The sequence below is a fragment of the Schistocerca gregaria genome, chromosome 1, assembly GCF_023897955.1.
Source record: "Schistocerca gregaria isolate iqSchGreg1 chromosome 1, iqSchGreg1.2, whole genome shotgun sequence".
Taxonomy (NCBI): domain Eukaryota; kingdom Metazoa; phylum Arthropoda; class Insecta; order Orthoptera; family Acrididae; genus Schistocerca; species Schistocerca gregaria.
The window spans coordinates 253,685,101-253,973,458 of NC_064920.1; the positions used below are offsets into that span (position 1 = coordinate 253,685,101).

A 288,358-nucleotide genomic window follows, 5' to 3' on the forward strand; every position below is an offset into this window, starting at 1 on the left:
TACACATTCGTGCAAATGATTTTTCGTTAAACAACAAAATGCATTGTTACGATCATTTTTAGTGGGTGACAGAAAACAAAGCAAGCATCGTTTCTTACGTACACTAATGTCTTACTATGCTATTTCATCGACGAAGTATATGATTTCCACTGTATGTTAGCAGAAGATGACAGACGTTTTTGTACTGCAAGATACAGTTAATACATAACATGGATATCACTGTACTGTTTGGCTGACTTTGATATCGCTTTTAGAGACGAGTTTTTTCGTGGGAATAACATTGCTTATTTTGGTAAATCTCCTTGATAAGTGCATTTTTAGCTATAAGTTAGATCAGCAGTAGTGTCTGTATGTTGGTTTCTTTACTGCCAGTACAAGGATCGAATTATACTTGTCGAGAAGTCTATCATACCAATAAGCATGCCTTGTGTGTTTTGATAAATAACCATTTCGCCAGGACACCTCCTTCTGTTCCACGGACATATTTCTATATAAAAACTGATAGCCAGGAACCAACCTTGTTTTTAAGTGTATTTTCATGAGTAGGTCCAAAAAGTAATGTCTTCATTAATGTTATCACTAATAATGCATACATATTCTGTAACTCGTTCAAATGATTTATCGAACATATAACTAGCTAACTAACAAACTATCTAAACATGCTGCAGAAAAAACATATCTCTCCGATACTTTGGATCATGCGCAAGATGACGGCTCTGAGGCTATGTTGTGACTTGTTTAGTTTTCATGGCCTGTAAATTACTGGGAAGTGATTGAGTGTTTCATAATAAGGGCGAGTATATTATTGGAAGGAATAGGGGGGGGGGGGGGGAGGAGAAGGAGATAAGGGGCATGATGGCGTAATTGAAAGAAGGCAGTGCTTTCGAAAGTGAGGGAAGGAGTATGTGGTTTCTTATGTCATGCTTTCGCCCCTGGCATGTTGCCAGTAGGCACTAACACCTGCTCTTTTCAACGTCATTTAAGTGCAACGCGGGCAGGAGTTTCCATAGATATACTACTCTCAGTAATTCAGTATCCTACTTCTTCGTAAGCTGATTTCTCCTGGTAACATTCTTCAGATTACTCTTCATAATCACTAAATCTATTCCTCAGTACCCCGCACAATCCAGTACCCGATTGTGGAGTCTCTATCGCACTTTGATGAACTCCAGATGTTATCCTCCCGTGTCTCCACACCTTCTCATAGCATACCTTCTCCGTTGTAACACCTGAACAGTGAATAGCCTGAAATTATTCTTCGCAGTTAATTTTTCTTCCCTCTCATCCTGCTACCAAGTCCCTATTCTCCTGTAACTTTGTCTTCTGTTCCTTCTCCTACTGCAGCGCTCAAACCACCACGATCATTATGTCATCTCTCTGGTTTTCGTAGTGCGATTTGTTAATAGTGTGCTTCCGGATGTTCTACCGAGTTATAATGTTTATTTTGTGCGTAGTATTTTGTGTCATCACTTCTGTCTCTATGTTGTTCATTTTTGGAACACAACCTAAGACCAGTTTAGAGACAGAAGTGATGACACTTTCTGCAGGACCAGACCACCATTTTACAGGACAATGCTTAAGCTGTACAGTGCAAGCTGTTAGTAATTTGACTGATGGGGCTGTCAAGTGCTATACCACCTGTTACACTCTCCTGACTTAAGCCCTCGCTAGTTCAACTCGATTTCTAAACTGAATGAATTACTTCACCGCATTCGCTTCAGAACTGCTACAAATTCGTCGAGCAATAGATCGCGCCGCTCGAACTGTCAACACAACTGGCACTGCTAACAGTATCCTACAACTTCCACATCACTGGCAACGGGATATACATAACGCTGGTGACTACTTTGAAGGTCAGTAAAACTTTGAAACACGTATCTATTTTGTACGAGCCGTAAATAAATAGTTGCCACTATTAAAGCTCCAGTACCCGTAATAAAGAAACGGTTTTTGAGGTCGGCGCAAATTGAGACATGCAAAAGGGTTTTTCTTTCAGAGTTCATAAACTTAGTGGTTTATGCGAGAACAGAATTAATACTTGAGTTTGCTTCAACAAAATAAAAGATCCTTTTTCACTAGCATAACACTGTGAAAGCAATTTTTCGAAACAGTGCATTTCAGACATACAACGTGATCAATCTAAGAAATGAAAATGAACTAACTGGTCTGGATAATTATGAAATGAAGACTTGTCCGTGTCATTTTCATCTAAATAAAAAAAGAAACTGTATAGAGTAGCATGCTGGTGCAAGCTGATACGATCTTTAAAGCTAGCTTGTTTTGCTATGAAGAAAACAGACTGCTACCTATATCGGAGGCTAAGAGACCCTATGGAATATGAAATAAATATTATGTTCTGTATAGAAACATCAGGTCTCCAGAAATGAGGTTCCGGCCCAGAGCGGAAAAAAGTCACCAATCGTTCGAGACTGTCGAATAAATAAACATTTCACTTCAGAATTTGTTATGATAATTTACAAACTATTGTGAAGGCTTTATTCAGCAGGGAGCACGTTTCCGCTTCTTTTAAAGTGGCATGGACGAACGGTGAGAATCGCCATTTGTCGTCCACTGACTGTCATACAACACACAGAAACTACGGTGCCAAAAGTTTACACTAGTATTCTCAGTAAATTCTTAATAAACTGGTCCACGAAGTGGTGACCTAAGAGATTTAATTATCCCTGGTCAAAGAACGTCGCTGTCTGCCTATTTACAGCTAGAGCTGTAAACATTGTTATATTTGCATTCCACCCGCAGAAAATTTTCTTAACTTTGAAATGAACCTCCTCCAAATGAACGCAACATAAAGTTCCGGGATTTGCTTCCGAGCAGCATCTCAGATTCTAGTAATTATCCCCGCACGTCTCTAGTAGCTGTAAAACAACTACACTCAGGTCATTCATTCATATTGCGAATCCAGGTAAGATATTTTGTAGTCAAAATTACTTAAATGGTGACTTAAGGTATGGTGGTTTATTACATTTTTTTAATAATCTCCTTAAGAATGCACCCTCTGACCCTAATGTTACTTTCAGGGTGGATGGGAATGGACTGAGTACTTTCAGTTCAACCAAGATGTTAGACAAGAATGCTCCATGTAGGATTTCACTCCAACGAATTTAGATCACGTACATAGATATGAAATAAGACATATTTATCAAAAATAGAAAATCTTTTCGAGATGGAAGGCAGACAGAATGTTTCCAATTGCGTTTGTTTATGAGGGGATTTCTATGCCAGTTTCCTTACAACGAAGGAAAACACTGTGAAAACTGATCGGAATCATGGATATAAACTATTTTTATTTTACTTTTATGGATATGGTGTCTGTTTTTTCGGAAGAGACCTAGACGGTATTAGAGGGTATTAATATTTTTATTTTGTTTCTGCTACAGTGTGTATGGATAGTGTGTTATGTTGATCTCTATCTTTTTCAGATAACCTTGTCTGACTACTGTATTCTATTACTCGTTTCTAGTGACAACTTCATTTGTTAGCGAAAAATTTAGGGCGGTTAATTTTTTTGAGTGATAATATACTCGTGTTTGAGGATACTATCTAACATATCAACGATATCCACTAGCACTTCAAAAGATACTTGAACAAGCATTAGAGCTGAGATTTTTCCTGGATGTGTCCTCTCATGACGAAAATAGAAATATTTCCAACCATCAAGGTTATCGGGAGGATTATCTTTGTTGTAATGCAGATATCATCGTCATAACCCAAGGATCCGATCTCTGTCACCCATTTGCCCCTTACGATGTCTATATGCCTGGATCTCTGTTTCCAGCCGGCCGTTATTTCAGTATGTTTTTTTTGGCATTCTATGTGCAGTCGTTCTATCAGCATGGTCCTTGTATTTCATTCTCGTCTTTTCTGTCTTGTCATTAACTGCAAACATTTTCAAAGCCAACCTTATTGTTTCATTCCTTATTTTATTCATTTTTACAGTCCCTTACATATCTTAAGTACTTATTTCAGCTGCTTGTACCAGTGAATTTTATTTTATTGTTATTATCCATGATTATGAATCTTAAACACGTATAGGTACACCCATAGCTTAATAGAAATTTCGTTGTGTTTCCTTAATTGTTTTTCTTGTCAAACTTCTTCCAATTTTTTCGCAGATAAGTTGAAATTTATCAATCTTCTTCTCAATGACTTTGTCATAATTCAAACTAATACCACACCTTAGACAACTGGACTCAGAAATGTGTTCTAAAATTTTCTTCAGTACCTTTGTTTTTGAACTGGCTGAATTCTTTCCTTTGAAAGCCAATATCTTTTTTATTTGCATAATAGTTAAACTGTAGTATGTTTCGTTTTGGCTCAATCTTTTTACCGCTTTTTGTAAATTATCTCCTGCTTTCTGTATAATCATCTGCTCATCATCACAGAATAGATTATTTAATGGTATGCTAGTTCTTATTTTAATTTATAACTGGATTTCATCTTTCCACTTCATAACTAGGCCGTCAGTACTGTAAATTAAATAAAGTAAGTGATAGACTACTCCCTTGTTGAACACCTTGGTTTATTGAAATTTCATTCGACATTTTTTATCCTGAACTTACAACTTTTTTTGTATTCACGTACAGCCAATTTATGGCGTTTTTACCTTATTAAAGGTTTTCTCGAAATGCCATAAAGCAAATCTCTAACGTTTTTCAGTAACTTGTATTATACTATCATTACAAGATACTTCCCTTCCCAACGTCTCACTGTTCTTATTGAAGTCCGTCATCCATAGTTTGTAACCTTTAATTAAGCGTATTCCTATAAATTTTATATATTGCGTTCGGTAAACTTATTCCACTATTAATTCCAGTGTCTTCCTTATTGCTTTTCTTAAATACAGAAATAACTTTAGTTGTGATCCTTTCTTCGTGTATATAACAGTTCTTCTACATACGTTTAAAAAATGGATAAAGCAAAATTCTAAACTGATTCCTCCATATTTGATTAATTCAACATTAATTCCATCTAGACCAGTAGCTTTTCTATTTCTTATTACATTTGGTGCTGTTTTTAATTGTTTTATGTCTTTTTGATTTGCAGAGTTATTATCAGTTTTTATATAATAACTTTCTTGACTATCAACCAACCATAAATTTCATAAAGTTGACCCCATTGATTTTCTGTTACTATGTTAATGTTTGCAGTATCTTTCTCCATTTAATTAATGTGTCTCTAAGTTTAAAAGCTATATTATGTCTTCAGTGAATATCGTGTTCAATATTAGCAACATAGTAATAAATCTTTCTCAGGATTCACCATGGTACCTTTTTATTATTTTTTGTTTTCTTTCGTTTTTGTTTATATATTTCCCAGACTCCATTCATCCGTATTTGTAAATAGACCTTACAAAAATTTAGTTTTGCATGCAAATGTCGGAACGGGAAATCACCTGACAGCCGAAAACCAGAATGAATTTCCACTCTCAGCGGAGTGCGGGCTGATTTGAAACTTCCTGGCAGATTAAGATTCTACTCCGGCACGAGATTCGAACCTGGAACCTTAAATACAAAGGGGAGAAGTCCTATACCGACTGAGCTCTATCTCGGCAGACAACTTGCCCTTGGGAGGTATAGTTTGCATGTTCGAATCCTGGTCCAGTATAGAGTTTGAAACACCTGAGGTGTTTTACCTCCTAATAATTGCTAAATGTCCTCTCCTGTTTGTCCTACTACCCGTTCAACTGTTATTTGCTGACAATAAGTATGATCCAAAACGCGTCCGATCTAGAAGAGCCAGCTCAACCTTAAGGGAAACCACGAATTCTGTAGATTATTTATTCAGATGAAACCTCAGCGAGAGTCCAGAGGATGCTAAATTTGCAGTGCTCGGTTGACCACATTAAAATTCATTTATTCCGTAATAAACGGTTCAAATGGCTCTAAGCACTATGGGACTGAGGTAATCAGGCCCCTCGACTTATAATATTTATACCTAACTAACCTAACGACATCACAAGCACCTATGCCCGAGGCATGATTCGAACCGGCGACCGTAACACCAGCGCGGTTCCGGACTGAAGCTCTTAGAACCGCTCGGCTACAGCGGCCGGCGTAATAAGCGGACGTTAGGGCTGTTCCAGGGTTATCATGAACACAGTCAACTCAGTGTGTATCTGAACTAGTCCTTGTTTTTAACCAAAGATGTGCATGATACTAGACATTCCATATTTTTGAAAAATGTGTGAAGCCAAGCACTTAATGGGCTGCGCGGTGCATATGATTTAAACTTCGACAGAACCCACTTCTAAACCCTCACACTGCTGAAATAAATTTACTGACAGCAACAGAAATTTATCAGACATTGTAAAGCAGCCTCGTATCACTGACCACTCTTCTTTTCGCTGACGATGCAGTTGTTCTAGACACCTCTGAAAAGTACCTCAAATGTCGATTCGCCTCCTCGTTTAGCACGCCATAGGCTAGAATGATGAAATGTGGGAAACAAAGCTGAAATATTTGGGGCGTCATTACCACAGTCTGACTTCATTATGCCTGCAGACCTGTGCTGTTTGTGCTGTGGTGTGCTAATTTTCGAAGTTCCGAAACATATCCGTCTATTTAGACAATAAACAATTAAAACTATAGTACAGCTATGTGAACGCAGAACAAGGTCCTCTAAGAAATAAGTTAAAAAAAAAGAAAATGGTTGTACTCCATTGCATTGTTATTATAGATTCAAATTTATGTCTTGCGTATGTTGAAGTCTGCAGTGAGTTCGCTGATGATCATATGACAGAACCCCATTTTTGCAATTATCTTTATAACTGCAGGAGAAGAATATCTATCTGAAGTTTAGTATTGTGTCTGCTTTCCGGGTAATTTTTTCCTATTAATTTCTGTTACTCATGCCTATATCCCATAACAGCCCTCATTGACGGTATTTTGGATCACACACATTTATTGTACAAAATTTTCCACTTGCAAATATAATGACACAGTTCTTCCTTACATATTGGCAATCTTTCATTGCTCTGTATTGTTGCCATCACTTCTGTTGTAATTATTTCTCACGTGAATTCGAAGTTTCATCACATATTTTTAATGCGCTATTTTTAATTAACTACAAAATAATTAATCATCAGTCCATTGTATATGGCACTTTTTTGTGTTTAAAGGATCTGTAATCAGCTAAAAGTTGGCTAAAACTTAGGAACTACCTTATAAATTGAATGTGGAACTTGCCTCCTCTTCGAGCTGACTAAGTTCAAAAATATTTACGTCTCTGCATAGCTTAGATGTCGTCTGACTCAGTAATTAAACAAAATACTATGTAAAAGAAACAAGAAAATATGCAATAGCTGTTTGAATGTAATTAGTGGCTAGAAGTTCCAAGATTTTTCAAATATCAATTTAGCAAGAGTAGCATTTCCAATTTACAAAATTCAAAGATTTTACAAAACCTTTAAAATTTCAAAAAACAGTCACATCTGAAAAATACAGGGATGAAAAATATTTTATGTATGGCCACTTGGTGAGAAATTGGTATGTGTACTTCAACGTATTATACTCTGCACAGCCAGTAACTACAAAAGATAATTACTTGGAGGAGAAATCAAATATTTGTCTTCAATTTACGTGAACACGAGGTGCATGTTTACTTTAACGATGTTGACGAAAATGAGATGTCCTGCGTAAAAAAGGAACATGTTACGTTATATCTGAATGTACGATTTATTTGAGATTCATTTACTTAATAAGCAAATTGCTCATTCACAATATTGTTTCTGCTTCTACTAGTCCTTTCCCATTCTGCATACACAAATGAGTAACTAGCATGAATCTGTGTCGATACGCATCTTAGTGCTTCGAATGGACGTTTAGATCATATCTCAGTTCAAGGAGGTTTTGTATAAACTGCTTTATAGCTTATAACATTATTGCTTTATTTGTAAGTAGAAATCGTTGTCTTTACAGTAGCACTCGTAAGAATGCTACAATAGCACTCTGTATTCATCTTATCTTCAACTGTGTTGTTCGAAACTTACCTTTCATGTACATAGTGGTTTTTGGATGCTAGAGTTTTCGGGTTCTTTTGCGATTTAACAGTGAAAACTGTCAAGAAATTTTCGTTAGTTTATCATTCTGCACAGGGAAGCTGGATCCAGAGAGGGCTGGTCATAAAATGAAAGTTTAGATGTGGTGTATATGTGCAGGCAAACAAATGATTACAATGTCAGAAAAATTGGGTATTTATTCAAGAGAAAGAGCAAGTCAATAACACGTTGGTTCACTTCTGGCCCTTATGCTAGCAGTTATTAAGCTTGGTACTGATTCATACTGTTGTTGCATGTAGTCCTGAGGAATATGTGCCAAATTCTGTCCAATTGGCGCTTTAGACAATCAAAATCGCTAGCTGGTTAGAGGGCTCTGCTGATAATACTTCAAACGTTCTCTTTTGGGAAGAGATCCGGGTTTCTTGCTGGCCAAGGTAGGGTGGGCGGGCAGGCATGATCTTTCTGAAATGTTAAGTTCAGGACGGATTGTCACTAAAAAGGCGGATAGAACATCGTCGACGTACCGCTGTTTTTAAGGGTGCCAAGGATGAGGGTCGTGCTATGAAATGAGACGAGACACCAGTCCATACTTCGTGTTTGTCGAGTCATTAGGCGGGCGACAGTCTGGTTGGTCCACCACCGCTGTCTGGGGTGTCCGCAGGCACGTGTTCGGCCTGGAATCTCTTTGACTAGAGTAGAATTGTCGTCAGTGATGAATACCGCTTCGAACTGAGCTGCGATAACCAGCGAAGACCTGACTGGAGACGCCCCGGATATTGGTGGGATACCAATCTCACTGTCCCATCCATACGGCCCGACAACCTGGAGTTATGATCAGGTGTGCCATTTCATTTCACAGCAGGACGACTTTGGTTGTCAACCGTGGCAGCCATACAACACAGCGGTACGTCGAGGAATTCTGCTTAGTTTGATGCCCTTGCTGGCTTACATTTCAGCAAGATAAAGCCCAGCCTCAGACGAGTATAGTTTATACTTCTTTCCTTCGTGCTTGCCAAAGCCTGACTTGGCAGCCAAGGTCGCCATATCGCTCACCAGTTGGGATCGTACAGAGGTTTAAGGGCAGGGCCCTTTGACCAGCTAGGGATTTCGACGATTTTACGTGCCAGTTGGACATAGTTTGGAATGATATCTCATAGGACGACATCCAATAACACCATCAATCAACACCAAGCCTAATAACTGCTTGCATAAGGGCCACAGGTGAACAACATGTTATTGACATCCCCAGTTTGTGAAGTTCTTTCCCCTGAAGAAATCATCCAATTTTCCGAAACTGTAATCATTATTTTGTGTCCCACGAACATCACTTCTACTGATTTTCATCCCATTCGGGTAAGTCCGTCGTGTTGCGTCCTTCTTTTTTATTTTACAGTGTGAATATAGATCCATTATAAATCTTTCCGGCGAGTTTCTGAACTTACAGTTTCGCATGACCGGCTCATATCACTGTGCGATAGCGTTTTGTTTTCTGCAACTATTTTGTTATTTTGTGGTTATTTGATTGTAGGTACTGCACATATGTGCCTGGGAGGAAAGCCTTGCGTTTTTGTCACTAGGAATGTGCATTCCTGGTGGAGACTTAAGTTCCTATTTGTTGGCAGAAGGCGGTCAATGAAACTCCTTAGCACGGGTGAGCATCCTCAGAGAGTTAGGCAGCTTTCGCGGGGAAGATGGGTAGTGTGCCTGCTCGCTATTTTGGTTGATAGATCGGGCAACTGTCCTCGCTCAGGGCAGAGGATGCCGTGCTGGCACTGCCGTTCGCAGACCACAATTGAGGATGACAATTTTTTGCCTTTTCTGTACAACCATCAAAGAACCGTATCTCCTGGCACCGGCAGACCATTGTGGCAAAGACAACTGTTTCCGCAAAAAATTTCGGACTATGCAACTAAAGAGTCATCCCCACCAAAATGCTTGGCATGGAGAAGCTCACCAATGGAGCACACGCTGCACCAGTCCAGTACCAACTTACCGCTTGTAAATGTGTGTTTTGCACTTCAAGAGTGGGATGCACCTGCTGCGTTACACTGTTTTTTCCGTAAAATAAGCGAAATTCTGCTTCGGCACATTAGCAACTGCTCTGAGTGGTCCCCTCCATGGAAAGTTTTGTTTTAAGAATTGGCAGAAGATGGTTCTGAACTATGCTTCTTGCCAATTCGTCTTCCGGCCGCCGTTTGATCCTGGTACCTGCTAGCTGATTCTGGAGAAGTATAGGTGTCGCTGTCGCAGTAGTGCGATCCATTTTCTGAGCAACTCGCTACTCATTCACTTTACCACCCAACTTCTTTTGAGTCATCAGTCTTCTGGCTAGTCTGATGAAGCGCGCCACGAATTCCCCTCTTGTGCCAACCACTTTATCACAGAACATCAATTGCAACCTGCGTCCTCAATTATTTGCTGGATGTGTTCCAATCTCTGCCTCCCTCTACAGCTTTTACCCTCTACAGCTCCTTCTAGTACCGTAAAAGTTGTTCCCTGATATCTTTTCGCATGTCCTGCCATCCTGTCCACTCTCCTTTTCAGCGTTTTCCATATATTCCTTTCCTCGTCGTTTCTGCGGAGAACCCCTTTATTTCTTACCTTATCATTCAACCTAATTTTCGAGGTTCTTCTGTAACACCACATCTCAAACGCTCCGATTCTCTTATGTTCCTGTTTTCCCACAGTCTTTGTTTCACCACCCTCCAATCTTGTGCTCCAAATGTACATCTAAGAAATTTCTTCCTCAGATTAAGGTCTATGTTTGATATTGGTATACTTCTCCTGGCCAGCAATACCCTTTTTAGAATGAGATTTTCACTCTGCAGCGGAGTGCGCGCAGATATGAAACTTCCTGGCAGATTAAAACTGTGTGCCGGAACGAGATTCGAATTCGAGACCTTTGCCTTTCGCGGGCAAGTGCTCTACCATCTGAGCTACCCAAGCACGACACACGCCCCGTCCTCACAGCTTTACGTCCGCCAGTACCTCGTCTCCTACCTTCCAAACTTTACAGAAGCACATGGACTGTGCAGCTGATCCCGGCGGAGGTTCGAGTCCTCCCTCGGGCAGGGGTGTGTGTTTCTCCTTAGCATAATTTAGGTTAAGTAGTGTGTAAACTTAGGGACTGATGACCTTAGCAGTTAAATCCCATAAGATTTAAACACATCTGAACATTTTTACAGAAGCTCTCCTACGATCTTCAATATCCTTTTTGCCAGTACTTGTCTGGTGTTTATGTCCTCCTTCTTCCTTGCATCATCCGTTATTTATCATCCTATGTAGCTGAATTCCTGTTGGGTTATAATTTGTTTTGTGGGCTTCTTTCGTCTCGTTAGCTTTGAGTTCGCTAGCGGCCCAGATGTGGAGAACTTGTTATTTGGTTTCTCCGTACAGTCTTCTATGTAATTTGTTACCTCATTACACTCTTGGCGTCATTTTGTAATTTACTTTGAGTTTTCAGTGAATTTCGCTGGCAGTTAATTTTATGTGAATAATGTCATTCACTAGGAGCGAATAAATACTTTTCCGTGGTTAAGCGACCCACAGATAGCAAATGTAAGTTGCAGTTCTCACTCTGACGATTTTTTCGTTTTGCACAGTAACCAGTCTCAACAACGAGTTATTTAAAAATTCAGAAAGGGGAACACACACTGCACTTTCTCGTCTTTTGTGATTTGTTTATTGTACAGAGAAAGTTGTTTCGATTTCGCTCTGAACTATAATATGACTTTATGCTGCTTCGTGATATTATGGCAAATGTCCTTTCAGCAGACAAGAATGGGCAATTTTCATCAACGTCTCTTTCTCTTGCTCTAATTGATGTAGAGCCAAATGACATGTGTTTGTAAGTGGCATATGTTTCATACCAAACAACTGCCTATGACGTTGGTGACGTTACTTGAAAAACAATATACAGTCTTTTGTGGTGTGTCACGATGGAGTTGACCACTGTTTGCGGGTCATGAATGGCTTGCAAAGTCAGAGCATTACTCGTTACACGAACTTGTAGAAAATAGATGTTGAATGTACGGTGTATCATAACTGGAAGTATTTTATCCATGTTGGACAGTAGAATTTGAGAAGATACATCGTGTGGAAGTACTTTCACCAATAAAAACCGGTCGATTTTCCCGTGACCTGCACCTTTCGAATATGTGATCTGGAGGGTATAGGTAGGGTGGCCATTACGTGATAGTCCTAAACAACGTGTGTAGACAGTAGCATCAAACGATTTTCATCAGAGAACTGAGTACTGTCTGCGGATTATCTATAGCAATGCTTGGTTCTTTATTTGAAGAACTAGTTTAAACGCAAGTTGTTACTACAAAGAACAAGGATATGGCGACAAAAAAATGAAATGTTTGGTTAAAGTAAGATTTATACTCTGTAAAACAAAATGCAAAAAAAGCCAAGAGATACGTAGAACACAAGAACAGAAGCACTGGCTCATGTAATGTATAAATGAAAGGTGCGAAGAGAGGACAATGAAACAGGCAAATAATCCTATAAACATAGATCCAGAAACCAATGTGACGTATGCTAGTACTGCAGCACTGTAAATGGCTGTTGTGACGAGGCCAACCTACTTTCGTCCAGCCGCAACGGTGGGTTCTTTGACTGATCGGTGGCGTGTCCCATTAAACTAGAACACATGAAACATTAGTTCACTTTCTGACATAAATGAAGGAAAGATTTACTTAACTTTGACACACTCCCTTGCCTCGGGAGTACAGGATAATTTACAACTGTCATGGACTAACAAAGCATAACTTGATGCACTAATTAACAAACTCTTCTCCTGAGGTACAAAACGCAACATTATGAACTACGTTTGGTCAGAAATTCTAACTGTCGCTGTCCTACGTATACGGACAGCCCCAAAAACATACGTTATCCACATTAGGTGCAATGTGCTGCCATCTACTGCCAGATACTCCATATCAGCGACCTCAGTTGTCATGAGACATCATGAGAGAGCAGAATAGGGCGCTCCGCGGAACTCACAGACTTCGGTCGTGGTCAGGTGATTGGGTGTCACTTGATCATACGTCTGTACGGGAGATTTCCACACTCCTAAACATCTCTTGATCCACTGTTTCCATTGTAACAGTGAAGTGGAAACGTAAAGAGACACATACAGTACAAAAGCGTACAGGCCGACCTCGTCTGTTGGCTGACAGAGACCACCGACTGTTGAAGAGGGTCGTAATGGCTAATAGGCACACTTTTATCCAGGCCATTACACAGGAATGCCAAAACGCTACAGGATCCACTGCGAGTAATATGACAGTTAGGCGGAAAGTGAGAAAACTTGGATTTCATGATCGAGCGGCTGCTCATAAACATCACGCCGGTAAATGCCAAACAACGCCTCGCTCGGGGAAAGGAGCGGAAACATTGGACGACTGATCAATGGAAAAACGTTGTGTGGAGTAACGAATCACGGTACATAATGTGACGATCCAATGGCAGGGTATGGGTGTAGCGAATGCCCGGTGAACGTCATCTGCAGTATGTGTAGTGCCAACAGTACAATTCGGAGGCAGTGTTGTTATGGTGTGGTCGTGTTTTTCATAGAGGGGGCTTGCACCCCTTGTTGTTTTGCGTGCTACTATTACAGCACAGGCCTACACTAATGTTTTTAGCACCTTCTTGCTTTCCACTGTTGAAAAGCAATTCGGAGATGGTGATTGCGTCTTTCAACACGATCGAGCACCTGTTCATAACGCACAGCCTGTGGCGGAGTGGTTACACGACAATAACATCCCTGTAGGAACTGGTGTGCACAGATTGCTGACCTGTATCCTATAGTACACCTTTGGGATGTTTTGGAACGGCGACTTCGTGACAGGTCTCACCGACCGACTTCGATATCTCTCCTCAGTGCAGCACTCCCTGAAGAATGGGCTGCCAATCCCCAAGAAACCTTCCAGCACCTGATTGAAGGTATGCCTGCGAGAGTGGAAGCTGTCATTGAGCCTAACGGTGGGCCAACACTATACTGAGTTTGAGCATAGTGTAGCTGAGGTCTCGAACCGGGGCTAGTTTGACACTATAATGACCTCAGTGTGAGGTCGCCGCAATGCTGAGAGGTTAGGCTTGGGCTTCAGGAGCGCCTTCCGTACGTCGTTGTAGACTGCAGCGAGCCCCCGCTCCTATCTATGGTATCGATTCGTGTTGCCGACTTCGGCGTGGCACGGTGATCTATGGATGATACCACATTACTCATAATGAAATGATGCTTACGTGGTTCTGGCATGATGGTGCACCAGCCTGATGCACCAGCCTAATTTCATGTGGATGTTCGGGAATACGTAGCGCGAATCTTCGACAGTACAATGTCCTCCCAGCCTCCACCTCCCCCGCCCCTCCCCCTGCTCCCCTCCTCCGCTCCGTCTTGAACAAGTTGGATTTTTGTGTGGGGGGTATATCAAAGTTTTGTTGTTCTCCAGTCCTGTATACAGTGATGATGAACTCTGCGAACGCGTTTTGGATGGTTGTCAGTGGACGCCTGGGATTATTGAAGGGTATGGGCATCGATGAAAAGACCTTATTAATTAATAACATACACATTTAGCGGTTTCTTGATATACTGGATGACCAAAAAGTATAAATTTGAAAACTTAATAAACCACGGAATAATGTAGATAGAGAGGTAAAAATTGACACACATGCTTGGGCTGATATGGGGTTTTATTAGAGAAAAAGAAAAAAAACCAAAGTTCACAAAATGTCCGACAGATGCGCGTCGTTTGGTGATGATCGTGTGCTCAGCAAACACTTTCGCTATGCTTGGCCTCCCAGACCCCAGACCTCAGTCCGTGCGATTATTGGCTTTGGGGTTACCTGAAGTTGCAAGTGTATCGTGATCGACCGACATCTCTAGGAATACTGAAAGACAACATCCGACGCCAATGCCTCACCATAGCTCCGGACATGCTTTACAGTGCTGTTCACAACATGATTCCCCGACTACTATTGTTGAGGAATGATGGTGGACATACTGAGCATTTCCTGTAAAGAACATCATCTTTGCTTTGTCTTACTTTGTTATGCTAATTATTGCTATTCTGATCAAATGAAGCGCCATCTGTCGAACATTTTGTGAACTTTTGTAATTTTTTGCTTCTAATGAAACCTCATCTCATTCCCATCATGTGTGTCAATTTGTACCTCTCTATCTACATTATTCCGTGATTTATTCAGTTTTCAAATTTATACTTACTTTTTGATCACTCGGTGTGTGTGTGTGTGTGTGTGTGTGTGTGTGTGTGTGTGTGTGTGTGTGTGTGTGTGTATGTTAACATGTGGTCTGTTGTAGTGTAATTTATATATGGAAAATATCTCTCTAGCTTGCCGTAGGTAAGTATTACATTTGTATAGAAGTGTAATACGTTAACTAATGATGGCCGAAGTGGAGAGGGTATAATACTTAGAGAGCCACAGCAAAAAAAGCATTTGCAAAAAAAGAGGAATGTGGTAACATCTAATATGCATATAACATTAGGTCTTATCAGAAGGTATTTTCCTGGAGTGTAGCATTTTGCGAAAGTAAAAAGTGAACGATAAGCGCTTCAGACAGGAAGAGAGCAGAAGCTTTTATAGTATGGTACTACAGAAAAATGTTAAATATTAGACAGGCAGATTCAGTAACTAATGAGGAAGTGCTGAATCATGTTGGGGAACACAGAAATTTATGGCACAACTTGACTAAGAAGAAGGAATCGGTTGATAGGACACATCCTGAAGCATCAAGAAATAGTTGGTTTGTTCTTGGAGTGAAATGAAACAAATTCCTCTCTTGTGCCGATCCTTTCATCTCACAGTAGCACTTGCAACCTAAGTCCTCAATTATTTGATGGATGTATTCCAATCTCTGCCTTCCTCTACAGTTGCTACTAGTACCCTGATGCCTTAATAGATGTCCTGTCGTACTCTCTCTTCTCCTAGACGTATTCGACCCTCTCTTATGAAACTTGGGAAAACGTTTAAGTGGAAGACACTGTTTAGTGAAACGTTAAATAGAGAATTCAATTATAACGGTATAGTTGTTGAAGGAACCGGACTCTTTGATATGTATGCTAAACAAATGAAATACTTTAGTCGTTTCACCTAATAAAAGATATATGGAAAGGTGAATCGTTGTAACTCCATAAATTTATTATCATTACTAATGAAACTTGGCAGGCTATCCATAAACAATAAGAAAGTCATCGCACTCCATATCTGACGAGAAAGAGTAACGTAGAGATACTAGGTGCTAGCCTGCTATAGGAAGTGATGATGCTAGCCTGCTTCCGAAACTACTCGCGCCAAACAAAATACTGATTTTAAAAGGTCACTATAGCAGAAAAGTGTGGCGTTTGTAAGTATTCATTAGCGATTACCAGCTCCATATCAATGAGTCCTGTATCATGCGTATAATTTGGACACAGATTACGTAGGTCTTACGACTGGAGAAGTGTTCTTGTACAACAACTACCACAGTTAGTTAGGCACTGCATGTTTCTGTATCCATCAAATTAAGTAAGAGACTTGTATCTAAAAGTGAGATTATAAGAAGCGCTACCATCGAGTCGGCGTGTCGCGAGTGTAAAAGATGGGACATTCAGGGTGAACTAAACCTACAAAATTCTGAAGGTTGTTGAGGGGCACTTTTCATTTTGGTACCATAGATCCATGGTCTCCAGTGGTTCGTTGTAGGGTACTCATGTAATTATGATTTTTTCGGTTTTCCTACAGTTATCTTTATCTCTCCACGACAGTCAAAATGCCTGTAATATGCGATAAACAAAACACAGAGTAATGCAACAACCCTCAGAAATAAAAGTACACTCTAAGACAAGAAAAAAAAATACGCACAGCACAAAGGAATCATCCGAATGTGCGGAAATCGCCAGATGTGATGTACTTGTACAAACACGTGATTATTATTTCAGAGAAAATGGAGTATTTTTTCAAGAGAAAGAGCTTCACAAAATGAGCAAGTCAATAATTCATCGATGCGCCTTGGCCCTTGCATATGCAGTTATTCGGCTTGGCATTATTTAATAGTTGTTGGATATCCTGCTGAGAAATATCGTGCCACATTCTCTCCAATTGGCGTCTTAGATAGTCAAAATCCCGGGTGACACTGCCGATAACGCTCCATACGTTCGTAACTGGGAAGGGACATGGTGACCCTGCAGTCCAACGTAGGTTTGGCAAGCACCAAGACATGGAGTAGAAGCTCTCACCGTGTGCATTGTATTGCTGAAACATAAGCACAGGACGGCTTGCCATGAATGGCAACAAAACGGAGCGTAGAATATGGTCGATGTACCGCTGTGCTGAAACGGTGCTGCGGGTGACAAGCAAAGGGGTCCTGCTGTGAAGAAAAAAAAAATGTCGCCGCATACTACCACCCCCGGCTGACGGAATATGTGGCGGCGTCAGTAGGGTTGGCATTCCACCGCTGTTCGCAGCGTCTCCAGACACGTCTACAACCTGGGATTCATTGACTAGGGTAGAACTGTTATTTTGAGTCCCGCATCGAACTCAGCATCGATGACCAACGAAGACGAGTCTCGAGAGGCCCTGGAGAGTGGTGGGATAGCAACCTGAATGTCGACAACGAGGTCAGGGACACCATTTCATTTCGTTGCAGGTCCCCTTTGCTTGTCAACTTTCTTCCGCCTAGTATGAGGGCCTGGTTAAAGATTTCGCCTGCGTCATGCAGCCCACATGACACAGCTGTCGAGCTGTTCCTTCTTCATCTCAATTCTCGGCCGCACACAGCAGGGGCAATGAAGACGCTCCTGCAGCGTTTCCGGTGACAACTGTTTGATCACCCACAATAAAGTCCGTAATTGGCTCCCCCTGAGTCCCATCTCTGCTCACAAGAACCGCTGGCTTTGAAGGAAAAAATTTTCCACAGACAACGAGCTGCAGATCAGTGCAGATAACTGGCCGAAAGCACAGGAAGCTGCTTTCTACGACGAGGGTATTGGAAACAGATACATCACATGATCACACTGACAGAACCACGGGCACATAGACGCAGGCAACAGAGCATGCACAATGTCGGCACTAGTACAGTGTATATCCATCTTTCGCAGCAATGCAGGCTGCTATTCTCCCATGGAGACGATCGTAGAGATGCTGGAAGTAGTCCTGTGGAACGGCTTGCCATGCCATTTCCACCTGGCGCCTCAGTTGGACCAGCGTTCGTGCTGGACGTGCAGACCGTATGAGACGACGCTTCATCCAGTCCCAAACATGGTCAATGGAGGACAGATCCGGAGATCTTGCTGGCCAGGGTAGTTGACTTACACCTTCTAGAGCACGTTGGGTGGCACGGGATACATGCGGACGTGCATTGTCCTGTTGGAACAGCAAGTTCCCTTGCCGGTCTAGGAATGGTAGAACGATGGGTTCGATGACGGTTTGGATGTACCGTGCACTATTCAGTGTCCCCTCGACGATCACCAGAGGTGTACGGCCAGTGTAGGAGATCGCTCCCCACACCATGATGCCGGGTGTTGGCCCTGTGTGCCTCGGTCGTATGCAGTCGGGCTGCACGATGTTGGGGCGTGAGCGGAAGACGGCCTAACGGTGTGCGGGACCGTAGCCAAGCTTCATGGAAACGGTTGCGAATGGTCCTCGCCGATACCCCAGGAGCAACAGTGTCCCTAATTTGCTGGGAATTTGCGGTGCGGTCCCATACGGCAGTGCGTAGGATCCTACGGTCTTGGCGTGCATCCGTGCGTCGCTGCGGTCCGGTCCCAGGAGACGGGCACGTGCACCTTTCGCCGACCACTGGCGACAACATCGATGTACTGTGGAGACCTCACGCCCCACGTGTTGAGCAATTCGGCGGTACGTCCACCCGGCCTCCCGCATGCCCACTATACGCCCTCGCTCAAAGTCCGTCAACTGCACATACGGTTCACGTCCACGCTGTCGCGGCATGCTACCAGTGTTAAAGACTACGATGGAGCTCCGTATGCCACGGCAAACTGGCTGACACTGACGGCGGCGGTGCACAAATGCTGCGCAGCTAGCGTCATTCGACGGCCGTGGTTCCTGGTGTGTCCGCTGTGCCGTGCGTGTGATCATTGCTTGTACAGCCCTCTCGCAGTGTCCGGAGCAAGTATGGTGGGTCGGACACACCGGTTTCAATGTGTTCTTTTTTCCATTTCCAGGAGTGTAGTTTCCATTTTGCGACCGATCGGAACCTACTTTCTGGACTACCCTCGTAATATGACTTGATTGTATGTTGACTAGCTATCCGAGTGAACAGCGTCCTAGGCACCCTATATTACACGAGAGGGCAGGATTCCACACTGTTGATAGTCCCTGGGTTCTGCTGGGCGGTCAATTGATCAATATTTGGATGTCTGTTCGCCTTTACACATCTCCGCAGCCGTCGTTCCCCTATGGCATCTATGGCTGGTGGTGCACGACAATTGCCTCGGCGCCGAATTTGGATAGCGCTATTTTGCCATTCACGCAGAAAAACGACGACAGGCAAACAATTTAGAAACTTAGCCGTTTCGAAAATGCTTCCACCCTTGGTCCGAAAGCCAATGATCATGGCTTGGTGGTCAGGTAAATCGTCCCGTTTTCGCATTACAAGCACGATTGCACTGTTTTTCACGTCACGGGGACACGGTTTGTGAGGTGTGTGAGAAAAGTAATGAGACTGATTTTTTTTACCTACCCCGTTCAACGTAGGTACCTTCGGCAGCTATATACCGCGGAGACGTTGTTGCCAGGCTTGGTTGTAGTGCTGAAAGGCTTAGACTGCTAGGGCCTTTAACAATTGGATCACATTGTTTTGAATGTTCTACAGAGTCCCAAAATGACGTCCTTCTAAAATTTTTATCATTTTTGGAAAAAGAAAAATGTCACAAAGACTCAGATTAGGTGAAAATGGCCCCGTGTAACAACAGAAATACCTTCTGAAATCAATTCCGTGATGGAAGTGGCAGTGTGACACGGGCATTACAGTGATGCAGCATCCACTTGTCTGCAGTCGCCGTAAATTTGATGTACGGTAAAAGTGTTTACAGACCAGCCCTCGTCCATATTGTTAAACGTCTGTCTATTCTCGTAAGAGCACACACACGTGACGTTTTCGTCGGTTTTCGAAGTTAAAGGTCTCCCTGAGCGAGATTCATTTTCAATGTGTTCTCGGGTTTCCCAAAATTATATATACTAGCGAAAAACTTATTATCTTCATAAGGAATGTTCGCCATAGGCCTGTTCCAAGTTTTAAAAGACCACACTCGCGATTTCCTCAAGTTCAACACAAAAGCTTAACCTAAATTGTCCTAAGGACAAACACACACACCCATGCCCGAGGGAGGACTCGTGCCTCCGCCGGGACCAGCCGTATAGTCCATGACTGCAGCGCCTTAGATTTTGTGGGTGTCCGGATACTTTTTATCACATAGTGTACCATACACTATGGCAATCACTCGTTCGTAGACAAACTGTGCTACCAGTCGACACCCATAAATTACAGTGGAAGGTCACATACCGTGCTGACTGCTTTCAAACCGATACTTGTTTTATACACACTCGCACACAGAGAGGTACCATACTCCATCTTCAGGCATGGGTGTGCGTGTGTGTTGTGCATTGCGTTAGTTCAAGTTAGATTAAGTAGTGTGTAGGCTTAGGGACCGATGACCTCAGCTGTTTGGTCCCATAAGAACTTACCACAAATTTCCAAATTTTCCCCACTCCATTCGGAAAGGGAAGATCTTTGACAAGCGCTTGCGAGCGCTTGAAATGCTGTTACCAGTTTTTAGTCGCAAAAGTACAAAAGGCCTCGTCCACACTGGGAGTATGCTGTAGATACCTCTAACTGCGACAACACTGAATCGTTGCTATAGAAATATAACCGAAATCCAGCACGTGTTTGGTCGTTGTAAACGTGTTGTAAGAGGGGCGTGTCACTTTCATTTTTGTAAGTTATCGATGTGCATGTCAGAGAGAGAGCATGTTGCCCTATGTGATCAAAAGTATCCGGACATTAGGTGCATTGTGCTACCACCTTCAGCCAGGTCCTCCATATCAGCGACTTCAGTAGTCATTAGACATCGCGAGAGAGAACAATGGGGCGCTCCAAGGAAGTCACGACTTCGAACTTGATCCGCTGATTTAGTGTCACTGCTGTCATACGTCTCTACACGAGATTTCCACTCTCCTAAACATCGCAAGGTCCACTGTTTCCTATGTGATAGTGAAGTGGAAAAGTGAATTGACACGTATAGCACAAAAGCGTACAGGTGGACTTCGTCTGTTGACTGACAAAGAAAGCCGCGAGGTGAAGAGGGTAGTAGTGTGTAATAGGCAGACATCTATCCAGACCATCACACAGAAATACCAAGCTACATCAGGATCCACTGCAAGTACTATGACAGTTAGGCAGGAGGTTAGAAAACTTGGATTTCATGGTCGAGTGGCTGCTCATAAGTCATCCATCACGCCGGTGAATGCCAAACGACACCTCGATTGGTGTAAGGAGCGTAAACGATGGACGATTGTACAGTGGAAAAACGTTTTGTTGAGCGACGAATCACGGTACACCATGTGGCGATCCAGTGGCAGGGTGTGGGTATGCCCGGTGAACGTCATCTGCTAGCGAGTGTAGTGCCAATAGTAAAATTCGTAGGCGTTGGTGTTATGGTGTGGTCGTGTTTGTCTTGGAGGGAGCCTGAGCCCCTTGTTGTTTTGCGTGGCACTATCACAGTACATGTCTACATTGAAGGTTTAAGCACCTTCTTGCTTCCCACTGTTGAAAAGCAATTCGGGGATGACGACTGCATCTTTCACCACGATCGAGCACATGTTCATAATGCACGGCCTGTGGCGGAGTGGTTACACGACAGTAACATTTATTAATGGACTAGCCTGCAGAGAGTCCTGACCTGAATCCTATAGAACACGTTTGGGATGTTTCGGAATGGCGACTTCGTGCCAGGCTTCACCGACAGACATCGATACCTGTCCTCAGTGCAGCACTCCGTGAAGAATTGTCTGCCAATCCCCTAGAAACTTTCCAGCACTTAATTGAACGTATGCCTTCGAGAGTGGAAGCTGTCATCAAGGATAAGGGGAGCAACAGCACATTTAATTCCCGCATTACCGATGAAGGGTGCCACGAACTTATAAGACATTTTCTGATAGGTGTCGTGATGCTTTTGAACACATAGTGCATGTTACTGTTAAACAATCTTTGTTCTTGTTGTGGCATTATATCTGTTAGCTGCAGAAAAAAATGTATTGTAAAGGACAGCAAAGGTGAATATGATGTAGAAATTGAAAGGTGAATATAGTATGTAAATTTTGAATAATGTTATTTGTATTTTGAAGAGAAGAAGTTTGAGGTAAGGGTGAAGTACTGCACAGCTAGTTTGTCGATATGGCTATTGTTAGCTAGTTAACTTTGTTCATTTGCTCAGAGGTGTGAGGAAGACTATCCCGCTTTCCTGAGTCATGCATCAACATATTAACTGGTTATGCTGTTTGTATTTTATAGAAACTCTCCGTTAACAGTGTGCCCTTTTTAAAGTATTGTTCACTTTGTTAAGCATAATATTGTTCAGACCATTGTTACGTGTGACGATCACGGGAATTTTTACTGTGCCTTTTTGAAGACATACTTAATTTTAATATCGTTGTCTTGGAATAGCATTTCATAGGGACAGTGACTCTCCCCATCTCACAGTTTAAACAAGGCTTATCATTGTGTATTATCACATCGCACTACGTGGTATGCGACAGGTTCAATATTGTTTGGAAATTTTGTTTAAAGAAAACAGAAATCTAGCTTAGCCGATGCCTGTTTGCTCTTTGCTGTTGTGCTTTCGAGAAATCTGCAGCAAAGTAGTAAAGACGCGAAACGGTGGACATTTTGATTAGGGCAAGATAATTGTTTCACACCAAGTGCGGATTTAATTTACAGACAAGCTGTATTCCGACCAGCAAGAGTTCAATTCAAATTAGGTTCTGTTTAGTCGAAGATTAGCAAATGAGTTTAAGTCAGATAACAGTTTGTGGGTACGTAGACCTTTGATAGTGTGAGAGGTAAATTTGGACTAAATTTCGTACATAAACACATAGTGGAGAACTTACTTTGTGAAGTAGCCGCGCTTCACCTACTTCGTTGCGAACATTCTCTCATCGAACGGTCTACATCTGAGACTGTGGTGCAGCTCACTTTATTGTGATCTTAAATTCTCATGCGATGTGTCACTTGTGCAATTCAGTGTGACTGAAAGAAAAGAGGATCGAAATTGTGGGAGGTACAAGGAATCTGTTATACGATGAAAACTTCTTCCAGTCGTTCTAACAGGTGAACACCCACATAACGCGGAGTAGCCGTGTCCTTAGCATTAAAAATGGCCTAATCCACCCCGAGAATCAGTCCATTTAAGTACTAAATGGGGATTAGTGGATATTTATACTGTTATTCACAAGGAAATTGAGTTTATTGGTTCATAAGTGCTACAATGTTGTAGCGGATTTAATGCAAAAGAACGTATTATCGGATAAACCTTTACGGTGTCTTCGTCACATTTCATCTTTTGAAGAAGGCAATATGGATTATACTATTAGTGTTCTCCATTCTCGTAGTGCTATACGGAACGCAGTAGCGTTAAATCTAGGCTCAATTGGACGCAGTAGTTTTTTCTACTGACAGGAAGTTCAAGTTTTATGTTGCTTCCACCACACAACTTCTTAATAGCATTTACAGAATTTTAATGTGGCTTGTCGACAGAAACTCTAACGTGAAAGTTTTGCTTGCGCAGTCCCAGTGTTTTGTTGGCATTGTATTCTGTAGATCCATATTACGCTTAATAAAAAATCACGTTGTGCACGCCGATCCCGTTTCCTTTTATTTCTCTCTATTTATACTCCTATTCTTTGGTTTGCGTCTATTGCGAAGTAGTGTCTATATCTTTATAGGATTCATTATAGTAATCGCGCAGTATGGATGGTACGTTCATCATGAATAGTTAGTGTAACATGTACTGCAGGTAAACCTTGTATTTCGTCATTTGCTCCATTTTTTTTTCAAACCATCATCATCCACGACATTCTTCTTTTTGGTTTACGTCGTATGGTATTCTAAAAGACGGGTAAATTAATCTGACACACACTGATCACTTTGATCTGAGCACAGTTAATACCATTACGAACTGTACGTAAATGACAATAAATTCGAAGGAATGATTTTTTTGTGAGTACATGAGAAATTTCCTGAAGTACAATTTGAAAGAAATTAATATTTAAGTTCATGCTTCACCCGATGCTGGTATAAAATATCAATTTTCTTGCGCTCCACTATTATCTTCACGCATTTAATGTAGTTGTATACTTCTGACTTCTGGAATTGTTTCTCTTGTACTCACTTCGTAACGCAGCTGTCTTTGGTAGTTCTTTATTTGCGCTTCAACGTCACAATTCTGAATCAGTTGCGTTATTCTAATTTGCTCTTCTGAATGTGTTCTCCACTTGAAGAAATGCTCATCCACGAACCTCTGTCTCGTCCACTGCGTGCAAACGGACGAAAATCTGATTCGGCGCATTCCGCGGCGGCGTGTCCGTACATAAGCGGAATAAGGGCGTAAATCCGGCGGCCTATGCAAGCTGACGCAGCACATCGCTGACATCTGTGCGACTCCGCCGCAAAAACTGAGATAAAGTTCTGCAAGAAAAGTTCGCTCGACTTTTCATGGATAACGTGAACTTCACTGCCGCCCGATTCCCATATATACCGCACCTCTTCTACTACTGCTGTTGCTGTGATAATTAAAACCCATGAACAGGGAAGCCCTCTTTATTCGCTATGCGAATTAAGAACGTACTTTTACAATACGAGGTGCATTCAAGTTCTAAGGCCTCCGATTTTTTTTTCTCCGGACTGGAAAGAGATAGAAACATGCGCATTGTTTTAAAATGAGGCCGCGTTCATTGTCAATACGTCCCAGAGATGGCAGCACCGTACGGCAGATGGAATTTTACCGCCAGCGGCGAGAATGAGAACTGTTTTAAATACTTACAATGGCGACGTTTTCCTTACTTGAACAGCGTGCAATCATTCGTTTTCTGAATTTGCGTGGTGTGAAACCAATTGAAATTCATCGACAGTTGAAGGAGACATGTGGTGATGGAGTTATGGATGTGTCGAAAGTGCGTTCGCTGTGTGACAGTTTAATGAAGGCAGAACATCGTGTGACAACATACCGAAACAACCTTAGGCTCGCACAAGCCGGTCTGACGACATAATCGAGAATGTGGAGAGAATTGTTTTGGGGGATCGCTGAATGACTGTTGAACAGATCGCCTCCCGATTTGGCATTTCTGTGGGTTCTGTGCACACAATCCTGCACGACGACCTGAAAATGCGAAAAGTGTCATCCAGATGGGTGCCACGAATGCTGACGGACGACCACACGGCTGCCCGTGTGGCACGTTGCCAAGCAATGCTGACTCGCAACGATAGCACGAATGGGACTTTCTTTTCGTCGGTTGTGACAATGGATGAGACGTGACATTTTCCCATCCAGAAAGAAAGCGCCAGTCAGCTCAATGGAAGCACACAGATTCACCGCCACCAAAAAAAAAAAAAATGTCGGATAACCGCCAGTGCGGAAAATCATGGTGTCCATGTTCTGGGACAGCGAGGGCGTAATCCTTACCCATTGCGTTCAAAAGGGCACTACGGTAAAAGGTGCATTCTACGAAAATGTTTTGAAGAACAAATTCCTTCCTGCACTGCAACAAAAACGTCCGGGAAGCGCTGCGCGTGTGCTGTTGAATCCAAGACAACGCACCCGCACATCTAGCTAACGTTACGCGACAGTTTCTTTGTGATAACAACTTTCTAGTGACTCCTCATGCTCCCTACTCACCTGACCCGGCTCCTAGTGACTTTTGGTTTTTTCCAACGATGAAAGACACTCTCCGTGGCCGCACATTCACCAGCCGTGCTGCTATTGCCTCAGCGATTTTACAGTGGTCAAAACAGACTCCTAAAGAAGCCCTCGCCGCTGCCATGGAATCATGGCGTCAGCGTTGTGAAAAATGTGTACGTTTGCATGGCGATTACATCGAGAAGTAACGCCAGTTTCATCGATTTCTTGTGAGTAGTTAATTAGAAAAAAAAAAATCGGAGGCCTTAGAACTTGAATGCACCTCGTACGACTAACTTTATGCGTATTTATCACCTCAAAGGAAATCTTATTTCCTGGCTAGTTATTCTATCATTATTATTAAAGATCCAAAAATAATTAAGTACTACAAATATAAGTAACTGAAGACATTTTATTTGTAAGACATTGCTTGTAGGTGAATATTTTGTTAATTCTACCCCGTGAGCTAGTTCCTTTCAAGGGCGCAGGAACTTACACATTCAAATTGCATGATGCACGTTAATTACTTTGTTTTTCTTGTGTACTCAGATGTGTTTCACCTTGTTTACAAGGTGTCCTGAAATATTATATGACTGTTTTTCGTTTGCAAATACAGGTTACAGATTTAAAACATTCCGTGGAAGTTATCCTAAGAAAATGGAAAGATAGTTACAGATCAATGTCTAATTCAATGTTTGTAAGTCAAACAGTGGTCTCTCGTGTGGATAACTGGTTGAAAGCTTGCTGTTTTTCTTGCCGTCACTCTGTTTTCGAAAGATAGCATTGTAGCTGGCAATCGCTTTTGTTAATGTTGCCAGTTTTCTCAGTTTTTGCTTTCAATTTTTTTTACTATACATATGTGTATGTGTGTGTGTATGTAAACGAACCTGTTCTCTTCATTTTTATTGATTCCTTAATATCACCTGTTGCGATTTCTGACTATTATGTGATCATTAATCTAGTGGGTAATTGTATTCACTTGATCTTTTAGCAATGACGTGTTTCAGCCTTTATTTTGCGTATGTGACAATTTTCTTGTAAGGTTATTAGGTGTCTTTCATTATTCATTCTATTTTCATGTCTTCCTTTGTTGTATTAGGCTTCTGATAATTTTCTCTTAAATGTTCTTGCAAAAGTTGAGTGGCTCCTCCCATATTTCCATGCTCTGATATGTTGTTGTTATCGCGTGTCGAATGTTCTGCTGGTTTATCCTGCATACCTTTCATTACATGTGTTGCGTTGTAGTTGGTGTATTCCTGATGTCTGATAGATGTCTGCATCTCTTGTTGATTTTGAAAGGTACTGTTGGATTTCACTGTCTGTTTTAAATGCTATGTTTATGCCTCGTCTTTTGAATTTTTTTTAAAATTTTATGCGTGAGTTTGTGCTTGTATATCATTGTGTACATCGCGAATCTTCTTTCTCGTTTTCATATATTCTTTCCCGTTTTTGTCTTATCATTGCGGGTGCTTCTTTGTGTGGTGTCTGTTGTGCTCTTGTTTCTGCCTGTGTACGTATTGTGTTTATTGACTGTATTTTGTGACTAGATTACAGTTGCTCCTGTTATATGTTGATATTTATGTAAATTTTAGTTCTTTCTGGTGATTTCTCCTGTGCTGCGTGGAAAGGTGTTGAATATATGAAGCAAGTATCTAAGCGCTGTTTATTTCTATGTGTGCGAGTAATTTGACATCTATGTTCGACTATTTCAGTTGTGTACGTTTCTGTTCGTGGCATCAGAAACATATGCTTTGCGTAAACAAGGAAAGACGTAAGCACACTGAAACAAAAACTGGGCAGCCGAAAGCAACAGCACTCTGACGACGTGCTCATGACAGTTTCGACAATGACTATTCGGCGAAGAATATAGCCAACAAGATTCTTCAACTATGCCATATCTAACTGAGGTCATTATTAGTGATTAGCTCCCGTAGAGATAACGACTTGCGAGGACTATTATTGCTACATTTCAGTCGTTGTTCTAAATAGTCCCAGGCATTTACTATGGGATTGAGAATCGGGTGATTTAGTGAACCAGTCGAGGGGTGACACGGTGTCTCAGTGTTCGTCATGCATGTAATCCTGTGAAAACAGCTGTTGTGACCCAGAATGAGATTTTCACTCCGCAACGGAGTGTGCACTGATATGAAACATTCTGGCAGATTAAAACTGTGTGCCGGATCGAGACTCGAACTCGGGATCTTTGACTTTCGCGGGCAAGTGCTCTACCATTTGAGGTACCCAAGCACGACTCACGACCCGTCCTCACAGCTTTACTTCTGCCAGTACCTCGTCTCCTACCTTCCAAACTTTACGGAAGCTCTCCTGCGATCCTTGCAGAACTAGCACTCCTGAAAGAAAGGATATTGTGGAGACATGGCTTAGCCACAGCCTGGGAGATGTTTCCAGCACTTTCCCGCGAAAGGCAAAGGTCCCGAGTTCGAGTCTCGGCCCGGCACACAATTTTAATCTGCCAGAAAGTTTCATATCAGCAAACACTCCGCTGCAGAGTGAAAATCTCATTCTGGGAACATTCACCACGGAGCTCCTCAAATGCCCTCAAGAGACTGAGTGCGCCCCGTACCATTCCTCGCACTGAGTAAAAATACCTGGTAGTTTCGGGAACCGAACCCGCGCTGACCACTCAGCTACGAAGGCGAGCATTCATCCTACATAAATGTGTCAAATAACCAGGGTATATGACGTTATACAGCCTAAAGATACGAACTGCTTACTACGGTGGACAGATTGACATGTTTGAGGGTGATTATACACGATTTCAATAAAATTTCTATAACTGATGATGTTTTCCGGGCATCTACATCTACATGACTACTCTGCAATTCACATTTAAGTGCTTGGCATATCTCTCTACTATTCCACTCCCGAACAGCGCGCGGGAAAAACGAACACCTAAACCTTTCTGTTCGAGCTCTGATTTCTCTTATTTTATTTTGATGATCATTCCTACCTATGTAGGTTGGGCTCAACAAAATATTATCGCATTCGGAAGAGAAAGTTGGTGACTGAAATTTCGTAAAAAGGTCTCGCCGCGACGAAAAACGTCTTTGCTGTAATGGCTTCCATCCCAACTCGTGTATCATATCTGCCACACTCTCTACTCTATTACGTGATAATAACAAAACGAGCTGCCCTTGTTTGCACCCTTTCGATGTCCTCCGTCAATCCCACCTGGTAAGGATCCCACACCGCGCAGCAAATTTTTTTCGAAATATTAGGTTGTAAAGAAAAACAATGGAAAAGAAGACTTTATACAAACAGAAGAACGCTTCCACCTAGTAGTATTTACTTGTATAAGTATGGCTCTATGAACAAAACTGGTCTTCATTATGCATAACTCGACCTTATTGTTGCATGGAAAGAAGCAATATGTGCAGATATAAAAACATTTGACTTAATGCATTGTAAATTAAAGCTCCTGGAAGATAATTACACTTTTAAAAAATTCTGCTTGATAACTCCTTTGACTCTACAGATAGATTTCTAAATAGATAGTGTCTATATGTGGTCGGGTTATACTTATATTTTATTGTTTTGCGAGACTAAAGTCAAAATCGATTTATGTAAACACCCGGCATTTAGTCATGTTTTTATAGACAAATTTTATTTCTAAATCTACTTATAAGTTCATCATGACGTGTTGTCATAAATGTGATCCACAAATACAAAAATAACGAACTCAGTGTGAATAAGCCCCTTTCATTACTAGAAAGTTATTCTCCTTGTTAAACCATGAGAAAGATGATCTCAGAGAGCCTATTGTTATTATTTCGTGGTCGGTAGTAAACTGCACTGAAACCGATGGTGAGGCTTTGGACAATTTCATTTAAGTTGTAATATTCGATTTCTACCACTAAGCCATTTTTGTAAGGAATCTTGGCAGGAGCGATTCTAGAAGTCGGTCAAGGGGGAGGGGGGGCTGATGGCTTTGGGGGGTGGGGGGGGGGGTATTTGTGGGAATGGAGAGTTGGGGTCCTGCACCGACAAAATGGTAAAATTTTGAGTTGCTTAAAGTATTTTTTAGTAACTGTCTTGGGGTTCAGCGTAAAAACCTATCTACAGAATGTGTGTGCCCAGGAAAATAATGCTATTTCACCCCGATGCTCGGCGATTACAAACTTTTTTTCTATGGTCAGCAAGTTAAGTGTTGGTAGGCATAAGCGGCATATTTGGCTTCTTTGATCATTACAAGTGGTACTCGTACATTAATAAATGTTGTTGTTGTTGTTGTTGTGGTCTTCAGTCCTGAGACTGGTTTGATGCAACTCTCCATGCTACTCTATCCTGTGCAAGCTTCTTCATCTCCCAGTACTTACTGCAACCTACATCCTTCTGAATCTGCTTAGTGTATTCATCTCTTGGTCTCCCTCTACGATTTTTACCCTCCACGCTGTCCACCAATTCTAAATTTGTGATCCCTTGATGCCTCAGAACATGCCCTACCAACCGGTACCTTCTTATTGTCAAGTTGTACCAAAAACTCCTCCCCTATTCTATTCAATACCTCCTCATTAGTTATGTGATCTACCCATCTAATCTTGAACATTCTTCTGCAGCACCACATTTCGAAAGCTTCTATTCTCCTCTTGTCCAAACTATTTATCGTCCATGTTTCACTTCCATACATGGCTACACTCCATATAAATACTTTCAGAAATGAGTTCCTGACACTTAAATCTATACTCGATGTTAACAAATTTCTCTTCTTCAGAAACTCTTTCCTTGCCATTGTCAGTCTACATCTTATATCTTCTCTACTTCGACCATCATTAGTTATTTTGCTCCCCAAATAGCAAACCTCCTGTGCTATTTTAAGTGTCTCATTTCCTAATCTAATTCCCTCAGCATCACCTGACTTAATTCGACTACATTCCATTATCCTCGTTTTGATTTTCTTGATGTTCATCTTATATCCTCCTTTCAACTGCTCTTCCAAGTCCTTTGCTGTCTCTGACAGAATTACAATGTCATCGGCGAACCTCAAAGTTTTTATTTCTTCTCCATAAATTTTAATCCCTGCTCCGAATTTTTCTTTTGTTTTCTTTTCTGCTTGCTCAATATACAGATTGAATAACATCGGGGAGATGCTAAAGCCCTGTCTCACTCCCTTCCCCACCACTGCTTCCCTGTCATGCCCTTCGACTCTTACAACTGCCATCTGCTTTCTGTACAAATTGTAAATAGCCTTTCCCACCCTGCATTTTATCCCTGCCACATTTAGAATTTGAGAGTATTCCAGTCAACATTGTCAAAAGCTTTCTCTAAGTGTACAAATGCTAGAAAGGTAGGTTTGCCTCTCTCTTCTAAGATATGGCGTAAGGTCACTATTGCCTCACGTGTTTCTATAGAATCCAAACTCATCTTCTCCGAGGTCGACTTCTACCAGTTTTTGCATTCGTCTGTAAAGAATTCGCGTTAATATTTTGCAGCCGTGACTTATTAAACTGATAGTTCGGTAATTTTCACATCTGACAGCACCTGCCTTCTTTGGGATTGGAATTATTATATTCTTCTTGAAGTCTGAGGGTATTTCGCCTGTCTCATACATCTTCTCTAAGTGTACAAATGCTAGAAAGGTAGGTTTGCCTCTCTCTTCTAAGATATGGCGTAAGGTCACTATTGCCTCACGTGTTTCTATAGAATTCAAACTCATCTTCTCCGAGGTCGACTTCTACCAGTTTTTGCATTCGTCTGTAAAGAATTCGCGTTAATATTTTGCAGCCGTGACTTATTAAACTGATAGTTCGGTAATTTTCACATCTGTCAGCACCTGCCTTCTTTGGGATTGGAATTATTATATTCTTCTTGAAGTCTGAGGGTATTTCGCCTGTCTCATACATCTTGCTCACCAGATTGTAGTGTTTTGTCATGACTGGCTCTCCCAAGGCCGTCAGTAGTTCTAATGGAATGTTGTCTACTCCTGGGGCCTTGTTTCGACTCTGAGACATTAATAAATATCCAATGTATATTAATAAATAATAAGACGCCAATTTTAAGTTATATGATATTTATTGGATTGGGTAGTAAGCTATTTGCCGCTCTCATTCATTTTTAAAATGTCTTTGAAATACATTCCAACATTTATTGCTACAAAATAATAATAAAAAAGAATGAATCTGTTGAAGTAATATATTCGCTGATTTCTGAAGTCATTTTATCCAGTGTAATATGATGCTTCCTTGGGGGGGGGGGGGGGGGGGGGAGCTATAGCCGCTAAAGGCCGCCCGCCCCCCCTTGCCATCGCCCCTGAATCTTGCGCATGTAAGTGAAAGAATTCGTATCCTCGTGTCCACTGAGACACGTTTAAATCCAGTGATTTGCCGCTAAAGTGTCCACATTACGTTGAAGCAGAACTTGTAAACGTATCATACAAGTAAAATCATTAACAATTTCCCTAAACGTAAGTTAATTGACTATGAAGTGTCCATATGATGGAACGACCGAATGCTCGACACATACCGCTTTTTCACTTCTGCGAGTAATTATTTCACTTGAGCAACATCAAGCTGCATCGTACTTTTGAGTCCACGTTAGAGCTGTAGGTCCCCCTATAACTTGGCAGTCAAATCAGTTAAAACAGCAGACGAATGTAAGGACATACAAACACCTTTGGAACAATGCTTGGGAAAGCTCTGCGTGTTCAAACAAACCTACTTCTTGAGGGGAGCTTTAAATCAACTAAAGGGAGAAATGGAGTTCTGTGACATTATCGTGTGGTGCAGTCGCAGCAGGTGCGAGATACTGCGGCAACGTTCGTTTAACAGCTGTGGGGAAACGCCTAAAAACGTTGTAGAGGAAAACCATTGTAGTATACGAACTCTCGTTATCTTGCTGAGCTAATTCTATTCGGGGTCACCACTGTGAATAAAAAGACATTGCACGTGGCTCGTATGCTGTCTGCTCTGCGTTTGATGCACTTGTTTGGTGACCATCTTAATGTACAGACTACGCGAGTTGCTATTTGGAGCTATCCGCTGTGCTGTTAGGGTTCTTTCTACTGTGTGCTTTAGGCTTGAGATAACTTCGTTGGTACTGAAAGAAGGGGCTATGAAGAGCACTTCATTAGTCACAGACAGAGATGGGGAGAGAGTGGAGGGTGGTAGAACGTAAATGATTGGTTAGCCAGCTAGAGGAAGGGGACTTGTAATTTGTAAGGAACAGTTCATAATCAGCTTGGGGAATAAATCAAAATAATTGTAATTAGTGTCTCATATAGTAATCATATGTTTCCCCCTCACTTCATTTTAGAGGGAACCCTTGGAGTTTTTGCGACGCCTCCTAGGATTTTAAATCATTAATAACGTGGAATTTTAAGGTTTTAGAACGTTTCCTAACATTTGCATGCGAGAACACGCACATGTGTTGCCGCCAGAGGAAGTTACACAGTGCACTGATGCGGCTTTATTGGCACCCATTACTTTGACAGGTGTGCTTCATTTGGTCATGTACGGGTTCCATTTACTGCGACAAGTGTGTTTCGCTTGGACTGAATTTGTTATCATGTAATCCTACAATATTGAACTACCAATCACCTCACTTGACAATAAAAAGGCGTTGTCCTTGAGAATTTTGCAGTTTTTTTCTGCATTGTATTTGATGACATAACTGATTCCAACTGTGAGCCACTCGTTTATCTTATCAATAACAGGGAGAATATTTACGCAGCTCTTTACAGACAGTGCTTAATTTTAGGTCAGTGTTTCCGCTCCAGAAATGCTGAGTTTACTTTTAATGTTCTCTTCCGGGTCATTAACAGCAGTAGTCAAAATATACTTCTCACGGCCACGCCTGAAACTACTTCTACGATGTGTAGCTATGAAAATATAATTAACACCTAGAGAAATATAACATACGTAATGAATTTTTTGTTCTTTGCAGGTACGTGTGTACTGCCTTGGTACATTCTGAAATACCAGCGACACCGTAGCGCAGCGCATATCTAGAGGTGCTCTAGAGGTAGATACTATGGTCCACTTGAGTTTTTTGGGGTTTTCCACCAAACAGCGGACACGTGCAATGCTTGCAATAAAGCGAAGACATCAATGCGCCATTTGCTAGAACTTGAGAGATATAGCCGTTGACTTTGTGACACAAGTAAATTTTATTTATATTTGGTGATCAGAGCTGGTGAATGCTGTAATTTTTAGCATCAAATTATACTGCTAAAGGTAAGAAGTAACATTCTCATACCAATGTTAATATTCAAATAGTATAATGTAGATCGTATCGCAACAACGAAACTGAAATAAGTTCCGGTTTCTATTTCGCCCATGTTCTAACGTGGGACGTCAGTCGCGAAGTATCTAGTAACAGCCATACCAAATTCTGGTGGTATGGGCTATATAAGTGATTTTTTGTTTTGCTTTTAGGGCACAATGCCAAGACTGGAGACGGAGCCCGCAGTTGAGGGTCAAGAGAGTGGGCCGACACTGCAGTGAGACAAACGGTTTCGAGTGTTTCACAAGGCGACATCGCCGAAATGGCTGCTACCGATCATTTTAATGTTTCTGGAACTACACTGCAGAGAAGATCAAACCCACTGTTGAGGATCAGCAGATACCTATAATACTTCATATGAGGTTTTCCAGTCGCAATATTCGAGGAAAATTACGAAGAAATGCTTGTAGCACACACGAGAGAATTAGATTCCAGGTTCCTATAACAATTTGTCCATTTTATTTGGACTGTTGAGCTCCGTGGCCGTGGATAATGATATTTCACTGAAAAAATACGGCAACCAGCCACTTTTTAATGCGTTAAGAAGTGGCTGGTTGTCGTATTTTTTCAGTGAAATATCATATTCCAGGTTAATTCCCGTATCTAATACTGAGTTTAAAAAACATGCTTATTGTTACACAGGAAATTTAAAACTTTCGCACAGATGTAACAGGCAGAGGAAATTGTCAAGTAACGATTTTTATCAAACCATTATGAAGAAGCATCCAGAACTATCTTATAGAAAACCTCAGTCCACAAGTTTAGTGCATTATGTCCAGTTCAGTCGACCACAACTCTTTCTTTTATTGTACTTCTGATATTAAAACAGATTAAATTACTTATAATGCACAGAAACGTCTTTTTTATTTTAAAGCCAATATTTTGCTGTGTGGTCCATACTACCTGACACTTATCTCAATATCTAGAATTGTAAGCCTAAAATATTTTCTTTCTGTGTGTCATTTTGGTTAGAAATCCCTCTGTGACCATTTACACCGAAATAAACGTTCAAGTAAAGTTCTCTGTCATTACTAGCTAGAGGCAATTTAGAGTTCTGTGCAATAATCGTAAAAATTGAATCCTTATAGGATTGCTTTGACAATAAACTCTTTTCTTCTAAACAAGAAATTAATTATTAATTAAAAATATTGAAAGAAGCAAAACAATTCCGCTACGTTTTTTATACTGAAGGCAAAATTATTAAATTTTCAATGTTAGTTTGTATTCGTAAAGATATGATTGCGGTAGATAATTCTGTCACTGACGTAAACTTCCCTAAATACTTCTGTCACTGAGGTAAAAAATTAACAGCACCATCTATTGGTTCTTTGTTGTTGTACGAAACTAACAGCGGCACCTGTTGCTTCTTTCAAGTAGTGCGTCGTCACTAATGTAAACATTCCGAACTGTTGAGGTGAGTAACCTTGTGCAACTTTAAATTATGATATCTTTATTTTTCACGATCTCATTTTCATGATGTAAAGCCTATATGTTGATCATGCTACCTGTGTATTCTACAATTTATGTTTTGTTGTTAGGCAAATATAGGCTTTACAAAGGATGTTATTCTTTGTCGTTGCGAGTACGTATTTCTGTTTTTCTTTTTCATTTCCAAAAATTTGTTTTTACAATGTTAATTTTAAATTTTAGCTTGTTCAGACAAACAAAGAGAGATGACAGTTTTAGACGAAATTTTAATCCACGATATCTTTTATCTCCGTCATACGATTTTGTTGATATAAAACCTGTACGTTGCCCCGAACTAAGCTTAAGTTACCTGTGAATAGCCCCAAAACTTGTCAGGCAGATTTGGAGATTACCTAGTTCCAATAGACAAACAGACAGACACGATGGTTTTACAGTTTTAATATAGACGCCTCATTTGAAAACAGCAACAGAATTTCTATATGAATTTCGGATTAAGTGGCCCATACCAGCTTCCTAAATCTTCCTGTACTGAAAGGGAGCAATGCTGCAACAGTCCATGAATAGTGATGTAAGTGTACAGCAGAAATGCACCATCATACGACAGAGAGATTAGCTGGCGAAGACACTTTCAGTACCATCAAAATAACGTGAATGACGAAGGACTGTGTACCAGACCTTCTCTTTATGAAATACCGGGAATAGCAAGAGAAGTGGAGACGCTGGTGCTCGAAGACCAGCGTATCACAAACGTAGCGACAATGTAAAACGTGAAAATGATACATCATATTTTGAATATGTCAAAGATCGTCGCCCCCCTCCTCAAGCCCAGGCGGCGGGCAAAATGTAGCAGCTGTGTCATACTAGTCAGCACTGCTACTTTAGCCGCATAATCACCGTGAACGAATGCCGTGACTTCGAGACAAAGGAAAAAGCAAACAGTGGAAGGCGTGGATTCAGCAACGCGCTGAAAAAAAAAAAAATGGAACATTGGGTTCAACGTCCCGACGGCATCGAAGTCACTAGAGACGGAGCACAGGCTCGGTCAAAGATGGTGAAGGAAATCGGTTCTGGTCTTTCGAAGGATAAAACCCGACGGAGTGATTTAGGAAATCACGGAAAAGCTAAATCTGGATGGCTGTACGCGGGTTTGAAGCATCGTCCTCTCGAATCGCTCTGAAGAACGAATCAGACGGGATGGTGGAAACAAATTATCCTCTTAAGAGGAAAGCCGCCACAAGAGCATGCTACCTATACCTGCTGACGAGGTTATCAGGAAGCGTCACACAAGCTTATTTAAGCCACGACGATGTCTCATCTCATTCTTCACCGGCACAGTCACATATCCTGCTTCTTTGCGATACCAAATTCTGCCTCATAGCCTTTTTTCTTCTGACATCCGTAGATTTTTTTCTTCTTTGCTCGTCTAAAGAAATAATTGCCTCATGGGGTTTTTCAGACCGAGCGAGGTGGCGCAATGGTTAACACACTGGACTTGCGTTCGGGATGACGACGGTTCAAACCCGCGTCCTGCCACCCAGATTTAGGTTTTCCTTGATTTTTCTAAATGGCTTCAGGTAAATGCCGGGATGGTTCCTGTGGAAGGGCAAAGCCGACTTCCTTTCCCATTCTTCTCTAATCCGATGGGACCGTTGACTTCGCTGTTTGGTTCTTTCCCCCGAATCGACCAACCAACGACAGTGAGGTGGTATTTTCGAGACGGAACGTTTCCATAATAGCGACTGTGCAGACTTCTACAACAAGGATTTCCATTAAGTCATTCGTCGTTGGGAAAAATGTCTCGCATTCAACGATGAATGTTTAGCCAATATGATCATCAAGTTTCATGGTCGCAGCTCGACTTTTTCGAGCTGTTAATGAAAAATATATGTCTACTCAGCGCACATCAATCGATCCACGACAGTACGTTGCATTGTGATACACGGTACAGGAATCTATCTATTACGTACATCCATTTGTTCATCTACAACACCTCAGGAACGTCGAGTACCTTAAGAAAGATTGCCTCAACATATCACTCCAAAATGGTGTGAGGACCACTCGGCAGACATGGAGGACCCCTTAGTGCGAATGGAGGGCGATCGAGCGGTATATGTGCGCCTCGGATCCAACCCTAACCAATCTCCGAGAATGCCTAGCCGTGGCTGAAGAATCTGTTCCTCACAGCTTTCGTCATCTCGTGGATTCCATACCACGGCAGATCTCAGGCATAATGTGGATGTCGGAAACTTCTAGACAGGTGCCCGTATCTAAACTGCCCTTAAGTGTAATTTATACAGGTTGGCCAGAAAGTCCCTTTTGCATCTGAACTAAATGCGTGTAACAGTGTGGTAAGGTTTTTAAGTTTGAAGGTTCTATCAGAGCTTTTAAAATAGAGCACTGAAATGTGCATGTGGCTAGGGTCACCTGTCGGCTAGACCAGTGGCTTGCTGCAAGTCTTTTTAGTTGACGTCACTTCGGCGACTTATATATCGATGAGGGTGAAATGATGATGAAGACGACACAACACCCAGTCCCCTGGCGGAGATATTTTGCGATTGGACTGGGAATCGAAAGTGGACCATGGGCACAAGAAAAAGGTCTTACAAGGAATCCTTTGGGTACGAGCCGCAAATTCAGTCATTAGTAAGGCTCGCTTGAAAGTACTGTGTTAGCACTTACGACAGGAATGATATCAGCTGCTAATAACTCATCATGTGCATGGGGAGGGCATGGTGTCCTGCTGCGCTGACCACACACCAGTGGAGGCGGTATGGACGCTGTAGTAAATACATGGATGGCACAGGTTGTGTAGTGACTACATTCTTTAGTTACACGTTTCGATTTATACTTTAACATCAGATTAATCAAGTTCTGTCTTATCCGTAAGACAATCCACAATATGGAGTAATAGTAAATCGTAATTAGAGAGTGTAGTCACCACACAACCTGTGACATACATCTATTTTTATAACTTCTGTAATAGCACTGATACAACCATCAAATTACCTAAAAATGGAGGCGTATCTCTTGCGTTACTTCACGTCACACCTGTTGAGATATTTAAGATTTGAACCTCCCATCCTCATCACTGATATGGCAACCGTGCTGCTTCTGAATTGCGAAGAGATTGCCTCGTGACTGCTATGCGGCTGCTTGGAGAGGAGATTAAGGTCTGAGCGTTTGCGTTTCCGTGTTTGCTGAAGAAGAATGACAGATATCAGAGGCTTTGGAGGACCGCTTAGTGACATGCATCTGTGTTCATGAATAGACGCGTAACAACGAAAATATGACGGAGGTTGTAGACAGGTTTGGTGAACAGCTCGATAAGCCGTCAGACTCTGATCACGTGGGAGAAGAAAGCTTTTCATCTCGTAAGTGTCTTGGGTGCCTCCAACCCTGGTCGTCAAAAAATGGCTCTGAGCACTATGGGACTTAACTGCTGAGGTCATCAGTCCCCTAGAACTTAGGGCTACTTAAACCTAACTAACCTAAGGACATCACACACATCCATGCCTGAGGCAGGATTCGAACCTGCGACCGTAGTTGTCGCGCGGTTCCAGACTGTAGCACCTAGAACCGCTCGGCCACTGCGGCCGGCTTTGGTCGTCCATTAACCCAAAGGGAAACATGTGCTGCAGTTAGTGTGCCAGTGACGTGTTCAGCCTGCAAGTCGACCAAAAAGCGTACTGCAGAACTTGGACTTAAAAGGAACACAATGCGACTCCACATGAGAAAGGTCTTGCAAGGAACTCCTTGAGAGCGAAGTCGCAAGTTCAATCTTTAGTAAGACTCATTTGAAGGTGTTCTGTTAACAATTATGAAAGGAAAAATATTAGCTGCTAATGGCTCACCATGTTCATCACGAGGGTGACAGAAAATGAGTGTCCGGGAGGTGCAGAGATCCATCTTTTATGTATGTATTACATTTCACAAAATAGACGACGTCAACTTTCAACAAATGTTCAAAACAAACCATTAACTTGCACCATAAACACCGAATGAAAAATGGAGAGCCACATTGATCACAAAGGTTCGCACGATGAAGATCGAAGGCGAACTCCTTGCCAGTTACAAACAGTGTGGGATATTCAGCTGTATCCACTCTTAAAGAATGTACACTGAATCATACTGCTGTAACGAGGTGATGAGAACTCGTGGAATGGCATACAATTGAGTGCGAGACCGTCTATCGTGGAGCTTACTGTGAAACTGGCTATCCTTTAAGGCGTAACAACAGATAATGCGATAATGGTTATAGACACGGATAAAAACAAACGTCGAGAGGCCGAATTCGTCTAGTGATGATATGAACTGCAATGTCTCACACTTTTCGGGAGGGGTAGTTTTTTCTAAAGGGGTGTGAATTTTATACGCTGACCAGGAATCAAGGTAAAACGTGTTATTTTGACCAACGTCTGACCAAAAGTAGTTCCCCTACCACAGTTATAGTTCTCTTTCGCTCATTTTCCCACTCTTGCGTGCTGTGACTTAAGTATTGCCTACCGCCCTTGCAAGATCACACACACACTAGAACGAATGGTAGGGGGCAGAGCACCTCCAACTTCACGTTCCACAATAAATAACTTTCTAGCCAAGGTACCATCCAGATTGGTATTAGTTGATTTGATACAATTACCTTGCTACCTCTAATTTCTAAGGTTCTTTTCATGTGCATTTCCTGTTCAAATCTCAGTTGGTCGGAGTTGAAAAGAAATTCCTTACTGAACGATGGGATGAGTTTGCTTATTTCATCTACAAATGTTTCAGGTCGAGTCCGCATGTTTCTGTGCATCGGCAAGTTGACGCTTCGTTTGAAATTTCTTTATTTTATATCTTCCATTTCTGTAGCACTGTTTGAAGTTATGCAACTATCCCCTGCTTCCCTTAAATTAACAGTAATCTAAGTCGCGCGCAATTTGATGTACATAACGTAGTAGGTCACTGTCTTACACAACCTGTGAATTGTATCGAGCATTCTTGAAATTCGAAAACACCAGTTTTTGTAACATGTGCACCTTGTCTTCCCTCTAATAGTTTATGCACTAAACGGATGTATTGCTGCGGACTTATTCGAAATCTGTCATTACTTGCTTTTTACTGTGCTGCGGATGATCTCCGATGTACGCAATCATGTTTAGTACCCGTTCATTGGACAACGATTGCCTTTATTACGTTACATTGGAGACGAGATTTGTGGCTCCCCGTCCGACAAGGAAGACGAACTACATGGTTCGACACCTCTTACAATATCACTTCCTCTTGTTAATCGCGTATTGTCAACACTGTACTCCTCATGTACAAGGTCCGCACAGCCGAGTGTATACGACACCTCACATTCCTCTGACTCTTCTTGCAGAAACGCTAATCTTCGATCTGCCAATTGTTTCTCACTCTGCGAAATTCCTTGGGTTTCTTTCTGACGAAATTTCAACCTTAGCAACTGTTATTGTAGACATAATGCAATGTTTGCTTCGTTTGTCGTTGCCGTTGCTTTGCTTTTTATCAAAACCACTAGTGTTGTGGCATTGTTGTTAGTTACTCAACGACGTAACAGTTCGACTACGCTCCTTAGCCTCATGCTGTGCTCACCTTCGGATGCTGTCATTCGCGTCCCCTGTTGCCATTAGCAGTCAATATTGTGGCTGCATGGTAGACAATATACGGGCCAGCGAACGCTGTCAACATTATTGGTATTTCGGAACCTTGCACTGCAAGGGTTCACTGTTAGACTTGCAAGCATTCCGGCCACTGGCCATCAGTGATCTAACGGACGATTATTTAAACCACCAGAGACATAGAGACGCATCAGACTGTGCAGCGATGATGATTTTGCACATATGAACGTTTTGGACAAATAATTGTAAGTATTATTCAAGTTACAATGAAATAATTATAAATGGAAAGGGACTTTCTAGCCACCAAATAGTTTTTGATTATTCTTTATTTTTTATTATTATTTATTTTATTCAGTTGTGCAGCAAACTATATTTAGGACAGTGACGCTAAGAACCTTAATGTTGAACCATTCCTGTCAACAATGTTTCGCAATGTTTACTACAAACGTAGTGGTGTCTCTGGAACGAACAATGACCAGAGATAGAGTTACACTTCTGTAGGATGGGTGCTATTCGAGGGCCCTGGTAATACGCGAGTGGCGTAAATACCGCCGTATTTTTCTTCCCTTCCATCTGCTGAATTACTACGTGAATGACGCTATATTTCAACAGCCACAAAATTTGATATTCAGAAAGAAAAATAAATATGCCGCTAGGCACATGTTTTGTAAATAACGGCTTAAAAACACAAGCTTCCAAAGGCTTAGCACAGTATTTCCTAGACCGCAGAGTGTGCGCTCAGCCTGTGCGCTCCGTGCTTATTTTACGTATTTATGTTTATTCCACGTGTTCATGCCATTTAATCTGCGCCCTAAGCATCAGAGGCTCGTCTCGTAATCTGCACTGAAATCTCCTGAAACTGCTAACCCTATTTTTTCTTGTGCAGATAGCTCAATATTGAATCTATTTTTCTCATAAATAGCGGAAAGTTTCCTAAGGAGGTCTGTAGACTACCACAATCACGAGAAGAGTATTCTACTGTAATGACACATGCTTCTAGGTCCCAATATACATCCGTTCTTTCCAAGTTAACTCAGCGTCTCACTACTGTACATCAGAAATGGTGACACACGTTAGCTGTAAAATTTCCATTTCAGAAACGTCGGAACATTGCCTTTGTAAAATTAATTCGTCGTATCAAAAACACTACCGGCCATTTTTACTCTACAGTTTTATTTCCTTTCCTCTCCATCGTGCTGCTGTCTTCACCTTCCTTAAACAGCAAAACTCTTCAGCTACCTCATTGTTAATTTGCTTAATTTTGATATCTGCGTGCATACATGACTTTGCCTTAGTGTAATAAACTTCAGAAACACTTTCAGACTTGGTATACTAAGCTTTCCCTTTCGCTGTTAAAGTTTATATGCACCACAAACGGGCACTACCTGTCATTCTTCCGTTTCCTCCTTATTTTATCAAAGTTTAGCGTTCCGAAAGCTGCATCTACAGTAGTGGTTCCCAACCTTTCTTAGACCCCTACCCCCGGGTGCAGTCAGACAGCAGTACTCCCCCCCCCCCCCCTATTATCACCATCTGCAGGACGTAACTAAACCGTAGAATGAAAGACTTTTCTTGGAACACTTTTACTTTTAAAACGATGAAATAAGAATGATATTTAGTTTAGGTGTCTGTGTGTGCATGGGAGGGCGGGGCGGGGGTGGGGGTGTTGGAATGAATGACGAAGGAATTCGTGGTGCATCGCAAGCGCTACACAACTCCTTCTCAGATAAGAAAGCTAACTATTCACAGTGAGGGTACGAACTTCTTACAAAACATACTTCCCCTGCGTTACTCCTCTCCATTGTGACACTCTCTTGATCTGCACACCCCAATCCCATTTAAAATCAAAAAGGCTCAGCTGTGTGCACTATACTTACTGTCCGTAAATCACTTGAATGCTGCACTCCTTACTTCTGAACTGTCAGAAATTGGGCAACTTAAGGCTGTTAATGCCTTGTGTCAAACCAAAATAGTAATAATAATAATAATAATAATAATGGTAATAATACACTCCTGGAAATGGAAAAAAGAACACATTGACGCCAGTGTGTCAGACCCACCATACTTGCTCCGGACACTGCGAGAGGGCTGTACAAGCAATGATCACACGCACGGCACAGCGGACACACCAGGAACCGCGGTGTTGGCCGTCTAATGGCGCAAGCTGCGCAGCATTTATGCACTGCCGCCGTCAGTGTCAGCCAGTTTGCCGTGGCATACGGAGCTCCATCGCAGTCTTTAACACTGGTAGCATGCCGCGACAGCGTGGACGTGAACCGTATGTGCAGTTGACGGACTTTGAGCGAGGGCGTATAGTGGGCATGCGGGAGGCCGGGTGGACGTACCGCCGAATTGCTCAACACGTGGGGCGTGAGGTCTCCACAGTACATCGATGTTGTCGCCAGTGGTCGGCGGAAGGTGCACGTGCCCGTCGACCTGGGACCGGACCGCAGCGACGCACGGATGCACGCCAAGACCGTAGGATCCTACGCAGTGCCGTAGGGGACCGCACCGCCACTTCCCAGCAAATTAGGGACATTGTTGCTCCTGGGGTATCGGCGAGGACTATTCGCATCCGTCTCCATGAAGCTGGGCTACGGTCCCGCACACCGTTAGGCGGTCTTCCGCTTACGCCCCAACATCGTGCAGTCCGCCTCCAGTGGTGTCGCGACAGGCGTGAATGGAGGGACGAATGGAGACGTGTCGTCTTCAGCGATGAGAGTCGCTTCTGCCTTGGTGCCAATGATGGTCGTATGCGTGTTTGGCGCCGTGCAGGTGAGCGCCACAATCAGGACTGCATACGACCGAGGCACACAGGGCCAACACCCGGCATCATGGTGTGGGGAGCGATCTCCTACACTGGCCGTACACCTCTGGTGATCGACGAGGGGACACTGAATAGTGCACGGTACATCCAAACCGTCATCGAACCCATCGTTCTACCATTCCTAGACCGGCAAGAGAACTTGCTGTTTCAACAGGACAATGCACGTCCGCATGTATCCCGTGCCACCCAACGTGCTCTAGAAGGTGTAAGTCAACTACCCTGGCCAGCAAGATCTCCGGATCTGTCCCCCATTGAGCATGTTTGGGACTGGATGAAGCGTCATCTCACGCGGTCTGTACGTCCAGCACGAACGCTGGTCCAACTGAGGCGCCAGGTGGAAATGGCATGGCAAGCCGTTCCACAGGACTACATCCAGCATCTCTACGATCGTCTCCATGGGAGAATAGCAGCCTGCATTGCTGCGAAAGGTGGATATACACTGTATTAGTGCCGACATTGTGCATGCTCTGTTGCCTGTGTCTATGTGCCTGTGGTTCTGTCAGTGTGATCATGTGATGTATCTGACCCCAGGAATGTGTCAATAAAGTTTCCCCTTCCCCTTCACGGTATTCTTATTTCAATTTCCAGGAGTGTAATTGTAACACTGTGTACAGCACTATAGCAGCCATTATTTAGTTACTGCTGTGTTTTGCTGTCAATTAATTCATTTATCTGTGTCGAAGCGAGTAATGAAGCAATTTCCGAACAACTTGGAGAAGACATTTTCTTGAGACATTTAGCTTTTGTTATGTATATGCGATCTACGGGACAAAGCATAACATATGCGAAATGCAGTGTGAGGAGGGCTATGCGAGAGGCTTTCAATGAATTCGAAAGTAAAGTTCTATGTACTGACTGGGCAGAAAATCCTAAGAAATTTTGGTCCTATGTCAAAGCGGTAGGTGGATCAAAACAAAATGTCCAGACACTCTGTGACCAAAATGGTACTGAAACAGAGGATGACAGACTAAAGGCCGAATTACTAAATGTCTTCTTCCAAAGCTGTTTCACAGAGGAAGACTGCACTGTGCTCCCTTTTCTAGATTGTCGCACAGTTGACAAAATGGTAGATATCGAAGTAGACGACAGAGGGATAGAGAAACAATTAAAATCGCTCAAAAGAGGAAAGGCCGCTGGTCCTGATGGAATACCAGTTCGATTTTACACAGAGTACGCGAAGGAACTTGCCCCCCTTCTTGCAGCGGTGTACCGTAGGTCTCTAGAAGAGCGAAGCGTTCCAAAGGATTGGAAAAGGGCACAGGTCATCCCCGTTTTAGAGAAGGGACGTCGAACAGATGTGCAGAACTATAGACCTATATCTCTAACGTCGATCAGTTGTAGAATTTTGGAACACGTATTATGTTCGAGTATAATGTCTTTTCTGGAGACTAGAAATCTACTCTGTAGGAATCAGCATGGGTTTCGAAAAAGACGGTCGTGTGAAACCCAGCTCGCGCTATTCGTCCACGAGACTCAGAGGGCCTTAGACACGGGTTCACAGGTAGATGCCGTGTTTCTTGACTTCCGCAAGGCGTTTGACACAGTTCCCCACAGTCGTTTAATGAACAAAGTAACAGCATACGGACTATCAGATCAATTGTGTGATTGGATTGAGGAGTTCCTAGATAACAGAACGCAGCATGTCATTCTCAATGGAGAGAAGTCTTCCGAAGTAAGAGTGATTTCAGGTGTGCCGCAGGGGAGTGTCATAGGACCGTTGCTATTCACAATATACATAAATGACCTGGTGGATGACATCGGAAGTTCACTGAGGCTTTTTGCAGATGATGCTGTGGTGTATCGAGAGGTTGCAACAATGGAAAATTGTACTGAAATGCAGGAGGATCTGCAGCGAATTGACGCATGTTGCACGGAATGGCAATTGAATCTCAATGTAGACAAGTGTAATGTGATGCGAATACATAGAAAGATAGGTCCCTTATCATTTAGCTACAAAATAGCAGGTCAGCAACTGGAAGCAGTTAATTCCATAAATTATCTGGGAGTACTCATTAGGAGTGATTTAAAATGGAATGATCATATAAAGATGATCGTCGGTAAAGCAGATGCCAGACTGAGATTCATTGGAAGAATCCTAAGGAAATGCAATCCGACAACAAAGGAAGTAGGTTACAGTACGCTTGTTCGCCCAATGCTTGAATACTGCTCAGCAGTGTGGGATCCGCACCAGGTAGGGTTGATAGAAGAGATAGAGAAGATCCAACGGAGAGCAGCGCGCTTCGTTACAGGATCATTTAGTAATTGCGAAAGCGTTACGGAGATGATAGATAAACTCCAGTGGAAGACTCTGCAGGAGAGACGCTCAGTAGCTCGGTACGGGCTTTTGTTAAAGTTTAGAGAACATACCTTCACCGAAGAGTCAAGCAGTATATTGCTCCCTCCTACGTATATCTCGCGAAGAGACCATGAGGATAAAATCAGAGAGATTAGAGCCCACACAGAAGCATACCGACAATACTTCTTTCCACGTACAATACGAGACTGGAATAGAAGGGAGAACCGATAGAGGTACTCAGGGTACCCTCCGCCACACACCGTCAGGTGGCTTGCGGAGTATGGATGTAGAGATGTAGATGTGTGTAGTGGGTGGACTATGTGAGGAACCTGTAACGTCCACCACATTAATGCTACTAATTGAGAAAAAGAAATTATTAATAACATATGCAATCAGTGTTGTATACATGGAAAAATCCTGGAGATACTATAAGGTATCAGATAGATTATATAATGGTAAGACAGAGATTTAGGAATGAGGTTTTACGTCGTAGGACATTTCCAGGGGCAGATGTGGACTCTGACCACAATCTATTGGTTTATGACCTGTAGGTTAAAACTGAAGAAACTGCAAAAAGGTGGGAATTTAAGGACATGGGATCTTGATAAGCTGAAAGAACCAGAGGTTGTACAGAGTTTCAAGAAGAGAATAAGGGAACAATTGACAGGAATGGGGGAAAGAAACACAGTAGAAGAAGAATGGGTAGCTCTGAGGGATGAAGTAGAGAAGGCAGCAGAGGATAAAGTAGGTACAAAGACGAGGGCTGCTAGAAATCCTTGGGTAACAGAAGAAATATTGAATTTAATTGATGAAAGGAGAAAATATAAAAATGCAGTAAATGAAGCAGGCAAAAAGGAATACAAACGTCTCAAAAATGAGATCGACAGGAAGTGCAAAATGGCTAAGCAGGGATGGCTAGAGGACAAATGTAAGGATGTAGAAGCTTATCTCACTAGGGGTAAGATAGATACTGCCTACAGGAAAATTAAAGAGACCTTTGGAGAGAAGAGAACCACGTGTATGAATATCAAGAGCTCAGATGGCAACCCAGTTCTAAGCAAAGAAGGGAAGCCAGAAGGTGGAAGGGGTATATAGAAGGTTTATGCAAGGGCGATGTACTTGAGGACAGTATTATGGAAATGGAAGAGGATGTAGATGAAGACGAAATGGGAGATAAGATACTGCGTGAAGAGTTTGACAGAGCACTGAAAGACCTGAGTCGAAACAAGGCGCCAGGAGTAGACAACATTCCATTAGAACTACTGACGGCCTTGGGAGAGCCAGTCCTGACAAAACTGTACCATCTGGTGAGCAAGATGTATGAAACAGGCGAAATACCCTCAGACTTCAAGAAGAATATAATAATTCCAATCCCAAAGAAAGCAGGTGCTGACAGATGTGAAAATTACCGAACTATCAGTTTAATAAGTCACAGCTGCAAAATACTAACGCGAATTCTTTACAGACGAATGGAAAAACTGCTAGATGCGGACCTCGGGGAGGATCAGTTTGGATTCCGTAGAAATGTTGGAACACGTGAGGCAATACTGACCTTACGACTTATCTTAGAAGAAAGATTAAGAAAAGGCAAACCTACGTTTCTAGCATTTGTAGACTTAGAGAAAGCTTTTGTCAATGTTGAATACTCTCTTTCAAATTCTGAAAGTGGCAGGGGTAAAATACAGGAGCGAAAGGCTATTTACAATTTGTACAGAACCCAGATGGCAGTTATTAGAGTCGAGGCACATGAAAGGGAGGCAGTGGTTGGGAAAGGAGTGAGACAGGGTTGTAGCCTCTCCCTGATGTTATTAAATCTGTATATTGAGCAAGCAGTAAAGGAAACAAAAGAAAAAATTGGAGTAAGTATTAAAATTCATGGAGAAGAAGTAAAAACTTTGAGGTTCGCCGATGACATTGTAATTCTGTCAGAGACGGCAAAGGACTTGCAAGAGCAGTTGAACGGAATGGACAGTGTCTTGAATGGAGGATATAAGATGAACATCAACAAAGGCAAAACGAGGATAATGGAATGTAGTCAAATTAAATCGGGTGATGCTGAGGGAATTAGATTAGGAAATGAGACACTTAAAGTAGTAAAGGAGTTTTGCTATTTAGGAAGTAAAATAACTGATGATGGTCGAAGTAGAGAGGATATAAAATGTAGACTGGCAATGGCCAGGAAAGCGTTTCTGAAGAAGAGAAATTTGTTAACATCGAATATAGATTTATGTATCAGGAAGTCGTTTCTGAAAGTATTTGTATGGAGTGTAGCCATGTATGGAAGTGAAACATGGACGATAACTAGTTTGGACAAGAAGAGAATAGAAGCTTTCGAAATGTGGTGCTACAGAAGAATACTGAAGATAAAGTGGATAGATCACGAAACTAATGAGGAGGTATTGAGTAGGATTGGGGAGAAGAGAAGTTTGTGGCACAACTTGACTAGAAGAAGGGATCGGTTAGTAGGACATGTTTTGAGGGGTCAAAAATTTAGCATTGGAGGGCAGCGTGAAGCGTAAAAATCGTAGAGGGAGACCAAGAGATGAATACACTAAGCAGATTCAGAAGGATGTAGGTTGCAGTAGGTACTGGGAGATGAAGCAGCTTGCACAGGATAGAGTAGCATGGAGAGCTGCATCAAACCAGTCTCAGGACTGAAGACAACAACAACAACAACATGCAATCAGTATTAGAGTCGTAAAAAATTATGATAATAGTAATGATCTTTCCAAAATAATTTAGTATCGTGCCTGAAACAGAATCGAATGGTTTGGTTTTTACCCCTCATGAAATTTCATTTTACCCCCCAGCTCGGGAACCACTGCTCTAGCGCTTCTGAGGATAGCTATGGAATTGTAAAATTCACCTGCCACGTTGTTTTCTTAAGTTCTGTCTATTCTGATGAAATGTGATAGAAGCTGTCACCGCGACAGATACACTCTTCGGATCACTATCTTAGGTCGAATGAAGGTCTTGATTCTCAAGATCTGTTGTTGCAAATCTGAACTGAGTAAAATGCGTTCTCAAAATCTGTTTCTTTTTGTCACGGTGTAATTGTCCTTGCTTTATTGTTACGAATATTATCATATCGTACCGATATGGAAAAAAATCTGTCGACATAGACAGACTTGATAAATTTGATGGATGAGAAATAACGTCTTGTGAGTGATCTGCTACTGTGTGTTTTGCGGGTGTATGGGTTTATGTATAATGGCGGAGGATGGTCAGGGTGTCCTGAAAAGGGCTCCCTGATTTCAAAGTTAAATATCTCGAAAACAAAGATCGATAGAGGAATGCAGTAAATGGTATGTTTATCGTGAAAGCTGTAAGAAGTTTATATATCAGTTTGAAATAATAGTTTCAAAAGCTGCTAACAGATGGCGCTGTACGCTGTACAGCTCATATCAGCATGCATAAGTGAAATAATCGTATGAAAACACTCTTTGCAAACAATCACATCACAATGTTTTCAAAATGTTTCACCATTGGCACTACAGAGGTGGCACAAACGAAGAATGAAATTCACCAACACATTTCGTAGTGTCTCAACCGAAATGGATTCACATGCCACAGAGATCGCCGATTCAGGCTCGTCCAGCGTGGAGGGATGCTTCGGGTAGACCATGTCTTTCACTATGCCCCACAAAAAAAAGTCACTGGGAGTCAAATCCGGCGAATATGGAAATGCCAAATATTGGAAATTTACATAAACCCCAGTTTCAGTACCTCTACTGTTACACACCATTGCAAAATGTATTCAGCAACAGCTCCCAGAACTTGCTCCCACTGTCAAATATCATTGAGGACATCGAAGGACAATAGTTAAAATTACGAAGAAAAACAGATAAAACAAAAAGAAAGCAGTGAGGATTACTGAAATACTATTGATACCACAACAACAACCAAAATAAGAACATCACCAAAATGAGAGATAAGAGAATCTCCAAGTAAACAAACATAAGCTTCAAGAAAATAATCTGTTCGCCCTAGCTGAGGTTGTATTGGTTTTGCGGCAGCTGTAAGACAAATATCAGGGCGTGTATTTCCACCAAAAAGAAAAGGAAAGAAAGAAAATCAAAGATTGAAAGCCATATATTCCATTAGAAACGGAGTGAATCCCAAAAATAAGAATTCAATCGAAGAATTAAATGTGCCAAAATAGAAGAACATTCCTCATCCATACTGAAAAGTGGACTGAATCGCACAACAGCCATACGTTCTCCATCCCAGAGAAGTTAAAATTTTTTTGTATGTATGTGTCACAGATCCACGCAAACAACACCCATCATACCTGCGTGCACATGAACGTAGACATAAACAACTTTTATCCCAGAAATGAGATAAAATAGTTCAAAACTGCAGGTTTCTAGGATATAGGGAGCATCAATTTGGTGTTTATAAGAATGTAGGAGCTTGAACTCTCGTCCCAAAACATTCCCAATTGGGATTGCAGCTGCTTGATTCCCTGCGTGCTGGGCTATTTAGCTGAACAGACATTATTTTCAACATTTCGTTCACCACTAATTATGATATATACGCAAGGAAGTCAAAGTCACTGTCTTCGTTAGAAAACATTATTTTGAAAACATTCCTGTTTAACTAATATGCACGATAGCTGTTGCAGTTACTTAGATTATTTACGTAAGCGTAGCGTATCACGTGCTTTCTATCGTACAAGTCGAGGTAGACAATTTAGGAAGCGTTAGGTGTTAACGATCTAATTTTACTATTAGGCACAACAACGGTTAGATTTGTTTACTTTTTTTTTAAAAACCAGAGTTGTGTATTCTGCGAATAAAGTGAATTACATCAACGTTCATAATCACCAGTAATTACGATAATTGTACTACCACCATATTCAGTACCACAACCTTCAAAGAAAAAAAAAATATTTCTATTCAACTGCGATTCTATGTCCAGAAAATGGCGGTTGTAGAACAATTAATGCATATGTCGTTTACAATCTGTTATGTGTAGAGCCAAAGGTGAATGATTGTGTCCAGCCTGATGAAACAAATCAGGTTAAATTGTACCCCATTGAATTCCTGAACTCTTTAAATCATCAACTGCTTTTAAAGAAAAATGCTATTGTCACCTGATTAGAAATATTAACGCTGATCATGGATTAATTGATGGTGTAAGATTAGTGATAACTGACTGAGGTGAGTACGTCCTCAGTGCTACATTCTTTAACTCCGATAAACCTGTGCTCATACCCCACATAAGGTTCACACTTTCTGATTCAACCATAACTTTCAAAATTATACGAAAACAATGACCCATAACAGAAACCTTTGCTATAATCATTAATAAAGCACAAGGCCCAATGCTTCAAGGATCTGAATTGTATTTACCAGAAGCTATTTTTTTGCATGGAAAGCTATAAGTGGCTTTTTGAAGAGTTCGGACATTCAGTTATGAACTAGTTGTCTTAAAAACTGCATTTCTACTTCGGTTACATGTAGAATGTTAATTGTTCCGCCTGGCAACAAAACATTGTTTCGACTGAGAAAGAGAAAATAAGAGTGTGAACGATAAATGTGTATGTATATGTAAAACGTTTTCGTTCTATGATAGCAACAATAAGTAAAGAGTAATTCAACAAAAGACAGGGAATTCAGTGTAGTTCAGGTGTTTTATGTGTGGAATACAATTATGTGAGGAATGATTACTGTCCAAGACCATACAAGCATTAATAGTCAAACACTCACATTTTAATTATCTCATAACTAAAAAAAGGGAATCGCTATTTAGAAAAAAGATAAAAGGTCTGGTCAGTGTTCAGCAGTACCACATTCCTCTCATTATAAAAACAAGCTCATTACACCAGAATCAGGAGATTCATGTGACCATTAACAGTGTTTTAACAAAATAACTTCGCTATCAATCTGAATATGTTTGCACCTCCGTGAAATCAAACTGCTGCTAAGTAAGATTCAGTAGTGTATTGCTCCAGTTTGTGCTTTCGTAAAATACTTGGATCCTCTTTACACCACTTTATGTGTCGCTTATCACTGACTCCAAAAGTGTGTGGCTAATGAGGAGCTACTCGACCGTTGTATCCTATTTTTTTGACCTCCCGACGTACCAGCTGGGCTGCCGGCAGCACTTTGAAACTCACAAGTGATCCATTCCACTGATATCATGAGACTTTTTGAAACCACACTCTGCAACGCTCGACTGTCCCCGTCTCTCAGTATATGCCTGGTCTTGGTTTAGCTTTGGTTGTTGCTTTGCATGTCCACTTCACAATCACATCACTAACAAGCGACTTGGACAGCTCTACAGGGATTGAAATGTCACTGATAGATTCATTACTCAAGTGACATACAATGACGAGTCCAAATCCGAAGACACTGAGCTCTCCTGAGAGACCCACCCTGCTGTTACTGCTTTTCTGCTGAGAACACAGTACTCCATTCTCCTTTTATACTGGCACGTCTGCCGCTGGTGAACTTTAGTGATCAGTTTCACTTTACATATTGGTGTTTACATTCTGTAGGCTGGAGAACCCTGTCACGATATTGTACATTACCTTCCATAACTATGAGAGGCATCCAACACCCATGATACCAGCTTAGAAGACTAACTGATTCACCTCCCTATTGAAAATGTGAGACCACACGCATGACAAGTGCTCTTGTACCTGACATCTCCACACACTTGTACGACGATCATCAGGCGTCAGATCAATCCTGCATTCGTTAGTTCGGAGAACCAGACGCCAGTGATCCATGTTATACTCCATGTGTTGACAACCTCGTTCGTGCACCACTGTGGTGGGCAAGGCTGTGGGGTAGGAGGATGAGGCGCTGTACTGCTCGTCATGGGAGCCTAGAGGCCAAACTGATTATGTTGAGATAGTTGCGTACTTCCTTGGTCGACACTGACCTCTCAGCACCCAGTGAAAGGTGCGTACGTCTGTTGTATCTTCTAGCCTAATTCGTAGGTGGCGGTTATTTGGTAAAGACCTCGCATGCCTCACTGAGATAGTGATTTACAAACTTATTTCATGCCCAAGCGGTACTTTCTGGACATGAAATCCTTACCAAGATTTTATCTGCTATTTCCCCTCTACAACCCCTAGAAGTCTGTAATTGGAGTTATGAAACACACTGCATAGTTTGCTATACATGTACAATATGGTGTGCAGGTTGGTTTAGGCAACCGGTTTAATTCAGTTGCCACCTGCGTGTCTAATGCAACGAATCCCTTCCACTAGCCCGATTGCTGCAAACTCCAAAGAACCTTTATTATTCAAAAGAATACATAGAAGATGGGGCGGGGGCCATTAGACAAAACAAATTGCGGTGTCACGGCACTGATTAGTAAGGGCTTCAAAACAAGAAAATTTTATTAAAACTCATTCACCATGGTTTAACCAAAGTGTGGTCACGCCAGAGGTAGAGACAGAACCTGGAAATAAATGGTTACGTCGCAACTGGTTCGGACCTCAACACGTTACAACACTGCACCGAGGGTGTGAAACAGAGGACCAGCTCAGCAGAAAACAGCATGGGACAGAAAAGCAACGGAAACGTGACATGTGTACTTCTTAGCTCGTAAAACCTATGCAGCCCTGGTCTAGGGACAGCCGGCACGGTAGCTCAGCGTGTTCGGTCAGAGGGTTAGCTGCCCTCTGTAATAAGAAACTGAGTTACTCGATCAACAACGAACGTAAACGGATGTCTTACGACATCCGCCCCGAGCAGACGCAACGAACCAAAGCGAACAAAATCAGATTAAAAAAAAAATGATAAAAGAGATAGCGTCTTTGATCAGCAATCAAAACGTTCCAAGTCCCGTTTCGAAACCCGAAACGGCTTAAATTTTGATTAATAATCAGCATTGGCGGCTGAAAACTTTCGGCATAAGAAGTCACCATCATTCTGCCAACTGCCTTGTCAAAGAGGGCAGAAGAGCAGACAGAGGTTCAGTGTACTCCCTTGTCCTCGGGGTGGGAAACTACCCCTAAATGCGGAAGAATCAGGAATGAGGATGCAGAAGGCAAGGGAAACGACTGCATTATAGACACATGACGTGTATCCACAGGACATATGGCCTTTAACTGGAAAAGGGTCATGACGATCTCACCACTGGCAAAAGATTCCAGAATAGTCCCCCATTCGGATCTTTGGTAGGGGACTGCCAAGGGAGAGGTGTCTATGGGAAAAGATTAAATAACCTACGAAAGAATAACGTTATACGAGTCGAGGCGTGCAAGGTCAGTTTGAACGTGGCAGGGAAGCAATAAAATCCTAATAGGGAAATGCAAATGCTCGATCTAGATATAATAGGAGTCAGGTAAGTGAAATGGAAAGAAGACAAGGATTTCTAGTCGGATGAGTATAGGGTGATACCAACAGCAGCAGAAAATGCTATATAGAAGTGGGATTTGTTATCAATAGGAAGGTAGGGCAGAGAGTATGTCACTATGAACAGTTCAGTGGTAGTGCTATTGTTATGAGAACCGACAGAAAACCAATACCGACAATGACAGTTCAGGTGTGCAAGCCGACGTCGCAAGCTGAAGATGAAGAGATACAGAAAGTATATGAGGATATTGGAAGAGTAGTACAGAACAAAAACGAAGATGGAAATCTAATAGCCATGGGGGACTGGAATGCAGTTGTAGGGGAAGGAGAAGAAGAAAAGGTTACAGAAGAATATGGGCTTGGGACAAGGAATGAGAGAGGAGAAAGACTAATTGAGTTCTGTAATAAATTTCAGCTAGTAATAGCGAACATCATGTTCAAAAATCACAAGAGGAGGAGGTATACTTGGAAAAGGGGCAGTGATACGGGAAGATCTCAGTTAGAATACATATGCTCAGGCAGAGGTTCCGAAGTCAGATACTGGATTGCAAGACGTACCCAGGAGCAGGTACAGACTCAGATCACAATGTAGTAGTGGTGAAGAGTTAGCTGAAGAGGAAGAATCAATACAAAAAGAAGTGGGATACGGAGATACTAAGGAATGGTGAGAAATGCTTGAAGTTCTCTGAGGTTCTAGATACTTCGACAATGAATATCTCAGTAAGCAGTCAAACTGAACAGGGATGGACGTCTCTAGAAAGAGCAATTACAGAATTTGGAACGGAAAACATAGGTAGGAAGAACTGCGAATAAATCATGGATAGCAGAAGAAATACTTCAGTTGATCGAGGAAAGAAGTAACTATAAAAATATTAAGGGAAATTCAGGAATACAGTAATACAAGTCGCTGAGGAATGAAATTAATAGGAAGTGGAGGGGAGCTAAGAAGAAAACGCTGCTTGAAAAATGTGAAGAAATCGAAAAAGATATGTTTGTCAGAAAGACTCCCTCAGTATATAGGAAAGTGAAAACAACATTCGGTGAAATGAGAAGCAAGGGTGGTAACTTTAAGAGTGCAACGGGAATTCTACTGTTAAATAACAATTCATGCATACAAATTACTTAGAAGAATAATATAGAGAAGAATGAAAAAGAAAACTTAGAATGTGTTGGATACGACCATTTTAGCTTTAGGAAAGGTAAAGGCATCACAGAAGCAGTTCTGACGTGGCAGTTGATAAAGGAAGCAAGACTGAAGAAAAGTCAAGACACGTTTGTAGGACATGTCGACCTCGAAAAAACGTTCGACAATGTCAAATCGCGCAAGATGTTCAAAATTCTGAGAAAAATAGGGGGAAGCTATAGGGAGAGACGGGTAGTATACAACGTGTAAAAGAGGCAGGAGGAAATAATAAGAGTTGATGTCAAAGAACGAAGTGCTCGGATTATAAAGGGTGTACGACACGGATATAGTATTTCGCCTCTGCTGGGTTTTGCTGTAAATCGAAGAAGAAATGATGGGAATAAAAGAAAGGTTCAGGAGTGGAATTAAAATTCAAGGTGAAAGGATATCAGTAATACGGTTCGCTGATGACATTGCTGTCTTAAGTAAAAATTACATGGTCTGTTGAATGGAATGAACAGTCTAATGAGTACAGAATAAGGATTGAGAGTAAATCGAAGAAATTACGAAAGTAATGAGAAGTAGTAGAAATGAGAGTAGGGGGAAACTTAACATGAGGATTGATGGTCACGAAGTAGATGAAGTTAAGGAATTCTGCTACCTAAGCAAAAAAATAAATAATGACAGACGGAGCAAGGAGGCCATCAGAAGGAAACTATCACTGACAAAAAGGGCATTCCTGCCCAAGAGAAGTCTACTACTCGTAGTATCAAACACATTCCTTGATTTGAGGAAGAAATTTCTGAGAAAGTACATTTGGATCTCAGCGTTGTATGGATGTGAAACATGGACTGTTGGAAAACCAGAACAGAAGAGAATCGTAGCATTTGAGATGTGGTGCTATAGACGAACGTAGGAATGAGGAGGTTCTGCGCAGAATCGAAGAGGAAAGGAATGCATGGAAAACACTGACAAGGAGAAGAGACATGATGATAAGACATCTGTTAAGACATGAGGGAATAACATCCATGTTACTAGAAGGGGCTGTAGAGGCAAAAACGAAGACAGATATTGGAATACATCCAGCAAATAATTTAGGACGTAGGTTGGGGGTGCTACTTGGTTGGCACTGGAGAGAAATTCGTGGCGGGCCGCATCAGAGCAGTCAAAAGACTAAAAAAAAAAAAATACTTGGAAAGAAATTCTAGACATTTCGTAAGAACCTGTATCACAGCAGTTAAGAGTCTGTTAAGCGAATATAGCATAATAAGAAGGGCACAAGTCATTATGACCCGAGAATCGCATCTTGGCCTCACGTTAGCTCCCTATAAATAAATACTCGAGCTCTACCGCTCTCAAGGAGTTGGTCATTGGGATCTATGGCATTCGCAGCAGTAGCACTTGATTTCATATTACGGTACTGTAGCGAATGTATGCCGTAGATTCTCCAGGACAGTACACGAACCTCCAAGCAGCGTAACACGCTCTTACGTTCAGCTGGGTATTATAGAATATCTCCTGCGGCGGAGGGGGAGGGGGGAAGATTGCTGGTACTCATGGGGCTTTGTCCCTTGGACATAAAAATAATGGAACAACCAAATTCGACAAGTATGAACAAATTTGGAGGTTCGTGTATGGGAAAAGTTTGCGATCAAACGAAGGGGTAAAGAACTTTGGCAGGAATACTGGGACAGCAGAGATACTGGACGAAGGACTCACCAGCTGCTACCTAATATCAGAGGACGATTACAGGTTTCATTTCAAGCCAAGTAACGGGCTCCTGCACTTCCTCACAGGACATGGACCATACCCGACATGTCTTTGCCAGTTCGGAAAGCTGGCTACCCTCTCATGTGACTGTAGCTCTGAGGAAGGCACTCCAGACCACGTGGTCTATAAGTGTCCCCTGTTTGGCGATGTGGCCACCAGATTAAGACAAGACCTACCGAATAATGACCCTCACCACCTGATCAGACATCAGAATACCTTTACAATTATCGACAGTCTCTGCTGCGATGTCTCATCAATGTCCTGTGAGAATACAGAAGGGAGAGCCAGTAATTGGTAGAAGACAGTGAAACACTTCCCGCACCTATCCCATTCCGCTGGGGCGCGGACTGGACCATCGCCATCGCTGTCGGGAACGTCCTGGAATATGGGGAAGATGCGACATCAAACCGGACTTGACAATGCACACTGATTATGACTCGTGGTAGTTTAGTTTCCTAAGTAGGCTGTGGTTTCTGCAGTATTAGTCGTAGAACCTCCAGCGATTCAATGTCATGGCCAGCTCGGTGCCAGTGGCACGCCCACTGGAATTAGCTTGGTGGGCGTGGGAAGACAAAAGTAGGTTTATATGTTTTCTGTCTCACCTGCAACGCTGCAGGAGGGTAGCTTGGTAATGTAGTTTAGTACAGTAAACCTAGTAGTAAAATGCTGTTGCCCATAGAGTAACATACATTTCCTGTAGCAGTAGAGAAGCTAACACCTGTTGTAATAGTTAATACGCTGCTAACAGTTGTATTGTAATAATACGACCCACTAATGTATAAGGTGGTGGGTTAATGTTGTATTAATGAAGTTGTTGTTGAAATAAAGATTTTTTTAAAGACTGTTTGGCGAATGTAGCGTAGACGTTTACACTTGAAACCATGAAGATACACAATGGCACATCACAATAGTTATGCAGATAAGGTTGCTCATGGGGAATGCTGTGCGGAAACGGTGCATTGGATGGAGGATGACGAGACATTCCTGAACACAATAATCTTCAGAGATGAATCAACATTACATATCAGTGACATGGTGAACACCCACAGCTGCAGATTATGGGGCAGTAAAAATCCACATGCAACTCTGTAATTCGTTAGAGACAGCCCCAAAGTTAATGTGTTTTATGGCCTTAGCAAAAACTGAAACTGTACGGCCCTTTCTTCTTCTTGGAGAAAACTGTCACTGGTATTGTGTCTCTGGATATGTTTGAAAATTTTTTAATTCCACATATCGACGAAGATGACCTAGATGGGATGGTTTACTACCTGCGAGGTAGTGCACCACCTCATTTCTTCACGGAAGTTCGAGGTTTCTTCGACTAGCACTTCACAGTTTAGCGAACTGGCCGTGAAGAGCCAATCCCATGGCCACCTCGCTCCCCAGATTTGGTACCACTGGATTTCTTTCTCTGACGTTTCATTAAAGACCGTGTGTATGTTTCTCCCCTAACAGATAATTTACCCGACATGAAAGTCGACCCTATGCTGCCGTTGGACAAGTGGCTTCCGATCTGCTGCAACGAGTGTGGGAAGAAATTGATTCCCGGTGGGACTTTTGCTGCATTACAAACGGTAGTCTTACTGAAACAAAATAATACTTCACACTTTTATGTGAAGCTTGATGTTGGTTCCTACAAAATGATCCATTTACGGATTCTGTAAGCTATCTCAGTAAATTTATATATCATTCCAATGTTGTAGAGTCCTTTTTGATTCACTATGTATCCCACAGTATACCGTTTACAAAGTTCCCAGCAGCAGCTTTAAGTGAGGAAGCTAGGGGTATACCACAACCCTCTACGTATCGCTCCCGTTGGGACCGAGAATACAAGAGACTTTCCAGATTCCGAAGTTAAAGAAAAGTAACTAGTGCCCAGCATGCGTTGCCACGCCACTAAAAGAAAGCAAGCGTTTTTGTTTAACGTATTGGCAGCACCAAGATGTAAATGAATCTGCAATGTTCGACTAGGTCAAACAATGCCTTCCCATGCGGCATGCAGTCTTGCTTCACGTTGCTCAACTGTTTCAGACGAAAAAGCTTGAGAACTGCGCACTCGACTAGTTTCCAGTCTTGTTATCTGTTGACCGTCTGTTCCTGGAGCTCATTGTGCCGTTATCTTTCGTACTTGAAGTGTTGGTCGACCAATATCTTGTTGTTTGCTTGGCATAACTGTTTTGATAACAAAGGTAATGCTATGTGACGAATGTCAATATGACTTGATAAAAGTAAAGAAATTGCTTGGGATATCTATTATCTACTGACGACCGGCAACTGGGATTTCACATCCACCACTTGTTATGTCAGACACGACATTCATGATCTGGAATTTTATGTGATCGATTTTACTGATGTGACAAACCCTTGATTTTAGAGAAGTTAAATTTCATAAATGGATGTACAGATCGTTGCTGACGTCGCTATTTGAATTTGATGCAACTGAGTAATGCCATGCGCCCGCACTCATACGTACAAAACTCACGAATTGCCGCTAGACTGTATGAAATACACGAATTTGTGGAAACGAATCGTGTGCCATCTGTCCTAAAATGGATGTACTAATTTAGAAACATTCGCGGGCATGAGCACATTTCATCGTAAATAATCAGATGAATCGTGTAAGAACACATAAGGGGCACATATTGTGTATACGGATGTTAAGACTCCCGCACACGATCAATAAATTTCTTATACTTTGCTATGTCAGGCGGTATTTGACGTGTTTTAAACAGATTTTCACTGACGGAAAATTTGACAAGGTAGTGGACGTTCTTTGTGTTGATGTTTCGCCGCATGTGTGTGGCGAAAAGGAGCTTTATTACAATTCATCTCACTGTATCGTGAATTTCCAGAAATATCGAAACAACGATCAAGAATAAAAACAAAATAGGACTGGCAATTACCGAAATAGTAGACGTGACATTTCTTCCCCAGTCATATATTACGCAGGAAGAGGTTACGAAGAAAATGGATATTCTACGCACAACATGCAAGCGGAACAGACGATGTACGCTATAAGTTCCCACGTTCGCTATTTTGAACATGACTGCACTTCAGCAACGGTTACAGAATAGCATATGAATAAGACAACCAATCAGTTGCAATAAATAGTGGTTTTCAACGAATTTAACCCGTCTTCTTCAGAAGGACAAGAACAAAATTCACATTAGCAAACAGTCAGTAAAGCGATGTAATATCTCCACATGAAGTATGTCAGCAACGATCTGTACATCCATGTAGAAAAGTTAAGATCCCTAAAATCAAGGGTTTCTCACATTAGTAAAATCGACGCATTTCATGTGAAGATGTTAGGACGCCTTACTAACAGACTGTTTGCTAATATGAAGTTTGTTTCTCGTCCTTCTGAAGAAGACTGATTTAAATCCGTTGATACCATGGTTAAGGTTTACTGAAAACCACCTTTACTGGAACTGGTTGGCTGTCATATTCACCTACTAGTACCCACGATGTGGTATTTAATAAACTGTCATAAGACGAACAAATAGAAGAGAATAAATTTTCGCTTACTGATGTCTTATTTTTCAATGTGAGGGCGAAATCTAATCAAGTAATTAAAAGTTTCACGGTACACTCAGAGAAATGGGATACAATTATCAGATTCCGATTGGAACACTTCCATTTACAAGGTTTCACGTGTATATTTTTCTCTCATTTCGAACCATCCCCCACTTTTTCTTGTTCTTGTTCTTCTTCTTTAAACACAGTGCCGGAGTCAATTTTAGAAATGCTTTATCTGCATCTATAGCCATTTGCACCTATGTGAAAATACTGCATACACGAACAGCGTCTGCTTCAAAATTTAGGTTAAATTGACAAACTTGAAGGATATGTGCAGAGTTGTTTGACAAATCCGTGGATGGATTAGAGGGAATTTGACAAACAATTTTGATTTTTTATGGGTGTCTTTAATGAGCCCTGTAAACATCAGCAGCGAGAAATTGTTTACGATAATAAAACATGTGACACATTACTTCCTTCTGCTATTATACTGACATCTTTCTTGCATGACTGGCCCGTTCGCGTCTGTACTCACCCGATTTTCTAAGATAGTTAGCCTGTCCCCTTTCCTTCCCGGAAGACTATGACAGCAGGAGATAATACGCGGCGCTAGCCCTTTGAGTCAACGGGCCGCAGCTTTGGGTTAGTGCTCGCCTCAGAGCCCTTAGTGGTGTGGCCCGAGGGCTTGCTATCCAGTGGAGGGGGGCAGGGTTGGGGGAAGGGGTGGGGGGCTAATGCCTGTGGCAGCGGTCCACAGAGGATTCCGGGCGGATCCACAGTGACCACCTGCCAACCTTAGCGTCATATGGCCGCGCCTCACAAGCGTGGTGAACGGTCGATGTCGGCGCAACTGTGCACCATGTGACTGCAGATGCAGTTTCTGCTCATGTTGTGATTCATAACGCACAAGTTTAATCAATCAGCTGAGCCAACGGGCCCACGTATAGCCGGATGGTCGGTTCAAACTGTCTGCTACACATCTCGGCTCGTGCGAATGTGTGGAATGAAAACTGGTAATTCTGTGTTCGGTCCGTAGCCCTTGATTCTCTTAGTCGGCAGATCTGGTGACTGCTAACTGCGTGTTCCTCTCTGATACACTATCTGCCAGAAAATCAGGGCAGTCGTAGCTACTGATACATCGATTGTTCATCCAACCGGTCCGTCCTTGAATATGGTTCTTAACACGCCGTCATACAAGGCAATAAAAAAGCGAGCAACTCCATAAAAAGAAGGCTTTCACGAGCAACGCCATACAAAGAAGGCTTTCACGAGTGGATGTCATAGCTCCTGGTGACGCTTACAGATTGTATGGCCGTGGTCCACAAAACTCTTCGGTTCCTGATGTTTCGTCCGGAGCTGCGTTGGACATCTTCGGAGGTGTTCCTGACAATGCTGAGCCTTGCCGACTGACGAATCGGACGTCGGAGTGCGACATAAGTACTATGTACAAATGGGTGCAATCTAGTTCACTTGTGTTCAGCAGAGATGACACTTGTCAGATAAAACTTGACTACCTGCCATGGATGAAAATTTTATCTATATATTTTGCACCGCAACCGTCCATATATCGACTAAGTTTCATGGCTTCTTCTTTTCTGTTGAAATTATTCTGATGCTTATATATTTCGATGGCTTCTCTATGTAGCCGTGGATAATAGTTTGTTGTTGTAGATATTTCACTTCGTAATTTCCCGACTGAAGAGTCTGCTGGTTTTTCTGTTTTGTCTACTCGGCAAAGACTTTTGTGTTCTTTCAGTCTTGTATTAACGCTTCTCTTGTTAGTTCCAGTGTAGACTTTTCCATAAGTACACGGAATCTTACACACTCAGCATACCGATAGAAGACGGTGTTTATACTTTACAGTTATGAGTGCTTGACATATTTTCCTAGTCGGTCTAAAAATCGGTTTGATGTCATATTTCTGTAAAATCTACCACTCTGAGGAATTACTTCTTGGATAAAGAAGAGAGAAACCGAGTTCTTCCATCGCTGTGTTTTATCGTTGACCTTTGGACTACTACTGTTCGGCCGCAGATCCTAATTACATGTTTGCCTGAATAGCCATTTTTCCAGAAAATCTGCTTCATATGCTGTAATTCAGCGTACAGGTGTTCCGATGTGCAAATTCCTTTGCCTCTCAACAAGACTTTTAATGACACCTCTCTTTTGTTGTGTGTGATGGTTGGAGTTCTTACCGAAAGACATAATGTTTCATACCACCATCAGTGTGTCTCATAACTAAAACATCCAAGAAGAATACTGGGTTAACATTTTTAATTTTCATCGTAAACTAGATATTTGGATTTGTATCATTTAGATAATAAAATGATTTTTCTAAAACTTTTTACCATGTAACTAAACCACGAATGTCTCATTCACAAATCGGTACCACCGATAGCTTCTGAATTAATTTTTCTAGAGCTGATTGTTCGAATTCTTCGATACGAAAAATAACACAGCTGTTTCTTCAGTGTATTGTACTCATCCTGAATTAGAGAAATTAAATACCCCAAATTACGCACTATAGACGTCACTGATACATGCTTGGCCAATGTGAAATATAATGTGTTTTCCTTGGTGCTGAACACTTATTGAAAATTTTCCTCTGCATGTAAGAAGTAACGAAACGACTGTTTGCCCTTTGTGAATACGAATACAGTATCTAATGAAACGTCTCGGCACAGGTATTGCTGGTCGTCTCAGAGATGCAACACTAATAATGGGCATGATACGTAATAACTTCGTTTTCGGCAGGATCCTCTGTAGGCCTTCCAGTACGGCAGTTCAGAAGCTCTGTATTATTTTCTTACATCCAAGATGCAATGACATGTATTTTATGGACAGGACCATTATGATGAAACAAAAACGTCGATTGTCTAAAGTGATTCAGTCGCCATCTTCTTTCTCTTTACCGTCGTACACAAATAATTGTCCGAATATAAACAAAGAGTCATAGCGTCCGGGAAACACATAAACGTTGAATTTCAGTGGCGTTACAACAATCACAGAGAAATACTGCACGCCCCACATTCCTAAATCTAAACGCACCTGACAGAAACTTCATTTACCACCACTTTGCACTGCATAAAATGTTTTTAGGATCTGTGACAATATTATCTGAATATCCCTAAGAAACTTACAGAATTCTTTCTTATAAGGAATGTGTTCCTAGACAACAGACAGGACGCAAAAAGAGCTTTTTTAAAGGAACGTGTAGCGGGAAGGCAGTTGAGGCTGCCAAGTATATTCTTTGCACTATGAAGGGGACGAACTTTGTGTACAGAATGAATATTAGTAAAACCGACAAACTGCAAGGTCGAATTCCTGACTCGGGAGGGAAAAAGTCCTGTGAACATGTGTCCGGAAAGTATCACTGTCACGGTAGACGGCACAGACGAATGACTGTTCATCTGACCATGTGCCGTGTGTTCCTTGTGTGTTTCAGGCTGTGTGATTGGCGCAGAATACTGTAAGCAGCAGAATGGTCCGGTATTTATGTAGGGAACAAGCCGAGATGGTGTTTGTGTACGGTCAAGCAGATAGGAACGGTCGAGTGACAGCACAGTTGTACCTAAACTAGTACCCTCATAGACACGAACCACATTGCACAACATTTAAAGCCAGTTTTGAGGGTTTGTGTAATGATGGGTCAGTTCAGACAGAAAAACGTGCAGGGAGGCGGCGGAGTGCGCGTAGACCAAACTTGGAGGACCAGGTTCTATAGGATATTGAGACGAAGCCCAGTACAGGGTTCAGGTGGCCCCCAACATGGTGAAAGCCAAAGGACGATTACGTGTATCCTGTTTGACAACCGCTACTGTCGCTTTCACCTGTAATCCCATGCAAAACATTTTGAACATCTGTCGTGACGAGGTTGCCATACAACTCTGTAAATTTGTCGTCGTTGCACGCACGCCGTCCATTTCTGGACATATTTTCATAGAACTTTTGCCTTCCATTTCCATTCAGGAATCCGTGCCTGCAATCTGTCGGTTTTATTACACTTCGCCCTGTACTTAGGCTCTCATATTCTGTACGTCACCATCGATCGATTTTTAACTTTGTGCGAAGTAATATGGTCAGCGATAGCTGACAAATATATTTGATGCTTGACTCTATAAAACATTCCAGAAACGAGGAAAAATTTAAATCCTTGGGTTACTCGGGTCTTCGCAAGGTTTTGTGTTTGTCTCACGTTTACACCACAGTAAATCTGACTAATAGCGTATACTGTGTCCCAACTTCTATTGATAAGATGAACGGTAGTCCTTCATACATTGCTGGTCGCCATATGGTTCCTAAACTGATCCAAGGAAATTATTTTAATGTATCATCTACCAAACTTTTTTACGAGTATCGGCGAGTCTGTGAGAAAGGCAGTTACTCTTGCAAGCTCAACGGCAGGGTATGTCACACAGGCGTTGGTCGATGATCCAGAAACAGCTGCCTCCTGGCGGCAATATGTCAAGAAGCGGCCACGAATGTAGTTTCCTCTACAGAGTCGCCTATTTTCATTACGTGCGCAAAGTACCTTCATTTTACCGGCAGTATTTAGGCCACCAAAGTCACTTCTTTTGTTTCACTTGCACCAAGACAGGTTTAGTTTTTACTTTTTTATTGATTCCACTTGGCGCCTCCTTTAATCAGGTGAATAGACTATTTATTTATTACGGTAATCTCATGCGTATCTAGATATGTTTGTCCTGAGAATCCATTACACTGCATTTTGACATTGCCGAAACCAACTGGAAAGAAAGTGAGATCTACATAGCTGAAGTTTATTCACTTGTCAAGCTTTTCAACGTATACTGTATCGTTTCCTTATTATGGCCTGTTGTTTCAGCGCTGTTTTTCAATCACTGGAGGGATGAATTTCCGCATAATATTTCCGGGATAGAGTTCTCAATCTTTCCTCGGTCCCTTCCTCATGTAACCCTCATTGTGCTGCAGTTCCAACAGCTAGCACAAAGTAAGCAGTATATATGCTAGGCACCCGTCCTGAATTGTCATAAAGACACACTCTACTCCAGTTGCACAACTTAACCTCAGCAGTAGTGTACCAGTCGTGTGTAGACAAATAAAACCCATCATGGCTCATTGAGACAACATTCAGTTTAATGCGGCATACCAACTCTAGAAGAACCCGGACATGTGTATCTCTGTTAACCTTCACTTCATCTGTTGATTCAAGTGCGGCAGAATAAATGCCATTTTCTACGATAAAAGAGAGCGAAATAGGTAAGAGAAGTTGTAGTGGAAAATATATCGTTTCCAGGATTCATAACGTCCTCAAACTCTCTGGGGCGCTACACAGAGCAACATGCTCTTATGAATTCTGAATTCCATTTGGCATGTCTGAACAACAACGTGTCTAACTGGGGAGACTGAGACTGTCTTGGTTCTGTCGTACGCTATTAAGAATCAGTTCGACTGGACAATTTGGGGTTTGTTTGGGAAAATATCCTTCTTACATTTCGTCAAATGGGCGATTCTTTATCCTACTAATAAAAAAATGCAGCTTTAAAAGCTGTTTTTAATACAATAAAATACAAGTTAAAATGAATATGCACGAAATGTTCAAAGTAAAAATGGTGTTACACTGACATAAAAGTAGATTAAGCACTTTTTACAGTTTATTTCGTGTTTCTACAGTTTGAGGGGTATTGTCAGTTCTTGCTGCTTATTTTTGTAGGTATCTAACAGTATTTTCCTCGTTCGATTTGACTTTGTTCTATTCCAGTATTTTTAATTTTCGCTGTCAACGTAGCGTTCTTGCAGGATCTTTTCCACGCCGCAGCGATGTTGCAGATTTGTTGTCTTACTTGATTCCTGATATTCACGGTACACTCGTCAAATGGTCGGACGGAAAAATTCCCACTTCATCGCTACCCTGTATATGCTGTCTCCTATCGCTCGTGCGCTGACTATAACACCACGTTCAAACTCACATAAATCTTGAAAAGCTACCATTTTAGCAGCAGTAACCGGTCCACCAACTGCGCCAGACACTTGTCTTATATAGGCGTTGCGACCGCTGCGCCGTATTCTGCCTGTTTACATACCTCTGTATTTGAATACGCGTACCTATACCAGTTTTTTTGAGGTTTCAGTGTATAAAGAAGCACACGTGCATGCCCTTCTGGTATTATAGTAATCTACCTATAAAAATATTTATTAGACAGCCTGTAGTTGAAGAAGTGTCATGATGATCTCTCCATTGGCAAAAGATTCCGGAATAGTCCCCCATTCGGATCTCCGGGAGGCGGCTGCCAAGGGGGAGGTTACCATAAGAAAAAGATTGAATAATCAACGAAAGGAAAATGTTCTACGAGTTGGGGCGTGGAATGTCAGAAGCTTGAACGTGGTAGGGAAACTAGAAAACCTGAAAAGGGAAATGCAAAGGCTTAATCTAGATATAGTAGGGATCAATGAAGTGAAGTGGAAGGAAGATAAGGATTTCTGGTCAGTTGAGTATCGGTTAATATCAACAGCAGCAGAAAATGGTATAACAGGTGTAGGATTCGTTATGAATAGGAAGGTAGGGCAGAGGGTGTGTTACTGTGAACAGTTCAGTGACCGGGTTGTTCTAATCAGAATCGACAGCAGACCAACACCGACAACGATAGTTCACGTATACATGCCGATGTCGCAAGCTGAAGATGAACAGATAGAGAAAGTATGAGAGGATATTGGAAGGGTAATGCAGTATCTAAAGGGGGACGAAAATCTAATAGTCATGGGCGACTGGAATGCAGTTGTAGGGGAAGGAGTAGAAGAAAAGGTTACAGGAGAATATGGGCTTGGGACAAGGAATGAAAGAGGAGAAAGACTAATTGAGTTCTGTAACAAGTTTCAGCTAGTAATAGCGAATACCCTGTTCAAGAATCACAAGAGGAGGAGGTATACTTGGAAAAGGCCGGGAGATAAGGGAAGATTTCAATTAGATTACATCATGGTCAGATAGAGATTCCGAAATCAGATACTGGATTGTATGGCGTACCCAGGAGCAGATATAGACTCAGATCACAATATAGTAGTGATGAAGAGTAGGCTGAAGTTCAAGACATTAGTCAGGAAGAATCAATACCGTAAGAAGTGGGATACGGAAGTTCTAAGGAATGACGAGATACGTTTGAAGTTCTCTAATGCTATAGATACAGCAATAAGGAATAGCGCAGTAGGCAACACAGTTGAAGAGGAATGGACGTCTCTAAAAAGGGCCATCACAGAAGTTGGGAAGGAAAACATAGGTACAAAGAAGGTAGCTGCGAAGAAACCATGGGTAACAGAGGAAATACTTCAGTTGATTGATGAAAGGAGGAAGTACAAACATGTTCCGGGAAAATCAGGAATACAGACATACAAGTCGCTGAGGAATGAAATAAATAGGAAGTGCAGGGAAGCTAAGACGAAATGGCTGCAGGAAAAATGTGAAGCTATCGAAAAAGATATGATTGTCGGAAGGACAGACTCAGCATACAGGAAAGTCGAGACAACCTTTGGTGACATTAAAAGCAACGGTGGTAACATTAAGAGTGCAACGGGAATTCCACTGTTAAATGCAGAGGAGAGAGCAGATAGGTGGAAAGAATACATTGAAAGCCTCTATGAGGGTGAAGATTTGTCTGATGTGATAGAAGAAGAAACAGGAGTCGATTTAGAAGAGATAGGGGATCCAGTACTAGAATCGGAATTTAAAAGAGCTTTGGAGGACTTACGGTCAAATAAGGCAGAAGGGATAGATAACATTCCATCAGAATTTCTAAAATCATTAGGGGAAGTGGCAACAAAACGACTATTCACGTTGGTGTGTAGAATATATGAGTCTGGCGACATACCATCTGACTTTCGGAAAAGCATCATCCACACAATTCCGAAGACGGCAAGAGCTGACAAGTGCGAGAATTATCGCACAATCAGCTTAACAGCTCATGCATCGAAGATGCTTACAAGAATAATATACAGAAGAATGGAAAAGAAAATTGAGAATGTGCTAGGTGACGATCAGTTTGGCTTTAGGAAAAGTAAAGGCACGAGAGAGGCAATTCTGACGTTACGGCTAATAATGGAAGCAAGGCTAAAGAAAAATCAAGACACTTTCATAGGATTTGTCGACCTGGAAAAAGCGTTCGACAATATAAAATGGTGCAACCTGTTCAAGATTCTGAAAAAACTAGGGGTAAGCTATAGGCAGAGACGGGTCATATACAATATGTACAACAACCAAGAGGGAATAATAAGAGTGGACGATCAAGAACAAAGTGCTCGTATTAAGAAGGGAGTAAGACAAGGCTGTAGCCTTTCGCCCCTACTCTTCAATCTGTACATCGAGGAAGCAATGATGGAAATAAAAGAAAGGTTCAGGAGCGGAATTTAAATACAAGGTGAAAGGATATCAATGATACGATTCGCTGATGACATTGCTATCCTGAGTGAAGGTGAAGAAGAATTAAATGATTTGCTGAACGGAATGAACAGTCTAATGAGTACACAGTATGGTTTGAGAGTAAACCGGAGAAAACCGGAGGTAATGAGAAGTAGTAGAAATGAGAAGAGCGAGAAACTTAACATCAGGATTGATGGTCACGAAGTCAATGAAGTTAAGGAATTCTGCTACCTAGGCAGTAATATAACCAATGACGGATCCAGCAAGGAGGACATCAAAAGCAGACTCGCTATGGCAAAAAAGGCATTTCTGGCCAAGAGAAGTCTACTAATATCAAATACCGGCCTTAATTTGAGGAAGAAATTTCTGAGGATGTACGTCTGGAGTACAGCATTGTATGGTAGTGAAACATGGACTGTGAGAAAACCGGAACAGAAGAGAATCGAAGCATTTGAGATGTGGTGCTATAGACGAATGTTGAACATTAGGTGGACTGATAAGGTAAGGAATGAGGAGGTTCAAAGCAGAATCGGAGAGGAAAGGAATATGTGGAAAACACTGATAAGGAGAAGGGACAGGGTGATAGGACATCTGCTAAGACATGAGGGAATGACTTCCATGGTACTAGAGGGAGCTGTAGAGGGCAAAAACTGTAGAGAAAGACAGAGATTGGAGTACGTTAAGCAAATAATTGAGGACGTAGGTTGCAAGTGCTACTCTGAGATGAAGAGGTTAGCACAGGAAAGGAATTCGTGGCGGGCCGCATCAAACAAGTCAGTAGACTGAACACACACACACGCACACACACACACACAAAAAAAGAAAAATAGACAACTATTAAAGTACATATAGATAAAACAGGCACAAGCCGACCCAACTTGTTTTCCAAAATCAGTTTGTGAGCGAACTGCGAAGGAAGGCCACGCCTGCGTTTCATAACCTTTTGTTTGAGATACGATACGTTTTACATTAGATTAAATTTAGTTTTTAAGGCAAGACTTGTGTTATTGAATCAGCTACATCAAAACTGATAATTTTAGAATCTTGCCCCTCCTTGGATAAATTTGTGCTGACGCCCATGCTAACAGAACATCCCAACACGTCTGCCTTCTGTAGAAATGGTTGTCACATGCTCCTAGGTGGATACATACACTTCTAATTGACGATGCTTCGGATGTTTGTGTATCAATTTCAGTGATTAATTATTCAAGCACCTTCTTATTTTACGTCACGAGGTTCGGTTGAGCTACTTCCAGGTCCTTCTGCCACAGAGATATCAGAGTTCATTACCAGAAACCGTATCCGGTATGTTTTGAGTTATTAGCGAGGAACGCTAACCACAGAATCACAAACAGAGGCTACTATAGCTCTGGTGCAATAAGAGGATGCCACAGTCTGGGACCTTATAATGTCACCCAACTATAATTCAGTTCTCAGCTAGGAATGATCGAGTAAAATCATCTCAGTTTTCAAGCGGCTTCATTTCGAACAACACTGTCGATTTTTCGACAGCTATCTCCGCCATCGTCATCCGGAGTCGGGCTCCTAGAGGCGGGGCTCTTTTTTCTCCTTATTTTTATTTCCATTCACCACGAAGAGACTGTTGGTAGCGGATAAAACCGCTCTTCAGCCGAAGACTTTACGTATTTAATAGAAGTTCTAAAGTAAATAAAAGAACACATTTGAAAATAAATGAAGTTGTTTTGAAAATTCACTTTGGTAGCAAATTTTTTTGATGTTTAAAATTATTTAGTTGATTTTATATTTCAGTCATAATATAATCACTAGCGTTAATGCTTCTGCTGCTAGGATGCAGATGTAATGATGATGGTCTTTGTGCATGAAAATGATCACAACAAATTTCTTGTGGTGGATATTTTCGCAGCAACTATACACAAATTGCGTTAGTTTAAACGAAAAACTCCTTACATATGAAGCACATTAAGTATTGACAAGGCATCTTCAGTAGGTGTCCTGAAATTCGTTTTTACATACAGGTTATACATTTAAAACAGTCCATTGAAATCTGCTAATAAAATGGAGCTGTGTTTACAGATCAGCGCCTGATTCACTAATTCTAAGCCAGCTAACTTTTTATCATGTGACAACCTGGTTGAAAGTTTGCCGTTTTCCTTGTGGTCACTCTATTTTCGAAATGTAACACTGTAAATGCAATTTTTATGTATTTGTTGTCTAGAGTGTCATTCATTATGTAAGTTTTGCGAACTTCCTCAGTTTTTAGCTTTGAACTACATTTTGCTTGACTGTTTGTGTGTTTCTGTAATGTTTTATGTGTATGTGTGTGTGTGTGAGTGTGTGTGTGTGAGTGTGTGTGTGTGTGTGTGTGTGTGTGTGTTTGTGTGTGTGTGTGTGTGTTTATATTCTTTTTAATTCCCATATTATTATGTATCGTATTTTAAATTTAAATATTTTTCTATTTATATACTTAGGAGGGATATGAGACTTGTGACCGTCTATTAGGATTTCTGTTATGTGATCAGATCAGTATAAGTAGAGAGTCATGCTCACGTCGTCATTTAGTAGTAGCTTCTTTCCAGGTTTTGTTTTGTATATGTGATCATTTTATTGTAACATTAGGAGGTGTCTCTTATTATTTATTCTAAGCATTTTCATTGCTTTTTTCTCTTGCAGTTGGCTTATGACTATTTTCTGCTAAATTTACTGCGGAAGTCGGTTGCTTCTCTCATATTTGCAAGCTCTGACATTTTCTTTGTACCAGATATGATCATTTTCACAATGGGTGATCGAATTATGAATACGACGATGACGTCTTGTGCAACCACAGATTGCAACTAAAAGATGGAGTAAGGAAAATGCAAAGGATGGTGTGAGGTGGAGCATTGTGACTAGAGCTACGAAGGAAGTATGTCCAGACTGATGTCAACGCGGAGCTGACTGAATTTCCTGCGTGAATGAGTGTGGTACATGGATGTAGTGGCGCTACAGGGTACCTGGATTGGTGATTAGTGGATAGGACATTAGGGGTTGGGGTTGTTTGGGGGAAGAGACCAAACTGCGAGGTCATCGGTCTCATCGGATTAGGGAAGGATCGGGAAGGAAGTCGGCCGCGCCCTTTCAAAGGAACCATCCCGGCATTTGCCTGGCGCGATTTAGGGAAATCACGGAAAACCTAAATCAGGATGGCCGGACGCAGGATTGAACCGTCGTCCTCCCGAATGCGAGTCCAGTGTGCTAACCACTGCGCCACCTCGCTCGGTAGGACATTAGGTGTCAGGACTAGGTTTTGTGATTAATGTACTATGTCCGAAAGTGTTCCAAGAAGATATGAGTAGCCATAATGAGATTTTCACTCTGCAGCGGAGTGTGCGCTGATATGAAACTTCCTGGCAGATTAAAACTGTGTGCCGGACCGAGACTCGAACTCGAGACCTCTGCCTTTCGTGGGCAAGTGCTCTACCAACTGAGCTACCCAATCGATGTCTCTGCAATATCCTTTCTTTCAGGAGTGCTAGTTCTGCAAGGTTCGCAGGAGAGCTTCTGTGCAGATTGGAAGGTAGGAGGCGAGGTACTGGCGGAAGTAAAGGTGTGAGGACGGGGCGTGAGTCGTACTTGGGTAGCTCAGTTGGTAGAGCACTTGCCCACGAAAGGCAAAGGTCCCGAGTTCGAGTCTTGCTCCAGCACACAGTTTTAATCTGCCAGGAAGTTTCAAGATATGAGTAGCTGATCAGTTGGTACTGGATGAGAGGTGATGAATGTAGCCGGATGTGGAAGGTGAGGCCGAGTACATGTCTTTCCAGGAATTCAGGAGAGGCACAGATAAAGGCAATGTTGTCATTAAATATGTTGGGAGAAAGATGGATTTATAGGTGAGGATAATCATCAGGGGCTAGTTCAACATTCCTCTTACATACGTTAGGCAGCAGAACCTGAACCTTTCAGACCGAGCGACGTTAAGTGGCACATGGAGCCAGCGCTACATTTGAAACTCCCGCTTCCGCCTTATTACAAGCGTGAAGCATTCGTCTTTGTTGCGCCTTTGCATCCGTTCAAAGGAGGATTTCCAGACGCTGCTGCCTGTCCTATAGACGCTGTACACCGTATCAGCCCCAGATTACGAAATGACAAAGCTCAGGCATGCCGTCGCAGATGATTCTCACGCTGTTGCAGTGACGGCGTAGCTTATCACAGAGTATGCATTCAAAGGCATTCGAGGTAACACAACTTATAATAATACTAGACGGAAACAGTAACACCATCGGGGGGTACTTACTGGCGCGCATGCGCCTAGTGGTCTCTGAGTTACTGTGCGGCGTGTTGCGGAAGTAGGTGAGGCCCATCTGCGCCTCCCGCTGCTTGGAGGCTGTCGCGCAGCTGCAGCAGAGCCGGCACAGGGCACGCTGGAAGTACAGCCGGAACCTGCTGGCACACATTCACAGGCTAGCATCACAATGGCTGGTCTACTGCAGCACAACCCAGGGAAGTCATAACATACAGACAGACAGTAATGGAAATGGTTTGCACAATAACTGAGACAAAAGCAGCACAGGTTATAAGAAGAGCACTGGAAGTACATCTAAATCTACATTTACACACACACACACACACACACACACACACACACACACACACACACTCCGCAAGCGGTGGCGGTGGCAGAGGTTACCTTTTACCATGTAAGGTGTCCGGCAAATCCAACACCTTCCATGAAAACCCTTACACAATAAGCAAATCCAGTAGTATGTCACATAGCTCGGAATAAATCGTGACATTAAATTAACCAAAGCAATACGAGTAACGAGTGAGCAAATGGAATACCACAGACTAACACAAGAATGCCTAAATGCATGTCATACCTTCCCACCGTGAGACAGACGCAGATCCAAGAGGAGAAACGAGAACAGAAGAAGAGAGCAGAACCTTGTTAAGCTAGAAGACCCTGCGATAAGGGACGGACTGGACACCCACGTCGCCAGCTAACCACTAGGACAACGTCAGCTGCAAGTTTTAGCGTGAGACTTTTTCGCGTCTCTGTTACGTCAAGGACCACCCCCCCTCCCCCCCCCCCCCCCAGCCCATCTTAAAAGCTAGAGCCCTCCAGAAAAACAGTATAGATCTTACGATAACGCTAAAAGGACCACACCAGCTACAGGTTTTAGAGTGAGACTTTTTCGCGTCTCTGTTATGTTGCAAACTTTAAAAACATTGCCCCATCACGAAAACTATAACGTTTCTCATTGGATAGACAGAATTTTTGTAGGCGGAGCTTAAGGTTAACATTGAGACCCTGATCGGTCAGATGAAAACACAGCCAGATAGTTTTTTTTAAACCAACTTCGGTAAATGGTTGTAAGGAGAAGTTAGGAGAAGTTAGTTAGTTCCGAGACGGCATGCTGGGTGGCTGCTGCGCCGCCCGCCGCCCCCTGACGAAGACCAACAAGGTAATGAACGCACGCGATGCCGCATAACAGCACATAAAGCTTCACTCAGAACTGCAGAAGTCTCACCTGTTACACCCCCTTTTTGCGTAATACTAGTGTCGATCGTGAATTAAAGCTCATGGTGTTCACATTTGTCACTTGAAGTAAAAAATGTGAAACGCGATGATTTTTCTGTTATATAGTTATTGAGAAGCCACATCAGCCACTGTAATTTACGACAAGTTAGATAAGTAATTAAAGAAAATTGAGGGTCACTGAAGACCATTTTGATAGGTTTCTCTTTTGTGAAACTTAATTTAAACCTAGATTATAGATGTGATACGGCATAGGTCATCCTTCGATCCATTGTAGAACTTGGAAACCCATTGAGGGAATATTCGTTCACATTTTTGTTGAACGCAGTTGGTTTTTACCATCCTGTATTAAAACACTTCCTTTTATTAATATTGCAATTTATAGACAATGTTTTGTGAGTAGAATAAAATATCCAATGGTAAACTTAACTGATTTTTCGGCGTTATTTTACCAGCTAACTAAAAATAGGAAAGCCTTGAACCCCTTCCCGAAATTTAGTTAGTATTAAGATTCTTTTACAGGGAGTGCAGTGGAGCTGACGCTGTAATCATTAAGTATTTGGTTATATCATCGCTAGTCTCACTGAACTCTTCTGAATTCTACATGTCATGTGTGGTCTGGCGTCTCCTTACCAGCAACAGGTCCCAGGTTCAAACTAGTCAATTCCCTAAAAAACACGCTCAGAGCGTCGTTGCGCGAAAGTGGTAGGGAGACACGATATAGAACAAACAGACACCACCCAGAATGATAGAACCACTACAAGTCATTTCCTTTGGTGTCCCACTTGCAAATAAAATAAAGAACTGTATATACAGTAATTTTTGGAAATTCTCGTTTCTTCTGCGAGAGGGGAGTGTGGAGATAATATTCTGAATTGAAACCTATTTTTGGAAACGCACTGTTTCTGTGCTACAACCATTGGAAACCGTATTAATAATCCGAGCACTATTTCAAGTAATTGATTAGGCATGAGCGAGTGTATCACTTGTTTTACAATCCCACTCATGAATTGCCACACAAATTGCTAGTGTAGTCGTCGACGGGGTTTCTTCAACGTCATGCAGTGCGACCTGTTCCAATTCGGGGCTGCTGCGTCTTCGTCGAGGACCACACCCATGGCTACTGACAGTGAAGGCCGTACCGTAATGGTGGCTAAAAGGGTCCGTGATGGACGTTGTGGAGAATGATCCTGATAAAGGCGACGAGCAGCTCAGACGTTACCTTGAGCTTTGCCGTTTACAAAAATCTTGTCGGTGTGTCCGCAATCTTGTACTCAACCGTATTGCTCACAGACACGTGAATGAGGCTCGAAGAAGGACAGAGACGTAAGGTACACGTCAAATGACATCAGCCGATCCGACGTAAACACCCTCCCCCACTACGACTACCCTGTTGCATATCTATCCAGCAAATATGTTTTCAAATTGCTGTATAACGGAAATGGCATGCCGCACGTTGTAGCGTGGTCTAAGGCGCCTTGTCACGGTTCGCGCGCCTGCCCCTGTCGGACGTGCGAGTCCTCCCACGGGCATTGATGAGTGTGTTGTCCTTAGTGTAAGTTAGTTTAAGTTAGATTAAGTAGTGTGTAAGCTTAGGCACTGATGACTTCAGTAGTTTGGTCCCTCAGAATTAACCACAACATTCTAATTTCCAGCGGAAAATATTATGTACTCACTCCCCTCTACAAATCCAACACGTCTGTAGCAGAAAATTACGAACACCCTGAACGCCTCCGTAGAGCCCTAATTTTTCGTGTCGTATCTCCGTGGTCCTTACACGGAATGTACGTTGGCTCCAGAATAATCGTTCTCCAGTCAACTTCAATTGTCGGTTCACTAAATCTTGTCAGTAGTGTTTCGGGAAAAGAACATCGTCTTCCCTCCAGCGATTCCCATTTCAATTCACGAAGCAGCTCCGTAATACCCGCGTGTTGATCGAACCTACGGGCAACAAATCTAGCAGCCCGCTTCTGAACTGCTTCGATGTCTTCCTATAATCCGACCTGGTACGGATCCCAAATACTTGAGCATATAACATTAACTGTCCAACAGAACATTTAGTCCTGTCAAGAGAAAAGCCAAATATAACACTAAACTGCGTGACGTGTCATATCAACCTACAGTGTATTACCAATTATGGTATTACGACACAGTTAATGTTACCCTCTGGGAGGATTTTAGTAGATAGACCGTGAGTTACCTAATGGATTTGGCTTATCGAACCTGAATTCAGTGCTACAGAAGAAACCAGGCAGCTACAGATTGAAATTTGGGAAATGTTTTGAGTAACCAAGTTTGCTTAAATGAAATAAAAACGGTCGCCAGCCTAATTAGGCATAGTAATGTGAAAGATTACTTTTATATAATATGTATAGAGTTATGATAAAGGAAAGCTACTATTACTTCATTCCCAAATAAGTGCAATGAACTCTACTACAATCGGATAAGTGGTACAGTGATGCTAGCAGTTGTAAATAGTATCTGAAAGTTCTCATAGGGAACAGTTAACAGCTTATTTCTTCCCAATAGTAATTACGTTGTTATATATGAATTACGTGATCACCAAAAGCTACAAAAGTCAATATTAAACCCGAAATGGGCATGGACTTAGTCCTATTTCAACAGTAATTTTCCAAATAGTATAAATATCATTAAAAGTAACTTGACATAGGATTTAGACACTCATTAAGAAGTAATATTGTTTCTGTTTTTTTATGGGTAAGGGAAATTACAGTAACTTTATCTTCAATAAGCAAAATTGCTGGTGGGGGCTCTCAAACTGGTTTTCCAATTTTCATCACACAAAGTGCACAAAATTCAAAATTTACTTGCACCGCAATTAATATATTCGTTATTCAAGCAGGTTTATTCATTTTAAGCAACTCAAAATTGGGGACCCTTAAACTGTCCAATACCATAAAGCAAACTAAATACACTTTTCTGAGACAATTTGTAAGGTGTAAATTTTGGTATTATTATTTCACTTATTCCACTCACATTGCATGGCTTTTAAAACAGTTAATGCTGGTAGTTTTCTCTATATAATTTTAAGTATGACTTCAAGTGCATTTACACACTAACTTCGAAACCACGAGCTGTCTTTTTGCTATTAGTACAACCAGTATTTTTCACTAACAGAATTTAATGCAGTTAATCTTTAAAGCACAAACACTTCGAAATGAAGCAAATCAGTGACAATGGAGGTTTCCATAAATGCAACACTAACGCGCTCCCTTGACTTCAATTGAAATCAGAGTATCTCTAGATAACTTTTTGCATTCAGAATTGTACAAATAATCAACCATTTATTTTCATTAGATTTTAGCACACAAGATTCTCGGATGTCGGTATTTATGTGGTGTGGACCCTGAGAGGTATCATGAGAGGAACCAAATCAAGGATCGGACAGAAGTTTTCACAAACTTTGCCTCATTATTACAAATTAAACAACACTTAAATGTACTGGTTCATACTTTGACAGAATTCTGACCTCTTATAACTGCCGAAATGATTGCGCAATATCTGTGACGAGTACATAACGGGTACTGGTCTCTCCTCTGGATGTAATTGGCTCTGTTATCCCCTTCTTGGCGACGACATTTCCAACATTAGAGCCTTTTCCATTAATAGAGCATAATTTTATAGCCGTGCACACATCCGAGGCCTTTCCATATTAATCCAAGTACTGTGTGGCACCCTCGACACTTTGGCGGTCCACTCACTTGCTGCTCAGACCAGACTGTCCAGTAGCTAGCTGCCGACTGACTGTGCTCTCCCACTTGGCATCCAGACCGAGCGCCACATCAACCTTTTCGTAGCGCGCCAACTCAATTCCGTTGCAGATGGGAAGTACTGTTGGTTTTCATTTTGTACAGTGCAAGTCCGTAGGTATGAACCAGCTTATACATGGTTTGCAAGCAAACATATTTAATAAAATACCATCATTTAAACACATTAATAAGTTAAAATAAAATAACCATAATTAAATAATACAAAGAATTTAATGGCAAAGAGAAAACATTTCACAAAACTTTCCGCTTCATTACAATAGGTCAAAGACATTACACAGTAAAAAACATACATACTTGACATTACACAGAATTCATCAGTACAAAATATTTACAGTATTACTTATGGTGTTACAAGCAGTACTAAAGAATAGGTCACACTAGCGGCCTGTATGCGGTATACTTTACAGACGAAACACACTTTTTCAAAATTCTCCCAATAATTCTTCCGTACCACAGTCTGCACAAGCTCGTTCGATTTCATATCGCTTTGAAAAGTAACGCCTAGATATTTAAACGACGTGACTGTGTCAAGCGAGACACTATTAATGTTGTACTCCAACATTGCGGTTTTGTTTTGCCTCCTCATCCGCATTAACTCACATTTTTCTACATTTAGAGCTGGGTGCCATTCAGTTCAGCTAAAACCAGCCGGCACACATGGCAGAACTAGCAGCATAGGACAGCTGGTAAGCTACAACGCAGACTGCAAGGCAGGCGTTGCTAGTACAGTAGTAATATACGGGCACATAATGAGCGCAATGAATCGCACAGCAACCGAGGAAATTTGCTGCACAGATGATAACGAATGCACTGTAACTACAAACCGAACCTGCTGGCACACATAGCGAGGCTAGTGACTGTAAAAGGATACACGATTTTGTTCTAATTCTTTTTCTTGTATCTTTGTCCCTTATCGTGGTGGGTCGGCATGGTTATGAACGGACGTAGGATGGTTAATTTAAGTGCTGCTCGAATGCCCTTCCTGTGCCCACCCAACAACACCCAGGGACAGACTATGTGGTATCCAGCTGTCTGCATTTACTGTTATTCATTTGAGAATTGGCGGAAGCTATCTAAACGTTCGATAATAGTGTATCTGGATGCAGGACTTAGTTTTTTTTTGTTGAGTCATCAGTCTTCTGACAGGTTTGATGCCACCCGTTACGAGTTCTCCTGTGCCAGACTCAACACCCCAGAGTAAAAATTGCAACCTACGCCAACATTAATGTAACGCATGTAGTCTAGTCTCTGCCTTCCCCTGCAGTTTTTCCCCCTACAGTTACCTCTAGTACCATGGAGGTTATTTCCTGATTTCTTAACACGTGATCTTACATCTTTCTTGCCAATGTTTGCCTTACCTCATCAGTCAAGCTAATTTTCAACGTTCTTCTGTAGCATCACATTTAAAATGCTTCGATTCTCTTCTGTTCCGGTTTTCCCGCAGTCCTTGTTTCGCTACTACAGAATGCTGTGCTCCAAACGTACATTCTCAGAAATTTCTTCCTCAAATTAAGGACCATGTTTGATACTAGTAAACTTCTCTTGGCCAGGAATGCCTATTTTGCCTGTGCTAGTCTGATTTTGATGTCCTCTTGCTCCTTCCGTCATTGGTTATTTTGATGCCTAAGTAGTAGAATTCCTTCATTTACTTCGTGACCATCAATCCTAATGTTAAGTTTCTCTCGTTTGTCTCATTTCTGCTATTTCTCATTACTTTCGTCTTTCTTCGATTTAATGTCAATCTATATTCTGTACTCATTAGTCTGTTCATTCCATTTAGCAGATCCAAAGATGACCTACAGGCACAGAATGAAGGCTGTCGATAGAACAGCGGACGATTGCAGAGTACAGTCTGCAGAGACCCTATGGGCACACATTGAGAACCACAAAACAGCTGATTAAGTACGAGATGACCTGCTAAAGGCACGTTTTAAGTACAACCAGAAAGTTTGGGGACTGTGTGAGGGTTATTGATAACATACCAGCTGAAGCAGCTCAGTACATCCTACAAGTCTGAAGAACAACCAAAGCTTGTAGGAACACACTAAGCCTAGGAGCTCATGACGAGTTTTTCAGTTACCTGGTCACAGTATCAGTTTCTTCATCTTCTTTTTGTTTTGTCCTTGTCCGCATCGGCAGAGGGGCGGCATGGCTAAGTAACAGACTTGGCCTGGTTAGTTTAATGGATGGTCGGATGCCCTTTCTGTCTCCACCAAGTTAATTCATGGGATGGAATGTGTGTGCCCCACCTGTCGTGTGTAGTGTTATCCATGTGAAAGTGAGCGAAAATTTTCCAAATGATTGATAATCGTGTAACTGAGGCGGGACTTGGGCACCAGCTCGGGATTCACCTATTGGGATTTGGGAAATTGCCTTAAAATCACATCCAGGACGGACGCCACACCGACCCTCTTCGTTAATTGCTGGGCTGTTTCAGATTGGAGCTGTCACAGCTCCCCATTAGGGATAACGGTTACAACTAAAACAACCGGATTTCCGTTATATTGTTGTTTTTTTTCGACGACAGTTTAACCCGACGGTTAAATCAATATAATAAATGATTTCTAAAATAACTGGTTATTCCAAAGGTAGAACACGAACACAGATTGAAAAATTTTGACCTTCTCTCTTTAAACGGACATATAACCAAAATATTAAATGAAATAGGCAAATGAAACTTATTCCATCCACCATTCGCTGCTTTTCTTGAAAAGTGATAAGTGGTTGAATTCTTCAAAAAAGCACCAAGACTCTCCTACTGATTCTACTTTTTTGAAACGCTGCTCAAAAACCATGTTGTCATTGGGGTCGTACTACTATTTAGGCATAAAGGGTGAAACTGAGGTCGAAGACCTCTGTTTATCTCGTTAATTTGTGCGTTTTCAAGAACTACAGGAAGATATAGGCATATTATGTAGACACAGGCAGCAAATCAGCTACTTTCTATTATTATTGTATTGTTGTATGTCCGCCGACGACAACGAGGAACTACCGTATGGACCAGGTGGAGGCGTCTTGCGTACTACGTTTGCACGCGTACCTAAATGGAGGACACACAGAAGCTGGGTGGGACATGGCAATGCCGTAGAAATTCTTATGCCACGAGCTTGTTGGTCGTTTCTGTTCCCATTGTGATTAAAACTACTCATCATCTTTTTCCTTTTTCTGTAATAAAGCAACATTTCTAACCAACACAAATTTTAGAAATAAAAATTACTTCATTTTAAAAAAAGGGTGCATTTAAAAACCAAAAAAATTTAGCACTGTTGCTACGATTAATTGATATATAAATGTTTTTAGTCGGTTATCAGTAAAAAAATTAGAAACACGTTTTATAAACGAAAAATGCTGATTATTCAAAACTAAAATATGGGTATCGGTTTTAATCGACTGGTTTTTTCCATCCCTACTCTCTAAGCCGGTAACAGCCATTAACAAGTATGGTCAGTTTAGAAATGGGCAATCTGTAGTTCTGCAAGACTTGATATCATCAAGTACTTGCATTGCGGGTTCTTAAACTGCATTGCAAAATTTATTTATATGGATCGCACGCTTATAAAATGATGACCGAATTCGATTGCTCAAGCAATCATCTTCAGATCATTAAAATATCGTTACAGTGAGTAACTCACTACACGTAGTAAAAACACTTTCTGATCAACAAAAACTATTTCGACACGCTAGTTTTTATGATTAAATTCGTGATTGTAGTACAAGTGACGATACTCGCTGTAACGATATTTTAATGATCTGAAGATGACTGCTTGAGCATTCGAAAGCGGTCATCATTTTCTAACGGTGCGCTCAAGAAAATAAATTCTATACTGATAATCTTGGGAACACACAAATTTGTCGGTCAGTGGTAATTAGCCGAGAGTGTCAATCATACAGTGCTACATACCAAGCCCACATGTGTCGTTTTTAGACTGAATTATATTTTCTTGCAGCAATGGAAACACTTCAAGGTCACAACCGGTTTTACAGTATACGCTCCTGATGTATGTGGTCCACAACAACTACGACGAGGCATAAACGGAAAGTAAGGTCCGATTAGGCACGAAATGGAAACCACTGTGAAAATCCGATGAAACTCTGCACAGGTGTGTTGGGCAGTGTCTTTCCAGTTCAGAGCCCAAAGTGATCACGTAGAAATGCCTAAAACAATAGTGTCTCCCACCAAGTATGTGGATCTAGTGAGAGATTTCGTCTGAAGCTATGCAGCCCACATTACATAAATGTCTTGCGTTTCTTTCTTCAAGACAGTTTTCAGTCGCATTCTGCAGGGGCAATGAAGACATTCCTGCAGCGTTTTCGATGGGAAGTGTTTGATCACCCACAATACAGCCCTCAATTGGCTCCCTCCGTTGTTCATCTCTGCTCACCTGAGCCGCTGGACAAAAGGCAGACCAGCGCTATATAATTGGCTGAAAGTATAGGCAGCCACTTCTTGTGTCAAGGTTACTGGAATGTTTGTACAACGCCATGACAAATATCTAAATCGGAGCGGCGACTATTTAGAGAGGTTTTCTTTAAAGTAAGTACCACCATTAGGCTGCTTTTTATTTGCAGTGTTGTCATGATTCCGGCTTCAAAGTGCCATTATCAAGTGTTTTAATGTTATACAGTGCCTAAGATGGCAGATGATTGACCCTTAGACAATGTGTCTAATAGTGTGTTTTAAAAACGACAATATGCCATCTTAGGCACTGTATAACATTAAAACACTTGATAATGGCACTTTGAAGCCGAAATCATGATTGTGTAAATGTAACAAAATGGTTCAAATGCCTCTGAGCACTGTGGGACTTAACATATGAGGTCATCATCCCCTAGAACTTACAACTACTTAAACCTAACTAACCTAAGGACATCACACTCATCCATGCCCGAGGCGGGATTCGAACCTGCGACCGTAGCGGTCGCGCGGTTCCGGACTGAAGCGCCAGAACCGCTCGGCCACTGCGGCCGGCGTAAATGTAACACTGCAAATAAAAAACAATTTAATTGCAGTACTAACTTTAAAGAAATATGTGTTTTAAAAACGACAATATGCCATCTTAGGCACTGTATAACATTAAAACACTTGATAATGGCACTTTGAAGCCGAAATCATGATTGTGTAAATGTAACAAAATGGTTCAAATGCCTCTGAGCACTGTGGGACTTAACATATGAGGTCATCATCCCCTAGAACTTACAACTACTTAAACCTAACTAACCTAAGGACATCACACTCATCCATGCCCGAGGCGGGATTCGAACCTGCGACCGTAGCGGTCGCGCGGTTCCGGACTGAAGCGCCAGAACCGCTCGGCCACTGCGGCCGGCGTAAATGTAACACTGCAAATAAAAAACAATTTAATTGCAGTACTAACTTTAAAGAAATATATTATGACTGTGGCCTCACATTAAGAAAAAAATTATTTAGAGAGGGAGCTGGAAGGTATGGCTAACTGTTGCGAATATAAATTTATGGTTTTCACTGTGGTTTTCATTTCGCGACCGATCGGACCTTAGTTTCCGAACAGCCCTCGTATTATATGGGTTCTATGATACGTTGCCCAAGGAATGGACGTACTCTTTTCGTTTATAGTGGACCTGATAATGGCGCAAGTGTTGCGCGGAAACTGGTCCTTTGAAAGAAATTTCTTTGATGATGTGGCTGTAGTGGTTAGTTTTCTTTACTTATATCATCAGTCGCTGCCCGATGTTCCTGAGAACAATGGACTTCCACAAACCACAAACTGGTGAAGGAAGTGCAGCAGAATCATAATGGCATGTGATGTCTCATGCATCACGTGACCCCTGTGGCAGCTGCAACGCAGGTCGCAGAGGTCGCCCTGCAAGTACAGGCAGAAACCGCGAGAACACGTGGTTGGCCTTGCAATGCGCAGGAGCTGTGGCAGAACGGCAGACATAACGCACAGGTGCGTTCTGTGCGTGATGAACAGTCTCATGAGCTACAATTTAATGTCTGACGCGATACAGATCAGCGGTGGGACGCAGCATTCAGAACGTATTACCTGAACTAATAGCGAGAAGCAAGTGTTCTCACCTCCTGCTGCGTCAGGCTGGCCTTAGAAGCAAGTTACATACCTTTTCGAATACAGATCAGGCAGAATTACTGACAACACTGATGTAATTTCCACGCTTGAAATGATATTTTGGCTAAAATGTTACGTACACTACTGGCCATTAAAATTGGCACACCAAGAAGAAATGCAGATGATAAACGGGTATTCATTGGACAAATATATTATACTAGAACTGACATGTGATTACGTTTTCACGCAGTTTGGGTGCATAGATCCTGAGAAATCAGTACCCAGAACAACCAGCTCTGGCTGTAATAACGATCTTGATACGCATGGGCATTGAGTCAAACAGGGTGGCATGTACATATACAGTTGCCCATACAGCTTCAACACGATACCACAGTTCATCAAGAGTAGTGACTGGCGTATTGCGACGAGCCAGTTGCACGGCCACCATTGCCATATGTTTTCAGTTGGTGAGAGGTCTCGAGAATGTGCTGCCCAGGACAGCAGTCGAACATTTTCTGTATCCTGAAAGCCCCGTACAGGACCTGCAATACGCGGTCGTGCATTATCCTGCTGACATGTAGGGTTTCGCAGGGATCGAATGAAGGGTAGATCCACGGGTCGTAACACATCTGAAATGTAACGTCCACTGTTCAAAGTGTCGTCAATGCGAACAAGAGGGAACCGGGACGTGTAACCAATGGCACCCCTTACCATCACACCGGGTGATATTCCAGTATGGCGATGACGAATACACGCTTCCAATGTGCGTTCACGGCGATGTCGCCAAACAAGGATGCGACGATCATGGTGGCTGTAAACAGAACCTGGATTCATCCGAAAAAAATGACATTTTCCCATTCGTGCACCCAGGTTCGTCATTGAGTACACCATCGCAGGCGCTCCTGTCTGTCATGCAGCTTCAAGGGTAACCGCAGCCCTGGTCTCCGAGCTGACAGTCCATGCAGCTGCAAACTTCGTCGAACTGTTCGTGCAGATGGTTTTTGTTTTGCAAACATCCCCATTTGTTGGCTCAGGGATCGAGACGTGCATGCACGATCCGTTACAGCCATGCGGATAAGATGTCTTGCATCTCGACTGCTAGTGATACGAGGCCGTTGGGATCCTGCACGGCGTTCCGCATTACCCTCCTGAACCCACTGATTTCATATTCTGCTAAGAGTCATTGGATCTCGACCAACGCGAGCAGCAATGTCGCGATACGATAAACCGCAATCGCGATAGGCTACAATCCGACCTTTATCAAGGTTGGAAACTTGATGGTAAGCATTGCTCCTCCTTACACGAGGCATCACAACAACGTTTCACCAGGCAACGCCGGTCAACTGCTGTTTGTGTAGGAGAAATTGATTGGAAACTTTCCTCATGTCAGCACGTTGTATGTGTCGCCACCGGCGCCAACCTTTTGTGAATGCTCCGAAAAGCTAATCGTTTGCATATCACAGCATCTTCTATCTGTTGGTTAAATTCTAATCTTCGTGCTATAGCTATTTTAATGGCCAGTAGTGTAGCTGCATTAATATATATTATTTAACATCTTGGCATGCTTCGGTTATCAGCCATTTTCAATAAGCAGACATAACGTGCTGTGGCCGTACTGTATTTACGTTAAACATTTCTAGTTTTGGTTTCTTGTATGTAACGATGTCTTTCATAAAAATAATCGTGTGAAAGATTAACATTACCAATTCAGAATGGGACGGTCCACTACAGAACTATGTTTTGAAATTGTTACCTCATTCTATTCCATATTTTGGTATTAAAATGTCAGTGCAGCAATCTCTACCTACAGGGTGAGTCAGCTGCCCCTGCTGATGGCGTTCTGTGCAGCCCCACATGACAGAACAATGTCTGTGGCCAGCGCATTCTCAAAATGTCGTAGAATAACTGGTAAGAATACGAAGACATCTTAGACCTATTGTTCTAATGTTGTTTATGAAATTACACTGGTGTCCATAATTAATGCAAGAACACAAATTTAGCAAGGTTGCTTTTATTTTGTCACAAACCGGTATAGACAGGTGATAGTAAAGTAGAAACAATGTAAAGAATATAGAACGTAAACAGTTGCAACATGCATAATGGAAGAGAGAACTTAATGGATTTGCACATACATTTTAACAACCAGTTAATGCCCTCAGCTTGGAGTGCGACCACTTCTGACAGCAATTCAGGCCTGACAGCGTCGGTGCATGCTGTGAATGATGTTATCAGTCTCATAATGAGGCAATAACGCCCATTCTTCCTGCAGAGCTGCTCGCAAGTCCTGGAAAGTGGTTGGTAGATACTGACATACTGACATGATACAACCAGTGTCCCTAAAGCATCCCAGACATGCTGTGTGGGATTCATATCGGGAGAGTGAGCAGAGTGCGCCGTGTGTGCAATATCTTCCGTTTCCAAGAAAACATCAGCCACCAGAGCTCCATGAGGTCGAGCATTATCGCACTCCAGTACGAAATCTGGGCCTACAGCACCTGGCAACAAAAGCACGTGAAGTCCAAGACCTCGTCACGATACCTGACAGCCGTTAAACCTTGCCAATTCACCCGTACAATTTCATGAAGAGGTATTCGAGTGGTAAACATAATCTCTGCACCATTAAGGATCCTCCTCGATATCGGATGCTTTCCTCAATGATTGTGTCCCGAAATCGTGTTCCCCATTCCCCCCAGATGAGAATCCGTCGAGAACCACTCTCCGGACCAAAACTGGACTCATCTCCGAAAGGAACATTGGCCCGCTGTTAGATCGTCCAGATGTCATGTTGACGACTACACTCTAGTCGTTGCCTTCTGTGAAGACGCGTCAAAGGTACACATACGGTAGGTCTCTGACGGTGAAGGCCACTGTGCTGAAGCCTTCTGTAGACAATCTGCCACTATACAACAAGTCCAGTGGGTGCCACGAGGTAAGATGCCAGTTGCCGTGCAAGACTTAGGCGCTGTCGTTGTGCCCTTAAAACCAAATGACGGTCCTCTCTTTTTGGTGTCACACATGGTCGACCCTGCCCTGGTCTTCGGGATACAGTTTCGTTCTCATAAACTGTCGGCCGCATCCGAGAAACAAAACAACGATTCACACTAACCAAAATTGTAAACACGGCTGAAGCAGCAACTGTTAAAAATCTCCAACAAACAGTTGCGGGATAAAGATTTATTGAAATCCTTGACCACGGTTTCGGTGTATCTAAATATACCGTCATGGATCAAGGTATATCTTGGTCCATAAATGCCGTGTAACTCATGGCCAGGCCTCATTTATATTTTTAGGGTTCCGTACTTCAGCTGGTAAAACAGAAATTCTTATAGTACGCTTTGCTGTCTTTATCTGTCTGTCTGTCCGTGTGTTTCTCCTACTGCCACAAACTCTTTTTAATCAGGAATGGGTATACGTATCAAGTAGAAATGTATGTCACGTACTAAGGTCTACAGGTGTAATAAATGTAAGCTTCTAAGTCAATGCAACCAAAAGATACGACTATTTAGGTAACACACTTCGATACTCAGATACTTACTCCTCAAAATTTTTAGTGCACTTCCTATTGACCTAGAATAACGAAATTTGTCAAGAAGCAAGGTTTCACAGTTAAAGTAAAGGAAAAAATCCGAAATTTGTTAATTTTTAATTTAATCACAAGAAAAATAATCCCTTTGTAATTTTTATTTGATTTCAGACTTTAAATTCACACGATCAGTATTTCTACATTCAGGGGTCACAGAGGCAAAAATCAAATACCAAGCAAGGAATGAATTTATCGGTCATATAACGAATTTCGGAATACATTCGTCATCAGACATCTAGGAGCGATTACTACAAGTAGATATGACTTTTTAACTTGTACGTCAAACAAACTATCGCAGACTAGTCTGTGCCACATCTGTTTGCTGTAATCGCTCCTGGATATCAGACGCTGGATAAATTCCGAAACGCGTCATAGAAGCAAAAAATATTATATCTTGACTGATATTTGACTTTTTATCAATGCGACACAGTCAGCCTGAATGCAGAACTACTGATTATTATAATAATGGTAATCTGGTTCTCGCTGAGTTCCTGTCACATTTGTATTATTGAAATTTAATATTGTCGATAATCTTGGAATCCCTGGAACCAATATCTCACCAGTATCAATGTCGTTAACAGGCAAAAATGGTCGATATTCTCGACTTCCAGAATGGACGAACTGTCCATATTCATAATTATGTTTGTACGGAACCCGCAATATGACTCACACTTAGCCAATTTTCGACAGTATGATTCAGTTTGCTAGCAGTGACCAAAACCTTTGAGAGTTAACGTGTACTGATTGCGTGGCTTTCACCTGTCTGGGCACTGTTCTTGATACAGATGTTGTCCGGGTAGCATAAAAAGGCATCGATAGGGGCAGTTGAGTCACTATGTTTAAAAGGAAATATCTTGACTGACTCGTCATCGCTCAGTGCAAACCGCTAACGACAGAAACTGGAAATTTGGAAAGCGTGTTGATCTTATACTCTAGACATCGTTTAAGATGGGGATTTTGAAATTCCACGTGTAAGGTGGTGAAATAGTGGATTAAAATTTTTATGGAAATAATTCATTATGAAAGCATTTTTGAAGCTGAATGAAAATTTGTATTTGGTTTCTTGCTTAGAAATAAAGAAAGATATCTTTTAGTGTGTTTGGAAATTCGACCCATAATGGGGTGGAATAGGGATGAAAATTTTTATGTACATATTTCGTTGTATCAAAACATTTTTAAAGCTACATCTATGAAAACTGGAATTTGATTTCTCTGTTAGAAATAAAGAAATTTGTGTTAAGGGGTGAAAGCTTCTACAGAAATTGTGGTGTCCTAGTCTCGACACACATTCAAGCAAATAAGTGACGTGTCAATTAACAGAGCATATTATTAATACAAAAACCACACATTTAACATTTGCTCCTCGGTGCTGTCGCTTTGAGAGAATGTGTGGAATTAATGTTGATTCAGATACACAAGAGCAGCTGAAAATGCTGATCTGCGTTACGGTACAAGTGTGAAATAAAGGAACACAAAGTGTGTACTGCAGTCATGACGAAAACGTATCCGTTGGTGGCACTGTATACTTTGTCCAATTTACGCAGGAACGAGACATCACTAAGCCATTGAGCGGTGGCACTATCCTCTGTAGGCTGATGTGGAACTACGTCGAGTGTTCACACTCGCGACAAAAGTGTTCACTCTCTCGTAGACTCAGAATGGACTCCGACAGTACTCGTCCCTCTTGTCCCATACAGCTATATACAGGGTGTTTCAAAAATGACCGGTATATTTGAAACGGCAATAAAAACTAAACGAGCAGCGATAGAAATACACCGTTTGTTGCAATATGCTTGGGACAACAGTACATTTTCAGGCAGACAAACTTTCGAAATTACAGTAGTTACAATTGTCAACAACAGATGGCACTGCGGTCTGGGAAACTCGATAGTACGATATTTTCCACATATCCACCATGCGTAGGAATAATATGGCGTAGTCTCTGAACGAAATTACCCGAAACCTTTGACAACGTGTCTGGCGGAATGGCTTCACATGCAGATGAGATCTACTGCTTCAGCTGTTTAATTGTTTCTGGATTCTGGCGGTACACCTGGTCTTTCAAGTGTCTCCACACAGGGGTTCATGTCTGGCGAATAGGGAGTCCAATCCACGCCGCCTCCTGTATGTTTCGGATAGCCCAAAGCAATCACACGATCATCGAAATATTCATTCAGGAAATTAAAGACGTCGGCCGTGCGATGTGGCCGGGCACCATCTTGCATAAACCACGAGGTGTTCGCAGTGTCGTCTAAGCAATTTGTACCGCCACAAATTCACGAAGAATGTCCAGATAGCGTGATGCAGTAATCGTTTCGGATATGAAAAATGGGCCAATGATTCCTTTGGAAGAAATGGCGGCCCAGACCAGTACTTTTTGAGGATGCAGCGACGATGGGACTGCAACATGGGGCTTTTCAGGTTCCCCATATGCGCCAGTTCTGTTTATTGACGAAGCCGTCCAGGTATAAATAAGCTTCGTCAGTAAACTAAATGCTGCCCACATGCATATCGCCGTCATCAATCCTGTGCACTATATCGTTAGCCAATGTCTCTCGTGCAGCAATGGTAGCGGCGCTGAGGGTTTGCCGCGTTTGAATTTTGTATGGATAGAGGTGTAAACTCTGGCGCATGAGACGATACGTGGACGTTGGCGTCATTTGGACCGCAGCTGCAACACGGCGAACGGAAACCTGAGGCCGCTGTTGGATCACCTGCTGCACTAGCTGCGCGTTGCCCTCTGTGGTTGCCGTGCGCGGTCGCCCTACCTTTCCAGCATGTTCATCCGTCGCGTTCCCAGTCTGTTGAAATTTTTCAAACAGATCCTTTATTGTATCGCTTTTCGATCCTTTGGTTACATTAAACCTCCGTTGAAAACTTCGTCTTGTTGCAACAACACTGTGGTCTAGGCGGTGGAATTCCAACACCAGAAAATCCTCTGTTCTAAGGAATAAACCATGTTGTCCACAGCACACTTGCACGTTGTGAACAGCACACGCTTACAGCAGAAAGACTACGTACAGAATGGCGCATCCACAGACTGCGTTGTCTTCTATATCTTTCACATCACTTGCAGCGCCATCTGTTGTTGAAAATTGTAACTACTGTAATTTCGAAAGTTTGTCCGCCTGAAAATGTACTGTTGTCCCAAGCATATTGCAACAAACGGTGTATTTCTATCGCTGCTCGTTTAGTTTTTATTGCCGTTTCAAATATACCGGTCATTTTTGAAACACCCTGTACGAAGACCGTGGCGTAGCAGTGGGGCCTCGTAGTTGCAGGAGGCGTGTCTTAGTCCTTCTTCCTCATTGGCACCAGATGACGCTGCTTCAACATACTGCATCTCTGCGGTGGTCTATTCTCGACTACATCGCAGAAATATCACCACAAGAACTCAGAAGGCAGGAGTAACGAAAATCTCCGACGACAGCTGCCAGAATAACATTTTGGTCAGAAGTACATTAGGAAAAGGCTGTGCTTCTATGAACTTAATTAGCGTGAAAAGCTTAGAAAGTTTTCTAATTTATGAACAAAATAAAAAAGAAACTATTTAACAATCACCACTACAAATCGGCTTCTTTAGATTTTTGTAGAAAAGGAAACGGGTCTTTAATGCAGTACTTTTTAAGTAGGCCTAATACCTGTTTTTAAAATTATTTTTGTTGTAATTACTACGCACACTCGAGAGAAGTACGTTAAGCATTATGCTCAGTTTTAAGTGCAGTCGTTCAAACTACGACTCCTGGAGAATAGCTGATAGGAGATAAGGTTTAACTTTGTGCGCCGTTAGGACCACATCTAATAATGAGACGAGACTACAACGTATTTATTTATTTTACAGCGTACTGATTTATTTCTTTAATTTATTTATCTAGTTTCATGAGACCATGCGAGTCATAGCTACTTAGTCATGGAACGAGATAGCACTCATTTACAGAATGTTCATTAGAATATTTTTAAACAAAGAATTAACAAACACGACAAAATTTTTAAGGAATTACACGGATGAATAAGACATTAAAAAGAAAACTTCTCAACTATTGCGAGAAATTCTTGTACAGAACACAAAGAGTGTTTCACAAGGAAACCATTCAACTTGAGTTTGAATACTCTGGGTTTATCACTCAGTCTTTTTAGTTCTGGTCGAAGCCTGTTGAAAATGAAAACTGCTGGCACGTTATGTACAGGGTGGCAGAGCTAGAATCCCAAGACACTTGAGCAAAGACCTACAGGAAATTTGTGTACTGACATGGCACATCCGTCCGATCGCTCTTTTTTGAGCTAAGAATATTCTCTGTGAGAGCACAGAGTTGTCCCAAAATACAGGGTGTTACAAAAAGGCGCGGCCAAACTTTCAGGAAATATTCCTCACACACAAAGAAAGAAAATATGTTATGTGGACATGTGTTCGGAAACGCTTACTTTCCATGTTAGAACTCATTTTATTACTTCTATTCAAATCACATTAATCATGGAATGGAAACACACAGCAACAGAACGTACCAGCAGGACGTCAAACACTTTGTTACAGGAAATGTTCAAAATGTCCTCCGTTAGCGAGGATACATGCATCCACCCTCCGTCGCATGGAATCCCTGATGCGCTGATGCAGCCGTGGAGAATGGCGTATTGTATCATAGCCGTCCACAATACGAGCACGAAGAGTCTCTACATTTGGTACCGGGGTTGCATAGACATGAGCTTCCAAATGCCCCCATAAATGAAAGTCAAGAGGGTTGAGGACAGGAGAGCGTTGATATCACGGAATTGGTCCGCCTCTACCAATCCATCGGTCACCGAATCTGTTGTTGAGAAGCTTACGAACACTTCGACTGAAATGTGCAGGAGCTCTATCGTGCATGAACCAAATGTTGTGTCGTACTTGTAAAGACACATGTTCCAGCAGCACAGGAAGAGTATCCCGTATGAAATCATGATAACATGCTCCATTGAGTGTAGGTGGAAGAACATACTGACGAAACTAAAATGAGCTCCAACATGGAAATTAAGCGTTTCCGGACACATGTTCACATTGTATGAGAGGAATATTTCTTGAAAGTTTGGCCGTACCTTTTTGTAACACCCTGTATAACACCATACGGTATAGTAGAGTGAAAGAAAGCATAATAAACAAGTCTTCGCATTTCTTTTACAAAATTTCCATTCAGTAACTGTACGGACTTAGTTTGAATGCAGCTACGTTTTAATCTGTTATATGAAAGCCACAAGCATCACTTACATTATGCCGCGCGGGATTAGCCGAGCGGTCTCAGGCGCTGCAGTCATGGACTGTGCTGCTGATCCCGGGGGAGGTACGAGTCCTCCCTCGGGCATGGGTGTGTGTGTTTGTCCTTACGATAATTTAGGTTAAGTAGTGCGTAAGCTTAGGGACTGATGACCTTAGCAGTTAAGTCCCACAAAATTTCACACACAGCCGACCAAGGTGGCCCAGCGGTTGTAGGCGCTACAGTCTGGAACCGCACGACCGCTATGGTCGCAGGTTCGAATCCTGCCTCGGGCGTGGATGTGTGTGATGTCCTTAGATTAGTTAGGTTTCAGTAGTTCTACGTTCTAGGGGACTGATGACCTCAGATGTTAAGTCCCATAGTGCTCAGAGCCATTTGAACCATTTTACGCCATTAGTGCTTAATAGAGACTTACTGGAGAAGGCAAGAGGAAGGACAACATAACACTGACAGTGTGATATTTCCACATGGTGACTATGGTGATATTTATGCATTGAGGCACACTGCAAACAAAATTCCAGCTTAGTATTAATTCTTCTGATTGTATTTGTTAATTTAACTTCATCATAATTTGGTAAATACACGAGTATCTCCACGTAAAAAACATTGTTCCCTCTTTTGTTGATGTACGTATTTCTGCATGACCAAAAAATATCTTCCTACGTAAACACGTGGCATGATTTTTGTATCTCCTCGTGTCATTTTTATCGGTGTTTTCGACTTTCAAGAATGAGATTTTCACTCTGCAGCGGAGTGTGTGCTGATATGAAACTTCCTGGCAGATTAAAACTGTGTGCCGGACCGAGACTCGAACTCGCGACCTTTACCTACAGCGGGCAAGTGCTCTACTGACTTTTTTCCTTTTTTTTTTGCATTTTGCTCGTTCTTGTTCGTTTTGTCGCAGCGGACGTCATATGAGAGCTGTTGAAGTTCGTTGTTGATCCCCTCACTCAGTTTTTTTTATTACAAAGAACAGCCAACTCTCTGACAGAACACGCTGAGCTACCGTGCCGGCGCCAACTGTCACCCAAGCATGTCTCACGACCACTTCTCACAGTTTCATTTCTGCCAGTACTTTCATTTGTCACCTGAAGAACGCCTAAGAAGCCGAAAGCCTATTTCGTAGGGAAATAAATACAGTTCTGCAGAACACAAGGAAGTGATTTTATAGCCATGTATTTATTGCCGAGTAGACAGTTATTTTTTGTATTTTCTACGTAGTTCACTGCCGATGCCTATGAACGAAAATAAAATTGAGTTTCAAATGGAAAATAAATGTTGTTTTTATCTGCAGTATAAACCGAATTCACTAACCGTTTATATCTCCGTTTTTACAACCATCGGAAATCCTCATTCTGTCGGTAAAATGGAATCTATTGAAAAATACTACACCTGATGAAGTTTCAACCAGAAAAGCTGGACCAACATTGTGGAACGTAGTCTAGCTGCAACACGTCCCTGTTGCTGTCGAACTGTACATATTTTGTGTGCAAAAATTTAGACGAGGTATGTTTCTGTTGAAGAATGAGTTATGTTTCCAGTGGCTTTCATAGTTCTGAGAGAGCTGAAGACCGTTAAATTAGAAAACAGTTATCAATAAATAATACAACAACCAATCTAAACCATTAAGAAATTAATTCAGTGTAATAATGCGTCTCAATTAGATTTCTACATTTAAAAAGTACTTCATCCAGTAACTAAGTATGGAAGGAGATATTTGTCAGCTGGTCTGTGAAATATTTTTGCTCTGAAGAATAATAGAATGGCGAATGTTGTATCCAAATTCCATGAACTGCTGCTTTTCAAACTCACATATTGCAATAATGCAACTTTTTGACAATATGTACAGGTCATAAAAGTTCACAACACTGGAAGACGGTTCAGATGGCTCTAAGCACTATGGGACTTAACATCTGAGGTCATCAGTCCCCTAGACTTAGAACTACTTAAACCTAATTAATCTAAGGACATCACACATATCCATGCCCGAGGCGGGATTCGAACCTGCGACCGTAGCACCAGCGCGGTTCCGGACTGAAGGGCCTAGAACCGCTCGGTCACAGCGGCCGGCTCACAGCACTGGTACTAAACTATTCTGATGCGATCCCCCGTTTCGAGGTATGGAACCTAATGTTATGATGACGTACTGGGTGAGACAGTCGATGTGCTTACGTGGCCGATCAGTCCTACGAATAGCTACGGACGTGTCCCATTTGCTAAATCAGTACTAACGTCCTCGATTCAATCCCATTAAACTTGTAGTATTCGGGATTTCCACCAACCCGGATAGCAGGGAGGTAGTGCTTGCACACTGGTTTGCGCAGCGACTGGAGTGCTGCTGTAAACACTAGTGACAACAGAACAGAGTAACGTCAGACGAACAAGGCGGCACGTAATGACACAGCTGTCAAGGGAACGCAATAACGCCTGCGCCTGCAGCAGCTGCTCCCTGCAACCCGCATCACATTCGTTCTCCGCACAGGCCAAAGCCCACTGTAATCGAAGCGGCGGAACGGATGCAGGGAAAGCACTGCTAAACAGAAAACTCCGAGGAGTTTGGGACTTAAGGAGCAGATGAAATCAAAAAGTGAATGCATTGTGAAACTTGCGTTCTGCACTCTGCAACTACACCTACATTGTAATTGTACCATGTATTGAATTAATGGATACAATGTGGGAAAAACGGTAGTTTACGAGCCCTTGTGAGAGTTGGTATAAGTTTAATTTATTGAAGTCCGACGTCACTTTCCACATCATTTTGTATACAGGTATTCACGTGACAGTGCGACTTTTCAAGTGTATACAGTGTGATCCATTGATAGTGACCGGGCCAAATATCTCACGAAATAAACATCAATCGAAAAAACTACAAAGAACGAAACTCGTCCAGCTTGAAGGGGGAAACAAGATGGCTGTATGGTTGGCCCGCTAGGTAGCGCTGCCGTAGGCCAAACGGATACCAACTGCGTTTTTTTTAAAAAATAGGAACCCCCAGTTTAGAAATATGAATGTTTTAGTTGGACCGCTTTTTTCGCTTTGCGATATATGGCGCTGTAATAGTCACAAATGTATAAGTACGTGGTATCACGTAACATTCCGCCAGTGCGGACGGTATTTGCTTCGTGATACATTACCAGTGTTAAAATGGACCGTTTACCTATTGCGGATAAGGTGGATATCGTGTTGATGTATGGCTGTTGTGATCAAAATGCCCAACAGGCGTGTGCTATGCATGCTGCTCGGTATCCTGGACGACATCATCCAAGTGTCCGGACCGTTCGCTGGATAGATACGTTATTTTAGGAAACAGGAAGTGTTCTGCCATATGTGAAACGTCAACCACGACCTGCAACAAATGATGATGCCCAAGTAGGTGTTCTAGCTGCTGTCGCGGCTAATCCGCACATCAGTAGGAGACAAATTGCGCGAGAATCGGGAATCTCAAAAACGTCGGTGTTGAGAATGCTACATCAACACCCATTGCACCCCTACCACATTCCTATGGACCAGGAATTGCATGGCGACGACTTTGAACGTCGTGTACAGTTCTGCCACTGGGCACAAGAGAAATTACGGGACGATGACTGGTTTTTGCCAAGCGTTCTCTTTAGCGACATGTAGATGTAGAAGCGTCATTCACCAACAGCGGGAACGTAAACCGGCATAGTATGTACTATTGGGTAACGGAAAATCCACGATGGCTGCGACAAGTGGAACATCAACGACCTTGGCGGGTTAATGTATGGTGCGGCATTATGGGAGGAAGGATGATTGGCCACCATTTTATCGATGGCAATCTAAGTGGCATGTATGCTGATTTCCTACGTAATGTTCTACCGATGTTACTACAAGATGTTTCACTACATGACAGAATGGCGGTGTACTGCCAACGTGATGGATGTCCGGCACATAGCTCGCGTGGGGTTGAAGCGGTATTGAATAGCATATTTCATGATAGGTGGATTCGTCGTCGAAGCACCATACCATGGCCCGCACGTTCACCGGATCTGACGTCCGCGGATTTCTTTCTGTGGCGAATGTTGAAGGATATTTGCTATCGCGATCCACCGACAACGCCTGTCAATATGCGTCAGCGCATTGTCAATGCATGTGCGAACATTACGGAAGGCGACCTACAAGCTGTTGAGAGGAATGTCGTTACACGTATTGCCAAATGCAATGAGGCTGATGGACACATTTTGAGCATTTATTGCATTAATGTGGTTTTTATAGGTGATCACGCTGTAACAGCATGCATTCTCAGAAGTGATAAGTTCATAAAGGTACATGTATCACATTGGTTCAACCGAAATAAAATGTTCAGACGTACCTACGTTCTGTATTTTAATTTAAAAAGCCTACCTGTTACCAACTGTTCGTCTAAAATTGGAGCCACATGTTTGTGACTATAACAGCGCTATCTTTCACAAAGCGAAAACAGTGGTCCAACTAAAACATTCATATTTCTTTACGTACTACACGCATATGTAATAAAAATTTGGGTTCCTATTTTAAAAAACGCAGTTGATATCCATTTGATCTATGGCCGTTCCATAAAGCGGCCCAACCATAGCACCATCTGGTTTCCCACTTCAAGCTAGACAAGTTTCGTTCGTTGTTTTCGTTTGACGCTTCTTTCGTGGGATATTTGTCCCGGTCACGATCAATGGACCATCCTGCATAAGTAATTGCTCGCCAGTATTACTGCCCGGGACCTACACTTCTCGAGAGATTAAAATGGTGTACCTCACATGGACTCGAATATGGATTCATTCCTTTTGAGGGAAATACCATCACTGATTATGATACTTAGCCAAGACTGACGGTACACCGTTATAGATTTCACTAATTCTAGATTTCACTAATTCTTTGTAACCTATAAATATTTTTCGGGCCCGCACTTATCGATGTGGTTCAAATGGTGAAGATGACGCTAGACTAATAACAATCTGAAGCGATTCCCAGGGGCTAAGAATTACTACTAAGCCGTTTAACCCACAACCAGTCTACCATGCAAACACCCCTACCCCCTCTCCTAACACGAATGTTTTCTTTTCGATCATCAGTCTCGTATCTGATTCGATGCTGCCCGCCACGAATTCCTCTCTTGTGTCAATCTCTCCATCTCAGAGTAGCACTTGCGTCCTACTATCTCTATTACTTGTTGAATGTATTGCAATTTCTGTCTTTCTCTACAGTTTTTACGCTATACAGATCTCTCTAGTACTACGGAAGTTATCTCATCCCCTATCACGCTGTCCCTTCTTCTTGTCAGTGTTTTCCATATTTACCACTTCTCGCCGACTCTACTGGGAAACTCCTCATTCCTCTTCTGTCTTTCAGGATCCTCATATAGTACCGCATGTCAATCACTTCGATTCTCTACTTTTGCGGTGTTGCGACAGTCCATGGATCGCTATCATGCAATGCTGTCCGCCCCGATGGCTGAGTGGTCGGCGTGACGGATTGCCGTCCTACGAGCCCGGGTTCGATTCCCGGCTGGGTCGGGGATTTTCTCCGCTCAGGGACTGGGTGTTGTGTTGTCTCCATCATCATTTCATTCCCATCGTGCGTGCCGATCGCCCAATGTAGAGTCGAATGTAGTAAGACCTGCACCAAGGCGGCCGGACGCGCAAGGGGCATCCCGGGAAATGACGCGAAACGCTCATTCCCATCATGCAGTGCTATACCGTAGTTCAAGCTTAAATTCTAAGAAATTTCTCCTTTATGTTTTGGCTGATGTTTCACACTAGCAGACTTCTCTTGACCACGAATGCCCTCTTTGCCTCTGCTAATGTGCTTTTTATGGGCTCCTCACTTCGCCTGTCGTGTGATATTTTGCTTCCAAGGTAGCAGAATCTTTAACTTCGTCTGCTTGGTTGTCCACAACTTTGATGTTAAGTTTGTCGTTGGTCTCATTTCTGCCATTCTTAGTTGCTTTCGTGTCTCTTCGCTTTAATTTCAGTCTATATACTCCACCCATTAGATTCTTCATGTCATCCAACACATATTGCAATTCTTCCTGATTTTCCCATCGGGAATCTTATCACTGAATTTTAATCCCGTCATTGAACCATTGTTTTATATGCGTCTTGCTTCTTCGATGTATAGTACTGACGAAAGACTGCAGCCCTGTGTTACACACATTTAATCCGAGCACTTTGTTCTGAGTCTTCCATTACAACCATCGACTACTTTAAGGGAAATAAAAACTAAGAAAATGACAATGGTATTATGGCAATATGCAGGGTGAGCATTAACAAAACTAACAAACTGCACAGACCGATTTCTGACTAGAAACAGAGGAAAACGGAAATGAGCGTACGGCAGTGTGTTCCCCATTTGGGGAAGTTCGGCCGCCGAGGGCAATTACTTATTGAATTAGACGCCATATTGGACGACTTGGGGATAAAATGATGATGAGGACAACACGACACCCAGTGCCTGAGATGAGAATATCTCCTGCCCCACCCGGGAATCGAACCCAGGCCCCTTGGCGTGGCATTAGACCGCGCTGACCACTCAGATAAAGGAGGCTGACTGGACATAGAGGAAAAAGGTCGTATGAAAATATGTCCGGAAATGCGTCCTTGCCACGGTAGTTGGCGCTGACGAATGGAAATTCTTCTGACCACGCGCCATGTGTACCTCGTGTGTGCAGGCTTTTGACGCAGCCTGCTGTAAGATGCAGAGTGGTCCACTATTCATGTCGAAGATAAGCCGAGATAGTGTTTGTTTATAACCAAGCAGAAGGAAACGGTCGAGAGGCAGCACAGCTATACCAAAACAAGCACCCTCCCAGGCATCAACCACATCACACAACATTTCAGCTCCATGCATGTTAATCTGTCTGAAAGGACATATGATCACACAAACGCCAAAAACAGGCTTGACTGAAGTGAGTGGTCTCTGTGAGCACTTGTTTTGGTGTAGCTGTTCTGCCTCTCGACCATTTACATCAGCTTGGCCGTACACAAACACTGCCTTGGCTTCTTCCCGATATGGATACCGGACCACTGTGCTGCTTACAGTAGGCTGCTTCAATGATATAGTCTGCAACAGACAAAGAACACACGACATGTGGTCAGAGAAACTTTCACTCATCAGCGCCGTCTACCGTGGCAACACATGTTCATAGGACCTTCTTTCCTCCTTTTCCAGACAGGAATTCTCCCGTGCAGTTTGCCGGCTTTATTAATGTTCACCCTGTATTTAAGCACCCACTACCCAACTAAATTATTTTACGCCCTGAGGAAGATACCTTCAACACGTCGAAGCACTGTTCTTTGAGTATACCAGAAAGATGAGGCGCCAGAGGATTTTAATGGGAATTGTACTGAACTGTGCTGGCAATCATTCTACAACTCTCCACCCATGAATGGAAAGGGAAGAAATCGTAATGTTTGGTGAATTAGAAAGTATCTCCTCCTCACTCGATTTATGGTGATTTGGATAGCGGTAAATGCCAGTAATACCGTAGTTTCAGCTTCTTTACCCACTTCTGTAGCCGAGGTAGCTAACAGACACCTGTGTGATGGGCCTCGGCTCGGGGGTACACTATGTGATCAAAAGTATCCGGACACCTGGCTGAAAATGACTTACAAGTTCGTGGCGCCCTCCATCCGTAATGCTGGAATTCAGTACGGTGTTTGGCCCACCACTAGCCTCGATGACAGCTTCTATTCTCGCTGAAATACGTTCTGTCAGGTGCTGGAAGGTTTCTTGGGGACTGGCAGCCCATTCTTCACGGGGTTCTGCACTGAGGAAAGGTATCGATGGCGGTCTGTGAGGCCTGGTACGAAGTCGGCGCTCTAAAACATACCAAAGGTGTCTATAGGATTCGTGTCAGGATTCTGTGCAGGCCAGTCCATCAAAGTGATGTTATTGCCGTGTAACCACTCCACCATAGACCGGGTATTATGAGCAGGTGCTCGATTGTGTTGAAAGATGCAATCGCCATTCCCGAATTGCTCTTCAACAGCGGGAAGCAAGAAGGTGCTTAAAAAGTCAACGTAGGTCTGTGCTGTGATAACTGCACGTAAAACAACAAGGGGTGCAAGCCCCCTCCATGAGAAACATGACCACACCATAACACCACCGCCTCCGAATTTTACTATTGGCACTACACACGCTGGCAGATGACGTTCAACAGGCATTCGCCATAACCACACCTTGCCATCGGATCGCCACATTGTGTGTCGTGATTCGTAACTCCATACAAAATTTTTCCACTGTTCAATCGTCCAATGTTTACGCTCCTTACACCAAGTGAAGCGTCGTTTGGCATTTACTGGCGTGATGTGTGGCTTATGAGCAGCCGCTCGAGCACGAAATCCAAGTTTTCTCACCTCCCGCGTAACTGTCATAGTACTTGCAGTGGATCCTGATGCAGTTTGGGATTCCTGTGTGATGGTCTGGATAAATGTCTGCCTATTACTCATTACGACCCTTTTCAACTGTCGGCGGTCTCTGTCATTCAACAGACTAGATCGACCTATACGCTTTTGTGCTGTACGTGTCCCTTCACGTTTCCACCTCACTATTACATCGGGAACTGTGGACCTAGGAATGTTTAGGAGTGTGGAAATCTCGCGTACAGACGTATGACACAAGTGACACCCAGCCACCTGAATAAGTTTGAAGTCCGTGTGTTCCACGGAGCGCTCCATTCTGATCTCTCACGGTGTGTAATGACTACTGAGGTCGCTGATATGGAGTACTTGGCAGTAGGTAGCAGCACAATTCCGGATGCTTTTGATCATATAGTATAGCTGGTTGGTCCTGGAAGTGGGAGAAATTCTCATCTCCAATGTGTGGCTGGCAACGTTAGGAAAGCTGGTGGGCTGAAGTTCCTGATCACCAGACTTTACGCCAATCCTCTGCGCAGTGTCTGGTGGAGTGAGGTCATGTGACACGATTGATGGTGATTTGTTCGTCGGATGCTAACATTGAGCCCGACAACACCTGGTGCTATTCGACAATAGCAGACATTATGCCGGCACTGTGTTTCACCCTCTTCATTAAATCGTCGTCATATAGTACAAACATGGCATCACACTGTACACATGGCCATTCCAATCACCCATACTCAATATATATATATATATATATATATATATATATATATATATATATATATATATATATATATATATATTGTTGTCTTCAGTCCTGAGACTGGTTTGATGCAGCTCTCCATGCTACTCTATCCTGTGCAAGCTGCTTCATCTCCCAGTACCTACTGCAACCTACATCCTTCTGAATCTGCTTAGTGTATTCATCTCTTGGTCTCCCTCTACGATTTTTACCCTCCACGCTGCCCTCCAATGCTAAATTTGTGATCCCTTGATGCCTCAAAACATGTCCTACCAACCGATCCCTTCTTCTAGTCAAGTTGTGCCACAAACTTCTCTTCTCCCCAATCCTATTCAATACCTCCTCATTAGTTACGTGATCTACCCATCTAATCTTCAGCATTCTTCTGTAGCACCACATTTCGAAAGCTTCTATTCTCTTCTTGTCCAAACTAGTTATTGTCCATGTTTCACTTCCATACATGGCTACACTCCAAACAAATACATTCATAAACGACTTCCTGATACATAAATCTATATTCGATATTAACAAATTTCTCTTCTTGAGAAACGCTTTCCTTGCCATTGCCAGTCTACATTTTATATCCTCTCTACTTAGACCATCATCAGTTATTTTACTTCCTAAATAGCAAAACTCCTTTACTACTTTAAGTGTCTCATTTCCTAATCTAATTCCCCCAGCATCACCCGATTTAATTTGACTACATTCCATTATCCTCGTTTTGCTTTTGTTGATGTTCATCTTATATCCTCTTTTCAAGACACTGTCCATTCCGTTCAACTGCTCTTTCAAGTCCTTTGCCGTGTCTGACAGAATTACAATGTCATCGGCGAACCTCAAAGTTTTTATTTCTTCTCCATGAATTTTAATACCTACTCCAAATTTTTCTTTTGTTTCCTTTACTGCTTGCTCAATGTACAGATTGAATAACATTGGGGAGAGGCTACAACCCTGTCTCCCTCCTTTCCCAACCACTGCTTCCCTTTCATGCCCCTCGACTCTTATGACTGCCATCTGGTTTCTGTACAAATTGTAAATAGCCTTTCGCTCCCTGTATTTTACCCCTGCCACCTTCAGAATTTGAAAGAGAGTATTCCAGTCAACATTGTCAAAATCTTTCTCTAAGTCTACAAATGCTAGAAACGTAGGTTTTCCTTTTCGTAATCTTTCTTCTAAGATAAGTCGTAAGGTCAGTATTGCCTCACGTGTTCCAACATTTCGACGGAATCCCAACTGATCCTCCCCGAGTTCCGCATCTACCAGTTTTTCCATTCGTCTGTAAAGAATTCGCGTTAGTATTTTGCAGCTGTGACTTATTAAACTGATAGTTCGCTAATTTTCACATCTGTCAGCACCTGCTGTCTTTGGGATTGGAATTATTATATTCTTCTTGAACTCTGAGGGTATTTCACCTGTCTCATACATCTTGCTCACCAGGTGGTAGAGTTTTGTCATGACTGGCTCTCCCAAGGCCGTCAGTAGTTCTAATGGAATGTTGTCTACTCCCGGGGCCTTGTTTCGACTCAGGTCTTTCAGTGCTCTGTCAAACTCTTCACGCAGTATCTTACCTCCCATTTCGTCTTCATCTACATCCTCTTCCATTTCCATAATATTGTCCTCAAGTACATCGCCCTTGTATAAACCTTCTATATACTCCTTCCACCTTTCTGGCTTCCCTTCTTTGCTTAGAACTGGATTGCCATCTGAGCTCTTGATATTCATACACGTGGTTCTCTTCTCTCCAAAGATCTCTTTAATTTTCCTGTAGGCAGTATCTATCTTACCCCTAGTGAGATAAGCTTCTACATCCTTACATTTGTCCTCTAGCCATCCCAGCTTAGCCATTTTGCACTTCCTGTCGATCTCATTTTTGAGCTGTTTGTATTCCTTTTTGCCTGCTTCATTTACTGCATTTTTATATTTTCTTCTTTCATCAATTAAATTCAATATTTCTTCTGTTACCCAAGGATTTCTAGCAACCCTCGTCTTTTTACCTACTTTATCCTCTGCTGCCTTCACTACTTCATCCCTCAGAGCTACCCATTCTTCTTCAACTGTGTTTCTTTCCCCCATTGCTGACAATTGTTCCCTTATGCTCTCCTTGAAACTCTGTACAACCTCTGGTTCTTTCAGCTTATCCAGATCCCATGTCCTTAAATTCCCACCTTTTTGCAGCTTCTTCAGTTTTAACCTACAGGTCATAACCAATAGATTGTGGTCAGAGTCTACATCTGCCCCTGGAAATGTCCTACAATTTAAAACCTGGTTCCTAAATCTCTGTCTTACCATTATATAATCAATCTGATACCTTTTAGTATCTCCAGGATTCTTCCATGTATACAACCTTCTTTTATGATTCTTAAACCAAGTGTTAGCTATGATTAAGTTATGCTCTGTGCAAAATTCTACCAGGCGGCTTCCTCTTTCATTTCTTTGCCCCAGTCCATATTCACCTAATACGTTTCCTTCTCTCCCTTGTCCTACTGACGAATTTCAGTCACCCATGACTATTAAATTTTCGTCTCTCTTCACTACCTGAATAATTTCTTTTATCTCATCATACATTTCATCAATTTCTTCATCATCTGCAGAGCTAGTTGGCATATAAACTTGTACTACTGTCGTAGGCATGGGCTTTGTGTCTATCTTGGCCACAATAATGCGTTCACTATGCTGTTTGTAGTAGCTTACCCGCATTCCTATTTTCCTATTCATTATTAAACCTACTCCTGCATTACCCCTATTTGATTTTGTATTTATAACCCTGTATTCACCTGACCAAAAGTCTTGTTCCTCCTGCCACCGAACTTCACTAATTCCCACTATATCTAACTTTAACCTATCCATTTCCCTTTTAAAATTTTCTAACCTACCTGCCCGATTAAGGGATCTGACATTCCACGCTCCGATCCGTAGAACGCCAGTTTTCTTTCTCCTGATAACGACGTCCTCTTGAGTAGTCCCCGCCCGGAGATCCGAATGGGGGACTATTTTACCTCCGGAATACTTTACCCAAGAGGATGCCATCATCATTTAATCATACAGTAGAGCTGCATGTCCTCGGGAAAAATTACGGCTGTAGTTTCCCCTTGCTTTCAGCCGTTCGCAGTACCAGCACAGCTAGGCCGTTTTGGTTAATGTTGCAAGGCCAGATCAGTCAATCATCCAGACTGTTGCCCCTGCAGCTACTGAAAAGGCTGCTGCCCCTCTTCAGGAACCACATGTTTGTCTGGCCTCTCAACAGATACCCCTCCGTTGTGGTTGCACCTACGGAACGGCCATCTGTATCGCTGAGGCACGCAAGCCTCCCCACCAACGGCAAGGTCCATGGTTCATGGGGATATATATATATATATATATATATATATATATATATATATATATATATATATATATAAGACGCTTATTCTTTGGCATCGAAGGACGATGATGCTAGATAGCAGAGCCAATGGACAACGTCGGTTGAACGGCTTTGCAACAAGCGGTGATAAGTGCGCCACGTGACCACTGGCGAAGCAAGTCGTCTGTCAGTGGAACTGTGGACTAGGTAACACATCCTCTCCCAGAGAGGCGGTAGGCAGTTTTCTATGAGTCAACTACAGCTCATCACCGTCTGATCCACTGCACGAACGACTTCTCACGGCCGCTGTCGCTGGACGCTGATTACATCCCTCCGATCCGTTGACTTCGTCAGCAGTGCCCGACCACAGCTAATAAACTTGGAAACGTTACCGATGGATATCTGTGCTACCATGGAGTTCATAGTGTGGGAAACACTTAATTATCAAGTGTCACTTTTACCCTCTTATAAATGCTGAACATCTGGGTCATCAATAATCATTTCTTTCTATTTCGATTATAATCTTGTTACTTTTTTCCTGTTATAAGACTATAGGGATTTCAGTTGCATTAATGTTTTGATGGCTAGCGTTCAATGTTGCGTGGCGCCACGACTTGGTGCAGGTCTTTGGACTGGGCGACACTTGGAGCACTTCCACGTATCTACATAACTTCTTATTCCTTTTTGTCGTTCGCATTCACCTCACCTTAGTTACGGACTCCGCTGTACTCCCATGTCGGCAAATTTGCCATGGTCATTCAATAATTAAAGAGACAAGTGGTTCTGGAGGAAAAAGCGTTTATTTTTACAAAACAATACCTTTTCTACTTTTCAACATAATCCCCTTGAACATATATGCAATTGTTCCAACGGGATACAACCCCTTTTATTCCGGCTTCATCTTGATGTTTGAACCAGTTTCCCACAAACTTTTCCACGTCTTTGTTGTCCTGGAACCTCTTCCCATGTAATGCCACCTTCAATGCGTCGAACAAGTGGAAATCACTCGGAGCTAAATCAGGACTGTAAGGGGGATGAGGCAGTTTTTCCCAGACGGTTTTGTCGATGGTTTCACGATTAGTTCAGCAATATGAGGACGTGCGTTGTCTTGCTGGAGAATCACACCTCTCCTCTGATATCCACGACGTCTCTCGCTCATAACTGTCTTCGCCTTGTTTAAAAGCAAATCCGAGTAGAACTGGCTGTTCATTCTACGCTTCTTTTGGAGATAATCACCAAAAACAAGACTTTCAGCTTCCTAAAACATGACTTTTTCTGCTTATGCTTGGGTTTTGAATTTTTTGTTGACAGGTGAGTTAGTGTACTTCCACTCCAAGCTTTGTATTTTTAATTATGGCTCATAACAGTGAACCCAAGTTTCATTACAAGTTACAATTTTGTTGAAGAATTGTTCACCTTCTATTTCACAACGTTCCTTTAGCTCTATGCATACCCTCGGTCTTGTTTCCTTGAGCAGCCGCGTCAACTCCTTTGGGGCCCACATTCCACAAGTTTTGCGGTATTTCAGCCTGTTACAGATAAGGTTATGAACTGTACCAGTACTAACTTCAACCTCATCATTTCCACAGTCACACGGCACTCGGCACGAATAATGTCATCAATTCGACTTTCAAGTGAGAGATTTGAAACTGGTCGGCCAGAATAGTGTTCGTCAATCACTCAGTCGCGATCATTTTTGAACTGCTCTACCCACTTGTAAAAATTTGCATGATTCATACAACCTTCACCATAAACTTTAAACATTCTACAGTATATATTCACTGGTTTCTATCCTTCAGCAAGTAAAATACGAATAACAGAACGTTTTTCAACTAATGTGGACGTTTCAAGCGGAATTGCCATCTTGAAATGTATTTTTAAGGTTATAAACAAAACAATGTTGGTACATCAGCTGATTAGGGCTCATCCCAGAGATGAAAACGTAAAGCCATAGTAGTACCAAACTTGCCCTACTAAGAGTTTTTTACCCCAGACCAACTTGTCTCTTTAATTATTGAGTGACCCTCGTATTTTAAGGGTGTTTAAAAAAGAACGACGTAATTTCTAAACTCCATACTTATTGATGAAAACATACTACGAACATGGGAGGGACTGCAAAATTCTCATAAATTCTTAGGGTGTTAGCTAGGCTATTACAAATGTTCTATGTGTCCACGAGCATCAACACGAGCAACATCTAGATTGCAGCTAAAGTCGTCAAAAACTTTGCTTTTACAGAAGTTATGGGAGCTGTATTACATTCTTCGCTTCTTCTACGTCACGAGGTGAAGGGCAGGTGAACATATTTTCCTTCACATATCCCCATAAGGAAAAATCTCATGGGTTCATATCTGGCGATCCTGGAGGCCAAGAATGCACGGCAGTGTCTCGGGGTCCCGTACGCCGCATGCAGCACGAAGGTAGAGTGTTACTGAGAAACTGGCGTACGTTGTTGTCCAATGTGCTGGACCTCCATCTTGTAGGGAAATGAAGTCGTAGGAGTCCTCCTGAAGTTGTGACAAAAGCCCGTTCTGGATCATTTGACTCCGCTCAAACGGTTGTCGACTTCTCTCCACAACTGTATCACAAATGCGAGGTCGACCTGGCTGCCTACCTATGCACAAGCATCAAATGTCCCTTCAAATTGGCAATACCAACGACGAATGTTATTGGGAAACGGCGAATCAGTGGCAAAACGCCGACGCACAGCAAGCTGGACCGAAATACTGACTCACTCTTTGCAAACTGTAGCACACAAAACACCTTCTGTTAAGCGGACGCCATCTTACTTTTGACTGTAAACTGAGACGACACACTGACTGACGTGTAACGGCAATTTTCTGAAACTCTAGGCTACACACATTCAAAGAACGCACATTTTCTTGTAGGCACGTCCCCATGTTTCGTAATTATTACCGTCCAAAATTAGGTCATTCTTTTTGAAACACCTTGTATTTAACTATGAGGCCCTATACCCTTCCCGTAGCCACAACTGTTCCTTATCTGAGGGAGGGAAGTCGTGAAGCTGCTAGTTTGTGAAAAGTGTAAACATTGTGCTGTGCCTGAGAGTATTTTAACAGTTTCTGTAGCGTGTATTCTGAAGCGTAAAGTGGGGACAAGCCCAGCATTTGTGGAAAAGAGCGTGGGAAACCACCTAAGAACCACAATTTGGCTGGCCAGAGCGCGCGCGAATTCTGTCCTGTTCTAGTTTACCTACCAGTCTTACAAGCTAGCGTGCTGCTCATTACGACATATGAGTGGCTCATGGCGTGCCTCTAGGTATCCCACTGCTCCTACCACGGAAAGGGAACCAGCAGTTTAGCGTGGAATCCGAACCATATGACATTTGTGTCGATTTTTCACACAAGTGAGGGGTGGAGGCAAGATAAAAGGAAGACTCAAATATTCCGTGCTCCGATCGAGATATGATCCCACGACCTTCCGGTTTACAAGCACACAGTTGTCCACAAGACTACCGGGCCCGGCTGTATAGTAGATACAGCGAAGAGGAAAGGGACTATTCTGTGCGGAGGAAGGCAATTAGGTAGCTTGCCGGTGTCTCCTAGGCATGAATGCTGTTAAATTCTTTCTTTGCGTTCAGCATATCCAGGTTAGGAAGTCTGTATACTAATTGAGAGACTGGCTGATGGGCTGCGACGTCATTTTTTGCTTACTCCACATGGAATGTTGTTTTGACGACTTTTCGAAAACTGGAAAATTGTTTCAGCCTGTAGCATACCACGTCTACAGATTTCTTGTCTTGCGAAAAATAAATGCGATTCGAAAATTTATGGCAGTATTACCTACAAAACATTTCGCCTGTCTGTCGCAATGTCTCGTGTAGCTCAGGAACATTACAAATTGTACTGTTGGCAGTTCCATTCTCTGTCACTAAATTATATATATATTTTTTTTACTTTTACTGAGCTGCATTTATATCATTGAAATGTCAATTTCCAAATCCTGGCGCATGACCTTTTTATGTTTAATTACTAAGCGCATGGAAAGGTGAATATCCATAACAGCAAAGGTTTCGTAGCCGATAATCAGCTGCTGTAGAATTTTTTTACCGTACTTGCATTCCGTAGCGTTTCTGAACATCATTGCAGAGGTATTTTTTCTGAATTTTTCCGTTATAAGACTTTTTTAGATCCACAACACATTAACTACGAAGAAAATACTATATAAAGCTGGGCCAACTATGAATATCGGTGTGGGAAAGTCTGAAACGGTTCAGAGCGTCTAAAATAATACAAATAAAACGTCTATGTCCCTGCAGTACCCGTGGTCTAGGGGTAGCGTCTTTGATTCATAATCAGAACGTCTTCGGTCCCGGGATCGATCCCCGCCACTGCCTAAATTTTGATAAACAATCAGCATTGGTGGCCGAAGACTTCCGGCGTAAGAAGTCAGCCTCATTCTCCCAACGGCATTGTCAAAGAGGGCGGAGGAGCGAATAGAGGTTCAGGGCACTCTCCTGTCCTAGGGGTGGGAAATTGCCCCTAAAGGCGGAAGAATCAGCAATGATCAACGACATGAGGATGCAGAAGGCAATGGAAACCACTGCATTAAAGAAACGTAACGTGTATCAACAGGACATGTGGCCTGTAGTTGGAGGAGTGTCATGATGAACTCTCCATTGGCAAAAGATTCCGGAATAGTCCCCCATTCGGATCTCCGGGAGGTTACCATGAGAAGAAGATTGAATAATCAACGAAAGGATAATGTTCTACGAGTAGGGGCGTGGAATGTCAGAAGCTTGAAAGTGGTAGGGAAACTAGAAAATCTGAAAAGGGAAATGCAAAGGCTTAATCTAGATATAGTAGTGATCAGTGAAGTGAAGTGGAAGGAAGATAAGGATTTCTGGTCAGTTGAGTATCGGTTAATATCAACAGCAGCAGAAAATGGTATAACAGGTGTAGGATTCGTTATGAATAGGAAGGTAGGGCAGAGGGTGTGTTACTGTGAACAGTTCAATGATGGGTTGTTCTAATCAGAATCGACAGCAGACCAACAACGACAACGATAGTTCAGGTATACATGCCGATGTCGCAAGCTGAAGATGAACAGACAGAGAAAGTGTGAGAGGATATTGGAAGGGTAATGCAGTATCTAAAGGGGGACGAAAATCTAATAGTCATGGGCGACTGGAATGCAGTTGTAGGGGAAGGAGTAGAAGAAAAGGTTACAGGAGAATATGGGCTTGGGACAAGGAATGAAAGAGGAGAAAGACTAATTGAGTTCTGTAACAAGTTTCAGTTAGTAATAGCAAATACCCTGTTCAAGAATCACAAGAGGAGGAGGTATACTTGGAAAAGGCCGGGAGATACGGGAAGATTTCAATTAGATTACATCATGGTCAGACAGAGATTCCGAAATCAGATACTGGATTGTAAGGCGTACCCAGGAGCAGATATAGACTCAGATCACAATATAGTAGTGATGAAGAGTAGGCTGAAGTTCAAGACATTAGTCAGGAAGAATCAATACGCTAAGAAGTGGGATACGGAAGTTCTAAGGAATGACGAGATATGTTTGAAATTCTATAACGCTATAGATACAGTTATAAGGAATAGCGCAGTAGGCAACACAGTTGAAGAGGAATGGACGTCTCTAAAAAGGGCCATCACAGAAGTTGGGAAGGAAAACATAGGTACAAAGAAGGTAGCTGCGAAGAAACCATGGGTAACAGAAGAAATACTTCAGTTGATTGATGAAAGGAGGAAGTACAAACATGTTCCAGGAAAATCAGGAATTCAGAAATACAAGTCGCTGAGGAATGAAATAAATGGGATGTGCAGGGAAGCTAAGACGAAATGGCTGCAGGAAAAATGTGAAGACATCGAAAAAGATATGATTGTCGGAAGGACAGACTCAGCATGCAGGGAAGTCAAAACAACCTTTGGGGACATTAAAAAAAGCAACGGTGGTAACATTAAGAGTGCAACGGGAATTCCACTGTTAAATGCAAAGGAGAGAGCAGATAGGTGGAAAGAATACACTGAAAGCCTCTATGAGGGTAAAGATTTGTCTGATGTGATAGAAGAAGAAACAGGAGTCGATTTAGAAGAGATAGGGGATCCAGTATTAGAATCGAAATTTAAAAGAGCTTTAGAGGAGTTACGGCCAAATAAGGCAGAAGGGATAGATAACATTCCATCAGAATTTCTAAAATCATTAGGGGAAGTGGCAACAAAATGACTATTCACGTTAGTATGTAGAATATATGAGTCTGGCGACATACCATCTGACTTTCGGAAAAGCATCATCCACACAATTCCGAAGACGGCAAGAGCTGACAAGTGCGAGAATTATCGCACAATCAGCTTAACAGCTCATGCATCGAAGCTGCTTACAAGAAAAATATACAGAAGAATGGAAAAAAATTGAGAATGCGCTAGGTGACGATCAGTTGGGCTTTAGGAAAAGTAAAGGCACGAGAGAGGCAATTCTGACGTTACTGCTAATAATGGAAGCAAGGCTAAAGAAAAATCAAGACACGTTTATAGGATTTGTCGACCTAGAAAATGCGTTCGACAATATAAAATGGTGCAAGCTGTTCAAGATTCTGAAAAAAGTAGGGGTAAGCTATAGGGAGAGACGGGTCATATACAATATGTACAACAAGCAACAGGGAATAAGAAGAGTGGACGATCAAGAACGAAGTGCTCGTATTAAGAAGGGTGTAAGACAAGGCTGTAGCCTTTCGCCCGTACTCTTCAATCTGTACATCGAGGAAGCAATGATGGAAATAAAAGAAAGGTTCAGGAGTGGAATTTAAATACAAGGTGAAAGGATATCAATGATACGATTCGCTGATGACATTGCTATCCTGAGTGAAAGTGAAGAAGAATTAAATGATTTGTTGAACGGAATGAACAGTCTAATGAGTACACAGTATGGTTTGAGAGTAAACCGGGGATAAACGGAGGTAATGAGAAGTAGTAGAAATGAGAACAGCGAGAAACTTAACATCAGGATTGATGGTCACGAAGTCAATGAAGTTAAGGAATTCTGCTACGTAGGCAGTAAAATAACCAATGACGGACGGAGCAAGGAGGACATCAAAAACAGACTCGCTGTGGCAAAGGAGGCATTTCTGGCCAAGAGAAGTCTACTAATATCAAATACCGGCCTTAATTTGAGGAAGAAATTTTTGAGGATTTACGTCTGGAGTACAGCATTGTATGGTAGTGAAACATGAACTGTGGGAAAACCGGAACAGAAGAGAATCGAAGCATTTGAGATGTGGTGCTATAGACGAATGTTGAAAATTAGGTGGACTGATAAGGTAAGGAATGAGGAGGATTTTTGTTATAATGTTAATGTCAAATACATCTCTTGTGATAGTCAACAAGCGATAGTATATCCCGCTTTGGTTCTGGCAAAAAATGGCAGGCACCTATACACGCTAGCTATGGTTAAATGAACACTGGCCACTCTTTCTCGCTGTAAGAAGGTTCTCTAACCCTGGTAATAGGTTATCATTTGACCGTTAGCTTTCAAGTGAATAGTTCAGTGGCAGTTACGAACTGTGGCTTAACGGACATGGACGAGTTTAAGAAAATCGGTACAATTTTGTAACCGGTTGAGTATCATGTTAGTAGATGGAACTCAAACGTTATTAGTAACGTGAACACAATAGTGATACGTAAAAGTAAAGGAGTGTAATAGAACTCATACTGTTTGCGTTGTATGTAAATGTGATAAGTAACATCATGAGATCCTTGACTCTGATCGAGAATAATCTTGTGGGTATAAAAACTTTTGTAGTAGAAGGACACAGAACTTTTCTTTGAACTTCATTCGCAGGCCAGTTTCGGAAATTATTTCCATTACCAGTGCTGTTACATGACAGAAAAAAGTTAATATGTCAACAATGAAAGTTAACAAAAATACGTATAAAATTTTGTAATCCGTTTCTTAACATTTTCCTTTCATCGTACAGGAAGTTCCATGTACTCGTATATTTATAAATTCTACTTTTATCATTGACATAACAACTTTTCGTTTCATTGTACACAATTGATAACGGAACTTATTTACGTTATCAGGAAAATTTTGTAGGACCAATGCACAAAAGTTTAATTTTACAGTTTTTACCTTTTATGATTGACATAACAGTATAGTGATAGGATTAGCCTCATCAGCACAGACAGAAAACAACGGCCGACAACGATTGTTCAAGTATACACACCGACGTTGCAAGCAGAAGGTGAAGAGATAGGGAAAGTATATGAGGATACCGAACGAGTAATTTAGTACGCAAAGGGTGATGAAAATATAATAGTAATGCGCGATCGTAATGAAGTTTTAGGAGAAGTAGTAGAAGAAAGGATTATGGGAAAATATGAGCTTCTTAGTAGGAATGGGAGAGGATAAAAATTAAGTTCTAAAATAAATTCCAACTAATAATAGCGAATACTCTGATCAAGAATCACAAGAAGAGTGGATATACTTGGGAAAGGACGGGAGATACGGGAACTTTTCACTTAGATTACGTGATGGTCAGGCAGAGATTCCGAAATCATATATTTTAAGGCATATCCAGGAGCAGATGTAGACTTAGATTACAATTTAGTAGTGATGAAGAGTAGGCTAAAGTTTAAGAGCCTAGTGAGGAGGAATCAGTGCGCCAAGAAGTGGGAGACAGAAGTACTAATGAGTGAGAAGATATAGTTGAAGTTCTTTGAGGCTATTGGAGTACTTCACTAGGCAGTTCAGTTGGACAGGAATGGTAATCCCCAAAAAGGGCAATCACAGAAGTTGGGGAGAAAAACACAGGTAAAAATAAGGTAACTGCGAAGAAATCACGGGTAACAGAAGAAATATTTCAACTGAAAGAAGGAAGTACAAGAATATTTTGGGAAATTCAGGAATACAGAAGTAGAAGGCATTTAGGAATGAAATAAATGGGAAATAAATGGAAGCTATGCCGAAATGACTGCATGAAAAATGTAAAGCAATGGAAAGAGAAATGACTGCCTGAAGGATATAGAAAAGTGATAACAATCTTCGATGAAATTAAAGTCAAGGGAGGTATCATTAAGAGTGCAATGGGAATTCCACTGTTAATTGCAGAGAAGAAAGCGGATAGGCAGAAAGAGACCACTGAAGGCCTCTAGGAGGGGAAGACTTGTCTGATGACGTAATAGGAGAAGAAACAGGGGTCGATATAGAAGAGATAGAGAATCCAGTATTAGAATGAGAATTTAAAAGAGCCTCGGAATCTTTAAGATAAAATAAGGCAGAGAGGATAGTTAACATTCTATCAGAATATTTAAAATCACTAGCGGAAGTGGTAACAACATTGCTATTTATGCTGATATGTAGAATATATGATTCTGGCGATATACCATCTGACTTAGGGAACTCACCATTTCGAAGATTGCAAGAGCCGACAAGCAATAGGATTATCGCACAATTAGCTTAACAGTTAGTGCATCCAAGATGCTGTTGAGAATAATACACAGAAGAAAGAAAATTAAAACTGAGGATGTGTTAGATAATGATCAGTTTGGCTTTAGGAAACGGAAAGGCGCCAGTGAGGCAGTTCTGGCGTTTTATTTGATAATCGAAGCAAGACTGTAGAAAAAGAATTTTTTTGGCCTGGAAAAAGCTTTCGATAATGTGAAATGGTGAACGATGTTCCAAATACAGAAAAAAAATGGGGGAAGCTACAGGGAGATGGGTGATACACAATATGTATAAGAACCAAGAGGGAACAAAAAGAGTGGAAGACGAACTTCGAACTGCTCATATCCAAAAGGACGTAAGAGACTGATGTATTCTTTCGCCCCTACAGGTCAGTCTGTACATCGAAGGAGGAAAGAGGGAAATAAAAGAGAGGTACAAAAGTGGAATTCATTTGGAGCACAGAATTGTTTGGTAGTAACTCCAGGACTGTAGGAAACCCAGAACAGAAGAGCATCGGAATGTGAAAATTAGGAGAGGAATGTATGCGAGGAGAAGGGACAGGATGGTAGAACATCTGTTAAGACATCACGGAATAACTTCCATGATACTAGAGAGAGCTGCAGAGAGTAGAAACTGTAAGAGGGAAACAGATATTGGAATACGGCCAGCAAATAGTTGAGGAGATAGGATGCAAGTGCTACTCTGATATGAAGAGGTTTCCACAGGAAGAGAATTCGTGGCGAGTGGCATCAAACTAGGCAGAGGATTTACAGCTAAAAAGAAACTGGCGTTAAAATCGGACATCGAAAAAAAACCATGAAACATTTAAGAGTAGGCACCCGTAGCTATATAAATTAGAATGACCTCATGCAATCACTTATAGGAAAAGTAGATGATACACACCGATATTCGTTGCAGGACTCCTAAGGAAACGCAATTGGTTCAAATGGTTCTGAGCGCTATGGGACATAACATCTGAGGTCATCAGTCCCCTAGAACTTAAAACTACTTAAACCTAACTATCCTAAGGGCATCACACACATCCATGCCAGAGGCAGGATTCGAACCTGCGACCGAAGCAGTCGCGCGGTTCCGGACTGAAGCGCCTAGAACCACCCGGCCACTGCGCCTGGCAGGAAACGCATTTCCCTCACGAGAAAAACAAGTTACAAAACACTCTTTCAAACTATTCAAAAGTATCTCTAGTCAGTCTGGTATTCATATCAGCTTAGAATGTTAGTATTGAGAAGATACAAACCAGAGTAGTGCGCTCCGCCGCGAGCTTATTTGGTAAGTATGAGCATGTGGGAAAGAACGCTTTTTAGATTTTAATGACAGACATCAAAAGCGAGGCGTTGTGTATCACAAAGCTTACTGGTCCAATACCGAATGCATAAGTTTCAAGAACAGTCAGGCAACATATTACTTTATCCCACATACACTCCTGGAAATTGAAATAAGAACACCGTGAATTCATTGTCCCAGGAAGGGGAAACTTTATTGACACATTCCTGGGGTCAGATACACCATATGATCACACTGACAGAACCACAGGCACATAGACACAGGCAACAGAGCATGCACAATGTCGCACTAGTACAGTGTATATCCACCTTTCGCAGCAATGCAGTCTGCTATTCTCCCATGAATACGATCGTAGAGATGCTGGATGTAGTCCTGTGGAACGGCTTGCCATGCCATTTCCACCTGGCGCCTCAGTTGGACCAGCGTTCGTGTTGGACATGCAGACCGCGTGAGACGACGCTTCATCCAGTCCCAAACATGCTCAATGGGGGACAGATCCGGAGATCTTGCTGGCCAGGGTAGTTGACTTACACCTTCTAGAGCACGTTGGGTGGCACGGGATACATGCGGAAGTGCATTATCCTGTTGGAACAGCAAGTTCCCTTACCGGTCTAGGAATGGTAGAACGATGGGTTCGATGACGGTTTGGATGAACCGTGCACTATTCAGTGTAGGAGATCGCTCCCCACTCCATGATTCCGGGTGTTGGCCCTGTGTGCCTCGGTCGTATGCAGTCCTGATTGTGGCGCTCACCTGCACGGCGCCAAACACGCATACGACCATCATTGGCACCAAGGCAGAAGCGACTCTCATCGCTGAAGGCGACACGTCTCCACTCGTCCCTCCATTCACGCCTGTCGCGACACCACTGGAGGCGGGCTGCACGATGTTGGGCCGTGAGCGGAAGACGGCCTAACGGTGTGCGGGACCGTAGCCCAGCTTCATGGAGACGGTTGCGAATGGTCCTCGCCGATACCCCAGGAGCAACAGTGTCCCTAATTTGCTGGGAAGTGGCGGTGCGGTCCCCTACGGCACTGCGTAGGATCCTACGGTCTTGGCGTGCATCCGTGCGTCTCTGCGGTCCGGTCTCAGGTCGACGGGCACGTGCACCTTCCGCCGACCACTGGCGACAACATCGATGTACTGTGGAGACCTCACGCCCCACGTGTTGAGCAATTCGGCGGTACGTCCACCCGGCCTCCCGCATGCCCACTATACGCCCTCGCTCAAAGTCCGTCAACTGCACATACGGTTCAAGTCCACACTGTCGCGGCATGCTACCAGTGTTAAAGACTGCGATGGAGCTCCGTATGCCACGGCAAACTGGCTGACACTGACGGCGGCGGTGCACAAATGCTGCGCAGCTAGCGCCATTCGACGGCCAACACCGCGGTTCCTGGTGTGTCCGTTGTGCCGTGCGTGTGATCATTGTTTGTACAGCCCTCTCGCAGTGTCCGGAGCAAGTATGGTGGGTCTGACACACCGGTGTCAATGTGTTCTTTTTTCCATTTCCAGAAGTGTAGTTATTGTGAATTAGCCGTCACGGTAAATCAGGGAACATATGGAGGCTTACAGACGGTTAGCGTTTCCATATTTCGCGAATGGAGCTGAAAAGAGATGGCAATGATAATGGTACCAGAAACATTCTCCATTACACATCGTTAAGAGTATAGATGTATGTGTAAAGTAGTTTTCTCTGACGTGCACTGCTCTAAGCTAAATACGGAATCTCTAATTTATTGACGAACTAAATTTTACAGTTCCAGTTTTCATCTTAGGGAGGTGTGATTAGAGCTTAATACTGGAGAAGGCAAGTGGAAATACAGCATACACTGACAGTACCTGAGACTATGGTGATATTTAGATAATGAGGCACACTGTAAATGAATGTCATAACAGACGTTTCCCTGATGATGTAAAGAGTCTACATGAAGCATTGATTGAGTCTTCGGAAGGAAGATTCAAGGAAGGATGGTTTGTGTTTAACGTCCCGTCGACAACGTGGTCATTAGGGAAGGATCACAAGCTCGGGTTAGGGCTGCCCCGTCGGAGATTCGAGTCCTCCCTCGGACATGGGTGTGTGTGCGTGTGTTGCCCTTAGCGTGTTAGTTTAAGTTAGATTAAGTACAGTGTAAGCTTACGGACCTATGACCTCAGCAGTTTGGTCCCATGACACCTTACCACAAATTTCCAATTTTTCTGATTAGGGAAGGATGGAGAACAAAATCGTCTGTACTCTTTCTAAGGAGCCATCCGGCATTTTCCTTCAGTGGTTTAGAGAAATCACGGAAAACCAAAATCTGTATGGCCTGACTGATATTTGAAGTGTCAACCTCCCGAATGCGAGTTCAGTGTGGTAGCCCCTGCGCCATCTCGCTCGGTTTGATTCTTCCGACATTTGCGTGTAATCAGGGCTGTTGAATATTTATGTACTCTAGATACTTGTAGACAAGTAATTTTTGTTTAAATATGTAAAATTAGTTTGTCATTATAACATATTTATACGAGAACAATTAAAACTGATTTTAGGTTAGAGTTTATGCATAACAAAATAAGCCAAGGTTATTGACGGTAGGTGGTTTTACTACGTACAGAATATTCATCTAGGAAATATGGGAACTGATGGTGGAGTTGGCGGACGCTGTGGCCTAGCGGTTCTAGGCGCTTCAGTCCGGAACCACGCAGCTGCTACGGCCGTAGGTTCTGAAACGTCCTCTTAGAAAAATTTTACAAGACTTTACTTAAACTGACACACAATATTTTTTTAGCGCAACGCAATCTGACTCAAAAATCCCTACAAAAGAATGGCCCTGAGTAACATTAACCTATATGTTTCACATATCACTTACCTCACAAAAATATTGGTTACTCGAACTACTGCAATACAGCGAGCACCACTACTGCCAGCTAAATAAAAAATTCAAACTAGGGAAGGCACTAACTACTGATAGGGATAGTTAGCAAATGAAAGATTTTAATAGAGAACAAACAATGTATTTACCTTAATATCATCAAAAGTCATAATATTTATAGCAGTTCATGAGATCCAGTCTTACAAATTTCAAAACTCCGCCATCTCTCTCCCCACAACCACCACTGCTGCCGGCTCACCTCCAATTGCGCAACGCTACGCGCTGTTCACATCCATGGCGAGTATTACAACAATGCCAACCAGCCACTGACTGCACACAGCACAGCCAGTGATTTTCTTATACAGAGCGCTACGTGGCGTTACCAATAAGAAAACCTAAACAGCCTACTTACAGTTCGAATCCTGCCTCGGGCTTGGATGTGTTTGATGTCCTTAGGTTAGCTAGGTTTACGTAGTTCTAAATCTAGGGGACTGATGACAGATGTTAAGTCCCATAGTGCTTAGAGCCATTTGAACCATTTGATGGTGGAGGTAATATGTAGATGAAGATTCAAAGTAGTCTTGCCTGCCACATGTACGAGTTCGTGGAAAATGATTTGCAAGATGACGAAGAGCGCAAGTACCGAATGAAGACAAGGCTTTCGTTACTCACCGATTATTCATCCAGTAGTAGATGGCAGGGTTGACACCGGCGTTGGCCATAGCGAGCCAGTAGAAGCCGAGGTAGAGGTGCTGCACGTACCAGCTGGAGGCGACCGCCGGGTCGTGGTAGGCGTAGATGAAGTAGGCGTGGTAGGGCAGCCAGCAGCTCGCGAAGATGGCCACCACCAGCACCAGCATGCGCACCACCTGCACACACCCACCCACCAACTCACAGACGGCCCAGCACTGGAAGACACCTCAGAGGACTCCACATTCCAGAGGGGCACTATCTGGCTGCGACCAAATGCGCTGACACGGGGCGGTTTACAAGCGAACGGATTTCCCCAGCAACAGATTCGCATTACACGTGAAAGCAAGGTCGATGGTATGCGATCAAATTCCTCGAAGATAGGCTGCATCCCCGAGAATCTGTCCACGAGGTCTTCCGCCCTTCTATAAATTAACCGTGAGAGATCATTGAACATCAACGGTGCACGCGTTAGCTTCAACCAGATCAGTCGAGAGCGGGAGAACGTTTCACAGATATAGCCCACTATATGAACTAAGCACATGAAGATGTGCCAAGTTTATGCTCGAGGCTTAATATGTGTTTGTAGACAGGCATGCGGTGGCGGCGCTGACGATACAAACGTCGACGAGGCATAGTGCTTCAATGCTGCTGCAGATAGAGCTCACAGCGGAATGATTCCGCTGTCGTGCACAGCCCGCTTATTTAGGGAGCGAACGGCCTTGGTTACGTAACGGAGATGATAAGGGACTTAGATTCTGCAGACACCAGCAAGCAGGCGTTATCCCGGACGCGCACACTAATGCCTCTTTACCTGGATTGGAATCATTCGCCGACCGAGATGTCATCGCCTACAAGACCTGGCATTGAGGAGTAGATGCAAAATCCCAGTCTAGACCTAGTTATGTATATAGCAATATGCCATTTACATTGTATGCACGATCTTGTCGTAAAGTTAGTAATGATGAAAAATACATGTATGGATTACAGGACTTGGTGTACTTGCTGAGAATGTAACTCTAACTGGTGATGTAACTCTGTACTATAATTATTAATAAAGTGATCTGTAGCGTCAGCCATTAACCGGACAAGGCTACACCTCGAACTGGGGGCTCAAGGATGCAACAGTTATCAAAAATACAGGGTGAGTCACCTAATGTTACCGCTGGATATATTTCGTAAACCACATCAAATACTGACAAACCGATTCCACAGACCGAACGAGAGGACAGGGGCTAGTGTAATTGTTTAATACAAACCATACAAAAATGCACGGGAGTATGATTTTTAACACAAACATACGTTTTTTTTAATGGAACCACGTTAGTTATGTTAGCACATCTGAACATATAAACAAATACGTAATCAGTGCCGTTTGTTGCATTGTAAAATGTTAATTACATCCGGAGATATTGTAACCTAAAGTTGACGCTTGAGTACCACACCACTCCTCCGCTGTTCGATAGTGCGTATCGGAGAGCACTGCAACATACATCGCGTTTCTATAGAATGATCTGAAAACGTTGCTAGAAAATGTCCCACTGGAAACGCGTCGACTTATGTGGTATCAGCATGATGGTGCACCTGCACATTCCACAATTAACACTAGGCTGACCCTTGACAGGATCTTCGACGGGCGTTTCATAGGACGTCGAGGACGCATAAATTGGCCAGCCCGTTCTCCTGATCTTACACCTATGGACTTCTTTCTGCGGGGTACGTTAAAGGAGAATGTGTACCGTGATGTGCCTACAACCCCAGAGGTTATAAAACAACTTATTGTGGCAGCCTGCGGCGACATTACGCCAGATGTACTGCGGCGTGTACGACATTCATTACGCCAGAGATTGCAATTGTGTGCATCTATTGGCCTGACATGTCGGGACACACTTTATTCCACTCCGTAATTAAAAAGGGAAACCACGTGTGTACGTGTACCTCACCCCTCATGGTAATATGCATGTGCGTCAGTGAAAAAGACCAATAAAAAGGTGTTAGCATGTGGACGTAATGTGCTGTTCCAGTCTCTTCTGTACCTAAGGTCCATCACCGTTCCCTTTGGATCCCTACGTAATTCGGTGCTCTCCGATACACACGATCGAACATCGAAGGAGTGGTGTGGTACTCAAGCGTCAACTTTGGGTTACAATATCTCCGGATGTAATTAACATTTTACAATGCAACAAACGGCACTGATTACGTATTTGTTTAAATGTTCAGGTGTGCTAACAAAACTAACGTGGTTCCATTTTAAAAAACGTATGTTTGTGTTAAAAACATACTTCCGTGCATTTTTGTATGGTTTGTATTAAACAATTACACTAGCCCCTCTCCTAACGTTCGGTCTGTGGAATCGGTTCGTCAGTATTTCATGCGGTTTACGAAATATATCCAGCCTTAACGTTAGGTGACTCACCCGGTATACAAAGCATTGTCGCTGCTACAGCACACATCCCATTTCTCTCAAGACTCTGACCTATCCACTTTCCTACACAACCAGTACACTGCTGACATTACCAATTCTCTACTCCTTTCCTACTTCTGCAATATGCTGGCGACACCACCTACCCAACTACCCTCTTTACTATTCAAATCTCCCATGTCTCCCTTCAGCGTCACTTGCATCTCCCGGTGGAGCAGTGGAAAATCCAAATGAACTCACCGAAAATACAAACCATCATCTTCTGCCGCGCCTTCGGTATTTCCGTCGTCCAAATTGATATCTCGCCGTCTACAACCAAACCGTCCCTCCCACTAACACAGTAAGGGATTTGGGACAGAACTTTGACAGATATCGAGTATTGAGTGCACACCTCCTTGCCATTCAATAACAAAACACAAAACTACTAAAACTGCTGCTAATATCCCCTGTTCCTCCACCTCTCATAATTCTAAAAATGCGTTGAAATCTTAGAAAGATAAGCACATATGCTCACTGTCCACGTCTGTCTGCTTTCCTCTAATCACATCCAGAGCTAAATTACCTCACGTCTTCATCTCTTCTTGTAGCACTTTCGGACCCAAACATTAATGGGAAAACCGGTACCAGAACCCAGCATCTTACCCAGTAATCATAAATCCACCTTATGCATTTCCTCCCGTCGCTGTTTCAACACCCACTACCCAACGACGAATTCCATCCGCAGGTACATCCTTCCTTCCAGATCTACTCAAACATTCTCCAGCTTACCACATTATTTCGTTTCTTCCCTCCTCCATCCTCCCCCTCAACAACTACAAATTGTTTTGTGTAGCTCCACAGAGTTAAAATTTGCACGACTGGATGTCTCAGATTTAATGAAGTATTCACTGTGCCATTAAAAATACTTAAAAAAGTTGATCTTACTCAACTATACTCGACTATTTCACTGACAGTCACTGCAAAAATCTCTGTGCCGCCCCTGTGACATTCAGAAGTACTCTCCTAGAGGACTGGAGCGATCGCTCCAAACACTGTAGGTGGCTGTAATTCAGTTTCCCATGCCTGTATGCGTACATCACTCTTTTACTAACTAGACTGGTGCTACCAGAAACTGCCTTAAGAGAGCTACCCTTCTGGAAGAAAAAGACTCTCGAAACGGATTCTGTCCAGCAATATTTCCACGCACGGCCAGTAGCTTTGGGGAGCGACGAGAAACAGATGGAGGGCTCCTCTGAACAACGTAGCAGTATACTTAGTACGAGTTCCAGTTGACGAGAACTTATCCACTGTTCAGAATGTTCTAAGTCTCTAAGGGCCAAAGAACTGCAAACACGGATAAGACCAACCTCGATTGTCCCCTTTCTGACGAGACATCTTACGTGTTCACCATGGGGCTATGATCATATTACTTCTCACTCAGGGAGAATTGTACTCTCATTGCTGAAGGAACGCAGAGAGGGTTAACAACAAGTGCGCACTGTTATGAAACTTCCTGGTAAATTAGAATTGTATACTGGACCGAGACTAGGACCCGGAGCGTTAGTGATTTCCCTAAATCGCTCCAGGCAAATGCCGGGATGGTTCCTTTCAAAGGGCACGGCCGACTTCCTTCCCCGTCCTTCCCTAATCCGACGAGACCGATGACCTCGCTGTCTGGTCTCCTTCCCCAAACCAACCAACCAACCGGAGCCTTGCCTTTCACGGGCAGTTGTAATGTCTCCTGCAGTGGTCTCTCCGCGATATTTTCAGAAATTTTATAAATTATATAACTCCATATCTCCAAATAACTCTTCTTATCTTACCGATTCCTAAACTTTAATATACGATGATTATCAATGCAAAGTAGTTTTAAGCCCTATTATTCTTTGGAGCGTGCATTTACTCCATGGAATAGCTTCTCTGCTATCTATGTTTTCTCTGATGAAAAGAATGATTCAGATCTTGCCGATTAGCCGTGAAAGAAGGAAGACGTATATGTATGTATTGTTGAGCTAGTCGCCATCTTGATGAGATTCTGTATGAGACGGAATGTAATACATGAACTATACTAAAGTAAGTGTGTTCGCGTATTATTTAACTGATTATTATTGACAGTGTCTTCTGCTTACTACGCTCTGTTGCACGGGATCAGTGGGGAATGTCTGATTTACACTGGACGCACCTGCCGTTTTGTACGCTCATGAGATCCAGTTCATTACTTTCAATAAATGGGCTAACTGGGTCTTACCAGCAGATCTCCGGTCTTCCCCATGTGATCACCGAAAGTTAATAATTATTACAAATGTTTTCAGAAGATCGACTGACAATTTTCGTCGCACCGAGACTTCGAAATTGCTTCACTGCCTTATGGAATTTAAGTTAAGCTCAATTTAATCAGGATAGAACAATATTGAACTGTGTGAATGTGATAAGCCTGCTTTGTGAATGAAAATTCCCTTAATATACGCATGTTTTTTACTATCCTGATCAGTGAAGCTAAATCAGACCGGTGTGAGAGAGGTTTTTAAATTTTAGATCCCCCAGAAATATTAAACAGTGCTCTTACCGGCTGAGCTATTCAGGCATCGCCAATGGCTATTCCTCAGATCGTTACTTCTGTCAGACCTCATCTCCTAACATTCAAGCATTACGGAAGCTCTGCTGCATTCATCGCTTGATTAGCAGTCCCTGAAGAAAGGACATTGCGGAGGAATAGCCTAAAAGATTGTTTCCAGAATCATTCTTCCACTCTCTAGTCGAGTGTGCGCTATTTATCTACAGTGTCCTTCACTGCTGAAGCGCTAGTCGCACAACGTATGCGGGAGAACGTCTGTGAAGAAGTTTGTAATGTAGGGCAAGAGGTTCAGCTGGAAGTAAAGCTGTGAAAGAGTGTAGGAGCCATATCGGGATAACTCAGTAGGTGAAAGCACTGGTCACGAATGACAACGTATCGGATTCGAATACCAGACCGTCACACAATTCTAAGCTGTAAGGTAGTTTCATTTATACGATGATTATAATTTATACAGCTCTATGTCTCCTACTCTCAGCCACTTAAGACCAATATAGCAATGAACTTTTTAGGAGGAAAACACTAGATTTCCCTTTCATTCTTGCCCAACTGAACTATTGCTCATGTATGAATCTATACAGGTTGCTGAAAGAGCTGTATTTAAAGTCGTTAGTATGGTAGATCATCAAAAGTATAAGGAAAAAAAATACCGTCGATAGTCGTACCGGAAAAGGGACATTTTAATTTAACTTACTAAATTCAGTATATTAAGAAGAAAATTTTGACGGCTTTTATAATTGAATAATTGTCTCCAAAGACGCACGAGAAAAGACTTATAAATTAATTTCTAATGTATACTATGACTAGTTCCCCAATGCTATTTATTTTTGTATTTATTTTCTCATATTTTAGTCACAAACAAACGAATTTCCTCCCTTCAATAGTAATGTGATACATCTGTGTCGTGAGAGTCCTTAGTGATTCTGTAGAGATTTTACCGCTTTTTCACATATCGTGCACTCGTGGGAAACGAGAATAACTCTCATTTCATAACTGCAAGGTTCGTCTGTTGATTACTTAAAAAAGTAGGACAGTTGGAAAGTTTTGATAAATTTGACGAAAGGTTTCTGGGAAAAATTTCTGCCGAAGTTTGGTGCAACAGAATTCCGGATCGTAACTGAAGACGATGTAGCTCTAAAATGTTGACCTCTTCGGAATAATGGAAGTAAACCTCGTTAGTTCTCTATTTATTGTTTAATCATGAGATTAAAACTGGTAATTAAAAATAAATAAACAGAGCAAACCAGACACAGTTTTAATACAGTAAAACCCTGCATGGAAAAGTAATACCATGATGTTTCTTCCACATAATTAACGAATAATTCACAAGTAGAAAGTCATCTTCATCAATATCGACGGAATCACCTGAAAACACTGCGGCCTTACTCCTCTCTACAGATATAATCATGTTACTGTCAATGAACTCGTCCTCAAGTCTTAAAACATTCACACTCAGTACTTAAACTGACTTATGTTACGAATAACACACACGCCCATGCGCGAGGTAGGACTCCTGTGGGAGGGGCCGCGCAATCCGTGACATGGGGCCTCAAACCAATTGGCCACTCCGCACCCCCCCCCCCCCCCCTGCGCGAGATTTTCTCTTTATTATAATCAAACTCTTTATTATCACCTCTCGTTTAATAGACAACGACTTCCTACAGCGTCTTATTTATTTCAGTAATCTAGGAAGCTGGGGTCTTCCTGTAAACCAGCGTATACAACTATAAATTCCCCTCTTTTTTCTTCCTTTCGCTTCAGTATGACATCTAATTTCATTGAATTTCTCCTCGTGGTCATTTTGCGTGACATATGTGGAGGGCAGTAATATCTTCCCCACTCTTGTTGGGACATACGTTGTCATATATTCAACAGTAACCCTCCCCGTGATGCACAAAGCCTCTCTTGTAGCGTACTAGGAGTTCGTTGATCATTACCGAAACGCTCTCCGGTTTACTAGACAATCTGGGCGGGTAAGTCAATTACTATCAGGAATTTAGTTATATTTTTGACTATTTTGGTAGTACTGTCGTTTTACGTTGATGACACATGCTTTTAGATTTGTTGTTATATCTTTGCAATTTTCAAGCTGCTAGGTTAGTTTCGTTATCGCTGCCGTGCTGTTAATCATGGCTTATCCGCTGTCTATTTGCACTAAAGAAGAGCAACGTTCAGTGATCCGTTTTTGGTGGTCGGAAGGCGTATCAGGGGCCGAAATTCATCGTACACTTTCGGTACTGTACGGGAACAGTGTTTTGCCACAACGGAATGTCTAGGAATGCATTGAAAATTGGCACAAGTGTTACGCACAATGAAGGAGCCGGGCGGCCGTTTACCGCCACAAATGAAGAAACCATTGAGAGTTCACTTGAAATGATTCTCTTAGACAAACGATTAACTATTGACGAAGTGGAACATCTCCTGCAAATTAGTCACGGTTCTGCCTACGTGATCATCCACAACAGACTTGGGCTTCAAAAAGTTTGTGCAAGATGGGTCGTAGAACAACTCCCACAGTTGCATAAACAAACGCGCTTGGACATCTGCAAAAAACGTTTGGATCGCTATGGTAACGAAGGGGACAACTTCGTAGACAGGATCATTACTTGTGACGAAACATGGAGCCAACATTACGAGCCGGAGAGAAAATGGCCGAGTGTGGAGTGGAAACATCCAAATTCGCCGTGGAAGAAAAAGTTCAAGACCCAGTAGTCTTCAGGAAAACTGATACTTACGGTTCTTTGGGACTCACAAGGTCCAGTACTGGAACGTCGTGGGGAAAGGGGAACAACAATAAACAGTGTACGTTGCAGTGCGATGGTTACTGCCAGGCTAAAGCCTGCAATTCGAAGCAAACGCCGAGAATTGCTGTCGAAAGGTCTTGTGTTGTGGCACGACAGTGGCCGTCCGTATACTGCTGCCCACACTGCTGAAACGCTCCAGAAACTTAAATTTAAAGTACTGGATCATCCTCCATATAGTCCCGATCTCGTCCCTTCTGACTATCACTTGTTAGGTCCACTCAGACAGGCATTAAGGGCCGTCGATTTGCCTCGGAGGAAGCAGTGAAAGAAGCGGCGCATTCCTGGCTCGTAGTTCAACTGAGAATCTTCCTTTATGAGGGTATCAGGAAGCTTGTACAACGATGGACCAAGTGCGTGGAACCGTAAGGAGACTATGTCGAAAAATGATGTTCTTTTAAGTTCCCTATTTTATTACGATAACATTTTATAACTACTTTGTGGATAATAATTGACTTACCCTAGTAGTGGCGAAAGGTGCCGCTCTTCGTCGGATATTCTCTAACTCCTCTTTTGATATTAGAGGGACCGGAAAGTAATATCGTTTCTGTGCATGTCAATATTCGTTTGTCATTACCAGCTCATTGTGCATTTGAAGAAGATTTGAGGCTAACGTGACTTGTTCACAAGCACATAATTAATTATTTTACGCTATTTGCAGTGCAATGGCCAGCCAAGTACCAGAAGAGTTTCAGACACTTACGAGAATGTCTGTAGAGTAATTTCGGGAAAATATTTGACTAGATAAGGTATTTAAGTGATTAACATTGCAAGATGGCTGGTTGATGTAAGCACGAGATGTTGTTGTTGTGTTGTTGTGGTCTTCAGTCCTGAGACTGGTTTGATGCAGCTCTCCATGCTACTCTATCCTGTGCAAGGTTCTTCATCTCCAAGTACTTACTGCAACCTACATCCTTCTGAATCTGCTTAGTGTATTCATCTCTTGGTCTCCCTCTACGATTTTTACCCTCCACGCTGCCCTCCAATGCTAAATTTGTGATCCCTTGATGCCTCAAAACATGTCCTACCACCGGTCCCATCATTTTGTCAAGTTGTGCCACAAACTTCTCTTCTCCCCAATCCTATTCAATACCTCTTCATTAGTTACGTGATATACCCATCTAATCTTCAGTATTCTTCTGTAGCACCACATTTCGAAAGCTTCTATTCTCTTCTTGTCCAAACTATTTATCATCCCTGCTTCACTTCCATACATGGCTACACTCCATACAAATACTTTCAGAAACGACTTCCTGACACTTAAATATATACTCGATGTTAACAAATTTCTCTTCTTCAGAAACGCTTTCCTTGCCATAGCCAGTCTACATTTTATACTCTCTACTTCGACGATCATCAGTTATTTTACTCCCTAAATAGCAAAACTCCTTTACTACTTTAAGTGTCTCATTTCCTAATCTAATTCCCTCAGTATCACCCGACTTAATTTGACTAGATTCCATTATCCATTATCCTCGTTTTGCTTTTGTTGATGTTCATCTTATATCCTCCTTTCAAGACACTGTCCATTCCGTTCAACTGCTCTTCCAAGTCCTTTGCTGTCTCTGACAGAATTACAATGTCATGGGCGAACCTCAATGTTTTTATTTCTTCTCCATGAATTTTAATACCTACTCGAAATTTTTCTTTTCTTTCCTTTACTGCTTGCTCAATATACAGATTTAATAACATCGGGGAGAGGCTACAAACCTGTCTCACTCCTTTCCCAACCACTGCCTCCCTTTCATGCCCCTCGATTCTTATAACTGCCATCTGGTTTCTGTACAAATTGTAAATAGCCTTACGCTCCCTGTATTTTACCCCTGCCACCTTCAGAATTTGAAAGAGAGTATTCCAGTCAACATTGTCAAAAGCTTTCTCTAAGTCTATAAATGCTAGAAACGTAGGTTTGCCATTTCTTAATCTTTCTTCTAATATAAGTCGTAAGGTTAGTATCGCCTCACGTGTTCCAATATTTCTGCGGAATCCAAACTGATCTTCCCCAAAGTCCGCTTCTACCAGTTTTTCCATTCGTCTGTAAAGAATTCGCGTTAGTATTTTGCAGCTGTGACATATTAAACTGATAGTTCGGTAATTTTCACATCTGTCAACACCTGCTTTCTTTGGGATTGGAATTATTATATTCTTCTTGAAGTCTGAGGGTATTTCGCCTGTCTCATACATCTTGCTCACCAGATGGTAGAGTTTTGTCATGACTGGCTCTCCCAAGGCCGTCAGTAGTTCTAATGGAATGTTGTCTACTCCCGGGGCCTTGTTTTGACTCAGGTCTTTCAGTGCTCTGTCAAACTCTTCCCGCAGTGTCGTATCTCCCATTTCATCTTCATCTGCATCCTCTTCCATTTCCAGAACATTGTCCTCAAGTACATCGCCCTTGTAAAAACGCTCTATATACTCCTTCCACCTTCCCGCCTTCCCTTCTTTGCTTAGAACTGGGTTGCCATCTGAGCTCTTGATATTCATACACGTGGTTCTCTTCTCTCCAAAGGTCTCTTTAATTTTCCTGTAGGCAGTATCTATCTTAACCCTAGTGAGATAAGCCACTTCATCCTTACATTTGTCCTCTAGCCATCCCTTCTTAACCATTTTGAACTTTATGTCGATCTCATTTTTGAGACGTTTGTATTCCTTTTTGCCTGCTTCATTTACTGCATTTTTATATTTTCTCCTTTCATCAATTAAATTTAATATTTCTTCTGTTACCCACGGATTTCTATTAGCCCTCGCCTTTTTACTTACTTGATCTTCTGCTGCCTTCACTACTTCATCCCTCAGAGCTACCCATTCTTCTTCTACTGTATTTCTTTCCTCCATTCCTGTCAATTGTTCCCTTATGCTCTCCCTGAAACTCTGTACAACCTCTGTTTCTTTCAGTTTATCCAGGTGCCATCTCCTTAAATTAGCACCTTTTTGTTGTTTCTTCAGTTTTAATCTACAGTTCATAACCAATAGATTGTGGTCAGAGTCCACATCTGCCCCTGGAAATGTCTTACAATTTAAAACCCGATTCCTAAATCTCTGTCTTACCATTAAATAATCTATCTGATACCTTTTAGTATCTCCCGAATTCTTCCATGTATACAACCTTCTTTTATGTTTCTTGAACCAAGTATTAGCTATGATTAAGTTATGCTCTGTGCAAAATTCTACCAGACGGCTTCCTCTTTCATTTCTTCCCCCCAATCCATATTCACCTACTATGTTTCCTTCTCTCCCTTTTACTACTGACGAATTCCAGTCACCCATGACTATTAAATTTTCGTCTCTCTTCACTACCTGAATAATTTCTTTTATCTCATGACACATTTCCTCAATTTCTTCATCATCTGCAGAGCTAGTTGGCATATAAACTTGTACTACTGTAGTAGGCGTGGGCTTTGTTCATTACCCCTATTTGATTTTGTATTTATAACCCTGTATTCAACTGACCAAAAGTCTTGTTCCTCCTGCCACCGAACTTCGCTAATTCCCACTATATCTAACTTTAACCTGTCCATTTCCCTTTTTAAATTTTCTATACTACCTGCCCGATTAAGGGATCTGACATTCCACGCTCCGATCCGTAGAACGCAAGTTTTCTTTCTCCTGATAACGACGTCCTCTTGAGTAGTCCCCGCCCGGAGATCCGAATGGGGGACTATTTTACCTCCGGAATATTTTACCCAAGAGGACGACATCATCATTTAATCATACAGTAAAGCTGCATGTCCTCGGAAAAAATTACGGCTGTAGTTTCCCCTTGCTTTCAGCCGTTCGCACTACCAGCACAGCAAGGCCGTTTTGGTTATTGTTACAAGGCCAGATCAGTCAATCATCCAGACTGTTGCCCCTGCAACTACTGAAAAGGCTGCTGCCGCTCTTCAGGAACCACACGTTTGTCTGGCCTCTCAACAGATACCCCTCCGTTGTGGTTTCACCTACGGTACGGCCATCTGTATCGCTGAGGCACGCAAGCCTCCCCACCAACGGCTAGGTCCATGGTTCATGGGGGGGAAGCACGAGATAAGTCACTGCAAATGTGAAATGCTGGTGCAATAATAATCGGTGAAACCCCCAAAATTTTGAATTTAAGCGACGTGTGTGCATTGTGTTGTGTAGGTCAGTTTGTGTGTTGGAGATCCATGCCTGTTGCAGTTGGTCGGTCAACAGAGGGGCGGTTAATGTTGGTTCTGGATGAGGCTGGAGTGAGCGTCCGATGATATCACACAAGTGATCGACTGAAGACAGGTCTGGTGATCGAGCAGGCGGAGACGACATGTCGACACCCTGTAGGGCATGTTGGGTTACAACATGTGGGAGAACGTTACGCTGTTGCAAAACATCCACTGGAATGCTGTTCATGAGTGGCAGCACAACAGGTCGATTCACCAGATTCACCAACAAATTTGCAGTCAGGGTGTGTTGGGTAACTACGAGAGTTGTTCTGGTGTCATGCGGAATCGAACCCCGATCAGTAGCCCAGGCGTTGGTCCAATGCGTTTAGCAAGCAGGTAGGTAGGTTGCAGGCTCTCAGCTGGGCTTCTGACCAACGCACGACCACCACGGGCTTTCATCAGAAAACACAACAGACCTCCACCCTGCCCTCCAATGAGCTCATGCTTGACACCAACGACGTCTCAAACGGCGATGGTTAGGGGTCAGTGGAATGCACTCGGGGCTGTCCTCGTACTAACAGATTTACAAGAGTTCGTTGTGTCACTGTGGTGCCAACTGCTTTTCAGAATGCTGTTGCAGATGCAGTACGATTCGGCATAGCCGTACGCCGTACACAATGGTCTTCCCTCTCGGTGGTGCCAGACGACCATCTGGAGCCCGGTCTCCTTGCGACTGTACGTTCCCCTGATCACCGCTGCCAGCAATCATGTGCGGTGGCTACATTGGTGCCAAGTTCTTCTGCAAATCGCAGAAGGAACATCCAGCTTCTTGTACGATACGACCTCATTCAGACTCAGTGAGATGTTGAAAATGGCGTCTTTCTCGCCTTAAGGGCATTCTTGACCAGCGTCAACTCGCAACTTACAATCTCAAACGTAATTGACGCTCACGACAATTACAGCCTATATTAAAGGTGAACCTGATTTGCATCCTCGTAGTGGCCCTACTAGCCCTACTCGAGGAAAATTTGAATGTACATCATCTTTCAGATGTCAAAACACGCCAACCAACTTTCGGTTATGTCGCACAAGTCGTTCTAGGTGTTGCGATTTATCCTTCATGCGATTCACAAGGGTAGTAACGGAGCATTTGCGATGTTTATTCGAGTGCATTGAACGTTCGGTAATGACAATGTTCGATTTCCAAGTACAGATTCTGTCTTTCTGATGTTTCCGATTCGTGTCGACCAGGAAGACATGTTAAGGGTGGAAGTGCAAGAAAATTCACGTCAGACAATCGAGAAACCGTGAAATACTCTTCACCAACCTTGGTGGATGATCCAAGAACATTCGCAGCATATTGGTAACGCAACCACAACATGTGGGTGGGTTCCGCAGCTCATTGCTTCAGGGGCACAGTACACAAGAGTTTTTTGATCGCTTGACCACATAAGGTGAAAATTAGGTCCTATATGTTAATTCAAAAGGCAAAGGACAGTGGCTCTCTCGGAACCAATCTTCACGAGGTACAGCTAAGCCTGGTTTTCGTCTCAAAAAGTCTCTTTTACGTGTTTGGCGTACTCGCGGGATCGTTCATTTTGAAGTGTTGAAACACGGACAGACAGGGAATGCAGACATTTACTCTGAATAACTGGATCGAGTAAATCAATCTGTAATTCAAAACTATCCAGTGAGTGTCAACAGAAAAGGCACTATCTTGCCACACCGCATTACGCAAGACGAAACCTAGAAAACAATGAATTGGGGTGGGGGATACTGATTGCCTCACCCACCAAACTCTTCAAATAATGGGCTATCGAATTTCCAATTACTCGTATTCCGATCGCTACAATATATCGTAAGGGGGAAAAATTGGAAACTTTGCATGAAGTCAAAAATGCCGTCTCCAGATATCTTGCTCAAAAACGAATTGATTTTTAGCGATCTGGCTCTTAAAATTTGTACACTAGATGACAAAACGCTGTTGATAACAACGGTGATTACGTTTTTGATAAAAAATAAAAGTTTATTAAATATTTATCTGTTTAAATTCAATGTAAGGAGAAGTTTACCAATTGCCAGTAGGACTCGCACACTAAAGATTCTATCCAAACTTAATTTTTACCTACTTCATCCGCCATGCGGATTTAAATGACTTTTGCCTCTTTTCGATACAAATATCTACATCTATATGTACAGGGTGGTCCATTTATCGTGGCCGGGCCAAATATCTCACGAAATAAGCGTCAAACGAAAAAACTACAAAGAACGAAACTTGTCTATCTTGAAGGGAGAAATCAGATGGCGCTATGGTTGGCTCGATAGATGGCGCTGCCATAGGTCAAACGGATATCAACTGCATTAAAAAAAAATAGGATTGCATATTGGTGTAGTACGTAAAGAAATATGAATGTTTTAGTTGGACCACTTTTTTCGCTTTGTGATAGATAGCGCTATAATAGTCACTAACATATGACTCACAATTTTAGGCGAACAGTTGGTAACAGGTAGGTTCTTTTAATTGAAATACAGAACGTAGGTACGCTTGAACATTTTATTTCGGTTGTTCCAATGTGATACATGTACCTTTGTGAATTTATCATTTCTGAGAACGCATGCTGTTACAACGTGATACCACATTAATGCAATAAATGCTCAAAACGATGTCCGTCAACCTAGATGCATTTGGCAATACATGTAACGACATTCCTCTCAACAGCGAGTAGTTCACCTTCCGTAATGTTCGCACATGCATTGACAATGCGCTGACGCATTTTCTCAGGCGTTGTCGGTGGATCACGATAACAAATATCCTTCAAATTTCCCCACAGATCCGGTGAACGTGCGGGCCATGGTATGGTGCTTCGACGACGAATCCACGTATCATGAAATATGCTATTCAATACCGCTTCAACCGCACGCGAGCTATGTGCCGGACATCCATCATGTTGGCAGTACATCGCCATTCTGTCATGCAGTGAAACATCTTGTGGTAACATCGGTAGATCATTACGTAGGAAATCAGCATACATTGCACCATTTAGATTGCCATCGATAAAATGGGGGCCAGTTATGCTTCCTCCCATAATGTCGCACCATACATTAACCCACCAAGGTCGCTAATGTTCCACTTGTCGCAGCCATGGTGGATTTTCCGTTGGCTAGTAATGTTATGCCGGTTTACTTTAGCGCTGATGGAGAATGACGCTTCGTCGCTAAATAGAAGGCGTGCAAAAAATCTGTCATCGTTCAGTAATTTCTCTTGTGCCCAGTGGCAGAACTGTCGCCATGCAATTGCTGGTGCATTGAAATATGGTACGGGTGCATTCGATGTTGATGTAGCGTTCTCAACACCGACGTTTTTGAGATTCCCGATTCTGGCGCAATTTGCCTGCTACTGATGTGAGGATTAGCCGCGACAGCAGCCAAAACACCTACTTGGGCATCATCATTTGTTGCAGGTCGTGGTAGACATTCCGCATGTGGCTGAACACTTCCTGTTTCCTTAAATAACGTAACTATCCGGTGAACGGTCCGGACACTTGGATGATGTCGTCCAGTATACCGAGAAGCTTACATAGCACACGCCCCTTTGGACATTTTGATCAACATAGCCATACATCAACACGATATCGACCTTTACCGCAATTGGTAAACGGTCCATTTTAACACGGGTAATGTAACCAGAAGCAAATACCGTCTGTACTGGCGGAATGTTACGTGATACCACGTACTTATACGTTTGTGACTATTACAGCGCCATCTGTCACAAAGCGAAAAAAATGGTCCAACTAAAACATTCATATTTCTTTAAGTACTACACGAATATGTATTAAAAATGGGGGTTCCTTTTTTTAAAGAATGCAGTTGGTATCCGATTGACCTATGGCAGCGCCATCTAGCGGGCCAACCATAGCGCCATCTGGCTTCCCCCTTCAAGCTAGAGGAGTTCCGTTCTTTGTAGTTTTTTCGTTTGATGCTTATTTCGTGAGATATTTGGCACGATCACTATCAATGGACCACCCTGTAGAAGATTTTACAAAATATTTTTGCTTACTAAATCTACAACTTGCGTTTTATATTTGTATGTATTAGTGTTCGTGTGTTATGCTTTTGACGGATGATCGAAGCCATGTATGCTATAGTGGCAAAAAGACATCTTTTATATATTATAATTACAATTTAACGTTATTCGGATTATTTTATTTACTTTTACCGTGAAACCTTGGTTCTTGTCAAATTTCCTGGTTTTACGGCAAGGGGAAGCACACTATAGGTTTGGACGAGTGAGTTTTCTTGTATCAAAATATGAGTCATAAAAGACCAAATTGTTTGATTGCATTGACTCAGAAGCTTAAGATTGTTGCACCGCCAAGGGACCATAGACCGTGATATGTGACAAATTTGAACTCGATACATCTACTCGTTCCTGAGAAAAAGGGTTCTTTACAGGTGTACAGACAGACGGACAGGAAAGCGTTCCGTTCTTACAGACTGGGGCACGGAAACCTGGCAACGACATTACTTTCCAGTCCACCCAGTAAAAACTGGTTATGACTCCAGAACTGTAACGGCTGGCTGTGATGTGGAGCTGTGGGAGTGATGAAAAAGCAGGCAGTTGCCGAGAGACATATGGCATATCTGGCAAAGACAGCAGCCGACATGGAGTTCCGCGCGTTAATCATTGCGCTGGACTGAGGGATGCGGCGGAACTTGTGAAGTGGTATTAGCGGTCGTCAGACGCTCTGGAGCCTGGAGCGACAGGGGAGGAGGTGATTCGCACAAAGCCGGTCCTCTGTGGAACGGGGACACTGGTGCTTCGTGAGCGTTCCTTGTTCGGCAAGCGTGCTGGACGTCGAATGAATGGAAAACTGACGAGAATTATTCTGCATCTTTCAAAAGAAAACAACACTGCGCATATTTGTTGGATTTCTCTCGTGAATTCATGCGAATATTCCAATACTGGACGTTACGGAACTATTACAGGAGGAAGCCTCTACATATACCAGTTACGATTACTAGATATGCGGAGGTTCAAACACTCCGTCGGGCGTGTGTGTGTGTTTGTCATTAGGATTGTTTACTAAGTAGTGTATAAGCTTAGGGACTGATGTCCTTAGCAGTTAAGTCCTATAAGATTTCACACTCATTTGAATATTTGTACTAGATGTGCGTAAATACTGTGAGATGCGATGAAGCGGAGACTGCGATGTTATGTGTCCAGTTTGACACAATAGGAATACTATCGAAGACAATGCTGCCAAAGCAGATTTACTAAGCACAGCCTTTCGAAATGCCTTCACAAAAGAGGATGATGTAAATACTCCAAAATTCGAATCGAGAACAGCTGCCAACATGAGTAACGTAGAAGTAAATATTATCCGAGTAGTGAACCAAGTCAAATCACTTAATAAAAGCAAGTCTTATTTTTACAAACTGTATATCAATTAGATTCCATTCGGAGTATGCTGATGCATTAGCTCCATACTTAACAATCATATACAACCGTTCGCTTGAAGAAAAATCCGTACCCAACGACTGGAAAATAGCACAGGTCACACCAATATTCAAGAAAGGTAGTAGGAGAAAACCACTAAATTACAGGCCCATATCGTTAACGTCGATATGCAGCAGGATTTTAGAACATATATTGTGTTCGATCAAGAAGAATATAATAATTCCAATCCCAAAGAAAGCATTTGTTGACAGATGTGAAAATTACCGAACTATGAGTTTAATAAGTCACAGCTGCAAAATACTAACGCGAATTCTTTACAGACGAATGGAAAAACTGATAGAAGCCGACCTCGGGGAGGATCAGTTTGGATTTCGTAGAAATGTTGGAACACGTGAGGCAATACTGACCCTATGACTTATCTTAGAAGAAAGATTAAGGAAAGGCAAACCTACGTTTCTAGCATTTATAGACTTAGAGAAAGCTTTTGACAATGTTGACTGGAATCCTCTCTTTCAAATTCTGAAGGTGGCAGGGGTAAAATACAGGGAGCGAAAGGCTATTTACAATTTGTACAGAAACCAGATGGCAGTTATAAGAATCGAGGGACATGAAAGGGAAGCAGTGGTTAGGAAGGGAGTGAGACAGGGTTGTAGCCTGTCCCCTATGTTATTCAATCTGTATATTGAGCAAGCAATAAAGGAAACAAAAGACAAGTTCGGAGTAGATATTAAAATACATGGAGAAGAAATAAAAACTTTGAGGTTCGCCGATGACATTGTAATTCTGTCGGAGACAGCAAAGGACTTGGAAGAGCAGTTGAACGGAATGGACAGTGTCTTGAAAGGATGATATAAGATGAACATCAACAAAAGCAAAACGAGGATAATGGAATGTAGTCAAATTAAGTTGGGTGATGCTGAGGGAATTAGATTAGGAAATGAGTAAAGGAGTTTTGCTATGTAGGGAGTAAAATAACTGATGATCGTCGAAGTAGAGAGTATAAAATGTAGACTGGCAATGGCAAGGACAGCGTTTCTGAAGAAGAAAAATTTGTTAACATCGAGTATAGATTTAAATGTCAGGAAGTCGTTTCTGAAAGAATTTGTATGGAGTGTAGGTATGTATGGAAGTGAAACGTGGACGATAAATAGTTTAGACAAGGAGAGAATAGAAACTTTCGAAATGTGGTGCTACAGAAGAATGCTGAAGGTTAGATGGGTAGATCACATAACTAATGAGAAGGTATTGAATAGAATTGGGGAGAAGAGGAGCTTGTGGCACAGCTAGTCTAGAGGAAGGGATCGGTTGGTAGAATACGTTCTGAGACATCGAGGGATCACCAATTTAGTATTGGAGGGGAGCGTGGAGGGTAATAATCGTAGAGGGAGACCAAGAGATGAATACACTAAGCAGATTCAGAAGGATGTAGGCTGCAGTAGGTACTGGGAGATGAAGAAGCTTGCACAGGATAGAGTAGCATGGAGAGCTGCATCAAACCAGTCTCAGGACTGAAGACAGCAACAACAACAACATTGTGTTCGAACATTATGAATTACCTCGAAGGAAACGATATATTGACACACAGTCAACATGGGTTTAGAGAACATCGTTCCTGTGAAATACAACTAGCTCTTCTTTCACATGAAGTGCTAAGTGCTATTGACAAGGGATTTCAGATCGATTCCGTATTCCTGGATTTCAGGAAGGCTTTTGACAGTGCTTATAAAATTGCGTGCTTATGGAATATCGTCTCAGTTATGTGACTGGATTTGCGATTTCCTGTCAGAGAGGTCACAGTTCGTAGTAATTGATGGAAACTCATAGAATAAAACAGAAGTGATTTCAGGCGTTCCCCAAGGTAGTGTTATAGGCCCTTTGCTGTTCCTTATCTATATAAACGATTTGGGAGACAATCTGAGCAGCTGACATAGGTTGTTTGCAGATGACGCTCTCGTTTATCGACTAATAAAGTCATCAGAAGAGCAAAACAAACTGCAAAACGATTTAGAAAAAATATCTGAATGGTGCGAAAAGTGGCATTTTACCGTAAATAACGAAAAGTGTGAGGTCATCCACATGAGTACTAAAAGGAACTTGTTAAACTTCGGTTACACGATAAATCAGTCTGCTCTAAAAGCCGTAAATTCAACTAAATTCTTAGATATTACAATCACGAACAACTCAAATAGGAAAGAACACACAGAACACGTTGTGGGGATGGCTAATCAAATACTGCGTTTTATTGGCAGGACACTTAGAAAATGTAACAGACCTACTAAGGAGACTGCCTACACTACGCTTGTCCGTCCTGTTTTAGAATACTGCTGCGCGGTGTGGGATCCTTACCAGGTAGGAGTTCATCGAAAAAGTTCAAAGAAAGGAAGCACATTTTGTATTATCGCGAAATATGGATAGAGTGTCACAGAAATGATACAGGATTTGGTCTGGAAATCATTAAAAGACAGGCGTTTTTCGTTGCGATGGAAACTTCTCACGAAATTCCAATCACCAACTTTCCCCTCCGAATGCGAAAATACTTTGTTGACACCGACCTACTTAGTGCGGAACCATCACCAAGATAAAATAATTGAAATCAGAGCTCGTACAGAAAGATATAGGTGTTCATTCTTTCCGCGCGCTATACGAGATTGGAATAGTAAAGAATTGTGAAGGTGGTTCAATGAACCCTCTACCAGGCACTTAAATATGATTTGCAGAGTATCCATGCAGATAATTATCTAGACAACTGTGTGCTGCAGTACATTATCAACATGGCGACTGTAACGCCATATCATTACACGTCCGTTGTACTTCAGAAAAACAACGCGAGTTTTTACTAAAAAACCACGTATCTGAAAGAGAATGAATAGAGTGTCATATGAAACTTCTACAGCTGTAGTGTAGACCACATCACAAAGCACGAACTGAAAAAAAAAACATTTTTTGCAAAGTTATCGAAGCTAGGATCGTAAAATAAATTTTAGATTTATAGCTCGAATAGATAACATTTATATAGCTACGAGAGGGCATTCCAAAACGAATGCATCCCATTTATTTTCATGGAAACTGCAGAAAACACAATTACAAAGTTAAAAAGGACCATTTTTCAGATAAATGCTGTTTCAAGTTCTCTTAGGCTGTAGACAATGCGCTAATGAATGCCACAATAGGCAGTTCAATTGAACACTTATGTATATCTCCACGGAAATTGGCAAAGAAATAATGTACAATGAAGGTAAATGAGAAGAAATATTAACAGATGCAATATTACAACTGAACCGAAAAAGAAGGAACTACAGGAATACGGGAATAAAGCAATGAATGTTGCTTAGGAATGAAATAACTGTTAAATGCATGGAAAACAACGTGAAACGGCTTCAAAAAATGCAAACAGTTGGAAAAAGAAATGTATGTCGGAAGGATAGACTCAGGAAATTCTGAACAGCTTTTGGTGAAATTAAAAGCCAGTATCAATTAAAATGCAACATTAAATCGCACAGAAGGCCTTTCACCATGTTGTGAAAAGGAGAGTACTTCTTGTGTCAGTGCTGAGTGGGTCGCTAGAGATGATCACTAGTTGTTCAAACGTTTTAGACTATCGTGTTTCGGGTGGAACCTAGTCTTCAAGAAGTAAAATAGAACTGCCTTCATACAAACGAAGGTATGGATTGTGTACGTCCTCACCATCAGTTGACCACTCATTTAGCCCTGACTTAATAAGTGCTCACCGCTGTTATACGTAGAAGAGAGAGTGTATAAGTGGCTAGGTCTGTACGAATGGGAGAAAATGTCTGCTGACGTGACTAAAGATTTGGAAGACATACGTAAACCAGTGATAGAGCCAGAATGAGTCAGAATTTTACAGAGCTCTGCAAATCTTGTGATCATATAAAGGAGGAGATATAGCTAACATTCCTTCGGAATTTCTAAAATCATTGCGGAAAGTGAGAACCAAAAGGCTAGTCAAGTTATGTATGTAGAATCAATTAAGAGACAGCCCTGCCAGGTTAGCCGAGAGCGCTAATGCGCTGCTTCCTGGACTAGGGTAGGCGCACCGGCCCCGGATCGAATCCGCCCTGCGGATTACTGTCGTCGGTCGGTGTGCTGGCCAGCCTGGATGTGGTTTTTAGGAGGTTTTCCACATCCAGATAGGTGAATACCGGGCTGGTCCCCATTTTCCGCCTCACTTACACGACTCACAGGCATCTGAACACATTCTCACTATTCCATTAATTACACTCGACGCAGACAGCAGGAGTACACTAATTCCAGCCCGGGGGGGGGGGGGGGGGGGGTTACGGGCAGGCAGCAGGAAGGGCATCCAGCCACCCCTTTCCACTAACTTTGCCAAATCCGTTCCTAATAATGTCGACACTGCGTCAGCGCGGGACATGGCACCAGTGAAAGAAAGAAAGAAAGAACGAACGAAAGAAAGAATCAATTTAGAGACTGGAGACGTACCATCAGAATTTCAGAAAAATAGCTTCCGCACCACCCCAAAGGGACCAAGGGCTTATAAGTGCGAGAACTATCGCATAATCAACTCACATGTTCAACAACAGTATACAGGAGAATAGAAAAGAAAACTGAGGACCTATTAGATGATGATCAGTTTTGCTTTACGAACATTAAACGCATCAGAGGGGCATCTCTCAGCTCGATAATAGAATAAAGACACTTTCATAGAATTTCTCGACCTAGAAGAAACATTCGAATATTAGACAATGTAAAATAGTCCTAGATGCTGGAATTTCTCAGAAAAATGAATGAACGTTTTGGAAGATATGGGCAATATAAAAATCTGGGTAAGACTCAAGAGGGAGCAATAGGGATGAAAGGCAAGAAGTAAGTGGAGATACTGAAAAAATATGAGACATGGATGAAGCCTTTCTCCCTTACAGTTTAATCCGTACATCCTTGGAGCAATGACGGAACTGAAAGTTGTGTTAGATAGTGAGATTGAAATTGAGGGGGAAGTGAGATCATTGACAAGATTCGCTGATGACTTCGCTATCTTCAATCAAAATGAGGAAGAATTACAAGTCCTTTTGAACGAAATGAACGGTCTATTGAACACAGAATGCGTGTTGAGAATAAACCGAAGAAAGAAGAAAGCGATTTTTGTAATGAATTTCTGTGATGGCTTCCTCGCAGACTCTCCAAAATACTTCTTTTCGACAGGTGGAGCAGTAGTTCTAGATTTGTTCTCTTTAGTTTCAGTTACCTTTCTCTACTTGGGTTGCTCGTCAGTTCACAGGTTCCATGGCTATGCCTCGAAGTTTTGCTTAGATCTACACTGCTTTCGGTGACATTTCTGTAATGGGTATCCTCAGCTCACTTCTTGTGCATTATGGCTCCTGCTGCAGCGAAATTAACGGGGCAATCGTTTTCATTCTGCAGCCTGTAGTAATTATGAGACGGGCGATGTACCAACAGACTTTCGGATAAACATCACACACAGAATTCAGAAGATAGGGCAGATAAGTGCGAGAACTATCGCATCATCGGTTAACAGCTCATGCATCCAAGTCACTGACAATAATATTACACAGAAGAATGGAAAAGCACGTGAGAATCTGTTAGATAACGACGAGTTTCGCTCCATGGAGAAAAAAACATCAGAGAGGCAGTTCTGACGCTGCGCTTGATAATGTAAGGAAAACTGAAGAAAAAATAGAGGCTCGTACATTAGATACATCGACCCAGACAATGGGTTCGACAGTGTAAAATGGGCAAGGTGATCGAAATTGTGAGAAAAATGTAGTAAGCTATGTGGAAAGACGGGTAATATACAATATGTACAATAAGCAAGAGGGAACAGTAAGACTGAAAGACCAACAACGAAGAATTCGGATTAAAAATGGAGTAAGAAAGGGATGCAGTCTTTCGCCCTTAATTTTCAATATATACATCGATGAATCAATGACGGATAAAAGAAAATTTCAAGTGAGACTAAAATTCTGGGTAAATGGATATCAACGGTAAGATTCGCTGAAGACATTGCTGTCCTCGGTTAAGATGAAGAGGAGTTACAGACTCTGTTGATTAGTATGAACAGTCTACTGAGTACAGATTCTGGTTTGAAAGTAAATCGAAGGAAAATATAATTAACAGGAATTAGCAGGAACGAAAGTAGCGTGAAACTAAACGTCAAAATTGGTGGTCACGAAGTAGAAGAAGTTTAGGAATTCTGATACCTTCGAAATAAAATTAACCACGACCTAAGAAGCAAGGATGGCGTTAAAAGCAAGACTGAGAAAGGCACAGAAGGCATTCCTAACCAAAACTTAATTTGAGGATGTACTTTGGTGCACCACACTGTATGGTAGTGGCTCATAGACTGTAGGAAAATTGGAACGGTAAAGAATCAAAACATTTGAGATGTGCTGCTGCAGAAGAATGTTGAAAATCAGGTGTACTGATAAGATATCAAGAGCTTCTCCCCAGAGTCGACGAAGAAAGGAACATATGGAAAAGAATGATAAAAAGAAGAGGTAGAATGGTAAGACATTTGTTAAGTAAGACATTAGGGAACAACCACCGTGGTGGGTGCTGTAAAGGGTAAATACTAGAAAGACTGGATTACATCCAACAAAGAACTGAGGACGTACTTTGGAATTCGTAGCGGGCCGTATCAAACCAAGAAAAACCGAATGGAGGGGACCTCATCAAGGCCATCAAACGTTCTGAAATAATTCGAAAACGATGAAATGATATTTCGTTTGGATGAAAGTGGCTCCTTTTCCTCCAGTCAATTAACTCCTGTTTGAGTTCTGGATGATGTAGTGCCATACACCAGTCCAATTAATTTCCTTTGTTTTTGTTATATTAAATATACATTGCCGTCACGGACAAGGCTGTACACCATTTTGAGCTGCAAAGCCTGCCAGATGAGGAAGGAAAGCCGAAACTAGTAGCAGCGAACTTTTTATATAACTGCTTCTTTTAGTGCTATATATATAAACGCATGCTATCAAAGCGGTGGAGCATTATTTAAAGATTTTATGCCCTACAAATGTAAGTTTGTTGCGGATTGCCAGAAACGTATAATAAAGTGAACTGCTGCAAATTATAACCTAACAGGTAAGTATTAAAAACAAGCAAATGTCAAACAAGGAACATTCCAAAAATATAAAAAGGAATTACAAGCATTTATTTCTGGTACCATTCAAAATTTCTTAAAAAATATTTTGCTGAAAATCATAAGCAGACGGCGTAAGAATACTGACCTTACCTTAGGAAAACTCTGTAACAATCTCTCCAGTTCAATATATTCCATATTACATATATTTTCTTATTCATCCGTACCGAAAACTCATTCCTTACATGATTAAACAATATAAAATTCTATCGTCTCGTGTAGCATTACATTTCAGAAGCTTCTAACCGATTCGTCCCTGTTGTCTAAGTTTTACACACCTACAGAGCTGCGTTGTCCTTCTCCTGTCATTACTGCTAAGTTTGTAGCTGTTATCATATTTTTCTTTTTGCGAAAAGGAATTTTTACTAGTGCAATTCTTGCTATTTTGTTATTTTATCCGTCTTACCTCCGAGATAGCATTATTAGTTTACCTCTTCAAGTATCTCTTGTTTAACATTTAACCAATCAACATGCCCATGTACTGCGTAATTCATTACTTAATTTTCTTTTTATGAGCATACTGTAGCAATCAGTTACGTCCCATTCCACTTCATCAAGCAACCCGCTCAACCACTGGTCACTTTTCGCGAACATTGCCAAGGAAGACTATGATTACATTAATAGAAACGCTAGTGAAACCAAGTCTAATTCTAGGAGAGGCCACTTTTCCGAAGACGGTAAATGAATTCAAGAGACTTTCACGTATACTTTCCACACCAGATCTACTCACTGATTGCCACTCGCGTTAATTGAAGCGATCTCCCAAGATGAGATTACATCCGGCGACTATCCAGATGTGGCTCCCGCTTCATACCTTAGGACTGTTAACGTAGGAATGAATCCATAGTGTATGTAGCAGTATATGTGAAGTTACTTTTCATTTTTTTGCTTCATAAATAATTTTGGAACTATTATTTATTTTATTTACCATAAGGTACAATAGATGACATTATTATGCAGACAATAATGGTACTAATGGAAAGTAGAAAAAAACATAAAGTGTATCTTACATATACGATACAGTTGTTATAATAATTAAACAAACTCTGTTTTTAGCCTTGTTTCACAATTTATTAGTAATGTTATTGCACAACCTAGGTTTCGTGTCACAAGCCCATTTACAAGTACATTACTGATTTCCAAAGATGACGAGGCAAAGATAATCTAAACTTCTTAGGTATCAATCCATAGTTTAACGTATACTTATATCAATGACCATTTCTTTAACAAATTACATCCATTATTACACTTTCACTAATTATACTACAGTGACTGGGCTAAAGTTATGCATCAGGGGCCCAAAGTTTTGCTTCTGTCCTGGGGTTGTGATCTCATCTAAAAGAGGTGAGTAACTGTATTGGGTTTGCTCGTTTAATAATAGGTCTGGGGATATACACATCTGTTTTTTAATTTTTAATTGGTGAATTTTGGCCGCGTTTTCCTCTGTGTGTAGGACTTGTACATCTATTTTGTATTTGTGGTTATTGTTCAGGCAATGTTCTTTAAAGGCTGAATGAGGCTTCCTCAATCTCTAGCTTCTATGGCGTTCCACAAGCCTGGTGCAGATTGACCTCCCCGACCGTCCACTGTAGCAAAACTGACACTCCTCGCATGTTGTTTTATAAACCCCACATTTTGTGATAGCTGGTTTTTTTCTTTTGCTTTGAACAAGAAACCACCTATTGTCTGAGTGACATAGAAAAACACAGAGAAACCCTTGACTTCAAGATGTTACTTATGCTATTTGATGTTTTCGCTATAGAAGGTAATCTGCGCTATTTCCTTTCCTGTTGGTCTGTTTTTCATTGGGGAAATGGACCTGGCTTGATTCTTCATCTTTTTGCCTAAAATTTTATCAATGGTTTAGGTTGCGATGAAGAATTGCGGCAAGTTTAGTGTGTGAGGTGAACATAAGAATTCAGTTCAAATGGTTCAAATGGCTCTGAGCACATGTGACTTAACTTCTGAGGTCATCAGTTCCCTGGACCTTAGAACCACTTAAACCTAACGAACCTAGGACATCAAACACATCCATGCCCGAGGCAGGATTCGAACCTGCCGAGAACCGCCAGTGTTCAGTGGTACCGCATTTATTCCCTCGCCAATTTTAAGATTTGCGAGACGCATCCACATCGCCGTATAATTCGAGTATGCAATTTGTGGTTGTGCCCTGATAACGTTTTTTACATCGTGGAAGATCTTTCCCGTGATGCATGTGATCCTGGAGAGCACGGTGCACAACAGCACATGATCACGACGAAATCGAAAGATATGTATTGTATATTTTTTTAACGGATATAACCACTGAGATTAAGAGCTGATTTTTGTATTTTTTTATTTTAAAAGGAAAAGACTACACACCTGGTTAATTATAACATCTATGCTTAATTATTTGTCATAATTCGTTGGGTGTAGTATGCATGTTTATGGTGTAAAGTATTTAAAAGGAAGGAAAATATTTTGTGATACGGTGCGCATCGTAGAGGCTACGGGGTTTGAGTGTACGTTGATAGTAATTACATTTTATTGCATTTAAGTTGTCTTACTTAAAAATTTAGTGATAACTATTTTATTCCCTTTAGAGAATACAGGGGATATCTACGAAAGTTTTGTTATTGACATGTGGCGTTAGAAGCTTTGATTTAACCTTGCATTATGCAATTTGTATTTTTTCCTTTGCTTTTTTTAGTTTTAAACCTTGTAAATTGATTCTTAGAGCTGTTCTTTGTCTGTTAAAATAAAACTTGAGGAACTTTCATCAACAAACTATATTGAGGATCATGTTCTTCATAGTGACAAATGTTCACTTACTATTTTAAAATCAAGTTAATACAGTTCTAAAATTTTAAAAGTAAGAAAAAGGCTTTTAGCACAGAAACGATGCCTGCCCGTACTCCTCACAACTTCCACGTATGCAAACCATTGGCTTTTGGGCGTTGTCTGATGGTTTCGCCAGTATCTATCCTAGCTAACGCCTGTGGGTCCATGTCAGTGTCAGTATGAAACAGTCTGCTTCAAATGGCCATTTTCTTCATCTCTGAGCTGGTGCGCTGCTGGCGCCAGTTTCAAATGGTTCAAATGGTTTTAAGCACTATGAGACTTAACATCTCAGGACATCAGTCTCCTAGACCTAGAACTACTGAAAACTAACTAACCTAAGGACATCACACACATCCATGCCTGAGGCAGGATTCGAACCTGCGGTAGTAGCGGGGCGACAGTCTCCATCGATTGTCATCCCAGTCAGTGTGTGTCGATTTTCGATGCCTGTTAGTCTTTTTCGCATCTTTGGCGGATGACTATTTAAACTGCGGCGCGCGCTCTGCTGGGTTTGATTTCGGGTATCAGCTCAGTGAGCGACAGTGACGTGTGGCGCTGTGGATGATGCAGCGTGGCGAGTGGCCGAGTCGGTGCGACGGAGGAGCGTGGGCTGCTGCTGACGCGTGTTTAGCCGTTGGAATGCAGATCCGCTGCAGACGGTGATTGGGATTTGCTTGAGATTCGAAGGACAGATTTCCTTCGCGTCTGGTACATGTTATTCACAGTGAATGAACTAGAGTCGTCGAATTGTTCCTTGGTGGGTTCTGTTCATGTTAATTGAATCCCCTAGTGCACTGAAAACTATCTTGATTGTTTCAGTTACTTGTCACTGTATTTGGTCTGCCCGCCTGCTACGTTGACGGCATTTAAGGGAGTGCTATCTACGCACAATAAATAGACATGAAGCCGTGCTTAATGCGTAGCTAGAGGTCATACCAAGTAGTGCGTAAGTCTGTGCCTGGCGTTCGAGAGCGGGCCGAAATAATTTTGCTTTTTTTCCTTTTTCTATATTATTATTTGTTTCTTCAAGAGAATTGGCTAATCAAATTTTAAGAGCCGTTACTGGGCAAGCGGTCACTGTAGGTTAGTTCTACTTGGGCTCATTTTGTGCCGTCTATAATTAAAGGTTTATTTATAACCAGTTGGGCAGATATGTTTTGTGTATCTGATGCGCCAGAATGTTGTCTGTCGCTGATGTGTTTATGTTTCAGATAATTGGCAGTGGTCGACGCGAGCAGACTCCGATCGTTGTATCACGGTGGAAGAGGGAAATTTAAGGATCTCGATCGGTGTTTATGGTTACGTTGGTAGTGTCCTGCAATTCCATCTTTCCGGTGGAGCGTTGTGGTTTTCCAAAAGCTTAATTGTAGCTCAAAGTTGACTATTGTTCTACTTCACTTTCTGGTCCGTGAATCTCCTGTATCTGTTAGAACCTTTCGGTCTGCTCTCGTCCATCACTAATTTTCAACGTATAATTGAAACGGCCCCATTTTAGGACTTTTTAATATGCTATTATTATATTTTGGGGATGAAATGTATGTGAACCTCGTACCTGTAAGTAATACTAAGCCGGGGTGGACGAGCGGTTCTAGGCCCTTCAGTTTGGAACCACGCGACCACTACGGTCGCAGATTCGAATTCTGCCTCGGGCATGGATGTGTGTGATGTCCTTAGGTTAGTTAGGTTTAAGTACTTCTAAGCCTGGGTGACTGATGAGCTCAGCTGGCCGAAGTGGCCGTGAGGCTCTAGGCGCTGCAGTCTGGAACCGCGAGACCGCTACTGTCGCAGGTTCGAATCCTGCCTCGGGCATGGATGTGTGTGATGTCCTTATTTAGGTTTAAGTAGTATTAAGTTCTAGGGGACTAATGACCTCAGAAGTAGAGTCCCATAGTGCTCAGAGCCAACTAATGACCTCAGAAGTTAAGTCCCATAGTGCTCAGAGCTATTTGAACCAGTTGAAGTAATACTAAAGAGAAGCCTAGTTGAGTGTATTAATCTGATGATACTTTTAATTTGTTAGGATTGCTTAAAATAATTCCATGGGAGATGTCTTAGTTGTTGGAAGCAGTTTTAGAATTTGATATGAGTTATTTGAGAGCCAGTTTCTGTGTAAGTCATGAAGAATGTTTCAAAGGTTTGTGTGATTCAGTTATGCGAGTTAAATTTGATTTATGGTAGTTTTATGAACATTGTTTTAATTGGCGAAAATTGGTTGAGTAATTTTGAAAGATCTGTGTTGGTTCAAAATGGTTCTGAGCACTATGGGACTTAACTTCTGAGGTCATCAGTCCCCTAGAACTTAGAACTAATTAAACCTAACTAACCTAATGACATCACACACGTCCATGCCCGAGGCAGGATTCGAACCTGCGACCATAGTAGTTGCGCGGTTCCAGACTGTAGCGCCTAGAACCGCTCCGCCACACCAGCCGGTGAAAGATCGGTGTCTACCGGACTAAATGGGTTAATGTTTTAATCTGAGTCCTGCTGGTGGTTCTGTACGGCAGGTGCCTTTTATTATATTCGTTGTTACTGTTGATTAGGAGCATGTGTTAAAGAAGTGTATGGCAACTACAAACTGGTTATGTGTTTAATTTGGATGTGTCGAAGGACTGACACATCGACCTCCTACGGAAGTGCACCTTTTGACCGGGATTGCCTATTCAACGCATAAGCCGAAGTACGTAATGTAGTGGGGTTCAGCTCTAGACGTTCGTGTCGTAAAGTCGCAGGCGTTACATCTGTTGTCTGCGAGCTCTCCCTACTTTGTTCCTTCATGTTGCCCGACTGGCTCTCAATTCTTCTGTTTGGTGGCAGCTGCGACACGGCGGTATTGAAGACCAACAGCGGCGGCAATATCTCACAGCTGACGACAGAGGCGCGACCAAGTACCGCATTAAGTGCTTACCGGGAGCCATTTCTGCTCGCCAACCGAAATTTACTGTGCGGTTTACTGCACAGCAGCCATTGTCTCACCCGTTACTTCGTGCTATCGCACCGGCGAGGCCCTCTTATATTAAGTGATAAATAAGTCACACTTACGGACTTCATGGAGGCTGACATTATCGTTGTGAACTGCACCTTAGATACCTTCTTCTAGTTTTCCAGTATCTACAGATTTGATTTAGTGTCGTTTAGATTCATGAGTCATTCAAGGGTCTGGCTGTCGGCCCCAGCCCCTTATTATCTTACGCTTATAGTCTCGTATCCGTATTACTATCAGGCCAGTAACGAATTGTTGAATTTCTGAAATTATCAGCTGTAAAGAGTAAAGTTCTAAAGGCAATCTACAAGTTGTACATAAACGAGACTGCCGTTACGAGCGTCGAGGGACATCATGGGGGAGCAGTGGCAGAGACGGAAGTGAGAAATTATTGTAGCTTATTCCTCATATTATTCAGTCGGTGAGTACAAAAAACAACGAAAGAAAAGAACAAGACATTTTGAAAAAATGGCAATCGACTTGGAAGATCAGATGACTAACGGATGGAGGGATGAATATCGGTTAAAAGATAGCAGAAAAACACGTGTAATGTAGTGTGGTGGGATTACATCAGGCAATAGCGGAGCATTTACATTAGGAAATGAGATACTACGAGGGTAATCCCAAAAGTAAGGTCTCCTATTTTTTTATAAGTACATAGACCTGTTTATTACTACAATGGTTTACATCAGTTTACAGACTGAACATTTAACCATTTTTCGACATAATCACCATTTTTGTCGATGCGTTTTTGTGGACACTGTGGCAGTTTTTGTATGCCCATGTCATACCAGCTCGCCGCCTTGCTGTTCAGAAAGTTATGAATCTCTTCTTTCACCTCGTCGTCGGAGCTGAATAGCTTTCCGGCCAAGTGTTCTTTTAACCTAAGGACTCGGTGACAGTCCCTGGGCGCCAAGTCAGGACTATAGGGTGGGTGGATGATTATGTTCCACTGAAACTGTTGCAGGACAGCAACGGTTTGCCGAACGATGTGTGGGCGAGCGTTGTCATGGAGAATGTGTACACCCTTGGTTAACATTAAACTTCTCCAATTCTGAATTGCCCGTTTAAGTTTTTTCAGAGTCTCACAGTACCTATCAGCGTTAACTGTGGTCCGACGACGAGGTGAAAGAAGATGTTCATAACTTCCGGAACAACATGGCGGCGAGTTGGGATGACATGGGCATACAAAAACTGCCACAGCGTCTACAAAAACGCATCGACAGAAATGGTGATTATGTCGAAAAATAGCCGAATGTTCAAGCTGTAAACTGATGTAAACCATTAAAGAAATAAACAGGTCTATGTACTTATAAAAAATAGGAGACCTTACTTTTGGGACTACCCTCGTAAATCTAGCAGAAGAATTAATGTCCTTGTACAACAACGTATCTGACGACCTTAGAAGTAAAATGATTGTTGAAAGTAAGAAAATCCATTTTGATATTTAGAAACATGTAGTCTGAAAAACTATAAGTAACCAGGAAGGAATTATTCGAATGGGATGGAAATTGGTAGATTTGAGGTACAGACGAACAGATGATTACAATTTCAGAAAATTTGGACGATTTATTAAAGAAAAAGACCTTAAAAATTGAGCGTTGGTCCGCCTCGGCGTTGTACAAGCAGATATTTGCCTCACATTGATTGACAGAGTTGTTGCATGTACTCCTGCGGGATATTGTGCCAAATTCTAACTGACGCATCAGGTGGTCAAAATACCGGTGCGGTTGGAGGGCCCTGCCTATAATGGTCCAAAAGAGAGATCCGGCGACCTTGTTGTACAAGGTAGGGTTTGGCAAGCATGAAGATGTGCAGTAAGGGGTCGGGCACACGATGGAAACAAAACGGGGCATAGAATACCGTCGACTGAATGCTGTGTTGTAGGCTGCCATGGATGACAGCCAAAGGGGTCCTCTTACGAAACCAAAAGGCACCCAAAGCTCTCATGGTTGTAGGACAGAATGGCGGTCGACACCCGGGCTTGTACTCCACCGCTCTCGGGGGCGTGTCAAGACACGTCTTCGCTGGTCAACAGGACTCAGTTGGAAGTGAGACTCATAACTGAAGGCCGTTCCGCTCCAATGAGATTGCAGGCCGAAGACGTGTCTGGAGACGCCTCTGACAGCAGTGGGATACCAGCCTGATAGCCAGAGTGCTGGTCTGGGATGCCATTTCTTTTCGTAGCAGGATTCCAGGTAATCAACGGCATCCTTACAGCGCAGCGTATATCGACGATACTGTACGCCCCGTTTTGTTGCCTTTCATGGTAAGCCATCCTGAGCTAACATTTTAGCACGATAATAGCCGTCTGCAAGCGGCGAGAGTGTCTATCGCTTGTCTTCCTGTTTGCCAATACCTATCTACATCTACAACAAACTCCGCAAGCCACCTAACGGTGTGTGGCAGAGGGTACTTCTGTACTACCAACTGAGCCCTCCAACTCTGACCGAGCGAGGTGGCGCAGTGGTTAGCACACTGGACTCGCATTCGGGAGGACGACGGTTCAATCCTGTCTCCGGCCATCCTGATTTAGGTTTTCCGTGATTTCCCTAAATCGTTTCAGGCCAATGCCGGGTTGGTTCCTTTGAAAGGGCACGGCCGATTTCCTTCCCAATCCTTCCCTAACCCGAGCTTCCGCTCCGTCTCTAATGACCTCGTTGTCGACGGGACGTTAAACACTAACCACCACCACCACTTCCAACCCTGTTCCACTTGAGAATAGCGCGTGGGAAGAATGATTGTCGGTAAGCCTCTGTATTGGCTCTCATTCCCCGAATTACGAGATGTGTGTGTGTGTGTGTGTTTGAGGGGGCGGGGGAATAATATATTGTCCGACTCTTCGTGGAAAGTGCTGCCTAAAAATTTCAATAGTAAATCTTTCTGTGATGCACAACGCCTTACTTGTAACAACTGCCAATGGAGTTTCTCCGTAAAGCTCTCGCGGCGGCTAAACGATCCCGTGATGAGACATGCAGATCTTCATTGCATTTTCCCTATTTCTCTTATCAGTCCGTGCCTGAAATAGAAATCCCAGATAGATGGACAATACTCAAGAATCAGTCGAACAAGCACTTTAGAAGCCACTTCCTTCATGGATGAGTTATATCTGTTTTATGTGGTCATTCTACTTAAGGTGGCTCTGAACACCTGGATATTTTACGGTGATATTGTTTCCAGCGGTTTGTTATCAATTGTGTATCTGTACAGTAGTGGATTTCCTTTCCTACGTAAGTACAATATTTTGCATTTATTTAGGTTCAGAGCCTCTGGAGGTCATTCTGCAAATTGTTACAATCTTCTGGCGTCTCTACTTTGTTACAATCGCATCATCTGGGAACAAGCTTAGAGAGCATCTAACACTTTCTATCAGATCATTTTAATATATTATAAACAGTAAGGGTCTATCACAATTCCTTTACATCTGTTGATTTTGTTCTACTAAGAGCGACGTGTTGAGTACTGACTGCAAGGAAGTCATGCATCCAGCCAAAAATCCGCTCCCATACTCGATAATATTGTATTTTTTCGCTAGACGGCAGAGCAAGACGCTGCCAAATGTCTTCCTGAAGTCATCAAACACAGCATCAACCTGAGCGCCGTTGTCTACGGCGCTGTGGATCTCATGGGGAGCAGAGCGAGCTGAGTTTCGCAATATCTTGTTTGCGGAATCCATGTTCATTCTTACAGAGGATAATTTCATTCTCCAAAAACGTCATAATTCTTCAGTATAAAATATGTTCCACAATTCTGTAACAGATTAAAGTCAGCGAAATAGGTCTATGATAGTGTGCATCTGTCCTACGGCCCGGCCGGCCGGAGTGGCCGAGCGGTTCTAGGCGCTACGGTCTCAGGTTCGAATCTTGCCTCGGGCATGGATGTCTGTGATTCCTTAGGTTAGTTAGGTTTAATTAGTTCGAAGTTCTAGGGGACTGATGACCTCAGAAGTTAAGTCCCATAGTACCCAGAGCCAGGTTTTCTTTCTTTTTTGTCATACGCCCCTTCCTAAAAACGGGAATGACCTGCACTTTCTTCCAGTCGCTAGCTACCCTTCATTTCCCAAGTGATCTACAATAAATTACTGTTACAAGGGGAACAAGTTCTTTCGCATAATCTATGTGGAATCGCCGCGCGGGCTAGCTGTGCGGTCTACGGCGCCTTGTCACGGTCATTGTTCATAGCGTAAGTTAGTGTAAGTTAGATTAAGTAGTGTGTTGGCTTAGGGATTGATGAACTCAGCTGTTTGGTCCCAGAAGACCTTACCAAAAATTTCCAATATCCTACTCGGAATCTTATGGTACCTGATCTCGTCCTGCCGCTTTTTCACTATTGAGCGATTGTAGTCGTTCTCTGTTTCACCTTCGGTTATCTCAATATCTGCCATTTCGACTTTCGCACGACTGAGGAGGGATCGTGTTACGATTTCCCGCTGTGAAACAATTTCGGAAAACAGAATTCGCTATTTCAGCATTTTCTCTGTTGCCTTCCGTTTCGGTGCCAGTATGTTCATTGGGCGAATAAATATGGCTCTGACAGACTTATTGATTTTACATACGACCAAAACCTCTTAGGGTATATACTGAGATCGGTCGACAAAGTTTTACATTTAAAGTCATTTAACGCTTCTCTCGTTAATTACGCTCAATTTCGCTTTATTCAGCTTTTGCACGCCAGCTAGGTTTTTACTTCTGTTGAATCTGAAATGAAATTCTCTTCGTTTGTGCACCAGTTTTCTGACAGGACTCCTAAACCATGGTGTGTCTTTCCCATCCCTCAAGACCTTATTCGTAACACACTTGTCTAGAGCATATTACAAGATGCATTTGAATTTTTTCCACTTGTTCTCCACATCTTTGTCCTCATCATCGAATATTTGAAGCTAACTGCTGAGAACTCTGAAATTTGTATCCAGTTACGCTTGCTAAGCAAAAATATCTCACTACGTTTCTTAAAATTCTTTGGAAATTTGGGGTCCAAACTGTTGAGGTCATCGGACCATAGGCCAACACACGACATAATCTGACTTAAACTAAGTTACGCTCAGGACAACACACCACTCATGCTCGAGGCAGGACTCAAACCTTCAACTGGGAGACCTGCGCGAACCGTGGCAAGGCACGGCTATCCCGAGCGGCTAACATTCTTTGTAAGCCCCGTTGTCTTAGATGCTATCAGAGCCATATGATCACTGCTACATTCCTCTACGTTAACTGATTCGATAAGTTCAGGTTTGTTTGTTGCCAGGAGGTCTAAGGCTTTGTCCTCACGAGCTGGAACTCTATCTGCTCAAAGCAACTTTTAGACTTGATATCCGGAACAATGTCGCACGAATCCCTGTCTTTGGCACCAGTTTTGATAGCATGACTCTCCAATCTATACCTGCCAAGTTGAAGTCACCCCGTATTACAACGACGTGACCAGGAAACACTCCTCCACCACTTGCAGTTAACCTATGCTTCAATGATTTTTCCAATCGAACGTAAGATTTCTTTGTCTTTAACGTCCGATTTCAACCAACTTTCTGTGCCTAATACTATCTGTGCATTCTACACATCAGGAAACGATACTGATTCTGTGGTCTTTCCTATGATGCTTCTGCAGTTTACTAAAATCACATTAACCTTTTTTTTAACTCTGATCTGCAACTACGATCATTCTCTGAGGACACTGCGGGTAATTTATGTGACGTAGCATGTGAAACCTGCTGGATTTGGACGGGTTACTCCTGTAACTGAAATATCAGATCTGAAGATGGTTCTGAATGAACCGAAACCGGTAATATGAATAAAAAATTTGCAATTAAGACGCTTTTTAAGTAACATTAGCTAATTTATGAACCAATACGTCTTTGATCCCGTGGGAGAATTTATATAAGCTAAGGAGAGCCGCATGTGCACGCCACATGTACTCCGATTTTGCTTTTGCTTTTAAGAGAAACCCTACAATTCTACTCCCGACAGCGGACGTCGCGAAATTCGCATACGATAGCATCGCAGAGTCGTCTGAACTTCTGCTCCAAACCAAGAGACAGCGATCAACCCTAATATGTACGATGCTACAAATCGTCAACTAAGGCTGGACTACTGGTGCAATGCTAGTTGCCTTCATTAGATCAGTCATCCACCAGAAGGAGATGAGGATGCTCTTAGAATCGAAGTGCCAGGCGTTAAGTGCCTTATATACGGCTGTTTGCACGATGTGCAATCGACAGCCTCTGGCAGGGCCTCCTCCACATAACAGACGAGACCTATCCTTCGGCAGGGCCTCCTCCAAATCACGGACGAGACCTGGCCTCCGCTAGGGCCTCGTCCACATCACGGATGAGACCTGGCCTCCGGCAGGGCCTCCTCCACAACACAGACGAGACATAGCCTCCGGTAGGGCCTCCTCCACATCACGGACGAGACCTAGCCTCCGGCAAGTCCTCCTCCACATCACAGACGAGACCTAGTCTCCGGCAGGGCCTCCTCCACAACACGGACGAGACCTAGCATCCGGCAGGGCCTCCTCCACATCACGGACGAGACCTGGCCTCCGGCAGGGCCTCCTCCACAACACAGACGAGACATATCCTCCGGCAGGGCCTCCTCCGCATCACGGACGAGACCTGGCCTCTGGCAAGCCTCCTCCACATCACGCACGACACCAAGCCTGCGGCAGGGCCTCCTCGAAATCACCGACAACACCTAGTCTCTGGCAGGGCCTCCTCCACATCATGGACGAGATCTGGCCTCCGGCAGGGTCTCCTCCACATCACGGACGATACCTAGCCTGCAGTAGGGCTTCCTGCACATCGTAGACAAGACCTAGCCTCTGGCAGGGCATCCTCAAAATCACCGACGAGACCTATCCTGCAGCATGGCTTCCTGCGCATCACAGACGAGACCTGGCCTCCGGCAGAGCCTCCTCCACATCACAGACGAGACCTATCCTGCAGCAGGGCTTCCTGCACATCACAGACGAGACCTGGCCTCCGCCAGGGCCTCCTCCATATCACAGGCGAGACCTAGTCTTCGGCAGGGCCTCCTCCACAACGCGGACGAGACCTGCCCTCCGGCATGGCCTTCTCCACATCACTAACGAGACCTAGCTTGCAGCAGGGCCTCCTCCAAATCACCGAAGAGGCCTAGCCTGCAACAGGGCTTCTTGAACATCACAGACGAGACCTAGCCTGCAGCAGGGCTTCCTGCACATCACAGACGAGACCTGGCCTCCGGCAGAGCCTCCTCCACATCACAGACGAGACCTATCCTGCAGCAGGGCTTCCTGCACATCACAGACGAGACCTGGCCTCCGGCAGGGCCTCCTCCATATCACAGGCGAGACCTAGTCTTCGGCAGGGCCTCCTCCACAACGCGGACGAGACCTGGCCTCCGGCATGGCCTTCTCCATATTAAAAACGAGACCTAGCTTGCAGCAGGGCCTCCTCCAAATCACCGACGAGACCTAGCCTGCAACAGGGCTTCTTGCACATGACAGACGAGACCTAGCCTGCAGCAGGGCTTCCTGCACATCACAGACGAGTCCTAGCCTCCGGCAGGGCCTCCTCCACATCACAGAACGTGACCTGGCCTCCGGCAAGCCTCCTCCACAATACGGACGAGACCTGGGGCTCCGGCAAACATACAGAGTGTACACTGGCATACTTTCACATCTTGTTTGCTATCGCCCTGAGGGACTACATCACTCACTTAACATTAGAGGTCCCATTGAAAGGCATACCTACATTCTCCAATTGTCCGGACTGGGCAGGAAAATGGGCCACTGGCCCTTCAGTAGAGGCATCTCATGTTCTCTCAGAGTTTACGTCAACACCGGGTAGCACCTCGTATCTGTTGCTAAGGCGTAGGGAGCCAGCCATGCGACTTGTTCCCACTTTTGCCTTCTGCCCAGTGACACGCGAACCCACCGCTGTCTGCAGAGCATAGAGCGGTCAAATCTTGTGTATAAGAAGATGTAGCGACACCTGGGTCACCAGGAGATTTCAACGGCACCAAAGTTGTTGCAGGTCTCGTTACCAGCGCCCCGTGCATTACCCAGAAGCCAACGCAGCTTATATACAGGGTGAGTCACCTAACATTACCGCTGGATATATTTCTTAAACCACATCAAATACTGACGAATAGATTCCACAGACCGAACGTGAGGAGAGGGGCTAGTGTAATTGGTTAATACAAACCATAAAAAATTCATGGGAGTATGTTTTTTAACACAAACCTACGTTTTTTAAGTGGAACCCCGTTAGTTTTGTTAGCACATCTGAGTATATAAACAAATACGTAATCAGTGCCGTTTGTTGCATTGTAAAATGTTAATTACATCCGGAGATATTGTAACCCAAAGTTGACGCTTGAGTACAACACCACTCCTTTGATGTTCGATCGTGTGTATCGGAGAGCACCGAATTACGTAGGGATCCAAAGGGAACGGTGATGGACCTTAGGTACAGAAGAGACTGGAACAGCACATTACGTCCACATGCTAACACCTTTTTATTGGTCTTTTTCACTGACGCACATGCACATTACCATGAGGGATGAGGTACACGTACTCACGTGGTTTCCGTTTTCAATTACGGAGTGGAATAGAGTGTGTCCCGACATGCCAGGCCAATAGATATTCAATGTGGAGGCCATCATTTGCTGCACACAATTGCAATTTCTGGCGTAATGAATGTCGTACACGCCGCAGTACATTTGGTGTAATGTCGCCACAGGCAGCCACAATACGTTGTTTCATATCCTCTGGGGTTGTAGGCACATCACGGTACACATTATCCTTTAACGCACCCCACAGAAAGAAGTCCAGAGGTGTAAGATCAGGAGAACGGGCTGGCCAATTTAGGGGACCTCCACGTCCTATGAAACGCCCGTCGAAGATACTGTCAAGGGTCAGCCTAGTCTTAATTGCGGAATGTGCAGGTGCACCATCATGCTGATACCATCAGCATGATGACACGTTTCCAGTGGGACATTTTCTAGCAACTTTGGCAGATCATTCTGTAGAAACGCGATGTATGTTGCAGCTGAAATGAAGTGAGGACCAATGAGGTGGTCGACAATGATTCTGCACCATGCATTTGCAGTCCACGGTCGCTATCGCTCTACCTGTCTGAGCCAGCGAGGATTGTCCACGGACCAGTAATGTATGTTCCGTAGATTCACTGCCCCGTGGTTTGTGAAATCCGCTTCATCGATAAACAGGTAGAACTGCAACGCATTCTCTGTTAATGCCCATTGACAGAATTGCACTCGATGATTAAAGTCATCACCATGTAATTGCTGACGTAGCGACACCTGCAACGGGTGAAAGCGGTGACGATGCAGTATGCGCATGACACTACTTTGACTCAGTCCACCGGCTCTCGCAATGTCCAGTGTACTCATGTGTGGGTTCATGGCAACAGCAGCTAACACACCAACTGCACCCGCTTCTCCTGTGACGGGGCTGTTACGGACCAGTTTGGGTGCTACGACCATACCTGTTGCATAGGGTTGGCGGTAGATGTTTTGCAATGTGCTGCACGTTGGATGCTCTCTGTCCGGGTACAGTTCTGCATACACACTGCAGGCTTCAGCTGCATTTCGTCGACACTCGCCATAGATGAGTATCATCTCCGCCTTTTCAGAGTTCGAATACACTATGGTCACATTTCCTACAACACTACACTATCACAGACGTATGGTAACACGGTGAATGCAGAATAACAATAGCAGCAAGCTCTACATGCGGATACTGCGACAGCTAGACCAAACCACAACAATGCACTACAGCCACACTCGTAAACACGGTCGTCATCGTAAACATGTCCCTGCAGATGCTGCTCGCCGACCTTGGCCCGTATTTGTTACAACACGCAACTGAACGTCGGAGGTTTCAAGTGTCAACTTTAGGTTACAATTCTCCGGATGTAATTAACATTTTACATTGCAACAAACGGCACTGATTACGTATTTGTTTATATGTTCAGATGTGCTAACAAAACTAACGTGGTTCCATTTAAAAAAACGTAGGTTTGTGTAAAAAAACATACTTCCGTGCATCCTGAAATGGCAAGCTCTAAAACAGAAACAATTTTTCTACTTACGTGGATGTATTTACAGTTACCTCTTAATAGAAACTCTGCTTACCCGAAAGCTGCTGCACGAGATAAGTATGCAAACTAGACCGCAGTGATCTAAATTATATGCGGTTTACCAGCACTAGATTTAGTGGCGTGACGTGGACCTTCCGGCGGAAGGAAAATTACACAAGGAAGCCGTCTTACTCAAGGAGATGCACCAAGTTTACGCAAAAACAAAAACTTAGAGTGATTTGCAAACCACTAGTCTACACAGTAAAATGCACAGGTACAATTCACTTATTTGCACAAGGAAGTGGGAAAAAAACTAAATTGCCTTGTATCAGACAACTGCTGGTAGCTGCTATTGCGTCCGCTCGGCTCGGCGTCTGCCGGTGCATTATGGGCACGAGCCTCCAACCATCTCAGTATTTTACGATCTAGCGCGCCAGTTGGATGGAATTTGGCGCGACATCATCAGGAGAATATCCAGCAACTCTGTCAACCAATGCGAAGTCGGGCAACTGGTTGCCTAAGAGCTAGAGGTGTATCAGTGCGTTACTGACATGCTCAGTTAGTGAAGTTCCTTCTTTTGAATAAATCATCCAGTTTGTATTAAATTGTAATCAATTTATTTGTCTGTCATGCAAAATATTTTCTGAAACAGAAATCGCTTGTTTGTCTATACATGTAAATCAAATCTACCCATTTCTGTCCTAGTCGGGTATTTCCTCTGTGGTGCTTTCCTTTTGCCTTAAAATATAAATTTAAATTATAATGAAGGTAATTGTCGACGATAAGTATTTATAATTTAGTGCTACAGAAGAATGCTGAAGATTACATGTGGATAGCAGATATCTTATCAGAGAAAGTAGAATTTTGTAGCATAAACTGACAAAATGAATTGATTCCTTGAATACATTCTAAGGTATCAAAGAACAGTGAACTTTGTTTTTGAGAAATGTGGTGGGTAAACTGTTCAGGGAGACCAAAATTTAACACAAATTCAAACTCGTATTGGTTGCAGCACTTGTACAGAGATGAAGAGAGTTGTATCCGATAAACAAACGTGGTGAGCTACATGTACCCACTCTATGAACTAAAGACTTCAACAACATCATCAGTAACACAACAACAAATATACTGACCTCTTAATTTTATTGCTATAGATGGTCCTGTATTTCCTAATAAGGTTAATAATAAGCATCGAGAGATTATATTTGCTGCTAGTCGTACTGCTAATGTACCAACACAGTCATTGCAGCCGATATCAGCAACCTGTCAGTAAACATGTACTAGTACGTTTCTCCCCTTACAATACCTAGAGACCGTTTCATGTGAATCTTACTACATCTTTCTAAGCTTCTTAACGTTTTTGATTTTTAGCCTCTGTTTCGAGCAACTCTTATACTTTTACATACTTTTGAACATCCTAAAAAGCACTATATGTCAAAAGTAGCTGCTCCTTTCTCCGATAAATGTCCAAACTCTCTCAGCTGTCATCGCTTTACTCCAGAAGTGCCGCTCTACAAGTCGTTAATTTGTTGTCAGTATTTCATAATAATTATACCCTTTTGTTAAAAAGTGCCTCGTAGTGTCGTAATGTAGATTATTCTATTTTTTTTTAGAAAACTGTTTGATCACAGACACATTCATCAGGTAACTTGACAGTGTTGCCCTTTTCTCCCCTGCGACCATAACCTTTAAATGTTGCAGCAGGATATTCTAGACACGACAACTTCAAATATGCTTCTGCAGCTAATGTACCCTAGGATTTCACAGTGAATACACCTTCACTCTGAGGCCTTCGGTGTCTCCAGCAGGCTGGAACGTACACCGAATCTACGGAGCGGCCCAGGACGCTCGCGACAACCCCCTACAACTTGCCGGGTGGGAAGGCGCGCCGGTCACCGGCACGAATCCGCCCAGTGTCGAGGTCCGGTGTGCCGGCCAGTCTGTGGATGGCTTTTAGGCGGTTTTTCATTTGCCTCGGCGAATGCGGGCTGATTCCCCTCATTCCGCCTCAGTCGGCGGAAACACTTTCTCCACTTACGCGTACACCATCGTTACTCATTATCACGAAAACATTGGGGTTACACTCGTCTGGTATGAGACGTTCCAGGGGTGGAGGTTCTTCACTGGGGGCCGAACCGCACAATAACCCTAGATTCGGTGTGGGGCAGCGGAGGTGTCAGTGGACTGCTGTAGCCTGTTGTAGGGTTGTGTACCACTGAGGCTACGGCGGGGACGAAGCCTCTCCGTCGTTTCTACGTCCCCAGTTAGATACTTTACCCCCTACAAAGGTAACGTAGCACTTTCAGAGAACTTGGAAGATCAGTTAAATTGAGTATATAGCGTTTTGGAAAAAGATTATAAGATGGGCATCAACAAAAGCAAGAGGAGGCCCTTGGAAAATGGCTCTGAGCACTTAACTACTCTGGTCATCAGTCCCCTAGAATTTAGAACTACTTAAACCTAACTAAACTAAGGACATCACACACATCCATGCCCGGGACAGGATTCTAACCTGCGACCGTAGCAGTTACGCGGTTCCGGACTGCGCGCCTAGAACCGCTAGACCACCGCGGCCGGCGAGGCCCTTGGAACATGGTCGAATTAAAGCAGGTGATACTGAGAAAATCACATTAGGATATGAGGCACTGAAAGTAGTAGATGGGTTCTGCTACTAGGACAGCAAAGTAACTAACGATGGAAAATAAGAAAGGATATAAAATGCAGACTGGCAATACAAGATGAACATTTTAGAAAAATAGAAATTTGTTCTCTCTTCTACACGTGTATAAATTAATGTCTCCTTCCACAGGTTCTGTTTATAAATTCGGGCTACTCTCAGCAACTTCTATCGATGATTTTGTACGGTTTTCACTAACAGGTAGACTGAAGCATGAGGAAGGTTTGTGTATACAGGGTGAGTCATTACCTATCGCCACCTAGAATACCTCCGAAAATATGATAGTACTGAAAAGTTTGTTGGACAATTGTTGCACCGGCCGCGGTGGCCGAGCCGTTCTAGGCGCTTCAGTCTGGAACCACGCGGCTGCTACGGTCGCAGGTTCGAATCCTGCCTCGTGTATGGATGTGTGTGATGTCGTTAGGTTACGCTTACGTAGTTCTAAGTCAAAGGACTTATGACCCCATATGTTAAGTCCGATAGTGCTTAGAGCCGTTTGAACCATTTGAACAAATGTTGCATGGGGCAACGGGGGTCATAATATGACGTTGGTTTTTTGTTGCTAGGAGGAGTCGCGTCAGAGATATGAAGGTCAACTTTGTTTTTTTAAATGAGATGCTACAGTTTGTTACTTATTTTCTGATAGCGGCTATCGAGACGAATCCAGTGCTGTATAACAGTGGAATCTTTGAAGGTCAGCAAACGTAAAAAAGGTGGCATGAAAGTCCATTTACGGATGGTGTTCGAAATGATGACCTTTAGTATCAATGCAGTGCTGCTATCTTCTTATCAAGGATTGGGTGGTATTCCTTATCACTGCGGCACTTGTCGAAGCACATGCTCTGACAGTTATCTCTCGTATATCGTGCAGATAGTAAATATTCGCCGAGTAAGGCGTATCCATCTAACGTGCCATTGCCATGTAAACACCATTCGACGGTTTCGCAATACAACACTAATAGGAACAGTAAGACTAGTATCGTCGAATCAAGCGAATGTGAGTGATGTTTTCCTTCGAAGAACAAGTCAATATGCTTCTCATTTACGGAGAATGCCAACGGAATTCAGTGAAAGCTAGAGACTTAGCACGCTGAAAGATATTGTCATCGTACCCACCCTACACGTCGTTCATTTAAATATGTGTATGATAAATTGAGAACAACTGGATCTTTAACGCATCGGAAACATATCCGACAAAGTTACTCTTGCCTCTGTGGTTCGAGATCCTTGTGTTAAAATGGCTCTGAGCACTATGAGACTTAACATCTGAGGTGATCAGTCCCCTACAACTTAGAACTACTTAAACCTACCTATCGTAAGGACATCACACACAGCCATGCCCGAGGCATGATTCGAACCCGCGACCGTAGCAGTCTCGTGGTTCAGGACTGAAGCGCCTAGAACCGCACGGCCACAGCGGCCGGCCTTCTTGTGTTAGTTCGCGTCAAATCGCAAGGGAATCTGGCATAAGCCAGAGAAGTTTCGTTAATATTCTGCATCGCCATAAATATCATCCTCATCTTATCAGTATCCACCAAGAATTAACTGGTACGGTTTGTGTCGCACTGAATTCTGCCGATGGGCTCAACTTCAGATTGAGAGGGATGACAAATTTGCCGCGGTTCTAGGCGCGCAGTCCGGAACCGTGCGACTGCTACGGTCGCAGGTTCGAATCCTGCCTCGGGCATGGATGTGTGTGATGTTCTTAGGTTACTTAGGTTTAAGTAGTTCTAAGTTCTAGGGGACTAATGACCACAGCAGTTGAGTCCCATAGTGCTCAGAGCGAAGACACATTTATGTATTTGACTTTTTTTTACTTACGGGGCTAAATTCACGAACCATGGAAATGTTATTTTGCATAACACGCATTATTAGGCAACTGAAAATCCATTTTGGCTGCCGCGAGTTCCACACCACAAACCGTGGTCGGTGAATGTATGGTGTGGGATTCTGGAGGACAGAATTACAGGCCCCTATTTCATCGAAGGAAATCTTAATGCTAGGAAATACAACACATTCCTGCAAGAAACATTAGGTCCGTTATTGGAAGAAATACCTTTAGGGACAAGGAACAGAATGTGATATGGAACCGCGTGACCGCTGTGGTCGCAAGTTCGAATCCTGCCTCGGGCATGGATGTGTGTGATGTCCTTAGGTTAAATCAAATGGCTCTGAGCACTATGGGACTTAACATCTTAGCTCATCAGTCCCCTAGAACTTAGAACTACGTAAACCTAACTAACCTAAGGACATCACACACATCCATGGCCGAGGCAGGATTCGAACCTGCGACCGTAGCGGTCCCGCGGGTCCGGACTGAAGCGCCTAGAACCGGACGGCCACCGCCGCCGGCTGTCCTTAGGTTAGTTAGGTTTAAATAGTTGTAAGTTCTAGGGGACTGATGACCACAGCAGTTAAGTCCAATAGTGCTCAGAGCCATTTGAACCATTTTTGAACCAGAATGTGGTATCAACACGATGGGTGTCCGGCACATTTTTCGCTGATTGCTAAAAATGTGTTGCAGAGGCAATTCTCAAATCGTTGGATTGGACTCAGAGACGATGTGTCGTAGCCGGCTCGTTCGCCAGACTTGACGCCTCTGGATTTTTTCTTGTCGGGGGTTCGTAAAACACATTGTTTATTAAGAAATTCCAACTACAGCTGAAGATAAGCGAGAGACAATTGTCAGAGCATGCGATTCAATTTTTGCCGATGTGATAAGGAATACCACTCAACCCATGATAAGAAGATTGCAGCACTGCATTCATACCAATGGTCATGACTTCGAACACCTTGTAAAGGGACGTTCATGCCACCTTTGTGTCCTCTGTTGACCTTCGAAGACCTAACTGTTGCACATCATTGGATTCGTCTCCATAGCCGCTATTAGAAAATAAGTACCAAACTATAGCATCTCATTAAAAAAAAGACAGAGTTGATCTTCATAGCTCTGAAGCGACTCAACCTAGCAACAAAGAAACGTTGTTCCACGCAACTTTTGCCGCGAAAAAATTTCAGCTCCTATCACACTATTTTTGGTGGCCATAATTAGTGATTCACCCTGTTTAATTTTAATTTGACATTGAAAATTGAAAGTACAGAAACAGAAGAAAAGACAAATCAAATGGTGTAAATGGCACTAAGCACTGTGGGACTTAACATCTGAGGTCCTCAGTCCCCTAGACTTAGAACTACTTAAATACAACCAACCCAAGGACAGCACATACATCCTTCCCCGAGGCAGGACTCGAACCCGCGACCGTAGCAGCAGCGCGGCTCCGGACTGAAGTGCCCGGAACCGCTCGGGGCCACAGTAGCAGGCAAAGACAAATCGAATGGGCAAATGCTGCTAGATATCCACTAAAAAACATTCAGCAAACACATAAACCCAGTAATACTCCTCAACATTTAGATATACGAAATAAACTTTAGAAAGTGCTTAATCTACCTTTATGCCAGTGTAACACCTGTTTTGCTTTGAAAATTTCGTGCGTATCCATTTACAGCTTTAAAAGCTTTTTTTTTATTAGTTCGGTGAAGTATCGTCCCTTCGACAACATGTAACAAGGGTACTTTTCCAATCAACGACCAAATTGTCCAGTAGAACGGATTCTTAACAGCCTAGGCCAGAACTAAGACAGTCCCAGTCTCCCCAGTTACACACGTTGTTGTTGAGACATGCCAACTGAAATTCAGAATTCATAAGAGCATGTTGCTCTGTGCAGCACCCCACACAGTTTCAGGAGGTTACGAAACCTGGAAACGATATCTTTTTCACCATGAACTTTGAATAGGCAGTTACTCACCTTCTATAATTTATAAATGTTTTCTGCGGATTGGCTGGACTATGATGAACTTGTACCCTGCCACTGTGAAAATAATGTCACTGACAGCGTTTAATGGAACCATCCAACTGCACCACCAGGCCGGCGCGAGCTACCGCTGCCTTCCTAAAAAAAAAAAATTGTTCAAATGGCTCTGAGCACTATGGGCCTTAACATCTATGGTCATCAGTCCCCTCGAACTTAGAACTACTTAAACCTAACTAACCTAAGGACATCACACAACACCCAGTCATCACGAGGCAGTTGCCTTCCTAAACGACCTGAGATACAGGATCACATATTAAGTCGAAAGAACAGATTTTTTGGTGTAGAAGTAATATTTAACCATTTTCTGCCCAAACTGTCTAATACTGTACCAAAATGTTTAAATTCTGAGGAAAATATCGCCAAAGCAACTAAAAACTGGAAGTGTAGTGCTATACTTACATATTTTTTAATTTATGTACAAAAACAAAAGGGGACTTTTGAGTCCCGTTTAGATGTAATCATCGTATGCGATCAGGCTAACGTAGCTCGTATGGAAGTAGGTATGAAAAACATTCTCCGTTCACGTTAGCAGTGCTCGTAAGCTCTTATGGCGTAATGACCAACACAGGAGTACTGCTGTCAGTGTTTTACTGCCATCTGTGAGCAGAGATGTTGAACTATCACAGCTAAAAAGCTTGCTCTGCCGCAGCAGAAGGACTCGACACTCCGACAGGACGCCAATGCATGAAATCAACACCACGCTATTTTATGACACTGAAAACAGGACTCGACTTTTTAAGTCTTGTCGGGCAGGGAAAGGTTAATGGGTGTAAAAAATAATTCGGGAAAAGATCACACAGTAAATGTAGCACGCGTTAGACTGGCGCTGAAGTTCGGCGGCCAATCTGTACACAATGGCCAGTAAACAAAATTACTTCTACGCCAGACAATTCGTCCGCATTTACTTATTTGGCGGTACCCTTGCAAACCCACGGTGAATCTCTGCTCTAATACGAATGTAAGTGTTAGGACGTCTTTTTGTGGGTAGTTGAAGTGTGGTCTAGGATGGATGTGGACCGTGGATCAGAAGCAGTTCAGACAAGAAGCGAATAGAAGCTGTTGTACTGTGGTGCTACAGAAGACCGCTGGAGTTTACATGGGTACATAGAATAACTAGTAATGGGTTACTAAATGAAATTGGAGAATAAAGTAAATTTTATGGTAACACTTGAAGAAAAGAAATAGAATGGTTTGTAGAACACTTCCTGAGACATTAAAGAATAGTGACGTTGAGTAGAAGAGTTGTGGGAGATGGAAATTGTAGGGGGAGATCTTGGCATAAATGCAGTAAGCAGCTTCAAGTGGATGTAGGTCGTAATAATTATTCAGAGATTAAGATGCTTTCACAGGATAACCTATCATGGAGAGCTAGAGATCAAGCAGTCTACAGACTGAAGACCATAACAACGACAGCAACTGAAATGATCGTATGGCACTGATGACACGGATTCCCCACCTGCCCAAGTCCGGACGCTAGGTTGCGAGATTTTTCAGTTAACTCCACATTGGGTGACATGCGTGTGCATGATGATGAAAATATGATGAGGATAACACAACACCCAGTCTCCGAGCGGAGAAAATCTCCCACCCGTCGAAGAATCCTACCTGCGCCCACTGCATGGCAGTCAGGCGCGCTGACCCGTCTCTCCTATAATACTCGTAGTTCATCGAATGTGTTCTCCTTTCACTCTGCTTCACTTTAACTAACCTATATTTTGTACGGTTCTTAAACTGCTCCAATTTGTTGTCCCCAACTTTTTTTGTATTTTTTGAAACGTTTGCTTTTAAGGTCAGTGATATAGTGTACTTAGCTACACTTCGTGTAGCAGGTTTCGGGTGCTGGTGTTTCCATCTTCGTTGACGTGGAGATATAGTGCTGTGAAATTGAATGTATTTTTTTTGAAACATCCTATATCACACTCCTGAAGGAATATCTGAGTGCTCTGCAAACGAACAGGTAGCTATTTCGCAAAGACAACAGTTTTCGAGGAAAAACAGTAGTGTCATAGTTAAGGATAATTGGTCGATACTTACTAGCCCAGCAACGCAAGTATCCAAGAAAATCCAGAATAGCTTGAGTAAGTAGGGACGTTGAGAAAAAAAAAAGAACTAACTAACTGCTATAGGAGCACATAAAATGGCTTTAGCGGGTGGCGAGGCACGAATGATGTTTCCAGCTATGGACTGGACCCATCTGACGATATTATCTGGCACCAAACGTCTTCCATGGTAGTGTAGTGGTGATAGCAGCACGAGGTGCAGAAGGAGATTTCCACTCCGCAGCGGAACGTTCGCTGATATGAAGTTTTCTGGCAGATTAAAACGGTATACCGGACAGAGACTTGAACTTAGGACCTTTACCTTTCGCGGTAAAGTGCTCTACCAAAGCAGGACTCAGGACGCCTCCACACAGCTGTACTTCTGCTGATACCTCGTCTCTTACCTTCTAGACATCACAGATGTTCTCCTAGGAAACTTGCAGGGATAGCAGTCCTGGAGGAAAGAATGTTACGTAGACGTGACTTAGCCACAGCACTTGCCAGCGAAAGGCAAAGGTCCCGAGCTCGAGTCTCAGTTCAGCACACGGCGTTAACCACTCATGAAGTTTCATATCTGTGCACACTATGCTGCCGAGTGAAAATCTCATTCAGGAAAGACACTCCAGGCTGTGGCTAAGCCATGTCTTCTATGTGTGATATTCCCTCCAGTTTCGTAGAACTTCTGTGAAGTTAGGATGGTAGGAGACGAGATACTGGCTGAAGTAAGGATACGAAAAGTTGTCGTGAGTCGTGTTTGGGTAGCCCATTCGGTAGAGCACTTGCTTCCGAAAGGTAAAGATCCAGCGTGCCAGTTCTGCCCGGCACACAGTTTTATTCTGACGGGAAGTTTCAGTAGAACAAGCTATTAGCTGTAACAGGCTTTAGTGCCGTAAATGACGTTGGAAGGGGGCTTTTTGTGTTCGATAATGTAGAAGTTAGTATGGAATTGCACTAAATATGAAATCAAAATCCGGGTCCAGAAATATAGGTAACAATGGTATTGGAAAATAAGCATACCGGAGCGTTACTAACATTAAAAGCTGTCACCACCTTCACAATGGTTGATTCGGGTGTTAATCATTTGAAGGGGGCAATCTCCATATTTAGTGAGTACCAAGACCTCGCAAGTCGTGGCAGTCGGAAGTGGAAATATGTATGACACAAATAATATTGACAAGGCGGAAACTTATCCTTTAGAATGAGGGAGGGTGGGGTCATCAATCTTTAGTTTGATGCGAAGCATTGTGAATTGCGCTCCTGTCCTAATCTCTTCAATTCAGAGTAGCTAATACACTCAATTAATTGTGAGATATACCAATCTCTGCTTTCCCCTACAACTATTATTGTCTGCGACACCCTCTACTCATATCATAATGTCTTAACTTCAAATAATCGCATTCCTTGTTCTCGTCAGTGTTTTCCACATATTTATTTCAACGCCGATTCTTCGAGTAAGTTCCTCATTTCTTATCTGATCTGCCCAAATAATGTACGACATCCTTCTATAACACCTTAAACGCTTTGAGTCTCCTCATTTTGGTTTCCCCGAAATCTACGACTCACGCCCGTACAATACTGGACTCCAAAAGTACAGTCTCAGAAACTACCTACTTAAATTAATGCCGGTGTTTGATGTTAGTACGCTTCTTTTGGCCATGAATTCACACTTTGTCTATCATACTCTGCTTTGTAGCTTCTTGTGCTGTCCGTTACGAGCTATTCTGCCTGTAAGATAGCGAAATTCTTCCCTTCAACTACTTCGCTGTCCCCAGTTTCAATGTCAGGTTTATACGCTAATCTCATTTAAGTTACTCCTTATTTCTTTAGTCTTTTTGTGGTTTACACTGAACCATATTCTGTACTCGTTCCAGCCAACAGGTCCTGTCATTCTTTCTCAATTTCGTTGAAGATAACACTGTCATTGTCGAATTTTATCATTTATATCATTTCACCTGCAGTTTCACTCCCACTCCTCAAACATATTTTTATTTCAGCTGTTGCTTTTGCGATGTATAGATTGAACAAGAGAAACGGAAACTCCATCTCTGTCTTAGAACTTGTTTAAGCTGAGTACTTCGTCCATGGGCTTCAATTCTTGTTTTACATTTTGATTCTTGCAGACGTTATATGTCACCCGGTTTGCAGTACGGCTTGCACGGTTTTACGCTGAGGAACGTCTTTTACAGATCAACAAATCTTATGAAAGTGTCTTGATTTGTCTTAATTCTTGCTGCTATTATCAAGCCCCGCACCAGAAATGCCGTTCTGGTGCCTTTACTGTTACTAAAGCCAAAAGGAGCGTCTTCTGTCAGATTCTTAGGACTGAACTGAAGCAGTTATTAAAAAAAAACTTAAATAAATCGTGCTGTTCGTCAGGAGTTTCAAATGTGTGAGTTTCAGTACCCAGTGGCAAAATAAAACTGTAAGTGCAAGTAACGACTGTTTCTATAACAGGAATATTTGCCTTCGTCTGCAACAAAAGATCATAATACAGTTATTTTTGAGAGACTTCCATAATTTTTGCTATTCCACAGAAGCTCGAAATAAGTGAATTTAATTAATCAATATTCCAAATAAAGACTGTACAGGCAAATAACCACTGCAGTAGAAAGAATGTAATATTCCGAATATCTATCTTGTATCTGCAACAAAAGGTCATAATGAAATGGATCAATTTATGGAGTACGATTCTACATAATGTTTTATGTTAAATGAGTAAAACGAACGTGTACGTTAATGCTTCGGAGTAGGAGCAGGTCAGAGTAAGAAGCAGAAATTCTCCCAATACTGTGTATATTATTTTAGTACTCCGACTGATATGCATATTCGTTTTATCTTTTCTAGACATATCTTAAATTAAGGGTACAAGGGCATTCAGCTGCTCCTACTCTATGCGTCTTAACCGACATGGGGCACCTTAAAAAATCTTGCACTAGATTTTAATATTCTCTCGCCTACTACTTGCAAACTATTAGACTTGCACAAAAATGAACAGAACTTTTTGTATGAAACAATGCACTATTCGAAATATCTGTCCCGTATCTGCAACAAAATTTCATAATGGTGTAAGGTGTCAGGCATATCCAACACCTTCCATGAAAACTCTGACATGATAAGCAAACCCAGTAGTATGTCACATAGCTCAGAATAAATCGTGACATTAAATTAACCAAAGTAATACGAGTAACGAGTGAGCAAATGGAATACCACAGAGTAACACAAGAATGCCTAAATGTGTGTCATACCTTCCCACCGTGAGACAAATGCAGTTCCGAGGGGAGAAACGAGAACAGAAGCCGAGAGCAGAACCATGTTAAGCTAGAAGGCCCTACGATAAGGGACGGACTGGACACCCACGTCGCCAGCTAACCACTAGGGCACACTACCCGCACGTTTTAGCGTGAGACTTTTTCGCGTCTCTGTTACGTCAAGGACCACCCCCTAGTCCATGTTAAAAGCTAGAGCCCTCCAGAAGAACAGTATAGATTTTACGACAGCGCTAAAAGGTCCACACCAGCTGCAAGTTCTAGCGTGAGCCTTTTTCGCGTCTCTGTTACGTTGAAGACTTTAAAAACATTGCCCCACCACGAAAAGTATAACGTTTCTCATTGGATAGACAGAATTTTTGTAGGCGGAGCTTAAGGTTAACATTGAGATCCTGATTGGTCAGATGAAAACACAGCCAGATAGTTTTTTTTAAACCAATTTCGGTAAATTGTAGTAAGGAGAAGTTAGGAGAGAGTTAGTTCCGAGTCGGCGAGCTGGATGGCTGCTGCGCCGGCCGCTGCCGCCCTGACGCTGCGTAAACACCGACGAGGTAATGAACGCACGCGATGCCGCATTTTTGAGCGCAGAAGGCTTCAATCAGAACTGCAGAAGTCTCATCTGTTACAGCCCCTTTTTGCGTAATATTGATGTCGATCGTCTATTAAAGCTCATGGTGTTCACATTTGTCACTTGAAGTAAAAATGTGAAACGCGATGATTGTTCTGTTATGTAGTTACTAGAAGCCACATCAGCCACTGTAATTTACGACAAGTTATATAAGTAATTAAAGATAATTGAGGGTCACTGTAGACCATTTTGATAGTTTTCTCTTTTGTGAAACTTAAATTAAACCTAGATTATAGATGTGATATGGCATAGGTCATCCTTCGATCGACTGTAGAACTTGGAAACCCACTCAGGGAATCTTCGTTCACATTTTTGTTGAACGCAGTTGGTTTTTACCATCCTGTATTAAAACATTTCCTTTTATCAATAGTGCAATTTATAAACGATGTTTTGTGAGTAGAATATAATTTCCAGTGGTAAACTTAATTGCTTTTTCGACGTTATTTTACCAGCTAACTAAAAATAGGAAAGCCTTGAACCCCTTCCACTAAATTTAGTTAGTATTAAGATTCTTTTACAGGGAGTGCAGTGGAGTTGACGCTGAAATCATTACGTATTTGGTTATATCATCGCTAGTCTCACTGAACTCCTCTGAATTCTACATGTCATGTCTCCTTACCAGCAACAGGTCCCAGATTCAAACTAGTCAATTCCCTAAAAAACACGCTCAGAGCGTCGTTGCGCGAAAGTGGTAGGGAGATACGATATAGAACAACAGACACCACCATGAATGCTTAGAATGGGACGGACCAACGTATCGAGTACTGGAATACGTTTTCTCTAGAGGTCGCAGTTATCGACATATCCAACAAAAACGCAGCTGAAGGTAGCTTTTGTACTTTTTTTTATTAATTCGAAAAGTACAGCCTCTGGTGAAAACATATCCCAATATAAAAAATGAATTACATTAAAAAAATGTTCTTGATTCGCATTGGGGAGGAAGACGGTTCAATCCCGTCGCCAATCATCCTGGTTTAGGTTTCCCGTGATTTCCCTAAATCGTTTCAGGCAAATGCCGGGATGGTTCCTTTAAAAGGGCACGTCCCATTTCCTTCCCAATCCTTCCCTAACCCAAGCTTGCGCTCCGTCTCTAATGACCTCGTTGTCGACGGGACGTTGAACACTAACCACCTACCTACCTACTCTAAAAAAATGTTCAAATGTGTGTGAAATCTTATGGGACTTAACAGCTAAGGTCATCAGTCCCTACGTTTACACACTACTTAACCTAAATTATCCTAAGGACAAACATACACATCCATGCCCGAGGGAGGACTCGAACCTCCGCCGGGACCAGCAGCACAGTCCATGACTGCAACGCCTCACACTTCTCGGCTAACCCCGCGCGGCGAATTGCATTAAATTTCCTACATAAAGCTTCTGTTCATTTTTTCTGTAGGACTAATACTTTGCACGTAACTTGTGAGAGAAGATGAAAATCTTGTGCATGGTATTAGAGGGTGCTGCAGGTTGCATAAAACGCAACGGCAGGGTCAGCTGAATCAAGCTGTATGCAGAGTGGGCAAAGTAAAACTGGACAGATAAATAATGCACGCTAAGATAGGTAGCTCAGCTTAGAACATGTGCGTTTGGGGCAAATGATGTACGTTGGGTTGCCCCCTTTAGGGTGCGTGAAGCTACTTTTTTGCCCATCCTGCGGATCGAAATTGGATATAAACTAAAAGATTTTTAATTTTTGATCATAGACTGCTTTAAATTTGCCAGATTTCAAACGTTGGACTACCGTCTCCTCTAGTGTGACTACGTGACGCACCTTCCTCTTGGAGCGGACAGCTTCTTGCTGCCGCGCCGTCTTCTCTCCGATGCCGCGGTCCCCCCACAGCTCGCGGCCCATAAGGCCGTAGCACACCGCCATCGCCGTCACAGGCACCAGATACGTCACGCACAGGAACACCACGTTGTACCTGCAAATAGGCACCGACTTTATAGAAGTTCACTTCAGGTCATTTTAGAGGGACTGTGATGGTACGCCACATAACGTGAAAAAACCAAATATTGACGAATTTCGCAAATTTAACAACACTGACGTTGTAACGAAATAAATATTATTGCAGAAAAATCGAAAAGACTATGTAATCAACTAATATGAACTGTGACTGTTATTGTAATCTCTGTTCCTTTTAATTAAGGCTAAATATAATCAAATATTACTTAAAAGTACTGTAAGAACTCCCATATTCATGAAGTAACATATATAGGGTGGCCAGAAAATGTCTGAAACGCTTGTCGTGATATTTGATGTTGTAGGGCAGATAGTACAGAGACATAAATGTTAAGGAAAAAATGCTATACGTTGCATCGTTTCCGAGTTTTTAGCATTGAAGTTAGCCAATCGGGGCGTCGCGCGCTCACATTCAAGCGGCTTGCCAGGGGCGGTGTTACCTAACGAGTGCTTTGATTGGTTAGCAGAAACTGGAATTCGCGCGTGCAACGACCTTATTGGCTAACTTCAATGCTAAATAGCTCGGAAATGGCGCAACGTATCGCATTTTGTTCTTAACATTTATGTCTCAGTACAATTTGCCCTGCAACATCATGACAAGCATTTCAGATATTTTCTGACCAGCCTGTATATATGGGCAACGCCCTTGCCGAAGTGGATACACCGGTTCCAGTGAGATCACTGAAGTTAAGCGCTGTCGGGCGTGGTCGGCACTTGGATGGGTGACCATCGAGGTCGCTATGCGCTGTTGCCATTTTTCGGGGTGAACTCAGCCTCATGATGCCAGTTGAGGAGCTACTCGACCGAATAGTAACGGCTTCGGCCAAGAATACCATCATAACGACCGGGACAGCGGTGTGCTGACTCCACGCCCCACCTATCCGAATCCTCCACTGAGGAGACACGGCGGTCGGATGGTCCCGGTAGGCCACTCGTGGCCTGAAGACGGAGTGCTTTATATATATATATATATATATATGTTAATGATTTATGCAAATTTTATAAGGGAATACTGGCGCAGACGTCAACGACTTAGTTCTAAATAATAACGGCCTAGAGTTGTAACAAATATTTTAATATTAGCTAATTTTCGCAAATAATTAAAAATAAATGTAAATGTAGATTTCTCTTGATTAGCGGTTCTTCTTTTGTAACCGCGATAGTAGTCAGTTTTTTTTAATATCAACCCACATTCATTTCAGTTGAATTCAATAAGTTTTTTTGATCTCCGTTTAACGGGTATTACGAGATCAAATTTGAGTTTTACCATAGTAAACTTCATTTCTATATCTGGAATATTGAGAACGTGTTGGTGGTGTCTTTTCATATAAAAACAGCTTTTCGGAAAAACTAGCTTTGTGAAGACAACTGAGTTCACGGCGTAAACAATTTTCCAGTTGTGAAGAAGGAAGGGCAGCCGGTGTGGCCTAGTGGTTCTAGTCGCTACAGTCTGGAACCACGCGACCGCGACGATCGCACGTTCGAATCCTGCCTCGGGCATGGATGTGCGTGATGTCGTTAGGTTAGTTAGGTTTACTTGTTCTAAGTTCTAGGGCACTGATGACCACAGCAGTTAAGTCTCATAGTGCTCAGTGCCATTTATACCATTATTGAAGAAGGAAGAACAATAATAACTCCAATTTTACATAATAAAACAAATACCAACAATAAATACGTAAAAAGAACCACCAAAGTGCTTCATTTTTTGCTCGCATATTATGACTTTTGCACACACACACACGAAATCTCTTCTGTACACTGTAATAGTGATTTGTGAGCAGTCACGTAATATTAATATCTGCTGTGACGTCATTTCTTTAGGTCACTTTTGAATTACATTTCTTTTTTTGCGCTGTTTGTTGTCATATTTACGACGAATTCAAGAAAAGTTACACTGATCAGCCAGAGCATTTTGCCCACCTACCTAACAGGCGGTATGTCCACCTATGGCACGGAAAACAGCGAGACCTTGGTAGTCCTCTGGAGAGAACTGAACTACATCTGTACGCACAAGACAAGTAGTTCCTGTAAATTCGGAGGGGGCAGGCGATGAAATCCTACGTCACGTTCAGTCACATTCCAGATGTATTCGATCGGGTTCACGGGTTCAGATCTGGCGAGCTGGGGGGATCCAGCAAATCAATTGGAACCCACCACTGTGTTCCTCCAACATCTCCATCACACTTCTGCCCTTTTGACATGGCACAATATCTTACTGAAAAATGCCACTTTTATTGGGAAACATGATCGTCATGAAGCGGTGTAAAAAGGCGTGGCCAGACAGAATCCGGCCTGCCGCTGAGACAGACGGCGCAGCGGGTGGCCGGGCCCGTCAGCGGCCAGGGACGCCACACAGGCAACGGCTGGCCGCAGCGGCTCTTGATGCGTCAGCTGTTACACTGTGACAAGGGCCGAACCCCATTATTAAGCTTGCATGCGTAGCGCGACTGTGTTGGCGTTAGACGATTTGGAACCTTCACTAGGGATCTTTGTGCGTGTCCTTTCTTTTTATTTATTTTGTTTAAATTTTTAAAATTTTTTTTTAAAAGTGCTGAAATGAGTAGCTCCAACACTAGCGATACGAAATGGCACCGAGAAGAGGAGACGTTGGGTGCACGACATTAATAGGAAGAGAAAAATCTTAGGAGAATATCATCGTCTGTGTACTGATCTGGAGTCTGACGAAGGTAGGTTCTTCCAATATTTTCGTATGCCGCGAGAATGTTTCCGGTGTAAGGTGCTGCAGTCATGGACTGTGCAGCTGGTCCCGGCGGAGGTTCGAGTCCTCTGGCATGGATGTGTGTGTTTGTCCTTAGGATAATTTAGCTTAAGTGGTGTGTAAAATTTGGGGTCCGTGATCTAGGGGTAGCGTCTTTGATTCATAGTCAAAACGTCTTCGGTCCCAGGTTCGATCCCCGCCACTGCCCAAATTGGCGGCTGAAGACTTCCGGCATAAGAAGTCAGCCTCATTCTGCCAACGGCCTTGTCAAAGAGGGCGGAGGATCGGATAGAGGTTCAGGGCACCCTCTTGTCCTAGGGGTGGGAAATTGCCCCTAAAGGCGGAAGAATCAGCAATGATCAACGACATGAGGATGCAGAAGGCAATGGAAACCACTGCATTAAAGACACGTAACGTCTATCCACAGGACATGTGGCCTGTAGTTGAAGAAGTATCCGGATGATCTCTCCATTGGCAAAAGATTCCGGAATAGTCCCCCATTCGGATCTCCGGGAGGGGAATGCCAAGGGGGAGGTTACCATGAGAAGAAGATTGAATAATCAACGAAAGGATAATGTTCTACGAGTCGGGGCGTGGAATGTCAGAAGATTGAACGTGGTAGGGAAACTAGAAAATCAGAAAAGGGAAATGCAAAGGCTCATTCTAGACATAGTAGTGGTCAGTGAAGTGAAGTGGAAGGAAGACAAGGATTTCTGGTCAGATGAGTATCGGGTAATATCAACAGTATCAGAAAATGGTATAACAGATGTAGGATCCATTATGAATAGGAAGGTAGGGCAGAGGGTCTGTCACTGTGAACAGTTGAGTGACCGGGTTGTTCTAATCAGAATCGACAGCAGACCATCACCGATAACGATAGTTCAGGTATACATGCCGACGTCGCAAGCTGAAGATGAACAGCTAGAGAAAGTGTATGAGGATATTGAAAGGGTAATGCAGTATGTAAAGTGGGACGAAAATCTAATAGTCATGGGCGACTGGAATGCTGTTGTAGGGGAAGGAATAGAAGAAAAGGTTACAGGAGAATATGGGCTTGGGACAAGGAATGAAAGAGGAGAAAGACTAATTGAGTTCTGTAACAAGTTTCAGCTGGTAACAGCAAATACCCTGATCAAGAATCACAAGAGGAGGAGGTATACTTGGAAAAGGCTGGGAGATACGGAAAGATTTCAATTAGATTACATCATGGTCACACAGAGATTCCGAAATCAGATACTGGATTGTAAGGCGTACCAAGGAGCAGATATAGACTCAGATCACAATATAGTGGTGATGAAGAGTAGGCTGAAGTTCAAGACATTAGTCAGGAAGAATCAATACGCTAAGAAGTGGGATACGGAAGTGCTAAGGAATGACGAGATACGTCTGAAGTTCTCTAGCGCTATAGATACAGCAATAAGGGATAGCGCAGTAGGCAACACAGTTGAAGAGGAATGGACGTCTCTAAAAAGGGCCATCATAGAAGTTGGGAAGGAAAACATAGGTACAAAGAAGGTAGCTGCGAATAAACCATGGGTAACAGAAGAAATACTTCAGTTGATTGATAAGAGTAGGAAGTACAAACTTGTTCCGGGAAAATCAGGAATACAGAAATACAAGTCGCTGAGGAATGAAATAAATAGGAAGTGCAGGGAAGCTAAGACGAAATGGCTACAGGAAAAATGTGGAGACATCGAAAAAGATATGATTGTCGGGAGGACAGACTCAGCATACAGGAAAGTCAAAACAACCTTTGGTGACATTAAAAGCAACGGTGGTAACATTAAGAGTGCAACGGGAATTCCACTGTTAAATGCAGAGGAGAGAGCAGATAGGTGGAAAGAATACATTGAAATCCTCTATGAGGGTGAAGATTTGTCTGATGTGATAGAAGAAGAAACAGGTGTCGATTTAGGAGAGATAGGGGATGTAGTATTAGAATCGGAATTTAAAAGAGCCTTGGAGGACTTACGGTCAAATAAGGCAGAAGGGATAGATAACATTCCATCAGAATTTCTAAAATCATTAGGGGAAGTGGCAACAAAACGACTATTCACGTTGGTGTGTAGAATATATGAGTCTCGCGACATACCATCTGACTTTCGGAAAAGCATCATCCACACAATTCCGAAGACGGCAAGAGCTGACAAGTGCGAGAATTATCTCACAATCAGCTTAACAGCTCATGCATCGAAGCTGCTTACAAGAATAATATACAGAAGAATGGAACAGAAAATTGAGAATGCGCTAGGTGACGACCAGTTTGGCTTTAGGAAAAGTAAAGGCACGAGAGAGGCAATTCTGACGTTACGACTAACAATGGAAGCAGGGGTAAAAAAAAATCAAGACACGTTCATAGTATTTGTCGACCTGGAAAAGGCGTTCGACAATATAAAATGGTGCAAGCTTTCAAGATTCTGAAAAAAGTAGGGGTAAGCTATAGGGAGAGACGGGTCATATACAATATGTACAACAACCGAGAAGCAATAATAAGAGTGGACGATCAAGAATGAAGTGCTCGTATTAAGAAGGGTGTAAGACAAGGCTGTAGCCTTTCGCCCCTACTCTTCAATCTGTACATCGAGGAAGCAATGATGGATATAAAAGAAAGGTTCAGGAGTGGAATTAAAATACAAGGTGAAAGGATATCAATGATACGATTCGCTGATCACATTGCTATCCTGAGTGAAAGTGAAGAAGAATTAAATGATCTGCTGAACGGAATGAACAGTCTAATGAGTACACAGTATGGTTGGAGAGTAAGTCGGAGAAAGACGAAGGTAATGAGGAGTGGTAGAAATGAGAACAGCTAGAAACTTAACATCAGAATTGATGGTCACGAAGTCAATGAAGTTAAGGAATTCTGCTACCTAGGCAGTAAAATAACCAATGACGGACGGAGCAAGGAGGACATCAAAAGCATACTCGCTATGGCTAAAAAGGCATTTCTGGCCAAAAGAAACCTACTAATATCAAATACCGGCCTTAATTGGAGGAAGAAATTTCTGAGGATGTACGTCTGGAGTACAGCATTGTATGGTAGTGAAAAATGGACTGTGGGAAAACCGGTACAGAAGAGAATCGAAGCATCTGAGGTGTGGTGCTATAGACGAATGTTGAAAATTAGGTGGACTGATAATGAATGAGGAGGTTCTACGCAGAATCGGAGAGGAAAGGAATATGTGGAAAACACTGATAAGGAGAAGGGACAGGATGATAGGACATCTGCTAAGAAATGAGGGAATGACTTCCATGGTACTAGAGGGAGCTGTAGAGGGCAAAAACTGTAGAGGAAGACAGAGATCGGAATACATCCAGCAAATAATTGAGGACGTAGGTTGCAAGTGCTACTCTGAGATGAAGAGCTTAGCACAGGAAATGAATTCGTGGCGGGCCGCTCAAACCAGTCAGTAGAATGTTTCGAGGAACTGCATCGCCTGATAAAAACGTAGCACCGAGAAGTGCACAACGAACTGGAGAAAGCCAGTTGATACAAGGCACAGACTAGCCATTTGTTTGAAGTACGTTTTACCATTTGTGGCCTCTTTGTGCTTCGTACAGAAGTCGTATAATTTATTCAATTTCAGTTTTTCTGTATCATATGAAAGGTTTGGTGGAAGAAAGTGGTATCCCACAACATAGTTAAGGGTGGAGTGATAAATTCATCTGGAGTGTTTACGAATACAGCAAACTATAGTAACATCTAGTTCCGTACGTCCCACTAGAGAGAACTTTCTACTTAATAGATTGTTTTGTAGGTCGTTAGACTAATGCTCTGGCTGATCAGTGTGTATCTTTCACTCTGGTGTATGTCAGATTTAAGAGATTTTTCAATATTTTTTGCCTTAGGTATATGTGTATATATTTTTAATTAACTAAACAAACTTTATTTTTGGCCTTGTTTCACATTTATACTATTGCACGACCTAGTTTTCGGGTTATAAGCCCATATTCAAGTGCATTACTGATTCCCAAAGATAATAATGCATAGATAGACATGATGAGCAGGCAAAGATAATCATCTCAACTTCTTAAGTTATCGATTCATAGCTTAATGTACAATTACATCAACGACCATTTTTAACGAATTACGTGCAATATGACACATTCAGCAATTACACTTAAATGATCAGACTAAAGTTATGCATCTGCCAAGAACTTTTTAACTACCGTAGACTGAGGCCCAAAGTTTTACTTCTATTCTGGGGTTATGATCTCATCTAAAAGAGGTGAATAATTGAATTGAGTTTGCTCGTTTAATAATAGGTGTGGGGATATACGCATCTGTCTTTTAGTTTCTAAAATTTCTAATTGGTTGAATTTGGCTCCCTTTTCCTCTGTGGGTAAGACGTGTCCATCTATTGTGTATTTGTGGTTATTGTTCAGGCAAAGTTTTGCAAAGGCTGAATCAGTCGTTTTCAGTCTCCAGCTTCTGTGCTGTTCTTTAAGCTTGGTACAGATTGACGTCCTCGTCTGTCCAAAGTAGCAAGACTTACAATCACGGCGTGTGATTTTATTAACTCCACTTTCTGTGATAGCTGTTGTTTCTCTTTTTCATTAAACAAGACACTACCTATTGTCTGCGGGACATAGAAAAACACAGAGAAACCCTTTGCCTTCGAGATGTTACTTATGCTATTTGCTGTTGTCCCTATAAAAGGTATTCTGCACCATTTCTTTTCCAGTTTGTCTGTGTTTTTCACTGGGGAAAGTACGGACCTGGCTTGCTCCTTCATCGAAAATCACGCGAGTGTAGAGCCAAGCGCCAGAATCTCTTAACCTTCTTGACGTTGCAACATTTCGACCTGAGAATGCGAAATTATCGTCCTTCTAGATAATTTCACAGTCAAAGTAATACTTCTTCGCACACGAAAACTCACTGCCTAAGCGACACGTAACCTCGGTGTTTCTGTCCTAAATACTCGTAATCAGCTGGTAACTACTGACAAACTATTTCGAACACTTGGTGCAATGTCCAGAAATGCGTCCATACTTGTGTAAGCACTTGTATTGTATTGTAATTATTAAACTGAGGACCTGGAAACGACGTAGCGTCTTCGTTCTGCCGTAGTCCTCAGTGGTTCACAACCCCACAACAGGCCACAGCAGTCTACCCACCCCACCGCCGTCCCACACCGAACCCTGGAACCGGCACGCCTTCCGGGATGGTGTGAGTATTTTGTAGCTCTGGGGCTAACATAATTGGGGAACGTTCATGTAGGCCTACGTGTCCTTCCGCTATGGACGATGTCAGAGGTCCTAGAGGAACGCGCGCCAAGACATAAAAAGGCACCTTTTCCCACCTTACGAACATAACCACAACCTAGGTCGCATAAGACAATCTCAGGTTGGCAAATGAGTGAATGTATATTTTTTATATCAGTGGACATCATCTAATGAGGTCTGATCCTCTAATGTGTGTTTTAGATTACTATTGAAATAATTCATTGTAAACTGAACGGTTAATAAATCACTATAACTACGTTATGGAATCAAGGAACTCTGGATATACTGCGCAGCAGACCTCTCTTTCAGAGTCGTTCTGAGCGCTTTTCACGTCGCAGAAGGTCTACATACGCTAAGAACCCTCTAAACCAATGTGGGTAGGAACTGACTTTTCTTCCATCGGATTTTCATCGTTTCCGGCAACATGTCCTGTCGAAACCTTATCACCCTGCAGTGGCTCGCCGCCTTCTATAAATATATTCACGTATGCCTGTGAAATGTCGATTTCTGTGTTCTTTACTACCTTCACATGAAATTTAATAAAGAAGTGAGATAACAAATACATAATTCCATGCCACAAATTATGGACGGCACGATTTAATCTCATTAAATTTACGGGAAGCCTTTAATTGTTTCTATCATTAACGGAAATTTGGGTGTTGTATGAAAATTTATGAATAAAAATTTGAAATAAAAAGGGAAACAGGGAGGGAAAGAGATCGACAGAGAGACCAAGACTGACTACAATAAACAGGTTCAAATGATTTTATTTTGCATTTGTTAGGCGGAAATGTAGTTGCTTGTTCAGGATAAAAATGTGTGGAACTTCATCAAACAAGTTTGCGGACGACAAAATACAAATGGATGTTCTTGGGGAAACTATTATTTGATTATGCAGTCGACAACAAACAGGAATTCTCTGGTATGATTGATAGTGTAAGATTTTTGTTTACGGTATTTTATTAATATGACGTAGTTCGTTACCTTAAGGCGTTATAATGTCTAACGGCGAATGCCCTATTTCAAACATGTTTCGTAAAATTTGATAATCCTGAATCCAAGTTATTAACTTTGAACGTCTGTTATTAGACATAATGGAAGTAAAAACCATTAATTATTGTATAATTTTAATGTAACTCTACGTAAATGTATATTGTAAAATGTGTCACACAGCGTCCCAGGTTTGTTTAAATAATGGCAGGTACTTCATAGTTAGCCAATAGTGGAATGGTAAACTAGTTGGAGATGAGAACAGTTCTAATGAAATGAAAGATTTGTGGCGCAGTTGGAGGGAGGTTTGCCGGAGATGACGATAACATGCATGATAACTTACTGTGGGAAAAAAACAATGTCTCAGTGCCATTTTCGTTTTGTGGTCCAATACTTGTTACAGGTAAAACCTACAAAGTTAACATGAGATATGCGGCAGTCAAAGTGCCTGCCAGCAGACCTGATACCTAGATTTAAGTACGCCAACATCTTCTACTAAGTGAAAAGTGTGAATTTTTTATACGATAATTCAATGAAAGTGATAAAAGAGTTTAATTTTTGTTCATTTAATAACAACTCCCGTCTTTCTGGAGAAAGAAGAGGAGCGATTGTACGCACTGAGGTACCAGTTATTGTACTAAAGTTATTGTAGAAAAAGCTTGAAGAAATCTTGTGAGTTGATCTGGGAATGAAAGTTAGAACTCCGACTATGACAAAATCTCAGTGAGCCAATCACAGGAGAACTAAGAAGTTAAGAGAAAGGCGAGGTTACGATGTTGATGAGCAAGATTGATATCGATGCCAGAGGTGAGCTGTCTTCAAATGAGAACAATTAGTTTCGAATAATTTCGTACGTTAATAATGTCGTCTGTTTTTAAAGATGAAACATAGTACTAGTACCACTTCGGTATTCATAGCGGCAGTGTGTCGTTATCACTGCACGGGCAAAGTGGATCTTCGACTTTGGTTTTAGACATTCGACACATTTCTGTAAATGGAATCGTAAGTCAGAAAATATCTGTTAGCAGAATATTACCTTAATGAGGACAGTATGTAATACAATTCATTGTTCACATCAAAGAGAATTGCAAACATTCAAAAACTTTCGAATTTGTTAATAAGTACATGTGACAGCAACGTATCCTCAGAACAAAAAATTTGCCCCGCAAGGCGTAGAAGACAATGTTTCAAAGAGAAGACACAAAAAATGTCGTACCTGGAGCGAAAATTAATGTGTAATACAGTCTCGAATGTAGGAAATTTTTGTGTGGCAGGGCACTCTATTTTTTATAAGGCAAACATCAGTATGTGTGGGAATTTGACTTGATGAGATGGAGATTGCATTGGAGGTGGATATTACATCCATCAGACTAATTTTACATACCAAATACGCCGGTGAAACAAAAACTAACTTTCACTTCGTAATTTCAACAAATACCAGTAGAAGGGAGAACCGATAGAGATACTCAAGGTACCCTCCGCCACACGCCGTCAGGTGGCTTGAGGAATATAGATGTAGATATAGATGCACATGCTTATATGTTTTGGAGTTATGTCAACAGTTGTAAACTGAAGGGAGCGTATGTAGAGGAGGTGTTTCTGAAACTGTCTTGAAAGTAGTCTTCCATTTTTCGCGGTGCAGAGTATACTTATTGGCAGTATATATGGAAAGAACAATAAATTTTACTTTGGGACAAAAATCGTATTAAAGAGAGAAAATATTCACGTATACGAGATATAAATAAAATTTTGTTACTATGTTTCATATCGTAGAAGAGAAATAGAGAAAATTAAATTACTGTTTAAATAAGGAGATTTATTACGACGCTTTGTGGAGTATGAGCGAACTATTAAATTATGCTCACCTGTTCACAGACTTGTACACAAAAATCTTAACGTGAAAATGAAAACAAATACAGCGAAGAACACCAAATGGCTAATACAGGAGTACTGCCATGACCCAGTTTTAGCCCAATAACTGATGGAACAGAATTACAATCACGTTTGACACTGAGAATAACGCTCACGATGAGATAAAAACAAACAAAGTGACGGGAAAATAGCGGTTCGTATGTTTACAGCGCTTGTACGCTGTGATTAATTAATGCATACAACCCAATTTAAACACTTTTTGGTAACGTAATATCTCCTACCCTTGTTCACATTAAATAAAATGCTCCACAGTGCTTTATGAATGTAAACTAAAGAGAAATTTATAACCACAACTGCTAAACAACTAGTCAATGGATTGTATCCACCGTAGTTGTGTAATCTGGGATCATCTCACTGGTTTTCTAATATTTGCTGTTTTGGTAATGTTTAACTTCGGAGTATGCGATGCAATATTCCAATGAATGTAATCATACACGTAAATTAAAACACACAATGAAACATAAACTCTTAGGAAATCATATGTTGCCGCATGAGAGAGATTACGCCATTTCAAGGAGATGTAAAATACTGTTCCTGGTTACAAGGAAAACACTGTTATATTAATGAGCATACATACTTCATCATCTACGTTTCATCTTCGTAATCATGAAGTTAAGATTTATGACGGTTTCACCAGACAAAGTGAAGCAGTCAGCAACAGAAATGTTGGTTTGAAAACCATAACCTTCTGACAAGCATCCTTGTATATAAGACGGTTGTTGTTGTTGTTGTCTTCAGTCCTGAGACTGGTTTGATGCAGCTCTCCATGCTACTCTATCCTGTGCAAGCTGCTTCATCTCCCAGTACCTACTGCAACCTACATCCTTCTGAATCTGCTTAGTGTACTCATCTCTCGGTATCCCTCTACGATTTTTACCCTGCACGCTGCCCTCCAATGCTAAATTTGTGATCCCTTGATGCCTCAAAACATGTCCTATCAACCGAACCCTTCTTCTAGTCAAGTTGTGCCACAAACTTCTCTTCTCCCCAATCCTATTCAATACTTCCTCATTAGTTACGTGATCTATCCACCTTCAGTATTCTTCTGTAGCACCACATTTTGAAAGCTTCTATTCTCTTCTTGTCCAAACTATTTATCGTCCATGTTTCACTTCCATACATGGCTACACTCCAAACAAATACTTTCAGAAACGACTTCATGATACATAAATCTATATTCGATGTTAACAAATTTCTCTTCTTCAGAAACGCTTTCCTTGCCATTGCCAGTCTACATTTTATATCCTCTCTACTTTGACCATCATCAGTTATTTTACTTCCTAAATAGCAAAACTCCTTTACTACTTTAAGTGTCTCATTTCCTAATCTAATTCCCTCAGTATCACCCGATTTAATTTGACTACATTCCATTATCCTCGTTTTGTTTTTGTTAATGTTCATCTGATATCGTCCTTTCAAGACACAGTCCATTCCGTTCAAATGCTCTTCCAAGTCCTTTGCCGTCTCTGACAGAATTACAATGTCATCGGCGAACCTCAAACTTTTTACTTCGTCTCCATGAAGTTTAATACCTACTCCAAATTTTTCTTTTGTTTCCTTTACTGCTTGCTCAATATACAGATTGAATAACATCGGGGAGAGGCTACAACCCTGTCTCACTCCTTTCCCAACCACTGCTTCCCTTTCATGCCCCTCGACTCTTATGACTGCCATCTGGTTTCTATACAAATTGTAAATAGCCTGTCGCTCCCTGTATTATGCACCTGCCACCTTTAGAATTTGAAAAAGCTTTCTCTAAGTCTACAAATGCTAGAAACGTAGGTTTGCCTTTTCTTAATTTTTCTTCTAAGAGAAGTCGTAATGTCAGTATTGCCTCACGTGTTCCAACATTTCGACGGAATCCCAACTGACCCTCCCCGAGGTCCGCATCTACCAGTTTTTCCATTCGTCTGTAAGGAATTCGCGTTAGTATTTTGCAGCCGTGGCTTATTAAACTGATAGTTCAGTAATTTTCACATCTGTCAGCACCTGCTTTCTTTGGAATTGGAATTATTATATTCTTCTTGAAGTCTGAGGGTATTTCGCGTGTCGCATACATCTTGCTCACCAGCTGGTAGAGTTTTGTCATGACTGGCTCTCCCAAGGCCGTCAGTAGTTCTAATGGAATGTTGTCTACTCCGGGGGCCTTGTTTCGACTCAGGTCTTTCAGTGCTCTGTCAAACTCTTCACGCAGTATCGTATCTCCCATTTCGTCTTCATCTACATCCATTTCCATAATATTGTCCTCAAGTACATCGCCCTTGTATAAACCTTCTATATACACTTTCCACCTTTCTGCCTTCCCTTCTTTGCTTAGAACTGGGTTGCCATCTGAGCTCTTGATATTCATACACGTGGTTCTCTTCTCTCCAAAGGTCTCTTTAATTTTCCTGTAGGCAGTATCTATCTTACCCCTAGTGAGATAAGCTTCTACATCCTTACATTTGTCCTCTAGCCATCCCTGTTTAGCCATTTTGCACTTCTTGTCGATCTCATTTTTGAGACGTTTGTATTCCTTTTTGCCTGCTTCATTTACTGCATTTTTATATTTTCTCCTTTCATCAATTGAATTCAATATTTCTTCTGTTACCCAAGGATTTCTAGCAGCCCTCGTCTTTGTACCTACTTTATCCTCAGCTGCCTTCACTACCTCATCCCTCAGAGCTACCCATTCTTCTTCTACTGTATTTCTTTCCCCTATTCCTGTCAACTGTTCCCTTATGCTCTCCCTGAAACTCTGTACAACCTCTGGTTCTTTCAGTTTATCCAGGTCCCATCTCCTTAATTTCCCACATTTTTGCAGTTTCTTCAGTTTTAATCTACAGGTCATAACCAATAGATTGTGGTCAGAGTCCACATCTGCCCCTGGAAATGTCTTACAACTTAAAACTTGGTTCCTAAATCTCTGTCTTACCATTATATAATCTATCTGATACCTCTTAGTATCTCCAGGGTTCTTCCACGTATACAACCTTCTTTCATGATTCTTAAAGCAAGTGTTAGCTATGATTAAGTTGTGCTCTGTGCAAAATTCTACTAGGCGTCTTCCTCTTTCATTTCTTAGCCCCAATCCATATTCACCTACTATGTTTCCTTCTCTCCCTTTTCCTACACTCGAATTCCATTCACCCATTACTATTAAATTTTCGTCTCCCTTCACTATCTGAATAATTTCTTTTATTTCATCGTACATTTCTTCAATTTCTTCATCATCTGCAGAGCTAGTTGGCATATAGACTTGTACTACTGTAGTAGGTGTGGGCTTCGTATCTATCTTGGCCAAAATAATGCGTTCACTATGCTGTTTGTAGTAGCTTACCCGCATTCCTATTTTCCTATTTATTATTAAACCTACTCCTGCATTACCCCTATTTGATTTTGTGTTTATAACCCTGTAGTCACCTGACCAGAAGTCTTGTTCCTTCTGCCACCGAACTTCACTGATTCCCACTATATCTAACTTTAACCTATCCATTTCCCTTTTTAAATTTTCTAACCTACCTGCCCGATTAAGGAATCTGACATTCCACCCTCCGATCCGTAGAACGCCAGTTTTCTTTCTCCTGATAACGACATCCTCCTGAGTAGTCCCCACCCGGAGATCCGAATGGGGGACTATTTTACCTCCGGAATATTTTACCCAAGAGGATGCCATCATCATTTAATCATACAGTAAAGCTGCATGTCCTCGGGAAAAATTACGGCTGTAGTTTCCCCTTGCTTTCAGCCGTTCGCAGTACCAGCACAGCAAGGCCGTTTTGGTTAATGTTGCAAGGCCAGATCAGTCAATCATCCAGACTGTTGCCCCTGCAACTACTGAAAAGGCTGCTGCCCCTCTTCAGGAACCACACGTTTGTCTGACCTCTCAACAGATACCCCTCCGTTGTGGTTGCACCTACGGTACGGCCATCTGTATCGCTGAGGCACGCAAGCCTCCCCACCAACGGCAAGGTCCATGGTTCATGGGGGTAGGTATAAGACGGTATAAGCAAGAATGTATAAGAAGCTTATTTACTCATATTTATTTATGTATTTTTGACCTGTCATCTGGAGCTGTAAGCCTGTTCACATCTGACAACGTAAGTAGTTTTATTTCTAGCAATAAGTAGCTTTATTTCTAGCAACTGAACTTTGTTTCCAACTTACATCAATGTAAATTACAGCCATAAACGTTAAATACCGCAATTAAACACAAAACTGGCGATGAGAGCTGGCATGCCGTTACATTTCTCTGGTCGATAACTGTCTGAAGCACCGAGTTACGTTGTACTCTGCAATTCAGCGTGTAATCCGAACCTCGCTGAAACATCATACATTATTTGCTACATACACCAAGAATTATTTAGACGAAGCCTCTTTAAGTGCCCGGAATTCCTAGAATCCAAGCCGGAGTTCGGGATTTACAGATGCAGCAACGAATATACCAAAGTACCAGATATACGCGAATTATCTTCTGAGATTACCATATTTAATAAACGACTCAAATGAGTAATGAAAATAAATGACTTAAGTACGTTGAGCAGAAAATATAACACTTAATTAATGATTCTGAGTTTGTGTTAAGCAGCTGAGTAAATACTGTATGTACAATACATATGTTTTTAGACTGGGTCTGCCTTTAGCAAAACACAGTTGTGTAACGATTATAAAGAATCTGCCTCGATTGCAAATTGGTCAACATCCGGCTTCAGTTTGCAATCAAGGCGGATTCTTTACGATCATTAAATTATTCACGATTGCTGACGCGCTGCAATGTTAAAAGTTCACACCCAATTTTGTATTTATCTCAAACATGGTTCACTGCAGTGGCAGCACCATCAGTGGGCTTCAATTTTATGGCTGTCAAAGATAAAGAATGTTCTTTACTCTTTGTGTACATGTAAATATTTGTTTTGAAAATCTTAGTTACAGATTTTTGAAGAACACATAAAATTATGTATTCATACCTTTTTACCACATGGTGTGTTTTTCCTGATGTATTATGTCTTTATAGTGCCTGTTTTCTTTCGCAGTTTGTAATCTGCAACCATATACAACTTAATGTAGACAAATTATTTAAGCAAAAATTGCGATTGGGAAACTGTTATGGCTGTTATGCCTGATATTAGTTAATTCTATATGGAAGATTGTGTTTGTGTGTGTGGGGGGTGGGGTGTGTGGGGGGTGGGTGGGTGTCTATTTACATTATATTTCACCTCTGTTTTAATTTTTCCTCATCTTCTTCACATTGACCTGTCACTGTCAGTGTATCACCATTTACCAGTTATGAAAGCAAGATGGCGGACAGTGGAGCAGTTGAAGGTGTAAAAATAAGATGGCGGACAGTGGAACAGTTGAAGGTGTTCCTGACAGTTGGTTTGAATCTTTCAGGGGTGTATGTCCCATTTTGTTTGTTTTTGTTTTGTGTGTGTGTGTGTGTGTGTCTGAAAAAGAGGGAGAGAGAGAGAGAGAGAGAGAGAGAGAGAGAGAGAGAGAGAGACAGAAAGTTTGAGGATTTTTCATTATTATTATTATTTTATTTCTTTAATTATATTTTTTAGTTTTGTGAGTGTGTATGTATTTATGTGTCTATGTGAGTGAGTGGTGGCGGTGGTGGGGGGTGGGGGGATGGGGGGCGGTCCTGGAGGTTGGGGTTATCTAATAATTCTTTGAGGGGAGAGAACAGAATTCCTTTGCAGAGAGCTGTGTATTCATGTATTATTTGTTTCCTTCAACTCTGGCTTTTTTATTTGATAGTTTTCTTCAATTATAATTTTTTTGTGGGGGGCTGTTGGTGCATTTGAGAATTTTCAAGTCAGTATTGATGTCTGTTGGGCTATGTTTTTTGTCCATAAGGTGTTCAGCAAATGCGGAATGACAGCTGTTGCTTTTCAATGCTCTTTTATTCTGTGTATCTGGTATTAGAGTTTCTGCTTGCCTGTCCTATATAAACTGATTTGCAGTCCTGAAGTGTTAGTTAGTAAATATCAGGTGTGTTGTGTTTTTGTGTGTGTGTGCTGGTTGTTATTAGTTTTCTCTGTGTTGAATTGTCTGTCCTTTAGACTATTTTTAGCCCTTGTTTTTTGAGTATGTTGCCTATTCTGTGGGCTGCTTTTTTGTTGTAGGTCAGAGTGAACCGCTTGTTTGTTGTTGTGGGTGTTTTTTGTTCATGTGTCCTCATACATGTGTTCTGTGTGTTTGTGAGTTGGTGGGAAGACCTTTGCTTTTGTCTGGTGGGTGTCCTTCTTCATTTTGTTTTAATTTTATGGTCCAGTTTATCTACAGTGTTTGTATCATATCCATTCTCTAAGCTACTTGTCTGATTGTCTGTAATTCATTGTTATAGTTGTTTTCAGTGAGTGGAGTTTTGACCAGTCTGTGTAGCATATATTGGAAACCGGCTAGTTTGTGTGCAATCGGATGATTAGAATCAAACTTCCTGGCAGATTAAAACTGTGTGCCGAACCGAGACTCGAACTCGGGACCTTGCAGAATTAGCACTCCTGATAGAAAGGATATTGCGGAGACATGGCTTAGCCACAGCCTGGGGGATGTTTCCAGAATGAGATTTTCACTCTGCAGCAGAGCGTGCGCTGATATGAAACTTCCTCATCTCATTCTGGATGATTAGAATGTTTGTGAATGGCTGTACTGGTGGTGGTCACTTGCCTGAATATGGAGAATTGGTGTTGGTTGTTGTGTCTGAATATTGTGCGGTCAAGAAAATTAAGCCTTTTGTCGTCTTCTGTTTCTATGGTGAATTTTATTTTTCGGTGGAATTTGTTTATATAGTTGTGGACTGGTTGGATGAGTCTGGGTGTTTCATCTACAGAGCATGTGATGTCATCTATAGAAAGATACCAATTTATTATCCGGTGGTGTATGGGTCTCACTATTATTTCACATATTTTATGTTCAATGTGAATGGGCAAAAGCTTCACAAATTGAGAAAGTTATTAATGCGTTGGTCCTCCTATGGCCCTTATTCGAGTAGTTAGTCAGCCTGGTACTGGTTGATGACTGGATGTCCTCCTGAGGCATATCGTGCCAAATTGTGTCCAGTTGGCATGTAAAATCATCAAAATCCCGACTTGCCTATAATGATCAAAACATTATTAATTATGGAGGTATCTGGCAGCATTTATGAAAGGTAAGTCCAGGACGGATTGCCATTAAGGTCAACAAAACGGGGCATAGAACATGGTCGACGTACCTCTGTACTGTAAGAGTGCAGCAGATGACAATAACAGGGGCTGTGCTATTAAATGAAATGTCATGCCAGACCATACCTCATGGTTGTCAGGCCGTATGGCAGGCGACACTCGGATTGGTATCCCACTGCTCTCTGGGCCCTCTCCAGGCACGTTTTCATCCTGGAATCTCATTGACTGGGAAAGAATTGTCTTCAGTAATGAGTACCGCTTGGAACTGAGTCACGATGACCAGCGAAGACGTGTCTTGAAACACCCCTGACAGCGGTGGGGTACCGTACCAACCTGACAGTCGCCCACCACACGGCCTGACGACCTGGAGTGATGGTCTGGGGTACCATATCTTCTCGTAGTAGGACTCCTTTGCTTCTTTATCCACGGCACACTTACAACACAGAGGGACGTCGACGGTAGTGTACGCCCAGTTTTATTGCAGTTCGTGGCAAGCCTTCCTAGTCTTACATTTCAACGAGGTGGTGGCCGCGTGCACACGACGACAGTTTCTACTTCTGCTTTCCAAACCCTAGCCTGGTCAGCAAGGTCGTCGGATCTCACCCCAGACGAGAAAGTTCGAGGTATTATGGGCTTGGTCCTCCAACCAGCTAAGGAATTTGACGATCTAAGGTGCCAGTTGAACAGAATTTCTCACGAATCTCTTCACGAGGACATCCGCCAACTTCTTCAGTCAGTGCCAAGCCAGATAACTAGTCGTATAAGAGTCAGATGTGGGCCAACGCTTTATTTGACTTGATAAGTTTCCGAAGCTCTTTCCTTACAATAAATCGTTGAATTTTTCTGAAAATGCAATAATTTGTTTATCTGTGTGTCACAATTATCGATTTCCGTCCCATTCGGATAGTCCCTTCGTTATGCGTCGTTGTTTTTTGTCTTAGAAAGTGTACTACAGTAAAATATTAGCTTGTATTATATTTAGTGATTACCGTATTTAATAAATCGTGCAAATGAATATAGAACATAAATGACTTTAACAGATTTAATAGGGAATAGAACTATCTTTTTAACAATATGAGTTTTTGTTAAATAACTGAGTTAACGCCGCATGTATTTTGTTTTGCCTCCATGAGATATGACCTATCTTCAGTGGTCTGAAATACACTATGTGATCCGTACACCCTCAAAAACATACGTTTTTCATATGAGGTCCATTGTGCTGCCACCTACTGCCAGGTACTCCATATCAGCGACTTCAGGAATCATTAGACATCGTGAGAGAGCAGAATGGGGAGCTCTGCGGAACTCACGAACTTCGAATGTGGTCAGATGGTTGAGTGTCACTTGTGTCATACGTCTAAACGTGAGATTTCCGCATTCCTAAACAACCCTAGGTCTACTGTTTCCGATGTGATGGTGAAGTAGAAACGTGAAGGGACACGTACAGCACAAAAGCGTACAGGCTGACCTCGTCTGTTGACTGACAGGGACCACCGACAGTTGAAGAGGGTCGTAATGTGTAATAGGCAGACATCTGTCCAGACCATCACACAAGAATTCCAAACTGCATCAGGATCCACTGCAAGTACTATGACAGTTAGAAAGGAAGTGAGAAAAGTTGAATTTCATGGTCGAGCGGCTGCTCGTAAGCCACACATCACGCCGGTAAATGGCAAAAGATGCCTCGGACGCCTCAATCGGTGTAAGGAGCGTTAACATTGGTCGATTGAATAGTGGAGAAACGTTATGTGGAGTGACGGATCACGGTGCACAATATGGCGATCCTATGGCAGGGCGTGGGTATGGCGAATGCACGGTGAACGTCATCTGCCAGAATATGTAGTGCCAACATTAAAATTCGGAGGCGGTGGTGGTACGATGTGCTCGTGTTTTTCATGGAGGGGGCTTGCACCCCATGTTCTTTTGCGTGGCACTATCACAGCACTTGCCTACGTTGATGTTTTAAGCACGTTCTTGCTTCCCACTGTTGAAGAGAAATTCGGGGATGGCATCTTTCAACACGGTCGAGCACCTGTTCATAATGCGCAACATGTGGTGGAGTGTATATACGACATTATCATCCCTGTAATGGACTGGCCTGCACAGAGTCCTGACCTGAATTCCATAGAACACCTTTGGGTTGTTTTGGAATGCCGACTTCCTGCCAGACCTTATTGACCGACATCAATACCTCTCTCCAGTGCAGCACTCCGTGAAGAATGGGCTGCCACTCCCCAAGAAACCTTCCAGCACCTGATTGAACGTACGCCTGCGAGAGGGGAAGTTGTCATCAAGGCTAAGGGTGGGCCAACACCATATTGAATTCCAGCATTACCGATGGAGGGCGCCACAAACGTGTAAGTCATTTTCAGCCAGGTATCCGGATACTATTGATCACGTAGTGCACATTTCGCGAGAAACGTTGAACGCGCAGCTGGAGGTCCCGATATGTTCTTCCGCAAGCCAAAAATAAATGCGTCACCAAACGTACACATTTTGGTCCAGGTATACTGCGAAATTGTTTAGCTTTCCCTCATAGTTTTGTGTATATGTCACCGTACACTATATCTTTTGGCTTTGCGTGATGTTGTCAAAGTACGTTGTGAATTGTCGTTGCAGGTGGTTTGTGATCCAGTAAACGCTATAAGGGAGGGACATAATAAAGACTGTTTCTTGTTTCTTGTATATTTGAACGTAGGTGCAATATATGTTTTTTATGCTACGATGTTCTAACTAAATACTCAGCTCACATGGAAACTGGCAAGTGTTCTTCAGTAATTTTCCTCATAATTTTGTTAGGTGCCGGGAATTCTGCTTAATCGTAATAGTTACATAAAAGAGAATCATAAATTAGTGCATTGCATTGCGGTTCTCTACTTCATTGTTAACTACTGCTTGTTAAGAGCAAACCAGGTAATGGAGGTACATTGTTGGAAACACGATGCATTATTAATAACTTGCTCTATGATATAATGTGCACCTCTGCACCTCTGCTACAGAGGTTGGTAACTATGTGGGTAATGAGGAAATGTATATAGTTGGAACAGTACGTTTTATCTGCAGTCACATTACTTTTCTCCACAGTGTTTGCTACAAACTTAAACGAACTTGTAGGGTAAAAGTAATAAATATTATAGAAAGTAGAAGGATGTTAATTGCTGTTTTACGGTGCATTGATAAAATTTCATGACGCTTGTTATAAACACATACAACACCAAGCGATGCATCATAGCAGGCAAAGTTGATTAACAAATATTGATTAAAAAACAAACGTCACAAATGTTTCTGCAAATATTTGTAGCGTCCTGCACTTTCGAAACAAATCAGATGTACCGCGCGCGGTCGGCTGAATAAACGGGCGCGTATCTGGCGCGAGATCAACAAATGCTCTGCAGTTTCAGCCTCGCGTGTACCCCTCCCCACGTTTTTTCTGTAGTGCTGAACGTATATTTGTGGTTATTAAAATTACTTACCTGCCCAAAACACTATTCAGCACACAGTTTCTAAGATTCAAATGCAGTTCCCTCATTCCATCCGAACACCTGATGCACGAACAAGAAAACTGGTACGTAGCCATTCCCTTTGAAATTTCCATCTGCTAATCAAGGAATATAAAACACGATGTACACCATCAATCTTCATGACAAACGTAATACTTTCGATTCAAAAAGTGGGAGATGTTAACAGATGTGAATATTATAGAAGCGCTCGTGTGCGCCTGTCTTGGGGAACGTTAGTTTGTATTCCGGAGAAGTTTAGGAGTATAGTCGAACTAAACGGGCGAGTTTGGAGGAATTAGTTTAAGAAATGAGACATTAAGAATAACAAAAAAGTGACGATGATCGAAATAGAAATTGTGTAAAATAGAGTTTGGTTATGGTAAGAAATGTGTTTCCGAAAAAGAGTTTCCTTTTTGGGGTTTCGCTGGCTACCCTGCAATGCTTCAAGTGAATATCGGTGTAGGTCCTTAGACGAGACTTCGGCTAATCTCTATTTGGGCGTCTGAGCCAGTGCTCCGTTTGAAGAGATCACGACCTCGACAAGTCGGCGTTTCCCCTCAGGTATTTCTATTCCTGTTATTGCGTCTATCGATCCTTAGGTGACCATCCGAAGCCTCATTTATCTCCCTCCCGGGAAATGACTTCGGGGACTTTCTGTCGTACTTTGGTTGCGCGTACCACACCTGATTATCTCCGAAATCGTCAACCATCTGTAGAATACAATGATCTCACACCTTATTCCTTACGTTGTACATCAATGAGACTCCAGCCTCCCTTCTAAGAAACAGCATTTCGACTGCTTGAACTAACTAAAGATGTAGTGGTTCATAGAGTATGGCTGCCTTTGTAAAATTTTATGTATGTGTCCTTCCTCCACTTATTTTTAAATGTTCTCCTAATTGGCGCTCGAACGTAACGAATAATTTCAGTTTTATCATTTTGATGTGGTACCATTGGAAGGCAAACTTAGACACTGAAATTTTTGTGCCAGAATAAATGTGGTGCCAGAGGGGAATTCGAATCCGAAATATTAGCTGACAGATGTAAAACTGTGAGTCGTACCTGGCTAGCACAGTCGATAAGTGCACTTTCTATAAAACTCGAGCCTCCGGTTTCGAGTCCCGCTCCGACACACAGTTTTAATGTGGCAGGAACTTCCAAGGTAACACATATGCGCTGCAGACTGAACGATTCATTCAGATATCATACTCTCCGTGGACAGTTCTAATGAACAAACGTAACTTTTTCCGGCAAAAGCTGTCACTTTAGCAAGCTTTTTTATCTTGTCTCAGCTATGTTTAAATATCAGCTGAAAAATACAGGGCATTATCGTATAATTGCAGATATTTCTATTGATGACTGACTACGTTGTATTGAAGAACATCACATAATTATTTAATTCATTTGCAGGCCGGTAATTACAGCTGTTACGAGAAGTATGTTTTTAGGTTAGACAGAACCTGGCACAAGCAGACCGTAAATGTTTGTTTTCCCCTACGCAGCAGGTCAGCTGCTGTAGTGTCAACACTTGCAGGGAAAACGGTTGGTATACACTGACAGGTGTCGTTCACTTCGCAGCGCAGTTACGACCATGCAGAAAATATTACCTAATAAATTTTGTAATATGTTTGCCGGAAGACTGTTAGAAGCACTGAAAGAAGCAACTAAAAGACGGAAGTAGGTACATATTAAGGTACCAAGTATTTTAATGTGTTTACCTATATCCCCCAGCCTTGTATACTGGAAGGGATGTGAGTGACCCGGAATTTGTAAGAACTTGTAGGTACCTTTATATCTGATTATGACCACATAGCGCTCACAAATAATAAACTATAAACAGTTTGATCTTTAGTATGCACTTAGCGCCTGTCAAAACCTTTTCATCCGTCAGATGATGATCGATCTTCGGAGTTTTATTCATTCCTTTCTCAAACGAAAAGAAAGTGGTTGATGTATGACACTATACAAGTTTTATACAGAGATTAATATCTTATTTAAAACACTAGTAATGCAATATCAAAGTATGATTTTTTACCAGCGGGAAAATGCTCATATCGGAACAGAAAAAGGCGAATATGCTCCTCTTTATTAAGAAACTCTGAAAAGTGGAGTACCAGATACCTCATTCTACCTTCCTCAGCACCTATAAATATTTTCGCAAAAATATTGGCATGCGAACATATTCACCCATTTTTTGAACATGCAACTCACTTCTCACTCCCACAAGCAACTCTAACTGTAACTCACTCACGCCTCCTAGTACGTCGCTGTAAGTCTCTTAGGCCCATCCACTCCCAATTGCCCATTCTCACCCCTCATTCTACCCAACTCATTGTCATTATCTCCTTGTAGCTCCTCAGTCGCCTTCGTTCTGTCCTGCTACTATTGTCTTCTCCCATTGGTACTGTCTGCCTCTAGATCTCTCTTACTACTACTATCTCACCCATTTCTTCCCAGAACAGGTATCTCTAGTGACTGCCACAATCTATTCCTTCCTCGTTGACTTTGTCATAGACTCTGTCTCTGAAATTCCACATTTACATTTTCTGTATTACTTATCAACATATTCACACATGTGACTTGTTTACTGGAATTGTAGGTATAACTTATAGTTTAGTCTATTTGTTTGGTTTGCTCTACGTACTATACCTTAGAGAAATTAAAAAGATATAATTTTTTTTTATAAGATTGCAAAGTACACACGGACACTACTACTGATCCTTACAGCTTAAAGCGCAATTACTGACGAGAACAGTTTGCTCAGTGTAGCAAAGTGGAGATTTTACATCCGTACATGTTACCGTCAAAGTGTAACAAAGTCCCCCATACGGTATGATGTTCCAGCAACATTGTAACAAACTCCAGATGCTACAATAAAAATGTAACACACTGATCTATATATCGCCATGTTACAGCGAAATAGTGAAAAATTGCTCCTTTTTATAGTAAAACAGTAAAAATTTCCCCATAAATTGACATATTCTAGACAAACTATAAAAACAATTGCTCCCTATATCGCCCTGTTACTGAAACAGTGGAAAAAAACTGTTTTCTTGTGTAAAAGCGTAGGAATATGCGACGCCAGTGTGTAGAAAACCAGCAGATAAAACGAATTAAAAATTCCCTCTTATGCACTAAAATGTTACTTCGTGAGGTCGAATATTACTGTAAAACTTCTCAATATGTCGGATAATGAAAGTTCGTTATATATACCACCAGTAACACAGAATCAGATAAAATGCCAATATCTTTACGTTCTTAGACATCGAATTTACATTGTGCCACTTACTCCAAGACCTCACTGTCCTGTTTTGGTCTTCAAGTATAGGTTTCACTTTAATTGCACTGTTCCAATAGCTGACACGTTATTTTAGCTTCACATAATTTTTACAGAACAATTTAGACATAGTAATCGTATTTACACTATCAGTGTTTATGGTTACAAATTTTCCATAATTAATACATTGTTTTTGTACTATCAGTAACATATTCTCATTTAGATATATGAGGAACAGTTAACTGAATGCTTACCAAGTTATTTTAGCGACACGTGCTTTGTGCTGTTAGAAAAGTGGAAATAACATTGTTGTACTTAATTTAAGAGTTCATACTGTTGTTTTAGGCACCACAAATTAACTGCACTCTCCCAGCAGATGAAAAAAAACCGTATAGAACAAAAATTCAGACTACGTTTTCTTTGTGTTTGCCTGCTTAAGGTAGTACTTTACCCAGTTGGTGTTTTTCTTTCAGTTATAGTCTTTGTCATATTATTTTCTGTACGTAGCTTCATTTAGGCCTAAAGTGAAATCTGAAATATTACTGCACTGTCTGCGTTGTGAGGTCTGTACTATTGTACAACAATTTGGGCATGATAATAACATTGGGGCACTTAATTTTAAAATCGACAGTCATATAACACCAAGTGTGGTTTAGCAACCGGACTATGGTCATCCACAGCTGCTGCTTAACTTGTAAGTTTACGCCATAAACTACGTTCTGTGTCTCTGTGTGTGCGTGTGTACCTGTGTGCGCATGCGTGTGCATGTGCGTGTTTGTTTGCTTTAGACATGCATGTACTATCTGTTACATCCTTCATGTAATTTTTTGATGAGTAATTGAGGTTGTTTACATAAATTTCGACATGGTGCAAAATACAAATCATGTGGATGTTTCTGAAGATGGTATAAATTTCAAATCATTTAGATACCGTACTTTCGATCATGATGAAAAACTCACCATCATTCATCTCTGTTACAACATGGCACCATAATGGTGGCCAGCATACTCGTACATGAGCTATTTTCGCCTGCTGGTTTTTTAAATTTTTTATGATTTTTTAAAAAAATTCTAGTATCACAACTGGTTGTGATCCACCATCTAACATTTTCGAATATCCTGTGAGCACTGTCTCACAGTTTTGAATTTCCTGTGAGCTCCATCTCATATTTTTGAATATTTCATCTTGAATTCCGTGACTGCCACATCGCAACTGCGTTGCACAATTGTGGCAGTCACTTGAACTGAGCACCAGAACAAAAATAGCTGTGTCAACTGCTTCACACAGTCTTTAGCTGCGTTACACTGACAAAGCTGAAAAAGCGCAGTTAATGTCATATTTGTAGATAGTTCAGTGGCTACTGTTCCTGCAGTCTATCTTGAAAAATATTCTCGTTACCCGTTTTCTAAACGCACTACCAAATAAATAATTCCTGGTTCTCAATAATTTCTTTGCAAATCTAATATTCGTCAGCCGCTTCCTCACAATGTATCTATCTTCCCATTTCCTACAAAAGTATTTCATCTTTCAGATGTTGTTCTCTGCTTTCACTAGTTATAACAAATACGTTCGTATCACAATGTCTTTGTTAACATATATGTACATTCATATTTGATTGATTTCACTGATTTGTAGCACTCCACATTTGTGTGATTGAAATGTTTTTGAGAGGGTGGATTGTATGGCACTACCCACTGATTCCCTGCTTTTGCCTCTAGTTTATTTCGCATTCATACTTCTTGCATTTCCAGAGATTGTGTCATGTACTCAGATATCCGTCTTCTATATTGTGTGTCTCATTTAAATACGTTCATGGATGTCTCTTTGGGCACTTGTTTTCAATCACACATGGTGAAGTCATAATCAATCTTTTACATGTACATGAGCCATGTTTTTCACTGTTTCGTTGTGTATCTCTGGATGCACTTTTGGATTCGTAAATTCAGCTCGAAGTACTTGATCAATCGGATTTGACGACTGATTTCGTGCAACTACATTCAGTTATGTGTATGATGTAATCTATGTTTCTACCATGGGACTGTCTACATTCAACGTGTAAAGGTTCAAAAAATATTATACTTTTTGATGGTACGCATGTCACCTCATGTCTGTGTCGGAAAAGCTGTAATTATGGGGTCTATCTCCACAAAACGGACCTTCTTTGATTTCCGGTCATGACGATTTATAACTGAACGCTATGAATAAATCAGAGCGACCTTTTGTTTTACAAGGGCCATATCATCTTGTGTATATTTCTGCATATGTCATGAACCTCTTTCATAAGTTGATGGTAAAATCGATAGTTTCCAATGTCGTCAACATTTCTGTCATTCATGACTACAGCAATGTACTCATCTGTATGCAGTTTCTTTTGCAGTGAATAACTGGTCAATAGCAAATGAGTCATCAATATGTAGATGAAGTAAACGAGTGTCCTGAAAGAATGTCGTTCGTTTAACGGAAACTATGAGGATTAACATAGAACTTTGACCACAAAGAAATAAAGTTTGATAATACCCCGATTTGTGAACTTTAGATTTGGCTAGGATTCACTGTTAGCTAGTGGATAAATAAACAAGATCGTGATCGGTTGCTGTTATCGTAGACTGAAGCGCCAAAGAAAAATGGTTGCAAATGGCTCTGAACACTATGGGACTTAACTGCTGAGATCATCAGCCCCTAGAACGTAGAACTACTTAAACCTAACTAACCTAAAGACATCACACACATCCATGCCCGATGCAGGATTCAAACCTGCGACCGTAGCGGTCGTGCTGTTCCAGACTGTAGTGCCTAGAACCGCTGGGCCACACCGGCCGGCGAGGCGCCAGAGAAACTGGTATAGGCATGCATAGTCACATACAGAGATACGTTAACAGGCAGAATACGGCAGTGGGGTAAATGTGTAGTGAGGCTCAGCGCTATGACACTTGGCTCGTGAACCACTTTCTTGGCTGCCCCTGTCCTAGAATCATCGTCAGAAAATGTTTTCTGTCATGCACCCAGCTACCCTTCTGATAATAAAAACACATATCTTAATCATCTTTGTGTGTGTTTTAGTTCTTTCATGAACTGCTTGTGTTTTATAACACATAAGAATTCCTTGTTTTATTTTTCCACTTCGTCTTGCATATCGATTTTGCATGTTGTTGTTGTTGTTGTTGTCTTCAGTCCTGAGACTGGTTTGATGCAGCTCTCCATGCTACACTATCCTGTGCAAGCTTCTTCATCTCCCAGTACCTACTGCAACCTACATCCTTCTGAATCTGTTTAGTATATTCATATCTTGGTCTCCCTCTACGATTTTTACCTTCCACGCTGCCCTCCAATGCTAAATTTGTGATCCCTTGATGCCTCAGAACATGTCCTACCAACCGATCCCTTCTTCTAGTTAAGTTGTGTCACAAACTTGTCCCCAATCCTATTCAATACCTTCTCATTAGTTATATGATCTACCCATCTAATCGTCAGCAGTCTTCTGTAGCACGACATTTCAAAAGCTTCTATTCTCTTCTCGTCCAAGCTAGTTATCGTCCATGTTTCACTTCCATACATGGCTACGCTCCATACAAATACTTTCAGAAATGACTTCCTGACACTTAAATCTATACTCGATGTTAACAAATTTCTCTTCTTCAGAAACGCTTTCCTTGCCATTGCCAGACTACATTTTATATCCTCTCTACTTCGACCATCGTCAGTTATTTTGCTCCCCAAATAGCAAAACTCGTTTACTACTTTAAGTGTCTCATTTCCTAATCTAATTCCCTCAGCATCACCCGACGTAATTCGACTACATTCCATCATCCTCGATTTGCTTTTGTTGGTGTTCATCTTATATCCTCCTTTCATGACACTGTCCATTCCGATCTTGCATATCAATTTGGAAATATTATCTTACTGTGTGCATCAAACTGTAGAAATAATAGTCACTGATAGAGTTTAGTCATTATTCCTCTACGTTGTGTTGATCTGTCTGACTCTCTGTGTTTTCCAAATTAAGTCAGCCGTTTCTTTTCAAACAGTTCTTGTTCTTTTTGATAGGAGACTGCTAATGCTGAACTAATCACACTTTTGTAAATCGGGCGTGTAATACTTTAGCTACCATGTCACTGACGTATTTGACTCACAATGAAAACTAAAGAACTATGTTAGTGTCCTGATCCGCATTTTATTCTGAGGTCGAAACTTTTATAAGTTTGCTGGGCTATCACAACTGTGCGGATTCCAGTGATGTGTGCATTCTGCTTGGATTCATATTTTTATTATCTCCATGTCAAATTTATCAGTTCAACAAATATTTGTATTTATTAATATGGCGAACATTCCAGAATCAAACAATGGTGGATATGCGACCATGTTAATCGTCAAACAGTCGTTCGACGATGATCTCATAATACGGCAGTGAATTTACCACAGTTTGCGAATGAATTCCATGGTGATACATGATTAAAGTAACGCAATTTTAATCTGTGGCACAAATAATTGTGACAAAATTTTCGGAGAGAAAAATGTTGGTTTAGTACGACAAATTACAACTCCTACTGTTTAATTGTCCATCTGATCATAAGATTCGACAGATTAAATGTCCAATGTCTAATCAAAATTTATCAATTCATGCTGGAGCAGATTTAGTTACAGGCAGTTCAGAGTCCGTTGAGACAGGTTTCGTATATTTTCATAGCTGCACAGTATCGGGTAATGGCGTAACTGAACGTAAAAAAAGAAAATAAAGTTTCGATTAGTCCCACAATAAAGCGACCTGAACTAGTAAGTGAAAATGACAACTGCGTGATATAAATATTTTACACACACTAGACTTGCTAGATAAGGAATATTCCCATCGAAATGGCGTATTAACTCGGTTGAAAAGTAAGTTTATTTTAGCACTTTAGCACGAGGGTGTGCTGAAAAGTGATGCCCCCGAATGTATTATGTTAAAACTCTTGAAGCTTTTTTAATAAAACGAATATTATTAACATTTTGCATCTCTATTCTTCACGTCTACTTATGTATTACTGAAGATAGTCACCCTGGCCTACGAAAACATTTCTCCCAACGAGAGACCAGTTTGTTATTTGAATTTGTTGGCAGAGCCACAGTCTCACTTCTGCTCAAACCGTTTCATGACTATCATAGTGCAGCCCTCGAAGGTGGGCTTTAAGATTCGGAAAGAAATGAAAACCAGATCAGGGCAAATCGGGACTGCGGAAGACGATAGCTGACAGTGAGTCTAGGGCATCGGATTGTTGCAAGTGTAGCAGAGATTGTGGGTGGTTTGGCGTTGTCATGCTGATGGTCAGCTCCATGTGTCTTCGATTTCGAAACTCGATTACAGCACTCTGTTTCTCAAGCACGGACATAATAACGTTACACACCGCCATATTAAATACTACATCTCGTAGCCTTCTAGCGGCAGAAGGCTGCAAATGTGTAGATATGAAGAATAATGATGTAGAAAGTTAATAATGATCTTTTATTAAAAAAAAGTCTGTAAGAGATTTCACATAAAAATTATGTAGGTATTACTTTTGAGCTCACCCTGGCATGTTAAGCATTTTGTAAGATTATATGGCAATATAACCAGAAATATTTTAATGAACTTGATAACGGCCACGGAAACCTACGTATTAAAAACTGTCCATTGACATACACGTAAATTACCTTGCCTTTACATACACTACTGGCCATTAAAATTTCTACACCAAGAAGAAATGCAGATGATAAACGGGTATTCATTGGACAAATATATTATACTAGAACTGACATGTGATTACATTTTGACGCAATTTGGGTGCATAGATCCTGAGAAATCAGTACCCAGAATGCCCCCTCTGGCCATAATAACGGCCTTGATACGCCTGCGCATTGAGTCAAACAGAGCTTGGATGGCTTGTACAGGTATAGCTGCCCATGCAGCTTCAACACCATACCACATTTCATCAAGAGTAGTGAATGGCGTATTGTGACGAGCCAGCTGCTCGGCCACCATTGACCAGACGTTTTCAGTTGGTGAGAGACCTGGAGAATGTGCTGGCCAGGGCAGCAGTAGAACATTTTCTGTATCCAGAAAGGCCCCTACAGGACCTGCAACATGCGGTCGTGCATTATCCTGCTGAAATGTAGGATTTCGCGCAGATCGAATGAAGGGTAGAGCCACGGGCCGTAACACATATGAAATGTAACGTCCACTGTTCAAAGTGCCGTCAATGCGAACAAGAGGTGACCGAGACGTGTAACCAATGGCACCCCATACCATCATGCCGGGTGATATGTCAGTATGGCGATGACGAATACACGCTCCCAATGTGTGTTCACCGCGAAGTCGCCAAACACGGATGCGACCATCATCCATCATGATGCTTGAACAGAACCTCGATTCATCCGAAAAAAATTATGTTTTGCCATTCGTGCACCTAGGTTCGTCGTTGAGTACACCATCGCAGGCGCTCCTGTCTGTCATGCAGCTTCAAGGGTAACCGCAGCCCTGGTCTCCGAGCTGACAGTCCATGCAGCTGCAAACTTCGTCGAACTGTTCGTGCAGATGGTTGTTGTTTTGCAAACATCCCCATTTGTTGGCTCAGGGATCGAGACGTGCATGCACGATCCGTTGCAGCCATGCGGATAAGATGTCTTGCATCTCGACTGCTAGTGATACGAGGCCGTTGGGATCCAACCCGTCGTACCATATTACCCTCCTGAAGCCACCGATTCCATATTCTGCTAACAGTCATTGGATCTCGACCAACACGAGCAGCAATGTTGCGATACGAGAAACCGCAATCGTGATAGGCTACAATCCGACCTTTATTAAAAGCGGAAACGTGATGGTACGCAATTCTCCTCCTAACAAGAGGCATTACAACAAAATTTCTTCAAGCAACGCCGGTCAACTGCTGTTTGTGTTTGAGAAATCGGTTGGAAATTTTCCTCATGTCAGTACGTTGTAGGTGTCGCCACTGGCGCGAAACTAGTGTGAATGGTCTGAAAAGCTAATCATTTGCGTATCACAGCATCTTCTTCCTGTCGGTTAAATTTCGCGTCTGTAGCACGACATCTTCGTAGTGTAGCAATTTTGATGACCAGTAGTGTTGTAAGGTGTCAGGCAAATCCAACACCTCCCATGAAAACACTGACATGATAAGCAAATCCAGTAGTATGTCACATAGCTCCGAATAAATCGTGACATTAAATTAACCAAAGTAATACGAGTAACGAGTGAGTAAATGGAATACCACAGACTAACACAAGAATGCCTAAATGCATGTCGTACCTTACCACCGTAAGACCGACGCAGTTCCGAGGGGGGAAACGAGAACGGAAGCCGAGAGCAGAACTGCGTTAAGCTAGAAGGCCCTACGAAAAGGGGCGGACTGGACACCCACGTCGCCAGCTAACCACTAGGGCACACCACCTGCACGTTTTAACGTTAGACTTTTTCGCGTCTCTGTTACATTACAAACTTTAAAAACATTGCCCTACCACAAAAAGTATAACGTTTCTCATTGGATAGACAGAATTTTTGTAGGTGGAGCTTAAGGTTAACATTGAGACCCTGATTGGGCAAATGAAAACGCAGCAAGATAATTTTTTTTAAACCACCTTCGGTAAATTGTAGTAAGGAGAAGTTAGGGGGGAGATGCTTCCGAGATGGCTAGGTGAGCGGAGCTGTGCGCCGGCCGCTGCCCCCCTGAAGCTGCCTAAACACCGACAAGGTAATGAACGCACGCGATGCCGCATTTTTGAGCGCATAAGGCTTTACTCAGAACTGCAGAAGTCTCATCTGTTACACTCCCTTTTTGCGTAATACTAGTGTCGATCGTAAATTAAAGCTCATGGTGTTCACATTTGCCACTTGAAGTAAAAATCTGAAACGCGATAATTTCTCTGTCATATAGTTATTGAGAAGCCACATCAGCCACTGTAATTTACGACAAGTTAGATAAGTAATTAAAGATAACTGAGGGTCACTGTAGACCATTTTGATAGTTTTCTCTTTTGTGAAACTTAATTGAAACCTAGATTATAGATGTGATATGGCATAGGTCATCCCTCGATCCATTGTAGAACTTGGAAACCCATTAAGGAAATATTCGTTCACATTTTTGTTGAACGCAGTTGGTTTTTACCATCCTGTATTAAAACATCTCCTTTTATCAATAGTGCAATTTATAAACGATGTGTTGTGAGTAGAATAAAATTCCCAATGATAAACTTAACTGCTTTTTCGACGTTATTTTACCAGCTAACTAAAAATAGGAAAGCCTTGAACCCTTTCCGCTAAATTTAGATAGTATTAAGATTCTTTTACAGGGAGTGCAATGGAGCTGACGCTGAGATCATTAAGTATTTGGTTATATCATCGCTAGTCTCACTGAACTCTTCTGAATTCTACATGTCATGTATGGTCTGGCGTCTCCTTACGAGCAACAGGTCCCAGGTTCAAACTAGTTATTTCCCTAAAAAACAAGCTCAGAGCGTCGTTGCGCGAAAGTGGTAGGGAGACACGATATAGAACAAACAGACACCACCATGAATGTTTAGAGTGTATAACTGGACGATTATTAAGTATCTTATATAGGTGTTGCCGACCGCAGCGCTGTGCTCTGCCTGTCGACATAGCTCTGTATTTGAATATGCATTCCTATACCAGGTTCTTTGGCGCTTTTTTTTTTTTTGGTCATCAGTCTACTGACTGGTTTGATGCGGCCCGCCACGAATTCCTAGCCTGGGCTAACCTTTTCATCTCAGAGTAGCACTTGCAACCTACGTCCTCAATTATTTGCTTGACATATTCCAATCTCTGTCTTCCTCTACAGTTTCTGCCCTCTACAGCTCCCTCTAGTACTATGGAAGTCATTCCCTCATCTCTTAGCAGATGTCCTATCACTCTGTCCCTTCTCCTTATCAGTGTTTTCCACATAATCCTTTCCTATCCGATTCTGCGTAGAACCTCCTCATTCCTTACCTTATCAGTCCACCTAATTTTCAACATTTGTCTATAGCACCACATCTCAAATGCTTCGATTCTCTTCTGTTCCGCTGTTCCGGTATTCCCACAGTCCATGTTTCACTACCATACAATGCTGTACTCAAGACGTACATCCTCGAAATGTTTTCCTCAAATTAAGGCCGGTATTTGATATTAGTAGACTTCTCTTGGCCAGAAATGCCTTTTTTGCCATAGCGAGTCTGCTTTTGATGTCCTCCTTGCCCCGTCCGTCATTGGTTATTTTACTGCCTAGGTAGCAGAATTCCTTAACTTCATTGACTTCGTGACCATCAATCCTGATGTTAAGTTTCTCGCTGTTCTCATTACTACTACTTCTCATTACCTTCGTCTTTCTCCGATTTACTCTCAAACCATACTGTGTACTCATTAGACTGTTCATTCCGTTCAGCAGATAATTTAATTTCTCTTCACTTTCACTCAGGATAGCAATGTCATCAGCGAATCGTATCATTGATATCCTTTCACCCTGTATTTTAATTCCACTCCTGTACCCTTTCTTTTATTTCCATCATTGCTTCCTCGAAGTACAGATTGAAGAGCAGGGGCGAAAGGCTACAGCCTTGTCTTACCCCCTTCTTAATACGAGCACTTCGTTCTTGATCGTCCACTCTTATTATTCCCTCTTGGTTGTTGTACATATTGTATATGACCCGTCTCTCCCTATAGCTTACCCCTACTTTTTTCACAATCTTGAACAGGTTGCACCATTTTATATTGTCGAACGCTTTTTCCAGGTCGACAAACCCTATGAACGTGTCTTGATCTTTCTTTAGCCTTGCTTCCATTATTAGCCGTAACGTCAGAATTGCCTCTCTCGTGCCTTTACTTTTCCTAAAGCCAAACTGATCGTCACCTAGCGCATTCTCAATTTTCTTTTCCATTCTTCTGTATATTTTTCTTGTAAGCAGCTTCGATGCATGAGCTGTTAAGCTGACTGTGCGATAATTCTCGCACTTGTCAGCTCTTGCCGTCTTCGGAATTGTGTGGATGATGCTTTTCCGAAAGTCAGATGGTATGTCGCCAGACTCATATATTCTACATACTAACGTGAGTAGTCGTTTTGTTGCCACTTTCCCTATTGATTTTAGAAATTCTGATGGTATGTTATCTATCCCTACTGCCTTATTTGACCGTAAGTCCTCCAAAGCTCTTTTAAATTCCGATTCTAATACTGGATCCCCTATCTCTTTTAAATCGACTCCTGTTTCTTCTTCTATCACATCAGACAAATCTTCACCCTCATAGAGGCTTTCAATGTATTCTTTCCACCTATCTGCTCTCTCCTCTGCATTTAACAGTGGAATTCCCGTTGCACTCTTAATGTTACCACCGTTGCTTTTAATGTCACCAAAGGTTGTTTTGACTTTTCTGAATGCTGAGTCTGTCCTTCCGACAATCATATCTTTTTCGATGGTTTCACATTTTTCCTGCAGCCATTTCGTCTTAGCTTCCCTGCACTTCCTATTTATTTCATTCCACAGCGACTTGTATTTCTGTATTCCTGATTTTCCCGGAACATGTTGCCTACTGCGCTATTCCTTATTGCTGTATCTATAGCGCTAGCGAACTTCAGACGTATCTCGTCATTCCTTAGAACTTCCGTATCCCACTTCTTAGCGTATTGATTCTTCCTGACTAATGTCTTGAATTTCAGCCTACTCTTCAACTCTACTATATTGTGATCTGAGTCTGTGTCTGCTCCTGGGTACGCCTTACAATCCAGTATCTGATTTCGGAATCTCTGTGTGACCATGATGTAATCTAATTGAAATCTTCCCGTATCTCCCAGCCTCTTCCAAGTATACCTCCTCCTCTTGCGATTCTTGAACAGGGTATTCGCTATTGCTAGCTGAAACTTGTTACAGAACCCGATTAGTCTTTCTCCTCTTTCATTCCTTGTCCCAAGCCCATATTCTCCTGTAACTTTTTCTTCTATTCCTTCCCCTACAACTGCATTCCAGTCGCCCATGACTATTAGATTTTCGTCCCCTTTTACATACTGCATTACCCTTTCAATATTCTCATACACTTTCTCTATCTGTTCATCTTCAGCTTGCGACGTCGGCATGTATACCTGAACTATCGATGTCGGTGTTGGTCTGCTGTCGATTCTGATTAGAACAACCCGGTCACTGAACTGTTCACAGTAACACACCCTCTGCCCTACCTTCCTATTCATAACGAATCCTACACCTGTTATACCATTTTCTGCTGCTGTTGATATTACTCGATACTCATCTGACCAGAAATCCTTGTCTTCCTTCCACTTCACTTCACTGACCCCTACTATAACTAGATTGAGCTTTTGCATTTCCCTTTTCAGATTTTCTATTTTCCCTACCACGTTCAATCTTCTGACATTCCACGCCCCGACTCGTAGAACATTATCCTTTCGTTGATTATTCAATCTTTTTCTCATGGTAACCTTCCCCTTTGACGTATCAGTGTATTATCACGGAGTAAGGAAGAGTGTGTCATCGATATGATATACGAGTCGCTCTGGCAATCATTAAATCAAATCCATTTTTCATTGCGGCGAAATCATAATACGAAAATCACCAGATGTCTCCTCTGAATATGAAAACATTTTATTGTTACCGACCTACATAGGAAGAAATGATAATTGCAATGAAATAAGAGAAATCAGAGCTCGTACAGAAAGATTTAAGTGTTTTTTCGAAGCGCTCTTTGAGAGTGGAACGTATAGAAAGTGTCTGAAGGTGGTTCGATGAATCCTCTGAGAGGCATGCCAGTGTGAATTTCAGAGTAGTCATGTAGATGTAGAAGTAGAACGATAGGGGAGCTAACTGGTTGTGTTCTTATTACAAGAATATTCGCCTTAAGTGATTTTAAGGATCTAGGATCATCGGTTGAGCGCAAGGTTCAGATACCGTAATCACTAAGCTAATTATTCCACTTGTATGGAGAAGCGGGGTCTAATACGAGCCCAACCTTTAACATAAGATATGGGTTTACCGTCGTTTCTCTAAATTGCTTTAAGCGTATCATCACATTCTTGCTTCGTGGCACTCCCACCGTGCGTTCACAAATTTTGGAACATTTTAAAGAGTACACTCGGTCTCAGGTCAGCCGCTTAATTTAATGCGTCGTAAATGTGAGCGTTTGCTGACAGGAATCAATCAACAACAGACGATGTTTCAGATCACTCTATAGAAAACGTTTTCCAATTAGTGAATACATCGCTGTTATTGAATTGTGTATTTATGGTGGCGGTTGACAACCTCCAGCAATTGATAAAGGTAAAATTGACGCTTCGCTCTGTAGGGTGGGGGGAGGTAGGGTACAGAAACACGGTATGCGATTTTACATTCAACGTTGCCTCTCGTAATCGTTTCCACTTTTCTTTAACTATTTTACTGTGCTTTTAATATAAAGGGCTCGCTCTGAAACGAATTATATGTACGAATGTCGTTTGTTGACGCATTACAAATGTATTCTCTTCACATTTCTGTTGGTAAAGGTCAAGCTAATAGCATATTATCTCTGGTGCCGTCGAAATATTACTTTGGTTGAATATCTGGAATGAGATCCACTCAACGTCGTGAATATAAATAACGATATACGTGACGAAATAGCAGCTTTGGTTGGATTGTGATCCCTGTCCGCTCAACCTGATATTTATGTTTACCGAAGTTTTCCTAAATAACTTCAAGTGAATGCCTAGATTGTTCTACTACAAAAAACGCGGTGTTCCTCTTAGAAATTCATATACAACCCACTAAAGCGTTTCATCTCTAACGGCCTCGCCGTCTTCAAAAATGGTTCAAATGGCTCTGAGCACTATGGGACTTAACATCTGTGGTCATCAGTCCCCTAGAACTTAGAACTACTTAAACCTAACTAATCTAAGGACATCAGACACATCCATGCCCGAGGCAGGATTCGAACCTGCGACCGTAATGGTCCCGCGATTCCGGACTGCGCGCCGTCTTCCGATCGTGGGATTATAGCTTGCTCAAGACAGACATCCCTCTATCGTAGCCTTCCGCTTCCCTTATATATATATATATATATATATACGGTAGTCAGAAACAGTCTGAGAATTTTGTAAGGGTGTTGTAGGGTAGATAGTGCTGATGAATGAAAGTTAAGAGAAAAATTTTGATACGTTACGCCGTTTCCGAGTTAATGAGAACCTAATTTAGCCAATAAGTGCGTTGCGTGCGCAAATACAAGCGCCCCGACAGAGACGGTGTCGCCAAAAGTATTCTGCGTTTTATTTCCTAAAACTGAACGAGAGAGCGATACGAAAATTGGACATGGGACGGTAGTAAGGATCGAACCCGAGCCTCAGGCCTAGCAATCTCATCCGCAATCATGTACGCTGTTAGAACAAATGACACTAACTGTATGTGGCGGGCTGCTTGAATTTGCAAACGCTATGGCCTGATTGGCTGACGTCAATGTCCATCAAATCTGAAATAGTGCAGCATATCAAATTTTTTCTTAACAATTGTTTCTCAGCACAGCCTCTTCTGCAACATCCTTGCAAGTTTCCAGACTGACTACCCTGTATACAGATGGTGTAACTGAACTCTGTTACCAAAGTTAAGAGGCTTCTCAGATATATTTCCTGAGTATTTTGGTTTACTGAATGCGGTGGTTTCCTGTCGCTCGTTAAAGTCGTATGATAGGGCATGATTTCAGTTCGTCAACTTGAAACGTCCCCTTAGAAGAATTATAACTGACTGTGCTGGTAAACTTCTACGTTATTTGATACAAAGACAGCTGAGTAAAACTGAACGTAATCAATCAGTTCTCTCTTTACTTATTCTGATCATCACTAAACTGACACACAATATCTTTAGTGCAACGCAGTCTGACTTTCAATAATCCCAACAAAAGAATGGACCTGCCTAACAATAACCTGTACCTTTCATGAATCAATTACCTCACAAAAATATTCGTTACTCAAACTACTGCAATACAGCGAGCGCTAATACGCCAGCTAAATAAAAGATTCTACTGAAGGCACTAACTACTGATAGTCATAGTTAATAAATGATTTTGATAGAGAACAAACAATTTATTTACCTTAATGATGTTCAAAAGTCGTCATACAGGGTGGTCCTTTGATCGTGACCGGACCAAATATCTCTCGAAAAAAGCGTCAAACGAAAAAATGACAAAGAACGAAACTTGTCTAGCTTGAAGGGGGAAAGCAGATGGCGCTATGGTTGGCCCGCTAGATGGCGCTGCCATAGGTCAAACTGATATCAACTGCGTTTTTTAAATACGAACCCACATTTTTATTACGTATTCGTGTAGTACGTAAAGAAATATGAATGTTTTAGTTGGACCACTTTTTTCGCTTTGTGCTAGATGACGCTGTAATAGTCACAACTATATGAATCACAATTTTAGACGAACCGTTGGTAACAGGTAGGTTTTTTTAAATACATATACAAATTTAAATACATATACAAATTTATTACTCTACATTTGTTGGTCATCAGACCTTGGTGTTGACAACTGTATTGCATTTGAAAGCAATTTTGGAATACGAGGGAAGAAGCAATGCCATGATTACATGAAAAAAAGTGACGTAACATTGATAAAATTACGTACATTCACAGAAAATACATATAAATTGAGGAAAAATATATCAAAATGCAAGGAAATTGAGGGAGGATGAGGAAATACTTATGTATCTGTTTGGTACAGCATAATTCTTTTACATGGAAACGAATGTGTGACGTCAATTCGACATGGAAGCACTGGGAACGATGGAAACAGTAATTTTTCGTGGATAGCGAGAAGATAACTGGAACAGTTTGTTTAACGTGAATGACCACCAAATGTTGGATAGTAAATTTATATATGTCGGATCACAAACCAGTTGTGACCCCGAAGTTATTGGTAACCACCTTTTAGTTTTTTATAAGGCGTCAGCACATATAACTACAATAAACTTTACAATCTCCTTGGCCAAAGATCATTGAATTACCAGCTTGAGGACTGAGAAAGTCTATCTGAGTGTTTTAAACTCTAACAAACAGTTTTTACAGTGTCTGGAGCTGTGACTATAATAAGTTTTGCGTCCTCCTTAGCTAAACAGCATTGTATTTCCAGACTGGAGACTGCAATACACAACTTCTGAATGAATCACGTGTTTGACCCTCTACAAAACTATTTCAGTGTCTTAAACTCTAACAAATGGTATTTACAATGTGCTTCTCTGTATGCAATGCCAATCAAAACCATTCAGTGTCGACTAACAAATACCTTACAGAAGAGTTACTGCATGGACTTTAACAACATTCTGTGTATTTACACAGGTACGTTTGAACATTTTATTTCGGTTGTTCCAATGTGATACATGTACCTTTGTGAACTTAATATTTCTGAGAACGCATGCTGTTACAGCGTGATAACCTGTAAATACAACATTAATGCATTACATGCTCAAAATGATGTTCGTCAACGTCAATGTATTTGGCAATACGTGTAAGACATTCCTCTCAACAGTGAGTAGTTCGCCTTCCGTAATGTTCGCACATGCATTGAAAATGCACTCATGCATGTTGTCAGGAGTTGTCGGTGGATAAGATGGCAAATATCCTTCAACTTTCCCCACAGAAAGAAATCCTGGGTCGTCAGATCCGCTGAACGCGCGGGCCATGGAATGGTGCTTCGACGACGAATCCACCTGTCGGGAAATATGCTATTCAATACCGCTTCAACCGCACGGGTGCTATGTGTAGGACATCCACCATGTTTGAAGTACATCGCCATTCCGTCATGCAATGAAACATCTTGTACTAATATCTGTAGAACATGACGTAGGAAATTAGCATACATTGCACCATTTAGATTGCCGTCGATAAAATGGGGGCCAATTATCCTTCCTCCCATAATGCCGCACCATACATTAACCCGCCAAGGTCGCTGATGTTCCACTTGTCGCAGCAGCCATAGAGGATTTTCCGCTGCCGAATAGTGCCTATTATGCCGGTTTACGTCCTTGTCACATAATTTCTCTTGTGCCCAGTGGCAGAACCGTACACGACGTTCAAAGTCATCGCCATGCAATTTCTGGTGCATAGAAATATGGTACGGGTGCAATCGATGTTGATGTAACATTCCCAACACCGACGCTTTTGAGATTCCTTATTCTCGCGCAATTTGTCTGCTTATGAAGTGCGGATTAGCCGTGACAGCAGCTAAAACACCTACTTGGGCATCATCATTTGTTGCATTCATGGTTGACGTTTCACATGTGGCTGAACACTTCCTGTTTCTTTAAATAACGTAGCTATCCTGGGAACGATCCGGTCACTTGGATGATGTCGTCCAGGATACCGACAGCATACATAGCACACGCCCATTGTGCATTTTGATCACAATAGCCATACATCAACACGATATCGACCTTTCCCGCAGTTGGTAAACGGTCCATTTTAACACGGGTAATGGAACACGAAGCAAATAGCGTCCGCATTGGCGGAATGTTACGTGATACTATGTACTTATACGTTTGTGATTATTACAGCGCCATGTATCACAAATCGGTCCTACTAAAACATTCATATTTCGTTACGTACTACACGAGTATGTAATATAAAATGGGGGCTCCTATTAAAAAAAAAAAACGCAGTTTATATCCGTTTGACCTACGGCAGCGCCATCTAGCGGGCCAACCATAGCGCCATATGAGCGCCATATGGTTTCCCCCCTTCAAACTAGGCGAGTTTCGTTCTTTGTAGTTTTTTCGTTTTATGCTTATTTCGTGAGATATTTGGCCCGGTCACTATCAATGGACCACCCTATATATATCTCACTCTCCACATCCACCACTGCTGGCTGCTCACCTCCAACTGCACATCGCTACGCACTGTTCACATCCAACTCTACACAAGCGAATATTCCAAACAATGAGTTCAAACAGCCACAGACTGTACACAGCACAGTCAGTGATTTTCATACAGATCGCTACGTGGCGTTACCAACATAAAAACCTAAACAGCCTACTTACATAGCCCCCATGCTCCACACAAAAATTTTTACAAAATATTTGGGTAGTGTCCAATACTGAATTGAAATTTGTTTTGGTAATTACAGTAACAAAGATGTCAAATGCACACACGAATGCGTTTCTATAAGAAATATTGTGTGTCAGTTTAGTGATGATCATAATAAGGAAAGAGAGAACTGTCTGAGTACGTTCAGTTTTACTTAGCTGTCTTTGTATCAACTAACGTAGACGTTTAGAAGAATAGTCATTTATTATTCTTTTAAGGGGATGTTTCAAGCTCAATTTGTTTCTTTGAAGCCCCCTACACACCAGTGATAAAACCTCTAATACCCAATCACCAAACCTAGCACGGAAGGTCTGATTTCTCGAAGGCAAAGTACTGTCACATGGTTGTCGTCACCGAAGCAACAGTTCAGTAGAGCGTGCATAGCACGGATATCCCGTTGCATTCAGTGAAACCATGAACGAGGTGTAAATCGGCCAACTCATCACCAGTAAACTACCGCCGCATATCACTGTTACGGTACAACTAAGACAGCAAAGAAAACGAACCAAAGACAGAAAGGCGAAACACTGAAAGCAAACTTGAAGACGAAGAGTAAAAATGAGTACTACTTGCCTCGGGCATGGATGTGTGTGATGTCCTTAGGTTAGTTAGGTTTAAGTAGTTTTAAGTCTAGGGGAGTGATGACCTCAGATGTTAAGTCCCACAGTGCTCAGGGCCATTTGAACCATTTTTTTGAGCATTACTATTGTCAAAAACACGTATCATGAGTGAACAGCGTTAGTTTTTCTGCAAGCGAGATTCACTAATAAGGCAAAATTTACTCAGTGCATACGTAGGTTCTTCACTTATTTTTGTTCCTTCACTGCCTAGTAATATCATTATCTACTTATCGCTTATTCGTTGGTGTACTCACAGCAACTGGCGCGCTGGTGTAAACACGTTTCGTTTAAACAGTTTATGATGCTGTTGAGCAACAGTCATTCAATAATTTTTAAATGACCACACAACCATTTGACAGTATTGCTTATTTAATTACGACCCAGGTGTCGGCCTTTTATGCCATTTTCAAGTGACTGAGTTCATATCATTAACATATATTGCAGGACGTCAAGCTCAACATTGACCATAAAGCAAGAAAAATATTGTCTGTCCATGAAATGCCAGATGTGAAACCACCATCTTGTAACAACAATAGTGGCAGCACGTCATATTTAGCAAAAACAGGTTTACGTCGGTATACAAAAGATGAACACATGTCCTTGGGTCGTAATGCTAGTGAAATCAAAGAGTATGAGTGATATAACAACTGAATACTCCACTTACTATCCTGTAACCTCTTTGATAATCAAGTATGCTTGCCTAACTAGTAAATCAAATTAAATCACTAATGCTACAGGAGAATTGCAAGCAATAGTTAGAAATGCAGATGACTACTGTTCTAATTAATGGTTATAATTAACTCTATTTCTATTCATTTGGTACGGTGAAGTAGTCTTGTAATGTGGGGCAGCCTCGGGCATTTAGATGGTTGGCTAATGGTAGGTCACTAGTGGATCAGCACGAGGCGTAAAGATGTTTCTACTGAAAAGCAAAGTCTCATGCAGGATAACGCAGCGAAGGAGGCAAGAGCGAGTGAATAGCGAGGGTAGCCAGCCGGTCATAAAGCTTCATTGGGCACGAAGTGGAAAGAATCCGTTTTAGCAGAGACAAAAAGCTGAAGGACACGAGAACAAAAGACGTCGTTACCGTGGGAGCAGCTGTTAGGCCTGAAGGAGGGCAGCTGGAATTTGCGTTCAAAATTTAGTAACGAGTTCTGTGATTGGTTCATCGCAGTTACTTTACTCAGTGCATACGTAGTTTCTTCACTTATTTTTGTTCTTTCACAGCCTAGTCACATCATTATCTACTTATCGCTTATCCGTTGGTGTACTCATAGCAACTGGCGCGCTGGTGTAAACACGTTTCTAACAGTCATACAATAATTTTTATATGAACATACCGCCATATCACTGTAACTATAAATCTGTTACTCAGTGGGGAAGATTTTGTGCCTTCTACCCCATTCCACCAGAAAAATTTACTTCATTGGTATACTACGGTAAAATCTGTAAGGATAGGGAAATTGTTAGCATGTTTATTAGATTATCATTGGTCGGAACTTGGAAGGTATACGCAAGTGGATGGTGAGATTCCGAAGCTGGCAGAGCCAGCCGAATTTTGTGGAGCAGAGTGAGAAGACACTTCTCCTTAGAGCATCATTGTGAGTGCTTGCTCAGGAGGTGTCGCAGTGAACACTTTCTTTGCAAGTAATATGGCCGCGGATTGAGATATCTTCAACTCAGATGCTGGAGCTGAACTCTGAAGCATTACTGCAGCCACGTTTTGCTCTCGTATATCATTAGAACAAGAGGCATGGGTTGTATCTGGATTCACCAGAAGAGGTTAGTGCGCATCATTTATCTTGCTTCAGAGTTTCTTTTTGCTGACGTAATTTTCGCAGCCAGCTGGTTGCACCAACTGCACGGTTAGGCAAGAGTATTGGTCTTTGGTCACGATTTTCCAGAACGGTTCTTTAACTCACTAACATATTCCATAACCATTGCTCGTATTCATGAACACATTTTTATAGTTGTAAGCATAGGTTTCAGCAGCCATTGTCGCAGTCAATAAAATTGTTTTGGGCCTTTGACAGCACTGCTAATGCGCAAAACTTCCTACATTTCGACCAACACTGCAAGTGGCCTTCTTCAGGGTGCTTTTTGCTAACTACTGTGACATAGAGGTCACAGGCGCAGAAGAATTTTGTTGACAGTTTTGTATTATTTCTTTCATGTATCCATGCTCGTGTGCCAAGGCTTTTTTACGTGCCCCGAATCCCATTTTTACTTAACATTTGGATGTATTCTTGATTTAGTGGATAAACCAGTCTTGATGTCTTTTATTAACAAATCTTTAGTTCTCTTTTCGTAGTTTGATGGATCTCGTTATCAATATATCCATGCTTAACAGGGCCAACATTTGTAATTTTATTAGATGCGCCATAATCCATTGTGCCATTATCCATTTTTTCTGTTAATTCACTTGACGTTGCACGGAGTTTTCTATCACTATAGGTTGCCGGGGATAGGATCTGTAGCATCTATGGGTATGATAAACTGGTCAACTGCCATCTCACACACTGCTGTGGAAATATTTTCCGTGAAACACAATGCAGAGATAAATAAAGTAGTGTGAAAATTACTTGGGACAAACTCATGTTTTACAAGAACTGAAGTTGATTACCTGTAATTAATTTCGTGTGCCCAGCTGTTGACCTCTTGGCGGATTATTGTTGCCTTGCTTGTGAACAATAATTGTAGGTGCCCCTCAAGTTTAGTTGAGTGCCTGCATGTGTAGGGAAAGCGTGGGTGCTCTCGACAGGAAAACCTTCTCTTGGTGTTAAAATGCACATTTCACCAAGCACCAGGAAAAAATAGTTGCTCTTCATCGTAGCGACAAAAATGCAGATAATTTGAAGTTCAGAGTGAACGATTCCGTTTGCATCTTCCTCCAAATGATTCTACGTTGCGGTATAGAGAGCTGCCGAGGGGCAAAGCCAGAAGTACCGCGGCCTGGAGTGACACGAATGTTAATCCGCCCAGACAACAGCTTAGTTGCAGCACAATATAACTTAATGAGCAAACTTTTACAACACACTCCAAGCGAGGCTATGAAACCGGCGACGACAAATTTTAGGTGGAGCACTATAGTTGGATACATTACTGAAGCATGAAAATTAGCGCAGGTTGTAGGCTTACGTAGCGCTCAACAATGCGCAAAACGTGAGTCATTCAACTACTGGCCACTTAGCTGCCTTCACTAAATAGAATAAAAGATTACATAATTATTGAATACGATGTTACAGATAGGTACGGAAAATATAACGTGTATTTGACAAGTAAAGGGCGTCTGATAATAATTAAATATTAACAGCTGAGAAAAATGCTCCACGAATGTAGCGCGTGTTACAGATAGTTCGGAGATGCCCATAGTCACTGCACCGATTCAGCAGTAGTTGAGTAAATACATAAGAGCTATCTGCAGTTTGAGAGCTTACAATTATGAGTGCCAAGGCGGTTGTGACTTTGGACTTACAAATGCGTATGATAAGTGTGGAATTAAACATTCATTACGCAGACCAATGAGCCGTGCAACAAATGGACCTAAAGCTGCGATCTTGGTGACAATAGACAGTTGGTGTTCACGTCGATGACCTCACTCATGTTGGATGCAAAGAACCCCTATTTACAAGATTCTCACGCGAAATTTCGGATTTGGCAAATTGTAAGCAAAGTGAATAGCTAACGAGCGCCCCTTCAGCGCTACCCGTACCAACATTTCCGTTGAGCTTTTCGACCATCCACCCTTCATTCGGGAACTTACATTCGGTGATTCTTACACCTGCATCTACTTGAAACAATGACATTGTGGACGCAACGGTTTGAAGATGGCGAGGAGCTCATGACCGCTGTTATTAACTGTTTCAGTTTCCACATGAAGATGCTATACAGAGAAGTTAAATAATGTAGTGTATTGTGAAGAGAAGTGCTTAAAATTGAAGCGGAAAATGAAGTACTTTGTAGGAAACGGAAACCGCCAATAAAGCGGTTTCTCACAAATATATAGACAAGGCTACCCTGCATTCAGAGGCTGCTGCACGCAGTGACCTTTATTTTTATTTGTAAATAATAGATTTCAGCTATCAGTCATCCTTTGGAATTTTTATTGGCAGATCTACATTTTCTGCTACAAAATAGCCATTCTCAATGCACTATCATTTTTGTTCAATGCATGTAATCTGGCTTCGTCCACAGTTCATTGAATATTCAAGTATATGAGTATACTCAAGTATATGAGTACTCAATGAACTGTGGACAAAGCCCGACAACAGGCATTACATGCATTGAACAAAAATGATAGTGCATTGAGAATGGATTGTTTTTAGCTGAACTCTAGATCTGCCAATAAAAATTCCAAAGGACGACTGATAGCTGCAATCCATTATTTACAAATAAATATGTAGATTTTAGTGATCTAACAACCATAACTTTCAGACTACGTCTCTTACAAGCGTAAATCAGATTGGATGACAAATAAATGAGTGGAAATTCCGTTATTAAGAAGTAGAAGACTTAATAACAAAAACGACCCTTTTCAAAAATCTATATATTTCAGGAGAGAGCAAAAGCATTCTAAATGATTGTGTAACGTCTTCCCGTCAATTATACATTTTAGGTGGCTTCTTGGGACCGTCTAAATCATTTCTATGACACGGTACCGATTTAGATTTCAATGTAGCTAAAGAATTTTTTTTTCTCAAATTACAGTCCTCACTGAGATAGGCAGTTTTTGTCCCAGAATGTAGCTGGGAGTACTGTGGACCGACTGAGTAGTTGCATTAATTATACTTTATAAACCTCATAGTATACTTTTTTTGAGGATAAAAGGTTAAATTACGTTAAGATACTCAGAATTGATCACAGAAAAGTTCAGTGATCCTATTCACTACTGTAGTCAGATTCAGTTACCGAGCGAGGTGGCGCAGTGATTAGCACACTGGACTCGCATTCGGGAGGACGACGGTTCAATCCCGTCTCCGGCCGTCCTGATTTAGGTTTTCTGTGATTTCCCTAAATCGTTTCAGGCAAATGCCGGGATGGTTCCTTTGAAAGGGTACGGCCGATTTCCTTCCAATCCTTCCCTAACCCGAGCTTGCGCTCCGTCTCGAATGATCTCGTTGTCGACGGGACGTTAAACACTAACCACCACCACCACCACCACCAGATTCAGTTATATCCAAGTTCGGCCTATTTTCTTCCTTTCCACAGGCAAAAAGCGTTATGAAAAAGTTTTGGCTGTCACTCGTGAAATAAGGATAAATCGCCTTGAGGTCTTGAGCTTTCGACTTCTTAATCTTCAGTACACTGTTGTAAATCTGACGAAGTTAACTCAGGTAGCGGCTTCACGTTGTTTCGAAGTGCACTTTGCTGCAGGTTGATGGTTTCATTCTGGAAATCATAAGTGTTTTGAAACAAATGAGACATGGAGTGGCAACGAACTTAAAATTCGGAAGACTCAAAACCGATTTTTTCTACCATTCCCCAACGTTTAACGTTTACACTACCACTATGCCCGAAATTAACAACCATGTTAATATGTCACTGAAAACCGAAAACCCACAATAAATGTTTGAAAATAATTGATGATACACTCTTCACATATAATGGAGGAGACCAAACTACTGACCAACCGCCTGCTTTTAAGCCGGCCACGGTGGCCGAGCGGTTCTAGGCGCTTCAGTCTGGAACCGCGCGACTGCTGCGATCGCAGATTCGAATCCTGCCTCGGGCACGGATGTGTGTGATGTCTTTAGGTTAGTTAGGTTTAAGTAGTTCTAGGTTCTAGGGGACTGATGACCTCAGATGTTAAGTACCATAGTGCTCAGAGCCATTTGAACCATTTGAACCTGCTTTTAACTAGCAGTAATTTAGCGAAAGTGAGGGGCACACTCGGAAAGCAAGTAACACGTCGGCCCATCAATAAATCTGAGTGACTTCATAAATTCACTAAGGATTTTATAATGCTTGTAATTTAATAATACTTTCTTTTGTTTGGCAATCCTTTGATGTCAACTGTAACTTCAGACGTGCTCTGGTGAACCTGGATATATTACAGAAAGCTGACAGATTTGTAACCATAACGCAAGACAAAGACCTGTGCATGTCATACGTCAGTAAACTGTAAAGTACTGAAATATTTTAATTTAGTGTTTGTGAATAAATGTACTTATTATAACTGTATGAGTTGTGATTATACGTATTAATATTAACGTTACAGTTGACATTTCAAGTTAATCTTCGCGCACTTAGCATTACAATGTAATGGTGCGTGTTACATAAACAATTAATGATAAGCCATGGTGTCAGCGCGACGCACTCATGTGCGGGGCGCATCGTTGCACTCACCAAACGCAAAACGTTAGGTGTGCTCCGTTAGTACATTATGGGTCTTATGGAAAACTAAACAAAAGAGAATTTTTAACAGAAGGCTGATTGACATGGTGGACTGGCACGTCGATCTATGGAGCATCGGAGATACGTTTCTGATGAACATTCCGAATATGCAAACACGTTTCGGTCTTCCCTACAGATGTTCTCTACGTCATCTAATGTCCGACACGAGTCCGTCAGCGGAAGCGTCTCGATTAAACCAGTGAACGCACTAGCTGAACTGTTGACCGAGCCAAAAAGGCTTGTTTGTCTGACGATGGACTGTTTTTACTCCACCTCCTCTCTGACCCTTCCACAGTTTGTCTTTACCCGATAGAGGCAATGGATTAATCTTGCATAATGGACAAAGTGTAGTCTGGTAGAGTCGATTGTGAAATGCCGAGCATGTTTGCGAAGCACAAAGTACGTCCGTCTGCTGCTGGTATGGGAGGCCACAACTTGCCACATGTGTTTATCCTTCCACGTGTCAAATTGCTTCAGAATACTATATGCATACTAAGCAAAAACATTCCGAAAAAAAGTATTTTAACTGTTTACTTGCACCTCTGCCCTGATGAGTGTCTGTGGTACGTCATCCTTCCTCGACCGCCCCTCCTCTCCGTGTGCACGTTGATTCGTTGACAATGAAGGCCACGTGTCGAGAAACGATCTTGGTTACAAGCACACTTTCTACCACACTTTCATCTACGTCAATAAATATCGAAAGATACATTATGGCGTGGAACAGGAACACTGAAGTCGTCTTCAACTTCGATAAATCTGCTGTCGCGTATTTCACATATCAATAGTGACAAACGACCGTCGGTTACTGTGGTACCAAATGAAACCCAAGTCATTAAGTAATATCCACAGTTTTTCAGTAAAACAAGTTATGGAGAACTCATGTGCTACCTTCGTCCAACGTGGTGAGGGCAACGAAGGTAAAGTAGAAATATTGACCATGTAACACTCTTTATGCTAACGCCACAATCTGAGGCCTGAAGCACCCCTGAAGACTTAAACACTAATGGGAAATTCTTCAGAAGAGGAGGGCGTATGGACGTTGACAGAATATGACAAAGATGCACTAAAAAGTTTTGAGCGGAAAATAATACGCAAAATCTATGGTCCAATGAGGGAAGAAGAAGGGTGAAGAATATGGTACAGAGCCGAATTATGAGTATGGCTCTGAGCACAATGGGACTTAACATCCGAGGTCATCAGTCCCCTAGAACTTAGAACTACTTAAACCTAACTATCCTAATAACATCACACACATCCATGCCCCAGGCAGGGTTCTAGCCTGCGAGTGTAGCGGTCATGCGGTTCCAAACTGAAGAGCCTATAACCGGTCGGCCACTCCGGCCGGCTAATTATAAGTATTAATGCTAGGGAGGGATATATTTAAATTTGTGGAATCATAGCGAATAGGTTAGCTAGGACACGTGGAGCGAATGGCAGAGGATAGAATTCCAAAGAAAATGATGAGGGGTGTGATCTATTGAGATAGGCGAAAAGGGATTGACGATGTAAGAGTGAATCTCACCAGTACGGAAGTCTGGAGGTGGAAAAGAGCAGCAAATAACAGAGAAATGTGGAGGAAACCTTTGAAGAAGCCAAGGCTCACCAAAGGAAGTAGCGCTACCAAAGAAGAAGAAGAAGAAGAAGAAGAAGAAGAAGAAGAAGAACGCTCCTTGTTTTTTAATTATAAAGCTTCTTGCAGCAAATATTTGCCCAACAAAAATTAAAGCAACCGAAAGGGAAGGAGGTAACAATATGAATCTTCAAGTTTGACAGCGTATGCCATGTTATTTTAGTGATTACAAAATCGACTCAAATTCACCAAGACCTTGGCAGTATGAGCCCACTTATCAGCATGACTTTAGATCCACTATGGCTTCGATGCGTGTACTGATAGGTTGAGAAGGTTGACTTTCAGTAGTTGTATCATACCCTTAGGTAAGCTGTCCCAACAGTTGCACCCGTTCCTTGATATCCTTATTGCTGACAATGGTTCCACACACGTTGATCAGAGCAATATCTAGGGATCTTGCTGGCCACGGACTATCTCAACATTATGCAGACAATTCATGGAATCGTGACATGTACGGACGAGCTCTGTTCACTTGAATACTGGCACCATGATACTATCGCTTGAGGTGTTAAGACCTGAACACGCAGGGTATTCGGGACGTACTGTCGCACCGGCAGAGAACCTTCACTGACTACCAGCCCAGAGCCGAAACCATACCAGATGGCTCCCCACATCGTGACGCCAGGGGTAACACCGCCATGATCCAAGGACTGACACTGTCGTCCTCCCCAAAACGTAGGAACAATAGCATCTCTCACCAGGTTGTCAGCTACTCAACGACGGTCATTCGGGTTAGTGGTTGGTTGGTTGGTTGGTTTGGGGGAGGGGACCAAACAGCGACGTCATCGCTCCCACCAGATTAGGGAAGGATGGGAAAGGGAATTGGTCGTTCCCTTTCAAAAGAACCATCCCAGCATTAACCTTAAGTGAAGTGGTGTTAGTGCAGAACTGTGATTCATCGCAAAGCACAGTGAGACGACACTGACCGCCAGTCCGCAGTTCCCGTTCAATTCAACATCCCAGGCGCTGCCATTTGTGGTACTTGTTAACAGCAACCTAAGCACGGCACGGTGATCTGCTATTCCACCTGCTAACTGGTCTGTGACCTATGGTGAAGGAAGATACACAATGTAGCCAGGCTTCCATTACTTGTTCTCTGATGGCAGGCGCAGATGCAGAGGGGCGCAGATTTTAGCATCAAAACCGGCGACCCTTCCTTGTGTGATACACACGATCGACCGAAAACTTATCAACAAGTATCTTAGCCCTCCCTTCTCGTGCAATTCCTACAATGGGCCACTATCACGTCCGAAGCGTCCAAAAATCTGCATATTGCGTGATTTGACTAGCTGGCGAATTGCAGAACCACAGTGAAAACCTTTCAAACTCTGTTAGGCGCTAATACCATTGACACCCGAGCACGTGACAGCTCCGAGTCCTTTCAGTGTGATCACTCAAAATCAATCGCTCTTCACGGCCTTGTGCCTTGTGTCTGGTGATACGACTACACACATACAACACGAACGCGCTCTGGTGTTCGTTCTACCTGTCACAGAGAATTTGTAAATCCACCAGTGTCGTGTACGAAACTCAAATTACACTGACATTCGACCGTGTCTTTTGGGTGCTTAATTTGTTTTTTGTCAGATGCTGTATATGCAGAAAATATTCCAATGGTTAACTCAGTTTTGACATGTCAGTCAGTTTAATTAGATTATGGAGCGATTAATGGCCTAAAGCTACTTGAAAGTTCTGAGGCTCTTGTCCAACTGGATGAAGAAATTAGATATTCAGGAAATGCAATTCCGATGAAAAATGCTTTGTTAACGGGGAAAAAGTGAGCCATTGAGCAACAGCCATCATACTCGCCAGACTTGGAATCTATTGATCGCTACTTGCTCTGATATATAAGGAAATATGTGGCTGAAAATTGAGTCTAATGAACCCTTTTTGGCGACTATGAGTACTTTCCAGAATCTCCTTCTTGAGAGAAATCTATTAATGGGAGAAACCACTGATGTAGCGCATTGATCTAATAGCGAACTTCCATTAAAATACCGCGCTGTGGAATAATGATTTCTTCAAATGATGTTTTTTATTTGAAAAACATAATCTTTCACTGGCATAATTGTCGGGATTGGTTATCTAGTGGTGGAACGCGCGCCTGCAAACGTAGAGGGATCAAATCCCGATGCGACCACAGATTTTTCAGTCTGCGGTTAACCTAGTATTCATATCTCAAAGATGTGAGGAGTCACAAGAAACGACACGTGGTTCGGATACCATGTCAAGCTATAGATCTCGTTTTTCCGGTCGGATAACTGGGCTGAAGTGGCGTCCAATTGCAAGACTTGCAACAGCCCACTGAGCCTCACGAAATTGTGTGTATTAAATGTTTCACACTGTCGTCATACGTGTCAGCTTTCCGAGCGCTCTCTGCCTTACAAGTTCGATGTCAATGAGACGGTAATCAATAACATTCCTTCCTCGGTTCCTTCCGCTGAAGGAAGGCGTCCATATCTCAAATACGATTCACTTGCCAACCGTAGAATAAAAATAGATGCAGCGGCTGTCAAGGGCTATAGAAGATTTCGACTCGCAGCTTCGCGAAACGGATTCTTAATCCCTTTTAGCTGGCGACTGTATAAGATAAAACAGCATAGCAACTTTGTATGGTGAGATGGACACGAACTAAAGACTGGCAGTGGCTTACGAAATATGTCACTAGGTTAAGCAGAGTTCATTTTCGGTACAGTAATTAACCGTATGGCAGCCTATGATATGTTTGATGAATTTTGAAACTCATCTACAAATTTGTTTGGTTTCACAACTGGAGGATGCAAGCTGAACAGAAGTGTTTTTGGAATTCTTACTTCGCGAACGAGGTCTTTGTTGGAAACGACCGTTTCTGGGAAGAGTCCTTCTCTAAAATGTTTTGAAAATTAAATTCGGTCCAGACGGTACTGTTCTGATCGCCTCATCTCAAAAAATATTTTTGAACGTCATGCTCAATGCTACGGATCTCATTTGTATGCCTTAAGTGATTCCGAATGATGAGGATTGCAAGGGTTTTCAAATGGGAATGGTTGCGCAAGGAACTTGCAGATGTCGAAGTCATGTGATTATCAAAATTCCTTTCTTCTTTTGTTTATTCAACAGATATTTAATAGGTAAAATGTGCAGGATGTGGATATTCGGCAAAAAACAAGTGGACGATTAGCCTCCACCACGCAGTACCAATGAAGGTGGGATTTAACTGGACTGATCATAAGTAAATAATAACTTTTTTTCGATACAGCAAGATGTTATTCCTTCATCGCTTGTTTCTGATAAAGAATGACGAATAAATTGGTATCAGGATATTCTAACAAGTAAGCCTTATTACTGTTATCATTTCCCTCGTTGTCTTGTTTCCCTTTTCATTAGTTAATAATGTTTGTTTCATTGTATCCTCTTCATATCTCCGATGAATTTTTACCAGTATCCGTGTCAGTCCCTTACACCCACGATTCTGCCTTCAAGCACGTAGGCTGCTCATTTTGTACGTCTCAAACATTGTCTATATACGTGTGTTCAACTTGGAGCACTTAGAAGGGTACGGGCAACTAACATGGATTTTGTACTACAGATTATATACCTGAAATCAAAGAAGACATATCACCAGAGACATAAGGAATCCTCAGCTGATTAAGATTCTTATTCTTATGACTTCATCTCATAGAGAATGTTGGCGATCCACGAAGTTAGCTTTGATATCGACAGTGCAGCGCGGAAAGCTTCTGATGTACAGTAATTTCCTCTTCGAATGTCTTGTGATCCACGAGTTTCTTTGACTTCCCATGGTCATTTCGCCGTGTATATTTCCTTCAATACTACGTTAGAGTAACTGACATCCCTCGCCACCAAATATTGTTTCTTTATTTGTTTTAGAAATTCTTTCTGCATTTTAGTTATTAAGAACTATGAACATGGTCAGTATTCGTGGTGTGCGAGAGAGACGACGAAAGAAATACGTTTCAATAGCCTCAGTGTGTGTTTCACACACGTGAAGAAGAACATGGGATATGCAGCACGCAATCATTCCGGTTCTCAATTGCAAACTGCGTCGGAGCTCCGCTTAGTTTTCAGTACGTCTTCCCTTGGTAGAAATACAATTATAGCATATTTAGAGACCTAAAAAGACCCGTTGCCTAGTATTTTTTTTAAAAAAACGTAAATTGTACATTTTTCGTGTAATAAGATAAAATGTTCAATATTACAAGCAAATATTGTTTTCAACAACTAAAATTTGAAGCGATAATAGTGAGCTACAGAGAAATTTTTTATTAATCAACGGAAACAGAAAGTGTTAAGAAAAACTGCTAGTAAATTTTTGAAACTGAAGGAAGTATTTCCCTTGAATATTCCGTATACTGCTTACAAAATATACAGCAAGATAATAAAATATAAATGGTTACGGAATGTCGAGGATGTAATATAAACGGAGGAACAAGTAGATTTCCGAAAGGAAAACACGATGTTTTCGCGCTGAAACAGATAATACAAAAGAAGTGAGAATTTAATCTGGAAGCACAGGTAGCGTTTGGGTTTCATGGGAAAGCATTTCACAGAATTCACAGAGATAAGCCATGGGTAATAAAGACAAAAGTAGGAATTCCTAAACAACTGATCCAACCCGAAGAAACCCTAAAATAGACGCCAGATTTAGAACTGAGAGAGGTAACAGCCCAAATACAAACAAATCAAGGAGCAAAAACATGACTGTAGCTTGTCGCCAACATTATTCGGTATCTGTGTAGATGACGTAATAAGAAAACTGAAAAGAGAAAGAACATTATCAGGCATAGGTACTGAGAGGAGTAAACATACTAATTATGCGTCCTTTGAAAATGATGAAGTTGTCACAGAAGACAACATGACATAAACTAAATGGCAAAAGTGAAATCTAAAATCAGACTATGTCTATAAGTAAAACTAAAACCATGGTTCTTATAGGCCAGTACGCGCAGAAATAGTCCTCAATAATAAAACGATAGAACAGGTAGCTCATTTCAAACATTTGCGGTGTGATACATCATACTAACAATATGTGGCTGTATAGAAAAAATAGTACTTATCAGCGTTTATGACGAAAACACTTTAGGGTAAAACATGAAATGATACACCACTGAAATTGGCAGTTACTACATTATTATTCCTATTTCGGAGGAAAAATTATACGCTCAGAAATGAAGATTTGCGGCATCTAGAAACTTCAGGAATGAAATTTGTAAGATCTGTGAACGGCTGTAGCAGGGAACACAAAATTAAAAACCAAGCAATAAGAGAAGAATTAGGGATGCAACTAATAACCCAAAATCCAATTGCGTATAAAGAAAAATGGAGAGAACATCTACTTTTTATGCCCCCACAAAGACTAGTATGGGATTATGAGGCAAGAGATATGTGGGTAGTCCGAGGAACAGAAGATGAGACCGAAACAGGCTCTAGGCCTATCTGTGGAGCACCAGAAGAAGAAGATTTAAGGAAGTCTGAAAATGATAGGTACGATTAGGGATGAATTGTACATTCCCACCACCATATCCGAGCGCTAAGCTACACTGAAGAGCCAAAGAGCCTGGCACACCTGCCTAATATTGCGTGGGTCCCCCGCGAGCCAGTCCTGACAAAACTCTACCATCTGGTGAGCAACATGTATGAGACAGGCGAAATACCCTCACACTTCAAGAAGAATATAATAATCCCAATCCCAAAGAAAGCAGGTGTTTACAGATGTGAAAATTACCGAACTGTCAGTTTAATAAGTCACAGCTGCAAAATACTAACGCCAATTCTTTACAGACGAATGGAAAAACTGATAGAAGCCGACCTCGGGGAAGATCAGTTTGGATTCCGTAGAAATGTTGGAACACGTGAGGCAATACTGACCTTACGACTTATCTTAGAAGAAAGATTAAGGAAAGGCAAACCTACGTTTCTAGCATTTGTAGACATAGAGAAAGCCTTTGACAATGTTGACTGGAATACTCTCTTTAAAACTTTGAAAGTGGCAGGGGTAAAATACAGGGAGCGAAAGGCTATTTACAATTTGTACTGAAACCAGATGGCAGTTATAAGAGTCGAGGGGTATGAAAGGGAAAGAGTGGTTGGGAAGGGAGTGAGACAGGGTGGTAGCCTCTCCCCGATGTTATTCAATCTGTGTATTGAGCAAGCAATAAAGGAAACAAAAGAAAAGTTCGGAGTAGGTATCAAAACCCATGGAGAAGAAATAAAAACTTTGAGGTTCGCCGATGACATTGTATTTCTGTCAGAGACAGCAAAGGACTTGGAAGTGCAGTTGAACGGAATGGACAGTGTCTTGAAAGGAGGGTACAAGATGAACATCAACAAAAGCAAAACGAGGATAATGGAATGTAGTCGAATTAAGTCGGGTGATGCTGAGGGGATTAGATTAGGAAATGAGACACTTAAAGTAGTAAAGGAGTTTTGCTATTTGGAGAGCAAACTAACTGACGATGGTCGAAGTGGAGAGGATATAAAATGTAGACTGGCAATGGCAAGGAAAGCATTTCTGAAGAAGAAAAATTTGTTAACATCGAGTATAGATATAAATGTCAGGAAGTCGTTTCTGAAAGTATTTGTATGGATTGTAGCCATGTACGCAAGTGAAACGTGGACGATAAATAGATTAGACAAGAAGAGAATAGAAGCTTTCGAAATGTGTCGCTACAGAAGAATGCTGAAGATTAGATGGGTAGATCACATAACTAATGAGGAGGTACTGAATAGAATTGGGGAGAGGAGGAGCTTGTGGCACAACTTGACTAGAAGGAGGGATCGGTTGGTAGGACATGTTCTGAGACATCGAGAGGTCACCAATTTAGTATTGGAGGGCAGCGTTGAGGGTAAAAATCGTAGAGGGAGACCAAGAGATGAATAGAAAAGCCGATTCAGACGGATGTAGGCTGCAGTAGGTACTGGGAGATGAAGAAGCTTGCACAGGATAGAGTAGCATGGAGAGCTGAATCAAACCAGTCTCAGGACTGAAGACCACAACAACAACAACAAGAACCCCGCGAGCACTCAGAAGTGCCGTACCACGACGTGCCATGGACTCGATTAATGTCTGAAGTAGTGCTGGAGAGAACTGACACCATGAATCCCGCAGGGCTGTCCATAAATCTGTAAGAATACGAGGGGGTGGGGATCTCTTATGAACAGCACGTTGCAAGGTGTCCCAGATATGCTCAATAATGCTCATATCTGGGGAGTGGTTATACCCTGAAGAGTGTTACTGGAGCTACTCTGTAGTGATACTGGACGTGTGGGGTGTCGCACTGTCCTGCTGGAATTGCCCAAGTCCATTGAAATGCACAATAGACATGAATGGATGCAGGTGATCAGACAGGATGCTCACGTAGGTGTCACCTGTCAGAGACCTATCTTGAGATATCAGGGAACCCATATCACCCCAAATGCACACGCCCACACCATTACAGAGCCTCCATCAGCTTTAATTGTGCCCCGATGACGTGCAGGGTTCATGGTTTCGTGAGGTTGTCTCCATAACCGCATACGTCCATCCGCTCGATACCTTTTGAAACAAGATTTGAAACGAGGCTCGTCCGACCAGATAACAAGTTTACAATCATCAAAAGTCCGATGATGGTGTTGACGGGCCTAGGGAAGGCGTAAAGCTTTGTGTCGTGCAGTCATCAAGAGCTCACGAATGGGCCTTCAGCTCCGAAAGCGCGTATCGATGATGTTGCGTTGAATGGTTCACATGCTGGCAGTTGTTGATGGCCCAGCATTGAAATCTGCAGCAATTTGCGGAATGGTTGCACTTCTGTCACGTTGAACGATTCTCTTCAGTCCTCGTTGGTTCCTTGCTTGCAGTATCTTTTACCGGCTGCAGCGATGGAGATTTTATGTTTTACCGAATTCCTGATATTAACCGTGCACTCGTGAAATGGTCGTACTGGAAAATCCCCATTTCATTGCTACCTCGAAGTTGCTGTGTTCCATGATTCGTGCGCCGACTATAACACCAAACTCATTCAAATCTTGATAACCTGCCGTTGTACAGCAGTAGCCGATGTAACAACTGCCCCGGACACCTGTTGTCTTGTATAGACGTTTCCGATAGCAGCGTCGTATTCTGCCTCTTTAATTATCTCTGTATTTGAATACGTATGCCTATATCAGTTTCTCTGGCGCTTGAGTGTGTGCGCCTGTCTGTGCTATACAGACTGAATATAGTCCTTCAAGCACACACAGAATTTCGACATGTTTCGACATGCCACATATAGGAATACATAGAGCATATAGATATGCATGGCCTCTATCCTTATTACTCACAGCGGATCCAACAGCTTCAAGAAGAAGATGAAGTGGAGGATTGGAATTTTATCTACGCAAAATTGCAAATCGCGGAAGTATCCCATTAATACTCTTTACTGATGAAGCCATTCGTGATGGTTTAATAAAGCCTAACGAAGCCCTAAATACCTTTTTGGAATCGCATCTTTCTAGAACCCTTCTCTGTTTATGTAGAGTGTGGTATAAAGACAATCAGTTGACTAAGCCGGTTGTGTTGCCTTATTGCGTTACAAGCCTATGGTCGCTGTATTCATAACGAGCTTCCAGCATTATTGAAAGAGGTTCCTTTGGCTGCATGGGGCTTATATTTTCCTGCATGACGGAACTCCTCACATTTGTTGGCCACCAGGATCCACGGACTTTAGCACTTTAGATGTTTGCTTGTGGGATGGTTGCAAGGAAAAGTCAGCAAAGTAAAACTAAGCACGAGACACAGATTGATCGGGTTATAAACAGTGCTGTACTCAGAAAAAAAAAAAACACGGAGGTGACCTAAGACGAGCCATACATGATTTTGTCATCAGAATTCAAAAGTGTATTGAAGTCTGAAGCGGAACTTATGAAAAACCAAATTAATCATTTGCCTTTGCTTAACACTTTCCAAGAGAAAATGCTTGGGTTACATTCAAAAAGCTTTGTCTCTATAACCAGCAGGCACTTGATACACGTTATAGGGGATATTTTATTCGAATTAGTGTATGCCGCCAGCTCCTAAAATACCGGGTGATCAAAAAGTCAGTTTAAATTTGAAAACTGAATAAATCACGGCAATATGTAGATAGAGAGGTACAAATTTAGACACATGCTTGGAATGACATGGGGTTTTATGAGAACCAAAAAAATACAAAAGTTCAAAAAATGTCCGAGAGATGGCGCTTCATCTGATCTGAATAGCAATAATTAGCACAACAAAGCAATACAAAGCAAAGATGATGTTCTTCACAGGAAATGCTCAATATGTCCACCATCATTCCTGAACAATAGCTGTAGTCGAGGAATAATGTTGTGAACAGCACTGTAATGCATGTTATCTTTCAGAATCCCTAGAGATGTCGGTCGATCACGATACACTTGCGACTTCATGTAACTCCAAAGTCAATAATCGCACGGACTGAGGTCTGGGGACCTGGGAGGCCAAGAATGACGAAAATGGCGGCTGAGCTCACGATCATCACCAAACGACGAGCGCAAGAGATCTGTCAGACATTTTGTGAACTTTGTTTTTTTTCGTTCTAATAAAACCCCATGTCATTCCAAGCATATGTGTCAATTTTTATCTCTGTATCTACATTATTGCGTGGCTTATTAAGTTTTCAAATTTATACTGACTTTTTGATCAGCCGGTATTTACTGCTCCTTTTGAAATGGTGATGCTGTTGGAACCCGAGGTACTTCACAGTCTATTGAGCTATGCACTGGATAATTACAACCGTGGAAAACCTCAAACATTATGTTAGTAACCGTTTGGATGCACGAAAGATTACCTTTCTTTTGCTCTACGCTGAACACTTGTTGCAGTCAATTGCCTTATCGACGGCTTCTTCGATATCTGCGCCGCTCAAAGCAATGCGAGAAACGAGACTTTTAAGTCTTCCGCCAATGCGCTGCCGGGCGAGCGCGCGTTCTCCAATGGGGGTTGCGGGAGTGAGAAAGAGGGGGGACGCACGGTGCCTACGTGCACCAGAGGAGGCTAAATTGACATGACCACACTGTCCACGACTCTGATTGTTCGACACATCTTTTTGAGAAGCCACACCCAGAGATTCGCCCCCAGCTCATTGGGTCTACGAGTACAGACCTACCACCATTGGTTCGGAAGACTGCAGTGAGAACGATACACCTACGAACAGGCCGCTTAGTTCACGTAAAAAATGGGCAGCTGACAAGCGTACGCTGTGATGGCGCCGAATAGTGATCCAGATGGGTTCCAAACGATTTACGTCAGGTCAATTTGATCACCAGGACATCAACGTGAGTTCACTGTGGTGCTCCTCAAATCACTGTAGCACGATTCTGGCTCCTAGACATGGGCGATTATGACAACGCTGTCGGGGAAGACATTAAGCACAAAAGGATGCAGATGGCTCGCACCTGTCAGCGTATCTTCGATTACTACGACGGGTCTCATGCTAGCGCACAAGAATGTATCCCGTAGCATGATACTGCTCCCACCAGCCTGCGTCCTTGGCGCGCTGCACGTTTCTAGCCGCCGTTCACCTCAATGATGGCGTTTGTAGAGACGACTATCAACCTTGTATAGCAAAAATGTGATTCACCCGAAAAGCCGACACGTTTCCACTGATCGAAGGTCGAACCTAGTTGGTCCTATTCCCACTGCAATCGTAACTGACGATATCGTTGGGTCAACATGCGAACTCGTAGGGGTGGTCTGCTGCAGGGCTACATGTTCAACAATGTACGATGAACAGAGTGCTCCGAAACACTTCAGCGTGCACCAGCATCGTGCTCTTTCAGCAGAGTTACCATAGATCACAATTTGCTCTATTTTACAGAACAGACGAGCCTCCGAACCCCACCTTCTGTTAAGTGTAGTGGACGTCCAACCATTTATCGCCTAGTGGTTACTTCACAGTCCTTCTGCCTCTTTCTGTAGATGCTCAGGACAGTATCACGTGAACCCACATTCTACCAGCTTCGCCGTTTTCGAGATATTCATTCACAGAGTCTGCCTATTAATAATTTGAATTTTGTCAAGTCACTTATCTCAATGGATTTCCCCATTTGCAGCTCACATCTTCGCTAGTGTGATCCACTGTTCATTTTTTTAAATTGAATTTCCATTCCCCCCCCCCCTCCCCAGATTGGAGAGGGGGGGGGGGTTGAGTCTGGCTGGCAGCAGCATAACATGCCGCTGTGCGGCATACAGAATTTAAAAACATAATGAGGAGATAATAAAACAATAAAAGCAGGTGATAAAACGGTGACTGGTTAAAACTGTGACAAGTGGCAAACTGAAAATAAAAAAATTATAAAAAGTAAAGTGGTTGTGATGCTGAGTAAAATACACAGTAATTATACATGCACAATTAAAATACATGGTGACAGTCTGGCTTTTGTTCGCAATAGTTAAAAAAAAACACACCAATTGACAGTATGGTGTTTTTTCACAACACTGGAATGGTACACACAACACTAAACACTCACTTAAAACTGCACCTTGGAGGAGACGCTATGGCTGATGGGGGGTGGGGAGGATGGCGCGGACCAACAAGGGGGAATAAGGGGGGGGGGGGGAGAGGAAAAGAAAAAAATGTGGGAGCCGAAGGAGGGAGAGCATATAGAAAAGGGGGGCAGGGGGGACCTGAGACAGAGTGGGGAAGGCAGCAGAGGGGAAAGAAGAAGGACTAAGGTGAGAGAAAGGAGTGAAAGAATGGGTAGGTTGGGAAAAAAGAGTATCTGGGGGGGGGGGGGGGCGAGGGCGCCTGGGAAAAGGACAAAGGGAGAGAGGGGTATCTAGGTGAGGTGACGGTCATTGGTGAGTCCAAGGTGGGTGAGCGTGAAGGGAGAGGCAGACAGGACAGGCGCAGATGGTTAGGGAAAAATCAAGGAGCTGGAAGGAGCAAGTGGTATGACCTAAGACGATTGTCTAGGTCTTGGAAGGATTGATTTTGAGAAGTCACTGATTACATCAAGTGGCAAAAAGGTCAAGGTGATTCTGGAGAAGGCATTGGGAGCATTGAAGGGTAGGAGTGAGGGCAAGGAAGGCAGTGTCATCGGCATACAGAATGAGGTGGACTGGAGGGGAGAGTTTGGGGCACATTGGCTATATACAGGAGGTAGAGGAGAGGGAAGAGGACAGAGCCCTGGCCACACCCGTGAAGTGGTAGATGGTGTAGGAATCAGGATTATGGGTGTTAATGTAGAAGGGGTAGCGGTACAGGAATGAGGCAATCATACAGACATAGTTGTTAGGAAGTGCGTAAGTTTGGAGCTTAAACAGGAGATCAGGATGCCATATGCGTCTTGGGCCTTTTCCAAATCTAGGGAGACAAAAATGATGGAGTGACGGGAGTTAAGCTAGAGGTAGAGTGAAGCTTAGAAGTTGTTCTTCGGCTGCGGAGGGTGTAGGAGAGGAGGTGGTGTCAGTTGAAGTGGTGATGGGTGCGGTGGGTACGGATGGATTCCAAGAGCTTGCTGAACACCGAGGTAAGACATTTAGGGCAATAGGAAGAGGCAGCAGATGGAGGCTAGTTGGGTTTGGAGAACATCAGGATATAAGAGGATTTCTAAAGATCGGGGTAGCGGCCAGTGTTAAGGATTACGTTGTAGAGGGTAGCAAGGACTACAAGGAAGGAGGGAGGGCAGTGTTTGAGATGGCAGTAGGAAATGCGGTCGTGGTCGTGGGTGGTGTTGCGTTTAGTGCGGAGTGTGAGGCTGATGATCTGTGTAGTGAAGGGAGTAAGTGGAAATGCCCTGTGGCTAAGGCCACCTGTCGGGTAGGCAGTTCGCCTGGTGCAAGTCTTCCGAGTCGACATCACTTCGGTGACTTGCGTATCGATGGGGATGGGAAGATGACAAGGACAACCCAGCACACAATCCCTGAGTGGAGAAAATCTCAGACCCAGCTGGGAATCGAACCCTGTCCATTAGGCATGACATTCCGTCTCGCTGACCACGCAGCTACCAGGGGTGGTCGTTGATGGGAGTGTTAATCTGTGATTGTGGTGTGTGGCCCAAGTACTGGAAGCTAGGAGCAAGGGGAGGAGTGGAGGCATCCGTATGTTCCATGACGTCAGGGAAGAAGGAATAATCAAATTAGGGATTGGGGATTATCTGGAACGGAAAAGACATCGGATTGGTGAGGGGGGGGGGGGAGGGGGAGTGGTTGACCTTACTGAGTTTGTCAGGAAAGCTACAGTCTTCAAGGAGGAGAGGGTACTGCTGGGTAGAGCGGTAAGGCGGTGGAAAGCAGACCAATACTTGGAAGAGATTATTGGGACCGTGGCGTTGAGTTGTATCTCTGTATGTCTGTATCCACCGTCCGTGTCTGCTCCACTTATATACTTTTGTTACCGCGGGCACGTCTTGCAATGCCGCATGGCGGCATTCAATGTCGCGGTGAGCGGTGGTCATTATGTTATCAGTCTATGTTCAGTGTCTTCTCTTAAACCACTATACTGATTTCAATCAAACTTGGTTCACAAATCACTTACTGTCTGGAAAGAATTACTGTATGAATAAGACCCAACTGCCTATTAAAGGAGTGGATGTGAGAGTGAAAAGCAGTGTAGCCCAAGACGGGCGAATACCCATACTCCATTCATCCAGTATGTGAGATTGAGAGCACTTAGTGACTTATAACCAGTATTACACATAATTGCAAACCTTCACGGAACTTTATATCGCTTGAAACAAACACACTATCATAAAAGGGAAAAAGTTCATCGCTTTAAACATTTTCACTGTTCGAACAGTAAAATTACCACACGAATCATGACGATTTATTTTATTACTTCTTAACAACTGATCGCATTCGCGACGCGTTTTGCAAACAGTATTAACAAATTCCGCTCAATGTACCAGCAAAATTATTTCGTTGTACGATACATAGTTCACGAGGTAGAGTGTCATAAACATTGGCGGCGTAAAAATGAAACTGCGCGCTGAAATTCGGTAGAAATTAAAGTGAAATCTATACAGAAATACCTTTGAAATAATTTAAACATTGATGAAATATGTTTGAGATGTGAGTATGTGTGCAAATCCAGGGGTAAAATGCTCATCGTAAACCGATGAAACGGTATCAGTCACATTTGGCACATATTAGTTACAGCATATAAAATAATGTTGTGCAGATACACCAGCCTTCCATAATGTGGAGAGACAGGGGAGGAAGGCATGAACAGACAGAGGGGAGGAGGAAATGGACACATACTGGGAGGGAGGGGGGGTGGAAAAGTGATGGAAGGAGAAAGATACAGAATGGGAAATGGACAGAGAGAGGGGAGAATAGGAGATGAGGAAGATAGGAGGAGATGGACAGAGAGAAGGAGAAGAAGAGATGGGCAAAGAGAGGGGGAATGAGACGGACAGAGATAGGGAAAGGAAGAAATGGACAGAGAAAAAGGAGAAAATGGACAGAGAGGGGTGTAGTAGTGATCGACAGAGAGAGGGGGGGATGAGGGAAAGCAGGTGATGGACAGAGAGATGGGGAAATAGGAGACGGACTAACATAAGACTGGACTAATACATACCTGGTTATTACCCGATACTCACATACACACATCAGAAAAAAGTTTTGCATCATCTAGGTTCCGAAAGTTCCGGAACCTGTACAGAAAATTGGAATTAAAAAAAAAAAATTGGGCGACTAGTGCCTCCCTTCAGGTAGGCCTTTCGCCTGGTGCAAGTCTTTCGATTTGACTCCACTTCGGCGACTTGCCTGTCGATGGAGATGAAATGGTGATGATTAGGACAATACAACACCCAGTCCCTGAGCGGAGAAAATCTCCGACCTAGCCGGGAATTAAACCCGGGCCCTTAGGATTGACCACTCAGCTACCGGGGGCGGACATTGGAATAGAAATAAACATAAACATCAATTTCGCTCTTTTTATTGCTCATGAAAACCACGCATTGCTTGTTGTACAACCATATGCAAGACCTTCAGAGTTGGTGGTCCAGATTGCTGTAAACACTGGTACCTCTAATACCCAGTAGCACGTCCTCTTGCATTGGTGCATGCCTGTATTCCTCGTGGCATACTACCCACAAGTTCATCAAGGCACTGTTGGTCCAGATTGTCCCACTCCTCAAAGGCGATTCGGGGTACATCCTTCAGGATGGTTGGTTTGTCACGTCGTCCATAAACGGCCCTTTTCAAACTAGCCCAGACATGTTCGAGAGGGTTCATGTCTGGGCAACATGCTGGCCACTCTAGTCGAGCGATGTCGTTATACTGAAGGAAGTCATTCACAAGAGGTGCACTATGGGGGCACGAATTGTTGCCCACGAAGACGAATGGCTTGCCAATATGCTGGCGATATGGTTGCACTATCGGTCGGAGGATGGCATTCACGTATCGTACAGCCGTTACGTCGTTTTCCATGACCGCCAGCGGCCTACGTCGTTCCAACATGATACCACCGCAAAACAGCAGGGAACCTCCACCTTACTGCACTCGCTGCACAGTGGGACTAAGGCGTTCAGCTTGACAGGGTTGCCCTCTAAACATGTTGAAACGCCCGCTAAATCATTCAGGGCTAACTGGTAATTAGGGTTATGGAAAGGGCCAATTGTAATTTATTATCATTTAGTTCACAAATACACTTTTGAAAGAATTAAATTTCCTTCGGGGCTGAAGGCCTCCAAGCAGATGCTTTAGAATAAGTTCAGTTTTGAAAATACTTGACACACAATTAAATTTACGAATAAGATAAATCGTATACCTATATGAGACCAGCATGCGGAGTGGCCGAAGCCCGCCGAATTAAATCTTCAAAATTCCAAATATACTATGATGATTACTGAAGGCAGAAGTCCACAGTGTTTTAAGATGCTAACAGACCTGATGGGCCACAAGGTGCACATAAAGAGATAAAAAAATACCAATAAGATGACTGAAGGTCGCAAAGTTAAATACTGAAAATTAAGGAAATCTATTTTGCAACACTCGTTAAAATAGTACATTAAGTTTAAAAATTTCCTTTTTGCAACACCAACGGTGGAAGGCCCACAATAACTTGTGAAATCTTTAAGAGGAAATTACAATAACGTTTCAAGTGCAGAAGACGATAATGTTTGGACTTGAAGGAAATTCTAAGAACATTTTTCCAGGGCTGAAGGCCCACAACTAACCTTTTTCAAGTTAAAAATATAAAATACAGTTAAATTACAACAACATTAACACTGGCAAAAGGTTAATTAAGAGAACAGCACTCAGGAATCTCCAGTGGATCGATCTGCTCTCTTTCACTTAGGCGAGACAGTTGGTGTGTCCAATTACACTTGATTCGTGCGAACCCAACCAAGGGACAGTTACGGACCGATCAACCAACCGCTTGCTGCGACGACAGAGTACACGAGAATTCACGCCCCCCCCCCCCCCCCCCCCCCAAAGTTACAAGTATCACTATCACCAAACAAACACGTATGTGAGCTGAGCCAAATCTACACACCATGTTGGGCAGCAACAACAGGTGAGGCTAAGACATTGCCTAAAAATTACGTTAGTGGCCAGGGAAGGTAACCTGAACACTAACAACTACCTGGTAGATAATTCCTTTGGTACACTCGATTTTGAAACACGGTAATATAGTTAACTTTACCCTAAAGGAACACTGCCTGAATTTACGTCAGTGGCCAGGGCAGGTAACCAGAACACTAACGGCCACAAGGCAGAAAATTCCGCTGGTGCACTCGAATTGTAGTCAACCAATATAGTTAATTGCAGCGCATGGCGGCTAAATTTCAGCAATAGAAACACTCGGTGTAGCTCACAGGAAAACCTCCCCAACAGCGAACCACCGAAACGAACCAACACAACATGAATGGACGTCGCTTGGGGAGTTGAAACCACTGCTCAACTTTGACGTCCTGGGTCGGTGAACCACGAAGCTCGTAGCGTTCGGACAGCTCCACACACGCTCCGACACTGCGCAGGGAGCGCCAGCAGACTCAGGCGACAGCACCTCGCGGATATAACTTCTCTGGTCCGCAGCAACCGACCGACCGACTCTCCGCAGAATGCCGACAACATCTAAAATAGTTGTCAGTGGAAATAACGCCAACTACCCACAAAACCTGACAAACACTTACACGAAAACCTGAACGATACCAAACAGTAACTAAACACGCCCGAAGACAAATAGGGAGTCGATGCACACACACACAGTCGACTCATGAACGATCGTCGAGCCAAACCGTGTCTTCCGGTAGGACGACCGACTGACGACCCACCAAGACCGTGGCCCGGCTCAAGTGATGCGTGGTGGCAACGGTCGGGCGAGCCATGTCGACGCAGGCTGCACTGCTCCAACCCAACTGCAGTGCAACTCCCCGACTGGCAGGTCCGGACTGCTCTACCGTCGCGTTCCAACTGACTGGCAGCCCGAACTCGCGACCTGAACTCAACTGGCTTACGACGGACAACGACCGGGAAGTAATAGCAGTCGAGGAAAGATGGATGGGATATATCTATACGTGCTGCTATTACCGGTCACGGTAGTAATGTAAATTAACGTGCGGTGGAAGTACGTTAAAAATAGGGTACAAAATACATGATGGCGGGAACACGAGCCACGCACAGTCTCATGTCTCCGACTATTGTCTGGCTGAAGGCGTATGCGACACTTATCGGTGAAGAAAACGTGATGCCAATCGTATGTGGTCCACTCGGCATGTTGTTGAGACCATCCGTACCGCGGTGCATGGTGCCGTGTTCGAGAAGATGGACCTCGCAGGGACGTCGAGAGTGAAGTTGCGCATCATGCAGCCTATTGCGCTCAGTTTGAGTCGTAACACGAAGTCCTGTGGCTGCACGAAAAGCATTATTCAACACTGTGGCGTTGCTGTCAGCGTTCCTCCGAGACATAATCCGTAGTCAGCCGTCATCCACTACAGTAGTAGCCCTTAGGAGGCGTGAGCGAGGCATGACATCAACAGTTCCTGTCTCTCTGTATTTCCTCCATTTCCAAATAACATCGGTTTGGTTCACTGCGAGACGCCTGGACACTTCCCTTGTTTTGAGCTCTTCCTGGCACAAAGTAACAATTCAGACGCTATCGAACCGCATTGAACTGAAAACAACACGACCCATGTACCTCGTTCCTGGTGGATTGACTAGAATTGATCGGCTGTTCAACCTCCTCCGTCTAATAGGCTCTGCACATGCGTGGTTGTCTACATCTTTGGGCGGCCTTAGTGACATCTCTGAACAGTCAAAGGGACTATGCCTGTGATAGAATATCCACAGTCAACGTCTATCTTCAGGAGTTCTGGGAACTGGGATGATGCAATACTTGTTTCTTATTTGTGTAGTTGTAAATAAATGGGAGGGGATTAATAATGCAGGGATTTACCTGACAACCAAGGCAATCCTTGTGTAAACATTGGTCGAAACGGGGGGATTGGAGTCATTTTAGTTTCTTTTGAGACAAGGTTCAGCCATTGTCCCAGGCAAAAGGTACAGTATAGTGAATGTGTATTATGTTTGTGTGTGTGTGTGTGTGTGTGTGTATTACGAAGCGACTGCGAGAAGTACATAGAAAACAATGTTCTGGAGACCAGTAACAAGCTTCTAAACTATTAAAACAAAAACGGCTTGAAACTGTGAAACCCTGTCACTCTCCATAACTGTTGTTTCGGAAGAAGCTGGACAATCGATGTACAAAAGTACTCAATCTAAATGGATATAAGATATTAGAAAATAAGCTACAACAACTAAGCATTTTAGATTTTATTTTCCTCGTTAGCTCCAAAGTATTTCTGATACAAAGCCTTAGTAAAGATACGCACACATACGTACAATCCGTTTGCTCCCCGAGACCTTAAGCTCAATCATTAAAGCCCCTATCGTCAGAAAAAACAGTGTTCTCTCTTGAACAAGTTTACAGGAAAATAAGCAACTGCTTATTTCGTGGAATACATCTTTTTGATTTTTATTCAACAGGTAGACCGTAGCGACTGAAATAAATCATGGCGAACGGCATTCTCGTAAATTTCTCATCCTTAAATTGTGCACGCTTAGAGAGAGTTCTGCTTCTAAAATGGACGGCTGTGTATCGTAAGTGTTGCTGCTAAATTTAAAGCTTAAATGTTGGAAGTTAAGACACAGTGACACTGAAGATCGGGAACCTTACCACGTCAGAAATGTTACGCCTGCTGTTGAAATTGCTAGCCAACTAGCGTATCTAGCAATGCTTTGCAATTACTAAATACAGAGGGTTTCACAAACAATTTTTGTGGTTTGATAGGTTGGATTTAGGCAATCATTTCCAGTATAACAAGGTACGGTCACTGATTTGCAGTAAGTGCGTTAGACAACGTCAAAGCACATTTACTTTTCATGGAGCAAACATCGCTGTACATTGTGATTACTGCAATAAATACATTAAGTGTGCGCCATTGACTTGATGGCATAACTCAAGCCGTCGAATCACGGAACTGTGGATATTGGGTTAATATTTCATTGCCTCAGTCTCGGACAAATCTTGCAGCAACAGCAATTCGAGCTACGAGTTCTTCCACAGTGTTTAGAGGAGTTTGATACACAAGAGCCTTCAAGTGGCTCCAAAGATAAAAATCATGTGGTGTGAGATGTGAGGATCCTGCTGCCAGTGAACAGGTCCATTACATCCAATCCAGTGTCCTGAGCATTGTATGTAGATACTTCTTACTCGATTTGTGAACTGGGGACGTTCCCCCTGATGACGCTGGAAGAACATTGGTCTTCTGGTTTGGGGCGACACATCTTCGAGAAGAGCAGGATATACGTGTTCGAGAAATACGTGGTAGACATGACTAGTTAGGCGGTGTAGAAGAATGTAAGGCCCTACTACTTGCTTGTGAATAGTTCCAGCCCAAACATTAACTGAAAATAGTTCCTAAAGAAGATGGACAGCTGTAATTCGCGGATTTTCACTACACCATACATGGGAGTTGCGACTGTTGAACATTCGTTTGCGGATGAAAGTCGATTCATCAATCCACAAAAAAATGTTTGTTAAATCAAGAGTTTGCTGCAAAAACCATACGGCAAAGTCTTTACGAATTGTAAAATCGAGGGTAGAAGGGGCTGTATCTTTCACAACTTACAGGAATGGCGATAATCATTACGCAGAGTTCTCTAAAAAACTGCTAGAATTAGCATTTAGACCATGAGCAACGAATCATACGTTTTATGAAGGATTGTACACGAACATTTGTAGTATTCGTCCGTCCGTAGTCGAGCAGGACCATGGAAATCTCCGTCTACTGTGCACCGTTCAAGGTGACGACGATCCACAGCAGCAAATTTTCTCTGATTTGATATCCGTATGTTTGGATAAAGATCTGCAGTACAAAAGGCTAAGTGCATGTCTGCAAGTTCATTCCACATGAATCGTTCCATGTCCTACTCATAATGCTGAGTAAACAATGTTTTTACATTTGCAGGTGACTCCCGTTGTTCCCTAACACACCACCTTAACTTTGCTACAACACTCGGTTACGAATTTCGTTGAGGCGGAAGCGAAGTCCACAAACAACAGCTCATTTCGATTATACAGCAACGAATGAGGACAAAAGGAACTAGTACGAAGTTTCTTCGTTAGGAGCATGGGTAACAATGGAAAGAAATGACACTAGACAATCAAAGTTACGGATACGTACCGCCGGTTATCGCACCACCATGCAGATGGGTGACTTTTTTAGGTCGCCTACCGTGGCAAATATGCGTCAGCAACCTCATGTTCGTATACTAAATATGCCTGTATGAAACCTATCATCCCACAAAAATACTGTACTAATTTCTTAAACACCCGGTATGTATGGGAGTTTGCTATATTGTATATCCTAATCTCCTTCTTCCCCCTCTCTCTGTCAATCTTCTCGTCCCTCAATGTTCATCTCCTCATTCTTTCGCTCTTTCTATCATTATCCTCCTCCTCTCTCCATCTTCTCCTCCCCGTCTCTCTATACTTTTCCCCTCTACGTTCACTTCCTCCTCTCTCCTTTCTCTGTCCGTCTACTACTGCCCCTCTCTCTGAGCTGCATATATTGTCATGGCAAGTTCAAATTCCGTAGTAGTATTATAATCATAGTATTATAATCATAGCCTGATATGCTATAATCATAAATTGGCCGTGATACGTAGAAAACGAATGCAAGGACGAAAACAACCACATATTCACAGCAGAGCAAAGCTCAGCAGTTTTACTCCCAATCGTTTCCAACAGAAAACGTGCACGTTGTTTCTTAAAAAAAGTTTGTGGCGTGGGTTGGTATGAAGGTAGCTTCAATGTTTGCACAGTAAAAATTTGAAGCCAGTCGGTCAAGATGTTTTCGTTCCCTAACAACTCTTTCATATATACATGAGTCGTGAGTCATATATACATGATCGTGACCGGGCCAAATATCTCACGAAATAAGCGTCAAACGAAAAAAAACTACAAAGAAAGAAACTTGTCTATGTTGAAGGGGGAAGCCAGATGGCGCTAGAGTTGGCCCGCTAGATGGCGCTGCCTTAGGTTAAACGGAAATCAACTGCGTTTTTTAAAAAAATAGGAATCCCCATTTTTTATTGCATATTCGTCTAGTACGTAAAGAAATATAAATGTTTTTGTTGGAACACTTTTTTCGCTTTGTGATAGACGGCGCAGTAATAGTCACAAACATATGGCTCACAATTTTAGACGAACAGTTGGTAACATGTAGGTTTTTTAAGTTAAAATACAGAACGTCGATGCGTTTGAACATTTTATTTCGGTTGTTTCAATGTGATACATGTACCTTTGTAAACTTATCATATCTGAGAACGAATGCTGTTACGGAGTGATTACCTGTAAATACCACATTAATGAAATAAATGCTCAAAATGATGTCCGTCAACCTCAATGCATTTGGCAATACGTGTAACGACATTCCTCTCAACAGCGAGTAGTTCGCCTTCCGTAATGTCCGCACATGCATTGATAATGCGCTGATGCATGTTGTAATGCGTTGTCGGTGGATCACGACAGCAAATATGCTTCAACTTTTCCCACATAAAGAAACCCAGGGACGACAGATCCGGTGAACGTACGGGCCATGGTATGGTGCTTCACACCCAATCCACCTGTCATGAAAAATGCTATTCGATACCGCTTCAACCACACGCGAGTTATGTGCCGGACATCCATCATGTTGGAAGTATGGAAGTCCTGCAGTGAAACATCTTGTAGTAACATTGGCAGAACATTACGTAGGAAATCAGCATACAATGCAACATTTAGATTGCCATCGATAAAATGGGGGCCAATTATCCTTCCTCTCGCAATGCCGCACCATACATTAACCCGCCAAGGTCGCTGATGTTCCACTTGTCGCAGCATTGTGGATTTTCCGTTGCCCAATAGTGCATATTGGGCCTGTTTGCGTTACCACTGTTGGTGAATGATGCTTCGTCGCTAAATAGAACGCGTGCAAAAAATCTGTGATTGTGCCGTAATTTCTCTTGTGCCCAGTGGCAGAATTGTACACGACGTTCAAAGTCGTCGCCATGCAAAAAAATGGTTCAAATGGCTCTGAGCACTATGGGACTCAACTGCTGTGGTCATCAGTCCCCTAGAACGTAGCAGTCGCACGGTTCCGGACTGCGCGCCTAGAACCGCGAGCGTCGCCATGCAATTCCTGGTGGATAGAAGTATGGTACGGGGGCAATCGATGTTGATGTAGCATTCTCAACACCGACATTTTTGAGATTCCACGATTCTCGCGCAGTTTGTCTGCTACTGATGTGCGCATTAGCCGCGACAGCAGCTAAAACACCTACTTGGGCATCATCATTTGTTGCAGGTCGTGGTTGAAGTTTCACATGTGGCTGAACACTTCCTGTTTCCTTAAATAACGTAGCTATTCGGCGAACGGTCCGGACTCTTGGATGATGTCCTCCCGGATACCGAGCAGCGTACATAGCACACGCCCGTTGGGCATTTTCATCGCAATAGCCATACATCAACACGATATTGACCTTTTTCCCAATTGGTAAACGGTCCATTTTAACACTGGTAATGTATCACATAGCAAATACCGTCCATAATGACGGAATGTTACGTGATTCCAGGTACTTAGACGTTTGTGACTATTACAGCACCATGTATCACAAAGCGAAAAAAGTGGTACAACTAAAACATTCATTTTTCTTTGTGTACTACACGAATAAGTAATAAAAATGGAGGCCCCTATTTCAAAAAACGCAGCTGATATCCGTTTGACCTATGGCAGCGCCCCAACCATAGCGCCATCTGGTCTCCCCCTTCAAGCTTGAGGAGTTTCGTTCTTTGTAGTTTTTTCGTTTGATGCTTATTTCGTGAGATATTTGGCCCGACCAGTATCAATGGACCACCCTGTTTATATATCGTTCATCCCGATATTTCTCGGAATATTACGTCAAAATTTAAAGCTTGTCGGACGATAAGTTATCGAGAGTTTTACTAACAACGTTTCTCCTTTATATAGTTTTATATACCATTGTAACGTTCTTTTAAATGATGATATTGGCGACTACTTTGAATAAATGCCTGAACTGTAGATTGGGCACTGAACTCAAATTATCGTGTAGCGTGCTGTAAGTACAAGTGTTGTGCTTTCTGTGTGATATTGTTAGCAAAACTTAGTACGAATCTATTGGGCAATGTAACTCTGTATAACAATAAAGAAATACAGTGACTGCAAAATACATTCAGCCCCTTAGGCACTTAATCTCTGGCACTGTTCAAAACTGATAACTTTGGTACCTGTGCGCATAACAAATAAATTAAATTGTCTTACCTCTAAAGCAGCAACCGTGAAACGCGATATATTCTGATCTCTCACCAAAAAATACGCTAGCCACTGTCTCAGCGATATGCAATGCTGGCTGTAATACTTTTAAATGCACATGAAATTGTTTTGGCTGATAAATGAAAACATTTATGAAAAATCCAACTTCTTTGAAAAAAATATGACCTGGACCGTGAGGCGGTACTGATTGTGGTGAATTACTAACACTGAGCTTTTTAGCAAAATTTTATTTGCAATTTAAGTTCGTCTTTTAAAAAATATTTGACAATTGAAGTTACATTGGTTAGAATAATGTATCATATTTACTAACTGATCCACAAACAATGAGATTTATACAGCAAGTATTATCTAACCTCACTAAACCAGCATAAATGCAAATCATCATATTACCTATATCGAAGTTAACTAATCTTAAAAACATTACAAAAGCGAAATATCTAACTAGCCTTTTTATCAATTACTTCAGGTGCATTCTGGGATTACTCAACAGTTACACATTATCAGCTAACTCATCTATACTAACGCGCTGGCAAAACGAAAATCATAATTGTGTAAGATCTTTACTTTGATTGCATGAAGACTTCTGCTTCCATGTTCAACAATATTGACATATGAACATGTCGAAGTAACTGCACCATAAAGTTTATTTCTTTTTGTTTTGTGCAGGTTCAACAAGTTAATAGTGACAAATGTGGATTGCATTCAGTGTACCAAGATATCTGAACTCTGTCATTTTCCTGAGTCATGTGCAAAGATACAAGAGGTACTCGGCAACAAATTACCAACAACCGTAGTTGTCAATTTTCATAATATCAGTAATGCGATGACCAACATCATCACTGCTCTTCATAGTGGAGATTCTTATGAGATCCAAAGACATATATCGTTACTTATATCGAAGTATGAACACCAGTAATAAATTGCTCCAATACCATGAACAGAGGTAGGAGGCTGGATAATGGAAGGTAGTGGAACATGACCATTTCTACCTATATCAACATCGAGTAATCTATCTGGTCAGAAAATTTCGTATACTAATTAAATTAGAACTGTATGAAGCAACAATGCTTTACACAAGGCAAAATTGAAAGTGAATTCTGAATAAGGCAAAACCAAGAAGTGTGGCATCAGGCTGCCAATTTGACACAGGATAACCTAACATGACAGGGAACATCACTGGTTCATAACATTATAATGGAGCTCTCAGTGGCCTTAGTGTAACGTTCTTTTATAAATAAAATGAATGTCCGAACTGTGGAATGGATACAATACCGGAATTGTCGTGTAGCGTGTTAAAGTGCAAAGGTGTTCTTACTCTGTGTTATTGTTAGCAAAACCTTTATACGGAACAGTTACAAATAGAGAAATACAGTCACTGCAAAATACATTCAGCCCCTTAGGCACTGAATCCTGCGGCCCTGTTCAAAACTGATAACTTTGGTCCGTCTTCACATAACAAATAAATTGAATTGTTTTACATCTAAAGCAGCAACGGTGGAACGCGATATATTCTGGTCTCTCATTACTGGCTCAGCGATGTGCAATGCTGGCTGTGATACTTTGAAATGCACACGAAATTGTTTTGGCTGATAAATGAAAACATTCATGAAAAATCCAACTTCCTTGAAAAACATATGACCTGGACAGGAGGCGGTACTGTTTGTGGTGAATTACTAGCACTGCGTCTTTTTTAGCAAAATTATATTGCAAGTTGATTTTGTCTTTTCAGAAACATCTACAACTGAAGTTACATTACTCACAAGTGATTCACAAACAAAGAGATTTAAACAGCAAGTATTATCTAACCATACTAATACAACATAGACGCAAATCATCACTTTACGTATAGCTCTGTTAAAAAAAAAATTAGATACATTACAAAAGTGAAATATCTAAATAGCCTTTTTATCAAATCAGTTTACGTATATTCTGGGGTTACTCAACGATTACAAATTATCATTTATACGAACGCCCGGGCAAAACAAACATCACAATTATTTATCTTTATCTTGCTTACGTGACGACTTCTGCTTCCATATTCAACAATAGTGACATACCTACATTAAGGGATAGACAACATTTATAGTATACCAGTTTCATTTTAATTGATATTAATATTCTTATCATATTCGGGTGCCATGTACAAGTATGCCTAGTAGACTCCTTTCACCATACCACCATACATATTTAAACTATACGGTGTATCAAAAAGAATCATCCGATTTAAAAAAAATCATAACTATTATGTTACATGAGATACGTGCGTGAATAACGTACTGTTGCAAAGAGCTAACTCTCAAGTTTTACATGGTTTCTACAAGGCAGCAGCAGTGTGTGTCCGCGTAAGTTAGAGTAAAAGTGGTGTCGGGACAACAGAAAGCGTTTTTTGTTCTACAATTTGCGCAGTGAGGGTTCATCGTGACTTTCGTATTAGGTTTGGTGTGGGTCCTCCTATAGCATTAGACGGTGGCATGAACAATTCCGAGGAACAGGTTGTTTGTGAAAGGCAAATCGCCGGGCCGTTCCCAAGTTTCTGACACAAACGTCGAATGCACCCGCCATAGTTTCACGAGGAGTCCGCAGAAACCCGTTCGCCGTGCAGCTCGACAGCTCAGCATGCCCGTGTTCCCGACTGGCGTGTGTTGCGTCGACGTTTACACATGAAACCATACAAAATTCAGCTACCGAAATCTCTTTGTGAAGGTGATAAACAGCAACAGTTGGAGTGCTGAAATTTCGTTCTTGGCAAGATGGAGGATGGCAATTGTCTTCCTTGTTTAGTGTTTAGCGACGAGGCAACGTTCCATTTAAGTGGAAAGATGAACCGTCATAGTATGAGAATATGGGGTACGGAAACAACCACATGACGCTGTGCAACATGAGAGGGACTCTCCAAAATTAAATGTGTTTTGTGCAGTTTCAGTGGAGAAGGTGTACGTTCCGTATTTCTTTGTCGAGAACACTGTTACGGGAAGCACATATCTCAATATACTCGAGAATTTTATTTCCAACAGTTGGATACTGATTCGAACGATTTAATTTGCAAACAAGATAGGAAGCCACCACACTGGCCTCTGGAAGTGTGGGAATTTTTAATTCAAAGGATTATTGAACGAAGGATCGGTCGCACTGGAACAAATGATTCAGCCTTACTACATTACTGTCCTCTAAGGTCACCGGACCTGACTTGATTTCTCGTGGGCGTTTATAAGAGACTCTGTTTATGTGCCAACATCAGTGAATGAACTGAGACATCGCATAACAGCAGCTTTGGAAGCTGTAACCAAACACATTCTCGCTGCAGTGTGGGAACAATCTTAATACCACGTGGACATATGCCGTGCATCTTAAGGAGGGCATACTGCCAGTCGGCGTGGCCGAGCGGTTCTAGGCGCTACAGCCTGGAACCGCGTTACCGCTACGGTCGCAGGTTCGAATCCTGCCTCGGGCATGGATGTGTGTGATGTCCTTAGGTTAGTTAGGTTTAAGTAGTTCTGAGTTCTAGGGGACTGATGACCTCTGCAGTTAAGTCCCATAGTGCTCAGAACCATTTGAACAATTTTTTTGAGGGCATACTGAACACCTATGAAGAAACGTTTTTGAGTTTCCCATTCATCAAGAAACAAAGTTCATTGTTTATATATATCACCTTCAGAAATATAGACGTGCCAAATTGGCTGATTCTTTTTGGTACACCCTGTATATAGCTTACGTACATGCGAACATTTATTAGAGCATTGCATAAAAAAATTGAAGTAAATTGCTCAAGAATGTTCCGAGATTTTTGCTAACCACATTTTCAGTATATATAGTGTCATAGGCTACATATCTTTTTAGTATACTGGAAAAATTTGTGGTCTATGTCCCTGCGAAAGTGTGGTAGAGTATTGTATAAAATTTAGAAGGTAATCGGTCATAAACTTTTCGACTTTCTCGGTAACTACATTAAACAATGATTTGTCTGTATACAGAGTTATTCTTATTAACTTAAAAAAAACCTTGTGACGTATAAGATGCTGAGCCAAGTGATTTGATGTAAAACACATGGGTCCGCAAATGTCGGGAAATAGCCCGAAAGTGGATGACAAATGTTGAACATGTGACGTCACCAAATGACGTACCTCGCCACACGTTCCACTGTTGGGCTTATCGATCTATAGTCGCCAGTAGGGGGCAGTGCCGCCCGCGCCTCTGCTGGGCTACTATTTCTTTGAACACCTTTTGAAAAAGTCATCTGTTGTAGAGGTAGAATTTACAAAATTATTGTCCTTCCTGTTACCAAATAAAAGCGGTTCTTATTTTCTCTTTCTTTCCTTCTGTCCCTACTTTTTTGTATACAGAATTTATTTAGCACAGAACAAGTATGACATTTACTGGTAGAAACGCAGTTCAGAAGCTTATACTCATTTACTTGTACGCAGTATGGTAGGTTTCAGTTGTACTGTAGTTTGCAATAAACCATTGGAGACCACGGGGTCGGTAAATCAAGTAGAAAATCTTACCACAACGTCAATACACAATTATATAACGTAATGCAGAATATTATACTTCTTGCCAGATGCCAGACTCGACCCTTGATGTCCACTCCCTAACGTCGCGCACTTAGGCAGGGAGCCACACGGACGTGAACACTTGACATAGTCTGGGATAGTCTGGTGCGACTGACAGATAGGCTAAGCCGCTGCACATGTGCGAGGTACTTCACATGGCGACGTCACATATTCAACATTTTCCAGTCCATTTTGCGTTATTTTCCGTCATTTGCGGCCCTACTTGCCTTCTGTAAAATCGCTTGCCTCAGCAAACGTCAAGATTCACTCTGTATAGTAGTATACAAGCGCGTATTCGACTGCAATATTGTGCCGAGCATTCACAGCAATCGGTGAAAACTTTCGGAAATTTAAGATTTTGAACAAACGAACATTTACATTTTTATTTATATACATGGCACCACATACCATCACACTACATTCTGTGCCCGTGTGCTGATGATGAACGCAATCGGGAAACGTTCGGTTCTCCTCGGAGCCTCCACGCAGGGAGACTTCCATACAGCTGCTGTACGTGGAAAAGACACTTGTCCGAACTCGGTTGAAACAACACAGTCTGTGCTTGACTTACTGTACAGTGTGACGATGATCGTGTGACATCTGGCCGGCCGGAGTGGCAGAGCGGTTCTAGGTGCTACAGTCTGGAACCGCGCGACCGCTACGGTCGCAGGTTCGAATCCTGCCTAGGGCATGGATGTGTGTGATGTCCTTAGGTTAGTTAGGTTTAAGTAGTTCTAAGTTCTAGGGGACTGATGACCTCAGAAGTTAAGTCCCATAATGCTCAGAGCCATTTGAATCATTTTTGTGTGACATCTGACTGGTGCTCGATTCTCGTAAGGTTCTATTAATAAGTCTGTTCTTTCCGGTTAATGCAAAGATAGAGCATATAAACGGTAGAACCACGGACTGTTAATGAACACAGACACTGCATGATCTTTCAAAATATGGACGATCTCGGGACTGTGATGATTTATTTTTATTTATTTATTTAACCTGATCTAATTAGGGCTATCAGGCCCCGTATTACATCAGAACAGGGTTTCACACACACATTTGTATCCGTCATACTTACTTAGGAAATAACATTGTTAACAAAATTAAAATGATGTGAGTGACTATAGGGGCAATGTGAGTAAATGATAGTGACTTTGAACTAATAAAGTAAACGCATGCAGTGCTTTTACTACTCCTAGTGTTGCCGCTAATCTGTATAATTGTAATAATAAAAATAATAACATCAATGATAGTCAGATACACTCTAAGACAAAATAGCTACGCATACGGAAGCATTATCCGAATTTGACGGAATAGTTGGACGTGATGTGCATGTACAGACAAGCAAATGATTACAGTTGCAAAGAAATTGTCTGATTTATTCCAGAGAAATAGCTTCACAAACTGAACAAGCCAGTAACGTGTGGGACCACCTCTGGCCCCTACGCAAGTGGTTACTCGATTTGGCACTGATCGCAAGAGTTGCTGGATGTAAAAAGATACGGCGAGCATGAAGACAATCAGTAGAAACTCGCGTCTTGTGTGGCGTCGCGTGTGGCCGTGCATTATCTTGCTGGAATATAAGGCCCAGGATGGCTTGCTATGAAGGGCAATAAGATCGCAGAATATCGTCGACGTACCGCTGTGCTTTAAATCTGCCGTGGATCACAACCAAAGGATTCCTATGATGAAAAGAAATGGCACCCAAGACCATCACTCCTGGTTGTCGGGCCGTAAGAACAGACGCCATCTTCATATCGTTAAGGCTGACTGGCTGATGACCTTCTTCAGTGCGGATGCACACGAATTGCCTGAACTCTTATGACAGGTAGTGTGTGGGCTGTAAGTTGAGAATTTGGGTCTCACAGGGAGCGTGCCAGCGATTAATCCCTGCAGTCGCACTATCCTCTGTGCCCTCGGTGGCTCAGATGGAAAGAGCGTCTGCCATGTAAGAAGGAGATCCCGGGTTCGAATCCTAGTCGGGGCACACATTTTCGTCTGTCCCCGTTGGTATATATCAACGCCCGTCAGCAGCTGAAGGTATTAATATATAATTCAAATTTCGTTCTAGACAGCTGCAGGTCATCGTGTCCGAACGAACAGATGTCATCTTCATACTCACAAACTATTAATTGGATCCTTTCACCAGACCCCCCGACTCAGAAGATATAGTTGCTGAACAGTTCAGAGAAAACTTAAGCCTCGTTTCAAATAGGTACCCCACTCATATAACTATAGTCGGTGGTGACTTTAATCTACCCTCGACACGCTGGAAAAATTATACGTTTAAAGCCGGCGGCAGGCATAAGACGTGATCCGAAATTGTACTGAATGCTTTCTCAGAAAATTATTTTGTACAATTAGTTCAGAGGCTTACTCGAAGCGCAAATGGTTGTGAAAGCATACTTGACCTCTTAGCAACAAATAATCGTGGACAAATAGTGAGTATCATGACAAACACAGCCATTAGTGACCACAAGGCAGCTGCTGCTAGGCTGAATACCGCAAAGATCAAAAAGAAACCGCAAGTAAACACATTTAAAAAAGCTGATAAAAATGATTTACATGGCTTTTTAAGAGGCAGTCTCCACTCCTTACGATCTATTACGTAAGCGTAGAGAAGATGTGGAATGTTTTTAAAGAGACAGTATCGACGGCAATTGAGAGATACGTATCAAATAAATTAAGAAGTGGTGGTACCGATCCCCCATGATACACAACACGATACGCAAAACGGGTCAGATCGCTGTTGCAGAAGCAACGAAAAAAGCGTGCCAAATTTAAAAGAACACGAAATCCCCAGGACTGGCAAAGTTTTGGAGAAGTTTGAAATATAGCGCGTACTTCAATGCGAGATGCTTTTAATAACGAATCTCTGTCTCGAAAACTGCCAGAAAACCCAGAGATTCTGGTCATACATAAAGCACACGAGTGTCAAAACGCAGTCAATATCTTCACTGCGTGATAACAACGGTGAATTCACTGATGACAGTACCACTAAAGCAGAGTTATTAAACACGGTTTTCCGAAACTCCTTCATCAAAGAAGACGAAGTAAATATTCCTGAATTAAAATCAAGAACAACTACCAAGATGAGAACCATGAAAGTAGATATTCTAGTTGCAGCAAAGCAGCTAAAATCACTTAATAAAGGCATAGCCTCCGATCCAGATTGTATACCAGTCCGGTTCCTTTCAGAGTATGCTGATACAGTAACTCCATATTTAGCAATTATATACAACCTCACGGTCACAGAAAGTTCCTTACCTAAAGAATTGAAAATTGCTCAGGTCACACCAATACCCAAAAAGGGAAATAGGAGTAATCCGCTGAATTAAAGGCCCATACCACGAACGTTGATTTGCAGCAGGGTTTTGGAACATATACTGTGTTCGAATACTATGAAATACCTCAAAGAAAACGATTTATTGACACCTAGTAAGCACGGATTCAGAAAATATCGTTCTTGTGAAACACAACTAGCTCTTTATACTCACGAAGTAATCAGTGCTATCGACAGGGGATGTCAAATTGATTCCATATTTTTAGATTTCCATAAGGCTTTCGACACCGTTCCCCACAAGCGTCTTCTAACCAAACTGTGTGCCTATGGAATATCACCTCAGTTGTGCGACTGGATTCGTAATTTCCTGTCAGAAAGGTCACAGTTCGCAGTAATAGACGGAAAGTCATCGAGTAAAACAGAAATAATATCTGGCATTCACCAAGGAAGTGTTATAGGCCCTCTATTGCTCCTGATCTATATTAACGACATAGGAGACAATCTCAGTAGCTGTCACAGATTGTTCGCAGATGATGCTGTCATTTATCGTCTTGTAAAGTCATCAGATGACCAAAACTAATTGAAAAATGATTTAGATAAAATATCTGTATGGTGCGAAATGTGCCAGTTGAAACTGAATAAAGAAAAGTGCGAAGTTATTCACATGAATTCTAAAACAAAGACACTAAATTTCGATTACGCGAAAAGTCGCACAAATCTTCAGGCTGTAAATTTTACTAAATACTTACTGGTTACAATTACAAATAACCTAAACTGGAACGATCACAAAGATAATATTGCGGGTTGAGCAAACCAAAGACTACGATTCATTGGCGGGACACTTAGAAGGTGCAACAGGTCTTCCAAAGAGACTGCTTACATCACGCTTGTCCGCCCTATTCTGCAGTATTGCTGTGCGGTGTGGGATTCGCATCAGGTGGGACTGTCGAATGACATTTAAAAGTTCAGAGGAGGGCGGCTCGTTTTGTACTGTCGCGAAATAGGGGGGATAGTGTCACAGACATGATACGTGAATCGGAGTGGCAATTATCAAAACAAAAGCGTTTTTCTTTGCGACGGGATTTTCTCATGAAATTTCGATCACCAGTTTTGTCCTCCGATTGCGAAAACATTCTGTTGGCACCCACCTACACAGGGAGAAATGATAGTTACGATAAAATAGTTTTTCCCCGTTCGAGAGTGGAACGGTAGAGAGACAGCCTGAAGGTGGTTTATTGAACCCTCTGCCAGGTATTTTATTGTGAATATCAGAGTAATCACGTAGATGTAGACGTAGAGGACAGAAATGCTGGACGTGTCGTACTTTGGCGAGAGGTGGTAACATATAATGCACCCAGGAACATTGTCAAACATGGTAGTTTTATTGGTACAGGTATTCTGGTGTTGGGATGCATAACGTAGGATGGGCGCACTGTCCCCCAAATTACTCACTGGTCAACGTTATTATGACATTGTACTCTATCACCATGTGATTTTTTCAGGGGTACATTCGCCCGATGACTTCATTTTTATGGATGACTATGTAGGACGGCATCGGACTATGCAGTTGAAGTAGTTATTGGAACGAGAGGATATTCTGTGAATTGACTGGCATTCCCGTAACTCCGACGTAACCCTTTCAGCCCAAACTTTATGTTCCACTAGAAAATAAATTTAAAAAATTATTTCTGACTAATAAATTTCTCTAGAAGCACATTAAAAGCGATTTCAGGTTTTTTTAAATTGGTGCAGTTTTTTCTGTACTCATTATGCGGTTGGTGCTGCCATCTAGTGATCTAGTTTACACAGTAGATACAGTGGCGCCTTGTGGAACTAGTGGGCTTTCGTGGATATTGCAGAAACAGTGAAAACCTGCAATGAGTCCAAATGGTCCCATTGGGCTGGAAAGTGTTAAATACCATCGAGCATCGAGCATCCAAGCAGCTGCCAACCGTGCCGGTGCAAGAATGGAACAGACAGTGCCAACCAACCTTGTGGTGTGCCTTTCGTCGGGATCACAAACCTTATTAAGAACGGTGTCCCACTGTTTGCAATGTCCAGGAAACCACCACGAATCGCGGTGGCTTCATCACAACACACACATTCACAAAACAGTTGAATTCAGAAAACTGAGAATGTTGGTAACACTTAGAAAAACAAATGAAACTGTACTAAAAAGATGACAGTTACAGTAATGTGTAACGTAAACAGTGAACTGAAAGTGAACTGTAAGATGTCCACCCAGTTACCAGATGAGAAAAGGTACTTTGTTTAGATGCAGTGAATTAGAAGTTGCCTGAAAGTACCTTTCCAGTTCATAAGAAAACGTTAAGGGACTGTTTATAAACCTATAACTTAGATGTGAAACCATAAACTACTTGTAAAAATGGACAAATCATGTAATATTTCAGGACACCCACTGAAGATGCCTTGCAAAAAAAGGCGAAACACGTCTGGGTGCATAAACAAAAAAAATTTCGATATGTAGCATGCAAAAAAGGCATTTTCTTTGAAACATCTGCATCTACATGTCTACTCTGCAATTCACATTTAAAGGCTTGGCAGAGGGTTCATCGAACCACAATCATACTATCTCTCTACTATTCCACTCCCGAACAGCGAGCGGGAAAAACGAACACCTAAACCTTTCTGTTCGAGCTCTGATTTCTCTTATTTTATTTTGATGATCATTCCTACCTATGTAGGTTGGGCTCAACAAAATATTTTCTCATTCGGAAGAGAAGGTTGGTGACTGAAATTTCGTAAAAAGGTCTCGCCGCGACGAAAAACGTCTATGCTGTAATGACTTCCATCCCAACTCGTGTATCATATCTGCCACACTCTCTCCCCTATAACGCGATAATACAAAACGAGCTGCGCTTTTTTGCACCCTTTCGATGTCCTCCGTCAATCCCACCTGGTAAGGACCCCACACCGCGCAGCAATATTCTAACAGAGGACGAACGAGTGTAGTGTAAGCTGTCTCTTTAGTGGACTTGTTGCATCTTCTAAGTGTCCTGCCAATGAAACGCAACCTTTGGCTCGCCTTCCCGACAATATTATCTATGTGGTCCTTCCAACTGAAGTTGTTCGTAATTTTAACACCCAGGTACTTAGTTGAATTGACAGCCTTGAGAATTGTACTATTTATCGAGTAATCGAATTCCAACGGATTTCTTTTGGAACTCATGTGGATCATCTCACACTTTTCGTTATTTAGCGTCAACTGCCACCTGACACACCATACAGCAATCTTTTCTAAATCGCTTTGCAGCTGATACTGGTCTTCGGATGACCTGCAGTTATAATAACTGTTATAATAACTGTTTGAATAAAAGTGTCATTACATATTTCATTCAGTTACTTTCGTTGTACTGCACTGTACTGTACTCTAACACTTCTTTCTATGTATGGTCAAAGTTTTATCGAGCTTTGTTATTTGGCAGTGCCATATCGTGCGAAAGGTACTTTCGTCCTTAAGTTTTGTAAACAAGTGTATTACTGGCTTATGGGAAATATAGGTGAATTATGAGAGTGACTAAAATATTCCTACGATTAAAAGTATAATGCTTGAAAATCACAGGTCTGCTCATCTTTGGTCGATCAATGTTGTTATGTGAACTTCATTGACAAGTATAAATTCCAGCTTTTCGACGTACTTGTTTCTCCATTGTGGATCTGATCAAATTCTCATTTCCGCACGTTCTCTGGTGATCAGTATGAAGGTCTTTAAACACTTCACAGTCTGTGTGTCTGCCTGCCTTTCTCTATCACTCTCTCTCAGTCAGCTGTCGAAGAAAGGCAAGAGACGACAGTGAAATGAGCGGTGGCAGCGTCATCTGAGCTGAACGGTTCGCGGCAGGCGGTGTCGAATTGCAGGCGCTAGCGTTCCCAGGTCTGGGGCGATGATGGAACTTTAGCAGCTACCAGCATCCTAAATGTACTGCAGATGGGTCGATCAATAGAAAGCTTTCAGTTGGAGGCTACTCTTATTGTGAGTGTGACCGACGGTGAACAAGATGGACCAACGCCATCGACCAGATAACTTAGTGTTGGAGGGCTACTGAGAGTGAGTAAACAGACGGGTGGTGGCCTACTAAAAGGCTGCCGGTGGATATAAAATGAGAGTGTGAAAGCAAATACAAGTTTATTACGAATCACTTCCAGGTTCTGTTGCCATTCTGATGCTGCATGTGGTTCGAAAGTGATCTTGTATGTAAAAATTTTAAAGTTATTAGTGATTTGACTACGTATTATCGCAACCTACTTGCCGCATCCATCTAAAAAGATATTTTAATCTGTATTTTAACGAAAATAAAAAAAATTCAAAAGTATAACTTTTTCTGAGACCAATAAAAAACATTTAATGGATTGTTCTTGAAATCATAGAAAAAAGGTCCGGTGCCTGAGCGTAGAAATGTCATGAGTGAATTAAAATCTCGCATGCAAAATCAAAAATGTATATACGGTTCATGTTTTTCCTGACATCCTAATACTGCATTTGGAGACAACATAATGAAAAAACTCGAGAAGAGATGATAACCATTTCAAACTCTTATTTTCTTTTTGTGGAAGTATTGCCGAAAACGCAGTAGGAAATCGTGAAATGCAACTTTACGGATACTAGGAGTGGTTAAACTGAAAGAATTCTACATAATTAACTGGTACACTGCTTATGACTGCATTTATAACGTTTTGGGAGAATTGATTTCTTTCTGTTTGCCGCCTTTATACAGACATATTGAGAGTCAAGTAGGAGAGTTTGACAAAAATCAGCCAACCTGTTGCAAATAAAAGTTTAGTGGAACACTTAATCGAGGTTTCGAAAGTTATAAAATTATTTTCTTCAGAAGGTGTAAAGAACCTTGTTACATAGCAAGCTGATGAAATACGTTGAATAAAGCCAAAAAGCTCTTGTAGCAGACACTTCATCTTAAGAACGAAAATCACAAGCCTTAGCTTAAGAATGTAGCAACATAGCATTTCAGGTGTGAAGATTACTATACTTCGCAATTAGTCTTCACACTTGAAATGCTATGTTACTACACTCTTAAGTTATGGATTCTCATTGTTTTGTTCTTAAGGCGAATGTCTCACATGACAAGAGCCGTATCCTTATCAGAATGTCATGTAACAAGCTCCCTTACACCTTCTGAAGAAGATAATTATTATTATCTAAACGTAGACCAAGTGTCCCAATGTACATTTATTTTCAACCGGGTGGCTGAATTTTTAAACCCTTCAAGTTTACTGTCGTACAGTTGCTGAAATGTATTCATGTTTAAGACTTTATAATATTGAGAATTAATGCATTTCTAGCAAAGTGAGCTTTATTAGTATAATTTGATAAACGATTTTGACTACACAGATAAAAACCTTAGGAAAAATTTTCTGAGACTTACATTTTTGATCTGGAGTAAAGTTACGAAACAACTACTGCCGAGAATAGTTTATGATGAAGTGCAGGCAGAAGACCTTCGGACTTACCACCTACGAGCAAGGGAGAGCTATTAAAGAGGAAGATGTAGTTCCTCTAGTAATTTTGTGAACGTAGCTGTGAATGTGAGCGTACTAATCACTTTGACAACTCACTTGTGCTAACAAGGCAATCTAGACTACTTCTGAAGAATTTCTGAGAAGCCGCAGGGGTGTGGAGTTCTCAGTGTAACAAGTAGTCGACGCAATATTAAGACGCATACACTCCTTCCTTCGATACAGTCGCGAGAAATCCGTCGAAGTGTATGTTGGTTCTAGACACTTAAGTCAGACAAACAGCTATGGAAAATGATTTTCTTTCTCAGCAAGCACATGTTACATCAGGAGCTATAGACTGGTCCACTTCTTTAGTCTCTAATAGAAAATAAAGGGGACATAGTCCTATAACAATGATAGAAAAAACCGACAGTTGTCCCAGAAAAAGACGTCTCGCCACTTTTGCACCTGCGTAGGTATGAGGAGGAGAGAGAGGATAGGTGGAAACAATACACTGAAAGCCTCTATGAAGTGAAATATTCGTCTGATGTTATAGAAGAATAAATAGGAGTCGATTTAGAAGAGATAAAGGATCCAGTATTAGAATTTAAAAGAGCTTTGGAGGACTTAAGATCAAATAAAGCAGAGGGGATAGATAACATTCCATCAGAATTTCTAAAATCATTGGGGGAAGTGGCAACAAAACGACTGACTATTCACGTTTGTGTCTCTAATGTACGAGTCTGGCGACATACCATCTGACTTTCGGAAAAACGTCAACCACACAATTCCGAAGACGGCAAGAGCTGAAAAGTGCGAGAATTATCGCACAATCAGCTTAACAGCTCATGCATCCAAGTTACTTACAAGAATAATATACAGAAGAATGGAAAACAAAATTGAGGTTGCGCTAGATAACGATCAGGTTGGCTTTAGGAAAGGTAAAGGCACGAGAGAGGGAATTCTGACGTTGCAGTTAATAATGGAAGCAAGACTAAAGAAAAATCCAAGACACGTTCACAGGATTTGTCGACCTGGAATAAGCGTTCGACAATGTAAAATGGTGCAAGACGTTCGAAATTCTGAAAAGAGTAGGGGGTCATATATAATATGTACAACAGCCAGGAGAGAATAATAAGTGTGGACGACCAAGAACGAAGCGCTCGTATTAAAAAAAAAAAAAAAAAATGTGTAACACAAGGTTGTAGACTTCGGCCCCTACTGTTCAATCTGTATATCGAGGAAGCAATGATGGAAATAAAGAAAGTGTGATACACAGGATATAAAATCCTGCCTGAAGCCTGCGATCATCTTTATGTTAATAATTGGCAACCAACGCTGTACAACCACAATAAAGTCATGAGATGGTCAATTGACTCTTTTATTAGAACACGTTACGCGTTTTGGGATTACACCCATCTTCAGACATCACAGACTTCAACTCCTTCCTAACCAACCAGGCGTACAGCCTTGACAACACGAAGAGAGTTGCCTGATTCCCCTATATGATGTATATGAAACTAAGACTTTCATTTTGTCGCGCGGGATTAGCCGAGCGGTATCGGGCGCTGCAGTCATAGAGTTTGCGACTGGTCCCGGCGGAGGTTCGAGTCCTCCCTCGGGCATGGGTGTGTGTGTTTGTCCTTAGGATAATTTAGGTTAAGTAGTGTGTAAGCTTAGGGATTGATGACCTTAGCAGTTAAGTCCCATAAGAACACATTTGAACATTTGCACTTTCATCTTGCAACACACATAAATATCTCGTTACTACGTCACTTCTAATGATTAAATCATTTAATGTTATTTTAGTAGGCCTATTTCTTATCAGGTACAGTACTTAGCTATATCGGGAACTAGTGATATTTGTCACATCGCCACAGTTCTTCAGGTTCATGGAGCGTAGTGTTACATTTGATTTCTACTTCTGAAATCACCTATTACGACGAAGAACATGTCATCAGAAGATGATTATACTACTGCTGTCATGCAACTTCTATAGTACATCCGAAAACTCCGGGACTCACATTGATCCATGTGGATAGCCTTTCAAGATGAGCTTCATCATTTCCTTTTATGGAGAAATTAAAGATACTTGTGTCCTGCTTTGCACCGCGCCTCTGGACACTGCAAATCCCTAATACTATCAACGAAAGCCGGCCACCATACGCTATCGAAAATGCAAATGACCATCATCGCTAGATCGTAAGTGTAATGAGTGGCTGTCACGAGCAACACCGCGTTATTTATTGCTCCTCTTGTTCTCTTGCCGCTTTGATTTTTTAATCTTCTGCATAATAGTTTTTCTAATGTGTTATGCAGATGATTCAGGGGGCAAATAAGTCCATAAATTGGGATACCAGCTATCCTGCCCTTGCGCTTTACTGATACTCTTCTTTTGCTTAGAAGCGTTTTGATGAACACTGTAGAACAGATTATAGTAAAAATACTCAGAGGTTTTCTCTTCGGTTTTAGTATCTGGCCATGATCATATTCCGTTAAGACCATTTCTTTGGTGTCCAGCACTGGTACCTCCCCTTGTTAATTTCCGAGTAGTTGGCTATTGTCTTTGCAAGGTGCCATAAAGATCAAACACTGTAGGAAAGAAGAATACTAGCGTGGCACTTGTTACAGAGAAATTCGACATAGTATGTACGGAGTATTGCAAATAACCTGTTGCAAGAAATGGCATTGTAAGCCAAATGAATTAACGATAGTTGTTGAGGAATTTGGTAATGAAAAGGACTCTTGGGGATAAAAATGTTGGACTCGATCAAGACTTGAACACAGCAAGCAGATGAAAATGGATGTAGGTTTCAGCAGTTATGTGGAGATGAAGAGGCCTGCGAAGGATAGTGTATTCTGGTGAGCCTCATCAAGCCAATTTTCCGAGTGGAGGTCACAACATGAACAAGCCCAACAAAAAAAGTAACAGCTACAAAAACATACAGACATCACATATCGATCATTGAAACTCAGCATGCACTTTTCGCAAATGTCATCCAGAAAGCCACGGATCAAGGCAGTCAGGAACATGCAGTATTTTGCGATTTCCGAAAAGCATTTGACTGGGTACCATATCAAAGCCTTTTATGAAAAGTACGATGGCATGGGACATCAAATGCAATTTGTAATTGAATTGAGGACTTTTTGGTAGGGAGGGCGCAGTATGTTATCACGTATGGAGATGGTTCAAATGGCTCTGAGCACTATGGGACTTAACATCTGAGGTCATCAGTTCCCTAGAACTTAGAACTACTTAAACCTAACTAACCTAAGGACATCACACACATCCATGCCCGAGGCAGGATTCGCATCTCCGACCGTAGCAGCCGCGCGGTTCCGGACTGAAGCGCCTAGAACCGCTCGGCCACCGCCGCACATGGAGAGTTGTCGAGACATATAGAAGTAGCTTCGGGTGTTTATCAGAGAAGTGTGTTGTGATCCTTGTTGTTCAAGTTGTATGTTAATAACCTTGCGGACAATATTAATAGTAGCCCCAGATCTTTCGCTCATGATGCAATTATCTGTAACGAAGTAATGTATAAAAAACGTTGTGAAGATAGGAAACTTGCTTTAAATGCTCAGAAATGTCCACTACACAAACGAAAAAACGTTATGTACTATAGCTATAATATTATCGAGTCACGGCTGGAATCGCTCAACTCATACAAATCCCTGGGTGTAACACATTTAGGGATCACTTAGGCTTGACTGTAGGTCAAACGGGTAGCAGTCTTACTCGTAAAACACTAATCAGTCTACAAAGGGCATTGTTTGCAGATCACTGATGCGATCCATCCTAGAATACTGCTCTGGTGTGCAGGACCAATACAAACAGAACTAGCAGGGTATATTGAACGTGTACTTAGAAAGGCAGCACGGATGGTCACGGTTTTTTTTTATTCGTGGGAGAGTGTCACGAATATACTGACGGAAATGAACTGGCTTGAAGCTGGAGGCAAACTATCTCGCTAAATCTTGCTTACGGAATCTCAAGAACTGGCTTTTAATGATGACTCCAGGAAATTACTACAATCCCTTAGTATCTCTCTCTTAGAGATTTTGAGAACAAGATTAGATCAATTACATGGTACAAAGAACCATTTAAACATACTTGCCGATGCATATTTATGCGTACTTCCGACGCTCCACATGTGACTGGAAAGGGACAAGACCCTAATAACTGATACAATGGGCAGTAGCTCAACCATGAACTTCAGAGTGGTGTGCGGAGTAGGGACGTGGATGTAGAAGCAACCGAAAATTAATAAAAATGAATCAGGACCGTCATAAAACCAAATTTTGCGTTCACTGCCTTCAATTCATTTTCTTACGTTTACATGTGAGTTTTTTCGCGTTTCGCTCTGGTTGTTTCTTCGCTGAAGTATGTCCACCGTGTTTGCACTCTGTTAACTTTTTTAAGCGGAACGGTGAGAGTGACTGTCATTTGTCTATATTTTGTCAGAATAAACTAATCCAAAAAAGTTTATCAGTATGGTGATTGCGATGCCAGAACAGCAATATTGCTGAGACCGAAGTTTTATTGGTTCGAAAATCCATCGTGATAGTTATAAAGCGTAAAATTAAATTCAGCAGCAACTTAATAGCTTATGGCTATAAGTACTTCGATACGTTGACTAATAATAATGAAAGTAATGCTTGTGACGATTCATAATTTTGATGTAGTTGTGCAAGGGGTAAGCTTAATAGAATGATGTGGAGGTCGTGCCTAAAGAGATACGAAAAGCTGCTTTGGAATTTGAGGAGCGAGAGGTTCTGGGCAAATGTAGATTGCCATGGGATAGACGTACACAACGGAAATGAAGAAGATAAAGGAAGGTTCTACTCCTAATAGTGTTCAGCAGTTACGTGATGTTGATGAAGATAATTGAGAACCATTCAGAAAAATACTTTGGATTTCATGTGGTAAAATCTACAATTTAGGCATACACCTCGAACATCGGCTATGATTTTTGATTAGGGAAAATACATAGAAGTTGCTCTATAATCTGTGATGTATATTATTACAGGTAATATTGCAGTGTCAGTTCTATGAGACTAAACACTGTATCATAAATGTCTTGAATTCATTTTTTTATTGTGGACCTATGATCGACTGCTTCAAATCTAAATTTCCATAAAAGAAAAGTTGGTTCTAACGTTACATAGCAGACACTTTCGTCTACGTGATAAAATTGGTTGAATTACCAAACTGTTTTCACAAGTCTTCTTTCTTACCTTCTTTCAAAAATGGTTCAAAAGGCTCTGAACACTATGGGACTTAACATCTGAGGTCATCAGTCCCATAGAACTTAGAACTACTTAAACCTAACTACCCTAAGGACGTCACACACATCCATGCCCGAGGCAGGATTCGAACCTGCGACCGTATCAGTCGTGTGCTTCCGGACTGAAGCGCCTAGAACCGCTCGGCCACCTTTCTTTCTGTGATATAATTTTTCACAGTTTATTTCCTATTTAGAAATTGTTCTGAACATTACTATGATTTATTAAGAGTCAGAAGTATCTACTCGCAGTGTCATAGGTTTTGTGGGTGGTAGTTTCTATGAACTAATCGCAAGGAACCTAACGCAAGAGCATTGCTTGACTTCTTTCTGATACTTTCTTTAAAAAGCGTTTTGAAGCAATGGAGATATTTCAGTCAATGCTAAGTCCAGCTAGATTACATGATAAGACAGAAATTTTTAAATCAGATATTGGGTTGTAATGCACACAGCACCAGACACAGATGTAGTTCACGCTTTGGTAGTGATAATGTGTGGACAGCATTTTAAGGTGTGCATGCTCGTCTGGAAGAATCAGTGTGGCAAGAAATGCCATACTGAAGTATTCTGACATTATGAGATACATTTAAAGTTCTCTAATGTTGTAGATAGTGCGAAATTAATGCAATAGAAAGTTCAGCTGAACAGGAACCCCTAAAAAGTGCAGTCACTGAAGATGGACAGCCAAAACCAGGTAGGCCAATGAGGTTTTCTCGATGAGTCCTTTCCGAGGCACTTAACAATGAATTGCAGAGTACGTGAAGAAGAAGGTAATTGTGAAGAGACCTTGGTTAACGGTGGAAATATCTCAGTTAATCCATGTAAAAGGAAAGTAAAATATTGTTCAATAAAGCAGCGATGTAACTCACATATAAATGAAATAAATTCGAAGTGCATTGAGGTCGAGGTGAAGTAGCTGTTGGAAAAATGTGAAGAAATCGAAAAGGAAATCTCCGTAGGAAGGACTGATTCAGTGTATACAAAAGTCCAAACAACTTTCGGTGAAATTAAAACCAAGGGCGACAACATTAAAAGTGTAAGAGGAATTGCACTGTTAATCTCTACTTGGGGACGAGCAGTCTGGTAAGGTGACGGAAGAAGAAATGGGAGGCGATATGGAAAACGTAATGTGGTCCAATATTAGAATGAGAGTTTAAGAGCGCTTTGGAAGATTGCCTTTAAGGTAAGTGGAAAGGGATAGATGATTCCTCCGGAATTTCTAAAATCATTGAGGGAAGTGGCAATCAAATTGTACAAGTTAGTGTGTAAAACCTTTGTGACGGGATACGTGCCAATGCATCTTCGGAAAAATATCGTTCACACAATTCCAAAGATAGCAAGGACAGACAAGTGTGAGAACTACTGCACGATCAGCGTAAGAGTTCGTGTATGAAAGTTGTTCACAGGACTAATATACAGAAAAATGGACAAGAACACTGAGGAACAGCTAGATGATTAACTAGTTTGGATTTCGGTTCTGACGTTGTTCTTGATAATGGAAGCAAGAGGTAAGAAAAATCAAGAGACTTCCATATGTTTTGTAGGTCTCGAAAAATTGAAAAATGGTGAAATACGTTCGAAGTGAAGTATGTTCGAAACTGTGAGAAAAAATGCGTGTATCTTATAGGACTATAGAGTAACATACGATATACGAGGGCTATCCGCAAAGTACATTACGTATTGGAATTAAAAATATATAAAGTATTGGAATTTTTTTTTATTATATACTGATGAATGGCACACTTAAATACTACTTTTCTACATAGTTGCCATTTAAATTAAGTCACTTATCGTAGCGATGGAGGAGCTTGGAAATTTCTTCGTCGTAAAATTCGGCCGCCTGCGCCTTCAACCACCAAACGTAATGTACTTCGTGGATAGCCCTCGTATAAAAGGACGAAGAGGGAACAATAAAAATGGAAGACTATGAACGATGTGCTCCTTTTAAAATGGGTGAAAACAGGAATGTATCATTTTGCCCCTACTGTTCAATGTATACATGGAAGATGAAATCACGAAAAAAAGGAAAGTTTCAAAAGTATGTTTAAAATTAAGGGTGGAAGAACAGCAAAGATAAGATTCGCTGGTGACATTGCTATCCGTAGTGAAAGTAAAGAAGAATAACAACAGTTTAATGAGTAGTGTAACACATAAGGTAGTGATAAACAAAAGACTGATCATTATGATTTAGATGAAGTAAATAAATTTTGCTACCTTGGAAGCAAAAGAGTACATTACAGACGAAGCAAAGAGGACATGAAAACAGACTAGCACGGGGAAAGAGGACATTCCTGATCAAAAGAAGCTTACTGTTATGTAACATCTGCCATAATTGGAGAAAAAAATAAGCGTTTGGGATGTGGTGCTACAGAAGATTTTTCAAAATTGGATGGACTGTGAGATGAGGAGTTAGGAGGTAGGAGGTTCCCTGTAGAAACGGCAATGAAAGGATCATATGGAAAACACTAACGACAGGAAGGGTCAGGCTGACAGAACGTGTGTTAAGTCATCAGGTAATAACTTTCGTGGTATTAGTGTGGAAGACAGAGATTGGAATAAATCCAATGAATTATTGAGGGCTTAGCGTTCAAGTGCTATTCTGAAACGGAGAAGTCGGCACAAGAGGATAATTTGTGTCGGCTCGCATCAAACCAGTGAAGAGGATGAAGACTTATCTTTTAGTCAACTGATAGTTTTACCTCAGTGATTTCATTCTTGTAATACCCGAGAGCAGACTGAAGTTTAAGAAACTACTCAGGAAGAATCAACGAGCAAAGAAGTGGGATGCGGAACTGGTTCAAATGGCTCTGAGCACTATGGGACTTAACATCTGTGGTCAGCAGTCCCCTAGAACTTAGAACTACTTAAACCTAACTAACCTAAGGACATCACACACATCCATGCCCGAGGCAGGATTCGAACCTGGGACCGTATCAGTCCCGCGGTTCCGGACTGAGCGCCTAGAACCGCTAGACCACCGCGGCCGGCGATGCGGAACTACTAAGGAACGAAGAAATTCACTTGAAGTTCTCTGAGACTATCGAAACTGTGATAGTGAATATCTCAGCAGGCAGTTCAGCTGAAGAAGGAATGACATATCTAAAAAGCGCAACCACATATGTTGGAAAGAAAAACATTGGTATTAGGAAGGTAACTGCAAAGAAACCACGGGTAACAGAAGAAATTGGTCAGTTGACCGACGAAAGAGGGGAGTACAAAAATGTTTAGAGAAATTCAGGAATACAGACATACAAGTCTCTTTGAAGCGACATAAACTCGAAACAAAAAAGTTCCACGAAAAGTGTGATGATGCGAAAAAGAAAGTGATTGTCGGAACGACTGTCTAGTATACAGAAAATTCAAAACGACCTTCACTAAAGTGAAGAGCAAGGACGGTACCAGAGTGCTTTGGGAATTCCAGTGTTAAATGCAGAGGAGAAGGAAGATAGGGGGAAAGAGTACACTGAACGCTCGTTCGAGGGGGAAGAGTTAACTGATGACGTGATAGAAAGGAGAAACAGGCTTCTAACATTTTGCGTGGTGTCTGTTGTTCTACGTCGTGTCTCCCTACCACTTTCGCGCAACGACGCTTTAAGCGTTTTTTTAGGGAATTGACTAGTTTGAACCTCGGACCTGTTGCTCATAAGGAAACGCCAGACCACACATGACATGTAGAGTTCAGTGAGACTAGCGATGATATAACCAAATACTTAATGATTTCAGTGTCAGCTCCACTGCACTCCCTGTAAAAGAATCTTAATACTAACTAAATTTAGTGGAAGGGGTTCAAGGCTTTCCTATTTTTAGTTAGCTGGTAAAATAACGTGGAAAAAGCAGTTAAGTTTACCACTCGAAATTTTATTCTACTTACAAAACATTGTTTATAAATTGCACTATTGATAAAAGGAAAAGTTTTAATACAGGATGATAAAAACCAACTGCGTTCAACAAAAATGTGAACGATTATTCCCTGAATGGGTTTCCAAGTTCTACAATGGATCGAAGGATGACCTATGCCATATCACATCTATAATCTAGGTTTAATTTAAGTTTCACAAGAGAGAAAACTATCAAAATGGTCTAAAGTGATCCTCAATTATCTTTAATTACTTATCTAACTTGTCGTAAATTACAGTGGCTGATGTGGCTTCTCAATAACTATATAACAGAAAAATCATCTCGTTTCAGATTTTAACTTACGTAGCAAATGTGAATACCATGAGGTTTAATTGACGATCGACACTAGTGTTATGCAAAACGGGGGTGTAACAGATGAGACTTCTGCAGTTGTGAGTGAAGCTTTATGCGCTGTTATGCGGCATCTCGTGCGTTCATTACCTTGTCGTTGGTTAGGCAGCTTCAGGGGGGCAGCGGGCGGCGCAGCTGCACCTTCGCTGTCTCGGAAGCAACTCTCTCCTACCTTCTCCTTACTACAATTTACCGAAGTTGGTTTAAAGAAAACTATCTGATTGTGTTTTCATCTGGCCAATCAAGGTCCCAATGTTAACCTTAAGCTCCGCCTACAAATATTCTGTCTATCCAATGAGAAACGTTATACTTCTCGTGGTGGGGCAATGTTTTTAAAGTTTGCAACGTAACAGAGACGCGAAAAACTCTAAGCATAAAACTTGCATCTGGTGTGGTCCTTTTAGTGTTATCGTAAGATCTATACTGTTCTTCTGGAAGGCTCTAGCTTTTAACATGGACTAGGGGGTGGTCCTGGCGGTTAGCTGGAGACGTGGGTGTCCGGCCCTTATCGTAGGGCCTTCTAGCTTCACACTGTTCTGCTCTCGGTTTCTGTCCTCGTTTCTCCTTTCGTAACTGCGTCTGTCTCACGGTGGGAAGGTATGACATGCATTTAGGCATTCTCGTGTTAGTCTGTGGTATTCCATTAGCTCACTCGTTACTCGTATTACTTTCGTTAATTTAATGTCACGATTTATTCGGGGCTATGTGACATACTACTGGATTTGCTTATCATGTCAGGGTTTTCATGAAAGGTGTTGGGTTTGCCTGACACCTTACAAGCTATGAACGACTAAAGATCAAACGAGGAAGAAGGGAGTGTGTAACATTTGTAACCGCTCTTTTAATTGAGAACAATATTATCAGGTGATCGATTGTATCGGAAATAATTAATAGCATTGAAAAAGCTTAATTAAAATAATCGATGTATAATCCCTCATCAGAATAACACCCGCAGTGAATTAGCGCCTCAGGGAACTCAAAGACGGTTCCTCGCGACTAGTTTTGTTTCAAAATTCTACTATAGAAGCAATGCGCGGGTATTGGTAGTTTTCTTGTCTTGTTTCCTGCGCTCTGGCTACGTTCAAATGGTTCAAATGGCTCTGAGCACTATGGGACTTAACATCTTAGGTCATCAGTCCCCTAGAACTACTTAAACCTAACTAACCTAAGGACATCACACACATCCATGCCCGAGGCAGGATTCGAACCTGCGACCGTAGCATTCCCGCGGTTCCGAACTGCAGCGCCTGGAACCTCATGACCACCACGGCTGGCTTTGACTAAGTCTACGTAGTTGCGGCGTGCGATGTACCTGTAGCTGGCATTTCCGTGTTATGCACTACGGAAAGGATCAGGGTACTTCTGTTAAACTGCAAGAAAAGTGACTTTTGTTGGTTTACACGGACAGACAGACGTTGAAACATACTGAGGTCCACGTAGATCTTCGCCGTAAGGTTACGGACTAAGAATATCTGAGGTGTTGTGTGCGCGGGAAAAGCAGCTCTCAGTGTTAAACTCTATTACATGAAGAATAACCGATAACAGGATCTGTGGACTAAACGAAGACTGAATATAAGAACGTAATTGGACATATATCCTTGTGAAAATAAAAGCGTACGATGTTTGAGTGACTGAATCGGAGTATAATAATGGACCATAGTCCTTGCCATAATATTTTTGAGCGACGAACTATAAAAATCACCGACATTTTAGTGGCGTAATTGCTGTGAGTAATTGTATTATCACCCCGCCTTTCCTCTATATACACAACGCAGTCATTCATGATCATTTAATTGTTATTAAATGTTAGTAAAAATCTAAAGTGATTTTCACAACAGCGTGTGTATTAATCAACGATAATCATAGGCCAGATGCAAAGTGTATCTCAGGATATCGGAAGGTTCGATTATGAAATATTACGAAGAGTAAATTGTGACTTAAAAGCTATTTGGCCTTTCATTTCCAATCGGACAGAAATAATACAAAATCATAAACAGTGCGGATAAGTAGTAACGTCTTAAATAGGAAGTTGAAATAATAACGAACATCCAAACACGTTATTAACTATCCTGTCTTTGGTAGCTCAGCAACAAATGAAGGATGATCGTCTGCGTACAAGGTCAACATTCATCATCATTATGAAAACCCGAAATGTAATCGCCGTTACAGTGAATATGTTTGTGGCTACTCCATCTAATGCGTAGGTATAACAGAAAGTCCGGTATATTCAGCACATAACAACATCAATACCTTACGTCAGAGAAGTCGACGACAGCAGCTCGACGGAGGGCGGCTACACACTCCACCGGGTTTCCAAAATCATTTGGGAAATTGGCAAAAAAGTGACTGTTCAGGATGGTGTGCAGAATGTGTGACTCTGTCTATATATTTGGAAAAACATCGTGCAAGGTTATTGCACAATCAACTTAACAGCTCATGCATCCAAGTTGTTGACAAGAATAATACACAGAAGAGGGGGAAGGAAAATTTAGGACGTGCTGGATGGTGATCAATTTGGCTCTAGGAAAGGTAAAAGCACCCGAGAGGCAGTTATTACATTGTGGTTGATAACGGAAGTAAGACTGACAAAAAGCGATACAGGTTCATAGGATATGACGACCTGTAAAAAGCGTTAGGCGCTGTAAAACGGTGCAAGTTGAAAAATATAGATGTAAACTCGGTGGAAAGATGGGTATTACACAACATGTACAAGAACCAAGAGGAAGCAATAACACTGGAAAACGTAGAACGAAGTGTTCGGGCCGGTTGCTGTGGCCGAGAGCCTCTAGGCGCTTCAGTCTGGAACCGCGCTACTGCTACGGTCTCAGGTTCGAATCCTGCCTCTGCCATGGATGTGTGTGATGTCCTTAGGTTTAAGTAGTTCTAAGTCTAGAGGACTGAGGGCGTCAGATGTTAAGTCCCATAGTGCTTAGAGACATTTGAACCATTTGAAGTGTTCGGACTAAAAACCGTATAGGATAGGACAGCGATTTAGTCTTTCGCATCAAAGAAGCAATGATGAAAATAATATACAGGTTCAAGAGAGGGACTAAAACTAAGGATTAAAGTATATCAGTGACAAGACTCGCTGATAAAATTGTTATCCTCATTGAAAGTGATGAAGAATTACTGGTTTTGCTCAATTGAATAAACAGTCTAATGAGTACAGAATTTGGACTGAGAGTAAACCAAGAAAGAATGTAACGAGAAGTAGCAGAAATGATAGCAACAAGAAAGTTAACTTAAGAATTGGGAATGACGAAGTGACGCTCCAAAGGTAGTCTACTACTAAGGCAGCAAATTAACGCATGACGTACGGAGCAAGGAGGACATCAAAAGAGGACTGGCACTGTCAAAATAGGCATTTATGGCCAAGAGGAATCTACTAGTATAAAGTACAGGCCTTAATTTGGGGAGGACGTTTCTGGGAATGTACATTTTGGGGAGAGCATTGCATGGTAGTGAAACATGGACTGTGGGAAAACCAGAACATACGATGGTTCTAATGGCTCTGAGCACTGTGGATATTAACATCTGAGGTCATCAGTCCCCTAGAACTTAGAACTACTTACGCTTAACTAACCTAAGGACATCACACACATCCATGACCGAGGCAGGATTTGAACCTGCGACCGTAGCGTTCGCGCAGTTCCAGACTGAAGCGCCGAGAACCGTTCGGCTACTCCGGCCGGCTAGATCATAAGAGAATGGAAGCATTTGGGAATGGCCTTACAGAAGAATGTTGAAAATTAGGTGGACTGATAACGCAGAATCGGCGAAGAAAGGAATATATGGAAAACAACGTGAGGGAGGAAAGACGGGAATGTAGGAAATGTATTAAGGCTTCAGAGAATAATCTACGTGGTACTGGGGAGAGCTGTAGAGGGTAAAAAGTTCAGGAGGAGACAGAGATTGGCATACACCCAGAAAATAATTGTGGACGTAGGACGAAGTGCTATTCTGAGATGAGGAGGTTGGTAGAGGAAAGGAATTCGTGTCGGGCTACATCAAACTAGGACTGATGAGGGTATAAATTTTCTCCAGCAAACGAACTGAGAAGGAAGATCTTGTACTCGCTGTGACTGTTCCCTTCCCTTGAAATTAAAGGAAGACGGTAAAGAGGAACGGCTTATGTCAGTCTGCCGTCTCTCTCCCTGGCACGCCACCTCACCCAGCCAACGTGATCTGTAAAATGAGAACTCATTCAGTTCAGGAGACTGAAGTGAACACCCGTCTTACAATAGCTGATAAGCGAATTAATATCGAGGAGTATCACTTTTAATAGATTTTCGCATGTAATTCAGAGTCATATACCGGGCTGACGTTGGGAAACGAGGGCTAAAACATACAAAAACGATAATCACTACAAACACGCAAACATAAATGCTAAAAGAAGGTATATATCAAAAGACTGGACTTTATTAGTAAATTCCAAGTCTGGAATCGGCATTTGCCAAGCCAAGTATTTAATTAAAACATGGTCTTTTACATGAAAGAAATGACTTTATTTCAGTCACACAGATCAGTTGTGCATGAAATGAAACCAGTCTAAGAAAAAGTACGAGTCACGAAGTAAAAAAGAATGCTAACGTACAACGAAACGATAAAGATAGTTTTGCGTGACAGCTGTATGTTCTGAATGTTTCACTGCACAAGAGAGGAGATGAATAATGAGACTGAATGTGTTTTAAGACGCCACATTTCCTCTCATGTTGGGAAGCTGAGTGTCGAATAATATATCCATAGACGGCGGCTGGTGGAAGAATAACGAAAATTGTATATGACCATAATTCGTTACTGACATCATTTTGTCGAGAAAGAATTTATTATAATATGGTGATCCAAAAAATGGCTTTAAAAACCAGGAGAATTGTTCTGCTACCCTGTTAATATAGGTTTTTAAAGAATAGACTAAGTTCAAGCTTTAGTTACGTTAGCCTGATACACGAAGTTTTAAACATGGCTGCTTGGTTGAGTGACCGTTTCTAAATTAAAATATTTTGTGACTTAAGCCCTTCCGGCCTGTTAATTTTTCTATATGTCCCACGTAAGTACTGCCTCTGTCTTTTATTGTTAGTCAGTACTTGCTCTTTTTATATAAAAATGTCTTTTCCTATAAATTTGTAATTATGTTATAGGCCATTTTAATTGTTTTAATTCTGATGGAGGCACTCTTAGAAATGTTGAAACCTGGTCAATAAGACTAAAAATAATAGTGACCAAGGGCTCATTTGTTTAAATTTTAATTTAGCTTGATACATACATTTAGGTAACGGAAAAATGGTTTCTAATCATTGTTTGATCCATGCTTTGTACAGAATATTGTTGACAACACCAATAATGACACGTTCATGTGTAACGCGACACCACCGATAAAATTTCAAAAGTTGTTCATTGACATTTTGTGAGGATTTTGGTAGAGGAACACGTCGGCTCTAGTACCTCGTTTGTAAATAATTGCATTTCGTGTGATTGCCCACCAACGTTTTTCTTGGTGTCATTACTGCCAAAATATCTGCACAGCAGTGAAAATGTCTACGTTATGCTCTGTCTGTCTTGTTTCACTTACGGTATTTATTCTCGACAACAGCAGTGCCCAGTTCACTCTTCGTTTTCAATCTTGCATTCAGTACGGCTCTGTTCTGTCTCTGATATTTTTTTACGATTTAACTGTACGTCAAAATAGATACACAACAGTACGGATAGAATGAACTGATGAAGAGTTGGCAGCTATTCACCTAATGTATGGGTTCACTGAATGTAATGGAAACGCAGCACAACGGCGCTATGCTGAGCAGTGACGGCAACCAAAGGGTGATTCAGGAGGAAAGGTATGTGCTTTGAAAGGTGTTACTGATTTCGAACAAAAAACTTCATATCGACATGTGCCCTATTCCGAATGGTTCCGATACAGAACACATTCAATGCACATTGTTATTTCTTTTCTGTACCATTCGAACACTTTGAATGTCTATAACGTGCCAAAGTGTAGTGTAGAGGAAGTTGAGACGAACCATTTGATACATGACACTTGTGTCTATAAAGTTGGGAAACTACCTCATATTGGACTACAAAAAGTACCTAAACTAGAGCGTACGCACATGGCGCGAGTATTTTCAATATTCTAGGTCTCTCTTCGCTCATTTTGTTGACCTAGAGAAAAAATGAAAATGACCTTTTTTCGTAGTTTAGTTTTGTATTGTGACACGTTTTCGTCGCAGAATGCGGTTTTCGGATTATTCAAGGAACACATACAAAAGCGTTGTTAAATGTTCTGTCTCGGAAACCAAACCATTCGGAATAGGCCACTTGATGAAAGCAAGTTTTTTGTTCAGAATCACTAATACCACACCGTCAGAGCATGTACCCTGTATAGGCAAATCGCCTGCGAGAAACCGGATCATATATTTTCTGCTGTACTTTTCAGTGATAGTATATTACACGTTGTACATTGTTGTTAAGATATTTCCACAGAAACAATGGTTACTAGGGTTACAAACTTAATCAGTCAAAATAAGATTATTGATTTGTATCTATACACCGGAGAGCACGAATCGCTTACACAAAATACTCCTGAATATCCTCGAACAACACCCGAAATTTTGTCGTCGTTGCAATAACATTGACGTAATGTATAACAAACACATCGATAAAAGTCGTAAAAGCCTGTCACGAAAGTGATACGACCACTGCATGAGTTACTTTATTTAGCGCGGCTGAAAATGATCCGTCTCGTGTTAAAAGTTACGTTTGTTACGCAAGAACTCTGATATGTTGCGCTCCTACATTAATTAAACAGGTAATCGATGATCACGTTGTATTATCAATATATTTTATACTATCAGTATGTTTTTTGATTCTCAAGCACGACATTCTATCAACATCAACCTTTCTCCACGAGAGTTAATAGTTGTCCAACACGACACTGCATCAACCATAAATCTCTTAAGTAATCCCAACCGCCTTTCCGCGAACTGACGTAACACTTTTAATTATTATTTATACTTTTTGCCCAAGACTCCGAATATTCCAAAAGCCGAATGTTAAGTACGGAGGACAATACCGATACGTTTGGCATGAAAGATAGACTACTCCTTACGAGGGACAGAAAACAAATAATCGGAGCAGAGTAAGAAAATAGAATCTGCAGTGGAAGCGAAATTATGAATGTAATTAAAATAAAATGGAGGCAAGCAAGAAATATTCCTATAGTTCAACTAAAATTACTTGAGATTTGACACTCCATGCATCCAATGAGAGCGCTCAACGTCTCGCCCGAACCCTTCGCCGTTGTCAACCTGCCACAACAATTGGTAAGTTCACTTTCAGTTGCTTACTGCTTGATGTGTTTGGATCCCGAACCCTGAGTCTGGTAAGTTTTACTTCCTATTCCATAAAACATGATAACCACACCAAAAACACGCACACACACACGCACACACACACACACACACACACACACACACACACACACACACACACACGCACGCACACACACACACACACACACACACACACACACACACACACACATAACGATGCTAATCAAGTAAACACGTTTCATTCACAGCACTTACTAAACATTACTGGATACTTACATACATGACGTGTTTCATGGTCTCATATATGGTTATCATAATCACAGAGATCGGCGTGCATTTCACGATACTGCGCTAAACTAAGTTTTTGAAGGCTGCAATTCATAGTTGCGACTGGCTGATCACAGTCAAAAATATAACGGCTTCACTCATTATTGTATTGTAACGCGCTGGTTAGTGAGTTAACCTGCTGTGACTAAGGTTCTAGAGCCAAATGTTACACACTTTCTTTTTGTTTCTAAAGCTGATCAAAAGAGTTTGATTATAATTTTTATTCAATCGATAATTTTTATTCAATTAATAGGTCTAAATGTATTTTTTTCTATTTCTTTGTCATCTTACTTTCAGAACTGTACTGGCATTTTTTATTTGCTTTTTTCTGCCTATCATTTTTTTCTCTGATATCTGCATTTTTACACTGACGTGCCAAAGAAACTAGTGTAGGCATGCGTATTCAAATACAGAGATATGTAAATAGGCAGACTTCGGCTGGCAACGTAAATACAGATCGGTGTGTGTCGGCTTCCTATACACTTCATGACCAAAAGTGCCATCCTCATTCTCGGCAGACACAAAGTAAAAGTGATTTTTCGTCCTCCACCTAAGACAGCTGCACTCGTGGGCTCCGTCAAAGATGATTTGCTGCTCCGAAAATCTCGAGTTTACAAAATTCCATGTAAATGTGGCCTTTCTTACATCGGACAAACAGCTCGTACTGTCCAAGAAAGATGTACAGAACACCAGAGGTACACACGAACTTTACAACCTAACATGTCGGCAGTGGCAGAGCACTGTATTGATAATGGTCACAGTATGTTGTATGACAACGTCGAAATTTTGGCAACTACATCGTCCTTTTGGGATTCACTAGTAAAGGAGGAAATTGCAATTCGCTTGACGACGAACTTATTTAATAGAGATAGTGGTTTCAATCTTGATAAATCCTGGAATCCGGAACTTGCTGTAATAAACTCGCAAAGACGCCGTCACAGTGCAGCTCACAATGATATATCGATATGCCAACAAAGATCAACTGCGGAGTCATAGATACAACCCGCGCATTATGCACGTCTCTGCCGCCGACCAACGTCTCTGGCGCATTTGCATCTGTGGCTGCATGCGCAGTCGCGCGATACAACAGTATAAAGGGACGAAGCGAGCAGTGGAGCGGCAGTCTTGCGGCTCACTCTGAAGATGGCTGAACGTTATACGGCCGAAATATTAGAAGAAGAAGGAGATTTCTTGCGGCTGCACACCCGAAACTTAATGGAACAGTCATTGCGCCGCCAAAACCTGAAGATTCACAGTGTGAGGATAGTTTGGGATAGCCAGTGATAGCGACAAATAACAGTTTTCTTTTAGCACTGAAACTAAACTTTTTCTGTCTTCAGTTTGCAGGTAGAGTTTAGCTTCAATAGCCGTAAACAAAAACATTGTGATCTTAACTGTGGAGCATATTGTTTACCACCATTTCCTCAGATACACTGCACATCATAAAGTTGCAGTTAGCGTAGGACGTGAGTTTAAATTCATGGCTACAAAACGCGTCTCCTGCTCCAGTTCAGTAACTGGTCAATTAAAATCAGCTGTCGACAAAGAATTTCGCTTTATCAACAAATCTCGTGGCTGCCATATCCAACATTGCTACGCGTTACACGTTAACAGAATTTGTGAAGTGACTTTACGTTTTTGCGTGTTGTCTGTAACCGAACGGTAGCCGTCGGATGATGTGTCAACACCGTAACGGCAAGTGACAGACGTCAACTATCAAAAAATTTTAAACAGACTGTAGGCGAACTGGTGGTGCACACAGTGCCTCAGGTGGAATTTTCAATATTCACGGATATGACAGGAATGTCCATTCGAAGCATTAAATTCGAGTAAACATGGATTCTAAAATGCATACCTTAGGAGCTGTGAGTACTTAATTTTCGACGCTGTGAAATAAATCTCTTCTATTGCAGGCTCTTTGCTTTCCATATTCTGAGGTGTGATACTATTGAACAAAACAAAGAAAACGTGACCAGTAAACACGGGCTCTCTAGTAAATATGGGCTCTAAAATGCATACCTGAAGAGATTTGTTTCACTCTATCAAAGGTGAAGAAGTGCTCATAACTCGTCAGGCAGGCATTTCTGAGCCGATGTTTCTAGACTTTTCTATTTCGAATCATCATTCCTGTTGCATCACTGAATACTGACCATTCCTCATCGGTTGCTTGTATGTATCGAGGTAGTTCTTTTTTGGATTCCGTTATTGAGGCTGATGAGACGACCGAACAGAGCAAGGATATGAGTTCCACAGCAACACTTTTTCTATTCTTTTATTTCTTTTTTTGCTATTTATTTCCGGATGCACGACATGATGCCAGGTTGCAGCCAAGTAACATCTTGTGTGACTTATAAGGTAAAGAGCGTCTGGGAATGAGACAGCGACTCGAAAACAAGTAGCGAAGAAAGAAATAAACGAAGAAATAAAGTTCAGATAAGTGTCAGAAGCATAGATACCACATGTATGAACACACATCAAAAACGTTTTTTCATCACCTCGGTTCTGAGATTTCCGCCCTTTTTACTGCTCATGAAAACTACACATTGCATATTGTGCCACAAACAACGAACCCTTCAGAGGTGGTGGTCCAGATTCCTGTGCATACCGGTACCTCTAATATCGAGTAGCACGTCCTCTTGCACCGATGCATGCCTGTATTCGTGGAAGCATACTATCTGCAAGTTCATCAAGGCACTGTTGGTCTAGATTTTCCCATTGCTCAATGACGATTCGGCGTAGATCCCTCAGAGTGGTTCGTTGGTCACGTCGTCCACAAACAACCTTTTTCAGTCTATCCCAGGCATGTTCGATAGGGTTCATGTCTGGAGAACATGCTGGCTACTCTAGTCGAGTGATGTCATTATGCTCAAGGTAGTTATTCCCAAGATGTGCACGATGGTGGCGTGAACTGTCGTCCATGAAGGCGAGTACATCGCCAATATGCTGCCGATATGATCGCACTATCGGTCGGAGGATACCATTCATATATCCTACGGCCGTCACGGCGCCTTCCATGACCACCAGCGGCGTACGTCGGCCCCACACAATGCCACCACAAAACAACAGGGAACCTCCACCTTGCTGCACTCGCTGGACAGTGTAAGGCGTTCAGGCTGACTGGGCTACCTTCAGTCACGTCTCCTACGGTTGTTTGGTTGGAGGCACAAGCGACACTCATCGGTGAAGAGAACGTGATGCCAATCCTGAGCGGTCCATTCGGCATGTTGTTGGGCCCATCTGTACCGTGCAGCATGGTGTCGTGGTTGCAAAGATGGACCTCGTCATGGACGTCGGGAGTGAAGTTGTAGCCTACTGCGCACAGCTCGAGTCATAGCACGACGTCCTGTTTCTGCACGAAAACCATTATTAAACATGGTGGTGTTGCTGTCAGGGTCCTCCATGGCATAATACGTAGTTAGCGGTCATCCAACGCAGTAGTAGCTCTTGGGCGGCCTGTGCGAGTCATGTCATCGTCAGTTCATGTCTCTCTGTACCTCCTCCATGTCCGAAGAACATCGCTTTGGTTCACTCAGAGATGTCTGCACACTTCCCTTGTTGAGAGCCCTTCCTGACACAAAGTAAAAATAATTCTCCTTACAGTAAACCACGATGGGAATATGCATATCCATACGTACCCTATGAGTTACCAGTGGTGCCAGGCGGAAAGTGCCTTGCACCACGTTTCTCATTCTCTTTTCTGTTGCACTCGAAAATTGAGCGACTGTCTGTAGGATTCCGTAGGAGGCTTAGTTTCTCTTATCTTCTCGTCGCGATGTTTATGTGAGATGGTTCAACTGGCTCTGAGCACTATGGGACTTAACTGCTGTGGTCATCAGTTCCCTGGAACTTAGAACTACTTAAACCTAACTAACTTAAAGACATCACAAACACCCAAGCTCGAGGCAGGATTCGAACCTGCGACCGCAGCGGTTGCGCGGTTCCAGATTGTAGCGCCTATAATTGCTCGGCCACTCCGGCCGGCTATGTGAGATGCACCCCTATCATTCTGCAGCCTATTGCAAATTCCGGTTCTCGGAACTTTCTTGTTAGTTTTTCGAAAAGTAACGTCGTTTTCTCTCCTGGGGTTTCGGTTACTTACGCATCTCTATTAAACTGCATTACATTTTCCCACATTTACAGCAATCTGGCATTCATCACACCAATCAGAAATTCTATCCAACCAACCACTCAACGACGACATGTTTCCGTACACTGAAGTGTCATCAGGAAACGGATACAGACTAAAACTCATCCTATCCGGCCTCCAGACTGATTATGTTCAGGGTCATTATAAGTAAACTTTCGCTATTTGAGAGGTCCGTCATGAAAAACGTGTGATCGTTGGACAACGAAATATTGTCGAATCATTTGTAAGAACATGAGGGAAAGCAACAGCGAATAAAACATTGAAATAAGCACATTTTAATTTCCACGTGAGAAGGTAACAATTATTAATTGCGTATCGTATTTACGTTCCACGTACAAGTGTTTCTATATGTGTCGATTATCTGTTTCCACGACAACTTGGAACCGTGCTAGAGATACCATTTCACAATTATTGTTCGGAGCAGACCATGGAACGCTCAGCTGTCGTGACACAGCTCGTACACTGCTTTACGTAAGATTGCACATAGCGTCCAGCGCACTCAGCCACAGCAACTGTAAATTCTTCAATAACTTGTGGCGCAAATGGCCAGGAGCAATTTAGTTCAAACTTCCGAATAATGTTCTTCAGTCCCGGTGCGGAAAGAGGACCTCTCCGTATTTTTTTAATACGTCGGTACTCCAGAGGAGCAGCAGTGCTGTTGCGGTTGTTTTGATAAAATAGTTTTGCGAGTAAAGCCCTGTTCACGTTGTCCAAACCCGTGTTGACTGTCTGCAACTGTAATGCAAGCTGATGCCTGCGTCTCAACGATACGTCGCCGCAATATCGGGTTCTAAAGCCAAGTCACGACAATAATACGACTAAGAACGCAAATCCTGCAACGAGAGTCTGAAAATCATTCCAAGTAAAGTTGGGTACTCGTACGATTAACAGTTTTCTCTCCACAGTGACTCAAGGAATGAAAGTTTAATTACAACTACCCTGCATATAAGGAACAATGCGGTCCTATGACACTTGCCTGGGCATTCTTGTCCATATTCTAGTCTCCGACGAACACTTGCCGTGCAGGAATACCTACTGGGTAATATTGGCTAAAAAACCTTTGAGCCTCTCAGATATCTAAGAAGACATTACATCCGTTCGTACCATTGTTAACACCCTGCAGTGTGGCACTGCCCCAACCAAACCGGAAATCCAGGAGTACTGAATCTGCCTGTTGCCCTTCTTCTATGGTTCGCAAGATACCGTCAGTGAAAATGGCAACTTGTATTTGGCACAATCGATGCTTTCTAAATTTGTGGCGTTTTGTGGTTATAAGCTTTTATATCCCAAGGAATTTATTATTTTCGAATTTAATATACTTGAGAATTGTACAGCAAACCTGGAGAAGCTTCAGTTATGCCATCATCAATGGAAATGCCAGGATTCTGTTAGCCAGGTATCAGATTGTTGTTGTTGATTATGATAAATACGCTTAAACGTTTCAAGTCAGGCGATGCAGTCTGCAGGTGCATGACTTTTATCAAGTGAGCTCTTTATACGAGGGTGAGTCAAATGAAAACCTTAAATATCTTTTTAAATGTTATTTATTGCGCAGAAGTTGTATTGCTTTTCAACATAATCTCCCCCACGCTCAATGCAAGTCCTCCAGCGCTTACAAAGTGCATAATTTTCTTTAGAAAAAAAAAATCCTTTGGTAGTCCGTGCAAGCACTCATGCACCGTGTGGCGTACCTCTTCATCAGAACGGAACTTCTTTCCTCCCATTGCTTCTTTGAGCGGTCCAAACATATGCAAATCACTTCGGGCAAGGTCTGGTGAGTATGGTGGATGAGGAAGACGCTCAAAATGCAGGTCCGTGATTGCTGTAACTGTTGTACGGGCAGTGTGGGGCGTTGCATTGTCATGTTGCAAAAGAACACCGGCTGACAGCAATCCACGTAGCTTTGATTTGATTGCAGGTGGCAGATGGTTTTTTAGGAGATCTGTGTATGATGCACTGGTGACAGTGGTCCCTCTAGGCATGTAATGCTCCAAAATGATGCCTTTTTCGTCCCGAAAGAGAGTCAGCATAACGTTCCCTGCTGAAGGTTCTGTTCGAAACTTCTTTGGTTTTGGCGTCATTCCTTGCTCTCTCTATTCGTTTCAGGTTGGTGGAAGTGAACCCAGGGTGCATCCCCAGTAACGATTCTTGCAAGGAAGCGATCATCTTCTCGTTCAAAGCGCCAAAGAAGTTCTTCACAAGCATCCGCACGTTCTCTCATTTCAGGGGTCAAGTGCCGTGGCATCCATCTTGCAGACACTTCGTGAAACTGGAGCACATCATGCACAGTGTGGTGTGCTGACCCATGGCTAATCTGTAAACATGCTGCAATGTCATTCAGTGTTACTCCTCGGTTTTCTTTCACTATGGCTTCAACTGCTGCAATGTTCTGTGGAGTCACAACTTGTTGTGCCTGACATGGACGAGGAGCATGTTCCACTGAAGTCACACCATTTGAGAACTTCCTACTTCATTCGTAGACTTGCTGCAGTGACAAACATGCATCATCGTACTTAACCTTCATTCGTCGATAAATTTCAATAGGTTTCACACCTTCACTACGCAAAAACCGAATAACAGAACGCTGTTCTTCCCTGGTGCAAGTCGTAAGTGGGGCTGCCATCTTTATACATATACTGCGACGGTATTGTGCATCTGCACTATGCTGCCACCTACAGGCCATTCTGCACACTGTTTGTAGCACGCTTACCAACTTTCAGGATAACGGCACGATATTTCGATTTGTTATTACAAATTTAAGGTTTTCATTTGACTCATCCTCGTAGTATCAGAAGCGCGACGAAGTTTGTGTCAAAATTTTATAATTAAGCTAAGAAGACAATAGGACTTCTAAATTACTTTCCTGCTGCCTTATCACAAAGAATTATGACTCTTTTACTGGTGCGGCAAGGTACAGCCTAATTAGGGGTTTCCGCCTGAAACGCGGCAGTAAGAAACAAGTGTAAGCAGCTCTCTCATCTGGTTTTCTTTTTTCCAGCGTCTTTTTTAGATAGTCGACTTTAGTTTGGCCACCCCCAGAGACGGAGCACGTGGCAGTCGGAGCGCGACTTGAGAGAGTATCATCGCAGGCGGCGTTCCCCAGGGATCACCAACAGTGTCGGCGCTGAGTGCAGTATCTGCAGAGCCTCCGAGACACTCAAGTTTGTCTGTAGCGTTAAAACTGCTGAGCAACTCAGCGAGCGAGGAAAGCTGAGGTTGTCGAGGGAAGCTGCGGGGGTGTCTCGAGATTCCAGGCAGACCATGTTGAGTGGTAATGTACCAGCGCTCACCTAGGACACGATTGGCAGGGCCTGCCTTCGAGAAAATCACAGCAATTACCGTAGTTTCTGACGCATAGCTTTTTTCAAGTGATAAAGGCATAGGTGAAGACTGTGGTGTATGCCCGTAGTCGGAAAATCTGCTTTACCGCAGCCCTTCCATTCGTCGTGGTACTAGGAGTGGGAGGGGTAGCGGGACCCTGTCTCCAGCCATCTTTTATCCCCGGCAAAGGATTCCCCGGTTTGACACCAAGCCCCACCAAAGGTGGGGTGGTAAGAGGAAAAAGCCCCATCCCATCCAGGATTGAACTGGTATCGGCCTAATGAAAAATTCGATTGAAAACGGTCTGTTCCAGCCGCTTAGTACTGTTTCAGGTACCGAAGCATCAAGTTACCTAGGAAAAGCGTCCACAAATAGCAGCAACTAATACGGGATGCTGTTGGGATGTGAATGACCACATTTCTCCTACGTGGGGAAATGTGACCACTATGTAAACTTTCAGAAAAATGCTTATAGCTTCTATATATTATTTTCGTGTGATGCCTTATAATACGCAGATTAAAAATGAGAAAGTAGCAAGCTTCTATCAGTGAGTGTGGTTTGGCGATAATTCCATTTCCCTTACAGTGTCCACTTTTCCCCACATTCCTCTATCTGTGTTACTTTGATGTGTAGTGCAGCGTTCAATAAAAGTTGCTTGGCCTGTCATGATAGCCGGCCGGAGTGGCAGAGCGGTTCTAGGCGCTACATTTCGGAACCGCGCGACCGCTACGGTCGCAGGTTCGAATCCTGCCTCGGACATGGATGTGTGTGATGTGCTTAGGTTAGTTAGGTTTAAGTAGTTGTAAGTTATAGGGGACTGATGACCTCAGAAGTTAAGTCCCATAGTGCTCAGAGCCATTTTGAACCTGTCATAATAATGTGTAACATACTGTCAGGTGTCCCCTCGTATTTATCGTTTTGCAGTCGCTTTTTCCAAGGATGGAGGTCCTCGGCTTCATTTATTGTCTTAGGTGATTTGAAGTGGTAGTATAATAAGGAGGACCTTTACGTTAA

The 288,358-nt window shown here is 42.0% G+C and overlaps 1 protein-coding gene across 1 annotated transcript; it reads right to left on the reverse strand.

The window, feature by feature from the left end:
* Nucleotides 1-51,142: 51,142 nt before the first annotated feature.
* On the reverse strand, nt 51,143-196,650 carry LOC126341035 (tachykinin-like peptides receptor 86C). Its single transcript, XM_050001747.1, has 5 exons — nt 196,595-196,650; nt 174,924-175,074; nt 120,287-120,483; nt 73,699-73,844; nt 51,143-51,204 (listed from the first exon to the last, which is right to left on the reverse strand). The coding sequence occupies exons 1-5, from the start codon at nt 196,648-196,650 to the stop codon at nt 51,143-51,145; spliced, it is 612 nt and encodes a 203-aa protein (XP_049857704.1).
* Between the last annotated feature and the right edge of the window lie 91,708 nt (nt 196,651-288,358).

Excerpts from the sequence above, each read along its gene's own strand:
- LOC126341035 (XM_050001747.1), bottom strand. The coding sequence starts at position 196,650 with ATGAGGGAACTGCATTTGAATCTTAGAAACTGTGTGCTGAATAGTGTT. Across the intron at positions 120,484-174,923 it reads CTGTCCGCTCCAAGAGGAAG|GTGGTGCGCATGCTGGTGCT; the intron begins GTGCGTCACGTA and ends GGGTGTGTGCAG. Across the intron at positions 73,845-120,286 it reads TACTACTGGATGAATAATCG|GTTCCGGCTGTACTTCCAGC; the intron begins GTGAGTAACGAA and ends GTGTGCCAGCAG.